General features: G+C 40.3%; 2 protein-coding genes across 4 annotated transcripts; one reads left to right on the forward strand and one right to left on the reverse strand.

The window, feature by feature from the left end:
• Nucleotides 1-3,442: 3,442 nt before the first annotated feature.
• Nucleotides 3,443-102,018, forward strand: plpp1a (phospholipid phosphatase 1a). Of its 2 annotated transcripts, none has more exons than XM_043688708.2 (6): nt 3,443-3,931; nt 38,901-39,055; nt 53,503-53,783; nt 66,471-66,528; nt 93,582-93,758; nt 101,509-102,018. In XM_043688708.2, the coding sequence occupies exons 1-6, from the start codon at nt 3,874-3,876 to the stop codon at nt 101,632-101,634; spliced, it is 855 nt and encodes a 284-aa protein (XP_043544643.1). In that variant the 5' UTR covers nt 3,443-3,873; the 3' UTR covers nt 101,635-102,018. The 2 variants fall into 2 exon arrangements, with proteins under 2 accessions (XP_043544643.1, XP_043544653.1); XM_043688718.2 differs by lacking the exon at nt 38,901-39,055 and adding an exon at nt 48,785-48,936.
• On the reverse strand, nt 101,879-229,124 carry mtrex (Mtr4 exosome RNA helicase). 2 transcript variants are annotated; one of them, XM_087989071.1, is made up of 27 exons: nt 229,020-229,124; nt 218,562-218,702; nt 217,234-217,300; nt 213,589-213,651; nt 209,767-209,879; nt 208,788-208,962; nt 207,667-207,757; nt 204,353-204,477; nt 199,213-199,311; nt 197,050-197,152; nt 192,383-192,514; nt 175,095-175,174; nt 172,206-172,316; nt 169,788-169,889; nt 168,138-168,263; nt 164,829-164,979; nt 158,504-158,676; nt 156,880-156,948; nt 141,068-141,196; nt 138,596-138,706; nt 138,204-138,392; nt 136,025-136,188; nt 132,243-132,348; nt 119,230-119,286; nt 112,874-113,036; nt 105,935-106,039; nt 101,879-102,209 (listed from the first exon to the last, which is right to left on the reverse strand). In XM_087989071.1, the coding sequence occupies exons 1-27, from the start codon at nt 229,121-229,123 to the stop codon at nt 102,157-102,159; spliced, it is 3,102 nt and encodes a 1,033-aa protein (XP_087845197.1). In that variant the 5' UTR covers nt 229,124; the 3' UTR covers nt 101,879-102,156. The 2 variants fall into 2 exon arrangements, with proteins under 2 accessions (XP_087845197.1, XP_087845202.1); XM_087989076.1 differs by lacking the exons at nt 217,234-217,300; nt 218,562-218,702; nt 229,020-229,124 and adding an exon at nt 211,956-212,102 and having other exon boundaries at nt 213,589-213,643.
• Between the last annotated feature and the right edge of the window lie 8,474 nt (nt 229,125-237,598).

A 237,598-nucleotide genomic window follows, 5' to 3' on the forward strand; every position in this document is an offset into this window, starting at 1 on the left:
GTAAAGTCTTTTCCCTGGGGTAGGGTAGTCCAGAACTCGAGGGCATAGGTTTAGGGTGAGAGGGGAAAGATATAAAAGAGACCTAAAGGGCAACTTTTTCACGCAGAAGGTGGTACATGTATGAAATGAGCTGCCAGAGGAAGTGGTGGAGGCTGATACAATTACAACATTTAAAAGGCATTTGGATGGGTATATGAATAGGAAGGGTTTGGAGGAATATGCCCCGGGTGCTGGCAGGTGGGACTAGATTGGCTTGGGATATCTGGTCGGTATGGATGAGTTGGACTGAAGGGTTTGTTTCTGTGCTGTACATCTCTATGACTCTATGACTTTATGACTCAACACTGGAGGCCCCCAGGAGTGCGTACTCAGCCTACTGTACTCACTGTATACCCATGACTGCATCACCAAATACCAGACTAATGTCATTTACAAGTCGCTGATGACACCACCATAGTCAGTCGAATCTCAGATGGCAATGAAACAGACTACAGATGGGAGGTGGAAGACCTGGAAAAATGGTGCACTGAGAACAGCCTAGCTCTCAATGCCAGCAAAACCAAGGAACTCATTATTGACTTTTGGCGGGATGTTACTCATGCCCCCTATACATTAACAGCACAGAGATAGAACGAGTGGAGAATGTCAAGCTCCTGGGAGTGGTCATCCACAACAAGCTCTCTTGGACTCGTCATGTGGACCTATTGGTTACAAAGGCCCAACAATGTCTCTTCTTCCTCAGGCAGCTGAGGAAATTCGGCATGATGGCGTGTACCCTTACTAACTTTTATAGGTGTGCCGTCGAGAGCATTCTGTCTGGATGTATCACTACCATTCAAGATCGGAGACGGTTACAGAGAGTGGTGAACTTGGCCCGGACAATCAAAAAGGCCAACCTCCCATCTATAGAACCCATCTACCATGCCCGCTGTCTAGGAAAGGCCACCAGCATTCTTAAAGATCCATTCCACTCTGGCAATGTTTTTCTACAATCTCTACCATTGGGAAGAAGGTACAGAAGCCTGAACACATGCACCAGCCGGTTTCGCAACAGTTTCTACCCTACTATTGTTAGAATACTGAATGGACTTGCAAACTCTTTACATTCGCCTATACCTGTGTTTTTGTTTTTGCTGCTGTTTACCTATTATTTACTATCTATGCTACTTAACTATGCGATCTGCCTGTATTGCAGGCAGGACAAAGCTTTTCACTGTGCCTCGGTACACGTGACAATAAAGTCAATTCAATTCTTGCCATGTGGCATATAGTGTGGCACATATAACAGAGACCTGGGGCACAGGGAAGAAAAGCATTAGGTGTTAACTATTCAAGGTGTTCAGGCAAGGCAGGAAAAGAGAAGGGATATTGATATCTGCTAAAGAAAGCATTGCAATGTTCCAGAGAGGAGAATCAATTGGGTTAGTGTTAAGGATAAGAAGGGTGGAATTACCATTGCTCAGTGTTATCTATAGTCCATCCCTGTGTATGCAATGACTTTTAAGAAGTATGCTTTCAGTGCATTTGTTTGTAGCAGGACTTGTTGAATGGAAATTGGCTGCTGAACTTAACTATTTTAAAAAATACATTTCAAAGCTTGGGAAAGACTTTTTGGAAAGTCTTGAATTTATGATAAGATACAATATGAATTCAATACAAAAAGGTTTTTCTTGTTGCTTCTGTGTTTGGAGCATGTTCTTGTCCTTTATCTCTTTCCTATTCTTGTAGCCTTGAGGTTTATGTGGTTAGTCCCTTTGAGTTTCTCAAACACAGAAATGGAAATATTTTTTCAGCACTTTTCATGAGTTTCAGACTCATTGACATTTTCAGCACAGAAGTAAATGTCAGAGCTGAAAGAAGGAGGCCATTCAGCCCCTTGAGTCTGTTCTACCATTTAATGAGATCATGGCTGATCAATGGTGTAATTTCACAATACCTGCCTTTGACCCATATCCTTAATATCTTTGCTTAACAAAAAATTATCTGTCTCAGAATTAAAGCTAAGAACTGATCTGGCATTAATGCTTTTTGTGGGAAAGAATTCTGAACATCTACCAGCCTGTGTGTGGAAGTGTTTCCTAACATCTCTTGTGAATGGTTGGCCTAATTCTCATATGACTCTACTTCTAGAATATTCAACCAGTGAAATTCTAGAGAAAACAGGCCCAATTTGTATAATCTCTCTCTGTCTTTATGCTTACAAAGATCTGACTAATATCATTTTTCAGCTCTTGGTCTATAGCCCTGGAGACTGGGGTGATTGCAATATGCTGTGTTGCTTAAATGTTACAAGTGGAGTTCCAGAAACTCACCCCAGTCTGAATGAGAACTCGCAACTCTGTTCTTAGTCGTAAACCTACGATTAGTGTTATTCAGTAATGCAGTAGTTTTGATTGTAGTCAGTACTGTAATGTGGGGAAAGGTGGCTGATAATTTCTGCACAGCAAGCTCTTATAAACAACTTTGAGATATCCAAGTGCAGATTTTTGTAATATTAATCGAGAAATAAATTTTGTCCAGAACACGAAGGATAATTCTTCTCTGCCAAACAGTTCAACGGGATGTTTTGGGCTATCCTGAACGTCCAGGGTCTCAGCTTAGTTTTTAATGTCCAAATCTATAAACCCAAAACCTTGTGTCTCAGCGGTGTCACCCAGCAGATGTAAACTGTCGGATATTAAAAGTGCAGGACGACTCTGACGCATGTCCATGGGAAATTCTTGGGTTCCTTCATGTTGGAAATGTCCATTGTCTGGCAACGAGCAAATGTTACGTGTCACTTAACTTGTTAACCCCAATCTCAATGATGTGGATTTATCTTTTGAACTATTCAGTTCCAGTACAATAGTGCACAGAATATCATTGTGACTGCTGACAAACAATCGAAATGTTTTTTTTCCACTACAAGGTGTTGCCAGGTGTGAGGGCACTGCCGCGCCTTTTCATTGCTAACAGTGGGAGCTCACAACCCAAGCTTTTGTATTACTGACCTACAATTTGAACGACTGTCAGTGTTGGGTGACAAGGTGGTCGACCTAAATCTGCCGGGGCGGGGGGTTTGATTTGGGAGGACTGTAAATGTGGCCACTGCAGGGTTGAGACCCAACTTGTGCAAAATAAATATCCTTTGAGCTGACCTACCTATCCTGCACGCAATGTGGTGGTTTCTGCTCCAAGAATACGGAGGGGCGGTTCTGCTTTAAAGAGCCTCACGCTATGATGAATTGATTTTTCCATTGCGGCAGTGAGAGGCTTGACACTCCTATACCCGCCTCCTGCAGCCAGGCGGCCGGCGGCCGGCGGCCCGCTCCCGCCGCCGGGCTTGGGGACATTGCCGCTGACGTGGTTTAGGGAGGCGGATCTCTCTCGCGGCGGCAGCCCCAGCAGCAGCGGAGACCGCTCTGCCCCCCCCGCTCAGACTGGCCTCCCATTGTGACAGGGCAGCCTCCGTCAGAGACCAGCTCCTCCCTCTCTGCTGCCAGCCCCCGATCGCCACCCCCCCGGGTGGGGGTCCCGTTTGATTTAAGGGTGGGCAAGAGGGTCGGAGTTGAGTTTGCACTGTCGCTGATCGTTAATTACCCCTTTACCTCAGGTTTGGGTGTCCTTATTCCCTGCCCTTTTTCCTTTTCCTCCCCCTCCCCCCTGAGAGGCGGACACAGTCCTGTGTCGGCCATTAACCTTCCTTTCCCGTCCTTTTAAACCTGCATTCCCTCCTCCTCCCACACACACACACACACACACCCACCCACCCCAACGCGAGATCGCGCCGCAAACAAAACCAAGCAAATTTCAGAAGATTGCTTACAGTAAGAAAAGTGTCTGCAGAAAGTCAGCGACCGTCAGTCCCTTCAAGTACAAAGGCAGGGAGAGAAGATGTTTGACAGGCACAGAATCCCTTTTGTTTGTTTGGATGTAATATGCCTCATACTGGGTAAGTATATTTGAATATCTGAATCTACATATGGTGGATTATTATTATTACATCATTGTATACATGTATTTTTATTTTTTAATACGTTTGTATGTTTATGAACAATCGCACTTGATTGTTTTAATAAGGAACTGCTTTTATTTAGGCTGTTCGTGTTCACTGCTCTCCCGGTTATTCGTGACGTGTTTTGAGTTTCTCAACTCTCAGAGAATACGATGTTAAAAGGGGACAAGGTTCTGATCAAAAGGGGTAAACACTACGAGCTGGTTCTAGTACTCGCTTTCTCTAAAATCACATTACTTTAACGGATTTCTACCGGAGAGCAAGTATTGCAGGATGAGTTTTCTTTTAGCTGTTGCAGTTTTTGTGAAGTGCTCCCGGTTAAAGTGATCCAGGCGATCTCCACAGCCGGTCACTTTTTGTCAGTGCTTAGCCAGCCTGAAGCTGTTGACTTGAGCAGATTTTTCTCTCCCTGCTGTTTTCGCCCCTCTAATTCCCAGTCCCGTGGCTTTTCTCACTTCCTACCTAGCTCCCAGGAAAACTCAGTGACAAGAGGAAAGTCACAAATTTGACAGAAGTTTGCCTGATCAAGCAAAGAAAAAAGGGCGAGGAAAGGAGAGCGATTACATTTATTATGCAGTTGGTCCATATTGAATTTTTAAAAAATACTCAGTGATACAGTAGGCGTCAATTTTCAAATGCTAAACAAGATTTTACAGTTAAGTTTGCTAACGTTGAACCACAACAGTTTACTAATATCAACAGCTGTTCTTAAATCTATGTGGACCAATTTCCTTAAATACAGTAAGCAGTTAGCAAATGATTCACTGGGCTTTGCTCTTTCAGCGGCAAAGAAAAGGTTTATGTGAAACCAGACGGATCTTCACATATGGTAACATTTTTAGTTACTTGAAACAAGTGTGCCCAAACCTGGTCATATACTTAACTTTAATTTCTGGTAACTATTAGTTTAACGCTTGCTCAAGATTTTAGAGGTGGACGCGGGGAGCGGGCCTTTATTTATTTCTAGAACGGTAATAGCGTAATGACAAAGGTGAATTTGGTTCAGGCAATGTCATTAAAAAAAATAAAAATGACGTTAATATAGTGCTCATCGCGACCACCAGACGTCTCAAAGCTCCTCGCAGCCGGATTAGTCACTTGTATTGTGTGGAAAGAGAAAGTCAATTCGAGCACCCACAATTATCACAAGGATATTGACCAAATCATTTGTTTTGTGTGATGTTGATTGAGATAAATGTTGGGCAGGATTTGTTGTCAAAGCCCAAAATTATAGCAATGAAGTTAAAAATATCAGCCTACAAAAAGTGGCAGCGCTTGTTCTGAGCCTGGGAGATTCCGGTTGTGACTCATCTTGCTCTATAAAAAGTTAGAGTGCAATCTGCTCTCCCAGAACAGTGAAAGGTGGTTCAACTCTGGCACCCCAAACATATTAGGTAAAAACAATGACAGCAGATGCTGGAAACCAGATTCTGGATTCTGGAAAAGCTTAGCAGTTCAGGCAGCATCCGAGGAGCAATAAAATCGACGTTTCGGGCAAAAGCCCTTCATCAGTAATACAGGCAGAGAGCCAGAAGGGTGGAGAGATAAATGAGAGGAGGGTATCTGTTGCTCCCGATGTGGTCTCCTCTACATTGGGGAGACTGGATGTTTCCTCGCGGAGCGCTTTAGGGAACATCTCTGGGACACCCGCACCAATCAACCACACTGCCCTGTGGCCCAACATTTCAACTCCCCCTCCCACTCTGCCGAGGACATGGAGGTCTTGGGCCTCCTCCACCGCCGCTCCCTCACCACCAGAAGCCTGGAGGAAGAACGCCTCATCTTCCGCCTCGGAACACTTCAACCCCAGAGCATCAATGTGGACTTCAACAGTTTCCTCATTTCCCCTCCCCCACACCTCACCCCAGTTCCAAACCTCCAGCTCAGCACTATCCCCATGACTTGTCCTACCTGCCTATCTTCTTTTCCACCTATCCATTCCCCCCTCCCCCCCGACCTATCACTTTCATCCCCTCCCCCACTCACCTATTGTACTCTATGCTACTTTCCCCCCACCCCCACCCTCCTCTCATTTATCTCTCCACCCATCAGGCTCTCTGCCTGTATTCCTGGTGAAGGGCTTTTGCCCGAAATGTCAATTTTACTGCTCCTCGGATGCTGCCTGAACTGCTGTGCTTTTCCAGCACCTCTAATCCCCAAACATATTGACTGACTGCAGCTTTCACATTGCAGGGTGCATCAACTGGATGTTGTATTCTTCAATTTATCATAGTCATATCCTTTTGGCCCATCAAGCCTGTGCCAACCCTCTATGGAGCAAACTACTTTGTTCATTCCATTCTCAGAGCTCTGCAAATTTTACAAGTGTGTAATTTCCTTTTGAATTCATTGATCATCACCACTAACTCTCTAAAGAGCAAGTTCCAGATGATTACCACCCAGAATCACACAATGGTTACAATATAGAAGGAGACCATTTGGCCCATCATGACTGCACTGAATCTCCAAAACAGAAATTCAACCGGTGCCACTCCCCACTTTATCTGTACTTTTTCAGGTAGTGACCCACTTCTCTGAAATGCCTGGATTGAAGTTGCCTCCACCACACACTCAGTCAATGTATTCCAGATCCTAACTACTTTTCATGAAAATGTTTTTTTCGCATGTCTCCATTAATTCTTTTGCCTATTATTTGCCAATCAGTGATCTCTTATTCTAAGACCTTCCATCACTGAGAACAGTCTGCCCAGACCCTTTGTGAATTTGAATGCCTCTATGGAATCTCCTCTCAAATGTTTCTTAGACCATAAGACATACAAGCAGAAATTAGGACATTCAGCCCATTGAGTCTGCTCTGCCATTTAATCATGGCTGATACATTTTTCAGACCCACTTTCCCGCTTTCTCCCCGTAACGTTTGATCCCCTTGGCAATCAAGAAATTATCTATCTCTGTTTTAAATATTCTCAATGACCTGGCCTCCACAGCCTTCTGTGGCAATGAATTCCACCGACTCACCACTCTCTGGCGAAATACATTTCTCCCTATTTTCATTCTAAAGGGTCTGCCTTTTATTCTAAGTCTGTGCCCTTGGGTTCTTGTCTCTCCTGCCAATGGAAACATCTTCCTAATGTCCACCCTGTTCAGGCCATTCAGTATTCTGTAAGTTTCAGTCAAATTTCCCCCCTTATCCTTACTTCAAGAAAAACAAAGTCCCAAGTACATAATTGTAGTTTCTCATCTCTGGAACCATTTGCAAGAATCTTTTCCGTAATCTCTCTAATGCCTTTATATCCTTTCCAACGATTGTTGTGTAGAACTGGTTACAGTACTCCAGTTAAGGATGAACCAGTGTTCTAAACAAGTTTAGCAAAATTTTCTTGCTTTTACAATCTATGTCACAATCCATTTGACTGAGATTTTGTATGCTTTATTAAATATCCTTACATCGTGTTCTGGCAGCTTTGATGGCTAGTGCATATTTACCTCCCTCTGCACCTGTATCCTATTTAGAATACTACCCTTAATTTTATATTGTCTCTTCCCATTCTTCCTGCCAAAAATAAAGCACTTTACACTTTTCTGTATTATCCTCAAGCATACATTTTCTCTTCATTTTAATCTCTATGTCTTTCATAATCCAGGGAGCTCCGATTTGATTGCCTTTTCTTTCCCTTTCCCATTCCCATTCCCCCATGAATATATCCTGATTGCTCTGAAAATATTTTCTCTTCAAATGCAGCCCATTGTTCATTGACTATGTCTCCTGCCAACCTTATGATTCCAGTTTGATTGGGTCAGATCCATTCTGGAGTGTAGGATATTGAGGAAGTTTACAAAGTCATAAAGGCATCGATAATGTGAATAGCAAAGGTCTTTTTCCCAGGTTGGGCAGTTCAAAACTAGAGGACATAGGGTTAAGGTGAGAGTAGAAAGATTTACAAGAGACCTGTGCAGGAACATTTTCACACAGATGGTGGTGCATTTATGGAACAAACTGCCAGAGGAAGTGGTAAAGGTGGGTACAGTTATACCATTTAAAAGACATTGGACAGAATTGGAATTGGAAAGGTTTAGTGGGAAAAGGCCTAATGCAGGCAAGTGGGACTAGTTAAGTTTTGGAAACATGGTCGACATGGACATGTTGGACCAAAGGGTCTGTTTCCGTGACTCTGTGACTCTGTGACTGTGACTCTATAAAGAATGCAGCAAACATATTTGGCGAAAAAGCTTTAACATGTCTTCAACTTTCACTTTGATGAGATTTTACTGAGTTGTAGCTGTCACAACCAGCAAACTTCAGATTCAGTTCAGTTCTATAGAAAATAAATAAGACTGATCTTTTGCCAGACTAATAAAAATTAGAAGTGGAATACTTGAAAATTTGAGTGTTGGTGAAAAAAGAGACATACTATTGAAGCTTTTCATCTTGTATCATCAGAATAGATGTTAGAAACACCAAATTTTAAACACTGTAACAAGTTACACTGAGTGAGAAGTGGATGCTGATATTGGCCGGTCAATTCTGATTAATCAATGCATTGCATGAGGGAACTATTTTCTCCTCTGCTTTTGTTTCAGGTCAAAAAGACAATTCTTTGATGTGTTCTTTTTTTCTTGTCTATAAATACTTGTAGTTTTTAGCAAGTGTAAGTGAGCCACATTGCAAAAATGACTGATAATTGGTTGTTAGTGTGACAGTTCCTATTGTATGGTCAATAAGCCTGGCACCATACTATACACATTACGTATTTGTGTGGAAGGTAGGTGGAACCTTTGTTTGGCTTGATACTGTAAGAGACCATTTATTTTTCTTCTTTGGGGCTAAAAACCAAAATGGAAGCTGGACTATTTTATAGCTGAAGTAACAGGAATGTTTTGAACTTGAGACAAATTAACTGCTTCACATTTTTAGCTTGGCAAGCTAATGTTGTTTTTTGAAACAGTGAGGGAGATACTTTGAGTGGCATCAAGAATATTTGTATCAAGAAAATTCTACCCAATAACAGTCATCCCATTGGTTAAGGTAGTTTGTTACAAAACCACAAGAGCAGGAACAACCAGAGACATCCAGAGCTGTAAACATCCCTTCCTCCCTCACTCTCACTATCCATGTAAGGAAAAAGACAGAAGAAAACATGAAAGCTTAGAAGAAGGAATTCTAAAGACCTTTCTAAGATATTTAGCTAGATTTTAATGGAGACAATGGTGAGATTAGATTAGATTACTTACAGTGTGGAAACAGGCCCTTTGGCCCAACAAGTCCACACCGACCCACCGAAGCGCAACCCACCCAGACCCATTCCCCTACATTTACCCCTGCACCTAACACTACGGACAATTTAGCATGGCCAATTCACCTAACCTGCACATTTTTGAACTGTGGGAGGAAACCCACGCAGACACGGGGAGAATGTGCAAACTCCACACAGTCAGTCGCCTGAAGCGGGAATTGAACCTGCTGGCGCTGTGAGGCAGCAGTGCTAACCACTGTGCCACCCATGGTGGGGGGAGGGTAGGGTTGGAAAACCACTGAGAATCCATATTGCTTCTGTTGGGTTACTCAGCAAGTGCTGTCCAGCCACAGAATTACAACTAACATCAGACATTTTGTTCTGAGTTTTGTAAGCACAGGCTATCAAAGTGAAAAACAACCAATGCTTTAAAAACATTGCATGCCATCATTGTCAAAATCAAAAGGAATCATGAAAGACAATCTAACCAACCCTTGAAATCCAGACTGTTGATCTTCAGAGTTTTGTTCCCTGTCTTTTACTTTTCACTTATAACATGTATCAAACCGTCTATCTTCTGTCTGTCTTGACTGTGAACGGGTGTCTAGGCATTTTTGGAGTTTTAAAAGGTCACACAGTCATGGATTAGGATTTCTTTCTTTTCTGTGCTACTTGTTCAGTGTTGTGTGGTATAATGAATAGAGTTATTTTCTATTAATGACAAAACCTGATATGTATTGCTTTGGTCCTGAATAGCAGTCAGTCATGCAAATTGGTTATCTTGGGTGTCTAACTGGGACTTTATAAATGTTATGATAGCTTGTGGAACAGTGGAGCATGACTATTGACTCACACCTCTCAGTTAAGTCGTGATAGCAGAAGCATCCTGTTAGTGGAAAATAGCTTTGATGAGCTTCTTTGGTATCAAGCTTGCATGGCAAGCAACCAGCTGGGGCCGTATTAATGAGTTTGTTGATAAGGCCAATCTTATAACACTGACATATTGACCAAGGAAAGTAGGTTTGTGGTAGACAGTGGGAGAGAACCCAATTTTTGGGGTTCTCAACTTGTAAAACTGATAGTTCATATCAATGAACATTTCTTTTGGCTCTTCACAATTGGCAGAGTACTGATTGTACTCAAACAGCTTGTGCTTACGAAACTCAGAACAAAATGTCTGTCATTAGTTGTAATTCCGTAATTGGAAAGCACTTGCTGAATAACCCCACAGAAGCAACATGGGTTCTCAATGGTTCTCCAACAAGTGAATGAGGATACCCCACTCCTCCAATTGCCACCATTAATATCCAGCCCAATATCTTGATAGCACCTCTTATAATGAGACTTAAAGCAGAGATAAGGAGAAATTACTTCTCTCTGAATCTGTGGAATTCAGTATCCCAGACCGCAGTGTATGTTAGTAAATTTAGGAAGGAAATAGATGTTTAATTAGTAATAGGTTGAAGGGTTATGAAGAGTAGGCAGGAATGTTAATTTGAAGCCAAAATGAGATCATCCATGATTGTATCAGATAGGAAAGCAGGCTCAAAGGATTGAATTGCCCACTCCTGCTCCTAGTTCTTATGTCTTACCCTATGAGCCCTTGGGCATACAATACTAGCTTGTAAGATCTTTCTTTTTAATTTAATCTTTGACAGATGTCATTCTGGTAAATCTATATTGCATTTTCTCAAAGCCAATATGTCCTTCCCAAGTAATGATATCTAGAACTGCTCATATAAGCCATTTGTGTTAATGTATAGCTGTAGTATGATTTGTAATCATTATATTTAAGTCTCTACAGAGGAAGGCCCAAACTTAATTAACCATTTTTAAATTGTTGACTGTATATGTTAATGATATTTTAATGATGCATCTTTTAATTGAATAAGGTCATAACTTATCTTAAATCTCTTTGAACCTCAACCATCTCTAGCTTTTCAGAAAAAAAGTACTGTTTTTAGAAAGTACTGTGATCTATCCTTTTTAGATTCAAAATGGTTGCCCTCACATTTTGCCTAGATTGAATTCCATTTGTCACAATTTTGCTTGTTCATTTAATTTGTTTTAGCTCCTTATAATTTTAGACTTCCAGCAACACTACTTATAATGCCATTTATATTCGCATCATCAGGAAATTTGAATCTGTAAAAGTTTATCCTTTCATCGATGTTGTTTATGAATACAGTGACTATTTACACAGATTCCTATGCTGCATCCACAAGTCATATCCTATCAATGGAGTGACTGATGCATTTTCTGTATTTACTGCCACCTGCCACTCAGCCAGTTTCCCAACCCCGGGTCAATAATTTTCCTTCAATTCTATCAGCTTCATCTGTAGCTAATGATCTGTTATTTAGGATTTAAATAATGCTTTCTGGAAGTCCACATAAAGAATATATATTCCTGTCCACTTCTGTAGGCTGCTTCTGATGCTTCTATTGTGCAATCTACAGTTTTAGCATGCCATACTTGTCTATATTGTGCCAACCTCTCACATCCACTCTATCTTGCTTGCAACCACTCTGTGACATCCGTCATCCAGCTACACCCAGGTCAACCCATCTTTCTGGAGCCTTTTGCTGGCTGGAAGAGATCTCTAGTTTAACAGTAGTGACATTTTTTTTCTGTCACTTTTTATCATTCATTTTGCTCGTGCAATTGCAAGTATCTTTCCATTTGTCCCTGTGGCCTGTATGTAGAATTTTTATCTCACTATTCACACTGCCCCTACTTTCTTTCACGCATCTTTACTTATGGTCCAGGTTTCTGAAGCATATAGGAAAGTGAACAGAATGTAGCATCTGATGAATTTTTATCTTGTCACCTCTTCAACTAATTCAATCAGGCTTATCAGGCATGTCATAATCAGTTTGCATTTGTTAACGTTATCTCTGATCAGTTGAAAATGTTCAAGATGTTCAAATGCTCTATCGTTGATTACAGTCTCTTGAATATTTAACTGACAACAGATGTTGGGCTAACTACTCTGTAATTTCTTGACTTTTTTTCTGCCATCTTAAACACATGACGTGCAATTTTCTCAATTCAGAAACTATTCATTTTGATTGGTATTCAGTAGTTTTGATATTATTTTATATCAGTAAGAAACTTTGTATGGTGCACCATTAAATTTAACATACGTAAGATGCTTGAAGGTGCTCTTGTTTTTAATTATTTATTATCTGCGTATTTAATTATGTTTAACTAGGAGATATTATCCAGGGATTTAGTTATACCAATATAGAGTCATAGAGATGCACAACATGGAAACAGACCCTTCAGCTCAATTCATCCATGTTGACCAGATATCCATTCGCACAATCCTCTCCATGAAAAAGTTGCCCCTTAGGTCCCTTCTAAATCTTTCCACTCTTACCCTAAACCAATGGCCTCTAGTTCTCTATAAGGTCACCCCTCAGCCTGTGATGCTTCAGGTACAACAACTGCAGTCTATTCAGCCTCTCCTCATAGCTCAAATCCTCCAACCCTGGCAACATCCTTGTAAATCCTTTCTGAACCCTTTCAAGTTTCTTAATACCGTTAAAATTGGTCTTCCTCCAATTTAGAACTTTAATTTTTAGATCCAGTCTATCCTTTTCCATCACTATTTTAAAACTAATTGAATTATGGCTGCTGGCCACAAAGTGCTCCCCAACGGACACCTCAGTTACTTGTCCTGCCTTATTTCCCAAGAGTAGGTCAGGTTTTGCATCTTCTCTAGTAGGTACATCCACATCATGAATCAGAAAGTTTCCTTGTGCACACTGAACAAATTCCTCTCCATGTAAACCCTTAACACTGTGGCAGTCCCAGTTTATGTTTGAAAAGTTAAAATCCCTACCATAACCTTCCTATTATTCTAACAAATAATTGGTCTTCTTACAAATTTGTTACTCAATTTCCCGCTGACTACTTGGTGGTGGTGTGGGTGGTGGGGTGTGGTAGCAGAGGTGGCTATAGTACAATCCCAATAAGGTGATCATCCCTTTCCTATTTCTCAGTTGCACTCAAATAACTTCCCTGAACTTTTCCCCAGGAATATCCTCCTTAAGTACAGCTGTAATGTTATCCCTTGTCAAAAACGCCACTCCCCCCCCCCCCCACCCCCTCTCTTGCCCCCGCCACACACCCCCCCCCCTCTTTCTATCCTTCCTATAGCATTTGTATCCTGGAACATTAAGCTGCCAGTCCTGTCCATCCCTGAGCCACATCCCTATAATTGCTATGATATCCCAGTCCCATGTTCCTAACCATGTCCTGAGTTCATCTGCCTCCCTTGTTAGGCCTCTGGCGTTGAAATAAATGGAGTTTGGTTTATCAGTCCTACCTCAAAAGAAAAGGATTTGAATTTGGAACATGCAGGTTGTTGGGCTTGGAAATATATGTTTGTATCTCTGTAAATAAAAGCTAATGAAGAGTGAAAAGATTAAAATCCAGTACACTCGTGATTGCCTGTAGCTAAGTGACCATTACATATGGTTGCACTGCAGTATATATGGTTAAATATAGTTGAAGCATGAAATGAATGGACGGAATGCTGGAGACCAGTGTTCATGGTCTTAGAGTTGATGCTTCAAAGTATTAATTACAAAGTAATTGTTGTTTAATTCTTATTTTTAGCTTTTGGCTAAATGTTTTGAGATTAAAACCTAATCATATTGTGATGGATGTAGCTGATTTGTTTGCAAGATACTCACAACCTCTCTTTGCAATACAATATGAATCAGATAGTATTGGAATAAAACATTTGCACAAAAACTCTTGTAACAGTGTTAGTGGCAAATTCTGACTAAATATTGAGATTATACTGCAATCCTACTGTTGGCAACTTGTGCCTGAATTTTTGAAAATCTTAATTATTGTTGTCAGAAAGGAAACATGCAGATCAAACAAATCATAATCAAAAAAACAATTGAATCCTGAGGCAAGTCTGGAACATGAATAAAGACAGACTTGGAAGCAATAGAATAATAAGACTGGACTTAGCATTTATTGAATAGATATAGGCAGGGAACATGTAAATTCGGTGGGCCCATATCATCTGACTACTTGCCCACCCCAAAATTATCAGCATGTAAGCTGCCAACCTGTATCCATTGCTTGTGGGCAAGACAGAAAGCAGGGCCCCTTTGTGGATAGAGTTTATTAACTGCACAGTCTTATAGCACCTACCACTTGCTGTTCCACTGTTTCTCCTTTTTTTTTCTCAGAGCCAGCTCTCAGAGTGAACAGCATCTCTCACATTCCTGTTTATTTTTCTTTTTTCTTTTTTTTCTTTCTTTTAATTTAGTTTACCCCCACACTACCGCCTAACTGCGGTAGTGCTTATTTTTTCCTGCTTCTCCTTTATATCTCCTCAATCAATTAATTAACCAATTAACTCCAATCATCTGCTCTTTAAATAACACCTTTTGAAAACACCCAACCAATCCTTGAGACCAACGAATGGAAATTAAACATAATACTTTTCTGTCATATTCTATAACTTACCGAATAAGGCAAACTAGATGGTAACAATATTTTTCATAATCCCTCTTCTTTCATCAATCATTTTTAAAAAAATGACCTTTAATCAGAAAGCGATCCAAACAAAATTGATTTGTTTTCATGTTTTTATAACTTCTCATATTATCCTTGTTTGAGGATGTCAGTGCCTATCCAACCCCAAGGAATGCTCCCTAACAAAGTTACTGTATCTCCATTGTTAACTATTACCTACTGAGACTTTTCCATGCTTTCTGCCCTTTTCTTTTGTAATATACCATATCCCTTGGATTACAGCTAATTTCAGATAGCCTTATGGGATGCTGTAAGGCTCACTGAATTTCCTCTGAAACATCATCATGTAGGGCATTCAGTCACTCAGAAAAGGTGGAGCTAATTATAACCCTTCGTAGCCAGGGAATGGTCACTCCTTACTGAAGGAATTTTTGGATTTCTTCAAAATATCTCTTCATTTAGACTGTAGCCTCTAACCATTTTCAGATGAGTTCTTTGTAGGGACTTGCCATGCCATAGCAGTTGTTAATTTATGACTGCAGCCTTCAGGACCCAATGTCAAGTTCAATAACCATTGGGCCTGAGCACCTTCTCACATGTCCTTCTCCCAGCAGCCATATGCTAGGCCTTCTTATCACATGAGCTGCTATTACAACCAACCCATTGTCAGCCACTAACAGTCCCCATTCCTTCTTTCAGGCTGACCATTTCCCATTTGTTTGTCTGTCCAAGTGTTATTCTCTCTACTTATCTCCATTTCCACCATCATTTACTCCTTCCCCTTGCCCCCACCCCTTCCTTATTATCGATACCAATCTTTTACTAGCTAACGTCAGCTCTGAAAAAGGGTCACTAGACCCGAAGTGTTAATTCTACTTTCTCTGTTATCAGTTTCTCAAAACATTTCTGTTCTTATTTCAGATTTCTGGCATCCGAAGTTCTTTGGTTAGTTGAAAGCCTAGTTCCCTCTGCTGGATCAGCGTCTCTTTCCTCTCCTCCCAAATCTTCTATGCGTGTTTTCAAAAACCTTGTTATTCCATTTAGGAAAATTGATTCCATAATGGTGTTTTGAGATGCATCTAAAACATCCATTGACCTTTCCCAAGTGGACTCATCTGTTTCAGTTTCCTGTCGCCTGTTATAATTGCCAGGTATATTTCTATGAGAAAGTGAGGACTGCAGATGCTGGAGATCAGAGCTGAAAATGCATTGCTGGAAAAGCACAACAGGTCAGGCAGCATCCAAGGAACAGGAGAATCGATGTTTCGGGCATGAGCCCTTCTTCAGGAATGAGGAAAGTATGCCAAGCAGGCTAAGATAAAAGGTAGGGAGGAGGGACTTGGGGGAGGGGCGTTGGAAATGCGATAGGTGGAAGGAGGTTAAGGTGAGGGTGATAAGGTGAGGGTGATAGGCCGGAGTGGGGGTGGGGGGCGGAGGGGTCAGGAAGAAGATTGCAGGTTAGGAAGGTGATGCTGAGTTCGAAGATTGGGACTGAGACAAGGTGGGGGGAGGGGAAATGAGGAAACTGGAGAAATCTGAGTTCATCCCTTGTGGTTGGAGGGTTCCTAGGCAGAAGATGAGGCGCTCTTCCTCCAACCGTCATGTTGCTATGGTCTGGCGATGGAGGAGTCCAAGGACCTGCATGTCCTTGGTGGAGTGGGAGGGGGAGTTGAAGTGTTGAGCCACGGGGTGGTTGGGTTGGTTGGTTCGGGTGTCCCAGAGGTGTTCTCTGAAACGTTCCGCAAGTAGGCGGCCTGTCTCCCCAATATAGAGGAGGCCACATCGGGTGCAGCGGATGCAATAAATGATGTGTGTGGAGGTGCAGGTGAATTTGTGGTGGATATGGAAGGATCCCTTAGAGCCTTGGAGGGAAGTAAGGGGGGAGGTGTGGGCGCAAGTTTTGCATTTCTTGCGGTTGCAGAGGAAGGTGCCGGGAGTGGAGGTTGGGTTGGTGGGGGGTGTGGACCTGATGAGGGAGTCACGGATGGAGTGGTCTTTTCGGAACGCTGATAGGGGAGGGGAGGGAAATATATCCCTGGTGGTGGGGTCCGTTTGGATGTGGCGGAAATGACGATGAATGATACGATGTATATGGAGGTTGGTGGGGTGGTAGGTGACGACCAGTAGGGTTCTGTCCTGGTGGCGGTTGGAGGGGCGGGGCTAAAGGGCGGAGGAGCGGGAAGTGGAGGAGATGCGGTGGAGAGCATCGTTGACCACGTCTGGGGGGAAAATTGCGGTCTTTGAAGAAAGAGGCCATCTGGGTTGTTCAGTATTGGAACTAGTCCTCCTGGGAGCAGATGCGGTGGAAACGAAGGAATTGGGAATATGGGATGGCGTTTTTACAGGGGACAGGGTGGGAGGAGGTGTAGTCTCAGATTTCTCCAGTTTCCTCATTTCCCCTCCCCCCCCACCTTGTCTCAGTCCCAACCCTCGAACTCAGCACCACCTTCCTAACCTGCAATCTTCTTCCTGACCTCTCCGCGCCCACTCCCACTCTGGCCTATCACCCTCACCTTATTACCCTCACCTTAACCTCCTTCCACCTATCACATTTCCAACGCCCCTCTCCCAGGTCCCTCCTCCCTACCTTTTATCTTAGCCTGCTTGGCATACTTTCCTCATTCCTGAAGAAGGGCTCATGCCCGAAATGTCGATTCTCCTGCTCCTTGGATGCTGCTTGACCTGCTGCCCTTTTCCAGCAACACATTTTCAGATATATTTCTATCCCAATTCCTTTTAGTTATGGTATTGGTCCTGTCGGCCTGTATTTGAGCTAACTCACATTGTTGCTGCAACTATCCTCCTTTTTTTCTGTTACTGCTGAATGTTCTGTATGAGCCATGAAGGCCGCTGGTAATGACTGTTCTCTCAGGATTGTTTGTAAAGCCTTTTGTATTTGTTCCAAGACACATTTCGTTTTGGAAGTCTGTCTCCAGTTATTACTAGGCTGGTCCATGTTTGACACCTTAACACAGCCCAGCAGTTTAAAAATGAGCACTGAATTAGGAATCTTTGAATAGAAATTTTGCAATATCACCTGTTAAATTTCATTATATATTCTTCTATAGAATGACCATCTGGCTTTCTAAATTTGTCAAAGTCTGACTATGCCTCAATTGGATTTAATAGGTCATCTTTTTTGTTTGACAGTTTTCTCCATAAATTTTAATAGAATTTCCAAACGTTCCTCTGTATCCAATTGTTATATTTCTTGCTTTGGGAATACTTTACACTTAATCTTGCATCCAGTGGTGACCAGCAGTATTGCTTTATGAGGAGCCTCATAGTTCCTTTCACACACCAGTCTTACCCGTTCCTGCTTTATAATAACCTAGTAAATTAATCGGTCAATTAACATTATAGTAATTTTATGGGATGTGGCGTGCTCCTTTTCATTTCTTAGTTGGAAGCATTGGGATTGCCGAATCCTGTTAAATTCAAGTATAAATTCATTGCTGCAGAGAAGGAGGCCATTTAGCCCATTATTTCCATGCCAGGCTCTTTATAGCACAAACTAATTGGTCCAATTTAGCAACAGAACCACAGGAGGTACTGAGATTTGATTGAAAGAAAGATCATATTTGGATAGAAATTACTAACTGAAACCAATCTATTTTAACACTTGATGAGTGCTGCACATAGATAGAAGCAATTGATAGCTAATATACCTCTGTGGAATAAGACACAATTGGCAAAAACTCAGAGAAAAAGAGAATAGTGTACAGTTTGGTTTTTTGGTGTAAACTGTAATTTGAGAATGTAATTTAATTGCAAAAAATAATATTTACATTTGAATTCGTATTTTAATTGTCAGTGTTCAAGGCTGATGATTCTTATCAAATCTGACAGGAGACTGCTACTGACAGTATGGCTGGGAACCGGCATAGTCTTTAAATGCACAGCAAGTTGTTTCTAATTTGTTTTGGGAGTAGACAGGACATCCTCACATTTATGTTCCGCAAACATTCATTTCCCAAAAATTTCACATTGTGTTTTATTTTTCCTCAACAGAATGTCTTAAAACCCTGGTCCCCAGCTACTTACAATTAAAGCCTTTTGGATTAAAGGAGCAGTGGCAGTGTAGATTCCATGTTGGCTCAAGATACAAAGTTGAGAGTGGTTATTTTATCAGACCAAAGAAAAATATAAAATTGGTATCTTTCAGTGGTTGGTATTAAGGCTACTGCTGGTTTTGATCTTTGTTAATGACTGGATCATGGATATAAAAGAAAATGTTCAAAGTTTGCAGAACAGACAAAGTTTAGGATATGGTAAACAATGAGAAGGGTAATGGCAGACATCTGCAGAATGGGACTGGTGAAATGGGCAGACATATGGCAGATTAAATTTAATGCAAAGAAGGGAAAGGTGGTGACTTTTAGATATTACTAAACTGTACAATGTTAATGGGTCCTCAGAAACAAGGAAACCTAGGGGTTGTTCATCACAAATCTTTAAACATAGAAGGACATACTTACAAGCCTGTTGATGTTAAAAACAAAGCATGTAGAATCCTGGGCTTTGTAAATTTAGGCATTGGATGAAAAATCCAGAAAGGTAAACTAAATTTCCATAAATGATTGGTGGCTTTAGGTGTAGAGTGTTGTGTCAAATTCAAGGCACCAGAGTTTGGTAAAAAGCTAAGAGAGGGTGCAGAGAAGATTTTCTGGAATAAGACTTGGGTTAAGGAACTTCAGTGAAGAAACTAAAGAATCTGGGATTGTTCTTAGAGAAGATAGTTGAACGAGAGATAAAATAATTCAACATTTATAGGAAACGTTTTGATATACTGGGAGAAACTGTTTCCAGCAGCGAGAGTTGATAACCAGAGGACAAAAATACAAAACAATTGGTGAAAGAAGCATAGGTAAGGAAAAATTATATTAATGCAGTGAGTTGTTGTGGTCTGGAATGAACTACCTTAAACAGTCGTGAAAACAGATCCAACAGCTGCAGTACAGGTAAAGCCGGTATAATATGGGGAGAGGCTGCTTACAAGGCTATATGCAAATAATTGGATATCCCTTTGAACAATCAACACAGGCAAGGTGAGCAGTACCATCACCTCCTGTGCTCAATTATGCCATTTTTCTACATTTATAGTTAATTTGTCACACTGTAAAGACTTCACTTTTCCTTTATCTTAAAAGACTTTAGTCATTGATCTCTGTGTAGCAGCTGAGTTGAATTTGGAACATGCAGGATTGCGTGCAATCTTGGCACCACATACTGAATAACTTACTGTTTTGTTTTGTGACAAAGTGACATTCTAACCTATCTAGTTTTTTCAAGAACTGTAAATAATATCTAAATGTCGACACTCTGGCACAACAAAAGAGTCTTGACCTGGCTGTGAAAGTGGGTGGCAATACAAAGTCATTTTTTTCTTTATTCATTCACAGGATGTGGATGTCGATGGCTAGGCAGCATTTATTGCCCATCCCTATTTGCCCAGAAGCAATTAAGAGTCAGCCACATTGCTGTGGGTCTGGAGTCACATGTAGGCCAGACCAGGTAAAATGGTAGCCTATCTCCCTAAAGGACATTAGCGAAACAGATGGGTTTTTCCTGACAATCAGTGATGAATTCGTGACTTTTAGTTCCAAGTTTGTTTTTTTTTAAATTGGATCCAAATTCCACCATCTGCTGTGGTGAGATTCAAACCCAAGTCTACAGAGCATTACTGCGTCTCTGGATTAACTGTCCAGCAAAAATACCACTAGGTCACCACCTCCCCTTAAATGCTGATCTAGCCAGTGATGCCCTTATCCTGTATGTGAATGAAAAGAAGTAGGTTCACTAATGGATTGGTTCCATCAGTATCCTATTCCTGTGTTTGAAATTTTGAGCTACTGTTTGGGTATTTTAGCTCCAAATGCAAAAGCGCTCTATACTGAATCTCTTGACTATTTTTCTTCAGTGTTTAAGAGGTTTGTGTACGATATATAGTGCTGGATCGTGTTTGAGTGAAATAAACAAATTATGTTTGTGACCATCATACAATCTTTGCATCCACGAACACACTTCCTCAGGATGAGGAGCTAGTCCTGTTCCACTGAAACAGCTAACAAAGATAACCATAATTTGCTCAACTTGACCCTAAGCAAGTTGAAATACATATGATACCATTAATTTTATCTTTTTCAGCGCAGTCTCGTAATGTAAGGAGGGACTGGCAGTTGTTGGCTGGGAGCTGCCTTCTACTCTTGTCTCCACAGGGCATTGCTCTGATCAAAGAGATATAGCTTTGTTTAGAAGCAGCAAGTCCTGCCTGGATCTTGGCACATGTTACAGTACAAGTCTGCCGAATCTGTGCATAGAGAAAGTTTGTGCCTAAATATGGTGGAAAAATGCAAAACAGCATTTTAATAAAGAGCAGATGGCCAGACCCAAGTAGAGTGGGTTTTGGCAGAAGATATTACATGGGCACTTCATGATCTATATAAACAGCAGAAAGCAAAGTGACCTGTAATGTATACAGTTAGTTGTGAAACTGATAGGGAGAGCATCCTTACTTTCCCTCCACTCCACTCCGGGTAATTAATAACATTTCCCAAATAATTTTGACTGTTTCTAGAAAGCACCTGGCAAGATAAATGCTTAATTCTATTTTGTCATCAGTCTCCCTCTAATCAATAGAGCATATCACATATAAAGCTCTAACAAATCAGCAAAATAAACAGTTCTTGATCTGAGTAGAAGAAGATTTAAATATTTTTTTTTTTTAAATTTTCCTGTTCAAAAACATGTGTCTCTTGTTACCTGACACCCTTCCCATCTGCCCACCTTCTGGTGTAGTTTGTTCACCTTTTCTCTTCCCTCCATTGGTTTCACACTGTAGCTTCCTTTTCTGTCTTTCTGTATCTATTACTTCTTGTTTCTTATTCCTATAAATTGTATTTCACTATCTTTTTTAGTACAAACATTCAGCACATGAGATGATTCAGCTCATTGTAACAATATTGACTCTTCAAAAGAAATGCAATTAGTTCCATTCCTGTACTCTTTAACGATAGGCTTGTAAACGACTCTCATTCTCTCCCTGCATCATAATTCTGGCCCAAAACAGGCAATCACCTTTTACTAACATTGACCGTATTGCAACTGGCAGCAGACCAGAGTCAAAGATCGTAACTTGTAGATAACTGAGTCAGTGAAATGAGAATTGGTTCCCATTTTCTAGCACTGTATATGTTCAGTTCTCTATTACAAGTTGTTAGATTTAGATCTAAAGTTTATTTAGATTTAGCATCAGATGAGAAACTATTGAAAACAGATAAAATTAAATCAACCAAGTATTAACAAAGAATACAACGAAAACAAGTTGTTGCAGAGATTCAGCAGGTCTGACAGCATCTGTGGAGAGTGAAACACAGTTAATGTTTCGACTCCAGTTACCCTCCTTCAGAAGGGCTTCTAGCGGAACATATGAACAGAACAATTAGACTTAATAGCTTTAAGAGGTATCCTCGTGCAAATTGGATGTGTATAGATCTAAACATTTCAAGAGATAGAAGAATTATTGCAAAGTTAAGAAAGGAGATAAAGTGGCAATATTGAGACAGGGAGAGCTAATGTATATGGGGAAGGGCTGCTGTTAGAATCAGATGCCAAGTTGGATGCACTGAGCTGGGAAGAATCCCAGCTCTCACTGTCTGCCTCCAACATGCAAGTTCTGCCCAATAACTCAATTTAGTTCTGTCACTCAACTCTGCAGTGCGGCCTAGTATGGAATAGAAAACTTCCGGTTTCCCTTAAAAATGAATAGCAGTGAAAATTATTTCATAACCTCCAAACCGTAACAATATACTTACTCAGAATCCTGTGTACCAATCTATTGGGAATTTTGGCCTTAAGACATCAATGCGCCACATGCATACACAAGGCTGACCACAAGGATAACTGTTAGCCTCAAATAAGCTGGGGACAATACACCAGTATAAAGTATGTGCTCACATGATTCAGCTGAATATATGCATTGTTCACCAGTTTGCACTGTGCATTTCTCAAATCGCATCTGACAAGGAATTGAGCAAAAGCACTACTGCACCAGAATTATTCCAGAATCAGTTACCTGTAACATAAAGTCACATCTCCTATAACTGCATCTACAACATTTATGTTGTGACTGGAGTGATTACAAAGTTGACTGTAATTTATAGATTTGATTTAATAGATTTGAAATTCTGTGAGTATTCTCCCAATCTCTCACCTATGTGTAGGGAGATGTAGGAGATGTAACTGAAAAATTGGTTGAATGGATGGGCTTTTAACTTTTAAAGGTTGAGTGAAATAGCATGATGGTGGATTTTGCGAAGAAAGGTCAAAGAGGAGAGCTGATACAGTTGAAAACTCTATTATCATTGTTGGGCAGGAGAAGGAGGAGAAAGTGAGGTCTGCAGATGCTGGAGATCAAAGTTGAAACTTTATTGCTGGAACAGCACAGCAGGTCAGGCAGCATCCAGAGAACAGGAGATTCGACGTTTCGGGGCAGGAGAAGGGCAGACAAATTTAAAGTCCATATTTAGAGTTGGGAGAAACCTAACAGCAGCAAGATTAGAGAGTCATGATTTGGAGATGCCGGTGTTGGACTGGGGTGTACAAAGTTAAAAATCACACAACACCAGGTTATAGTCCAACAGGTTTAATTGGAAGCACTAGCTTTCGGAGCACCGCTCCTTCATCAGGTGGTTGTGGAGGACACAATTGTAAGGCACAATTTATAGCAAAAGTTTACAGTGTGATGTAACTGAAATTATACATTGGAAACTACCTTGATTGTTCGTTGGGTCTTTCATTTGTTCGAATACCATGATAGTTTCACTTCTTTCATGTGTAAATCACAGAACTTTTTTTTAAAAGTTGCAAACTAACGTTTTGTGAATCATGCACTAGTACATGCAGATCCTCTTGTACCTCAGAGCTCTGCAAATTCTCACCATTTAGTTAACGTGCTTCTATTTTCTCCCTGTGAAAGTTGCTAATTGCAAATGTTGTGAAACTTGAAAGGGTTCAGAAAAGATTTACAAGGACGTTGCCAGGGTTGGAGGATCTGAGCTACAGGGAGAGGCTGAACAGGCTGGGGCTGTTTTCCCTGGAGCATTGGATGCTGAGGGGTGACCTAATAGAGGTTTACAAAATTACAAAATTACAAAGTCTTTTCCCTGGGGTTGGGGAGTCCAGAACTAGAGGGCATAGGTTTAGGGTGAGAGGGGAAAGATATAAAAGAGACCTAAGGGGCAACATTTTCACGCAGAGGGTGGTACATGTATGGAATGAGCTGCCAGAGGATGTGGTGGAGGCTGGTACAATTGCAACATTTAAGAGGCATTTGGATGAGTATATGAATAGGAAGGTTTGGAGGGATACGAGCCGGGTGCTGGCAGGTGTGACTAGATTGGGTTGGGATATCTGGTCGGCATGGACGGGTTGGACCGAAGGGTCTGTTTCCATGCTGTACATCTCCATGACTTTCTAAGCAGTGCTTTTTTGCCTTGAGGATTGAGCCCCTGCCCATAGCCACATTAAGTTTGGTAATCTCATCTGCTAATCGTTTCACACAGTAACTCATTAAGTCTGTGTAAAAGACTTCCAAATTGATTGTTTTGAGTCCTTACTGATGCATATCATTCACGTAAATAATTGACATATTAACTGTGACACCAGGACTCAAAAATATCCCCAATTTTTAATTTCTTGTAAAAACAGTACTAATTGAATTAATAATTGGATCAGAAGAGAGCTTTGTAAAAGGGTCACTGGACCGTGCGTTAACTCTGATTTCTCTCCACTGATACTAGCAGACTTGCTGAGATTTTCCAGCAATTTCTGTTTCTGTTTGTGACTAATAATTGAACAATTTGGTGGTAAATTTTGTAAAGTTCTGTCAGGGACTTTTTCATCAATTATCTTAACATCAAGGAGCTTATGCTCCACACTATAGGAATGATGTTGTTAAACATGGAAGGGGTCAGAAACGATTGATAGGAATTTTGAGATAAGGGAGAGGCTGAATAGAGTAGGGATATTTTCCCTGAAGTGTCCAAGGCTGAGAGGTGACCTTATGGAGGTTTATAAAATCATGAGGAGCATGGATAGAATAAATAGACAAAGTCTCTTCCCTGGGGTGGCGGAGTCCAGAACTAGAGGGCAAAGGTTTACGGTGAGGGGGAAAGCTATAAAAGAGACCGAAGGGGCAACTGTTTCATGCAGAGGGTGGTGCATGTATGGAATGGGCTGCCAAAATAATTACAACATTTAAAAGGCATCTGCATGGGTATATGAAAAGGAAGGGTTTAGAGGGATATGGGCGAAATCCTGGAAAACGGGACGAGATTAGGGTAGAATATCTGGTCAGCATGGGTGAGTTGAAATGAGTATGTTTCCATACTGTAGAACTATGACTCCATGTTTCGAGTAAGTCTAGGAGTGCACCAAATAAATAGTAAATAGGCCTTTTTACAATTTTTGCATGTTGGTGTTATATTTGCACAGTTGAAACTGGTAACAGAAGTCCATACAAAATATAAAGAATTATCAAGTCTATTATTTTATTCTGGAATTTTATTTCTATTCAAGTGGGATTTTAGAATACCGTGGTTGAAGTTATTTATGTTTGCAATCAATATGAAAGATCCTAATGGGATAGGGACATTAACCTTTTCTTCTTGGAGATGCATATTGCCCTTTATATGACAAAGTGTTCCCTCTCGTTTGTCAGTCCAAACCTGCATGTTGAACAGATCCTTGCATAGATTGCTGTGGGTTGTCCCTTTATCAGAAGAATTGTGAGTGATTTTACAGTTTTTACAATCATTCTTGATTCCTCCCTTATGACATAGTGAATGCCTTTGATGACACAACAAAATGCATTGATGAAGCAACTGAAGGTGATGTTTGGTCAAGGGCAATATCCGGAGATTGATCTGCAGTGATTGGCATCTAATCCAAGGCAGGCAACTTCCTGTATGGAGGCTATAACTTACAAAGGTTTTCTCTTTCAGTTTATGTTCTTTGTAAAGCAGTATTGCTAATTTGTAAAAGCATTTTGTCATATGTATTTTGGATTCTCTGGCATAGTTTGAATATTTCCAAACGAATCATTCATTCAGAAGTTCTAAATTCCTTTACTATTAGTATGTAAAATCTTCAAGTGATTCAGCAGCAGACATCTGTCTATGTGTGACTAATTACTTTGAAATCGACCAATATTTATACAGGAAAATATAATCTTCTGATGGAAGCTATTTTCTAAGACCCTAATCATAAAAGAACCTTTAGAGATTGCGTTCTTCCTTAATTCAGAGGGATTCATTTGTCACAGTTTTCTTGAGATTATATAGTTGACACAGTTTTGATTGTGGTGATGCTGCACAGTGGAAATTGTTTTGTGTCCATCTTTGTTTTGATCTTCTACCTGACAAATGCTATGTAGCAACAAAAAATGATTTTGCTTTCTTGCATTTATCCAGTGTAGTTTTTGCCAGAATGAACTCTTAGAGTCATTGAGTGATAAAGTCCTACAGCATGGAGACAGGCCATTTGGCCCAATCTGGTCCATGCCAACCAATATGCCTGTCCACTTGAACCCCATTTCCCTGCACATGTCCCATATCCTTCAAATTCTTCCCAGGGATTTGTCCAATTTTCTTTTAAATGTTGTTAATGTACCCACCTCAACCATTTCCGCTGGCGGCTCATTCTATTTTCGTATCACTCTCTGTGTAAAAAGGTTGCCCCTCAGGTTGCCTTTTATTCTTTCCCCTCTAACCTTAAACTGATGCGCTCTAGTCCTCACTTCCCCAACCCTGAGAAAAAGACTGAATGTGTTCACCCTACTCATGCCTCTCATGATCCTCTGTAAGGTCCCCCTTCAGTCTCCTACGCTATAAAGAAAAAGGTTCTAGCTTGTCTAACCTCTCCCTATAACTCAGTCCATTGTGCACTACTTAATGATTTTCTTTAGATGTGGAACCATTTCTTTCATGGTAGTCATGTGACATGCACTCTTAGAACTAGCTCTAAATTCTGAAACTTCTCATAAAGGGAATTTCAAAAAAGACAAATCATAGGCTTAGCTATAGGTTTAATAGTAGCTTCGTAATCTTGCACATTTATTATAAGCCCATGATACAAGCATATAATTAAATTTTTCTTTTACCAACTATGTTTTAACAGTTGTTTACAGCAGTCCCTTCAATATACAATTAATTTCCCATTTTGTTGACTTTTCAATCTGCCGCATCACGTTATAGGATCTCACAGGAACTTACCATTATCTGGTAGCTTGTTATGTCAGAATATTAAAATTGCAAAAGTTATCAAAAACATTAAAAGTATTTTTATATTTCCAGAGACAGGATACAGTTGTTTTGCCATTGCTATTTTACACTTTGAATTCCAGTTGCTACTGTGAATAAGACAAATTCAGAGCATCGGAAAGTAACTTCTTTATTCAATTGTGCACTTGTAGACATGTCTTTGGTAAGCTGGTCTTATGTCATGCATTAGTGTCTAACTCACTGTCTAAATAACCACAATTTCAGCATTGATCATGTTGTTGCATTGTCCCACTTTGGTATTACTGCTCTGCATTGCTTAATTATCAAGAGAAATTGTATTTGGCATTGAGATTTGTTTTACTCGTTTCACGTTCCGATGGTAAAAATTTCAGGTTTTCTGGTTTAAGAAGTTTGCAGCCAGCACCAACATAGACTCCAATGTATATTTGCATGTCATTAATATGTTATATAAGGTCATTAATTTCAGTCATTCCCTCCTTCAAATCACATTAGTTCAAGCTAACATTGTTCAAGTGGCTATACTGTATATCTATTCGTCTCTTCAAATATCACTTAAACATTTACTGCTCAATCTTATTGACTTGCTGGTCCAGCTCTGTGGTCAATGAGTATGCTGCATTTAACTTTGTGTCTCACCCATGATCTTGGGCTTATCATGATGTTCATTGGTATCATACATGGCTAGGTTTTAAGCTTTGGTCTTTTCTAAACTAAACTACCCATATCATTGACTTACTTTTAAATTCATACTAATTTTGCATGTACAGAGGCCTTTCTTCACGCAGAGAAAGATTACTGTTTGTAATTCTCTTCCCCAGAGAGCTGTGGAGACTAAGGCAGATTTTGATTTACAAGGGAGTCAAAAGCTATGAGGGAAAGACAGCAAAGAGTTGAGATCACAATTATATAGGCCAAGTCTATGCAATTCCTGCCTCTATTTCTTATGTTCTTATTTTACAAATACAAGTATATGACATGTACACATCCAACAGTCTGGATAGCAACCCCCTTTCCTATGTCATAGTGTGAACTGTACCCTTTAGCCCAATCTGACAGTTTCCTGCACCAAATTATCTGTTTGTTTTCCAATAGTTAGTCACCCAGCTGCCTGATGTGTTGTTGAAAAAGCTAAAGTATTGGATTAAAGGGTGTGGTTGGTACTTCAAGTTAGGAGAAATTTAGAGAGGACTGGGCAAAATTGTGGAAGTACTTAAATGGATATGTTAAGATCATGGGAGCAACATAGGTCATTAAGACAAGACTGATTGGTATGTGAGGCAAAACGTCTCCAGATGTGGTCTCACCAGTGCCTTGCAAAGCTGAAGTATTTTGTCCTACTCTTGTATTAAATTTCTCTTGCATTAAGCACCAACATTCTATTAGCTTTCCTGAGTACTTGCTGCGCCTGCACACGAATGTTTTGTGAATCATGCACTAGTACATGCAGATCCTCTTGTACCTCAGAGCTCTGCAAATTCTCACCATTTAGTTAACATGCTTCTATTTTCTCCCTGTGAAAGTTGCTAATTTCACATTCCCACAATATGCTGCAGTTGCCAATCTTGGCTCACTAAACCTACCCACATCTTTATGTAGCCTCCCATGTCCTCTTCACAAATTACTTTCTTACCTACTGTTGTGTCATCAGATCTTGAGAGCCTACGATGAGCCTATCACAGCATTGATGAAAGTTAGACCACTGTAGCGTCCTTCAGCGTCTATTAGGAACTGAAATTCAGCCATTGTTCCCGCTTCTGATAGTTATTAGATTAGATTAGATTACTTACAGTGTGGAAACAGGCCCTTCCGCCCAACAAGTCCACACCGACCCGCCGAAGCGTAACCCACCCAGACCCATTCCCCTACATTTACCCCTTCACCTAACACTACGGCAATTTAGCATGACCAATTCACCTAACCTGCACATTTTTTTTTTGGATTGTGGGAGGAAACCGGAGCACCCGGAGGGAACCCACGCAGACACGTGGAGAATGTGCAAACTCCACACAGTCAGTCGCCTGAGGTGAGAATTGAACCCGGGCCTCTGGCGCTGTGAGGCAACAGTGCTAACCACTGTGCCACCGTGCCGCCCACTAAATGCTTTCCCATACCATCTGCTCTATCTCTCCATGACTGTAGTAAAGGTCACAGAGTTGTGATCACTGTCACTGAAATGCTCTCCCACCGAGAGATCCAACATGGTTCGTTGCGAAGCACAAATACAGCATGACCTCCCATGTAATTGACCTATCTACATATTGCATCAGGAACCCTTCCTGGACATACCTGACAAAATCTGCTCCATCCAAACTATTTGAACTAAGTAGGTTCCAATCAATATTAGGGAAGTTAAAGTCACCATGACAACAATCCTGTTACTTCTATACATTTCCAAAATCTTCCTTCCAGGCTGCTCCTCGGTGTCTCTATTGCTATTGGGGGAGGGGGGAGGCTGTAGAAAACTCCCAGTAAAGCGACTGCTTCTTTCCTGTTTCTGACTTCCACCCATACGGACTGTGTAGACAAACCTTACTCAACGATTTCCCTTTCTGCAAATATGATACTATCCCTGATTAGCTATGTCACTCCTCCACCTCTTTTGCTTTCCACCCTTTTCCTTTTTGAAACATCTAAACCCTGGAACACCCAACAACCATAATTTCCTCTGTGATATCCAAGCCTCTAAAATGGCCAGAACATCACAGTTTCAAGTTCTAATCCCTGCATGGAGGTCGTCACCCTTATTCTTAATATTTCTTGCATTAAAATAGACACACTTCAAGCCACTGTAGGAGACAACTTATGGAGACAACTTATGACTCTCAGCAAAAATATGTCCCAGTAAGATGCTAAGAAAAGGGATAAACCAATTGGACTAACCAAGAAAATTCTGGAGAGTATTAATTTGAATGAGAAAGTGCATAAGGAGGCCAAAATCAGTGATAGCTCTGAAAAGATCTTGTCTATTTATCCTATCCATGTCCCTCAATTTTGTAAACCTCTATAAGGAGCTATCTCGTCCCACTGGAATAAATGCAGAATCAAGCAAAAGAGGACTAAAAAGGTAATAAAGACAGAGAAAATATTCTCCAATGGCAAACTAGGGAGAAATGTAAAATCTCACAATAAGAGCTTCTTTAAATATATGTGACATGGAAGCTAGAGGTCAACATGAACATAAGACACTGAGTAAACAAATTTGGGGCGATGGTTTCAGGAGTTATATTGTAACCTGTTTGGTAAAGTGCCAATGTGAGGTAGGTGGTTGGGCTCAGGATAAACCATAGAGAAGCATCAAAATAGAATGTCCTACAAACTTGAATGATTCCATTTTAGAGGTGAAGAAAAATGTTTTTAAAGATGTATGAGTACATTTTCATGAATTGTAGTGCCATTACATCTATCTTTTACTTTAAAGGAAATCCATCTTGTTTCTGTTTTCATTTTAAACTTAGAATGCCCCTCATGAATAAAAGCCCTTGTCAGCTTTGCTGAACTGCAGTCTGTCAGACAGAAATCTAGATCAGGTGTAACTTCCTTTATGGAGAGCTTGCTTCCATCGCCAGATCTTTCAGAGTAATACTCCATAGAGGGGTCACTGTCATAGAGGTGCCTTCAAGAGGTGAGAAATAAAGTGAGAAACATAGAAAATAATAAACAGTTATAAAACATTTATCAGTTTATCAAAATTTTATAAAACTATTGTGCAGGGTTTAAAGACAACTGCTTTAAATTTGATGTTGCCGAAGTATTGATTGTTGAGGAATTCTGAGGAAGTGATTCTTGCCTGATTCATTGCTGACTAAGTGCAGAATTGAATTGAATTCCAAAAGGAGTACAATTTATGCTAATCTTTCTATTTACACAAACCTGGCACACATAAGACTGGATTGAAGCTTTACTTGCTTCAAGGATAGAGTGATGTTTCATATTTTGAAGCATCAGTGTGAGAATGTGTTTCTGCTATTAGAGACATGTCTGTTTAGACTAGTTCAAAGTAATTTCACTTTCTAAATAATCTTTACATCACCATGAGAGGTGTCTTTGCACATCGTGAAGGGTTGAGTAAATCCATCTCTGTTTGGATTGTCGAGGCAGTTTGACCTCGCTCCCTGGAGCCAATCAAACTCAGAAGCCAGATGTGCAATTGCTGAAGCAGTCAATGGTTCAGGTCATAGCCTAATTCAGCACAAAGTGTTTGTTCAGGTGCTTTCTTTTGATTTCTTGATTTTTTTTAATATTAAGAAATCACTACCAAGCCTATGAAAAGTCCCGTATTATTGTAACTAGCTATAGTTGGGTATTTTTGGCTTTTAACTTTTGTTCTGCCCTCACTCTTTAAATTTTACAACCATCAAATTTTTCCTCATTTAAACTAAAGTATTTCTGAAAATAACCCATAACTTGAAATAAAATCTGCTTCCAGCTGTGTATAGTGATTTTTAATTTACTTTTGAGAGCTGTCGATCATCATGTAGGTGGATCGAGTAACACAGACTCCTGTGGTCTAAGTCAAGTTGACCATTGAATCCACGTGTAAAGGACAACATGATTATGTTACTGTGCATCTTAGCAATTACATTGATTTGGAGGTTTTATTTTCAAGTGAGGGTTGTTTTGGATAGTACTTTAGATTGAGAGAAAATTGTATGGTTTAAGAAAAGAAATACAAACTTTAATAGCTGAATCTGTGCCTGATGATATATTTTACAGTCAGAGCAATCCCAATCATAGGAACATCCCCCATTCTCACTCCTGCTACCCTTCATCCTTTTGTAATATTAGAATTTAAGTAAAATTATGATTGGGACAGAACAACACATTCTACAAGTCTGCAGCCACCAAGGGAATTAATTTCATGATTTCCCTTGAAAGGTAAAGGGTTTGCAAAAAGAATTCCTTGGAAGAGGTGGATATTGAAATGGGGTTCTCCACCACTACATTCATCTTTTACTTTAAAGGAAACCCATCTTGTTGCTGTTTTCATTTTAAACTTAGAATGCCCCTCATGAATAAAAGCCCTTGTCCGCTTTCCTGAACTGCAGTCTGTCAGACAGAAATTTAGATCAAGTGTGACTTCCTTTATGGAGAGCTTGCTTCCTTCGCCAGTACTTTCGGAGTAATAGTCCATAGTGGGATCACTATCATCGCATGTACTCTGCAGTTTAGCTTTACCACTTGTGCATCAATGAATAGGTTCCAGATGAGCGCAAACTGCAGAGTCTCCTTTAATAAGGTAATTGGACATATGTTGGCTACTTACCAGATAGGGTGGCTAAAATATCTCATCTGGAACCAATTTTATTGTTATGTGATGATACCTTGTAAGGTGAATGCTTCTATTAGTAGTACAAGTTGGAGAGAAAAGGCAAACTTGCTTGAGGGAGGTCATAGGCCACCTTGAGAATTGGCATAAGGTTAATGAAATGACTAAAGCTCTTTCCATTATAAATGAGTACAGCACACACTAAGGATCTACAATTCTGTTGTTCAAAGTGTTCTGTTCAAAGTGTGGTGATTTTGTGTGGTCAGTGCATTGAGCTGATTTGTCTATTTATTCTGCATAAAAGTGGAACTCAGAATGTCTACAGAAGTTGTTTATTCAGTCCAATCTCTAGATCATTGACAGGAACCTTAAAAGAGCACAAAACAGATGTTGGGAAATGGGTTTGGGGGACATGGGGGAATCTATTTAGTTTTCATTTAATGTTGTTCTTAATTTTTGAGTATTGCTGAAAAAAGTGCATTTTGTCAAAACTTTCACCTTGCACTCATCAAGACAATTTGCAAGAATGCCAATTGAAGGGGAAATCCACATTTATGCGAGATGAAGAAACATAAGTGAACAATTGGTAGAGGCATTGCTCAGAAGAATTAACTGATTACTGCTGATTGACATTCTACCGTCAGGCATTGTTTAAACTTAAACCAAGAGGTTGAATCTGATTGGTCAAGGCAGTGCCTTAAGAAATAAATCAATGAATGGCTGTGACCTATTTTGAAGAGTTGAAGTAGATGCAGAGCATGTATACATTTTGTCTGCCAAGAGCTGAGCCCTTTGTATTAATATGTGTAACATCCAGTACACATAAATAGCAACACTGAGAGCCTGACTGACAATCTAAATTGGGTGTCAGTGTAATTCTTGGCAAACTCAGGATTATCCAGCAAATGTTGGCCAATTGCTGAATCAAACCTAATATCAGTGTGGGCTCAATAGGTATGATCAGTATCTTGTTTGTTGTGAACAGCTAAGGAGGCACACTGTTTGATATGGGAGGCAATGGCCTAGTGTTATTATTGCTGGACCTGCTAATCCAGGAGCCTGGGAATGGACTCAGTGCCAGGTTCGAATCCTGCCAAAGCAGATAATCAACTTTGAATTACCTTTTAAAAAGTCTGGAATGAAGATAACCTATGACTTACTGACGACCATGAATCCATTGTTGATTGTCAGGAAAAATCCACCTGGTTCACTAATATCCTTTAAGATGGAAACTTCTATCTTTACCTGATCTGGACTATATGTAACTCCAGACCCACAGCAATGTGGTTGACTCTTAACTGCCCTCTGGGCAATTAGATGGGCAAGAAATGCTGGCCCAGCCAGTGATGTCCTCATCCTGTAAATGAATTTTGAAACAGGACACATGGCATATATGGCATTAATCTTGTGCAGAAAGCAGAACATTTTTATGGCTTGATGGCAACATCCTGGTAGTGAACATCACGCATGTTTTGTACTACCAAACAATGATTTTTGATTTTTGGTGCTGCTTTCTGCTTCTCTTATGAGTAAGCAGTTTCCATAGTCTCTAATGGCTCCAGTGCAGTCGAAGGAACGAATTCCAAATGCTGGTAATGCAAATTAAAATTAGGTAATAGAAATGGACTGTAGAACTGTCATTTTCAGAAGAGATACAAAACATATTTCATACACTCTGTAGCATTGTTCTAAACTATTTTTCTTTCCCCAATGCTGACTGACTTGTATATTCCTAGCATTTTCTATGTCTATTCATACAGATGTACATTTATTTATTATTGATATATAAACTGGGGTTGCTATTTAAAGGAACTGGTGCAGACCTTGACTTTGCATAACTTGTTAAAACATCTCTCCTAATGATTTCACTAAAATGGGTGGTTGCTGACGAACACTCACCCAAAAATCAACTTTACCTCATTTGACGATTTTTACTTAGCTTCATGTGGTCACGATGTAGGACATTACAGACAAGAAGTAGCAACAATATAACATCCTCTCCATATGTTAACAAACAATTGAAGGAGTAAGCAACAACACAATATAGCAAATGAATAGAAACTATTGGCAACTTCCTTCCTCTGACTACCAGATGCTTGATTTTAACATAACTTTTAAAAGGTTTTGTAAAGCATTCACTTGCCAATTTAGTTTCTCCTTATCTGCTTACTTTTGGATGAGTAAGAACTAGCCAGATAGATTTCCTTGAGTTGAACAAGTAAGAAGTTCACTTTTATTATGCAAAAACCAGGTTAAAAAAACTAAAAAAAAACAAAAACTGGGAAAGTTCATCCCAACTTCTGCAAAACATGCCCAAACTCACATGCTTGAATCACATGCAAAACTACAATAGAAGTTAACTTTGGACAAGTGAACTGGTTATAGCTGACTATCTGGTCTGACTGTAGCTATCCTGTCTTAACACCTGTGAGTTGGTCACATGACTTTTCTATAACTGCCATCGGAACTTTAAAAATCTTTTGGATATTTCACAAGGTATCTTTCAGATGGTTGTAAATCTGGGGAATTCTTGATTGCAGAGAGGTATAGAATCTGGATTCTTCAGTATCTTCAAGGCTGTGATAGATGGATTTTTTAATCAGTAAGGGAATCAAGGGAGGAAAGTGGAGTTGAGGATTATTAGATCAGCCATGATCTCATTAAATGGTACAGTAGATCAGTGGACCAAATGGACTACTTCTGATCCTATGACTTATGGTTGGCTGTTAATAGACCCATTTGGAGTGGATTTGGAGTCATACAGAGTCAACCAAACTCTGGCAGCAATTTTAATTTTGTCAGTATCCTTATTTTAGTTAAAAATTGCTGTTTTAACAAGTCCAATGTTTGTTTCCAGCTGATGAGTTAAAAATTAATATTTGAGTGAGCACATCTTTGTAACACTTGATGTAGACACTTCAGATTTTCACACCTGTGAGATTGTTTCTTCTTTGAAGCACAGTACAAGACAAATAATATTGGATTAGTTGCTTGTTATATTTTTCATTCTTTTTAACCTATATTGAATTCAAATGTTTTAAAATCAAACAAAATGATTAAAATGTGGGCGATTCAGTAGCTCCCACTGCCTAATATCAGACAAAGTTAAAGTTACTCCCTTCTGTGTGGAATTGCACTGAACTGTTCTCGGTTTAATTTCTCAGCTGCATAGATATTAAAATTGTCATAGATTTAGGGACGAAACCTGCTGGAAAAGCACAGCAGGTCAGGCAATAGGAGAGTTGACATTTCCAGCATAAGCCCTTCTCCAGGAGAAAGAGAGGAAAAATACTCTGTCCAGTAAATCCTACTGACAGCTGCTCCTGTTTAGATATTGGGTATGGTGTGGGATTGGATTGGTTGGGCCTGACCAATTGGTTAGGAATAGCTAATTGTGGGATGGCTAGCTGCACCCTATTGATGATGAATTGTTGGGGCAGTCTTTCTGCACAGTGCAGGAGAAGTCACAGTGGCAGAGGCGCTGGCAGTGTCTCGTACACACACATGACTATATAATTTTGTCTTCAGGAAAGGAGGACAGAAAATAAACTCACTCTTCTATAAATGAGATTACCATTGGCTCAGAAGTTGGTGATATCTAAATGAGCAGACATAAACAGTGATCATTCTGTCTAGGAGTGGTGTATTTATTGACTGTCTTTCATGTTCTGTTTATTCATTACTAAAATACCACTGCTATTTCCTTCATAATTACATTAGTTAAGACTTCCTGGACTTTTAAGCATTATGAGTTTGTTTGAACTGGAACGTTAACATTAAAACTACTAAAATTAGTATTCTGTGTAGTAGCATTGAATAAATCATTGGTGTATGTCTATTAGATCTGCAATATAGTGCTCTATACCATGTAATCTATAATCAGAAACAGATATGACTCTGCAAGCACTATAATTGGCCTTGGCTCACTAGTTAATGAAGGGAAAGGTTGTCTCATTTTCTGTTTCTGATTGCTATCCAGAGAATCCTGTGCACACATAAATGTTGGGTGTGGACTAGATAAGGTGCTGAATTACAGCTCGTCCCAACACACACACACAAAACCCTCCCCTCCTCGCCAACACAATAGTCAGATAACTGATTATCAAAGTTCATGTAAAAATTCTGGAAATTTGATAATGTTCTAAAAAGCTACTAGCACCTAAGGATCTGTAAAAAGAAATGCAAGGGAAATGAATCAACCGAAAGAAATGATTATACAGAAATGTCCTTTTTTATCTGTGAAAACATTAGATAAATTAAAGATAAAAAGCTAGATATATTTTGGAGCTGCGAATACTATATTATACAAATCCAGAAACATTTTGAACTCAATATGTGGATCATTGTAGATTAATGCTGTCCAAGGTGAGCATAATTTCATGGTATGACTTCATATTATAGGAGACCATATTGGGCGAAACTAATTATTATATTCCAAACAGGAAGATATAACCAAAATAAAGCATTGTACAATGCATAATTTTTGCCTCAGTCTAATTGAAAGACTGGTCACCTTCTCCAAAATGGAGCAAAACAGCATGATATTACATAACCTTTCCAGATATCCAAGGCAAACTCACATCCCTTCTTTGTACAGTTCTCCCTCGTATCAGAAGGATGTTGTGAAACTTGAAGGGTTCAGAAAAGATTTACAAGGATGTTTCCAGAGTTGGAGGATTTGATCTGTACAGAGAGGCTAAATAGACTGGGGCTGTTTTCCCTGGAGCGTTGGAGGCTGAGGGTGACTTTATAGAGGTTTACAAAATTATGAGGGGCATGGATAGGGTAAATAGACATGGTCTTTTCATTGGGTTGAGGGAGTCCAAAACCAGAGGATATACATTTAGGGTGAGAGGGAAAAGATTTTAAAAAGTCCGAAGGGGCAACATTTTCACACAGAGGGTGATGCATGTATGGAATGAACTGCCAGAGAAAATCGTGGAAGCTAGTACAATTACAGCATTTAAAAGACATCTAGATGGGTATATGAATAGGGAGGGTTTGGAGAGATGTGGGCCATGTGCTGGCAAATGGGACTAGAGGGAAATGGGTCTGGGTAGGTTACTCTTCGCAGGGTCAGTGTGGACTGGTTGGGCCAAAGGGCCTGTTCCACACTGTAGGGAATCTAATCTAATCATTAATTTAGGATATCTGGTTGGCATGGACGAGTTGGACCGTTTCTGTTTTGGTCTGTTTCCATGCTGTACTTCTCTATGACTCTCATCCATAGCTAAAGACATGTTAGTTACAGTATTCTGTTCTTACTTAGTTGGTGTATCTAGCAGACAAAAAATGCCCTAAGTTGAGTTCTAGGAAAGCCATAACAGTGGTTTGTGAAACCAAACAATGGCATTTCTTGTATTCAGATGTACCATAGTGTTTACTTTCTGCTGTTATGTGGAACAAATTTAGCTGCGCATTTTGCACAAAAAATAGGTATAATTAACAAATGATGTCAAATCTGAAAAAACCAACTATAAACCTCAAACTCTGGGGCTTTTTGAAGGTCCAGTGGAATGGCTTGGCATGTGTTCATGCTACAAGTTGTCATTAATTCAAACTGTCTGTCCTGAGCTATTCCTTTAGGTCAAGTGTGAGTGAAGGCTGCAAAGTGGCAGGAAGACTGTAAAGCATGTCACCCACCTCCAGGACTTCACACACCTCTGAGAGATGAGTATAGATTAATTTAGCAGAGGCTTTATGTATATCTTTCAGTCCCTGTTTTGTATTATATGGTACTAGAAGTGCAAAGTAAATTAAATGACATTAAAAATCCTTTTAATGATGAGGTAAATATAGCAATTTATCTGAACTGATATACCTGTTATTACTTTTCTAATCGATTCACACTGATGTTTGTTGCTAATCAAACGAAATAGATTAGATTACTTACAGCGTGGAAACAGGCCCTACGGCCCAACAAGTCCACACCGACCCGCCGAAGCGCAACCCACCCAGACCCATTCCCCTACACCTAACACTATGGACAATTTAGCATGGCCAATTCACCTAACCTGCACATTTTTGGATTGTGGGAGGAAACTGGAGCACCCGGAGGAAACCCATGCAGACACGGGGAGAATGTGCAAACACCACACAGAGAGAGTCGCCTGAGGTGGGAATTGAACCCAGGTCTCTGTGAGGCAACAGTGCTAACCACTGTGCCACCGTGCTGCCCCAAATAAATTCACCAAAATGAGACTTACCAAATAGCAGCCTGAGATCAGTCATGAAAGTTAAAAGTCTTGAGTGAACGTCAATACTACAACAATTAATTTAAGTTCATGTCATGAGAAAACAAATAGAATTTCCATCTTGGGATGAAACAAATATGTGGCTTCTCAATTGTAGTAAACACAGAATTGCCAATCCTAAACCTATTTGACAAAAACTGAAGCAATGACATATAATGCTGTGCAATGACATATAATGCTGTTGTAAATTAAGTGTTCTGTGTCTGTGAATTAAGCACAAAAATCTGTTTACTTAAGTCTTTAATTCAGAATTGAGTCAAAATCTGACAAGTGGACTGTTTTGTACTTTGAAATTCTTGGAAACAGAATTTGTGACTGTTAACTCTTGTAAAGTTTGTCAATTGAAGGTGCACTTAAAAGTTTCTTTGTCTTCCTTCCCTACAGCTGGTATGCCAATGGGCGTTATAAATTTGTTCAAAGTAAAACCATTTCAAAGAGGTTTTTATTGTGATGATGAAAGCATCAAGTACCCATTCAAGAATAGTACCGTCACTTCCACTGTGCTGTATACAGTGGGGCTTTCACTGCCCATATCATCTGTAAGTAGCTCAAACTATCTGTGGAACAATTGAGGTTGCCCCTTAAAACTCTTGATAGATGAATGAATGGGAGTGATAAAAGCATAGTGCTGAGATGGCCTACTGGTTTACTTAGAATCAAACCTGTTTTTTATTCCTTTCTATATTTTCTTCATCAATTTTAATCTTAGCCAAATTTAATATTTTAAATGTAATCAAAAAATTATACGATGGATTTTCACTAATACTGTATTTCAGCCTGTCACTACTAAATAAACAGCTATTACCAATATTAGGTGATGGGGAGGTGGTGCATCTGTGGGTCTAGTCTATGGACTGCACAAGAAAAAGCAGGTATAGATCCCTTGGGTTGAATGGTTTTCTTCAATGCTACAAACCTATAAGGTTTATGCAATGTGATGAGTGATTTTGAGGGTCAGGCAATAGCTAATGGAATAATTAAAATAAAATTGTTATTTAAAAATTAGGATTTTGTTTGTTGCAGTTTTATGTGCCTAGCTACTGTCTGTATTCTATTTTGCTTCTGAATGCTTTGATCTTTTGAATGTGTCAACAGCTACACATTCAGGTACTGGCTTGCTTCAATATTATTATCTTTTATTCATTGTGTGCCAAATTATTACTGCAACTAATCAGCACTGCTATGTCTGATTCTTTTAGCTTTTTTGTACTCTTCCGTACAATGTCAACCAGTCTTGGAACAGGATGATATTTGAGCTGAGTGTTTCAGATCCTTCTAGAGAAGAATATTCCATTCTTAAGTAATCACTGGAAAGAACTGGATTGCACCCAGCTCCCACACTAGAACAGTGCAGATCAACTCAAGAGTCGCTAGTTTAGATCTCAGCTTCTGATGACATCAGTCTTCCCTCATTACTCCTATTTCCATTGCCATTTCCCAGCTAAAATCCGAGTGGTGCTGGAGAATTCCAAGACTTAGGGCTGAAATGCTGTTTTGGACACAGTAACTGTGTCCCTGCCTGTCAGTTATAGTGTAGCATTGACTGCTGCTGTTAAGTCAGCATGCCCCCCTCCTGGTTGAATGAAAAGGAAGGGATGGGGAAATATTGAAGCCTTAAGTCTCAGTAAAACTGAGGATGCAAAAACTGTTCAGGGCCCACAGGATGCAGCTTGCTATCAAACTAATGCATATCACCAAGTTTGGTGATGTCTGAATATCTGAGATTGGCAAAGTGAATGTTATAAATATTAATATTTATACTTTTATTGATCTCATAAAAAGCAGAATGGTTGCAGCTAAAATTCACACATCATGTGCAAAAATAATATGAGTGGTGCTCACGGTACAGCAGATGATTCCTGTTTATAATTTGAAGATTGTAACTGCATTTCAACTGAAAAAAACTTTTAAAGTTAATCCTGTATTCCATGGATGCAGAACTATTTCACAGACTAACATTATTTGACTTTTAAATACTGATACATCAGAAAGATTATTTTTATTGTAGGAATGAAGTTCATTGTTGGTAAAATGTTCAGCACTCAGAGATACTCTTGCATCAGCACAGAAGGATAGGAAATCACTATACACACTTGTAATAGTGATTGCTTGTGCCATTAGTCATGCTACAATACAAGCATCATGTCCTTTTTTTTTGAAAAGAAAAGACAATTTTGTATTGTAGACAGGCACTGTGGATTTAACGTTTATAATCTCTCATCCATGTTGATGCCACTTTCACTGCATTTGTACATGCTGATGGAAAGTGGTTTGATCCAACTCATTGCTTCCATATATAATGTGGAGTAAGAGTCTTATTTTAAGGTGATTATTAGGAATTGATCAAGTAAAACTTGTTGAACTGGTGACAATTTTACTGCTTTGATGTTGGTTGAAGGAATAATCTTTTCTTTGGAGATCTCAATGAGGTGCTGGAAACATTACTTTATGACAGGGGTCTTTGATTAATTTTCTGTGTCCTGATTTCTCATTTCACCATTCATCTAGTTCTGTGGATAAAACATGACATTAAAATAACAAGTCATCTGTGAATTTGAAAGTCACTGTTTGATTGCAGCTTCTTGCGTTTTATTCCTGCCTGAACATTCTCTTGTGTTGCATTAGTTCCATTGGATAACTCTTTAATCCAATAGCATTTCAACTTCTTAGCAGACAACTTAGAAAATGTTTTGCTGACTAAGTTGCCATCCTTTTTGCAGAGATTAAAGAGCACAGGAGAATGAGAAACAATTTGGCTTGCTTCCTGGTTTCCTCCTTCAGAGTTTTCTTTGAAACTGTTCCATTTGGAAGAGGTTTTGCAGGTGTCTGCCTCAGAAGGTGGTGGAGGCAAGGTCATTTAATACTTTTAAGAGAGAGGTGGATGGATACTTGTTAGGCAAGGGAATCGGGGTTGTTGCGTAGATCGGTAGCTGAGAATGTGGGAACACAAACAGATCAGCCATGATCTTATTGGATAGTGGAGCAGACTTGAGTGGTGAACTGGTCTGCTTCTACATATGTTCCTATTTCACACATTAGTACAAATTGTAAACAATTGGCAAATTGAAACACAGCTAGCTGCTTAGTGATTGTGGTTTTGCTTTTTGAAAATCATAAACACATTTTGGCCTCTTCTGTGGTCAACAGTTCCATTGTTAATCTTTTTTGTGCAATTTTTGGTTTTGTTTCAAAGAGGGAATAAAATAGTAACTGTCGCAAAGTGATGAAGTGCATTTAGCACAGCCATATGCAGCAGAATCTGTGTAGATCATCTTAATAGAGTTGAGTTGTGGCTTTAGAGCTTTGCTATGCATTTAGTTCCTGAAACATTATAGAGCAGCAATTCCATTGTTTACAGGTTTACTTCAGGAATACAGAAAACCACAATAATGGTGGTATGATGAAAACATGACTGCCAATTTCTGGTGAGCAAATTGTACATATAGTACGTTACCGAGCAATGAAAGTAAACCACAGAATTTTGAAACTTTGGGTTACTCACAAAACATTTGGAATATTGCTGCAAAATGAAAGCGAACACAACTTGAATGTAGTTGGTGGTAATGTTCTGCATTCCAAATCCAGTTACTTCATGGAATAGTCCTGTCCCATATGTCCAAACTGATGCAGCCTGAGAATCAACCTGTTCATCCACATAATTCATGGCAGAAACCTGGGACCTTTCAAATTGAAGTAAAGCGGATATGTGATTCCCCTATGCCAACCATAGGGAGCAAAGCTGCTGCTATCTAGGTGATAAAAGTGATAGAACAAAAATCTTCTGTATTTTCAGTGATTTATGTCAATAACATTGTCAGTTCAATTCTTAGAATCTTAGAATCCCTACAGTGTAGCCTTCAGCCCACCAAGTCCACACTGACCCTCTGAAGAATATCACATCCAAACCCATTATCTATTACACTACATTTACGCCTGACAAATGAACCTAACCTCTTACCTTGACATCAGTGTCGCTGTCATTTGCTGCTTCCTGCTTAACTTAAATTATTACAAGAAATAAATATCCTTTAATTACATTAGTTTGGGGCAATTTAATGCTGCAATATATATTCTAACAATACCATGTGAAATTTTAGAGCAGAATCTATTTATAAACATATTACCTCAATGATGAGGAAAGGAACGACTCGTTATCGTGCCTAGCAGTGCTGTGGTGACTGGATCATCATGGCTAAACCAACTTAAGACATTTTTTTCACAAACATGTAATCTCCTGGGGGAAGTGAAAACTCTGGGTACAATGAAGAAAAAGATATTCTGAAAGACTCCTCCCCATCCTCCTCATGTTATTAATTTGCATCCACTTGGAGATCACTTGGATGAAGTGTTCTCAAAATATGATCTGTATTACAGCTACAAATCCTGAACTGTATTACAACTCCTGAAGACATAGAGAATTACCACCTAGCACACTAGCTGGCAATGCATGCAGATGTTTGCTCGAGGAAAGGAACACCTGTCCAGTCTTCCATCTGCTCTTACTCTGACAGTGTTTAAACTTCAGATCCCTGCCCTCCCCAATCAATTAAAATTGAATAATCTGTTAATAGTGATTGGATCTGTATTTTTAAATATTTTATGAACTTGCTATTTATTTTGTAGTTTAAGAGGAGGACCTCAAAGGTAGTGATCTCGGGATTGCTACCAGTGCCATGTGGTAGCCAGCATAGAAATGAAAGAATAGGCAGGATGAACATATGGCTTGAAGGATAGTGTAAGTGACAGGGGTTCAGATTTGTGGGACATTGGGACCAGTTCTGGGGCAGGTGGGACTATTACAATTGGATGGTCTACACCTGAACCAGACTGGAACTAATGTTCTTGAGGGAGTTTTTGCTCCTGCTGCTGTTGGGGAGGTTTTAAACTAATGTGGTAGGGGGCTGGGAACCAGAAGAGAAAGACTACTAGACAGTGAGGTGGAAACTAGAGACTGTAAAGATCATGAAGTTAGCATTACCAAGGGGAAGAGTAGGCAGAGAGCAGATGAACACAAAAGAACTGGTGGCCTGAAGTGCATATACTTTAATTCAAAAATTATAATCGATAAGACACATGAACCTGGGTCTTGGATTGGTGCCTGGGAGTATGACGTTATTGCAATCACAGAGACCTGGTTGAAGGAAGGGCATGATTGGCAACTAAATGTTCCAGGATATAGATGCTTCAGACAGGACAGGGAGAGAAGGGTGGGGAGGAGTTGCATTGCTAGTCAGGGATGATATCACACCTGTGCTAAAGGAGGACACAATGGAGGGCTTGAGCAGTGAGGCCTTATGGGTAGAGCTGAGAAATAAGAAGGGTACAGTTACATTGTTGGGGCTGTACTACAGGCTACCCAACAGTGAGCATGAGGTAGAAAAACAAATAGGTAAACAAATTATGGAAAGATGTAGAGGCAACAGGGTGGTGGTGATGGGAGATTTTAATTTTCCCAACATTGACTGGGATACACTTAGTGTCAGAGGTCTGCATGGGCTTATCAGTGATGAGCAACATGGTTTTGTGCGGGGGGGATTGTGCCTTATCAACTTAATAGAGTTCTTTGAGGAAGTGACGAAGTTTATAGATGAAAGAAGGACTGTAGATGTCGTATACATGGACTTTAGTAAGGTATTTGATAAGGTATCCCATGGTAAACTAATAGAGAAAGTGAAATCTCATGGTGTGCAAGGTGTTCTAGCCAGGTGGATAAAGAACTGCTTGTGCAACAGGAGACAGAGAGTAGTAGTTGAAGGGAGTTTCTCGAAATAGAGAAAGGTGACCAGTGGTGTTCACAGGGGGTCAGTATTGGGGCCACTGTTGTTTGTAATATACATAAATGATCGAGAAGAGGGCACTGTGGTATGATTAGCAAGTTTGGAGATGACATGAAGATTGGTGGAGCAGCAGAAAGCATAGGGTTTGTCAAAGAATACAGAAGAATACAGATAGACTGGCGAATTGGGTGAAGAAGTGGCGGATGGAGTTCAATCCAGGCAAATGTGTAATGATGCATTTGGGAAGTCTAGTTCTAAAGCGAACTATACTGTACACAGAAGAGCCTTGGGAAAAGTTAATGAGTAGAGAGATCTGGGCATGCAGGTCCATTGTACCCTGAAGGTTGCTGCACAGGTGGATAGAGTGGTCAAAACGGTTTATGGTTTGCTTGCCTTCATCAGACGGGGTATTGAGTATAAGAGCTGGCAAGTCATGTTAAAATTTTACAAGACTTTGGTTCGACCACATTTAGAATACTGTGTACAGTTCTGGTCGTCACATTACCAAAAGGATGTGGATGCTTTGGAGAGGGTGCAGAGAAGGTTTACAAGGATGTTGCCTGGTATGGAAGGTGCTAGCTATGAGGAGAGGTTGAGTAGGTTAGGATTGTTTTCGTTAGGAAAAAAAAAGATTGAGGAGGGACTTTATTGAGGTCTACAAAATCATGAAGGGTATAGACAGGGTAGATAGAGATAAGCTTTTTCCCAGGATGAGGTATTCAATAACAAGAGGTCGCGCATTCAAGATGAGAGGTGAAACATTTAAAAGGAATACATGTGGAAAGTACTTTACACAGAAGGTGGTAGGTGCCAGGAACGTGTTGCCAGCAGAGGTAGTAGAGGCATGCACAGTAGATTCATTTAAGGTGCATCTGGACAGATGCTTGAATAGTTGGGGAGCAGAGGGATACAGACGCTTAGGAATTGGGCGATAGGTTTAGACAGTGGATTTGGATCGGCTCAGGGTTGGAGTGCTTAAGGGCCTGCTCTTGGACTGTAAATTTTCTTTATTCTTCTTTGTTCTCTTCTTACCAGATTACTTCAAAATCTATAATACTATAAAATAGACAGACTAAGGCCTTTGAGCGTATCTGAGTAACTGATGTCGATTAAGCTAATGACCACTCTCATAGGTCAGACTGCATTGGGGAGCTATGATCTGTCTTTTGAATTAGATTAAAAGGCTTTATTAGTTCATAGAGCCCAGCTTTAGCTACAGTTTGGTCATGAAGATTTAGTCATTGGTGCATAACACCAGAATCTTTTCCTCCCTCAACTTCTCTCAGTATTGTTCCCTGCAATGATACAGATCATCTATGTTGGGCTTAATAACATGCATGACAATATATGTATCTAAAGTAAACACAATACAACACTTAGTCAAAATCTGAAGAAGTCATACTGGACTCGAAATGTTAACTTTGCTTCTCTCGCTGTAGATGCTGCAATACCTGCTGACTGCATTTTAATAACCTTGTGTCCTTGAATCTCTTTTGGTCTCCAATTTTCCCAGATTTTTGCTATTTAAAAAATACTTGAATGCATTCTTTTTTGGTCCAGATAGAATGATCTGACAATTATTTGCATTGAAGTTCTCTAATGCAGATATTTGTGTGATGTCATGAGACCATTGACTTCATAAAACCTAATTTTCCCTGAACTTAGTCCCTTAATCACTTTTGCAGTGTTTGTCCAGAACAGCTGTTAACCCATCACTTTGAAACTACCTCCATGCAAATCTGAACAGGAGGAAAAAAGATCAAAAGGTAAATGCCCTTATGGTATGAATATTTTCTGGAAATATCTGAGCGGAGATAGAAATTCCCTTCGCATCACAGGTAACTGTTCTAATGCCTGCTCCCTTCACTTGTCAAATACTCAGCAGGCCCAGTTGATTCATGTTGGTGGAGGAATTTTAGTGTACGTGGGCTCCCTTTTAAAATTTTTAAAAATGCAGGACCAACTGACATGTGTTGAGAAACTTGGAAGCCAAGCTTCAAATTCTAGGAGAAAATGCTGCCTCGTGAGTGCAATTATTTCTGCATTATCAGCAGTGATGAGGCAATGGACGAGATGAGAATAATCAAAATAATTTTCCTTTTATAACCCTTCCTGCTGTTGGCAGTATTATATTGTTAGAAGTCCAGTTAAGACGAGTTACAACACTGAACAAACAGGCCCAGAGGATATTGATGGTGGGTCTTGGCAGCAGTTATAAAACCTAATTTTATTCATAGCTTTTCTGCATAAAATCCTGTTTCAATATTTAATTTCTGGAGGGCAATTCCAGAATTTTCTCTCTTGGTAAGTCTCACAACCATTTTCAAGATATTTTCATCATGATATTTTGCTAATTCTTGCTTCTCCTTTGTTGTAAAATAAATGTTAACTGAACACCAAACATGCAGTTTAGGATTTTGTTTGAAAAAACCTGATAATTGAAATAAATATATTTAAATTGCTACACTGTTTAATCTTCACACAATACAGAGATAATTCATGCCTTTTTTTTAAAAGGAAATGATTTGTATAACATTCTGCCGAAAATATAGACATTAATGTTTATCACTGGCACATTATCATCTCAGTTATCATTTCAAGTCCATGTTCAGAAAGAATTTATATGAAATCTGATTACTTCTGACCTTTGTTTTACAACATTATGATGAGCCTCAGTTCCATAAGTTGGAACTCCTGAAGTGGAGCTTTGTGTACAAAGAATACCAAGTGAGACTTAGTACATATATCCCAGGGGTCCTGCACAATTGTCCATACACCTGTTTGAATGGACTCCCACAGCTTAATTCCCTTTGACAATAGCAGTACTTCATGAAATTTGCAAGAATATATCAAGTAGAATCAAAAACCTTTGTTTAACATATCTAATAACATTTCTTTCTGCCATTCTCAACCTTTCCTCTATATTACAGTACCATTCCCAGGTGCTGGAAACCTTTTAGTCTATCACCCATTTGGCCACTCTCTGTATGAGAGTAGCAGTATGCTACATGACTATGGAGGATAAAAACTTGGAACTGTCCCCTAGTACAAATCAAGGGAGAAAGCTGGACAGAAATAAGTAGCTTCAATAGATTTAACTTCCCGAGAAACCTTCTATGTTTAAACTGAGGGAGTTGTATCTCGAGTAATCGTAAAGTTCAAGTTTATGATAGATTGTTAAAATGATCAGCCGTCAACGATCCAAAGTGTGTGTATTGACATCCATTTAAAATTTTTGATTGTTCGTTCTAGTTCTGTTTCGCTGCTTTTTGAAAGCTGTGACTTTTACCTTTTTTTGTACTCTCCACTGGACAGCTGGTTTATGATACAACATGACGCCAACAACATGGGTTTAATTCCTACGCTGGCTGGGGTTACCATGAAGGACTCTCCTCACCATCTCTCCTCACCTGAGGCGTGGTGATCCTCAGGTTAAACCATCACCAGTTATCGCGCTCTCTGTCTCTCTAATGAGAGAGCAGCCCTATAGTCCAGTAAGACTAAAGTGGCGACTGACTACTGCAGTAAAATTTAACTGTGCATGTCAGATTAGACTTTGTTAGCATTCAGCAAGATGGAATCAGCTATTGAAGTCATTTTACAGAAAAGCAATTGTAATGCTTGCACAAAACTATTGAACTACTGAATTGCCAACTTTGTACTTGAGATTATCAGTATCTTTAGGAGAGAAAGAACAGAAACAGTATTTTCAAGACAGAAGACAATATCCTTGAGTTTCCTATCCCATTATGTTAGCAAACCAGGAAGTGGAGAAGGAAAATTGGATGAATTAGCTTCTTGTGAGCACTTGCCCGTTGCCATCATTTATGACATTTTCTGCTGGAAGTGATGTTGGACATACTCTTGTGTCCAAAAATGGTTGGCAGCTCTGTGGCAGCAGACATAGAATCACTACAGTATGAAAAAAGGTCATTTGGCCCATTGGGTCTTCACCAACTCTCTGAAGAGCATCCCACAAGACCCAGCCCCCTCCACTCTATCCCTGTAATCCTGCACTTACCATGGCTAACCCACCAAGCCTGCGCTCTATGGACATATGGGGCAATTTAGCATGGCCAATCCACCTAACCTGCACATTTTTGGATTATGGGAGGAAACCAGAGCACCCAGAGGAAACCCACCCAGACATGGGGAGAAGGTGCAACTCCTCACAGACTGGAATCTAACCTGTGTCCCTGGTGCTGTGAGGCAGCAGTGCTAACCACTGAGCCAATGTTTCACATCTCTAGTGATTTCTACATTTCTATGCAGCAATAATGATTATGTGCCTTCTAAGTGGACAATCACCCTGAGATGACCATGTGCTGTGACCACTCAATTTAATGTCTGTTTATTTTCTTCTGTTTTAACCTGTAATTTGGAGCTAGACAAGTAATTCAATCAGGTAATATTTTGACATCAATCATTGAGCAATTCACACAGTATCTGGTTATACTGACAGTCTGGTTTTTTTTTTATTGCTTTCGCTAGCTGGATTGCCCTTTGCAATTCTTACACCGATGCATTCACCATTCAGACGAGGATTTTACTGTAATGATGAAACTATCAAGTACCCATACAAAGAAGACACCATACCCTACCCGTTATTAGCTGGCATATTTATTCCATTTATTCTGCTGGTAGTAAGTCAACTTATTTTTACTTGATGCAATTCACTCTATCGCATTTTATTTGCCTGCTGCAAATTCTGTTGCTTCATCACTGACGTGTCCATCAGTCACACTAAGGAAAACTTATGGCCTGTTTGACTTTACTTTAGTCATTGCTTGAATGAATTAGTGGGTAAATAGAAATTTCAGCTAATACTTAACTGTCCATCAAGTAAGCCCATGGTTAAATTCCCAGCCAGTGCTGAGTGTAGGACTTGAAGTTTGCTTTATTGCTGCAGTCAATATCCAGTGATTCCTGGGTAAGAGGGGGAGCTCAGTTAGCTCAGTTGACTGGACAGCTGGTTTATGATACAACATGACACCAACAACATGGGTTTAATTCCTACGCTGGTTGGGGTTACCATGAAGGACTCTCCTCACCATCTCTCCTCACCTGAGGCGTGGTGATTCTCAGGTTAAACCATCACCAGTTATCGCGCTCTCTGTCTCTCTAATGAGAGAGCAGCCCTATGGTCCAGTAAGACTAAAGTGGCGACTGACTACTGCAGTAAAATTTAACTGTGCATGTCAGATTAGACTTTGTTAGCACTCAGCAAGATGGAATCAGCTATTGATAGTCATTTTACAGAAAAGCAATTGTAATGCTTTCACAAAACTATTGAACTACTGAATTGCCAACTTTGTACTTGAGATTATCAGTATCTTTAGGAGGGAAAGAACAGAAACAGTATTTTCAAGACAGAAGACAATATCCTTGAGTTTCCTATCCCGTTATGTTAGCAAACCAGGAAGTGGAGAAGGAAAATTGGATGAATTAGCTTCTTGTGAGCACTTGCCCCTTGCCATCATTTATGACATTTTCTGCTGGAAGTGATGTTGGATATACTATTGTCTGCTTAAGTATGCCTGAGCTTGTCATGAAAAGAATGAATACATTTATATGTTGTGTTTCCTTTCCTTTCCACTATCGCAGACTAGACACAATGGACACCTGTGCATCCTTTGTACCTAATGTTGCTATTGGTTACACATGGGGATAACTTTAAAGACCAATTTCCTTTGGAAATGATACTTTATAAATCTTCAGGTGGGACCACAGGCCAACTAAGATAATAATTGGCATTATAAATATCCCCAGTGCTGGCTAAAATACATAAATGGTCCTGACCCACATATGTAGACTGAGGTCAGAAGACTACTGACAATGGACAGAAGGCCTACATATATTTTTGATTTGGAGATGCCGGTGTTTGACTGGAATGTACAAAGTTAAAAATCACACAATACCAGGTTGTAGTCCAACAGGTTTATTTGGAAGCATTAGCTTTCGGAGAGCTGCTCCTTGTACAACCACCTGATGAAGGAGCAGCATCTAGTGTGTTTCCAAATAAACCTGTTGGACTATAACTTGGTGTTGTATTAACTTTGTACATATATTCTGACTTCATTGCAATTTCTAAAATAGCTTCTTGAGCTTTGCTATATTGCTTTAAACTCAACTCTTGAATTTGGCTAATACCTTTTTAAAAGAGCACTTCAAGAAAAAGGGCTTAATTAATGAAGCTTTTGTTGGTTTCATCAGCTATTCTTGATTTAAGGATAGTGTCCACTCTGGGTCATGAGTTTCTGCCATGGGTCTTCATGCAACTGGACAGGCTGATTTTGGACCTGCAGATCTTTGGACAAGTGCTGCAAGACATGCTGTAGTGGAATCCGGCACACAGGATTCGCTTCTTTTTCTCTGCAGCTGTCTACGTCAACAATAAAATATTTGGAATGAAGGCACATATGGTTTCATGGACAAGTAGTTGCCACTTTGATAGCAAGCTCCTCTCTAGTTAATAACCTCAATGCTGCCTTGATGAAGGAGCAGTGCTCTGAAAGCTTGTGATTTCAAATAAACCAGTTGGACTGATGTCGTGAGATTTCTGACTTTGGCCAAATTTTTGAGGAATGTCTGTGAAGATTTTACTTTGTCTTGCCCTGGATCATTGGCTCAGCAACTCACTAGATCAACTTGCTAAACAGTTCAGCAAGAATTTTCTGCCTCAAGGAACAAAAAATATTTTCTTAGAGCTCTCTGTGAGTCTCTGATTTGGTGCTTTATGCTTTATGTAATTCTGGAGTAAAACCTGTTTATTCATTTCTAATCCCTGAACAATGTATTTTAATTATATGCACAATACATCTTGTCAAAAAGACATGAAATTCTTGAATTGTCACATTTTATTCTCTGCTGTAAAACAATTTCAGCAAGTGCTGCACTTTTGCTTGTTACTGAATAGCATGTAATATTGTAACAACATGCTGTACCCAATTCAATAATATCAAGTTATGCTAGTTTATTACCCTAGCAAACACAAGGTGACTCAATGTTTTCATGGATTATGTTGGATTTGTTTTTGACCTTGCTCGCCTAATTCAGAAGGCATTAAAGGTCAACCACATATTGTGACAGATAACATCAACGAAGCAGCAGGTTCCTCAGTTCTTTCTCTGTTCTGGGTCCATAATTCAAAAATTTTTAACACATTTTACAATTTGTTGCGGTAGAATTTAATCTTAAAACTATTTGGCTGTATCCATGTATTCCACACTATATCCTCTTTGTTACCATAGCCATACTGTGGTTATTGAATATTCAACTTGCACAAGTGTGACATTTGCTTGATTGACCAAGTTAGAGGATTGGTTCAAAGGAGTCTTGAAGATGGGCTTTTCACTGCTCAGTGACCCCTGCAATCTGCTGTCACAAATTACAAGTCAACTTGCAGTACTTAGTGATCTGTGCCTGGGATTCAGTGGAAAAGGAAGAGAGAGAGCTTCTACATTGTCTAAAAGCACCAAGCTTCCTTAAATAGTTGAAAGGTCAGGTCCTGATGTGGCTTCATCTATTGTCAGTTCATCAGTCTCCTACTCTTCACACTGTGCTCCTTGTGGGCCATTGGACTCTGCTGTGCATAATTCTTTTGATATTGGAACATTTTGCATTCCTTGAACCATGTTCTGCACTGGTCTGTAACATTTGTTGCTGTTCAAGCTTGTTAACAGCCCTGACTGGGGAGGAGAGACTAGGTCTTCCATCAGCAATCCTGGCCAGTCTATGTGAATCCTTGCCTTGTGCAGATACCATGGGCTGTTACATAATAAACTCATCATGGATACCTCCTGGATCATGACATTTGCACATTTGTTACGGCCAGATGCCATGAATGGAAAGATAGTCCTTCTTGATCGTGTAGACCATGCGCTTGATGTCAGAAACCCTGACATCCACCAGGATTCTGGTCTTTTGGGAATTGTGCCTCATGGTGAATATTCCATGACTAATCCAACTGATGCCTTACTTTGGAAGGACAAATATTAGAAATACTATACGTGTTATGGGGAATGGACCCAGGGACGCATGGCATGTTCAAAGGTGAGGCCATGGGAAAAATCATGGCGATCTGGCTCAACGATGTCTCCTTGCTCTTTTCCCAAAGGTGGTTTCAGTTCTGATTCGGCAATCTCACTCAGCAGCAGCAAGAAACCATTTAGGGCTCATCAGCGGCCATTTTACACCACCTTTCCAGCGTAATTGATTGTAATGGCTGAAACCTCACTCCCCTGTTGGGTCTCTAGCTAACCAAGTAGCAGAGGCACATACACAGCAGCAGGTCAGAGAACTGAGACAAATAATTCGAATTTACCCACAAAAGGATACAAATTGACAAACCTGAGGTGGTCTTCATCAGATGTATACTTGCAATTTCCTCCAGTCTCCTGGGGACTGCAAGAAGGGATTACACTTGCTGGTGAGCAAGTGGTCGCTGTTTCCTCCAGCCACTCTAATCCTTTTTTGTCCAACTATCTTCCGTCCAAGGCACATCAGCAATATCCACCGTGCAAGTACAGTGAAGGGTGCCTACTGACCTTGCAATTACATTCACTCAATTTCCCCCCCTCACCTCCACAAGCTGCTCAACATTCAAAATTGGAGCCTGGGAGATAGCCTGTTAACTGGGAGCATGCCCCAGGATTTTCTTTTGCAAATAAGTTTGACACCCAGGTATATTTGTGACAAATTTAAAATTTTACATGTTGAAGAGATTCAGCCTTAGGTCTTTGTTTAGTTTATTATTCACTGATTTTGTAGTTGTGTCTTTGAGCAATTTGGTGATAGAGAAGTTCAATGATGTGGTAGCTGCCATTGCCAGAGGTGGGAGCAGCCTGCAGCAAACCTGCAGTTCTCCTCACGTTGTGATTGTCTGTGTATTGAAACACTTCTTCTGAATTAATGAGTAGCCTTCACAGATATCGGTCTTGTTACAGTTTGAAACTGCAGTATATCAAAGAAGGAACACTGTACACATGAGCACCACTCAAAGTTTCACTTCTAGTGAGATAAAAGTCAGCTTCCACAATGAATCATAATTCAAAATATTGAATCTGATAAAATGTGATTTCATTTTGCTTTTGCTTCTTTTTCCTGTGATTACCTTTGCTGACCTATTTGTGGCAATGTGCATGTTTTGTCAATTATGTGTATTCATTATTTCCTATGCAGATCTGATGCCCTGCTTTTCTCTGTTGCAGATAATCGTGGGAGAGATAGCTTCGGTTCATTGGAACCGTTTGTACTCAAACTCCTTTGTTAGAAATTCCTACTTAGCCACTCTTTACAAAGCCATAGGTACATTTTTGTTTGGGGCTGCAGCAAATCAGTCCCTGACCGACATTGCCAAGTATTCCATTGGTCGTCTTCGGCCTCACTTTCTTGATGTTTGCAAACCCGACTGGGCGAAAATCAACTGTGATTTGGGATACATAGATGAATTCACATGTCTGGGTGACCCAAAGATGTCCATAGAAGCACGGTAAGTAAGACGTTCGCTGGATATGAATTGTACAGCTGTACAACCAAAGGGCAGTACCTTTAATCTGCTGCTCATTATGTTACAAACTTCTTACATTATAGAGAATAATATTTTAAACTATCAAATGTGCAAGGCATGCAACTGAGTATTATAAAGCAAAATTTGACACTGCTGACATTATGGAGACATTAGAAATAAAACAGGAAGTACTGGAAAGCCAAGCAAGTCTGGTAGCAACCATGTAGACAGTAAAAGTTACATTTTCACATTCACATGACTTTTCTGGGAATATTGAGATTTTGGAGATATTAGGGGATTTGGAGATAATAGGATGGATGACCAAAGGCATGGTCAAATTTCTGCAGAGAGTCTTAACTAGTGAAACAGAGATTGTTGGATAGGTTTCAGAAAGGAATTCTGGAGTAGGATGGATTTTAGCAGCTCAAGGTATGCACGTCACTGATGGAGCCATTAAATGTGGATATTGAAGGGGCCAGAATTAGAGGAGAGCAGATGTTTGAAGGATTGAACAGAGATGTAGAACAGGCAAGGCTATAGATAGATGCAAAAGAAAGATGTGACTTTGAAGCTAAGGCACAGCTTGACCAAGAGGTCGTCAGGGAGAAAGATGATGAGTGAACAGGACTTGATGTAAGCTAAGGCTACCATACAAATAAGTATTGTGGTATTTAAATTTTAGTGCCAGTGAAAATCCAGGGATATTGGCCAAATGACTCATCAACTGGCAGATCATACCAAACAGCATGTCCCTTTGGCTGTTTGTAATAGAGTGCTAGCCATATTCAATGCCTGCAAAACTCAGGACATAATGTCAACAATTAGGTGTGATTTCATGGTCAGGTAGTGCTTGCAGAACAATTCCAAGTGCATTAAAAATTACACTAAGGACTAATTTAAGATTATCACTTGACTGTGCAACTGCATTGTGGGAACCCAATTTGAATATCATCACACGTTCTGGCAGTCCAACTACTGATACTACATGCATCCTATGTGTTGAGTTAGTTTGCTCAGCAATTTAGATTTTACCGACGTTTCGGGCATAAGCCCTTCTTCAGGAATGAGGAAAGTTTGTCCAGCAGGCTAAGATAAAAGGTAGGGAGGAGGGACTTGGGGGAGGGGCGTCGGAAATGTGATAGGTGGAAAGAGGTCAAGTTGAGGGTGGTAGGTCAGACTGGGGTGGGGGCGGAGAGGTCGGGAAGAAGTTTGCAGGTTAGGAAGGCGGTGCTGAATTTGATGGATTTGACGGAGACAGGGTGGGGGGAGGGGAAATGAGGAAACTGGTGAAATCCGAGTTCAACCCTTGTGGTTGGAGGGTTCCTAGCCGGAAGATGAGGCGTTCTTCCTCCAACCATCGTTTTGTTGTGGTCTGGCGATGGAGGAGTCCAAAGACCTGCATATCCTTGGTGAGGTGGGAGGGGGAATTGAAATGTTGAGCTACAGGGTGGTTGGGTTGGTTGGTCCGGGTGTCCCAGAGGTGTTCTCTGAAACGCTCCGCAAGTAGCCGGCCTGTCTCCCCAATATAGAGGAGGCCACATCGGGTGCAGAGGATGCAATAGATGATATGTGTGGAGGTGCAGGTGAATCTGTGGCGGATATGGAAGTTTCCTTTGGGGCCTTGGAGGGAGGTGAGGGGGGAGGTGTGGGCGCAAGTCTTGCACCTCCTGCGGTTGCAGGGGAAGGTGCCGGGAGTGGAGGTTGGGTTGGTGGGGGGTGTGGATCTGATGAGGGAGTCACGGAGGGAGTGGTCTTTACGGAATGCTGATAGGGGAGGGGAGGGAAATATATCCTTGGTGGTGGGGTCCGTTTGGAGGTAGCGGAAATGACAGCGGATGATGCGCTGTACATGGAGATTGGTGGGGTGGTAGGTGAGGACCAGTGGGGTTCTGTCCTGGTGGCGGTTGGAGGGGCGGGGTTCAAGGGCGGAGGAGCGGGAAGTGGAAGAGATGCGGTGGAGGGCATCATCGACCACGTCGGGGGAAAATTGCGGTCCTTGAAGAAGGAGGCCATCTGGGTTGTGCGTTTTTGGAACTGGTCCTCCTGGGAGCAGATGCGGCGGAGTCGAAGGAATTGGGAGAATGGGATGGCGTTTTTACAGGGGGCAGGATGGGAGGAGGTGTAGTCCAGGTAGCTGTGGGAGTCGGTCGGTTTGTAGTAGATGTCCGTGTTGATTCGGTCGCCTGAGATAGAAATAGAAAGGTCGAGGAAGGGGAGGGAGGAATCTGAGACTGTCCAGGTGAATTTGAGGTCGGGATGAAAGGTGTTGGTGAAGTGGATGAACTGTTCAACCTCCTCGTGGGAGCATGAGGCGGCGCCGATACGGTCATCGATGTAGCGGAGGAAAAGGTGGGGGGTGGGGCCAGTGTAGTTGTGGAAGATGGATTGTTCCATATATCCTACGAAGAGGCAGGCATAGCTGGGGCCCATGCGGATGCCCATGGCTAGTCCTTTCGTTTGGAGGAAGTGGGAGGATTGGAAAGAGAAGTTGTTCAGGGTGAGGACCAGTTCAGTCAGTCGAAGGAGGGTGTCAGTGGAAGGGTGCTGGTCGGTACGGCGGGAAAGAAAGAAGCGGAGGGCTTTGAGTCCTTCGTGATGGGGGATGGAGGTGTACAGGGACTGGATGTCCATGGTGAAAATAAGGCGTTGGGGACCGGGGAAGCGAAACATCCAGTCCCTGTACACCTCTATCCCCCATCACGAAGGACTCAAAGCCCTCCGCTTCTTTCTTTCCCGCGTACCGACCAGCACCCTTCCACTGACACCTTCCTTCGACTGACTGAACTGGTCCTCACCCTGAACAACTTCTCTTTCCAATCCTCCCATTTCCTCCAAACGAAAGGAGTAGCCAAGGGCACCCGCATGGGCCCCAGCTATGCCTGCCTCTTCGTAGGATATGTGGAACAATCCATCTTCCGCAACTACACTGGCCCCACCCCCCACCTTTTCCTCCGCTACATCGATGACTGTATCGGCGCCGCGTCGTGCTCCCACGAGGAGGTTGAACAGTTCATCCACTTCACCAACACCTTCCACCCCGACCTCAAATTCACCTGGACAGTCTCAGATTCCTCCCTCCCCTTCCTCGACCTTTCTATTTCTATCTCAGGCAACCGAATCAACACGGACATCTACTACAAACCGACCAACTCCCACAGCTACCTGGACTACACCTCCTCCCACCCTGCCCCCTGTAAAAACGCCATCCCATTCTCCCAATTCCTTCGACTCCGCCGCATCTGCTCCCAGGAGAACCAGTTCCAAAAACGCTCAACCCAGATGGCCTCCTTCTTCAAGGACCGCAATTTCCCCCCCGACGTGGTCGACGATGCCCACCACCGCATCTCTTCCACTTCCCGCTCCTCCGCCCTTGAACCCCGCCCCTCCAACCGCCACCAGGACAGAACCCCACTGGTCCTCACCTACCACCCCACCAATCTCCATGTACAGCGCATCATCCGCCGTCATTTCCGCTACCTCCAAACGGACCCCACCACCAAGGATATATTTCCCTCCCCTCCCCTATCAGCATTCCGTAAAGACCACTCCCTCCGTGACTCCCTCATCAGATCCACACCCCCCACCAACCCAACCTCCACTCCCGGCACCTTCCCCTGCAACCGCAGGATGTGCAAGACTTGCGCCCACACCTCCCCCCTCACCTCCCTCCAAGGCCCCAAAGGAAACTTCCATATCCGCCACAGATTCACCTGCACCTCCACACATATCATCTATTGCATCCTCTGCACCCGATGTGGCCTCCTCTATATTGGGGAGACAGGCCGGCTACTTGCGGAGCGTTTCAGAGAACACCTCTGGGACACCCGGACCAACCAACCCAACCACCCTGTAGCTCAACATTTCAATTCCCCCTCCCACTCCACCAAGGATATGCAGGTCTTTGGACTCCTCCATCGTCAGACCACAACAATACGATGGTTGGAGGAAGAACGCCTCATCTTCCGGCTAGGAACCCTCCAACCACAAGGGTTGAACTCGGATTTCACCAGTTTCCTCATTTCCCCTCCCCCCACCCTGTCTCCGTCAAATCCATCAAATTCAGCACCGCCTTCCTAACCTGCAATCTTCTTCCCGACCTTTCCGCCCCCACCCCAGTCTGACCTACCACCCTCACCTTGACCTCTTTCCACCTATCACATTTCCAACGCCCCTCCCCCAAGTCCCTCCTCCCTACCTTTTATCTTAGCCTGCTGGACAAACTTTCCTCATTCCTGAAGAAGGGCTTATGCCCGAAACGTCGATTCTCCTGTTCCCTGGATGCTGCCTGACCTGCTGCGCTTTTCCAGCAACACATTTTCAGCTCTGATCTCCAGCATCTGCAGACCTCACTTTCTCCCCAATTTAGATTTTACATCTCACTCCTGTTATGGACCAGGCCAGACCCCTCAAAGCATTTCAAGAAAAAAGCCCAGAACCTAAGTTTGCTAGTTGTTTTAAGCAGGTGTAGAGTAGATATTCCAGCTGGCCCAACCACTTAGTTTTAAGCAAAATAGAATTTATTTGCAAGATAACTGAATGAAACACAAACAAAAGAGAACAGAATGTAGAATAACTTCACCTCTCCGAAAACCCAACAGATCATCCCAATTTAATGATGCTGTTCCAAATACTTGCAACAATCCCCATAAACACTCCTTGGCACAAAAGGTAAAATCACACATGGGGTCTTACAGGAGAGATGTCAGAGAGAGGGAGGATCAGCATGGGCGTGCTTCTCAACCGACTGCTTGCTAAAACCAAACCAAACCAGAGTAAAGCTGAGCTGGGAGAACTGGCCACTCCCCTTTCATTGTACCAGTGTTTTTTTTAAACTTGAAAACCTTTTACCTGACTCAGTATCTATTAGCTATAATCAAACTGGCCCTAAAACCCTTCAAACCTAGACACCCTGAAACCTGTGTCTTTACAACTGCTCTGAAAAAGGAACCAAGGATGACATAATCTGGTTAAAGGAGCAGCATCATCACACTCCTCTGATCCTCTCCTGCCTATTGTAGAGATAGGTGGAAAATTAGTATGAACACAATGTTTTGCAGGTGACGGTGTTCCAATTTGGAAAGTATAACACCCTTTGAAGAGACTTGTTAGGAACTCAGCCTATTGGATCACTTAGAAAATTGTATTGTCCCGGTTCCTAATAAGGCTTTTCATGTGTATCAGGATCCTGAGACTCAGTGCTATGCTAATAATTTCATGGAATTCTAATATCCTGAACTTGAGATCCAATTAATCAATTACTCCATATTTATCGTAAATTGAAGTTTAAAATACCACACCATAATAGTTTCCAAGTGTTTAATGAACGTTTGATCCAATTTCATAAAGTTGTTTTCAGCTCTGAGGTTTTGCTTGCAGATAGAATGCATACGCCCAGTTAGAGAGCCCAATAAGACCAGAAGGATTGATCTCTGTGGATAGAAGGAGAAAGTGAGGACTGCAGATGCTGGAGATCAGAGCTGAAAATGTGTTGCTGGAAAAGCGCAGCAGGTCAGGCAGCATCCAGGGAACAGGAGAATCGACGTTTCGGGCATAAGCCCTTCTTCAGGAATGAGGAAAGTTTGTCCAGCAGGCTAAGATAAAAGGTAGGGAGGAGGGACTTGGGGGAGGGGCGTCGGAAATGTGATAGGTGGAAAGAGGTCAAGGTGAGGGTGATAGGTCAGACTGGGGTGGGGGCGGAGAGGTCGGGAAGAAGATTGCAGGTTAGGAAGGCGGTGCTGAATTCAATGGATTAGACTGAGACAAGGTGGGGGGAGGGGAAATGAGGAAACTGGTGAAATCCGAGTTCAACCCTTGTGGTTGGAGGGTTCCTAGGCGGAAGATGAGGCGCTCTTCCTCCAACCGTCGTTTTGTTGTGGTCTGGCGATGGAGGAGTCCAAACAACCTGCATATCCTTGGTGGAGTGGGAGGTGGAATTGAAATGTTGAGCTACAGGGTGGTTGGGTTGGTTGGTCCGGGTGTCCCAGAGGTGTTCTCTGAAACGCTCCGCAAGTAGCCGGCCTGTCTCCCCAATATAGAGGAGGCCACATCGGGTGCAGAGGATGCAATAGATGATGTGTGTGGAGGTGCAGGTGAATTTGTGGCGGATATGGAAGTTTCCTTTGGGGCCTTGGAGGGAGGTGAGGGGGGAGGTGTGGGCGCAAGTCTTGCACCACCTGCGGTTGCAGGGGAAGGTGCCGGGAGTGGAGGTTGGGTTGGTGGGGGGTGTGGACCTGACGAGGGAGTCACGGAGGGAGTGGTCTTTACGGAATGCTGATTGGGGAGGGGAGGGAAATATATCCTTGGTGGTGGGGTCCGTTTGGAGGTGGCGGAAATGACGGCGGATGATGCGCTGAACATGGAGATTGGTGGGGTGGTAGGTGAGGACCAGTGGGGTTCTGTCCTGGTGGCGGTTGGAGGGGCGGGGCTCAAGGGCGGAGGAGCGGGAAGTGGAAGAGATGCGGTGGAGGGCATCGTCGACCACGTTGGGGGGGAAATTGCGGTCCTTGAAGAAGGAGGCCATCTGGGTTGTGCGTTTTTGTAACTGGTCCTCCTGGGAGCAGATGCGGCGGAGTTGAAGGAATTGGGAGAATGGGATGGCGTTTTTACAGGGGGCAGGTGGGAGGAGGTGTAGTCCAGGTAGCTGTGGGAGTCGGTCGGTTTGTAGTAGATGTCCGTGTTGATTCGGTCGTCTGAGATAGAAATAGAAAGGTCGAGGAAGGGGAGGGAGGAATCTGAGACTGTCCAGGTGAATTTGAGGTCGGGGTGGAAGGTGTTGGTGAAGTGGATGAACTGTTCAACCTCCTCGTGGGAGCACGAGGCGGCGCCGATACAGTCAATGATGTAGCGGAGGAAAAGGTGGGGGGTGGGGCCAGTGTAGTTGCGGAAGTTGGATTGTTCCACATATCCTACGAAGAGGCAGGCATAGCTGGGGCCCATGCGGGTGCCCATGGCTACTCCTTTTGTTTGGAGGAAGTGGGAGGATTGGAAAGAGAAGTTGTTCAGGGTGAGGACCAGTTCAGTCAGTTGAAGGAGGGTGTCAGTGGAAGGGTACTGGTCGGTACGGCGGGAAAGAAAGAAGCGGAGGGCTTTGAGTCCTTCGTGATGGGGGATGGAGGTGTACCGACTCCCACAGGTCTTTGGACTCCTCCATCGCCAGACCACAACAAAACGGCGGTTGGAGGAAGAGCGCCTCATCTTCCGCCTAGGAACCCTCCAACCACACGGGATGAACTCGGATTTCATCAGTTTCCTCATTTCCCCTCCCCCCACCTTGTCTCAGTCTAATCCATCGAATTCAGCACCGCCTTCCTAACCTGTAATCTTCTTCCCGACCTCTCCGCCCCCACCCTAGTCTGACCTATCACCCTCACCTTGACCTCTTTCCACCTATTACATTTCCGACGCCCCTCCCCCAAGTCCCTCCTCCCTACCTTTTATCTTAGCCTGCTGGACAAACTTTCCTCATTCCTGAAGAAGGGCTTATGCCCGAAACGTCGATTCTCCTGTTCCTTGGATGCTGCCTGACCTGCTGCGCTTTTCCAGCAACACATTTTCAGCTCTATGGATAGAAGGGCTTGTTAGTCGCTTTGTCCAACCTCTCAATATGTGCACCTTGTAGGAAAAACTCAGCATTGAGAATGCATCATTAAAGTCAGAAAAGAACAATACCATGTGGTGCCTGTAGGCTGTTGATAGTTGCTGATCAGCTACTGCAACATGAGCTTAGAATTTGGTGTGATTCCCGGAGGTGCTCTGGATGGAAGGTATCTCTAAGCCAACAGCTTCCTACCCTGGTGAGTTGGCTGCAGGCAGCAAAGACTTGGCCCAGCTTCAGGCCTCATGATGTTTTACTTTGTGCTTTTACTGTAGGGATCAGGGGTTTGATGCACTCCAGAAAGCAGAATGGAATTATAGAATTTGATGAATAGCTCAACATGAGAAATGAGTATAACTGGAAGAGCAGTAAATAAATTACTTGACATTTTACAAGTTAACACCTGTTTCAGATGATTGTAAAGTGAGATAGATTTCAGTTTGATGAGATTGGGATTTGCAATGTAAAAATTCTCACTCTTGCAGCAAGTAACATCTGTTTGGATATTTGTTATCCATGATTCTGATTTTTAACTTATGGGAAAAAGGCTTGTTGGGCTAAACTCCACAGTTTACAATGAGGCATGTGCAAGCATAGAATTGATATTAATCCCGCTCTATGGGAAAAGAGCTTAAAACTCATTTTATACTAGCAAGGAAAAGCACATAATGGTAAAAACACTTTGCATCATATTACATGGAAGAGTCTTATTTGAATATTACTTGGAGATACTAGTAATAGGCAAATTATAGCTGAAAATGTGTTGCTGGAAAAGCGCAGCAGGTCAGGCAGCATCCAAGGAACAGGAGAATCGACGTTTCGGGCCTCTTGCCCGAAACGTCGATTCTCCTGTTCCTTGGATGCTGCCTGACCTGCTGCGCTTTTCCAGCAACACATTTTCAGCTCTGATCTCCAGCATCTGCAGCCCTCACTTTCTCCTCATAGGCAAATTATAGGCATGACATTTTATATTACGCATTCTGCATTCTTCAAAAAAGGAAACAAGGCCAAAAAATGAGGTGTATGTTACAACGTAATGCAAAATAGGATAGTGTTTAACAGATGGCTACTCCTTTCCCAGTGAAACAGAAATTGACCCACATTCACATTCACTAAAACACATAGTTCTCTGAAAAAACTGCCAGTGAATGTTCACTATTGCTATGATTGTTGGCCATAGACTTGTGTCTGAAATGCTTCATTCTAATTAAAACAGATGAATTGGATATTTATAGATCTCAAATAGTCTTTTTGAAAGCCAATGTTAACTGTGGCAAACAATTGCTTGTGCATTTTTGTTGCACAAACAACTGAGTTGAAACATTTGCAATGAGGGTGAAACCTATTCAGTTGCATTTAAAATATGCAAAATTAATTATTTATTCACTTAAGGTAATGATTCTCCATGAGAAATAGAAATCTAGGTATTTTGTTTTCAACAGATGCCTTGATGTAAAAATTATAGACATTATATTACCTGATTTATTGGCACTTGTCTTTGAAAATAAATAGCAGATGACTAAGAATACCTTAATCCCTTAGTTGGTTTCTATCCTCATTGCAATGCACAAGACAGACTGCTACAGCCAGTTACTAAACAGTCTTTGGCTTTGGCTTTATATAGTTCGGCCAGAAAGCCATGAACCTATTCAGTGAAGACTTGCCAACTCATCTTGTGACCTTTGATGAGTTGAAGTAAGCTGCATGCTTTTCTCGTGAAGTCAAACACGCATAGAATTACAAACTTATACACTTTTGCTAAATAGAAGAATAAAAGTTCAGAAAGTAATGGTAATGACAGAAGTTCCTGAGGCGAGTATAATTCATTGTATGAGATGATTGGACGAACTCCTTCAATAAATCTGTCAAACAGCAAAGGCTTTGGAAAACACAGAAATGGAAAAGAAATTTGCAGAAGGTTTGTATTTAAACAACAATTACTATTATGGGGATCAAATTGCCAAGTTTTAAAGAAGCACTTTTTGTTCTGCGATTGTACTGGATCAGAATCCTGGAATTCCCTCCCTAATAGCATTGTGAGTGTTTTTACAACACAAGGACTATAGCAGGTCAAGAAGACAGATCACCATCACATTCTCAAGGGCAACTAGAGACTGGCAATAAAGTTCTGACCCAGCCAGGGATGTCCACATTCTATGAATGAATTAAAACAATATTTCTGCTTCTTCTGGGCTTTAAATTTGATCGTGTAAAGCTCCTGGTTCATCCGCAGGTGGACTGGAAATCAGTGGAATTGGAAAATGGGAAAATTGGCTGAAAAGTTACATTTTAATCAATGTTTTGTTCTATAACTTAAGAAAATAGAAAGATGGGTTAGTAAATTTGCGGGTGACCATAAGGTTGGTGGAATTGTGGATAGTGCTGAAGGATGTTGCAGGTTACAAAGGGACATAGATAAGCTGCAGAGCTGGGCTGTGAGGTGGCAAATGGAGTTTAATGCAGAAAAAGTGCAAGGTAACTCACTTTGGAAGGAGCAACAGGAATACAGAGTACTGGGCAAATGGTATGATTCTTCGTAGTACAGATGAGCAGAGAGATCTCAGTGTCCATGTACATAGATCCCTGAAAGTTGCCACCCAGTTTGATAGGGTTTTAAGAAGGCAAACAGTGTGTTAACTTTTATTGGTAGAGGGATTGAGTTTCAGAGCCACAAAGTCATGTTGCAGCTGGACAAACTTCTGGTGTGGCTGCACTTGGAGTATTGTGTACAACTCTGGTCACCACATGATAGGAAGGATGTGGAAGCTTTAGAAAGATGAGATTTACTCGGATGTTGCCTGGTATGGAGGCAAGGCCTTATGAGGAAACGCTGTGGGACTTGAGGATGTTTTCGTTAGAGAGAAGAACAGAGGTGACTTAATTGAGACATATAAGATAATCAGAGGGTTAGATAGGGTGGACAGTGACAGCCTTTTTCCTCTGATAATAATGGCTAGCATGAGGGGTCATAGCTTCAAATTGAGGGGTGATAGATATAGGACAGATGTCAGCTGTAGCTTCTTTACTCAGAGAGTAGTAGGGGTGTGGAACATACTGTCTGCAACAGTAGTAGACTCGCCAACTTTAAGGACATTGGATAGACATATGGATGAAAATGGAATTTTGTGGGTAAGATTGGCTTCAGATTAGTTTCACAGATCGGTGCAACATCGAGGGCCAAAGGGCCTGTACTGCGCTGTAATGTTCTATGTTCTAAAACATGATTTGATTTGTTGATCTTATTTTCTTTCCTTTCTCCCATTGATCTTTGCCAGTTCTTTGTGTAATGGGCCACTGGGCGATGAATTGGAAACACTGTGTGTTTTTCCTTATTCCTTTTCCTTTTGAAAAAGTGGCTGAATGAATCCTGCCCAGAAACCCACTCAGCTTTTCACTCTTCAGGTGTCATCTCAGGTTTTGCCTCCTTTCTGAAAACCAAAAGCACTACGGATGCTGTAAATCAGAAACAAAAACAGAAATTGCTGGAAAAGCTCAGAAGGTCTGGCAGCATCAGTGAAGAGAAATCAGAGTTAACGTTTCAGGTTGAGTGACCCTTCCTCAGACCTCCCTCAGAGTTAACTCTGATTTCTTTGTTTTTGTTTGCCCTCTTTTTGCTGGTCTGAGTTTGCAGGTGAGCAGGCAGTCTCCTTGGAGCTGAATGGTAGTCATTAAAATGGTTAAATATGAATGTGTGGACAAGGAGGAGTAGGAGAATCAATGTTTCAGGCATAAGCCCTTCATCACTTTCTCCTAGTTCTCTTGACTCTGATCTCCAGCATCTGCAGTGCTGACTTTCTCCAAGGAGGAGTAGGTCATTTAATCCCTTGAGCCTGCTCCAACTTTGCTGATAGGCGCAGAGGAATTAGGAGTGGGAGTAGGCAATTTAGCCCTTTGAGCTTGCCCCACCATTTAACGTGCTGATCTTCTCCTGGTCTCAGCTCCACTTTCCTGCCTGCGCCCCATAGCCCCTTATCCTACTTTTCATCAGAACATGCGGCACGGTGGCACAGTGGTTAGCACTGCTGCCTCACAGCGCCAGAGACCCGGGTTCAATACCCGCCTCAGGCGACTAACTGTGTGGAGTTTGCACGTTCTCCCCGTGTCTGCGTGGGTTTCCTCCGGGTGCTCTGGTTTCCTCCCACAGTCCAAAGATGTGCAGGTCAGGTGAATTGGCCATGCTAAATTGCCCGTAGTGTTAGGTAAGGGGTAAATGTAGGGGTATGGGTGGGTTGCGCTTCGGCGGGGCGGTGTGGACTTGTTGGGCCGAAGGGCCTGTTTCCACACTGTAAGTAATCTAATCTAATCTAATCTAATCTAATCTAATGCCTGTTTCTGTCTTGAATAAGTTGATTGATTCTGCCTCCACTGCACTCTTGGACAGTGAGCGCCACAGATTCTCAATCTCCTGATCTGGTGTCTCCCCCTGCCCACCTTCTATTGGGGAACTCAGAAGTGTGATGTTAGTTTAACAATGTTTAAAGTTCTACAGTAAATGCCACTGACATTTCCTACTGGTTTCTGATCCATCATAGGTCCCACTGTTCCAGCAGAGACAATTACTCGACAATTTTGTCTGAAGTTCTTTTTTAATTCGCTCATGAAATGTGTGCACGATTGGCTGGAGTAACATGCATTGTCCATTCCGAAATGTATCAGCCATTGAAATATGTCCAGTGTGCCTCAGTGTAGTTGATGTTTACACAAGCGGTATGGAACTCATTTCTGGAAAAATGGCATTTGATAATGATTGTATTGGATTAGCTGAACAAATGGAGGTTTTTAGAGTTATTGACTTGGGACAATATAAATCAATCACTGAAGATAAAAACAGTATTAAAGAAATTTGTCCAATTCCTGTGATAAACAATGTAATTATTTCTTGAAAAATACAATCCTGTCAGCATTAACCTATTTTTGTTCCAACTAAATGTTTTGAAATTTTTATTATGTATGTTTTCCACATTATTAGATGCATATCATAACATTAGCTGATTTTATTTGTAAGGTCCAGTTTTGTTCCTGGCAGTGGCACTTCAGTGAGGATGGTACTAACATCGTATTTTTCACTCCACTAGGCTCTCCTTTTTCTCTGGCCATTCATCCTTCTCCATGTACTGCATGGTGTTCCTCGCAGTAAGTATCTTTGCATTTTTATTGACATGGATATTCATTTACATTGTTCTTCAACCCATGAGAGATTTGAATAATGTTTGACTTGCAGATTGATTTGGTTCCATGCAGTTGAATGTAGAGGAGGGCTCTGTTTGCAATTGGAATAAAACTGAAGAGTGGAAAAAGAGAGGAAGCCTAAACCACAAAATGTGACTGAAATCCGTCATGTTAAATAGAAACTGTCCGATTAATTGTGCCAGCAATCTGCTGCACTGGGCATCTGTTCAGGGTCATTTTACATTTGTAAAGTCAAGCTTTGAACAAGGCACGATCTATACAAGAAAACCATGATGTGAAGGAGCCGGTGTTGGGCTGGGGTGGACAGTTAAAAACACCAGGTTATAGTCCAACAGGTTTATCTGGAAGCACTAGCTTTCGGAGTGTTACTCCTTTATCAGGTAGCTGTGGAATGGTATCATAAGACACTGAATTTATAGCAAAAGATTACAGTGTCCTGCAACTGAAATGATATATTGAATAAACCTAGATTGCTGTGAAGTCTTCCATCTTTTAGAATGGATTGCAGGTTTCGGTTTATTAATATGTAAATCCCAGAACTTCTTTTAAGCCACATTCTCAAGATAACTTAAGCTTTTATTAAAAAAAGACATCTTAGCTCAGAAGGTGCATTAAAGGTATGAGGTTAGAGTCTGTCTGTATCCCAATCTTGAGTCAGACTGGTTCTATTTCCAAAGTAGGAATATATAACATATTACATGGATTGATAACGAGAGTCCAGAGATAGTATATCCATGTTAGGATGATAAGAAAGGCTGGTAGGTATAGGGAATGCTGGATGACTAGAGAAATTGATGTTTTGGTTAAGAGAAAGATGGAAGCATATGTCAGGTATAGAAAAGAGATCAAATGAATCCTTAGAGTATAAAGGCAGTAGGAGTATACTTAAGAGGGAAATCAGGAGGGTAACAAGGGGACATGAGATAGCTTTGGCAATTAGAGCTAAGGAGAATCCAAAGGGATTCTATAAATACATTAAGGGCAGAAAGGTAACTAGGGAGAGAATATAGGAAACTGTACCTCCTCTGATCACATCCAAATCATTTATATACATGACGAAAAGCAGTGGACCCAGCACCAATCCTTGTGGCACACCTTGTAAGCCCCTCAAAGATCAGCAAAGCAGCCTATGTGTGGAGCTGCAGGAGATGGGGGGAGATACTAAACGCGTATTTTGCATCAGTGTTTACTGTTGAGAAGGACATAGAAGATATAGAATGTGGGGAAATAGATGGTGAAATCTTGAAAAATGTCTGTATTGCAGAGGAGGAGATGCTGGATGTCTTAAAATGCATAAAAGTGGATAAATCCCCAGGACCTGATCAGGTGTACTGTAGAACTCTGTGTGAAGCGAGGGAAGTGATTGCTGGATCCATTGCTGAGATATTTGTATCATTGATAGTCACAGGTGAGGTGGTGGAAGAAGACTGGAGGTTAGCTAATGTGGTGCCACTATTTAAGAAAGTTGGTAAGGAAAAGCCAGGGAAGTATTGACCGGTGAGCCAGACATCGGTGGTGGGCATGGTGCTGAAGGACAGGACTTACATGTATTGGAAAGGCAAAGACTGATTAGGGATAGTCAGCATGCCTTTGTGCAAGGGAAATTATGTCTCACACACTTGATTAAGTTTTTTGAAAAAGTAACAAAGTGGATTGATGAGGGCAGAGCGGTGGACATGATCTATATGGACTTCAATAAGCTATTCAACAAGATTCCTCATGGAAGACTGGTTAGCAAGGTTAGATGTCATGGAATACAGGAAGAACTAGCCATTTGGAGATACAGCTGGCTTGAAAGTAGAAGACAGAGGGTGGTGGTGGAGGGTTGCTTTTCATACTGGAGGCCTGTGACCAGTGGTGTGCCACAAGGATCAGTGCTGGGTACACAGCTTTTCATCATTTATATAAACGATTTGGATGTGAACATAGGAGGTATAATTAGTAAGTTTGCAGATGACATCAAAATTGGAGGTGTAGTAGACAGCGAAGAAGGTTACCTCAGAGTACAATGGGATCTTGATCAGATGGGCCAATGGGCTGAGGAGTGGCTGATGGAGTTTAATTTAGATAAATGAGAGGTTCTGCATTTTGGAAAAGCAAATCAGAGCAGGACTTATACACTTAATTTTATTGTCCTGGAGTGTGTTGCTGAACCTAGACTTTGGGGTGCAGGTTCATAGTTCCTTGAAAATGGAGTCGCAGGTAGATAGGATAGTGAAGAAGGCATTTGGTATGCTTTCCTTTATTGGTCAGAGAGTATAGGAGTTGGGAGTTGCGGCTGTACAGGACATTGGTTAGGCCACTTTTGGAATATTGTGTGCAATTCTGGTCTCCTTCTTATCGGAAGGATGTTGTGAAACTTGAAAAGGTTTAGAAAAGATATACAGGGATGTTGCCTGGGTTGGAGGAATTGTTCTATAGGGAGTGGCTGAATAGGCTGAGGCTGTTTTCCCTGGAGCATCAGAGGTTGAGGGGTGACCTTATAGAGGTTTAAAAAATTATGAGGGGCATGGATAGGATAAATAGACAAGGTCTTTTCCCGAGGGTAGGGGAGTTCAGAACTAAAGGGTACAGGTTTAGGGTGAGAGGGGAACAATGTAAAAGAGACCTAAGGGGCAACTTTTTCATGCAAAGGGTGGTGCGTGTATGGAATGAGCTGCCGGAGGAAGTGGTGGAGGCTGGTACAATTACAGCATTTAAAAGGCCACTGGATGTGTATATGAATAGGAAGGGTTTAGAGTAATATGGGCCAAGTGCTCCAAGTGGGACTAGATTATGTTAGGATATCTGGTTGGCATGGATGAGTTGGACCGAAGGGTCTGCTTCCGTGCTGTACATCTCTATGACTCTATGACACATTGACTACCTGCATTGCCTGCCTGCAGGTTGTGCACTTTTTGGGCAAAACAGACTGTATCTGCAAATATAAGTCTGTAAATGCAAATTCACCACCTAGATATGTGTGTGTGTGTGTGTGTGTGTGTGTGTGTGTGTGTGTGTGTGTGTGTGTGTGTGTGTGTGTGTGTTCATGAGACAGAGAGAGACCGAGTGAGTGTGCTGGAGTGTAAGCCTGTGAGAGGGGGTGCATGTGTGTGTATGAGAGAGGGTCTGCATGAGTATTTAAGTACGTAAGAGTATGCGTGTAGTGCAGTGGGGTCACCTGTAGTGTGACATGAATCCAAGGTCCTGGTTGAGGCCATCCTTATGGGTTCTGAACTTGGCTAACAGCCTCTGCCTCCGCATTGTTGCATATCCTGAAGACCGCCTTGGAGGATGGTTACCCAAAGATCCAAGGCCGAATGTCCCTGAAAGCTGAAGTGTTCCCTATCTGGGATAGAACACCCATGTCTCGTGATTATTGTTCAGTGTCCATTCTTCCATTGTCATAGCCTCTGCTTGTTCTCGCCAATGTACCATGCCTCAGAGCATTATTGCCTGCAGCATATGAGATAGACAACATTGGCCAAGTCACATAAGCACCAGCCATGTACATGGTGGGAGCTGTCCCCACGTGTAATGGTGGTATCCGTGTCGACACTCTGACACATCTTGAGGTGTTGCCATACAAGGAAACCTCTTCAAAGATCCACATACTATGGAAACAGAGGTGGCCAACCCTCAGCTACAATGGAGTTTTAAATGTTTTAATTCACCAGGAGGTAAGGTGGCCTCCAAGTTGAGATTGCTTTTATCCTGCATTTCTCATGCTGAATTTTGGAGTTTTGGTCAAGTGTCAAACATAGTTAATAGAATAATTACAATTCCTCACTTTGTCTATTCTTGCGTCAATGAAATGTTCAGTGACATTTTGATAATCTTGCACCATTACATCAAAACACGCATTTCTGGAAGTTTAACAGTGTAGTTCATGAAAAAGAAAGTAAGTTACTTGCAGAAAATTTATCACTTTATTTCCCTTGAGCACAGTTTTGGTCTCCCACAGTAAGAACAGATATGCTTGCTGTAGAGCGACTGCAGAGGAGGATCATTAGGCTGATACTGGGAATAGCAGGATTGTTGTACGAGGAGAGCTTGGTTCAACTGGGTACATGTTCAGTGGAGTTTGGAAGGAAGAGAGGAGATCTGATTGAAATTTCGAAAATTCTAACAGACTAGATTCAGGGAGGATGTTCTCCATGACTAGGGAGTTTAATATCAGGGGTCACAGTCTCAAGACACAGGGTAAACCATTTAAGATTGAAATGAGGAAACATTTCTTCATTCATAGGGTGGTCATCTTGAGGAATTCGCTACCAAAGAGGGTTGTGGAGTCTGAGTCACTGAATATAGTTTAGATATTTTTAGATATTAAAGGCGTCAAGGCATATAGAGAGAAAGTGGGAGTATGACATTGAGATGGAGGATCAACCATGGTCATTATCAAAAGGCAGAAAAGACTCAAAAGATGTTTCCAGTTTCTATGTTCCTGCATACTACTGAACAAAGCAACCGCATTGCTTCCAATGAACAAAACATCATTCTGTGATAAAACAACACTGATTTTATATGCCATGATTCGTATTTTAGTTTTAGGATAGCTCATATTTTATTGTGGCATGATGGAAGATTACTGTCAGTAATAAAGAACAACACTCGATGCAAATAATGGGATGTTACTGGCATTAAAACTGTAATCCTCGCCATCACCATCTTGGTGCGTGAATGTTCTAAAGCCTTACTTACCAACCTTCCACTCTTTAGCGTATCAAAATTATCTCATTCATAATTCTGCTCATTATCTTATCTGCATTCAGTGAAAAAGCACCTATGCTTAATTAACTTCTGTTTTCGAATGAAGTAAAGTTTCCATAGTCTTATCCGACCATAAGGCTGCTCTCTCATTAAAGAGAGAAAAAGAGATGACTGCTGGTGGTTTAACCTGAGAGTTACCGTGCTTTAGGCAAGAGGTTAAGAAGAAGAATCTTTCATGGTAACCTCAGCCAGTGTAGGAATTGAACTCAACTGCTCTGCATCACTAAACAGCTGTCCAGACAACTGAGCTAAACTGACACCAATGAAACCAAATCTCCATCTGGCTGCCTGGGTGGATGTAAATGATCCGATGGCATTATTTTGAAGAAGAGCAGGGATCATTATCCCTGTTTGTTGGAGTTTGCTGAGTCAAAATGGCTGTCAGGTTTCGTACAGAAAAACAGAGCATTGAGTAACTTCAAAAACTGTATTTCATTGGCTGCAAAACTGCTATATAAGCACAATTTTCTTCTCTTACTTACTGGCTCACCACTTTTAAAATGCATTTTCGAGGTCATTTGGTCCATTTTGCCTGCAGTGATCAATCTATTTTCTAGCTCTTGGCTCTTTGCTCAGGAGGCTACGGCAATGCAAGTGAATATCTAAATATACTTAAATGTTAAAAGTTTCTGATTCACCAGCCCTTTCAAGCAACGAGTTCCAAACTTCCACAAAACACTCAAATCTCCTTATTGTCTTCAATTTCTTATCTTGAATCTATACTGTCTGGTTATTGATCCGTGCACTAATGGAAAAAGTGCCTTTCTATCCATTATATCTATGCTCTTCATTATCTTACCCACCTTGGTCTTGCACAGCAAACTGCATGAACTTTTCCAATCTTTCCTCATTGCGCAGACGCTCCAGTCCAAGCAGTATGCTGGTTAATCTCGACACACCCTTTACTGCAGTTATACCTAAGCTCTAAAATGGTGACCAGAACTGAATACACTATTCTAGTAGTGGCCTGACCAACTTTATACAGTTTAGCGTAAGCTCTCTGCTCTTGTATTCTTTGCAACTCTAATAAAGGCAAGTATCCAGTATGCATTCTTAACCACCTAATCTCTCCTAATCTTTATCTTCAGGGATCTATGGATGTGCAGTACTTTCCAGGGTCCCACCATTCACAGTGTAATCCCTCACCTTGTTAGTCGTCGCCAGCACTTACTTCACACATTTCTGAGTTGAATCCCATTTGCCACTGCTCTCCCCACCTGACCAATCTGTTGATATTCTCCAGTTGTTTACAGATATCCTCCTCAATATTTACTGTCAAAACCAATTTTTGTGTCTGTAAACTTCTTGATCATATCCCTACATTAAAGTCCAAATCATTAGTGTACACCGCAAATAGCACCAAACCTGGTGGAGCCCCACAGGGAGTAGATTTACAGTATAGAAATATCCTTCCACCATCACTTGCTCTTCCTGCCTCATGGTCAATTTTGGATTCTCTGGGCTCTTATTCTGAAGCACTCTGAAGAAAAGGAAAGTCTGGCTGTGCCAGCTTTGCGTGCATTCAATGATGGAATCATCCACAACCCTCCGGAACAAAGAATTGCAAAGTTTCACCACCTGATTTCCATTCTAAATGAGCAAACCCTTATTCTGACAATTAGCCTCTGTGTTTACCAGCCAGGGGAAACTATCATTCACTTTCTATCCTGTGTTTCCTACCCCCACTTTTCCTAATCAGTTTCTCATTGCTCAACTACGTAACATGGGGAATTCAAAAAATTACGTCTCAGTTTACACTACTACTTAAGATTGTGTGTTTTCTGATTTTTAAGTGTTGATAAAGTTACAACTTTTGCCATATCTAATTTGTTGTTTTGCTTTCTCTTAAGTGCATTGTTTTGAATGGCTTCAGTTTACTGGATTTTTGTTTAGAAGAACAATTTCTTTATTGCAGTTAATCTTTGTGAAAAACCTGCTGCTTGGGCAATGGGGCAGAGAGATGGATTTCAGTAGCTTGAGCAAAGTATTGAAAGAACACTGTGTAAGCTCTCCTATAAAAAGTGGATATTATCTGAGAATTAGATGAGTGAAACTTGGATTTTTGTGAACAAGCTATGAAGGAAGTGCTACACATACTGCCAGTGAAAACCATCAATATTTATTGCGCAAGAAGAAGTTGGCCCATTATTTCTACTCCAGCTCTTCACCAAACCAATCTAAAATCAGTCCCATTGCCCGTAACTCTCTGCTTCAAATATTTATCTTATAATATGCACTGCTATCAAAATCAAACATTCAGTTTGATAAAATAGTCCCTAATGCAGCTACTGTCTATACAAATATCATGCCTAAACCTGCACCTCATTCCCTTAGTAACAATCGAATCAAAACTTCCTCATTTAGCTAGGATTGCACAGCAATTCCTTTGTTGCAATACTGAGATAGTGAACAGCTTCGAGGAGATTTTGTGTTTCGAAAGTGCAGAATCTCTCACCTAAAAAAGCTATTTCTAATACATTATCAAATGATCTAGACCATGCAGAATAGAATTAAAATGTTTATTTTTAAATGGTAGCTCAGAACACTTCTTTTTAATGCTCCCAACAAATGAACTGAAACTTGTTGCATGGTTTTACGGTGCTTTCCAAGATAACAATTATTTTGGGTGTTATTTACAAGAGCACAGTGTTTTCACTACACGTGCGAATTAGATAAATTATTGCATTATTATAGCAAGTGCCTTAAAGGAAAGATAGTGAACTTGAAATAATGGCATTTGCAGCAGAATGTCCATGCTAAGTATTTATAGAAGTATGTACTACTAATTAATCATGAGAATGTTCCAGTTTGAATAATTTTTTTGTGCGTATTCTACATTTTTTGATTCTAATTATAACATGTAGTTATTGAAAATTACCTGTGAGAATAAGTACAACAGAGAATCTCAAAAACAGAAAGTGCGGGAGGAACTCTGTAGGTCAGGGAGCTCTGCAGAGAGAAAAATAGAGTTAATGTTTCGAGGCTAGTGACCCTATGACAGAGCCGAAAGCAGTCAGTGAAATGGTGGTATTTATGCTGATGATGGATTTTGGGGTTGTGGAGCAGGTGGAGAGGACAAGAGGGTGTGATGAATAGATGGAAGTGATGCCCAGAGATAAAGAGAAAAGGGATTACTGACAGTGGTAAATACTGAATAGGAACTGAAAACAGTTCCTGATCTGCCTGATCTGCTGCGCTTTTCCAGCAACACATTTTCAGCAGGGGATTATGTAGTCAGAGGTACAGACAGCAGCGAAAAATCAGATTGGTGTGTTGGTGCCAGGATCGAGGATGTCTCAGAGAGGGTGCAGAATGTTCTCATGGGGGAGAGGGGCCAGCAGGAGGTCATTGTCCACATTGGAACCAATGACATAGGAAGGGAAAATGTTGAGATTCTGAAGGGAGATTACAGAGAGTTAGGCAGAAATTTAAAAAGGAGGTCTTCAAGGGTAGTAATATCTGGATTACTCCCAGTGCTATGAGCTAGTGAGGTCAGGACTAGAAGGATAGAGCAGATGAATGCATGGCTGAGGAGCTGGTGTATGGGAGAAGGATTCACATTTTTGGATCATTGAAATCTCTTTTGGGGTAGAAGTGACCTGTACAAGAAGGACGGATTGCACCTAAATTGGAAGGGGACTAATATACTGGCAGGGAAATTTGCTAGAAATGCTTGGGAGGATATAAACTAGTAAGGTGGGGGGGGAGGAGGGGGGGGGGGGTGGGACCCAGGGAGATAGTGAGGAAAGAGATCAATCTGAGACGGGTACAGTTGAGAACAGAAGTGAGTCAAACAGTCAGGCCAGGCAGGGACAAGGTAGGACTAATAAATTAAACTGCAATTGTTTCAATGCAAGGGGCCTAACAGGGAAGGCAGATGAACTCAGGGCATGGTTAGGAACATGGGACTGGGATATCATAGCAATTACAGAAACATGGCTCAGGGATGGACAGGCCTGGCAGCTTAATGTTCCAGGATACAAATGCTACAGGAAGGATAGAAAGGGAAGCAAGAGAGTAGGGGGAGTGGCATTTTTGATAAGGGATAGCATTACAGCTGTGCTGAGGGAGGATATTCCCGGAAATACATCCATGGAAATAAGAAAGGGATGATCACCTTATTGGGATTGTATTATAGACCCCCTAATAGTCAGAGGGAAACTGAGAAACGAACTTGTAAGGAGATCTCAGCTATCTGTAAGAATAATAGAGTAATTATGGTAGGGGTTTTTAACTTTCCAAACATCGACTGGGACTGCCATAGTGTTAAAGGTTTAGATGGAGAGGAATTTCTTAAGTGTGTACAAGACAATTTTCTGATTCAGTATGTGGATGTACCTACTAGAGAAGGTACAAAACTTGACCTACTCTTGGGAAATAAGGCAGGGCAGGTGACTGGGGTGTCAGTGGGGGAGCACTTTGGGGCCAGCGACCATAATTCTATTCGTTTTAACATAGTGATGGAAAAGGATAGACCAGATCTAAAAGTTGAAGTTCTAAATTGGAGAAAGGCCAATTTTGACGGTCTTAGGCAAGAACCTTTGAAAGCTGATTGGAGACAGATGTTTGCAGGTAAAGGCACGGCTGGAAAATGGGAAGCCTTCAGAAATGTGATAACCAGAATCCAGAGAAAGTATATTCCTGTCAGGGTGAAAGGGAAGGCTGGTAGGTATAGGGAATGCTGGGTGACTAAAGAAATTGAGGGTTTGGTTAAGAAAAAGAAGGAAGCATATGTCAGGTATGGACAGGATAGATCGAGTGAATCCTTAGAAGAGTATAAAGAAAATAGGAATATACTTAAGAGGGAAATCAGGACGGCAAAACAGGGACATGAGACAGCTTTGGTAAATAGAATTAAGGCGAATCCAAAGAGTTTTTACAAATATATTAAGGACAAAAGGTAACTAGGGAGAGAATAGGGCCCATCAAAGATCAGCAAAGAGGCCTTTGCGTGGAGCCACAGAAAATGGGGGAGATACTAAATGAATATTTTGCATCAGTATTTACTGTGGAAAAGGATATGGAAGATATAGACTGTAGGGAAATAGATGGTGACATCTTGCAAAATGTCCAGATTACAGAGGCGGAAGTGCTGGATGTCTTGAAATGGTTAAAGGTGGATAAATCCCCCAGGACCTGATCAGGTGTACCCGAGAACTCTGTGGGAAGCTAGAGTCGTGATTGCTGGGCCTCTTGCTGAGATATTTGTATCATCGATAGTCACAGGTGAGGTACCGGAAGACTGGAGGTTGGCAAACGTGGTGCCACTGTTTAAGAAGGGCGGTAAAGACAAGCCAGGGAACTATAGACCAGTGAGCCTGACCTCGGTGGTGGGCTAGCTGTTGGAGGGAATCCTGAGGGACAGGATGTACATGTATTTGGAAAGACAAGGACTGATTCAGGGTAGTCAACATGGCTTTGTGCGTGGGAAATCATGTCTCACAAACTTGATTGAGTTTTTTGAAGAAGTAACAAAGAAGATTGATGAGGGCAGAGCAGTAGATGTGATCTATATGGACTTCAGTAAGGCGTTCGACAAGGTTCCCCATGGGAGGCTGATTAGCAAGGTTAGGTCTCATGGAATACAGGGAGAACTAGCCATTTGGATACAGAACTGGCTCAAAGGTAGAAGACAGAGGGTGATGTTGGGGGGTTGTTTTTCAGACTGGAGGCCTGTGACCAGTGGAGTGCCACAAGGATCGGTGCTGGGTCCTCTACTTTTTGTCATTTACATAAATGATTTAATTAGATTAGATTAGATTACTTACAGTGTGGAAACAGGCCCTTCGGCCCAATAAGTCCATACCGACCAACCGGAGCGCAACCCACCCAGACCCATTTCCCTACATTTACCCCTTCACCTAACACTACAGGTAATTTAGCATGGCCAATTCACCTAACCTGCACATTTTTGGACTGTGGGAGGAAACCGGAGCACCCGGAGGAAACCCACGCAGACACGGGGAGAATGTGCAAACTCCACACAGTCAGTCGCCTGAGGTGGGAATTGAACCCGGGTCTCTGGCGCTGTGAGGCAGATGCGAGCATAAGAGGTACAGTTAGTAAGTTTGCAGATGACATCAAATTTGGAGGTGTAGTGGATTACGAAGCGGGTTACCTCAGATTACAACAGGATCTGGACCAGATGGGCCAATGGGCTGAGAAGTGGCAGATGGAGTTTAATTCAGATAAATGCGACGTGCTGCATTTTGGGAAAGCAAATCTTAGCAGGACTTATACGCTTAATGGTAAGGTCCTAGGGAGTGTTGCTGAACAAAGAGACCTTGGAGTGCAGGTCCATAGCTCCTTGAAAGTGGCGTTGCAGGTGGATAGGATAGTGAAGGCGGTGTTTAGTATGCTTTCCTTTATTGGTCAGAGTATTGAGTACAGGAGTTGGGAGGTCATGTTGCGGATGTACAGGACATTGGTTAGGCCACAGTTGGAATATTGCGTGCAATTCTGGTCTCCTTCCTATCGGAAAGATGTTGTGAAACTTGAAAGGGTTCAGAAAAGATTTACAAGAATGTTGCCAGGGTTGGAGGATTTGAGCTACAGGGAGAGGCTGAACAGGCTGGGGCTGTTTTCCCTGGAGCGTCGGAGGCTGAGGAGTGACCTTATAGAGGTTTACAAAATGATGAGGGGCATGGATAGGATAAATAGACAAAGTCTTTTCCCTGGTGTCAGGGAGTCCCGAACTATAGGGCATAGGTTTAGGGTGAGAGGGGAAAGATATAAAAGAGACCTAAGGGGCAACTTTTTCACGCAGAAGGTGGTACGTGTATGGAATGAGCTGCCAGAGGATGTGGTGGATGCTGGTACAATTGCAACATTCAAGAGGCATTTGGATGCGTATTTGAATAGGAAGGGTTTGGAGGGATATGGGCCGGGTGCTGGCAGGTGGGACTAGATTGGGTTGGGATATCTGGTCGGCATGGATGGGTTGGACCGAAGGGTCTGTTTCCATGCTGTACGTCTCTATGACTCTATGACTGTAAAGTATCTAGGCAGAAGATGAGGTGTTGTTCCTCCAGTTTTCATTGAGCTTCACTCATGGGAACACAGTGGTATGTTGAAGTGGCGCGCAACCAGAAACTTGGAGTCAATTTTAATGAACAGGGTGGAAGTGTTTGTTGAAGGGAAGAGGTGAGGACAGAAGTGCGGGAATGGTCTGGACATGACTGAGGGCCTTGTCAATTATGATGACGGGGAATCCTCGGTTAAGAAAAAGATTGATATTTCTGAGGCCTCTCTGTGGAAAGTGGCATCATCAGAACAGATGTGATGGAGACTAAGAAACTGCAAGGATGGAATGGAGTAGTTACAGGAGACAGGATGTGAAAATCTTAGTCAAAGCAACTCTGGGAGTCAAACCTGACGTCACATCTATACAGGAATACAGAGGTTTTTGTGTTTGTCTCAGTTCTCTAGCACCCACAGTTCTTTGTTTTATTACAGTGGATTTCCACTGCTCTGTACAATGAGTCATCGAGAAATCTCCCTTCAATTTGTGGTTTTTCCTCAGAAGCTCAGCTTCATTTCTGGAAGACATTATAACCCATTAGTGTTGAGTGCGTAAGGTGACAACAAAATAACAAGCATAACTCTACCGGATAAAAGTAATGCTTATAAGGCATCTTTATCAATGGACCACTATTTGCTTTACAATGTGGAAATGGCAGGCTATATTGCAGTAGCATTTAATTAACAGATAAAGGAGTACAGTGTTTACTGATGTGTCACTTCAAGCATGTGATTTAGCTACTTGATTTTACTCTGGCAAATTCATTCTACTGCTGTGATTAAATTTATTTTAATTTTAGTGATCCCCACTTACAGTCATAGAGTCATAGAGATGTACAGCACAGAAACAGACCCTTTTGTCCAACTCGTCCATGCCAACCAGATATCTTAAATTAATCTAGTCTGATTTGCCAGCACTTGGCCCATATCCCTCTATTCACATACCCATCCAGGTGCCTTTTAAATTTGGAATTGTACCAGCCTCCACCACTTCCTCTCGCAGCTTATTCCATATATGCACCACCCTCTGTGTGAAAAAGCTGCCCGTTTGGGTCCCTTTTAAGTTTTTCTCTCTCACCTTAAACCTAGGCCCTTTAGTTCTGGACTTATTTATCGTATCCATGCCCCTCATGATTTTATAAACCTCTATAAGGTCACCCCTCAGTCTCTGACGCTCCAGGGAAAACAGCCCTAGCCTATTCAACCTCTCCCTATAGCTCAAACCCTCCAACCCTGGCAACATCCCTGTAAATCTTTTCTGAACCTTTTCAAGTTTCACAATATCCTTGCCTTAGGAAGGAGACCAGAACTGCACACAGTATTCCAAAAGTGGTTTGACCAATGTCCTGTACAGCTGCAACATGACCTCCCAACTCCTATACTCAATGCTCTGATCTATAAAGGCTATATTCCAATTTTCTCCCCTGGGAGTCTGAAGGCAGTGACTGACACTGGAGTTTAGTTCCATGGTTGTCAGCTCCTCTTTGGCACTTTGCCCCAAGTGTACAATTCTTCATACCTAAGCCATGGCAGTTCTGGTTGGCAAGTTTTAAACGAAGGGTGAAGAAAATGCAGCTTTCGATGAGCCATATTTTATGAGCCTTATTCTATGTGCATATATGGCATAGTTTTAAAACAAACCCACAATTATTTTGTTTATAATTTGGATAAACGATTTCAATTTATTACCTCAATTAAATACGCTAATAAGTAGTTACACTAGTCAACCATTAATAAAACATAAACAACAACCAAAGTTGCTGGAAAAGCTCAGCTTCTGTGAAGAGAAATCAACATTAATGTTCTGAGGAAGGGCCACCGGACCTGAAATGTTAGCTCTGATTTCTCTTCACAGATGCTGCCAGACCTGCTGAGCTTTTCCACAACTTCTGATTTTGTATCTGATTTACAGTATCCACAGTTCTTTTGCTTTTTATTGATAAAACGTGCTTGGCTGAGCCACTGTGGTAGTGGGAGAACCTAAAAGTAATAGAAGGAACGTGTGGACATGTCAGTGAACTGGATCACTGCTCCCTGTGGGAACTTTACAGCTATGCAATGCAGCATTTTGTGAGTGACTCAGATAGTAGAAATCATGGCTTTTCTATTTACAGGTACTAACGTTAATTAAACTCAGATGTAGGGCTTATGCCCAAAACGTCAACTCTCGTGTTCCTCATATACTGCCTCACCTGCTGTGCTTTCCCAGTGCCACTTTTTGACTCTGATCTCCAGCATTTGCAGTCCTCACTTTCTCTCAGAAAAGTGTTTGTTAACGTAATTTGATGCGTTCTACAAGTTTTGCAAATAAATGTATTCTTTAGAGCCGTTGCCTTTCAGTAGTGTGTCTAAGTGTTAATTGTTCAAATGGGACTAGATTCATTGATTGTGGAGAGCATGAAAGCAATGCCCAATCTTATTTGACATTTACACAATGGGAGACCTGCCATTTAAATTTACTTACATTGCTGTAAGTTTACCAAGGCATACTCAAGAATGTTAGCTGAGATTCGGTAACAACAGACTGAGCAGCTTTGGACTCTCTATGTCTTAACAACGTGCTAGATGTTTTGATTACTATCTGCACTATCAGATGAGCTGAATTTGAGTAGACACCTAACTGGGGCAGGAGAAAGTATCATTTAGAAATAATATTAAACATTGCTCATTTTCATACACTTCCATTTTATTTTTTTGCAGTATAAATGTCAATATCTAAATCTATAAAAGGAATTGCTGCTATTAACTTGTATGTTAAGTACAAATCCAGAAGGAGTAGTTGAGTAAATGTTATAGGAAGGCTTAAACAATAGCTGACTTTAGGTTACCTTAATAGTTGTTACCTCCTGTTTTAGAATCTCAGAAGAAATGCAACAGAATAGGACAGTTTCTGATAGATGTTTGCTATACATTCAAATCAGAATCTGTTCAGTGTGCACCAACAAATTTCATTTGGACTTTTCAAACGTTTGGAAGATGCAGATGTAACTAATCAACTTGCTGAATGCAGGCCAGATAGAAACGAAGCTGTTCAGACATTATAGTTTCATCGTCAGCAAAAAAAAAAGGCTTAGCATTTAGATGAGTATAATCAGATTTGTTCAAGCTGTAGTCATGTTGTTACTGTTCAGTGTAAGTATAAGCTAATTATCAGAATCAATGCTTGGAACCAGATGTTCAGCAGGCAATAGCTGTTGCTGTGGAGAAGAAAGAGCTGGTAATACACAAACAAAAAGAAACCCTCAAGCTTTTGCACATCAACCAAAACCAAACATTATAATCCCCTGTTTCAAGAAGGGGACACAGGCATGTGTGGCCTTAAATGCAAACCAGGCAGCATCCAAGGAGTAGGAGAGTCAACTTTTCAGGCATAAGCCCTTCAGCAATAATGCTTTTCCAGTACCACACTTTTCGACTCTGACTCTCCAGCATCTGCAGTCCTCACTTTCTCCTTAAATGTAAACCATCAGGTCAAGCAGTTTAAAAATACATTACTGAATTTTCAAACATATTGGCTATTGTCTCATGGAGCCTGACACACTTTAGAAAATACAAAACTTCAATGGCTGAATTTTAGACAATGACACACACACACACACACATCTACACCAGAAATAACAGTAAACTTAGCCCTGCTGATTCTGCCAGATCTCCCTTACTAACGTTATGGAATTGTTCTAAATTTGCAAAAGCTGACTCAATGGCGATAGTGTGAGTTGGACATCCGAAGCTCATCTTAGAATCAAATGTGGTGCCAAGACTGTAAACAGCCTGGCTCAGATCGAGACTATGCCGGGGAGAAGGATGGAGTCACTGGTCAGAGAATGGAGTTTGGAGCAGGCATCAAAAATAATAAGTTCAACTTTCCAGTATTTATGTAGATGAAATTTCTGTTAATCCAGTACTGGATGTACAAATAAGCAACCTGATCATTCAGAAACAATGGAGGCGTTGAGAGAGATGGCGATGAGGTAGGGATGGGTGTTGCCAGCAAATGAATGATGTGCCTTCGGATGAGGTCACAAGTGATAGTATGTAGGTGAGAAAGATGGTAGTTTGCAGAGGAAAGGGAAGATGGAAATGGTAGGTTTTTAAAGTTTGTACATAGGATGTGGGTGTCACTAGCTAGATCTATAACTATTACCCATCCCTAATGCCTTCGGGAAGCTGATGGTGAGCGGTTACCTTGAACTGGTGCAGTGCTTGAGATGTAGGGTCACCCGTATTGCTGTTAGGTTGGGAATATACAAGGAGAGAGGGGCCAAGAGTTAGTTTTAGAGGATCAAGTTGGAAACCATTGATGAAATGATATATTGGAGACTGTTCTGTGAAAGATAAGCACTTGCCTTCACATGAGGCTGCAATGCTGTATGATAACATGACAGGCACTGCTTGGCTCCTCTCAATTGCCTGCCTCAGGGTGACTCCCGAGGAACTTGATGGACATTCTATCCTATCCATTTTACTGTTCCCCACATTCCTGGGCCAGTGTGTTGCCTCGGGAGCCACAAACATGCGAATATTTCAGCTTCATTAGGTGCGTGCATACAACCCTGATCACACCCTGATTCAGAAACCAATTTCAAGACCTACCAAAATGGTATCCATGTGACCACAAGAAGCAACAAAACAGACAATTAAAAAACTTAAACGGCTCAGCTTAGTTGGTGGAATTTGAAAACATTTTGCTTCACTATGAATTTTTGTCAGGAACATTATTACGAAGGCTGTACCCTGGTTAAATCACAGCAGAACACTTTGTAGCTATCTTATATCCAGGAAACCTGAACAGTGCCAAAGGGTGATTTTTAAATAGCATCTTAACAGTTGGTGAAAAGATATATCTGTCATATCGCTTACAGCATTCTGGAAATGCGAATAATCAAATGGATTCAGGTAATGACTGATGATGTTAATTACAGCCAGGTTAGCTCATCGCGCAGAACACAACCCCACCCTAGGAATAGCAACATTGTTTACAGATATCTATCAAGCTTTTGAGAATACAGACTTTTCACCAAAATAGGCTGAGGGAGAACCAATATGTTTTTAGTTAAGATGTCATTACATATTAACAAGTCACATGAAGAACAGATCGCAAAAATATTAGCAAGTCTCCAAATATTGTTATCATTTAATATCATTGTTAAATATTGTGGCCTGTTATGATTTGAGACCTGTCTACACCTACTGTAATTATATGTCTTCAGCCCAACATCTGCAGATGAATCAAATCTCAGACATGAGATTATGAAGTGGAATTAGCAGCAGTAATTACACAACTCAAACAAATGATAGGAAAACTCTGCATCAGATCAAAATACCTTTAAGTTCACATTAAATTTACTGAAAACCGTTTCGTAATTTACTCACATATGAAAGTGCTGGACCTCAGAATTGTATAGTACATCTAATTGATCCCAAAACAAGTTCATCTCAGTGCCTACTCACTCAGATATCTAATATGTACATATGAAATATCTGTTTCTAGCAATGTCTCCACATTATTGGGTTGTACTGCCCCATATAACCAGTCCAAGATGGAGGCTGACCCAATGAAGCTCTTTTTAAATTTATTAGGGCATAAAGACTGTAGATGCTTCCAAAACAGTGGGATGAAGCTTATGTAAAAAATAAAACTCAAGTCCAGAGCAGTCATCTGTATAGTTTCTGTGTTACCAATTCTCTGTACTAAGATCTCAATTTAATTTGCCATATGCCTCCTAGTTCTTCCAGTTTTGCTAACCTTTAACGTACTTTGAAGTTCACTTTATATTTTTTACTTCAGAATCTTGAATTTGATCCATTTTTGAACATTCTCTTCAACAAAATAAGCTGTATACAGAATAACCTCAGGCTCAGTCCTCATTATTAAGTCAGTTTAATTGGGTGTTAGCTCAATGTTAGTTTGGATATTAGTTCAGTTGCTCTTTTCTCCACTGTTCTTAAAACAGTACTGTAAACAGATACAGTGCTTTCAGTGCCTTATGTTCATTTACTTGGATTTGTGCTCCATTCCTGTGGCTATATATCCCAAGATCCATTGCTGCGCTTATTTCAGTGAATTATTCACCAATGTTCACATTTCTCTTATGCAGTTTCTTGTAGTCTGGAGATAATTAGACTATGTCCATATTGTTTATTTCCCTATCCTAGCCTCAGTAGCCAGTATTTGTTCACATTCTCATGGGAGAGATGGTGGTGTAGCCGTAACATCATTGGAGTAATACTCTAAAATCCTATTAATGTTCTTGGTTTGAATCCCACCATGGCAAAATTCAGAAAGTCTGGAGCTGAAACCCATTCATGGGAATGAAATCTGTAATCCTTCCTTGGTCTAATCTACATGTGAGTCCAGACCCATGATTTGTTGGGTTGACTCTAAATTGTCTTCTAAAATGGCCTAACAAACCATTAATTGTATCAAATCAATACGAAGTTAAAACAAGGAATGAAACTTGACAGGAAACGTGGCATCAAACTAGGCACTGGAAGCGATAATGTAAAACATATTACTGCTGACCTTGCAAAGTCCTCCGGATTGACTTCTGGGGCTTGTGCCAAAATTAGGAGAGCTGTCTCACAGACTAGTCAAGCAACAGCTTAATACAGCCACACCTAAGGAATCATATCTTACAGTCAATGTTCCAGACATCACCATCCCTAGGTATGTCTTGTCCCACTGGTCAGTTAGCTCAGTTGGATGGATGGCTGATCTGCGATGCTAGAGCAATACCAGTAGCACAAGTTCAATTCCCCCACCATGGTGGAGGTTACCATGAAGGTCTCCCCTTTACAGCCACACCCCTTGCCTGAGCTGTATTAACCCTTGACTTAAACTCACACCAGTCATCTCTGTCTCTGTAATGTGAGAGCAGCACTGTGCTCCTCTGGGACAGTGGTGACCTTACCTTTACCTATTGGTAGGTATGACTGCTGCATAGTCATCATGGAATTGAAGCATTGAGAATACTCTCCAAAATATTGAGTGGCAATATCACTGCGCTAAATGGATTAAGTTAAAAATCACACAACACCAGGTTATAGTCCAACAGGTTTAATTGGAAGCACACTAGCTTTTGGAGTGACGCTCCTTCATCAGGTGAATAGTGGAGGGCTCGATCGTAACACAGAATTTATAGCAAAAATTTATAGTGCGATGTAACTGAAATTATACATTGAAAAATTGATTGTCTGCTAAGCCTTTCATCTGTTAGAATACAGTGATAGTTTCACTTCTTTCATGTGTAAATCACAAAACTTTTTTTTTAAAGTTGCATTCTCAGGTTAGCTGTTAACAATTAGATTACTTACAGTGTGGAAACAGGCCCTTCGGCCCAACAAGTCCACACCACCCCGCCAAAGCGCAACCCACCCATACTCCTACATTTACCCCTTACCTAACACTATGGGCAATTTAGCATGGCCAATTCACCTGACCTGCACATCTTTGGACTGTGGGAGGAAACCGGAGCACCCGGAGGAAACCCACGCAGACACGGGGAGAATGTGCAAACTCCACACAGTCAGTCATCTGAGGTGGGAATTGAACCCGGGTCTCTGGCGCTGTGAGGCAGCAGTGCTAACCACTGTGCCACCGTGCCGCCCACAAATGGTGATAGCTAGACAATATGTTGAAGGTGTTAGCCCCCTGTGTTCTCTGTCTATGACCTGATGTTTAGATTGATTCTAATCTAAAAAGTGAGATAACAGAGTTTTACATAAATTCATGCAGTTTTTGAACTCAGAGTTCTACATGAATGCATGCAGTTTTTGAGCAAAGTACAATGTAACTCTGCAAGTACAAATTCACCCCACAAAATATATGTGTGCCGGCATCTCCAAATCATGACTAATTGGATTAGATTTTGAACAGATTGAACAACTCAAGGCTAGGCATCCATGAGGTGCTGTGGGCCAACAGCAGCAGAATTATATTTAACCATAATCTGTAAACTCGTCGTGTGGCATGTCCACTACTCTGTCAATACCATCAAGCCAAGAAATCAATCCTGGTTCAATGGAGAGTGCAGGAGGACATGTGAGGAGCAGCACCAGACATTTCCAAAAATCTTGGTGTCAACCTATATCCAATGGATCAGGTCTAAAACCTGCAGTCCTGCCTCATCCAGTCATGAATGGTGATAAACAGTTAAACAACTCACTGGAGGAAGTGCCTACACAAATATCCCCATCCTCAATGATCAGGGAGCCTACACATCAGTGCAAAAGTTAAGGCATTCGCAACAATTTTCAGTTAGAAGTACCAAGTGAATGATTACATTTTGGCCTCACAGACGCCAGTCTTTAACTGACGGTTGACTCCAGGTGGTATCTGTGAGTGTGTCAGAGAGTGTATAGTGCAGTGGACTCACCTATAGTGTGTCATGAACCCAAGGTTGCCGTGATGCTGTCATTGTAGGGGACACTAGCATCATAGCCAAGTTTGATATCTATGGGGATGGCCTCATGACAAACTATAGGTGACTCCACTGCACTGTAGACTCTCTCTCTCACACACACAAACACTACATACTCACACACTCATGCTCACCCTTTGTCATACACAAGCTCTTTCTCATATGCACACACATGCACCCCCACACTCTCACCCACGTACGCAACCTCTGACAGGCTTATACCCCATCACACTCACACACATACTTGAATAAACTTACACACACATATGTACACTCTTGCATATGCACTGACACCCACATGCACATACCTGTAAATACACACCCACCCTATCTCTCCTGCACATGCACACATGTAAATTTATGGGATGGATCTGTAGTTGCAGAACTACATTTTATTTAACTCAAAAACAGCATAAATCCATGTAGGATTCTGAAAGTTCCACTTTAGAAATAAAACTGACTCTACATTGGAACAGACTTTAAGTTCACGTCTTTAATACATTGTCTGAGCTAAAATAACACCTATTGTTAGATAACCACCTTGAGAATGTAATTTAAAAGAGTTTTTGTATTTACATATTAAAGAGCCTAAGCCAGTGTATTAACAAGATGTGGGTGTTATTGGCTAGGCATTTATTGCGTGCGTCTAATTTCCCCGATGTGTTAGTGGCCTTTTTGAACCTCTGCAGTCCATGTGATGGCAGTACACCCACAGTTCTGTCAGGGGCAGAATTCCAGGATTTTGACTCAGCAACAAAGGACTATTGATATATTTCCAAGTCAGTGTAGTTTGTTGTTTGGAAGGGAACTTGCAGTTGGTGCTGTTCTCATGTATCTGCTGCCAATGTTCTCCTCGGTGGTTATGAAGAATTTGTTGAACACACGGCATCTTAGAGCTGTTATACACTGCAGCCTCAATGTGCCTGTGGTGAAGGGAGTGAATGTTTAAAGAGAACGATGGATGTGCCATTTAAGTGGGTTGCATTGTGCCAGAAGATATTGAGCTTTTTGCATGATGTCAGAGCCATACCTCTCCAGTGAAGTAGAGATCGTTTATAAACTGGAAAAAAAACCTATGATTTTGGGGGTGAGTGCAAAATATGATTGTTTGAATTTTGCTGATTTTTGCCTTATAGATGGTGGACAATCTTTGAGTTATGAGACGAGATAGCAAGCAAAATACCCAGCCTCTGGCCTGCTCTTATAAACACAGCATTTTTGCTGCTGGTCCAGTTAAGGTCAATAGAAATCCCAAAATGTGGGGTGATTCAGTGACAGCAATGTATTGATTGTAAACAATGTTTACAACAATGTTCACCATTGTTGATAATGGTCTTTACCTGGTACTTGTGTGGCCTGAATGTTAATTGCTATTAAACAACCAAAGCTCTCCAGGTCATTGCTGCTTGTAGACCCAGAATGTTTCAGTATCTGAGGGGTTGCACATAGAACTGAACTCAACTGAATTCATTGAACATTACTTCAGCCATGTCACAAGGTGTGCAAAAATGATATAGCGTTATGGTATGGGAAGCCAATCAAGTGGGAGGAGCAAAAAGGAATGTAGCTGTCATTAAAGAAATTATCGAGAGCATTTTCCACAGCAAAGAATGTGGTTCCGGACAGCTGTGTTATCTGCTGGTGCCAGGATTTGGCTGAAGAGGAATTTCAGTGAGAGGGGGAAGATCCAGTCATCACGGTTTTTGTAGGTACTAACAACATGGGCAGGACAAAGAAAGAGATTTTGTATTAAGAAACTAGGCACCTAAGTAACAATGACAGATCCTCAAAGGTCATAACCTTTGGATGATTATTTGAGCCATGTGCAAGTTGACATGGGGCAAATCAGATTTGAGAGTTAAATATGAAGCTCAAAGATTGATTTGGGTAGAGATGTGAAATGATTAAAGCAAGAAGTCATCTGTGGGAATGATGCTGGTGCACAAGCCCCCTAAGAGGAACCACATATTAAGGTGGAGCATGAAGAAAGACATAATAGAAGTTTGTCAGAAAGGCATGGTGATAATCATGGGAGATTTTTGTCTGTATATTGCCCGGAAAAGTCAGTTGGACAAAGTTAAGCCTAGCTGAACAGTTCATAGAAACTACAGGAGAAACTCAACAGGTCTAGCAGCATTTGTGGATAGAAAGCAGAGTTAATGTTTCAAGTGACCCTCCGAACCTTCTTCTGAAAGTCTGGCTCCTGGTGGAATTCATCCTAAAGTCCTGAAAGAAGGGGTTAGTGAGATAATTCTAGCATTTGTTTTAATGGTCCAAAACTCCCTAGATTCAGGGAACTGTCAGATATCAAAGAGGGGAGGAAATAATGTGTTGTCACTGGAATAATAGTCTGGAACACTTGGCAATTGATCGGGGGCCTTGGATTTGGATTCCTCCACAGCAGTTAATAAATTCCAAATTCAATTAGCAAATGTGGAATTAATAGGCAATCTATAATACTAACCATGAAACTATATTTGAAGAACCCATCTGATTCAGTAATGCCCTTCAGAGAAGTGTAACCTTCTACTGTCACCTGGTCTGGCCTTAATGTGACTCTAGACCCATAGCAATGTTCAGTTGCTGAACAGTTTAAGGGTGATAAATGTTGACTTTGCCGGAGATACTGACTTCCCATGAAATAATAGCAAAAGTGAATCCTATATTCAAAAAGCGATGGAAACAGAAAGCAGACAATATTTGTGATAGAGAAGATGTTAGAGACCATAAGATGTAGGACAAAAGTAGGCTATTCAACCCATCAAAAATGTTATACCATTCAATGAGATCATGGCCAATCTGATAATCCTCAACTTCACTTTCCTCATATTTCTCCATAATCCTTGATTCTCTTATGATTTAAAATCCATCCTATCTCAGCTTTGAATATACTTATTGACCCAGCTTCAACAGCTCTCTGAGGTAAAAATTCCACAGATTCACTACCCTTTCAGAGAAGAAACTCCTCCTCACCTGAAGTTAAAGACATTATAACAGGGTGCTTAGACCAATTCGAGTTAAAACAGGCAAAGTGTGGCATCAAGAAACCCTAGCAAAACAGGAATCAGTGGCAATCGGGGGGAAAAGCTCTTCACGAGATGGAGTTGTACTTGGAACAAAGGAAAATCATTATGGTTGTTGGAGGTCAGTCATCCCAGCTCCAGGACATCTCTGTGAAAGTCACTCAGGACAGCATCCTTAGCACAACCATCTTCAGTTGCTTCAACAATGACTTTCCCTTCATCAAAATGATTGTGTATTGTTCAGCATCATTCACGACTCCTCAGATACCGAAGCAGTCCATGTTCAAATGCAGCAAGAGATGGAGAATATCTAAAACATGACAAGTAACATTCACATTGCATGAATGCCAGGCAATGACCATCTCCAACAAAGAACAATCTAACCATCATCCCTTGATATTCAAAGGCATTAGCGTCACTGAATTTACCATTGGATTTACCATTGACCGCAAACAGAACTGGACTTGTCATGTAAATACAATGGCTAATACAGCAGGAACAGCTGATGGAAATGACAGGTAGGTTCTGCTCCTCCAAGTTTGGAATCCTTTCTATTTCTCCCACTTTCCAATCTTCATATGTCTAATGGATGCTTCAGCTTCTGCCACACCAGTTGGAAATCTGAGATCATCTTTGATGGTGTATTGGGGGATTTCCTTAAACATGTCCTTGTGATTGTATCATGGATCAGGAGTTCTTTGAAATGTTCAGTCCATTGGAGACTGATATTTTCTCTGTCTCTCAAAGAATGCCACCTTTACTCTGCACCAGTTTAAGGCCAAGGGTATTATGTGCATATACTGTTGAGAGTGTGTTGCTGGAAAAGCACAGCAGGTCAGGCAGTATCTGAGGAGCAGGAGAATCAAAGCTGCTGGCTTTGAATCAGACTCTGGTCTGAAACGTTGATTTTCCTGCTCCTCAGATACTGCCTGACCTGCTGCGCTTTTCCAGCAACACATTCTCAACTCTGATCTCCAGCATCTGCAGACTTCACTGTCTTCTTATGTCCATATACCGCCTTGGTAGCACTGAAGAAATTCAGAGTGTTGTGCTTGTCAGCAAAAAGTTCAACTCTTTAGCTTTCTCAGTGCACTATTTGTTCTTGACTTGCTTTGTTCTTCTTTGTAATTTTGCTGTTGGTGTTTGATTAGTTCTCCTCTTTGCCTCACTGGTGATTTTTGTTCGCCAAGCATGGGAGAGCTCTTCTTGTTGATGAGATCTTAGATGATGTGGTTATTCTCATTGAACCAGTCTTGGTGTTTCCTGGTCTTTTGCCAAAGGTTTCTTCACAGCATGAAGAAACCTTTGGTTGTGTTCAGGTCTTTCAAGATTGCGTCCACTCCATTAAAATGAACTCTTTGAAGAGTTTGGGACAAAGGAGAAATCCCTGCTGATTTCAGAGATGCTGCCATTGCCATCGTCTTCAAGGAAGGAGATAAAGTGGGCTGTGGGAACTACTGAGGAAGCTCCCTATTCTCCATCACTGCGAAAACCATCACCCCCATCATCACTAAGCACCTTTTCCTGGTCTCTGAGGAAATCCTTCTTGAAAGTCAGTGTGGTGTCTGACCAAACTGGTGGGACAATGGACATGAGTTACACTGCTCAGTGAAGAGAAATGCCAGGAACGACACCAATCACTCTATGTGGCCTTCATCGATCTGACCAAGGTTTTTGACTCAGTCAGTCAGGAAGTGCAATGGGAGACCTGTTAAAGGCTGGCTGTCCACTGAAATTCATCAACATTCTCCATCTCCTCCCTCACACTGTGTCAACAGTAATCCTCACCGATGGTAATATGAAAGAATTCTTTGCAGTCAAGACAGGGTCAATCAGGATGTACTTTTTGCCATTTTCATTACCACCATTCTTTACCTTGTCAAAAAATATGCTGTCATTGTCCACAGGATGGACGGAAAACCTTTCAACCATAACAGGTTGAAATCCAAGACCAAAATGACCCTGACCCTTCTTGTGGAACTTCAGTATATAGATGACAAGATCTGATACCAAGATCATTGTGTATAAGGCAGTTATCCTTCCAATGCTTGATTATGGCTCTGAAACTTGGACTATGTATAGACACTATTTCCTGATCCTTGAGGAGTACCATCAATCCATTTGAGAGGGACTCAGTGCAGGAAAATGGGGCTACTGTAGACAGCAGTGCATTTGGCTGTACAGATTTGATGGGCTCTTCATTACAGCATGATTCTATGAATTAACTCACTTCCCTAAAACAGTGACTGACAGAGAACAATCTGAAAGTGGGAAGCTATCTAAGTTACTTTGCACACCACAAACTGTAATAAAACGTTTTTTAGAATGGAGGAAGGCAGCTCAGCCTCAAAATTGTAATTTAGTTTTGTGTAAACTTGATGCATATATCCTTTTGAGGGAAATAACCAATATTAATAAAACAGCAGTGACTATTTTAAATGTTTGAAATTTCATTTTGCTTTATACAGATAGATATTCATGTCTTAAAAATATGAAGTTTGTTGCTCAGAAAACACATTTAAGAACTGCCAGTTCCTGAATCATAGTATTTATTTAAGAGGAAGCATTTTACATTTCTCTACATAAATAGAGAGAGGAAATTGCTTGACATTCCTGCTTGGTTTTCAGTTAGGACAAAAAGATATTTTATTGATGCAGTTTTGAACACAAACTGCCTTAAATTGTATTTACGTTACAGTTAGTGTAAAAGTGCCAGATACAGGGAATATCCATTCCAGTTTTCCAGTATAATTGTAATCAATGTGTCCTCAATAAACACTCATCATGGAAGACTATGAAAAAGAGGCAGAAATACTGGGAAAACTCATAGTTCAAAGCAAGTTTGTGTTGAATCGGATGGAACGTATAAGCACCTGGTGCTGATAAGGGCATGTGTATAGACTGTAGTTGACAGTGGGATTAGTTTTGATTGTAACACTCCTGCAACCAAAGAGCTTGCTATCCATGAGGAAGTGCAATAAGCAAAGTGTAATAAAGTTTCTGGTATCCAAGGAACAATCTCTACAGTATGGGCTTTCAGGAGAGTACAAGAAAAATGTATGACTGGGGGAAAAGCGAGAAAGTCAAAAGTTTATCATCGATTGAATCACTGGAGAAAAAAAAATGTTAATGTCTTTAATTTTGTGGGCAATCTCTTCCATAAACCTCATGGGACCCGATGTGGTATAGGTCAATAAAAAAACACATTTGGAAAATGTAAACATAATTTCTCTCAAAACCATAAGGAAGTTTGTTCTTGAAATACCTTCGGCACTCTCAAATAATAACTATTACAATTTAGCCTGTTCCATTGAATAAATTATATAATGGTGAGATTTTCATGATGCACAAGATCCCTCAATGGTATTGTCATGTTTCCTTAAACATGTCCATAATCCTGAACCCACAAATGAGTCATTAAAGTTTAATTCGTCTGTGGAAGATCAACCTAGTTGCACAATGTTTTTGCAATTAATCTTAGCTTTAAAATAAAGAGTTTATTTCTAAACATTTGTTTTTCCTGATGAGAACAGGATATTAAAGGCCATGGAAAAAGCAGTTTTGCTTAAACAAAAAAAAAACAGATTTAGGATGCATAGGGAGAATTTTGAACTCAGCTTCACTTCATTGTTTGGAATTCTAGAAAGATCATTTAAGTGAACAATTGTCTGTTTTACTGAAAGGAAGTGTTTCTTTTGTCCAAAACATTAACAATTTCATACTGTTAAGAATCCAGAAAAAGACTTCAATGGCTTTAACATGAAATTGCATTTCTCATCAGTTTTATCTTCAGGCACGAATGGTGGGCGATTGGTCCAGACTTCTACGTCCAACACTTCAATTTGGCTTAATTGCATGTGCAGTTTATGTGGCCCTCTCACGTGTGTCCGATTACAAACACCATTGGAGTGATGTACTGACTGGCTTAATTGAGGGAGCTATTGTCGCCATCCTGGTTGTAAGTAGAAATAAATTCTTTATTTACTGCTTTTTGTCATTGTTGACTGCTGAAGTAAAATACTGAGAAACAGGGAAAACCTAAAACAAAAACAGAAAATGGTGGAAATACACAGCAGGCTAGATGGAATCTATGGACAAAGAAACAGTGTTAACATTTCAGATCAATAAACTTTTATTAGAATTATTGTGGAGCTAGTGATTTTTTTTTAGCCATAGAATTCCCATTCATGTGAATGGATAACTTAGAATTTTTATCTTGCAAAATTTACAATGTGCATTTGTAGGTGTCAACTTCAATGACAAGGCACAAGTGATCATTATGCGATACATTTATTCACAGTGCTGACAGAATTATTTACTGCTTTGCTTAAGCAAAATATAATTGACTTACAATCAACAATTTATTGAAATGTTACAACTTACACAAAAGTATAAATGGCAACAAAAGACATTTTTTTGATGGTATGCAACATTGTTATTTGCCAAGACAGCTCCAGTACGTATCTCCAAAGATAACATTTGAGGGAATTAATTTTTAGGACTATGAGGATGGAGTACATTTATGGGACTTGGACATGATTTGAATAGGCTGAATGCCCTTGTCTGCATTGTAATTACTTTTGGATATGCTAAATAACCTTTAATATATTTGCTTCTCACTATTAAACACTCTATAAATCAAGTGAATTTGGTGAGGGCCTGCAGATTCCATAATCACACCACCATTTTTGTGAAGTTATTTTCTTCTTAGATTCCAGTTTAACTTAAAATCTGTAATCAAGTCTCATTAAGTCTGATAACTGACTTAGAAGGAAGAATAACTCCCTAATGATGTTACCAATTCTAAATTATTTCAAATATCTCAATTAAATTATTCCTTTAACTCCACATTTTCAGAAAATAGAATGTATCACCAGGTTTTTTTCATAATAGCATCCCCTCATCCCAAGTATTCTCCTGAAGAATCATTGCACTTCCAGTGCAGGTGGAGCTTCCAAACTGGCACAATTCAAAATAAGCAAATAAAATTGATAAATTCAAATTGAGACTGAGCCCTTTTTTGAGACAGCTGAGGAAATATACAAATGATTTAATTGAGGGGGGGGGGGGGGGGGGGGTTGCATTAAATCAGTAATATTTGACAATGTCTTGAAATGAAAGAGCAAATTTTCACTCATAATAAGGAATTATGACAATGATCAAGATAAAATGCAGTTTGACAACAACTTGTAGCCAAATCACGATTCATATGATTGCAGGAAGGCAAATGCTATTATGGTCTCTAATACAACAGATTGGAATACAAGAATGGGAAACTCTTGCCATAATTGTACAGCTTTTGGTGCAGCCTTATCTGGAGTACTTTAAAAGGCTTTCATAGGTGATCGCATTGGAAACAAGATTTTGAAGGGATTTGATAGGATGGACACTGAAGAATCTTGAATGAGGAGACACAGTTTCAGGATAAGATGCTGATTGTTTGAGTCTGGGATGAAGAGATTTTCTTTACTCAAAAGGTTTGAATCTTGGGAATTTCTATCCCAGAAGATTGTGATATTCCAATGTTGACTACATTAAAAGTGAAGATAGATAAATTTTAGGATCCCATGTGACCATGGGGAAAAGTAGGAAATTGAAATTGAGGCTGAGGACCAGTCATAATCATTTTCAACGGTAGGCCAGGCTTAATGACTTGTATGATTAACTGACTTGTTATGTTTGTCGGAAGTTCAGTGTGAAGCAGAAAGAGCTGCCTAAGTTCAATGTCACCTAGGGTCTAGAGTGGTAGCAGGCATCAAGGAGATGAACCTGACATGAGAGTCACAGTTGTTATGAAACAGAACGAGAAGATCATAAGATGTAGGAGCAGAAGTAGGCCATTTGGCCCAGTGAGTCTGCTCCCCCACCCAGATGATGGCTAAGCTGATAATCCTCACTTCTGCTTTCCTGCCTTTTCCCACAAATCCTCCTTCCTTTTACTGGTCTAAAAATCTATCTCAGCCTTGAATATATTTAATGACCAGCCGAGAGAGTACTCTGACACAGCCATTTGGACTAACAGGTCCTTGGTGGATTTCTGTAGAGAATCCCACTATCTACTCCCATAACCTTCCAAATTTGTTTCCTTCAAGTGCCATTCAATTTCCTTTCAAAATCATCAGTCGTCTGTGCTGTCAGCATCCCTGTTGGTGTGAGTTTCAGGTCATTACCATTCATGGTATAAAAGACCACTTCTTGCACCTCTGACCAATCTGTGTCCCCTAATTCTGGTATCATTAGCACATTGGAAAAGCTTGTTTATTTTATCCAAACCTACCTCAATCCTATACATCGCTATAAAATTCCTTTGCTTAAAGAGAACAAACACATCCAGCTTCTCTAACCTTGTAGCTAAATTCCTTTCCTTGGGGCAACTCAAATGCATCTTTGTTATTCCTCAAGTATGGTGACAAGATATGGATGTACTACTCTTCAAAGATCTATGCACATAAACCCTGGGTCCCACCACCTATGTATGCTTTAGAATATGAATAATTAAGTCTACATTGTCAGTCCCTATTCCTTCTGTCAAAATACATCACTCCACACTTCTCTGTATCAAATTAAATCTGCCAATTGACTTGTCTGCATTCTGTTGGCTTAAGACCCATAGCAGTCGATTGGCCTCAGTTTCGTTAACCAGCCTTTTGCATATGCTCCTGTGAGCATAGAAATCAGAAGCAGGAGTAGGCCATTCAGCCCCTTGAGCCTGCTGTGCATTTGAATATGATGATGGCTGATCTAATTGTAACCTTAAATCCGCATTCTCACCCACCCCTCATAACCTTTCAATCCCCTTTTTAAAAATAAGAATCAATCCATCTCTGCCTTAAAAATATTTAAGGACTCTGCTTCCATCACCTTTACAGGAAGAGGGTTCCAAAGGTTAGTGAACCTCTGTGAGAAAAAAATAATTGCCTTTTCTGTTTTAAATCGGCAATCCCTGATTTTTAAACGGTGACCCCCCAGTTCTGGATTCTCCCATAAAGGAAACATCTCTACATTTATCTTGTCAAGGAAGTAATCTTTTACAGGTTGTTCTGCTATAACATGACAGTTGTGTTTCTCTGCAACCCTGCACTATATAAAATTGCACTATACAAGGTCGCGAATAGAAAATCGTTATACCCATTCAGTATACAACGTCCACAATTCACCAATCATGTTACAACCAATTCGCTCTGACAAAACACGTTACAGCGGAATGACTTGTACTGTTCTAAACTCCAACAAATACAAGCCTAACCTGCCCAGTCTTTCCTCATTTTAGGCATTAGTCTAGCAAGCCTTCTCAGAACTGCTTCCAATTCATATACATCCATCCTTAAGTGAGGTAACATTACTATAGATAATACTACGCTATACACAACTAGATTTGTTTCATTAGTGCCCTGTATACCTTAAGGATAACCATCTTACTTTTCTATTATTTGCCTCAAGATATACACATCGGTCTATTAGCTTTCCTAATTACTTGCTGTATCTGGATGAAGCCTTTCACGATTCATGCACAACATCCAGATCCTTTTGCATCTCACAGCATTTGCTACTCAAAACACTGATATAAAATCCACATTTTCTTCATCAGCCTTTTCTACTTTATCAAAAAAAGTAAATTATTCAAACATGATTTACATCCTAAAAATTCATGCTTGCTCTCAATTCAAAGCACTCCCAACTGTCTGTTTTTTTTCAATTATTGGTTTTGAACCATAGCCACCACTCATGTTGAACTGACCAGACTATAATTATCAGAAGCGTCTTGTATACTTTATTGAATATTGAATAATATACAATCCTTTGCCATCTCAGCAACATCCATTCTGCTGTCTCTCCTCCCATTTCCCTTCACAACATGGTTTGTTATTTGAACCAGGTGCATATCCATTCCTTCCAGTACATCCAATAAGTTTCTGCCCCATTCCTTACCTTGACCAACTTGATTTTGTCAGCATCCTCTTCCTTGGTACATGCTGATACAAAGTACTCATGTGCTGAAATACTCTGAGCAGTAGCCACTGCATGCAAAGGTCTTCCAACCAGATACTGATGAAGATTAGAGTCCAGGAAGACAGGATACACTCCTTTTTCCAGCTGCCATATTACAGCTGGTAAATTTAAAGATGCAGTTTTTAAATATGGTTTATTGACTGCAAGTGAATGAATGAGCAAATGGATGAATGGTTAGGTGCATGTAGGTGGTCAGTTAAGACGAGGGATGGGTGGCCAGTTGGGGGCAGGTTGGGTGATCAGAGAGTAGTCATGAGGTCCGGGTGTTGTTGAGTTACCCAGTTGTGTACCAGATTTTAATAAAAATAAATTACTGCAGATGGTGAAGATCTGGAATAAAAACAGAATAGTAAAAAATAGAAACAATTTTCTCTATTGAGCCCACTCCGCCATTCAAGATGATCATGTTTGATTCCGCTAGGATCAGACATTGGGAGGAAGAACAACTGGAACAGATAGAAAATGTGTCCCAGAGCAAAACAGGAAAAGGATTGCAAATGGTGCTGGATGTAGATGAACAGTACTGGTGTTAATGGTAGGCATTCATAGCAGAAAATTGGTGTATTCTGCTGAGATCAAACCTATGCATGCAGAATAATGGGTGTGGGGAGACAAGTTAAAATAGAAGAGAGTTGACAGTCTCAAGTTATTGAACTTGATATTGAATCCTGAAAGCTGTAAAGTGCCTAAGTGGAAAATGCTATAGACCATCCTATGCAGAAGATGCAACATTCATCCCTTTACCATCTCCTTCCTTGCTTCCAAATCTGGGAACAAGTCAGAGTCATACAGCATGGAAATAGTCCCTTCAGTCCAACTCATTCATGCTGACCAGATTTCCCAAATTAAAATAGTCCCACTTGTGTGCATTTGGCCCATATCCCTCTAAACGTTTCCTTTTCATGTACCTGCCCAAATGTCTTTTAAATGTTGCAACTGTACCCACATTTACCACTTCCTCTGGCAGCTCATTCCATACATGCATCTCCCTTTGTGTGAAAATGTTGTCCCTCAGGTTGTTTTAAATCTTTTTCCATTCACCTTAAAAATATGCCCCCTAATTTTGAACTCACCCACCTTCGGGAAAAAAAATCTTTGCTATTTACTTAATCTATGCCCTTCATGATTTTATAAACTGCTAGAAAGTCACCCCTCAACCTTCTATGCTCCAGTGTAAAAAGTCCAGTCTATAATGCAAACCTTCCAATCCTGGCAACATCCTAGTAAGCTTTCTGAACCCTCTCCAAAAGCTTCCAGGTAAAGCAGTAATGTACTTATTTCAATCTAATCTACCGTATTTGTTGCTCACAATGTAACCTCTCTACATTGGCAAGACCAAATATGCAGACTGGGTGACTGCCTTGTGGAACAGTTTGTTCTGCTCACAAGAAAGATCACAATCTCCTGGTCACTTGCCATTTCAATACACCATTTTGCACTGATGCTAACATTTCTGTGTTACAGCAAAATCCAACGCATACAGAAAGAACTGCACTAAGGCACTGTACAGCCAACATCACTTTCCTAGCTGCCTTCGGTTCCAAAGTCAGATTGAATTTATTTTTATTCTTTCATGGGCTGAGTGTGTTGCTGACAAGACTGCATTTATTACTTGTGAAGTGAATGTCTTGTTCAGCTTGAAGTCACATGTTGGGCAAGCTGAATAAGGGCAGCGTATTTCCTTCCCAGAAGGCCATTAATGAACCAGATTTTCTTTTACGATAAGCAATGATAGTTTCACAGTTTCCATCACTGAGATTAGCTTTCAATTCCAGATTGAAACTACACCAGCTACTGTGGATGGATGAGTCTCTATCACCCGGGAATGTGTCTGGGTGAATCTTGGGTGGCTGGATTACCAGCCCAGTGCTATCACCACCATGTTACCATCTCCCTGTATCTCCACATATGACACCAGACATGAGTTTTTCCAGCATTTTGATTTGAATCTGTCCAACATACCTTGGATATTTAAACTTCTCAGGCAATTCACACATAGATCCACATGTGGAGACCACCTGACATGCTCCTCATTATCCATCACATCTCTTGATACACTGTAGACCTTAAGATTAGAACCTTTAAAATTTTTCACATTGTCCTGCCCTGCGAAGTACTTTGTTCCTAATACTAAGTGGGTAGTAAAGGTGGATTGGGGTCTGTTTACATACTGGTGCATCTGAGATCCCTTTTACGTTATTTGCCACTCTATTCTCTCAATTTGCCTGTGTTACTGTTGATAGTCTAACAGTGCTGACTATTAAAAGTCTAAATCAAACAGCAACTTTCAGTTAAACACGGAGCCCAGGCAGCTGTTGTCTGAGATGTCCTGAACCTTCAAGAGAACCTACATGAAACATAGTAGAATCTTGCTATCCTCGCCATGAAAGAAAAGGCCATATATTCAAATGTAGGTGATTTTGTTTTACATGCAATTAATGTTAGATTATTGCCAATCAACTGGAGACTGAAAATCAATTTGTTCAAATGTAGTCTTTCATCATTAAGTTGAAATGTAAATATTTTAAAAATGTTATTTCTATCCATACGTTTGTCCCTTAATCTCACCTTGCTTTCCTTTTTTATTTTGTTTGCTATAATTGATTTCGCATCAAATTAAGTATTTTAAACAATATTTGCCTCAGACTCTGTTGAGAATGAACCTTTTAATCTGATTAGTTAGAAATTGATGTTTTTCCTCAGTAAAAGACGCTATGCCAGGTTAGGTAATGGACAGGATAAAACTGATTAGGTAGGATGGTTTTGGAAGGGCTGAACACCTGGACTGAATGACTTGTCATCCATTTTTGCTCATTTCAGCAAGTTCTAGTACAAAATGACACAAAATGTAATAAAAGATTGATGACGTTTGCTCGATGCTGACTGCAAATTTCAGTGTGGTTCCGTCTCCCTTATAATAAACTGAAGAAAATTGTAGGAGAAAGTGAGGACTGCAGATGCTGGAGATCAGAGTCTAGAGTGTGGTGCTGGAAAAGTACAGCAGATTAGACACCACCTGAGGAGCAGGAGATTCTTGATGAGGGGCTTATGCCCGAAACGTCGATTCTCCTGCTCCTTGAATGCTGCCTGACTGGCTGTGCTTTTCCAGCACCATACTCTCAACTGAAGAAAATTGTAATTGATCTAAAATGGAAAATCAAACAATCAGCAGAGGATTGATAAATGACGAGGGAACCAGGTGATCTCAGCGTACGTGAACAAACCGACCTTATATCTAGCTGGCACCTTTGGGAAGAAAAACTATACTGGGTATGCTCTGACGTCAATGGGGAACTGACCAGAACAATGGAGGATAAACCACAGTGTTTACTAATCCTGTGGTGTGAAACAAACCCAGACTAATTGAAACCTAATGTAATGTATTGCCAATATTGCTCCTTAAAATAATTCAATATTCCATGTTCTTTTCTAGAAACAATCTTGGTGCCATTTGTACAGAATTTTAATCTTAATACTTAGGTTTTTCTTCCAAAATAGGCTTTTGGACCTTCTATGTTAAATTTTTCTGCCCAGATGTATTCTCAGATTTCATTAATAATCTGCTTGTTTGAGTGACATGCAAAGGGAGTAGGAAGACAATTTGATCACAGCCATCTAAATTCCTTTCTTGTGCCACACACAGGTATAAACAGATTTCAAATATTACCCTAATGCATCTTTTTTTTTAAAAAAATCAGGTGGTGTATGTGTCAGACTTTTTCAAAGACAGAGTGGTTAGAATTTCACGTTCAGATGAGGAAAATTCACATTCAACTCTTCACGAGACACACGGAAACCATTTTGGCAGGAATCATCAGCAATAAAAGATCATCCTGTGCATCAGTGAATGTAAATCTGTCTGACTGTATAACTGTCAGAACAGAATTTCATGATACACACCTACTCAAGTTGATAACCATCTATATGGATAAGCATCTGCTGCTATACCCTTGGAATCCACTTTGTATATATTAAATATTCTTATATACAATTAAATTTTGTTAATAATTTCATGTTTTTTATTTCTACATTAAACGGTTATCGCTAAAATGATGTGAAGCAGTCAGATTAGTGCAAAATGTAAAATGTTTATTAAAATAACAGTTATGTACAGTTCCAGCTGTTGAAGCTTGCTTTGATGGTGCTTGAGTTCAACTACACACAAAAGCAATGGAAAATAAAAAAAATACAAAGTTTGCCAATCCTCATTTGTTGTCTATTTATTCCTTAACCAAAGACATCTCTCCATAAAAATCATCTACCTCAATGCTGCTGGACATTTCACAAACATGTTCTTTAATTTCAACCTGAAAGTGGATGGTGCTTCTGCTGCTGTTACTTCAAAGTTACAGGTAAAGACTTGCAGCAAATACAATATCTCTTTTGATCTTGGTAATTCCTGAAAATAAAAGATAATCCTGTATTAAATAAAATTCTTATGGTTCAACCAGAACATCTGAAGTTTCAGCAGATGCCTTTCTAAATTCATATTTGTGCTTTGCTGATGATCCCTATAAAGATGTATTTCATCCTGAAACACTATTAATTCATGGTGGGAAGTATGCAAGTTCAAGCAATAGAAAACGATTAATGTTATGGACCTTCTCATTTTGCGTCTTAACTCAGAACTGGCAACTAACTTCTCTCCTTCTCTTCTGAAAGCTATTATTTTCTTCCAGAGTCCAAAATTGTGTTTGGTCATGTATCCATGCATACTGACAGTGTCATACTGTGTCAGGTAAAGCAGGGACTATCAGCAATTCAGCCCTTGAATGACCTCAGGAAGAAGATCACTGGTGTATTTTATTTTTAACTCAAGGATTCTGACAAAACCAAATGTTTTCCGAATGCAAAGATCACTTAACCCTACACAAACTGAGAATACCTCAAATGCTTAACTTCTTTTTGATTCGAACATTTAAATGTAATATAATGGTCTATAAATAAATGCACATTTTCAGTAGAAGCAGTGATAAAACTGTTGTATGCATTCACATGAAATCTGCAGCACTGGCTTTCCTGACATTTATTGTCCAAATCTAATTGCTCTGTGGTGTTGGTGTTGAGGTGCCTTGAACTGGAGCAGTCCTTGGTGTGTAAGTAGACATGTATTGCTATTAGGAAGAGAGTTACAGTATTTGGACTCAACAACAGTGAAGGAACATATATTTCCGAGTCAGAATGGCATGAGACTTGGAAGGGAACTTGTAATGGTGGTGTTCCCAGTTTGCTCTATTTTCCAAGATAGTAGAACTGACAGGTTTGATTGGTGTTGTGTGAGGAGCTTGGTGAATTATGGCAGTGCAACTTGTAGATGGTACATACTGCAGCCTCTAACTGTAAGTGATGAAGGGAGTGAATGCTAAAGGTGATGAGTGGGGTGTCAAATTACCAGGTTTTTCTGAATGGGTGTCAGATTTTTGCCCTACACCCATTATTTGCCACAGATTCCCAGCCTTTGACTTCCTCTTGTAACTACATTGTTTAGATAATCAGTCCAGTTCTGTTTCTAATTACTGGGAACCCCTATGATGTGGGGGATTCGGTAATGATAATGCTTTTGAATGTCAAGGACTGGTGGTTAGATTATCTCTAGTCGAAAGGGTCGCTGCCTGAAACTTATGTGGCACAAATGTTACTTGTGACTTCTCATTCCAAAACAAGATGCTGTCTAGACCTTGCTGCATATGAACATGGACTGAGTTAGTATCCGAAAAGTTGCCAATGGTGGTGAACACTGCGCAATCATCAGCAAATATTCCCTGCTTCTGACCTTCCAGTAGAGGTATGGTCATTGTGGAAGCAAGCCTAGGACATTATCCAAGTAAGTCCTTCAGAGAAGTCCTGTTGAAGTTTCATCACAAAGCTTTATTATCTTTATGAAACTTATTGCAGTTAAATGACTATAGTCATACAGTCATAGAGATGTACAGCCTGGAAACACCCTTCGGTCCAACCCGTCCATGCCGACTAGATATCCCAACCCAATCTAGTCCCACCTGCCAGCACCCAGCCCATATCCCTCCAAACCCTTCCTATTCATATATCCATCCAAGTGTGTCTTAAATGTTGCAATTTGTACCAGCCTCCACCACATCCTCTGGCAGCTCATTCCATACACGTACCACCCTCTGCGTGAAAACGTTGCCCCTTAGGTCTCTTTTATATCTTTGCCCTCTCACCCTAAACCTATGCCCTCTAGTTCTGGACTCCCCGACCCCAGGGAAAAGACTTTGTCTATTTATCCTATCCATGTCCCTCATGATTTTGTAAACCTCTATAAGGTCACCCCTCAGCCTCCGATGCTCCAGGGAAAACAGCCCCAGCCTGTTCAGCCTCTCCCTGTAGCTCAAATCCTCCAACCCTGGCAACATCCTTGTAAATCTTTTCTGAACCCTTTCAAGTTTCACAACATCTTTCCGATAGGAAGGAGACCTGAATTGCACGCGATATTCCAACAGTGGCCTAACCAATGTCCTGTACAGCCGCAACATGACCTCCCAACTCCTGTACTCAATATTCTGACCAATAAAGGAAAGCATACCAAACGCCTTCTTCACTATCCTATCTATCTGCGACTCCACTTTCAAGGAGCTATGAACCTGCACTTCAAGGTCTCTTTGTTCAGCAACACTCCCTAGGACCCTACCATTAAGTGTATAAGTCCTGCTAAGATTTGCTTTCCCAAAATGCAGCACCTCACATTTATCTGAATTAAACTCCATCTGCTACTTCTCAGCCCACTGGCCCATCTGGTCCAGATCCTGTTGTATTCTGAGGTAACCCTCTTCGCTGTCCACTGCACCTCCAATTTTGGTGTCATCTGCAAACTTACTAACTGTACCTCTTTTGCATAAACGATTTGGATGCAAGCATATGACAAAAAGTAGAGGATCCTGCACTGTTCCTTGTGGCACTCCACTGGTCACAGGCCTCCAGTCTGAAAAACAACCATCCACCACCACCACCCTCTGTCTTCTACCTCTGAGCCATTCCTGAAACCAAATGGCTAGTTCTCCCTGTATTCCATGAGACCTAACCGTGCTAATCACTCTCCCATGGGGAACCTTGTCGAATGTCTGACTGAAGTCCATATAGATCACATCTACTGCTCTGCCCTCATAAATCTTCTTTGTTACCTCTTCAAAAAACTCAATCAAGTTTGTGAGACATGATTTCCCATGCGCAAAGCCATGTTGACTATCCCGAATCAGTCCTTGCCTTTCCAAATACATGTACATCCTGTCCCTCAGGATTCCCTCCAACAACTTGCCCACCGCCGAAGTTAGGCTCACCAGTCTATAGTTCCCTGGCTTGTCTTTACCGCTGTTCTTAAATAGTGGCACCACGTTTGCCAACCTCCAGTCTTCCAGCACCTCACCTGTGACTATCGATGATACAAATATCTCAGCAAGAGGCCCAGCAATCACTTCTCTGACTAGATGAATCAAAATAGTTCTGACTGTTGCCATTTTTATTGCACAGCCTGGTATTCCAATTTGGAACCACCATGCAGCACTGTCTTTTCTAAGCCAAGTAAGCATGTGCAATATGAAAGCTGGTCTATTCATTTACAGTAGTGATTAGCTACACATGCGTACTGCATTGCTCATTTATGAAGATGACAAAGCTTCTTCTCATCACTTCACACATCAGCACCTTGATTTCAGTAATTAAGTGATGGGCTTCTTTTTCCAGTCAGATAGAGGCCAGTTCCTTAGGTTCCCTTTTCTCAAGTTTATCTGTCTCTTCTCAGTCCTCTTCTCCTTAGGGCTTGGCAATGGCTGCTAATGGTTGAGATAGTTTTTGATATTTTTCTAAAGCTATCAGAATTTTTATTCCCTATTGTAATAGTCACTAATTCCCACTTCAGTTGCTTTGGATGGAATTTCCCTGTCATTGGTTGTCTTGATCTGCCAAAACTTACAGCTCAAGTCATGTCAATGAACTGAATCCCAGGGGAGAGAGTAATGTTTCCTTTGAACAATCACTACTTTTATAGAAAAGGTAAATAATAAACCATGAATATATCAAGCTGGGAATGACATCACTGCAGAACAAAAAGAACTTTTTTAAAACTTGGCAATATGACTCTTCTAATAGTAATAATGGTTTAATACAAACCTTCTGCAAATTTATTTTCCAGTTCTGTGTTTCCTATTGCCTTTGCTGCTTGACACATCTGCCGAAGGAGCTCTTCCAATCGTCTCATACAACGAATTATACTCCCTGTTTAAAATTAACAAAATGATCACTGGTGTATTAATTGGGCAGAAAAAAAGATTTTTCTAAATCATAGAACTGGACTATGTTAATTTAGTGAAAGCTTGGCTAGCTTTAATGATGTAATCTAAAGCCTCAATGTACTTCCATGACAATAAAGTACTTCCACCAGCTTAATGCTCTTTGAGAAACTTGAATTTCATTACTTTTCCCCATTTAATGAGCTGGTGTAAATTGCCAAATAATTATGTAAAACATGGTATATGTTCCAAAACGATAAATAATGCAATGTTGATATAAGTAAAAGTGCGTTAGGATTCTAGCAAAACCAGGATTTTGACTGGCATTCAAGTTTTTAAGTTTACATATCAAATGAAGACTGATACATTTTATCTGAAACAAAAAAACATTATACAATTCAGACCTATCCTATCAAAGACGTCACTCTAGTGAAGTTAATTCTAGAGAGATGCTACTTTAATCCTAATAATAGTGGTTCTTCTCTAACATGATGGTTGCGTTCTTATGCAACCCCGTGCTATAGAAAAATTGCACTTTAGAAACACGTTATCTATCAATCATCAATCGCGTTACAGCGATTTTATGTTAATGAAACACACATTATAGCAAAACAACTATTCTCATTATTGAACAAACTTATCTCTCAATATTTTACAGTTGAGTAACGATCACAGGGGAGGTGACAAAGCAGCAAAACGGATAAGGAACATGATCTAAAAGAAAGTTCTTAAGGAAAAGGAAGAAGGTAGCTTACATAAGGTGGACGAAGCTAGGGTCAAGCTCAGCTCTAGAGAATTACAGGCAGGTGAGGAAGGAGCTCAAAAATGATCTGAGGAGAGCCAGGAGGGGGCACGAGAAAGGCTTGGCAGAACGGATTAGGGAGAGCACAAAGGCATTTTACACTTATGTGAGGAATAAGAGAATGGTCAGAGAAAGAGTAGGGCCGATCAGGGATAGCATAGGGAACTTGTGTGTGGAGTCTGAGGAGGTAGGGGAAGCCCTAAATGAGTTTTTTGCTTCTGTCTTTACGAAAGAAACGAACTTTGTAGTGAATTAAACCTTTGAAGAGCAGGTGTGCATGCTGGAATGGATAGAGATAGAGAAAGCTGATGTGCTGAAAATTTTGTCAAACATTAAGATTGACAAGTCGCCAGGCCCGGACCAGATTTGTTCTCGGCTGCTTTGGGAAACGAGAAATGCGATTGCTTCGCCACTTGCGAAGATCTTTGCATCCTCGTTCTCCACTGGAGTCGTACCTGAGGACTGGAGGGAGGCAAATGCAATTCCTCTCTTCAAGACAGGAAATAGGGAAATCCCCGGCAATTACAGACCAGTAAGTCTCGCGTCTGTCGTCTGCAAGGTGTTAGAAAGGATTCTGAGGGATAGGATTTATGACCATCTGGAAGAGCATGGCTTGATTAAATGCAGTCAACACGGCTTTGTGAGGGGCAGGTCATGCCTCACAAACCTTATCGAGTTCTTTGAGGATGTGACTAGAAAAGTTGATGAGGGTCGAGCTGTGGATGTGGTGTATATGGACTTCAGCAAGGCATTTGATAAGGTTCCCCATGGTAGGCTCATTCAGAAGGTCAGGAGGAATGGGACACGGGAACTTAGCTGTCTGGATACAGAATTGACTGGCCAACAGAAGACAGCGAGTGGTAGTAGAAGGAAAATATTCTGCCTGGAAGTCAGTGGTGAGTGGTGTTCCACAGGACTCTGTCCTTGGGCATCTACTGTTTGTAATTTTTATTAATGACTTGGATGAGGGGATTGAAGGATGGGTCAGCAAGTTTGCAGACGACACAAAGGTTGGAGGTGTCCTTGACAGTATAGAGGGCTGTTGTAGGCTGCAGCGGGACATTGACAGGATGCAGAGATGGGCTGAGAGGTAGCAGATGGAGTTCAACCTGGATAAATGCGAGGTGATGCATTTTGGAAGATCGAACTTGAAAGCTGAGTACAGGATTAAGGATAGGATTCTTGGCAGTGTGGAGGAACAGAGGGATCTTGGTGTGCAGGCACATAGATCCCTTAAAATGGCCACCCAAGTGGACAGGGTTGTTAAGAAAGCATATGGTGTTTTGGCTTTCATTAACAGGGGGATTGAGTTTAAGAGTCGTGAGATCTTGTTGCAGCTCCATAAAACTTTGGTTAGACCGCACTTGGAATACTGTGTCCAGTTCTGGTCGCCCTATTATAAGAAAGATGTGGATGTTTTGGAGAGGGTTCAGAGGAGGCTTACCAGGATGCTGCCTGGACTGGAGGGCTTATCTTATGAAGACAGGTTGACTGAGCTCGGACTTTTTTCACTGGAGAAAAGGAGGAGGAGAGGGGACCTAATTGAGGTATACAAGATAATGAGAGTCATAGATAGAGTCGATAGCCAGAGACTATTTCCCAGGGCAGAAATGGCTAACACGAGGGGTCATAGTTTTAAGCTGGTTGGAGAAAAGTATAGAGGGGATGTCAGAAGCGGGTTCTTTACACAAGAGAGTTGAGAGAGCATGGAATGCGTTGCCAGCAGTTGTGGAAACAAGGTCATTGGGGACATCTAAGAGACTGCTGGACATGCATATGGTCACAGAAATTTGAGGGTGCATACATGAGATTCAATGGTCGGCACAACATCGTGGGCTGAAGGGCCTGTTCTGTGCTGTACTGTTCTATGAAAAGCTTGGAATTAAGGTAGAAAGCGTAATGATAGAGATGTTGGAGGTTTAAAAATTGCAAACGAGGTCAGAGGGCTGGAGATGACTTCAAAGGTTGAAGCCATCATGTGACGTGAAGGCCAAGAAAATAAACTCAGAAATCACACAACAACAGATCATAGTCCTACAGATTTATTTGAAATCACAAGCTTTTGAAGTGCTGCTCCTTCATCAGGTGAAGCTCAGAAAGCTTGTGATTTCAAATAAATCTTTTGGACTATAATCTGGTGTTGCTTGACTTGTGATTATACCCACCCCAGTTCAACACCAATCCCTCTACATCAAGAAAATAACCCTTAATGTTGATTTTAGGACATTGAGAGTCAATGAGAATGGAGTGACACGAATGCAGGTCGCAGTACAAGTATACAGGCTTGATATTCTGGATTAGCTTTGAAGTGCTATAGTGTTGATCAGGAAATTGATAGCAAAGGGGGCATCAAAAGGGTGAAAGCAGGTGATGTAGTACAAATTTATCTATTGCTTTCAATGCTGGTTTTAAAACTTCAGTCTCGAACTTCAGCAAGTTCTAATAAATGGCGGATGTTCTCCAGTAAGGTGGTCAACATTACCAGGGAAGCCCATTCTCATCAACAATTGAAAAATTATATACTTGATGGATTTGTAACAAGAAATTAATGTCTACCACCTAATGGCACAAATAAATATTAAAATTCTGATTTTCTGTTCAGAATCAAGCTCAGTTAAAAAAACTAATTTAATGTATGGCAACATTCAGTATATTTTGGATATAATACTAACATTACATACAGGAAAGGGTTTTTGTAATAGAGCAGTTGACTCCATTATATTTCGACCCAACTTCCTTTTCACACTGCAACTGTGTTACTTAGATAAACTTCAAAAGGAAGAGCTGATGTTTTCTCAAAGTAACAGCAAATATAACAGGCCATAAATGGAAATTAATGGTAACCTGAATGTATTATTTACCACAAACCAATATTTTCAAATTCACCTATTCTACTTAAAACAAAATGCTTTACAAGTTTAAACATATTTTCTATCTTATAATCATTTTAGGTTCATTGTTTAAATGTGGAATCATAGGCTAAGGGTTATGACTTTATGTTTGCAATGTTACGGACATTATGCTCAATTCATGTTGCAGCAATATGCACTTCTGAATAAAGCTGATGTGTCATTACAAAAAGACATAGCTGTTGCTCAGGGAAATGTAATTCACAAAGCAGAGATTTGGACTCACTATAATGTATAAATATTGTTACATTTCAGAAGGCTGTGCATCATTTGTAGATACAGGGACTTGAAAACCAAACAAAAATGTTGTGGATATACTTTGAATATTAAGTGGCTTTGATTAGAATCATTTTAATTATTGTCTGAAAAAGTTCTCGAGTGAAGTAAATTACTCTCTTAGTTTGTTGATGTTAGAATACTGTCAGAACCACTGCAAAATAACAAACTGCCGTAACTATAAATGAATTTCTATGCAAGAATCCTAAGGATCCGAGAAGTCCCCAAACCCATCTGGAATGAATCAGAACAGGGCAGAAATCCAAGACAACGAAAGATGCTGCGGATTCCAAAAGCAGAGCCACGCTGCACTTGGCACAATTCAAGTTTCATTTTAATCTTTAGTTACATATTAACGGGACAAATTCTTCACTGATATGTATTAATAATCAAAGCTCGCAAAAAGCACCACTCACATTCTAAATTCTCTGAAATAATGTGAGACATTTAACTATGTTAAACTCTCTATCTAATGTTGCCATTAGTAAAAGCTCTGACTTATTTAAAAATCTAGGGTGCAACAAGCTGCTGATCATTAAACCCCAATGTTAGCTAATTGTCTGATTTCATTTGGAAAATAAGATAACGCGAATATGCTAGGGGAAGGAGGCTCAGCTACTCAATGAAAGTAGTCCTGTTAGCCACAATACCAAATTAGGAAGTACAGTGGAATTAAAATGCCAGCTGTGAAACTACAGAATCAGCAAACACGAGTGGGCCAAGCAACAGCTGAAATTTAATGTAGACAAGGTTAAAACATTGTAACACCAGTTAGGTGAAAAAGTATTCCATGACTGAAAATGGAAACTGAAACAAATTCTTACTTGACTCAATAATTCAGATTATGCACAGTAATCAACACTGCCAATAGAAGATGGCTAAAACAATATAAATCGCAGGAAACCAAAAATTCAGGAAAAAAATAAGTTGCTTTCTTGTGCAACCCCGTGTTATAGAAAACTGTGCTTTAGAAACAGTGCTTAAAGTGTTGGCAATGTAAGCAGTTTTGTGTCCCAGATCGAAAAAGAATTTGCAACATTTGATGGGGTCCAAAGGAGGTTTACAAGAACGATTCTAGAAATGAAAGGCTTGACATATGAGGAGAGGTTGATGGAGTTCAGAAGGATGAGAGGAGGGTTTCTCATTGAAATATACAGAATACTGAGAGGCCTGGACAGAGTGAAGGGACAACCCTTTAGAACCTAGATGAGGAGGAATTTCTACAGCCAGAAGATGGTGAATCTGTGGAACGCATTATCACAAAAATACTGTGAAGGCCACGTCATTGAGTATATTTAAGACAAAGATAACCAGGTTCTTGATTAGTAAGGGGGTCAAGGGTTGCAGCGAGAAGGGAGGAGAATGGGTTTGAGAAACATATCAGCCATGATCGAATGCTGAGCAGACCTGATGAGTTGAATGGCCTAATTTTGCTCCTATATCTTATGGTCTACGGTATTTAATATCTGAGTGCACAGCACAAAGAGTCATGCATTCTATTTTAAACACATTAAAACATAAAAATTGCATGTCACAGAACAAAGCTTGACACAATACAATAGATCATCATAAGAGATGGCATGTTTATATCCAAATTTTTGCAATAACTATTCTGAAAGCACATTTAAAACCCTACAGAAGCAAAGACGATTTTGAGGGACATTTCCATGCAATTTCCTTGCCTTGTATCTCTTGGAAACTGGGTTTTTTTAAAAAGTGAAAGGTTCCAAGATAAGAAAATGCTTTAATTCAGACAATAAAGAAAATCCATGAAGGGCTGATTATATCAACCTTTGGCAATTTGGTCACAGATTATCACTTTAAGGAACAGGGCAGCTTTTGACCAGGGCACAATGAACCATGGGAACCACAACTTCTTTTGTCTCAATTTACTGGAATTACTAGATGACAAGCTCAATAAAATTGGTTTGAAATAAACCATAAAACCAACTGCACAAAAGTCAACAGAAGAATATTTATTAAATATCATTAGTTTAATTATTCTACTTTAACACTTAATAAGCAATAAAGGACAATGCATAGATCAACAAAGTGATTAAAAAGAGGAAGAACTAGATGTATTGATCATCACTAGATTATTGAACCATAGCACCGAAGATCATTAAACAAGCATTAGCCTACCTTGCTTGCAGCTGCATCTTTGTCACGACAATCTGCAAACTAAATTCATCAACCCCCTACAAACCCTTACATGAAAGGTATGTCCATGGTTCCTTTAAAACAAAATGGTCTCTGCCTCAAATGCTCATGATAAAGCAATACATGGTTTGTGAAGAAGTCATATAGGCTCTCTTTGCACCATTAGTGATGACTTTAAGAGATTCCACATACGGTTTCTGATAAAAAATAAGATTTTTTTTCTTCTCTTCCCACCCATTATTCTGCCCTTTCACATCAACCTTGCCCTTTATTCTTGGGATGTGCAAGAAAGTTATTAAAAGGTGATTTCAGCAACGATGGATTATCCAAACGATATGCATCCAAAGTAATACAAACAATGGGTTATTCAAGGGGCCAAGAAATGTAAAGTTAATGCATGAGTCTAAAGCGTAAACTAACTTTCAGCAGCTAATACATCTGAAATGGTTGTGGGATAGCATCAATGGATAAAGAATCAGCTGTGGATGCAGAATTGCTTGAAAGCACAAAACTGTGATGCTGTCTTATTACCCATAATTAAGACTTTGAGCAGATAAAGTCAAACATTTGTTTCCAAATTCTGAGTCAAAGCAGTTTCAGGAACATACTAAGCTACAACATTAAGGTCATTGGTAAATTCAAAAATTGTAAGGAACATGAATGCATTTATTACCTTCAAAAACCTCTGTCATTTTGCAGATCTGAGCAAAAGTAGCTCCATTTGCCCATGTGAACACAACATCCATTAAATGGGGGCGAAATGAGTCGAGGTACATTTCCTCATCAACCTCCAGTTTAGCTTCTGCTGAAACTTTGGCTATTCTTCTGGCACATTCCTGAAACCAGACATGGGAAAATATTACATCAAATTAATTTCAATTCAGATTTCTTCTATGCAAGATAGACATATAGCTTCACGAGAAGCTTGTCTTCTCCAGGTTTAACAGGTATTTGTGTTTCTGTACCAACTCAAATTAACAATGTGCAAATATAAGTGGCAGGTCAGATGACTTGTGAAAAAAGAACACATGGAATGATGAAATGGCTAATCAGGATGAAGAAATTAGAGTAGTAGAGAAAGCTAGCTGGAAATGTAAAACCAGATGACAAGCCTTCTGTAAGTGTATGAAAAGGAAAAGAAGTAAGTAAATGAGCGCTGGCCTTCTAAAGCAGTGTTTCTTAACAAGATAAACATATCCCACTGGTTGGACAGAAAGGTCATCATTTGGAACCCCAATGAATGAGTAGGTTATCATACTGGGATAGCTTGGCTTATCTTCACAGGAGCTCAGAACAGTGAGGGACGATTTGATGGAAGCGTAAAATATCCAGAATGGTGTTGACAAGGTGGATGTGTAAGGGATGTTTCCTGTTGTGGGTGAGTCAAGAACAAGGGAGCACTGTTTTAAAATTAGAGGTTGCTTTTTTAGTTCAGTGGAGAGCAGAATATTTCTCTCTCAAATGGTTGTGAAACTTTGGAATTTTCTGCTTCAGAAGATGGTGGAGGTCGAATGTAATATTTTTAAAGACTCTCATCTGGAAGCAATGATCATCAGGAGTAGATGGAAATGTGAAATTTAAAACACTAACAGGTCAGCCGGGACCTTACTGAATGGTTGGGCAGGCTTGAAGGACTGAATGGCCGATCCCTGCTCCTAATTCATTTGTGGATGACTCACTGTGTGTGGGTGGCATAGTGGCTCAGTGGTTAGCACTGCTGCCTCACAGCACCAGTGACCCGGGTTCGATTTCTGCCTCGTTCTCCCGTGTCTGTGTGGGTTTCCTCCGGGTGCTCCAGTTTCCTCCCACAATCCAAAAACATTCAGGTCAGGTGAATTGGCCATGATAAATTACCCATAGTGTTAGGTGCATTAATCAAGGGTAAATATAGGGTAGGGGATTGGGTGTGGGTGGGTTACTCTTTGGAGGGTCGGTGTGGACATGTTGAGCCGAAGGGCCTGTTTCTACACTGTAGGGAATCTACTACTACTACCTCAAACAATACATTTCCTGCCTGTAATGGTTAAGGTCATTCTAGATCTTGTCATATGCACCAGAATCAGATAGGCATGTCATAGAATCATAGGGTCATAGAGGTCTACAACACAGAAAAAGACCCTTTGGCTTATCAAGTCTGTGAGAAAATGAGGACTGCAGATGCTGGAGCATCCGAGGTGCAGAAGAGTCGACATTTTGAGCATAAACCTGATGAAGACTACTGCCTGATCTGCTGTACTTCTCCAGTGCCACACTTTGACTCTTATCAAGTTTGTACCAATCAAAGACAACCACCTATTATCACCCCATTTTCCAGTACTTGGCCTAAGCCCTGTATGTCTTGCAAATAGCTGGAAATGTGTTGCTGGAAAAGCGCAGCAGGTCAGGCAGCATCCAGGGAACAGGAGAATCGACGTTTCGGGCATAAGCCCTTCTTCAGGAAATTCCTGAAGAAGGGCTTATGCCCGAAACGTCGATTCTCCTGTTCCCTGGATGCTGCCTGACCTGCTGCGCTTTTCCAGCAACACATTTCCAGCTCTGATCTCCAGCATCTGCAGACCTCACTTTCTCCTGTCTTGCAAATATACAACTAAATACTTCTCAAATGTCATGAGGATTTTTGTCTCTACCATCCTTACAGGTAGTGATTTCCAGATTCCCTCCACCCCCTAGGTGAAAAAATATTTTCCTCACATCCCCTCTAAACTTCCTGCTCCTTTCCTTAAATCTATGCTCCCTAGTCACTGGTCCCTCATCAAGGGGAAAAATTCCTTCCTGTCTACCCTATCTATGCCCCCTCATAAACTTTGTACATCTCAATCATTTTCCCCCTCAGTCACCTCTGCTCCAAGGAAAACAACCCCAATCTATTCTCTTTCTCTCTTCATAACTAAAACTCCCCAGGTCAGCAAAATCCTGGTAAATCTCTTTTGCACCCTCTCCAGTGTAATCATTCTTGTTTTAGAAGATAAACATTTACATGACATAAGTAGGGAAGTCAGGAAGATGTGTTTGGTAGGCTAGAGGTTATTAAGGTGGACAAATCCCCAGGACCAGATGGGATCTATCCCAGGTTGCTGAGGGACGTGAGAAAGGAAATAGCTGGGGCCCTGACAGATATCTTTGTGGCATCCTTAAATATAGGTGAGGTGTCGGAGGACTGGAAGGTTGCTCATGTTGTCCCCCTGTACAAGAAGGATATTCCGGGTAACTACAGACCAGTGAGCCTGACGTCGGTGGTGGGAAAGTTGCTGGAGAGGGTACTGAGGGATAGGATCTATTTATATTTAGAAAAGAATGGGCTCATCAGTGATAGGCAACATGGTTTTGTGTGGGGGAAATCTTCCCTTACCAACTTAATAGAGGTCTTCGAAGAAGTGACCAAGTTGATAGAAGAAGGAAGGGCCGTTGATGTCATATGCATGGACTTTAGCAAGGTTTGATAAGGTCACCCACGATAGACTAATGGAGAAAGTGAAGTCACATGGTGTGCAGTGAGTTCCAGCTAGGTGGATAAAGAACTAGTTGAGCAGCAGGAAACAGAGAGTAGTAGTTGAAGGGAGTTTTTCAAAATTGAGAAAGGTGACCAGTGGTGTTCCGCAGGGGTTAGTGTTGGGACCACTGTTGTTTATAATATACATAAATGATCTCGAAGAGGGAACTGTTGGTATGATCAGCAAGTTTGCAGATGACACGAAGATTGGTGGAGTAGCAGAAAGCATAAAGGACTGTCAAAGAACACAGGAGGATATAGATAGACTGGAGAGTTGGGCGGAAAAGTGGCAGACGGATTTCAATCTAGACAAATGTGAGGTGATGCATTTAGGCAAGATTAATTCTAGAGCAAATTATACAATGAATGGAAGAGCCTTGGGAAAAGTTGATGGGCAGAGAGATCTGGGAATGCAGGTCCATTGTACCGAGAAGGTTGCTGCACAGGTGGATAGAGTGGTCAAGAAGGCATATAGTATGCTTGCCTTCATTGGACAGGGTATTGAGTATAACAGCTGGCAAGTCATGTTAAGATTGTACAAGACATTGGTTCGGCCACATTTAGAATACTGTGTACAGTTCTGGTCGCCACATTACCAAAAGTAGGTGGACACTTTGGAGAGAGTGTAGAGAAGGTTTATGAGGATGTTGCCTGGTATGGAAGGTGCTAGCTATGAAGAGAGGTTGAGTAGGTTCGGTTTATTTTCATTAGAAAAAAGGAGACTGGGAGGAACCTGATTGAGGTTTACAAAATCATGAAAGGTATAGACAGAGTGGATAGAGACAAGTTTTTTCCCAGGGTGAAGGATTCAATAACAAGAGGTCATGCTTTCAAGGTGAAAGGTGGAAAGTTTAAGAGGGATACACACGGCAAGTACTTCACACAGAGAGTGGTGGGCATCTGGAATGCGTTGCTTGCAGAGATGGTAGAGGCAGGCACGGTAGATTCATTTAAGATGTGTCTGGACAGATGCATGAGTAGGTGGGGAGCAGAGGGATACAGATGCTTAGGAATTGACTGACAGGTTTAGACAGTACATTTGGATTGGCTCAGGCTTGGAGGGCCGAAGGGCCTGTTCCTGGGCTGTAAATTTTCTTTGTTCTATGAACTAAAAGGGCTCAAAGACCTGTTTGCGTTGCAACTGCCATGTTACCTATTGGATAAAATGGCTTTTGTATGCTATGCTATCTGCAAAAAGAAAATGAATAAATGACCAAAACAGTCAAACACACATTATCACAATTCTTCAATGTTTAATATTAGATAATAAAAGTCTCCCCAAGTCTTTGTTAGTATTACTTTCTCTTGTTTTTTGGTTTTCCAATTTCCTTGACTTTTTGAGCTCCGGTACTTAAATTTAATTGATCCGAAATGAAACGAGAGCAGGCCTGAAAAGATTGAATTTTGCCTGCTTTATTTAAATGCCAATGTTAAATATTTAACTTTGTATATAACAAAAGCATGGAGTACACACATATCAGATATAAGAAAACCTTAAGCCACTTGAGCTCAAATCCCTACTTTGCTGAATAAGATAGGAATGTAGGCTCTTGAGTCTATTATTTTCTGGTAACTGATGCTCACAAATTAAACCACCAAATCAGAGTTAAAGCGAGCAAAAGAAAATTAAGACTAAGGTAGTTTCATTTGTAGAAGGAAAAAAAAGTCAAAGTTTTAGCGATCCCAATCACTTTGAATTATTTCCTCCAATGTTTTGAATGGCAACTATCGACGCCAGTAAGTCACAAATTTTGGGAAAACTGAAGTTATTGCTTTTGATCCCTGCTCCAAACTCCATTCCCTAGTTATCAACTTAATATCCTTTGCAGATAACAGTCTGAGATTTAGTTAGTTTGCAATATTTGTGGTGTCATTATTTGATCCCAACATGCTATTCTAAAACATATTTGCACTAACAGTGCTTACTTCTACCTCCATAATAACTTCCCATTGCGCAATCTACTGTCATTTGCAGCTGAAAAACTCACAAATGCCTTCATTACCTCAGAATTAACTAACGCCACGCACTCTTAGACTGCTTTCCACAGTCCACCCTCCTTAAATTTAAGGATATCCAAAACTGTGCTGTCTGTTGTCTTTCCTCACACCAACTCTCCCATTCACCAAGTGGAGAAAGTGAGGTCTGCAAATTCTGGAGATCAGAGCTGAAAATGTGTTGCTGGAACAGCGCAGCAGGTCAGGCAGCATCCAGGGAACAGGAGAATCGACGTTTTGGGCATAAGCACTTCTTCAGGAAGGGCTTATTCCCGAAACGTCAATTCTCCTGTTCCCTGGATGCTGCCTGACCTGCTGCGCTGTTCCAGCAACACATTTTCAGCCGCATTCACCAAGTGACCTACTTTGATTTTGGTCAAGCTACATCTTGATTTTAAAACTATCACCTGCATGTTCAGGAGAGATTGAGTGCACTGGGACTATACTCATTGGAATTAGAAGAATTCTGGGCAGGGAGGTGTCTTATAGAAACATATAACATAATGAAAGGTATAGATAAAATACAAGCAGGGAGGTTGTTTCCACTGGCAGGTGAAACTAGAACAAGGGGGCATAGCCTCAAAATAAGGGGAAGCAGATTTCGGACTGAGTTGAGAAGGAAATTCTTCATCCAAAAAGTTGTGAATCTGTGAAATTCCCTGTCCAGTAAAGCAAATGAGGCTACCTCGTTATATGTTTTTAAGCAATAATAGATAAGATTTTTGAACAGTAAAGGATTTCACGGTTATGGTGAGTGGGTGGGTAAATGGAGCTGAGTCCATGTAAAGATCAGCCATGATCATACTGATTACCAGGGCAGGCTTGATATGCCAGATACTCCTATTTCTTATGTTATCCATGGCTTCAATTTTTGACTTTCCTTACTCTTGTCATATCTGCATTGCATTGGTCTTTGCCGAATTCCGGTCTCTTGAGTAGCTGCAGCTTTAAGTTGGTCCAGTTCAGGTTCTCTTCTATTGTAATCCCCTGGATGTAGGGCTGTCAGTGACAGTAAATGCCACTGAATGTCAAGGTGGGGGTAGTCATCCTCTGGTACAATTGTGTGGTACAAATATTATTTGAGAGACAGAACTGATTTTGAAAGCAATATTAAGGAAATCCTGAGAAAATTCAAAAAACCCCTGTAGAAAACTTCATTCATTTTGATCATATTATAGAATAATTACTGCATGCATGTGTGGGGCAAAGTTGTTGAGGTATTACACACAAGATCCATGTTTGGAATTGGGAAAGGAAAGAATTGGAGTGGTAAATAGAAACTAAGGTGTTAGTGCAACATTGAAGGAAATGTAATTAATTAAATCTTGTTGATTTGGTTCAACTAATTCCAAAGAGGCTACGATAGCATAATTCCAAATTAGACACAACATAATAGCTAAAAAATATCTACAATGCTACGCCTTAATTGTCATTAAGCAGAAATATAATAGAAATTAGCAGTAGCTAATGATTTGGTAGTACTGGCATATGAACTGTACCTATAAATATTTTAAAAAGTACAATAAACAACAATTCAGCCTTACCTGCATCTGTCGTAATGGACCTGCTAGTTGTTCTGTCAGTTTGGGCATTTCGTTTGCCTATAAATTAGAACAGACACATTCAAATTGCTGATTTAGTACCACACAACATTGCAAACCTCCTAAGTTTTAGTCTTAAAGAATCACTTTAGCTGACAATTTTGGGCCAGATGCAAAGTTTAAACCAACATCAGCGATTACTTGTAGGCAGTTCAAGTTGTTAAAGCAAATAGATCTTAGGGTTGAGATTGAGGACATATCCAATAGTAAAGGAATATCTCTGACAGCAGACCTTATTAAAACTTCAGGCTGGCAAAACATGACAGGAAAAATACTGAAGACTGGAAGTTATGCTGCAGCTACACAAAATCCTGGTTAGACCCCAGTTGGAGTATTGACACCAGATCTGCGCATCACACCTTAAAAAAGGATAAGTTGGCCTTGGAGGGAGTACAATATAGGTTTACATGAATGATACCTGAATTTCAGGGGTTAGGTTATGAGGAAAGAATATATTTTTTTTTTCTGGAATTTAGAAAATTAAGGATGATCTGATAAAAATCTTCAAAAATATTAACTGGAAAAAACAGGATAGATAAAGATAAATTATTTCCACTGGTTGGGGATTCTGGAACTACTGGGTCATAGTCTCAGAATTAGAGTTAGGAACATACCATTCAGGAATGTATTAGGAAGCACTTCTATACACAAAGGGTGGTACACATTTGGAACTCAAAACAGCAACTGATGCTAGGTCAGTTGTTAAGTTTAAATCTGATATAGAAAAGTCTTTATTCAAAGATGTTATGGGATATGGGTCAAAGGCAGGTATGTGGAGTTAGGCCACAGATTGTCCGTGATCTCCTTAAATGGCAGAATAGGCTCGAGGGAAACATATCCTTGCAAATCATTGTCAGGCTGTGTCAGTTATGGTTCCAAAGCTCATTTTTTGAAATTGGATTGCAATTTTATATGATTGTCTTAGATTATTTCATGTATCACCAGAGACAAACTATTTAATTTTTTTTTGGAGAAATATAATTGTTCTGCATTAATCATTGCTGGTGAAATAATCACAGAGCTATCACCATCGAACCTTCCATTGAAATGCCATAAAACCCCAAGAAAATCAGAAATGTCATGATGTACAGGCATGCCTTCAGTCCATCACTGCTGTGCCAAAAGAATTACACGTTTTTCCTTCTATTTTCCTCTGTAAATATAGGTGAAATATTTGACCATCGCTGCCTCTCCTTCATTCTTTATAATATTTATCCATTGCCCCTTAGTGAACTCACTGCTTCTTTGAAAATGGTCTTGTTTATGCACTTACAGTCTTTGTTATTATCATTTATGTTAATGACCTTTTTTTTCTTAGTCTCTCTGGGGTGTTTACTTGCTTGACTTCTCTAATTTTATTAATCTCCTTTTACTTTCTATATTAACATATATCATTTTATTGTATGTCTTGTTCTTAATGTTAATTCTTTGAAGCAATCTTCTCATTCATTTATGTAACATTGGATTTTTCCACAAACCCATTCCACCCGATAAGAAAATGCTTAAATCAGCAATCCCCCATTTCAAAATTAAACAGCTTCCATTTCAGATTTGCTGCTTTGTTAGCCAGCTTTTATATTCTGTTTATTAGATCTATGTCTTTTCTCATTCATTTGAAATGTGGACTTTCCTAGTCCAACACTGTTTTCCTTTTAAACTATAAGAAATCTGTTGGAGTTGATCCCACACCACTTCACAGGACATGATCCAATTTCTTAAAAAAAAATCATTTTATGACCAAGCTAACACCTTTTTGTGAAAGAAGTACTTCCAACATACAGATTAACTCAATGCTTTTCTAACTTAGGTTTATCCCTAGACCTCTTCATCATATCCAGCTGAAATAGCTTATTCATTTGGACAGAATCTAATCCTCTTCTTATTTTGACGACCTCAAATTACACATTTGCAAACATTAACATTTTCCAGAATGAAAAGTCCCAACTCTTCATGCTTACAATGACTATTATAGCAAACCACTTGGAACTGCTCGCAGATACTTGTCAAACATTTCCCGAAACAAAGCTAATTCAAAACTCTCCCATCTATACTATTATTCCAACCACATTTACCAGCCTGTTTGGCCAACCTATTGCTTGGTACACAAAGAACTGCACTCTTATAATCTTTCTCTTTAATTTCTTCCTTAATAGTTAATTCCTTGCAAACTTCTTACTTTGTCTAAAATTTGAATTCCAACCTACTGCTAAATATTATGCAGGGTTGACTGATGCTGCAGGTTGGAAAGATTCACTTGTGTCAGCTAAATTCGATGTATAAAATGCTCACTATCTTTAGCCTAGCAGCAGGAAGTGATGGGTCATATTGAAATCTAGGTTTACTAATCTATTTTATTAATTCTTGACTCTGCCATAAACAATATTTCGATTCTCCTGCTTCTCTGATGCTGCCTGACTGGCTGTGCTTTTCCAGCAGCATACTCTTCCACTCTGATCTCCAGTATCTGCAGTGCTCACTTTCTACCACTTTCCCACATCAACAATATTTGTCTCTCAGTAGCCTAATCTTTACAGGCCGTTCTTTTCTTCAGTAAGGAATCGAGTTATCTTGAAACAACTTGCCTCATGATTGCTGAGTATGATCGAATCAGTGTCAACAGTGATTCAGCACATGGATGCACAAGTGCTGAGAGATGCCTTTTGTTAAAAACATGACATATTCCCTGCACTCTTCAATCACTCAAGGTTTTGGCTTTTTGTTGCCTTGCTGCTTCTACAACCTATATCTGCATTAATTCAGGTTTAAATTCCAAATGTGGCGAGATAAAACTTCCTAAGCCTTTCCTCCTCCCTTCCAACACCACTCTTCCATTTGCTCATTTCAGCACTATTCTGACTCCATGTTGTTGTCATTGCTTCTGACTCTGCAAAGAACCAGAGTGCCCTCTTCCACCATCTTGCAGAAGCCCAAACCTCCTGGCTCCTTGTGTCGTTTTCTCCCCTTGTTTTTTTTCTACTCCCAGATGCCACTCTGTCGTCATCTTCTCTTCTCACCCAACAATTTCAAAGACCACCTCTCCGAATGCTGACCCCACCCCACAATACAAGACCTCCTTTTCCTGAATGTCGCCATCCACAATGCCTGACTACCATCCCCAATCACCACCTATCCTCCAGATTAGGCATCATGTAGACACTGCTCTAGTGGTGAGAAATTTAATTTGCTGATTTTTCCAAATATTCTCATGGCATAGCCCTGAAAACCCAAACTCCATTTTGAAAGGTGCTTGGTCACCATGATTTTTATTTACCTCTCTGGCTTCTGGAGGAGAGATATTATACCCATAGTCCACAGATATAACCTTTGAATGGAGTTGCCCATGAATTTGACACAAACTGCATAGCTCGCAATTTGTGAATGTTTGTAATTTCAAAGGGCAATTTGTACCCATTATAAATATAAGTTATTATCTACTGTAAATAAGCGTCCATGTCTTCATGTTGTCTGCTTAATACAGACTTTTAGTGTGCTTGAAGTTCAGGATCAATTCTACCTTTCTAACAAATATAAAGTTAAGGCGCTTTCTGAGAAAAGCAATTATATCACTGGAACTCTAACAATGGAAACAAAATAATCCTTCGTTTGTGCTCATCTTTCACTGAGACCATTTGTCATATGTTCTTACTTCTTGATTGATCTTGAAGCCATTTTTTTTTCTGCAGGCTTAACTTTCGGAATACAAAACCAAAATAAATGAATGTTGGAAATGTGAAATAAAACAGAAAATGCTGAGAAATAAACAGGCTGGGCAGCATCTGTGGATGAAACAGTTAATGTTTCACATTAATGACCTTTCAAGTGAAGGTACATCCTGATGACAACCTGAAATGTTGAGCTTTATTCCCTCTGAATTTTCCTGCAACTGCATGTGCAGATCCTCAAAGCAGCTGCTCACAGGGAATATTGCTGGCGAGTATTTCTAACATTTCCTGTTTTTATTTTATATTTTTCAAATTGAAAGTTGATCACAGAAGAAATTATGATTCAATAGTTTCCATTCAACTTAGTTCTATTTGTTTCACAGAGGTCTGAATTAAGATTGTGCAAAATCTGAAACACTTGACTTGTCATGTACACCATATGAATGCCATCGTATCCATCTTAATCAACATGAATTCATGCCTAATTTGCTTCCCTTTCCCTTCAGCACTGAGCAGAAATCTCTCATATCAGAAATGCACATCCTGAATCCCACTATTCGTTACTACTTTACTCATCTTCAATACTTTTGTGCTGCACCATTAAACTATCTATCTCCAAGTACTTTGACATCCAAGTGTATGGGCTTCAGCTTTGCAAAACATCTCTGGACATTTACTACATTAGAGATTGGCAATGCATTATCTAAATGATTTATGTACATGCAACACCGCATATGTTGTTTTATTTCCTTACGTAACTCTTAAAATTACAAAAAGGTGGGCCAAAATCCTGGGACTCCTTTCTTAACAGCAGTACTGGCATACTTAGGCAACATCAGCTGCAACAGTTCAATAAGACAGCTCACCTTCACCTTCAATTACAGATGGGTGGTATGTGCTGGCCTAACCAGCATACCTCTTTATCAAGTGACTGAAGAAGTTTAATCAAAAGAGTTGATATATAACATCAGTATTTTTCACAGATTTTAAATCAGCACTTGAGAAATTTTAAGCAAATAGAAGTCAATGCATCATTGAAAAACAGTTTTCAACTCTGAATGTCTTTACCTCAAATATTAAAAATTACTTTTCAAGTTACATCATATGTCAGATCTTATTATTTGTTCTAAGAGATGCAATCTGATGAAAAACTATGCATTACAGTTTCTCTGTAGAGAAATATTATCTCAAGTGTGAAAAAAATATCAATGCTAAGAGTACAAGAAATCATGCATGAGGAGAAAGATCAAATTCTGACAAGATAAACAAATTAAATTTCAGAAAAATGGTAAGCAAAGGAAAATATTGGATAGCTCAAACATTTATAACATCATCAAGATTAGAATGCAATTTGCAAATATTATTTGGCCTCAAGAAATTGCAGTTTATAAACTTGTTTATGGAATACGGACATCAATAATGCTCAATAATGGATAGATGACAGAAATCACAAAGTGGGCAGGCAAGATGAAGTTACAATAAGATTGTTCAGCATTTTTGTTTGTAAAGCTTATAAACTGGAAAGCAAATCAATACTAAAGTGTAATCAAAGGTATTAAAGAACACAAAAGCATAAGAGAATTTATTCATTTGACTAATGAAAGAACAGAAGTACAACGTATTGAGGTTGTCCAGAAATATGTAAAGAAAATATGTTAAAAATTTAACACGTCGGTATTTTCTGCATTGCTGGAAACTGAATCCATAAAGGGATTTGTGTGTCTAAATACAGCTGAATGAAAGAGAGGGCTGATGTCATAAAATATACCTTCTAGGTACAATAATCTGCCTTGATATGAAAATAAATGTTAAACATTCAAATTTCCAGAAAACAGTTTCTCTTTGAATTTTCTCCTTTGCTCTCAGCTAGGGTATAGATCTACATGTGCCAACATTCCTATGATAACTTATGATGAGCATTCATTTTTCATGTGGCAAACTGAGCAGTTTATAAAAACAGACTACTTGAAATGGGAGAGACTGATTTGTGCTTGACTAATTCTTTATATATACTCCTTAGTAGTAGTTATTAAAGACGCTGGGAATTTGGAAGCTACATTTTTGTCTCCATGTTTCTGGAATGTAGACAGCAAAACTGTTACTAGATTAATTATCCACCATGGGGAATCAAGGTTACTACCTTCAACCTCCATGGTTCAATTAGATTGAAGCTATTCAGCAAATAATACCAATTTTGTCTTTGCAATGGCACAGCATATCATTTCCACTTATTTTCTTTAATTAGTTAATTTAAATCTGCGTCCTCTTGATCTCGATGCATTTATGAATGAGAAAAGTTTCTCCATATCTGGTCTTTCCAGACCTCTCAGATTACTGAATATCTGCATAAATCTCCTTTCAGCATTCTATTCTCCAAGTAAATTAGCTCCAGTACAGGAAGTCACAGCTCCACATAGTCCTTGAGTTGAAACAGGCACAGCATGTGTACGTGCTCTTTCTGTCTGCAATGAACAGGTCCATGATTCATATATGAAGCTTCCGGATTGTCAATCTTAAAGTTAATTTTCAATGTAATTTTTAGCACACACTCTTATAGAGCAAGCAGAGGATGGTTGGATGGAGGAAGTACCTTATTTGTTTCTAACAGCCAACATACTTAGCATCAGACTGGCATCGAAATTTATAAATCAGGTTGCTCACTTGTGTATTTAGGCAGCACATCCTTCTGGCTTGATGACAACATCCTGTTATTAGCGAGCATCAGTTGTAGCAGCTGGAAACAGCTACTTTTACCTGGTATTCAAACCTTAGCTTATACCTTGTCAAGATAACTGGAGATAGATTGGGCAATTTTTGAGACCAAAGCTGTTTCACAATATACAGTGAACAGCGATCTGACCATGGTAACCTTGATCCAGCAGGATGGCTTCTCGGTGCCTTTGTTCACCCTCAAACTTGCACAATGAACAAATGATTCAGGCCCTATTTATGAGTTTGCTGATAAGGTTAATTTTATAACGCAGAGAATGGTAAAAATCTCAACACATGATTCAGTGAATAAAGACTTGCAGGTGATAGTAGTGAAGAACCTCTGGGTCAATTCTTCAACTAAGACATTAAGGAATCGTTTAGTTTATCCACTCTTCTGAAGAGGTCAAATTCCTAAACCATTCATTCTACTGGCCTGTCCATTGTCTCAATTTTGGAACCATCTTCCTGAGTCAGTTAGGATTATAATCTATTCCAAATAGTTGAACAGATAATCAAGATTAATACAGCACAGAAAGCAGCCAACTGGCAAACAGTCTATGTCAAGGTTGAAACTTCAATATATAACAGAGAAAATCTTTCAGTTGAGAGTTGGAAGAGACACAGTCTGCCTGTTCCTGTGGACAGGTGAGATGGGGCAATTTCCCAGCGTCCTGGTAAGCAATTATCCAAAATCAGCAGAACAGATTACCAATACAGTTATGTCATGGGGACCTTCCTCGGTAAAGTTTGTTGCAATGCTTCTTACATATCGAAACTCATTAACTTCAAGAAGCACTTAATTCCAAGCATTAATCTCGTAAATCTCCTTTGAACCATGTCCAAGACATTTATATCTTCCTTCAAATAAGGAGACTAAAATTGTACATAGTTTATCAAGAAATGGTCTAACAAGTGCTCAGTACAAATAAAGCATAACATCCCTATGTTTATGTTCAATTCCTCTTGGAATAAAGGGTAGCGTGCCACAAGCCTTTGTAGTTACGTGTTGTACTTGCATACTAATTTTGGTGACCCTTGCACAATTAACACTTCAATCCTTTGCACCTCAGAATTGCCTTAATGCCTTAAATAGGCATTCTCTATTTAAGTAACTCTCTTCATTTTCACTTTTCCTGCCAAAGTGATAAACTTCATATTTTCCCACATCATACTCCAACTGTCAGATTGTTGTCCACTCACTACCACAATTCAATCTACTACCTCCAAATAGCTTCTTCACAACAAAATTTCCAATGACTCTTTTAATGGCATTTAACAATTTACTTATCATTACATTGCTTCTCTCATCTGACGACAACAGGACTATAATCTGATGTCATGTGATTTTTAACTTTGTCCACCCCAGTCCAACACCAGCACCTCCACATCATCTCTCATCTGAGATATCGATGTAAACTGTAAGATGTTGAGGCCTCAGCACAACTGAGGAACTCAACTCACCATACAGTGCAAATAAAAGACCCATTTACAAACGGTGTTTACTGCCAGCCAACTCGGCTAATCTTCTAGGAATGCTAATATGTTACTTCCTCTATCATAAGTTTTTGTTTTCTGCAATAAACTTTGACATGGCATCTTATCAGAGGATTTCTGAGTGTAGTACATTTAGAGGCTTTCCTTTATCCATAGGATATATCACTCCTTCAAATTCAATGCATCAGTTAAACATAATTTCTCTTTGACAACACCATGCTGACTCTTCCAGATTACCTTGAGCTTTCTAAGTTCACAAATAAATGCATTTTCATGATCAATTTTAAGACTTTCCTCATGACAGATGGCAAGATAATTGGCTTATACCTTCCCGTTCACAGGTATTTCCAAGTTGAGGGAACTTTGCTGAATTGAGGAAATTTTAGAAATGTACCACCGACTCACGTATTACCTCATTAGCTAACCTATTTGAAGGAAAATATAAATCCCTAGGATCAAGTCCATCTGTACCTGGAGACTAATCAGCCCATAGCTCTGGGTCAGATCACAGCTCTGTCAGTTTGCTTTGGATCACTTCCTCGTGATTGCAATTTCACAGATGTTCTATTCTCCATTCTACCTCCTGATCTACATCTATGACACAAATGTTTTCTGTATCATCTGCAGTGAAAACAGATATTCATTGCTTAATTACAACTTATTATTCACTAGTAATGGCCCAGTTTCACTCTCGAGAGGAACAACACCCATATAACTTGCCGTTTTCCTTTTTAAATATGTAGAAACTTCTGCTACATTCTGAGTTAACTTTTCATACTCTTAATTTCTTCCTCCGATTAATCTTTTAGTTGTTCCTTGCTGTCCTTTATATTCTGAACAATCACTTTACTTGCCATTCACCATCACGCAGTTGCATGTTCTTTGCTTGAATTTGCTGCTTTCCCTAACTTGGGCAGTTAACCAAAGGGTTCTCCCTTTGGAATTTTATACATCATAAAGTCAGAAGTAGAGGCATTCGCTTTTGAATGCTCAAGGTTCAGTACCACTCAGAACACCTTGGCAATGAAACCATTAGAGTTCATATGCAGAAAGATCTGGACAGTATTCATATTCATGGCAAAGAAGTACTGATCAATGATCACCCCCAATGAAAGAAAATAAACTTGCAAACAGACCTCAGAGCTAATCTTTCTTTGCACCTTCTCTGTAGCTGTAACACTATATTCTGCATTCTGTTTTATTACCCCGATGTACTTATGCAAGGTATGATTTGTCTGGAGAGCAAGCAAAACAATACTTTGCATATCTCGGCACATGACATAATTAGAAATCAAATTAAATCCTCCCCCATGACACTCAATGACAGTATCATTACTGTATCTCTCACATGCTGTGTGGCTCTATGATTATCAACATATTGAGAGTTGTGAATGACTAGAGCATTCAAGAAGCTCAACAGCATCCAGGACAAAGTGGTCCATTTGAGTGGCTTCCTATCTACTATCTTAAAATTTCACTTCCCCAGCGCTGACACAAAGTGGTAGCAGTATGAACTCCAAACAAGATACACTGTAACAATTCATCCAAGCCTCTTTCATCAGTATTCTAACCCACTTCACATGCAGAGGAACAGTTGAAGGTACTGGATACTGCAAAGCCTGTGAGCCCTAATAACACTCTGGCATTCTGCTAAATGCTTGTGCTCCATGTAAACTGATGTGTTCAGCCAAGTGTCCTGTCACAGTTACAACCCTGGCAGCTCGCTGGCAATCTAGACAATTGTCTCCCCGTCATCAGGAAATAATGGTTGAAGTTATTGACAATGCCATTCAGTGACACTGCTCATGAATGCTCAGATTGTGTTCCACCAGCTTTAATCAGCTCCTGAGCTCATTACAGCCTCAGTTTAAATATGGACTAAAGAGCAGAATTCCAAAGGAAAGGTGGGAGGGACTGCTGTTGACATGATGGCATCAAAAAGACTTGGCAAAACTAGGGTCAATTGAATCAAGAAAAACAAAATCTCTTCACTGGTTGTAGTCATACTTAACACAAAGGAAGATGAGTTCTGGTTGCTGCAGGACCATAATCTCAGCTTCAGGTTATAGTCCTAGGAGCAAGCATCTTGAACTGCTTCACCTTTTCTCATGACGAGGTCATAAGTGTGGATGTGCACTCATGACTGCACAATGTTCAGCACCATTTGTGACTGCTCAGATATTGAAGTAATGTATGCTCACATGTAGCACAAGCTGGACAACATCCAACCTTCATCCTTCAGTACTGCCATCACTGACACACAGTACTAGCGGTGTCTACCATCGAAAGGGCAAGTGCAGCAGATGCATGGGAGCATCAACACTTGCTAAGTTCCCCTCCAAGTCACACATCACTCTGATTTGGGACTGTGGTGTTATTCCTTTATTGTCATTGAGTCAAGATCCTGGAACATGCTTCTTAACACTACAATGGCACTTACCCCACCGAGACCAAGTGGTTCATGGAGGCAGCATCTTTGCAAGGGCAATGAAATAAGAGAAATCAATTCTCGTCACACATCATTCTGACTTGGATCCATGTAATATTTCAGTGGTAGTTACGTCCGCGCAGATTCGATGGGCAGAATGGGCTTTGCTGCATTGTATGACTCTATGGCTATGACTCTGTGACTACGACTCTGTGACTAAGACTGCTTCTTTTTTCAAATTAGTATTGTGCTAAAATGTCTAGAAAACCATCCTGAAACCACAATTGTGACATGTCACTGTTCCTTTATTGGTGCTATGTCAAAGTCCCAGAACAACAATGTGGAGTACCTACACCATATGCCAGTATTTCAAAATAGCAGGTCACTACCACTTTCCCATGGGCAATTTGGGATGGGCAACAAATGCTGGCCTAACTAGCCATTTCCACATAGAGAGAAGTAATAAAAAAAAGAGAAAAAGTCAGGGTTTTCAACCTAGTTGTCTCAAGCACATCCTCAGTATCTTTGATAGGAAAAGGTCCTCAACTCAAGAGGTGCTGCAGAGTTCTAATCCCATCAGCATACATCATTACTCGGGCAACAAGGTCTGTGCTGATTCACTCACATTCGCGCATTGTTTGATGGTACTCAAAGATCTTCTGTAAATGAAATGACAACTGGATCATGACTTCCGGTGTGCCCATAATTTGGTTACACAGACACTTACAAGCCAGATGTGAAGATCACAGGCAAAAGTAAGATAGTCATCGTACACCTTCTCAACACAATGTTGTCCTCTGTTGCAAATATGGCAGAGACTGGCATATCCAAATTAGGCTGCTAAGCCACACCCGATGATGTTCAATACATAGTTGACCACCATGGCACAAACCACAGTCTGACAAGACTAAAGGCCAAAACCAATTTAAAGGAAGGTATTGTGGCTGATCTACATATTTACAATTCACATGTAACCTACACTTACTTAATTGAACAGACACAGTGACTGAATCAACAGTCAGCTTAAAATTGTCCACTTTTCACATCATTATGCCAAATTTCATCTCCAAGTCCATATTTAAGATGTTAACCACGAGCCTTAGAGTGAAAGCTAGATTTACAATACACTTAAATATTTTCAGAAATGTATTTATACTATTCTATGAAGTTGGACAAATATGATATTTAGCTTGTTAAGCCAATCTTTGATGTCAGCCAGATAGTGTTCATTTTATTTTACTCATGGGATAAATTTACTAAGTTTTTCTGAACTGTCAACAATTCAAAATGTTACGATTTAGAATTATATTGAACCCCTGAAGCCAGAGTTGGGTATTCCTGAGCTTGCAAATGATCCAACAGACTTAGAAGTGTTTTGGTTTGATCAATATTCCTGATTGAGTTAAACAGATCTTAAACAGAAAAGAAATCTTGCATTTATACAACATATTTCAGAACCAAAGGACTTCCCAAAGCACACCTTACAGTCAGCTAAAATATTTTTCAAACTTAGTTAATATTGCACACAGTGAGCTACCACAAACACCAGGTAAATCAAGGAAATAGCAGTAATAGAAAAGATTTGCCAAAAACCTCATACCTGTGGAATGTGCACACATGGAAAAAATTAGACTCATATATACCTTATTTCCCCCCTCTTAGTAACATAGCCTTAAGTGTTATGATGTGCCTTGTACTGATATTATCCAACCACAGTTAGGTTAATCAAAGTTTGTGAGAAGATTTGTAGCTCGGGTGCTCGTTGCTGTGGTTCTGTTCGCCGAGCTGGAAGTTTTTGTTGCAAATGTTTTGTCCCCTGTCTAGGTGACATCCTCAGTGCTTGGGAGCCTCCTGTGAAGCGCTTCTGTGGTGTTTCCTCCGGCATTTATAGTGGCCTGTCCCTGCCGCTTCCGGTTGTCAGTTTCAGCTGTCCGCTGTAGTGGCCGGTATATTGGGTCCAGGTCTATGTGTTTGTTGATGGAGTTTGTGGATGAGTGCCGTGCTTCTAGGAATTCCCTGGCTGTTCTTTGTTTCGCTTGCCCTATAATGGTAGTGTTGTCCCATTCAAATTCATGTCAAATCCGCATCCACGAACATCAACTAGCCACGAAACGACCAGCTATCCTTAGTAGCCATACACGCAGTCGACAAGCAACATGAATTTGACTGGGACAACACTACTATTATAGGGCAAGCGAAACAAAGAACAGCCAGGGAATTTCTAGAAGCTTGGCACTCATCCACAAACTCCATCAACAAACACATTGACCTGGACCCAATATACCGGCCACTACAGCGGACAGCTGAAACTGACAACCGGAAGCGGCAGGGACAGGCCACTATAAATGCCGGAGGAAACACCACAGAAGTGCTTCACAGGAGGCTCCCAAGCACTGAGGATGTCACCGAGACAGGGGACGAAACGTTTGCAACAAAAACTTCCAACTCGGCGAACAGAACCACAACAACAGTTAGGTTGATTCCAATCAAGAACAAGGGAAACCATGACAAATCAAACTGTGGATACCTTTCTGTGTTAAAAAAAAACCTCTTCTTACTCTGATGACAAGATTAAGTTTCTGTATGTACCGGAACAAATGCCAGGATAATCATTTTACAATGCATTTTTCTTAAAGGAGGAATGCAATGAGTGTATTTACCTTCTCCTGAAATACAAAGCAACTCAGTAAGGCTGTAGCCTGCTCAGCTGCCAGATCATTGAAGATCCCATTAAACATCATTTCTGTCAGTAGTAGTTCATCCGCACTACAAGAAAACAAATTATCTGGTTCATACTAATCACACAAAACCTTGATGGTAATTTGTATAATTCATGCTTTATTCCATACTTCTGAAGAATTATGCATAATTATATGTAATAGCATACTCTTGTATAGGAAGTAGTGTTTAACAATTGAAGAACAAGTTGGTAAAGTTCTTAAACAAAACATACAGCTAAGACTTTATAAATAGGAATCCAGAATGCAAAAATATGGATAATGCAAAGATCAATTTAAATCTCTGGATAGGCTTTAGTTTGTATACTGCACATTTTCCCAAACCTTTTCCCGGAGTGACCCTATTTTAATGCAGATGTGAGACCCCAGCGTAATATCTTTGTGATTTGTGTTTGGGATGGGGTGAGATGGAAGTCAGCTAATGACCATATGGGTAATTTTTCACAAATTATTAGTATTTTTGGACATTAATGTTTTAACACCATGATCATTCATACAATCACAATTATTACACTAGTTCATGACTTCAATCTAACAGCGTCTTTATTAATGTAAATGGGCTTGAATTATAAAGATTTTAATGTAGGAGTGTTCTAATTATTGAATGAATAATTCCTGATAATTGAAGGAATAGGGAAGTGATGTAATTGCAAGTGTGTAATCAATTTGATCCTGATTAAATGTTATAGAATGTTGATTATTTTTGCAGTACATCCTGAATCTTAAAGTAATATGAGCAGTGATGTAACACTGTCTTTGTTACTGATGCAATAAATTCTGATTAGTGCAATAGATGGATTAGTAAACTTGCTGACGATATAAAGATCAATTGAGTTATGGATTGTGTACAAGGTTGTTAAAGGGTACAACGGGATATAGATCAGTTGCAGATATGGGTGGAGAAATGGCAGATGGAATTTAATGCAGCTAAGTATAAGGTGCTGCACTTTGGGAGATCAAATGTCAAGAAAAAGCATACAGTTAATGGCAGGATTCTGAACAGCATTGATATCAGAAGATCTTGGAGTTCAAGTCTGTAGCTCCCTGCAAGGAGCCAAGCAAGTAGCTAGGGTGGTAAAGGAGGCATATGGCATGCTTGCCTTTATTGATCAGGGAACTGAGTACAAGAGTCAGGATGTCATGTTGATTAGGCCACACTTATAGTGCTGCATTCAATTGTGATCGCCACATTACAGAAAGGATGTGGAGGCTTAGGAGAGGGTGCTGAAGATGTTTACCTGGATTAGAAAGTATGAGCTATAAGGATAGGCTAGAAAAATCTGGGTTGTTTTTTATTGAGTGGCAAAGGCTGAAGGGAGGAACTTGATAGAAGTCTATAAAATTATGAGAAGAATGGATAGGGTTGACAATTAGAATCTTTTTCCCAGAGTTGAAATGTCAAATTCTGGGGGGGGGGGGGGGGGGCATGCACTTAAGGTTAGAGGGTGAAAGTTCAAAGGAGTCTTTCGGGGCAAGTTTTTTTCTAACACAGAGAGTGGTCGGAGTCTGGAACGCACTGCCAGGATGGTCGTGGATATGCAAGGGGCATTTAACAGCCTTTTAGATAAGCACATGAAGGAATAAGCAAGTATTGGAGGAATATGAACTAATGGCAAGCAGAAGGGAGTAGCTTCATTTGGTGTCATGTCCAGCACAACATCGTGGACCAAAGGGCCATTTCAGTGCTGTACAGTTCTATGTTCTAATCAAAATTACCTTATTTCCCCTGTCTATCCCTTATGTATTCTATGGTTTCAATAAGAGCACTTCGTATTTTTCAAAACTCTAGAGAATACCCTCACCCTAACTCTAGTTTTCTCAAGCTCTCTTTTTAGGATAGCCCTGTTATCCCAGAAATAAGTCTGTTGGATTTAAATTGCCCTCCCTCAATGGCAACAGAATCGTCCGAAACCAAGAGGACTAAATTTGCACACAGTACCCCAGGTACTGTCTAACCAAAGTTCAACATAATTGAAGCAAGACCTCACACTACTTCTGTACTCAAGAGCTCCTCAATAAAGCCCAAAATATTATTAGTCTTTCAAATTGCCTGCTGCACTTGAATGCGATCCTTCAGTGAGTTAATGACAAAGACACCCAGATTCCTTTGTACATGTACACTTTCTAATCTCTTACAATTTAAGAAATATTCTGCAAAATGGTAACCCTATATTTTTCTACATTCTACATAACTTGCCATGTTCTTGCTCACTCATGACGTCTGTGCAAATCTCAGCAAGTCACTTGCAACTCCCTCACACCACACATTCTCACCTAATTTGGCATCATCCATAAACTTAGAAATATTACATGAGATCCCCTCATCCAAATCACTAACGCTGTTAAGAAGAGGACTTAAATTTCAAGATAGCCAAAATTGGTTTACTTTAAGTTTTATGGAAATGCCTGGAATGGTTTCGTTAAAAGAGCTCATTCCAATTTCACAATGCATGTAAATTCCTGTAAACACATGACTGGTGATAATTGGTTGCTTTGCTGCAGACACTTGCTGGGGCTGCTTTTGAATAATGACCCCATTGGAGAAGGTACTAGCTAAACAGGCAGAGAATGAAAGAGCAGGTGGGGGATTGAAGAGAAAAGAGAGAGTATGTTTGCTTGTGTGCTTTGGGATATCTGAAGGAATGAACATTTATACTTCTATGTTACTGAATGCATATGTTAACTAATCACTGCATCTTAATTTAATAAGTTTTTTTGAGAATAAAGCAAAATCCTACTACCGAAAAAGTATTTAATAGATCACCTTGGTAAGTGGGAACTTATTTTGTGTTGCGATCTGAGTAGTTGTGAGATGAGGACAACAATGCAAGGTGACTTAGTGGTTAGCACTGCTGCCTCACAGCGCCACAGACCTGGGTTCAATTCCCACCCCAGGTAACTGTCTGTGTGGAGTTTGCACATTCTCCCCATGTCTGCGTGGGTTTCCTCCGGGTGCTCCGGTTTCCTCCCACAGTCCAAAGATGTGCAGGTTAGGTGAATTGGCCATGCTAAATTGCCTGTAGTGTTAGGTGAAGGGGTAAATGTAGGGAAATGGGTCTGGGTGGGTTGCTCTTCGGAAGGTCGGTGTGGACTTGTTGGGCCGAAGGGCCTGTTTCCACACTGTAAGTAATCTAATCTAATCTATCTAGCCTTGGTCATAACAAGCTATGTTGGAAACTCATGGGCCCATGTACTGATCTTGCGAGCCACAGCCTGCCAACACAAGAAATCCCATTTTCTCTTTGTTAACCAGCTCTTAATCCATGCCAGTATTGTAACTTTTATTGCATTTCTTCAGTTTTGCTAACTGCTCTCCTGTGACATCTAGACAAGTCTTTATTTATAGCACAAGTGATAGTCTAAAACAGCTTCAGCTTTGCACATATACTAAATAAAGTAATGCAAATCTACTGTACACTTAATACAAAAACTGCAATATAAATGCACCAAAAAAGTATGGAAGTGTCATGTTGTAATGGGCACATTTAAAACTCAAATCTTTTCAGCTTGCTTAAGAATGAAGTGTGCTTATAATGGACAGCAATGGTGACCTTGGGAATTATCACATGACTGGAGTTGTGGAGGCCGGGGTGGGGGAGAAGGGAGAGGAGGAGAGAGACCGACAGAGGAGACAATTCAAATTGAAATTTCCAAATGTTTTCATAAAGTGCAGGTAATACAAATTTGTTTCCTTAATGCCTCACCTGCTTATTTCACAAGCAACTCGTCCTTTCATTTCAATTACATCAGATGAAGTAGCAAAGCCTAATCGTCTGATCACTCGTTTACGGCATTTCAGTTCATCCATCTGCAATACTGTTCGAGCTTTCTTCAGCTCTCGCTTTGCTGCTTTGATTTCTCCAGCAATCTACACATACAGATATACAAACATTCAATACATGCAAGTTATGATGTGGCACAATCTAAATTGCATATATCTGAAAACATTAATTCATCTCGAGGTGTCAATACTTTCATTAAATCAAGTTCACAAAGTTATGAAATACATTTTTTAAATCAAAGCTGGACCATGTTACAAACTAATAACTTCAAACAAGTGATGAGCTAAGTAAACACTGGGGAGATGGTGTGGAGAGTTAGAGCAAATAAATGAGGCTTATGGTTGTGTGGAGGACTGCAGCAGTTGAATAACACAAGTGATGATGGTGCAAGGCAACAATGTGATCTTGAGCAAAACATAGAAGAAATAGGTCAAGATAGTTATTCAATTGTTACAACAGATGATTTGGGAAGTATGTAAAAAGTGGCAAAATATGGAAGTTCCATGGTTGGTGAATGACAAGGTGGCATGCCCAAGTTGTCATGCTCACTCTCACTCTCTGAAAGTTGGACTTCAGCTTTGGTAATGAGCCTCAAGATGTATAGATTCTTCCCAAATGCTTTCCCTCCACTTTGGGCATTCTTGGGCCAGAGGTTTATATAAACATAGTAAGTAAATGTAGAGCATTGGGACTTCATTATCTCCACCATTCAAGATGATTGTGGCTGATCATCCAGCTCAGAACCCTGTTACCATTTTCTTGCCAAATCCTTTGATATCTTCACCTTAAAGTGCTGTATCCAACACCTTCATGAAATCATACAGTGTTCTGGCTTCAACTGATTTCTGCAGTCGTGAGGTCGACAGATTCAACACTGCCTCGGAGAAGAAATTTCTATTCATCTCAATTTGAAGTGGCCAACCCTGTATCCTCACACTGTGAACCCTGGTTGTGGACGCCCAGACGATCGTGAAGATCCTTTCTGCATCTATCCCTCATTCTTTTAACTTCCTGTGAATATCGTCGACTGAACCAATCGCTCTTCATACATCATTCGTGCCACCCCAGGAATCAGTCTGGTAAACTTTTGGTGCACACTATTCACAGCCAGAACATCATTCCTTCGGTACAGCAAGCAAAACTGCACACAATACTCCAGGTGTGGTCTCACCAAGGCCTTGCACAGTTGCAGCAAGAAATCCTGTACTCAAATCATCTCACTATGAAGGTCAACAGACCATTTGCTTTCTTTGCTGCTTGCCAGGCCTGCATGCTTACTTTCAGCAACTGGTGTACAATGATACCCAGGTCTCATCTCATTTCTCCCTTTCCCAAATTATTACCATTCAGATATTAACCCACCTGTATTGCTACCAAAGTGGATAACCTTCAAGGAGGAAGTGATAGTCTTCTGGTATTTTCACTATTCATCTGGAGTCCCAGGTAATATTCTGGGGACTCTGGTTCAAATCTCACAATGACAGAACTTGAATTAAAAAAAAATCTTAGATTAAGAGCCTAATGACGACCATGAAACTTTTGCCAATTGTTAGTCAGTGACTCCCTCATCCCATGAATGAATAAAAAAAACTCTTTGAGAACGAGGATGGGGACTCAAGTAGTATAAGGGGGAATCAGGAAGTGACAGAGAAGTTCAATGAATACTTTGTAACAAATGCATTTTTACTCAAAGATTCCATTATTTTTCTTAAAATCAATACTCTCAATTGAACTAAAGTGTATTTTTTTAAAAATAGAGGATTTCTGCATTCCCTGTTCCAAATTCATGTCTTCAGTCTCTAGCATTTTGCTTTTGTTGGTAACACATATTCATTTGATCTAACGTTTCTCCCAACTGTTACTTCGGTTACATTTATCTGTAGTCAGTTTAAAAATATTAGTAAATTACTCATATAAACACTAAGCAATGGCAAAACGATTATATGGACACAATACACTTAAACTTCAATGTTGCCTTGGCACACTAGTATGCCAAAGATTTATACGCACTGCAAAAATATGCATAAACATCATTTCACAGCCACGATAAATTAATCTTGTTTCCTCATCAACAATATATTACACAACATAAGTCACTTACCTGTGCTTTCCTCTCACAAAGTCTGTAAACAGTTTCCAAATTTGAGTCATTATGCATGGAATGTGAATACATTCTGTGCTCAAAAGCCTCAATTTTCTGTATTACTTTCTTCAGTCCTTGATCCTTGATTCCCATGTCATCAATTGGATCAAGTAAAGGTACACCATCAGGAAATCTCTTTTGTACTTCCTAAAACACACAAAAATGTTCAGAATACAGAGTGAGAGGGCTATAAATCTTTGACTAACAATGTATTTCATATAGATTTTTGTTTATTTTTCATTTTTAAATGTGCTGCAATAATTTATAATTCAATAAGGACAGAAAGTGAGGCAATTGGGAGTTGGACTGGAACTAGAGTCCATAAGTCTCAAATGAACAGCATAATATACCTGTATTGATTTCAAAACACTTTGCCTGTTGTCTAGTGGTCTCAGATCTTTTGGAATATAGAGACGTACACTACTAATGGCTGTAATTAAATGAAGCAGGATGGGAACAACCTGTTTAATAAAGAAGTCACAAAAAAAAATTAACATCACATTACAGCCAAGTTAACAGAATACAAACAATGTTCAATTGGCAATGTACGCATTATCAATTATCAACAAGATTTATAGATGCCCTGGAAATCTACATATCCATTCACACCTGTGCAAGAGAACACAGAACAAAATCAGAACAATATCATACAGAAATTGACGTTGCAAGGTAAAATCTGGCACTGAGGCAGTTGTTTTATCCTAATTCGATCCTGTTAACTGGATTACTGAAATATTCCAAAATAGATTGAGCATACAAAGAAATTTGAAAAGTGTTCCTTTTGCATCAATTGAACATCTGTCAATTATTTTTTGCTGTCTCTCGCTAATAACTGAGGTACCCATACATCTGAAGATGCATCAGCAATATCAAATTTGATAAACTAATTAGGTTAAAAACAAAAAAAAAAGCATTAGAAGGAAAAAGCCAAACATATCTTCACATGGGTAAACATATGGGATGTGGAATGAAGGGGTGGAATTAGGAAGAGCACCAAACAGTGAGAATTAGCAAAACTGACTTATATGCTTTCTTGCATTTTCGTGTATTCCTAAACTTGGCACCTGTCGTTTGCTGCTCAATACTTTGCACTCAATTAAGTGGGACAGGACCCATTCAAGCAACAGTTAGCACAGTCCAAGTTGGGAAAACAGATAAACATCTTAATGTGTTTTTGTTCAAAGCTGAGTTTGGAGATTCATATGAATTCATTCGAAGAAAATGGGTGACATGTTGGACATCAAAATGACCCTAAAGAAGATAAACAGTTCAGTAAAAAGGAAAAGCAATACGTAAGAGGGGCAGATGAAAGACAGATACAGAGTGAAAACTTGAGTATTGCAAAGACAGAAATGGTGAAACTATAATAGAACAGAAAATGTAAAAACAAAAGTATATGAAAGACAGAGAAGCAATGTTAAAAAAAATACAGAAAAAAATAAGTAAAGAGTAGCATAAAGGCCTGGAAACAACGCCACAGAAAATCTAATGGTGCTCTGAAAAATCTTTGTGCTTGTCTTTTTAAAATTTACAAATGCCAGGTCTCCTGGAATTCCCAAAGAAATGATTAAACACTGGCCAATGTGATTTGGTCATTTTAATTTTCCCCAGACTGTTCTTTCTATTCTGGATCTAATCTGTGGAAATATTTGTATTTCAGCAGCCAGATTTAAACTAGAAAGACAGACAATTACATATCGTATAGCAGTTACCAATTCACTGCTCTGGTCCTTGGCTCTGACCAGAAAAGCAGGGCTTAACAATTATTCTTATTTGACATGAGAACAGAGTCTTAAATTACTCTTTGAACACTAAGATTGCAATTTATTTCTCTCATCTGCGGTTGTCTCGATAGTGATGATACCCCCACTGTGATGTTTTGCAAATGCAGGATGTGGCTCAGTGACCAAGAATTTACTACAATATGACAGCAAGTCAGGATGACGCAATTTGGAAGGGAAATTTGGAAAGGGATGTCGTTCACGAAATATTGCTATTCTTGGTCTTCTGGTAGTAAAGACTGTAGAGACAAAAGCTATTAAATAAAGCTTTTTGGAGTTTCTGCAGCACATCCTACAGACAATATGCGTTGCAGCTACAGCATCAGTGAATACCAAATGTGGGAACAAAAGCAGCAATAAAGAGAATGTTCATACATGATAACTCAGGATCTCACATATTCTTTAGATGTCCTCTGCATCTGGTTGATGCATGGCTCATTATTTGGAATTGCAAATGGTGCTGATCGTGGTAGAACCATCAGCAAACAACCCCATTCCCAATTTAAATACAGGGCAAAGGTCAGTGATGAAGAATTTGAAGATAGCTGGGCAGAAAATGCTTTGTCGAGCAATACTTCTGAAACATCTTTCCAACATGAGGCCTGAAAGCTGTCAGAACCCCTCAGTAATAAAGGGTAGGGTAGGTGCCAGTTAGAGAGGGAGTCCAGATGTTATAACTTGGCCAAGTTCATGGCCTCAAAATTTCAATTCAGGGCCGCACTTGTGGTCCCAAATCTCAGTTTGGGAAGCCGCCCTCTTGAGGAAGACATAGCCATTTCCTCAGGCTATAATGATTGGTCTGATAGTTGCAGCAAACTTTGTTTGCTTTGGCAAGCAAACGGGGAGAAGTGTGATGTTGAAGACACAAAAAAATGCATGTTTAAAAAATAAGCATGTTCCTGATACAGCATCATCAACTGGAGTTAAATATCTGTCATCAGGGTTTTAGTTCTGGATACATTTAAGACCAATTCCAAAACAATTAAATGGCAGTATTAATGTTTTTTTTAATTGCATTGAAATTAACTATAATCCACAAACCTGCATCTCTCCTTTCTCCCCTGGTTTAGCTGGTTTAGCTGCTCCTGATGCTGCAAGTTTTACGCTGTCTTTATTGCAAAGCAATAATACCTCCACCACATATAAGGGGTCCAGTTCTCCAGTGTTAGGCTGTGAATATCAACAAGGATGAAAAACTGTAACCAGAGTTCTAATATTTTTGAGTATCTTTTTGAAATCATACATGTTTTATTACTGACAGCCTGCAAATTCAAGAAAAATTAAACACCTGAATAAAATAAATTTTTTAATAAACAGGCATGCAATATAAATGCTTGTAAACTCAAGATGTTAACATGTATAGCTTTATGACTTCGCTATTTAATTAATATCATAAAAACGCTTGCAAACTTAATTTTAAAATAGCTACCTAGATTTAAAAAGATTTAGCGAGGAGTAGGGATGAAAGAAAATGTTCCAAATGGGAACAGTGACAATGGTGATCAAATGTCTTGTGATCTGTATTGTATATTCAATTTTTAAATTAATGTTGGGAATTGTACTTGCAATATGTTAATTACAGTTAAGACCAAATATGATAGCATTCTAAAAGATCAACAGCACGTCAACACTCTATATCAAGTGATGATTGATGTATTTGAAATTTGGTTACTGTAATGTAATGCAGAAAACAAATTATCTGGACAATTCGAATACTAGTCCAGTTTTAATATCACTATGCCATCACCTATTCCTACTGATCCTTTTTAGCCTGCTCCACCATTTGAAAAGGTCATGACTGACATTTTTGCTCCATTTCAATTTTTCAAATGATCCCCATGTTTTTTAATTGCTCTGGAACCCAAAAATCTAATTGCGGTCTTGAGTATACTCAGTCTGCACTGGCTTCAGGTTAAGAACTTCATATTCTGGGTCCCACAATTTAGAAAGAACAACCAAAGTTTGTGCGAAGATTTGTAGCTCGGGTGCTCGTTGCTGTGGTTCTGTTCGCCGAGCTGGAAGTTTTTGTTGCAAACGTTTCGTCCCCTGGCTAGGCGACATCATCAGTGCTTGGGAGCCTCCTGCGAAGCGTTTCTTTGATGTGTCCTCCGGTGTTTATAGTGGTCTGTCCCTGCCGCTTCCGGTTGTCAGTTTCAGCTGTCCGCTGTAGTGGTTGGTATATTGGGTCCAGATCGATGTGTTTGTTGATGGAGTTTGTGGATGAATGCCTTGCCTCTAGGAATTCCCTGGCTGTTCTCTGTCTGGCTTTCCCTATGATAGTAGTGTTGTCCCAGTCAAATCCATGTTGCTTGTTGTCTGCGTGTGTGGCTACTAAGGATAGCTGATCGTGTCGTTTTGTGGCTAGTTGATGTTCATGTATGCGGATTGTTAGCTGTCTTCCTGTTTGTCCTATATAGTGTTTTGTGCAGTCCTTGCATGGTATTTTGTACACTACATTAGTTTTGCTCATGTTGGGTATCGCATACATGAACATCAACTAGCCACGAAACGACACGACCAGCTATCCTTAGTAGCCACACACGCAGACAACAAGCAACATGAATTCGACTGGGACAACACTACTATCATAGGGCAAGCCAGACAGAGAACAGCCAGGGAATTCCTAGAGGCATGGCATTCATCCACAAACTCCATCAACAAACACATCGACCTGGACCCAATATACCAACCACTACAGCGGACAGCTGAAACTGACAACCGGAAGCAGCAGGGACAGACCACTATAAACACCGGAGGAAACATCAAAGAAGCGCTTCGCAGGAGGCTCCCAAGCACTGATGATGTCGCCGAGCCAGGGGACGAAACATTTGCAACAAAAACTTCCAGCTCGGCGAACAGAACCACAGCAACAACCTAATATGCATCCCTGAATCAACATCACAAAAACAGACCATCACATATCCCATTGCTACTCAGACATAGGAATTGTATTAATGTTACAGTCTGTAACATTCTCAATCACATTCAATACCTTCCTGATCTTGGTGCACATGATCAGATCCAGAAGGACTTCAACCTTTATAAGCAGCAAACAGTTGAGTTGATGTGTTGTCCATGTACAAATTAGGGGCAGAAGTAGGCCATTCAGTCCTTCAATCCTGCTCCACTATTCAATACATCGTGGTTGATCTGTTTTTGTTTCAAACTCCACATTGTGCCAATCCTGATAATCTTCAATTCTATTTCCTAACAAGAAGGTAACTCCACTCCATCATCTTCTAAGACAAAATATTTGAAAACTGCACAATCACATGGCAGAAAAGAATTTTCATGATTCCTGTCCTATACTGGTGACAAGTAAGTTTAAAACGGTGTCCCTCAGTTCTCAACTCATCCATGAGGAAACATCCTTTGCAGATCCACCTTGTCAAGGCCATTGACGATCTTTTACATTAATCAAGCTGCCTCTCATTTTTCTCAACTCTAGTGAAAACAAGACCTGGACAATAATCAGGTTTGGGCTGAAAACTGGCAAGTAACATTCATGCCATGCAAATGGTAGGTAATAAACATCTCCAACAAGAGACAAATTAACCACTCCCCATGACATTCAATGACGTTACCAACACTGAATCCCCATAATCAAGATCCTTACGGTAACCATTGACCAGATACTGAACTGTACGAACAAGGTAAATGCAGTGGCTACTAAAACAAGGTCAGAAGCTCAGAATCCTGCAGCGAGAAGCAACCTCCTCAAAACCCCAGACCCTGTCCAGCATCTATCGGGTACAAGTCAGGAGCGTGATGGAATACTCCCCAGTTGCCTGATGAGTGCAGCTCTAACAACAATCCAGAAGCTTTAGATGATTCAGGGCAAACTAGCCCTGGATCCACACACATTCATTCCCTCCATCTCCAGTGCTCAGAAACAGCAATGTATATGATCTGTAACATGCACTGCAGAAACTGACCAAAATTCCTTGTGACACCTTCCAAACCTGTGACCACTTTTACCATGAAGAACAAAAGCACCAGATACATCAAAACACCACAAATTGTAAGGTCCCCTCCCAAGACACTAACCACTCAAACTTGGAAATATATCATTCCTTCAGTATTGAGTCTCAAAATCCTGGACTTCCCTCCTGAACAATATTGTAGGTCTGGATTAACCGTATCTGGACTACAGTATAGAAGGCTTATGAAAAATACAACTAAGTGGACATCCTATAAAGATAAGACTTGGTTTAGCCCCAATTACTTCTCTCATTTAGCCATCCATCTCTAGTCATTCACTACAAGACTTGTATATAAAAATGAACCACTTAAGTCATGTACTGGAAGAGGCACAGAGTGTCCAGAAAACTGTAATCTCGTATGGTCTTCAGCATAAGATAGAAGAAATAACAATCAAAACAGTGATAACTACATGCTTGCACTACTCAGAACAAAAAGAGAGAATATGGCACAGTTTGTGCTGTTTTGGGAATTCTAGAAGAAGTTTGCAGCCCAAATTGTTACCCTTATCAATTTATATTCAAGTACTCATAAACGCTATCCTTGTCAGGGTAAATTGAGTACGATATATTTGAAGTTACATTTCCATTGTTACAGGAATATGATTCCTATGCCAGGGAATGCATTCACATTTATTAAACACATGCCTTATTATGGAAAGTGTGAGACAAAATCTACAAACGTTTTTGCTAATTCTACATCATAAGAGAATGTGTGACAAGGAAATGAGTCACAATTAAGTAATATTACCCCAAATTCAACAATATTTTCTGCCACAAAGTGCTCATTTCTGTACTGAAATTTTCTAGTGAAGAAGATCTTTTGCTCCTAAGTGGTTCATCTGTCTTTTGTAGCTGGTAAATCAATTTGTCTAATTAATATTAATAATTAGAAGTATCTAATATATCCCATTGTATGCATCACTGGGATATTTTCATTCTTGCAGCTACCACCCATCAATCATGTGTATTGTCATGATGTGGGGTGATATCTTTTGCTGTGCTCAATAGTATCCCCATTGCTTATATTGGCTTATTTCCCCACGCTGGATTGATGTTAATAGTAACACCTTTCAACTGATCCCACTTACCAAGTGATCAGAAATATAAGCAGCAATTGCAACAAGAATAGATTCTCTAACTTCTTAGTAACAAATTTTTCTTTGAGATACTGTTGGTGGAAGTATAAGTTGTTCACATGAAAAAAATGCTCTTTAAAAAAAAAAATTGGAGTGAACATAAATGTATCTGGTCATTGCAAAAATAAAATTAGAACATAACCAAGCCATTCCTTAGATACTGCATTTCTATTTGTACAATGTTTACTTAAATAATGATCAGAACGAAAAATGGCAACATAAATGGCAAGTCATCACGTAGTTGTCACTGATTAATGAATTCAGGGAGAAGTTGTTCTTCAATAGAAAGTAAAAATGTTATCATTGCTGGCTGTTATCTAGGCCTGATACCCTACTATGAACATTGTTGCATAAATAATTTGACATGTAGTTTCCTTTCTTTTCCAAGGTCTACTATTGCCCGACGTGTTACTATTAAGAAAGCAGACAGAATGTAAACACGGTTAGAGTGGTGCTGGACAGGCACAGCAAGTCAGGCAGCTGGGAAAATTGACATTTAGGGCAAAAGCCCTTCATCACGAATGAGGTTGGGAGCCTTGGGAGTGGAGAGATAAAGTGGAAAGTGGGGGGGTGCTAAGAGAAGGTGGCTGAGAGTGCAATAGGTGGATGGAGGTGGGGGTGAAGGTTATAGGTCGGAGAGGAGGGTGGAGCAGGTCATGAGCTGGAAGGTTGGAACTGGGGTAAGGTGAGGGGGGGGGGGGTAGAGGGGAAAATGAGGAAACTGGTGAAGTCCACATTGATGCCATGGGGTTGGAGGGTCCAGAGGTGGAAGATGAGGCGTTGTTCCTCCAGATGTCGGATGATTTGGGAGTGGTGATGGAGGAGGCCCAGGACTTGCATGTCCTTGGCAGAGTGGGAGGGAGCGTTGAAACATTCAGCCATGGGGTGGTGGGATTGATTGGTGTGGGTGTCCTGGAGATGTTCTCTGAAGCGCTTTGCAAGAAGGCGTCCGGTCTCCCCAATGTAGAGGAGACCACATCGGGAGCAACGGATACAACAAACGACACGTGGAAGTGCAGGTGAAACTTTGATGGATGGGGAAGGTGCAGGTAATCTGATTAGCAAATTTACAGATGACACTAAGATTGGTGGAGCAGCAGATAGTGAAGGGAAATGACAGTGAATACAGCCGAATATAGATAGATTGGAGAGTTGGGCAGAAAAATGGCAGATGGAGTTCAATCCATGAAAATACGAGGTCATACATTTTGGAAGATCCAATTCAACAGCAAACTATACAGTAAATGGAAAAGTCCTGGGGAAAATTGATGTACAGAGAGATTTGTGTGTTCAGGTCCACTGTACCCTGAAGGTGGCAACACAGGTCAATAGAATGGTCAAGGCGGCATACGGCATGCTTTCCTTCATCGAATGGGGTATTGGGTACAAGAGTTGGCAGGTCATGTTACAGTTGTATAAGACTTTGGTTCGGCCACGTTTGGAATACCGTGTACAGTTCTGGTCGCCACATTCCTAAAAGGATGTGGATGTTTTGAAGAGGTTGTAAAGGAAGTTCACCAGGATGTTGCCCTGGTATAGAGGACACGAGCTATGAAGAGAAGTTGAGTAGATGAGGATTATTTTAATTAGGCAGACAGAGGTTGAGGAGGGGATCTGGTTGAGATCTACAAACTCATGAGAGGTATAGACAGGGTGGATAGCAAGAAGCCTTTTCCCCCCCCAGAGTGCAGAACTCAATTACTAGAGGTCACGAGTTCAAAGTAAGAGGCGAAAAGTTTAAGGGAGATATGCGTGGAAAGTTCTTCATGCAGAGGGTGGTGGGGGCCTGGAATGCATTGCCAGCAGAGGTGGTAGGGGCAGGAACGATAGTGCCATTTAAGATTTAACCAGACAGATACATGAATGGACAGGGAGCACAGGGATACAGATCCTTAGAAAATAGGTTTAGATAGAGGATCTGGATCGGCACAGGCTTGGAGAACCAAAGGGCATGTTCCTGTGCTATAATTTTCTTTGTTCTTTTAAAGCCATCTAAGAGACCCATAGAAGTAAGAGATAATCGGAGCGGCATTTTTTTTATATAAGGAATAGCATTATGGCTGTACTTAGGGAGGATATTCCTGGGAATACATAGAGGGAAATTATTTGTGTGGAACTGAGATATAAGAAAGGGATGATCACCTTATTGGGATTGCATGACAGAGCCCCCCCATGCCCAATTGTTAGCAGAAAATTGAGAAACAAATTTCTAAGGACAGTTCAGCTGTAAGAATAATAGGGTGGTTATGGCAGGGGATTTTAACTTTCCAAACATAAACTGGGACTGCCTTAGTGTTAAGGGTTTAGATGGAGAGGAATTTGTTAAGTGTGTACAACAAAGTTTTCTGATTCAGTATGTTGATGTACCGACTAGAGGTGTAAAACTTGACTTACTCTTGGGAAATAAAGTAGGGCAAGTAACTGAGGTGTCAGTGAGGGAGCACTTTGGGGCCAGTGACCATAATTCAATTAGTTTTAAAATAGTTATTCGAAAAGCATAGACCGGATCCAAAAAGTTGAAGTTCTAAATTGGAGGATGCCAATTTTGATGGTATTAGGCAAGAACTTTCAAAACTAAACTGGGGACAGATGTCTGCAGGTAAACGGACAGCTGGAAAATGGGAAACCTTCAAAAATGTGATAACTAGAGTCCAGAGACAGTATATTCCTGTTAGGGTGGAAGGCAAGAGAAATTGAGGTTTTGGTCAAGAAAAAGAAGGAAGCATATGTCAAGTATAGACAGCAGAGCTCGACTGAATCCTTAGAAGAGTATAAAGGCAGTTTACTTGTGAGGGAAATCAGGACGGTAAAAAGGGTTGAGGAGAATCCAAAGGGATTCTGTAATTATATTAAGGACAAAAGGTTAACTAAAGAGAGAACAACAAGGGATCAGCAAGGCAGCCTATGCGTGGAACCACAGGAGATGGGGGAAGATACCAAGCGAGTATTTTGTATCAATGTTTACTAAGGAAAAGGATATGAAAGATATAGAATGTGGAGAACTAGATGGTGATATCTTGAAAAATGTCCATATTACAGAGGAGGAAGTGCTGGATGTCTTGAAACGCATAAAAGTGGATAAATCCCCAGGACCTGATCAGGTGTACCCTAGAACTCTGTGGGAAGCTAGAGAAGTGATTGCTGGACCCATTGCTGAGATATTTGTATCATTGATAGTCACAGGTGAGGTGCCGGAAGACTGGAGGTTGGCTAACATGGTGCCAGTATTTAAGAAAGGTGGTAAGGAAAAGCCAGGGAACTACAGACCGGTGAGCGTGACATCAAGCTATTGGAGGGAATCCTGAAGGACAGGATTTACATGTATTTGGAAAGGCAAGTACCAATTAGGGATAGTCAACATGGCTTGACGCGTGGGATATCATGTCTCATTAACTTGATTGAGTTTTTTGAACAAGCAGCAAAGAGGATTGATGAGGTCAGAGTGGTGGACATGATCTATATGGAATTCAGTAAGGCCTTCAACAAGATTCCTCATGGTAGACTGGTTAGCAAGGTTAGATCCCAGAATAGAGAGAACCAGCCGTTTCAATACAGAACTGGCTCGAAGATAGAAGACAGAGGTGGTGATGGAGGATTCCCTTTCAGACTGGAGGCATGTGACCAGTGGAGTGTCACAAGGATCGGTGCTGAGTTCACTGCTTTTCGTCATTTATATAAATGACTTGCATGTGAACATAGGAGGTATAGTTAGTAAATTTGCAGATGACACCAAAATTGGAGGAGTAGTCGACAGAGACGAAGGTTACCTCAGAGCACAACGGGATCTTGATCAGATGGGCCAATGGGCTGAGGAGCGGCAGATGGTGTTTAATTTAGATAAATGCGAGGTGTTGTATTTTGTAAAGGCAAATCAGAGCAGGACTTTAGACACTTAATGGTAAGGTCCTGGCAAGTGTTGCTGAACAAAGAGACCTTAGAGTGCAGGTTCACAGTTTTTTGAAAGTTGAGTTGCAGGTGAATAGGATAATGAAGAAGGTGTTTGGTATGCTTTCCTTTATTGGTCATAGTGTTGAGTACAGAAGTTGGGAGGTCATGTTGTGGATGTACAGGACATTGCTTATGCCACTTTGGAATTCTGTGCGCAAGTCTGGTCCCCTTCCTATTGGAAGGACGTTGTGAAACTTGAAAAGGTTCAGAAAATATTTACAAGGATGTTGCGAGGGTTGGAGAATTTGAGCTATAGGGAGAGGCTGAATAGGCTGGAGCTGTTTTCCCTGGAGCATTGGAGGCTGAGGAGTGACCTTATACAGATTATAAAATCATGAGGGGCATGAATAGGGTAAACAGACAAGGTCTTTCCCTGGGATGGGGAGGCCGAGACTAGAGGGCACAGGTTTAGGGTGAGAGGGGAAAATTTAAAGAGGGACCTACGGGGCAACATTTTCACGCAGAAGGTGATGCATGTATGGAATGAGCTGCCAGAGGAATTGGTGGAGGCTGGTACAATTACAACATTTAAAAGGCACCTGAAAGGGTATATGAATAGGAAGGATTTGGAGGGAATGGGCCAAGTGTTGGCCATTGGGACTGGATTAGATTAGGATATCTGGTCAGCGTGGATGAGTTGGACCGATAGGTCTGTTTCATTGCTGTACAACTCAAGAATTTGTCATTCTGATGAAGAATCATTGCATTCAAAACATTAACTCTGCTTTCTCTCCACAAATCTTCTTAAAACTTGCTAGCTGCCATACCTGCTAAGTTTCTCCAGCAGCATTCAAGAATTTGGGTGTTGAGACATTTCGTCTTGGATGACGAGCTTCATCTCCCTGCTTGGAGTTTACTTGATAAGAAACACATACCAGAAACATTTTCTATTTATGGAATTCCTTACTCTGTGTACTGCGATATAAGTAATCATTAAAAAAAAAACCATTGCAATTTGGACTTATTAAAGATGCTTTTTAAAAAAAAATTCTCAGGATATGGTCACAGATTGCAAGATTATTGTTTGTTGTCCAGCCCCAGTTCCTTCACAAAGTTTAGTGAGCCTTCCTCTTGAATTTCTGCAGTCCCTATGCGGGTGGTGCTCCCACAGAATGACAATTAGAAGGAGAATTTGAATAGACATCCAGCAATGAAAAGGAACAATGATATACATTCAAATGAAGATAGCCTGCAGTTTGGAGCAATGGCGTGATGAGCATTTGGACATGTTGAGTTACAGTGCATCATTGGTGAAGGGAATGGATACCAAATTAACCATCATGGGAACCAATCAAGCAGTCTCCTCTTTTCTGACTTGCACCACACTTCGTTAGCTATTGCAGCTGCACTTACTCAATGGTGTAAGATGTCTTATCTTTGCCCTAAGTGTTCTCAGCAACGGACAGGGGGTAAGTCTACTTGGTTATGGTTACCCCAGTTATGTTTCTGATCTGTTTGCTAGTTTACAAATTCAAAGGAGGAATATTCCCATGAAATATTCAATCCAATCCAATGAACTGCAGTGCACTACCTCTTGCTAACCATAATAAATTAAATTTCTAGTTGTAGTCTGAAATATTTGATCCGGCAAATAATTATTGTCTTGGTACTCAAATAAATTACAAGCTTACAATAGCTCTCCCTACTACTTTTAAAGGGTACCTCATTGCGAGAAGGGTTAATTAATTTGCTATCTTAGTTTCTTTTGTGTGTAAAGACAAATTTCAATACACAAGGATTGTGCAATTGCCTGTGGGAACGGATCTTTATGCAAGCAATGAGAATAACAATTTTCGTCTCAATACTGTCAGAATATCTCCACCTCCTGCAAACTATCACTTTAATTCAAAACAATGCCTAAAAGTCTTTGCAAAACAGCTTCATTATAAGTGCCCAAGGAAAACATTAACAAGGAAAAGGCAATTAAGAGGGCAACTCCAAGGTTTAGTTGAAGTGTTTTTAAAAGAGTGTTCAAGAAAGAGATAAGGTTACAACTCAATATTCCAAAGATTGTATACTTGACATTGACAAAGCCATTAATAACATGAAAGAAGGGAGCAGATAAAGACAGTATCAGAAGAATGCACATTTGCGGGTGTGGATGGTAGTGTCAGACAAGAATATTTGAGGACAGTAGATAATACTGAGGCTGCGGAGTGAGTTACTCACTAAAACTAAAATCGTAAATTTGTATGGTTTGAATGAAGGCCAGAATGATAAAGATGATTTGTGACCAGGACTTAGTATCATGTCACAGAGTTAGAGTTATATAGCACGGAAACAGATCTTACGGTCCAACTCGTCCACACTGACCAGATATTCTGACCTAATCTAGTTCCATTTGCCAGCATTTGGCCCACGTCCCTTTAAACCCTTCCTAATCATGTGCCCATTCAGATGCCTTTTGAGTGTTGTAATTGTAACCACCTCCACCATCTCTTCTTGCAGCTCATTTCATACATGCACCACTCTCTGCATGAACAAGTTGTCTCTCTTGCTGCTTCTAAATCTTTCCCCTCTCACCTTAACCCTATTCCCTCTAGTTTTGTACTTCCCTACCCTGGTAAAAAGACCTTGGCTATTTACTCTATCCATGCCCCTCATGATTTTATAAACCTCTGATAGGTAACCCTCTGACACTCCAAGGAAAAAGAAACGTCCACCCTATTCAGTCTCTCCCTATAGCTCAAATCCTCCAATCCCAGCAACGTCCTTGAAAATCTTTCCTGAGCCCGTTTAAGTTTAACAAAGTCTTTCCTATGGCAGATCAGTAGAACTTTAGAGGAGTTGAAAGTTACAGACAGTAATAACAGTTTCAGTGGCAGATGGGTTGAGGTAAGATAAACGGAGAACACAAGAGAAAGTGAGGACTGCAGATGCTGCAGAAATCAGAGTCGAAAAGTGTGGAGCTGGAAAAGCACAGTAGGTCAGGCAGTATTCAAGAAGCAGGAGAGTCAAGTATAAGCCCTTCATCAGGAATATGAACTTACTGATGTGCAAGTACACAAGAGTTTGTGATGGAGAAGATATGAAATCAAAAACTCAGTTTTAACTCAAATAAAATAGTAGTGGTGTAAGTAATCTAAAGGAATAGCTGGGGAGGTGACATGATTGGCTATAGGAGCAAAGATGATATTTCTTATCTTCTGGTTCAGCTGGAGGAATTTGCAAATCAACATATCTGTCAAGCAATGTAACATTAGAGAATCAACAGAGATATCAACAAAAGTGGGGGAGTATCATTATACAAATGAAAGTATTGAATGACATTATAAGGAACATCACATAAATGTGGAAGAGGAAGAGCCAAAGGACGGATCTTTATCACACTTCAAACAAGAAACATCAGAGTAATCTCATTTTGTTCTCCTAAACCATTTTGGTTGGAGAATTCCTTTTCAAATGCACTAATAATCAGACTCCTCATTCACATTAGAATGTTATAATAATACTCAAAATATCCAATTTTTAAAAAATAAAATATGGTATTCATTCATAAATGCCACTGAGATAGGTGTGATCATTGCTCACTGTAGAATCTAACTTGGGCACAAGCACGAGAGAAGGAAGGAGAAACTAGGGTCCAGAACAGGGAGAAAGTAAGCAACCAGAGTATGCTGTCTGAGGAGACTACTCTAAAAACAAATTTATTTTAAAGTCAATCACAGAACAAACCATTTCCAAAGGCCAAATCAGCATGCGCATGCACACATCTGGGAGAGAAGGAATGAGAGAGAGTGAGTTAGATTATGGGGGTGATACTAGAATCTGAAGAATGAAAGTGGTCTAATTCCTACTTGTCGAAGATTGTGGTGGTGGAAAAGCACAGCCAGTCAGGCGGCATCCAAGAAGCAGAAGAATTGATGTTTTGGGAATAAGCCCTTCATCAGGAATTAAATTTAAGATATAGGCTGTTTGAAATAAATTGTTGTTTCTTCAAAATTTACAAAAATCTACTGCAAAGACAGCTGCTGAATGTCAGAGAGAGAGAGAGAGAGAGAGAAAGGGGTGATGAGCTGCCTTCTTGACTTGCTGCAATGCATTTGTTATAAGTACACCCACAATGCTGCTTGTCACACTTCAATGATTTTTGACTCAGCAATGGGGACGAAACAGTGATATATTTCCAATCAGGACGTTCAATGCCTTGCAGAGGAACTGAAACAACTTAGCATACAATTTCAGTTGCTGATTTCACCACAACTATCCGTTAGGAGTGAACAAATCTTCATCAGGTCTGTAGTGTCATTTCCCAGAACAAGACAATTGTATGACTATGGACTATGCTTTGGCTGAGGACCTGTAACAGTGCATTATCCCCTTCAAATGTACTTTCTTTGAGTGTGCATGATTCTGTGAACAAGTGTGGCACCTTCAGATTTCAAGTTGAGCACATAAATAAACAATCCTCATAAACCCTTAAAAATCTTGCTGCCACATCTCTCTCCCTCTCTTTCACACACACACACACAAAAACGTTTCTCTCTGAAGCTTAAATTAGTATAAAACAGGAACAGTCCTGTCTCACCTTGTCCAGAACAAACTCATGAATGTCCCACTGCAATCATACAGCCAAATAAACACTTCTGATTTATAACCAATGCAGTAGTCATAGTCATAGAGATAAAAACAATGACTGCAGATGCTGGAAACCAGATTCTGGATTAGTGGTGCTGGAAAAGCACAATAGTTCAGGCAGCATCCAGGGAGCTTCGAAATCGACATTTCGGGCAAAAGCCCTTCATCAGGAATAAAGGCAGAGAGCCTGAAGCGTGGAGAGATAAGCTAGAGGAGGGTGGGGGTGGGGAGAAAGTAGCATAGAGTACAACGGGTGAGTGGGGGAGGGAATGAAGGTGATAGGTCAGGGAAGAGAGGGTGGAGTGGATAGGTGAAAAAGGAGATAGGCAGGTAGGACAAGTCCGGACAAGTCATGGGGACAGTGCTGAGCTGGAAGCTTGGAACTAGGGTGAGGCGGGGAAGGGGAAATGAGGAAACTGTTGAAGTCAACATTGATGCCCTGGGGTTGAAGTGTTCCGAGACGGAAGATGAGGTGTTCTTCTTCCAGGCGTCTGGTGGTGAGGGAGCGGCGGTCAAGGAGGCCCAGGACCTCCATGTCCTCGGCAGAGTGGGAGGGGGAGTTGAAATGTTGGGCCACGGGGCGGTGTGGTTGATTGGTGCAGGTGTCCTGGAGATGTTCCCTAAAGCGCTCTCCTTCTTTAGAGACCGCAATTTCCCTTCCCATGTGGTTAAAGATGCCCTCCAACGCATCTCGTCCACATCCCACACCTCCGCCCTCAGACCCCACACCTCCAACCGTAACAAGGACAGTACACCCCTGGTACTCACCTTCCACCCTACCAACCTTCGCATAAACCAAATCATCCGCCGACATTTCCGCCACCTCCAAACAGACCCCACCACCAGGGATATATTTCCCTCCCCACCCCTCTCCGCCTTCCGCAAAGACCGTTCCCTCCGTGACTACCTGGTCAGGTCCACACCCCCCTACAACCCACCCTCCCATCCTGGCACTTTCCCCTGCCACCGCAGGAACTGTAAAACCTGCGCCCACACCTCCCCCCTCACCTCTATCCAAGGCCCTAAAGGAACCTTCCACATCCATCAAAGTTTTACTTGCACATCCACTAATATTATTTATGGTATCCGTTGCTCCCGATGCGGTCTCCTCTACATTGGGGAGACTGGGCGCCTCCTAGCAGAGCGCTTTAGGGAACATCTCCGGGACACCCGCGCCAATCAACCACACCGCCCCGTGGCCCAACATTTCAACTCCCCCTCCCACTCTGCCGAGGACATGGAGGTCCTGGGCCTCCTTCATCGCCGCTCTCTCACTACCAGATGCCTGGAGGAAGAACGCCTCATCTTCCTCCTCGGAACACTTCAACCCCAGGGCATCAATGTGGACTTCAACAGTTTCCTCATTTCCCCTTCCCCACCTCACCCTAGTTCCAAACTTCCAGCTCAGCACTGTCCCCATGACTTGTCCGGACTTGTCCTACCTGCCTATCTCCTTTTCCACCTATCCACTCCACCCTCTCCTCCCTGACCTATCACCTTCATCCTCTCCCCCGCTCACCCATTGTACTCTATGCTACTTTCTCCCCACCCCCACCCTCCTCTAGTTTATCTCTCCACGTTTCAGGCTCTCTGCCTTTATTCCTGATGATGGGCTTTTGCCCGAAACGTCGATTTCAAAGCTCCTTGGATGCTGCCTGAACTGCCATAGTCATAGAGATGTACAGCTTGGATACAGACCCTTCGGTCCTTGCAGGAGTAAATTTTTAAAAAACTTGGTGGCATTGGTGAATTAAAAACTTTTGAGCTATCCGACCAGATTATCTGTTTTAGAGTTAAATATTGGCCAAGACAACAGGAAACTCTTACATATATAAATAATTTCATGGGTCTTTCATACCCATCTGAAAGGTTAGGTGACGCTTTTGTTTCATAAGATGGCGCCTCTAAGTGGAAGGGCCAATATTTCTGAGAAATGGTTCAGGAGAAGCCTTTATTAGGCACACAAAGAAAAATCAGAGGGGTGGAAAGATATACTTCATAATGCTTCAAATGACAGGCATTTCTGGCAGTCAAACCGGTTCGTTTCAAATTTTGTCCTGCAGCTTTAAGCACATGTATCCTTTTTGTTGATAACCATAAACGTTTTTATCAGTTCAGTTACTAGTGGTGTACCTCAATGATCTGTTTTGGGTCCACTGCTATTTGTCATTTTTATAAACGTCCTGGATGAGGATGTAGAAGAATGGGCTAGTAAATTTGCGGATGACACTAAGGTCGGTGGAATTGTGGATAGTGCCGAAGGATGTTGCAGGTTACAGAAGGACATAGATAATCTGCAGAGCTGGACTGAGAAGTGGCAAATGGAGTTTCATGTGGAAAAGTGTGAGGTGATTCACCTTGGAAGGAGCAACAGGAATAAAGAGTGCTGGGCTAATGGAAGATTCTTGGTAATATAGCTGAGCAGAGAGATTTCAGTTTCTGCGTACATAGACTCCTAAAAGTCCACCCAGGTTAATAGGGTTGTTCAGGCGACATACAGTGTGTTAGCTTTTATTGCTAGAGGGATTGAGTTTCAAAGTCACAAGGTCATGTTGCAACTGTACAAAACTCTGGTGCGTCCACATTTGGACTATTGCGTACAGTTCTGATCACCGCATTACAGTAAGGATGTGGAAGCTTTGGAAAGGGTTCAGAGGCGATTTACTAGGATGCTGCCTGGTATGGAGGGAAGGTCTTATGAGGAAAGGCTGAGGGACTGGAGGCTATTTTCATTAGAGATAAGTTTGAGAGGTGACTTAATTGAGACATATAAGATAATCAGAGGGTTAGATATGGGGACAATGAGAGCCTTTTTCCTCAGATGGTGATAGCTAGCACGAGGGGACATAGCTTTAAATTGAGGGGTGATAGATATAGAACAGATGTCAGAGGTAGCTTCTTCACTCAAAAAGTAGTAGGGGCATGGTATGCCCTGCCTGCAACAGTTGTAGACACAACAACTTGAAGGACATTTAAATGGTCATTGGATAAACATATGGATGAAATGGAATTGTGTAGGATGAGAGGCTTCAGACTGGTTCCACAGGTCAGTGTGACATTGTAGGCTGAAGGGCTTGTACTGCATCGTAATGTTCGATGTATCTTGCATTTTTGGAGCAATACATGTGTTCTAATAAACAGTGCTTCCAACAAATAAACTGCCATCCTAGTATCATGTCATTTGTATATAATTAATCCAACTGTTTACCTTCACATTAGATTTCTTATTGAAATTTATGACAACTCCCCAACCAAAGTCATCGTCATCATTTTTCACCTGAAAGACAAAAGATCTTCAGTTTACCTAAAATGCTGCATTTCAAGGTATATAGCAAACAGATCATGTTGTACATTATGAGCAACACACAAAAGAGACTGAAAAAGACAATTACAGTCAATTTTTCTACTCCTCTGAATATGAATAAACCCACTGTTAGAATATGAGCAATAGTTTCATGAATCAGACATTCCAAGGTTCCTGGCATCGTCTGAGCCAGAAGGAAGTGGCATGTGATTAAAGTTCCTACTTTTAACCTTTGTTTATTGCTTTCATAAAGTTCAGTGTGCAATGCCACATCCAATGAACCCTCTTGCTTTAAACCTTTGATGAACAGCTTTAAAAGCAATTTGTTTTGAGGTGCTAAAAATGGATTTGACAATCCAAGTGAACTAGATTCTCATCTTGGTAACTTGAAGTGAAAATCCTGTTACAAAGAATATTATACTTCTTTTTCATGACCAGGTTTGAGGAGCAGTTTGTTCCTGTTGAAAGGGCAAACAGTAAAGAAGCGTAAAATGTTCACCAGCAAAAAGGTTCAACAAGACAATTCGGATGATAAAAGCGTATGTTTTTAAATATTTCTCCCTCAGCTTGTCATTTTAAATTCTCTTGCTTTCACCTGCACGGTAGGAATGATATTGCATTTAAAATCAATTGGAGGTCCAATAACATTCAAGAAGCTTGACAGCACTCAAGAATGATGCAGTCTACCTAATGGACAATGATACACCATCAATCTATACATTTCATCCACCAATGGCACAATATGTATGCAGAGTGTACCACTGAACAAGATGCATTGCAGCAGTTCATATGGTTACACCTTCCAAACTCATGACCTCTACCAATTAGAAAAGTTCTGGAACTCCCTATTTTTCAACATTTGGAAATATCTTTAACACACAAACTTCTGCGATTCCAGAATGCAGACCTCAAACACTGTCACTAGGTAACAAATGCCCATGGCTACCAAATCCAATGAACAAATAAGCATATTTTAAGAAGTTTGACATGGTAATTTTGATTTTATACAAACTTACATTTAAGGTCAGCACACAACTAGACTGCACTGTACATACTCAAGTGTCAATTCATACCCATTAAATAAGGGAATAAGAAAAAAAATTGATATGGGTTTGGGTAACAGCAGGATTGAATAAGAATTTTTAAAATTTATTTTTCCATAGGAAATAGGCATCACTAGCAAGGCTAGCATTTGTTGCTCATCCCAAGTGCAACTGAACTGAGTGGTTTGCTTAGTCTTACTATTATTGAAACTAGCTTTAATTTAACTTATAACTAGTTACAATGGTGAACCCATGTTCCAAATCAACCTGGATCGCTGAATTACTAGCCCAGTGACATGACCACTGTTAGCGTCCCCCTAAACAGTAAAAAGTAACAAAGATTAAAAGACTGCCTTGTTTTTAACTTCCATGAGCGATGGGATGTAGCATGCATCATTGTTCCGTGCAGAAATTTAAAGCAATAGAAACAATGATAAATGTATTGCATACTCCAGTGGAACCAAATAATGATGATATAAGTATACCTTAACAAGTCTGCCTGGCTGTAGAAATGGCAAGCAGTATTTTGGTTTGTGTATATACTCCTCAATTTCTTTACCCAGTTTAGCCAGCTGCTGCCTTATTTTGTAGTAAGTAACGACATTTTCTTCATTGGGAATTTCAATTTCATTGTATTGGCCTTCCAATATCTTGACTTCTGCAAATACAAAATACATTGAGTTGTACAACGTGACATATTATTTACAGATTTCTCTTTGTTAGTAGATGAGCACTGCTCACAAAGTTAACATTAATTGTGCATCCTGAACTATCTCAAGAAGGTGGTGGAGAATCACTGAAGGTGGGGTTCGTGCATCCACAGTGCTGATCAGAATGGATTTCCAGGATTTTGCCCCATTGTCAATGAAGGAATGATGACAGAGTTGCAAGTGAGTATGCTTTCTGACTTTTGAGGGAAATGTATAGGTTTGCTTGTACACCCATGCATCCACTGCTTTTTTCTCGATGGTAGAGATTGTGTATTCAAAGATGCCAACATACAAAAGATGTTTTAATGAGTTGCATCAGCTATCTTGTTGATGGCACACAGCAGAGGGAACAAGTGTTTAAAAATGTTGATGGGGGACTAACAAGATAGAAATCTTCACCCTTTTATGGTTTTTAACGTTTTGAGTACTGTTGGACAGCTTTCATCTATGCAAGTGCGGTGAATTACATTAATCTCCTGATTAGTGTGTTGTAGGTGACGTTGGTTGGTAAATTATGTGCTATGGAATTTCCAGTCTTTAACTTGGTCTTCTTGCCATGAAACTTGTATGGCTGATCTAGTTCAGCTTTTGGTCAATAGTGCTCTACACTCATTGGAGTTTAGAAGAAAGAGGGGTAAAATGTTTGAGACATGAAGGATCCTGAGGAGACTTGATAGAATGAATACCTGGGATGACATTTCTTTATGTATGGTGGCCACGGTCAAAGGACACATGCTTTTAAGATGGAGAAGAAGATACGTCTTTCTCCAAGGGTCATTTGTTACTGGTGTTCGCAGAAAGCAGTAAAGACTGGGTCATTGAATTTGCTAAAAGCAGAGTTAGATAGTTTGTTGAAAGGCAGAGTTAGATAGCTTGTTGAAAGACAGGGGAGTTGACAATTATGAGGAGCACAATTAGGAAGACAGAGATGAGATTACAATCAGATCAGTCAAGATTTTATTAAATGGCGAAGCAAGCTCAAACGGTCAAATAGTCTGCCTGCTCCTGTGATCAAAATGCTTGGTGCAAGAGATGGAATTTGAAGATCAATTAAAGAATAATTAATTGGGGACATACAAGAGGCCTTAGTATAGATCCCTAAACATGTGGGTTTAGGGCAGTTTACAGATGTCAGAGAGGAGAGGCCAAGGAAGAACTCACAAATAAGGTTAAGAATTTAATGCAAAAACAAAAATTGCTGGAGAAACTTGGCAGGTCTGCCAACATCTGTGGAGAGAAAAAACAATTAATGTTTTGCATCTAGTGATCCTTCCTCAGAACTTAAGAATTTTAAATTTGAGATTTTGCTTAGCCTGGAGCTGTGTTAGTGAGCACATGAATGATGGGTCAGTGGGTTCTGCTGCAAGACGGATTACAAGCAGTTCATTCAATTCTCAAAAGACCACTGCACCATTATGAACCTTTCAGTTTCTCACAAACCCTAATGGTCAGTTAGTTTGACAAAGTAAATGCAAATACCTGCAGGGATTGGAGTAGGATTTCCAAAACTCATTTCACAAAAACAATCACATTGGCACAGAAATAACTATATTGCTGGATTTTTATGGCAAAATTTTCAAATTAGGAAACAATTAGTTAAGAAACAAATCAGCAAAGAAAACTACAAAGAGCTATGTTAATTAAATTGATCATATCAGCATGCTACACCAAGAATTTCTATCAAAAGAGTCTGCAATAAATTGAAATGCCGGGACATGTACACTCAAAAGGCATTACCAGGAATTCTGGATGCCCAAGGTATTCATCAATAAGCAGTTGATTCTACTATCCTCAATTACTTGCCAGCTGCTCTAACTTTCTACGAATGTACACACTCTTCGTTTGTGCAAAACTAATCAGAAGAATCTGATATCCAGCTCCCGACCCCCCTCTCCCACTACCTTCAAGTCTCAATGACGTAGGGTGATGAACCTGGTTTTCGACTGGTGCCCAGGAATTGTTTTTTTCTCTCAAAAGACTTGACAGGTCACGGTGAACTACCTCAGTGCTATCACCCATTGTCAAGTACATCATCTTAAAATAACCTAATCCTAAGGAAATTCTTGCATATGGTCAAAAGAATTATTCAATTGCATTCCTAACTATGACTGGAGACTCCACAGATTTTTCTTAGATTGTGGGTTTTTGTTGACAAAAGCTCAATTCAACCAAAATTTGTCGCCAACAACATCCAAGAGAAAGGGATAGATATCTCTTACATCTTCCAATCATAACTTTTGAGATCCATTAATAAACACAGAAAATATTGGAGAAACTCAGCAGACCTGGCTGCATCCATGGACAGAAAGCGGTTAATGTTTCAAGTCAGAACTGGTCTAAGATGACGACAATTGGAGACTGTGCTGAGGGAATTCACTATAAACTCAAATCCTTTGAGATGAAAAATCCTGGGTGCGAGTTAAAGACCAGATAAAGGTTCCATCTATTTGCAGTTCTGAAGATTCATACTGAACTCAAAACACTTTCTCTGTTTCTCTCTCCACCGATGCTACCAGGCCTGCTGAGTTTCTCCAGCATTTTGGGTTTGTTTCAGATTTCCATCATCTGAAGCATCTTATTTTTCTTTGAAAACCATTCTCAAGTTGTCATGCCACTTTCAGTCAACAAGTTCTGAAATTGCTTAGAAGTAGCATAACAGCATGCACCTGGACAGAAATGTATTTGAGGCAGAGCAATTTCAATTATTTCAGGTACCTGAAGAACCTAGGTGTCATAGTTGCTCACAACACAAAGTCTATGAAATGTTTGTCGAAAACGATGCCTTGATTGCTACATGAATAGAATCTATTAGCCGAGTAACCATAACGCCATTCATGCCCACGTCCCTACTTGAAGGTAAAATATAAACTGGAACTTTACTTAGTGGGCGGCATGGTGGCATAGTGGTTAGCACTGCTGCCTCACAGCACCAGAGACCTGGGTTCAATTACCGCCTCAGGCAACTGACTGTGTAGAGTTTGCACATTCTCCCAGTGTCTGCGTCGGTTTCCTCCGGGTGCTCCGGTTTCCTCCCACAGTCCAAAAATGTGCAGGTTAGGTCAATTGGCCATGCTAAATTGCCCATAGTGTTAGGGGTAGGAGTAAATGTAGGGGAATGGGTCTGGTTGGGTTGCACTTTGGCGGGTTGGTGTGGACTTGTTGGGCCGAAGGTCCTGTTTCCACTCTAAGTAATCTAATCTAGTCTCTGTGATTCATTACATTCCAAGGCCACAAACCATGTTCACACTAAAGCATGCACTGATAATTAATATAGATGATCCTTTGCTGTCTTCTCAAATAGCCCAGCAAACTACTCAGTTATAATCAAACCACCAGAAAGAAAAATTAAATACACTAGACCACAACAGTTCAAGAAACTCACCCCCAACTTCCTAGGACAACCAAAGAGGGAAATAAGTGTCAACCCTTCCAGCAATGCTCACATCCAAAAAATTACAAAAAACGCTATGTAGCATTGCCTTAAAACTTAACTTTACTTCAAAGCAGCTTGCAAAAGTAAAGGTTCTATTTAGTTGCAACTTGAAAACCAGAAAATAAAAGTTTTTTTTATTTTTCATGACGTAATTTAATAGTCATGACTGATTTGCATTATATTTATTCTTTTATAAGAATCAATTATAACAAGAAAATCCTAATGAAGTGCTTTTTGTTTGCTTTTCATTATTCTACAGTTTTGCAAAACAATTGCATCATGCTCCCCAAGTAGCACTTGACTATGAACTTTGGTCTAAGGCTTCCATTTCTGATATTAGCGTGGTTTACTTTTGCTCACTGCCTTGGTCCACAGACAGAATGCCAATACATGTAAAATATCATTCACAAATTTGTTTTTACCAGTTTTCCCTCAACATTAACATAATTACTGTACTAATGAGACGCAGTACACTATGTATTTTGCCTGATTCTTTATAGATGCTTACTGAGATATTTAGGCAATATGAATAAACCTATCTAAAGTGGTTCAAACTGAGACCAAAATGCATTAATGTAATATATATCAATCACCACTTATCAAGTCCCATTCTCCTATTAGCCCTGCTTTCAGTGAATTAAATTTTATAAATTTATATCCCAGCTTTCAAGTTTGTCCATGACCTTTTCCCTTCTTGATTCTGTAATATTCTTCAGCTTCACAACTCTGAGATAAATGGATACATCTAATTATGGCCTCAGAGGACTCTGATTTAATTGTTATACATTAATGACTCTGACCTCATTTGCCTAGACATTGAACCTCTGGAATTCCCTCTCTAAAGCCTCTCCACCTCAATTTCCTCATTTAAGATATTCATTAAAATCTCTGACCACGCTGTTGTTCATCTTTATATGGCATGTAATATTTTGTTTCATAATTTCCTGTGAAACAATTTGGGATATTTTATTACTTGAAAGGCGCCATGTTAAAATAAACTGCCGTTTTTTTCAGATTATTGAGATAACATCATGCCAAATCTCAAATGAAATTTTTTTATTTCAGTAGAAATGACAGACACATAGTTGTCACTATTCGAGATTGAGTTAGATAGTGAAAGTAAAAGAATTGGAGACATGTGAACAGTATGTTTCCAACTATTAAGTACTTCCTGTTTAATGTAAGGAAAACACTAGCACTGACTAACTGGGCTAAAAGGCCTATTTCCATTTTTAATGCTAAATTAATTGTTTTTCAAAGAAAAAACATCTGTTATTCTGCAGGAATAGCAAGTCTAAGCACAGCATGTCGGGGTCAGCTAGCAATGCAGAGTAATGCCGACAGCAGGGTTTCAATTGCCATACGGGCCGAGATAACCACGAGGGCGTGATGACCCTCAGGTTAAACAATCACCAGTTGCCTCTCTGAGCTGCCCTATGATTGATTTGGACTCTGGCAAATTTATCAGTTTATATGACAAATGATGGTATAGATTTACACAATAGTTAAAGCACAGAAGGAAACTATTCAGTGCGATAATCATGTCAGTTCCACCCTTTCCCTGTAAGCCAGCACATTGTTTTCCCTCTTCAGGTGTTCATACAATTCCTTATTTAAAGTCAACATTGAAACTGCCTCCACTCACCCTTGCATACTGTGCATTCCAGGTCTTCCAACACTTGTATTATTGGTCATGTCTCCCTTCATTATTTTGCCAATCACCTCAAATCTTGGGTTTCTTGGGTTTTTGACTATCTTGCATATGGAAACATTTGTTCTGTACCTACTCTGCTAGACCCTCATGATTTTGAACACCTCTATCAAACCATCTCTCAAATTTCTCTTCTTGATGGAGAGCTATCCCAGTTTCTCTATCCATTTCTAAAACTTTCACACAGTCCCTCAAGTGCAGTGTGCTAAATCGCAGTTGAAGGGAAACGAGCATTTTCATCATTACTCTTTTTTAGATATGACAGCACTGGCTAAATGGAAAGTTGAGCACAATTGCAAAAATGTCACTGATTGGGTAAATGTCAAGGGAAGTAACAATCACTACATTTCTATTATCTATAGCAACTTTGGTTTAAATCCTTCCTAAATATATACACACAGTAACACTAAAGGAATTGAAGTGGTGCAATCCCCAGCCAGTTATAATGGGTGCAAATACAGTGCAGTGCAGAGGACAGTGAATTTTACGTACATGATCCAGAATACTGAACAGTATACAGATTCCTACATACCAGAGCTCAGCACAGGGAACAAATATAACTGGATGTGAATGAAAAGGTGATCAGTCAGAAATTGTGGATCTTTTAGATACGACAAATGATTAGGTTCAGCCCTCAAGATAGCAACTGTAAATACCAATAAACATTACAGCACATAAGACAGTTTCACACAGCTGGGATTATTGGTTTCAGCTGTATGTATCTTATTAATTGGCACAATCTATGTGACAGAACTTGAGCAACATTAAAGATACATTCATTAGATATTACTTACATTGATTTCACTATGTAGCCAACCTAAAGTTGGTAAATATTCATCAAATTATGTGAACAAAATAACCACAATCAATACATTCTCATCCACAGTATCATTAAAATCATAAACTTTACATCAAATTATTAAACAATGAAACCTGGGAAAAATAATGACACTAACTTTCTACCACTCCTGGGATTGCTTTGTAATTCTGAAACTGGTAGAAGGATTTTTCCAACATGTATTCAGGATTTATTTCTTCAACACGAAGGAGGTTCAAAACCATGTTATAGGTCAGATGAAATGCACTATTAAGAGGATCGGCTGAGCCCTAGAAAAAGAAAGCCCAAATGAGTAAAAGTAAAAAATATTGTTGCTTGATAAAACTCTCAATGCATAATAAAACAACATGGATATTTCAACCTTTCCCTGAAAACACTGATTTTTTAAGCAAGTTTTCTTTTCTAATTTCTTCATTAATTTTTGTCATCACACTTTGCTTTTTAAAAAAATATTCTGTACATGTTTCAAACCTGCCTTCATGCAACTGTACACCTTTTAATTCATAAAAGTTAAAATAAAATACTATAGATGCTGGAAATCTGAAACAAATCAGAAAATGCTGGAGAAACTCAAGGTATGTCTGGCAACATCTGTGGAGACAGAAAGTTAACGTAGAGTCTGGTGTGACTCTTCAGACTAGACAGACACTGGAAAATCATGGCTTTTGTGCAAAGGGGGGGACAAGGAGGAGTGATAGGTACAGAAGTGATAGTACCCAGATCAAAATACAAAGTGTGTGCTAATGGTGGTAATAAAGGGTTTTAAATGTAAAACAGGTGTAGGTGATTTTGATTTAATTTAATTTGAATTATTGTTGTCACATGTAACGAGATACAGTGAAAAATGTTGTTTTGCATGTTCTAGAGACAGATCGTAGCATAGAAATTGCAGAATACAGTGTCACAACTACAGAGAAGCTGCAGAAAGAGAGAGATAAACATCAAGATTTGAGAGGTCCATTCAAAAGTCTGATGACAGTGGAGAAGCAGTAGTTCTTCAATCTGTTCAAGCGTGTATTCAAATGTTTACATTTTCTGTCTGACGGAAGAAGTTGGAACAGAGTTTTACTTGTGTGGGAAGAGTCTTTGATAATGTTGGTTGCTTTTGCAAGGCAGTGGGAAGTATGGATGGAATCAACAAATGAAAGGCTGGGTGGCATGATCTACTGGGCAGTACAACGCAGTAGTTTTTGCAGTCTTGGAAAAAGCAGTAGTCATACAATGCTGTGATACATCCAGACAGGATGCTTTGTATGGTGCATCTATAGATGTTAGTAGGAGTCTTTGTGCTCATGCCGAATTTCCTTAGCCTCTTGAGGAAATTGAGGAGTTGTTGTGCTTTCTTGACTCTTGCATTGATATGGGTGGATCAGGACAGATTTCTGGTGATCATCACTCCAAGGATGGAGAGACTGTTGTCTTTACACTATGACGCTAAACACTCAATTTATTTCCTGTACTGATAGATTATTTCCTCCAATGTGGCCCCATTCAATGCTCAAAAGGACAATTTCTAGATATATGGTATGTTGGATTAAGGGTTTATCATTGAGGAACATGACTTTATTTGATGCTGCATGACCTCTGTGCAGGATAGCCCACCCATTTTTGGAACAACTCCCTTCGACTTCGCAACAACAAATTTGCAAAGTCACACTGACTAGCTATCAATGCTCGAAGGCCCGAAAGGCTGACCTCAAAATGTTACGGCTCATTACTTCCCTTGCCTCTTTTAATTTGCTTCTTAAAACCTATCCCTTTACCCAAAATTTTAGTACCCTTGTCAAGTTGTGCTTTGTAACGTCTCCACAAGTTGATTCAAACGTTTGAAGTTTATTCTCCAAATTTTTGTGTCTTACTTCCAAGGATATCCTTTTTTCTTAGTCATAGCTACAAGCTGCCTCTCCTGCCTCCATCCCCCAAACCCTTCTCCACATAACGTTTCGAAGTTACCATTTACTATCCTGTTGGACTTCCACTAATTTGCTACATCTTAATAACTTTGAGACAGATAGGAAACAAAGTGAAAACGAATCCTGCCAGTCTAACCAATCGTCATAAGACAAGCTGCTGATTGAAGGTTATCAATATAATAAACCTACTGTGAATGGCCTCCAGTGCATTTACATTCTTTCTTAAATAAGGAGACCAAGACCACACTGTATTTGAGATGTAGTCACAATGATTCCTGTATAAGTGAAGCATAACTTCATGTTTGCTTTCAATTCCCCTTGTAAGGGATGATGTTCATCAACATTTCTTGATTTTCTGCTGCACACCTGCATTCCTCTACAGTTCAGAATTCTGCAGTGAATGGGAGTTTGGTTTATCCTATTTTGCTCTTAACTAACTCCTCAATTAAGAATGATATTGTTATTAATCTCATGCACATTTCAGTTAAAACAAACCAAGTCAAGGGAAGGTGGAGGGTTGTTTTTCAGACAGGAGTCCTGTGACCAGCAGTGTTCCACTGCTACTGGTGCTGCATCCACTTATGTTATTTATGGAAATAATTTAGATGAGAATATAGGATATGTGGTTAGTAAGTTTGCAGATGACAATAAGATTGGTGGTGCAGTGGACAGTAAAGGTTATCTAAGATTACAGAGATCTTGATCAATTAGGTCAATGAGCCGAAGAATGGCAGCTGGAATCTAATTTGGGTATTTTGGTAAAAGAAACAAGGGCAGGGCTTATACAGTTAAAAGTAAGGCCTCGGGTAGTGTTGTAGAACAAAGAAACCTAGGAGTTCACGTACATAATTCTTTGAAGTTTGCATCACACATGGACCGGGTTGTTAAGAAGGCATTTAGCACACTTGCTTTCATTGCTGAGTCCTTTAAGTATCGGAGTTGGGACGTTATGTTAAGGTTGTATAGGACACTGGTGAGGTCTCCAGTACTGGTCATCCTGTTGTAGGAAGGTTATTATTAACCTGGAGGGGGATCAGAAGATATTTACCGGGATATTTCTGGGAATAGAGGGTTTAAACTATGGGGACAGGCTGGATAGGCTGGGATTTTTTTCACTGGAGCATAGGAGGTTGAGGGGTGACCTTATAGAGGTTTATTAAATCACGAGGCATATAGACAAGGTGAATGGCTGGTATCTTTTTCCCTAGGATGGGGAATTTCAAAATTATGAGCATATTTTTCAGGAGAGAGGAGAAAGATGAAAAAAAAGACAGGGGGGCAATCGTTTTACACACAGAATGGTTCAGATGTGGAATGGAATGTCCAGAGAAAGTGGTGGATGAGGTTACAGTTACAATGTTTAAAAGACATGTACATAAGTTCATGAATATGGACCGAGCGCAGGCAAATTAACTAGTTTAATTTGGGACTATGGTCGGCCTGGATCATTGGGACCAAAGGGTCTGTTTCCATGCTGTATGAGTCTATGAAATAAGTTACACTGAATTTACTACCTTCAGAAGTTGTTTTCCAACTGTTGGACTCATCTTTTCATCTACCATAAGAATAACAATTCCTCTTTCATCCATGCCACGTCTACCAGCTCGACCTGACATTTGAATGTATTCCCCTGAAGAGATCTATTAGAAACAAAAACTGCATTAGCGTGTTTTTAACTTTGAAAGTATGCTACTGCTGCAATGATTGAGCAACCTTAATTGACCAAATAGAGATGGATTCATAAACATTCAAAAGCTGAATAAAATGAAAATTATGTAAACCACAAAGCTATTGGAACTATTTATGAGCTGGAGTACTTAGTTATGCATGCAATATATACAACCTGAATTTGGAAATATTGAAGAATGAATTGCTTTGCTCTTCAAACAAACAAATGCAACTGCCATTGACACAGATAAAGCTACACTAATCCTATACAGTAACTGACAATTGTGTCTTTTGGGGGGGGGGGGAGCAAGAAAAAAAATTGAAGAGATTAATGCAATATATACACATAAATGGTTAGAGATCCTAATTACAAACAGACAGAATCATGAAAGTGATTCCTGATTAAAAAAGAAATTCAAAATTTTGGGGAATAAAAACAAACTTGGACTTATTCAAATGTACCAGCTGTTCAATATCCTGAGCCAGCCTATTTTTTTTGGATTCAGTTCCTCTCTCTCCATTGGTGTTCAGGCCAATCCACATTTCTGGATTCCACTAAAATAAGCAAATCCAGTCTGGGCCACTGCAACCTTAGCAGATATCAATCATCTAAACAGCAAAGGAAGCTTAAAATCAACAGGACACCTGCTCTTGCACTCATAACAGTTCATAGCAGACAGATCCATCTTTAATGATCAAAACCTGTGGCTGTCACAAGAATAAATGCACAGATTGAGAAAACAAGAAAAATGGTGTAAAAAAGCATTGATGCAAGTTACAGAAAATTCCAAGTATTAAAACGGTTTGACTTCACAAATATACTATAAACAGTGGCCTGGATTAGAATCAGATGTGAATTATGGAACATAACTCTCCACAATACTGGTTAAAAATCTCAGAATAGTGTGCAATAATTTTAGTCACTACTAACTATTGGAATAAAAGTATAATCCAGAAAAAAGAGAATGTTTCTTAAACAGCAAGAACAAAAAAAAATTTAAATTTCAGCCTTTGCTGAAAAACAAAAAAGAAATTGGTATTTCATTAAGATTAGAAAAAAAAAGAAACACAGAAATATAAACAGGATGAAGGATAAATCGACATAAGATTGAGAGATAAAATTAATTAGAAGTCGCATAAACAAGGAGAATAAACGTACATGGAGGGAACAAGGGAGATACAGGCCCGAAAAATCACAGAAGTCTAGAGACAAAAATGTGACAAAATCTACTCTTTGTTTCCCCTCAATAATGCCACTAAAGTGGGATACCCAACTATCAAAATTTGTGCACTTGATAACATACCATACATCAAAGTAAACCACTGCAAATGACTTCCAAGATAAGAGACTGCACAAAGCTGGCTTTCAAATTCACTCAGTACAGTTTATTTTCACCATTTTGATGAAGTATTTAAACAGATTTTTGTAACTTAAATAGCATAGTAAGTGCTGTGAACAATGTAAAAACAACTAAGGAAAGGTAAATTCTCCATACCCAACGGAAATCTTTCCCATCAAATTTGCGGGCACTGGTGAACAAAACTGTCCTTGCTGGCATGTTGATACCCATAGCAAAGGTCTCTGTTGCAAATAGTGCCTAGAAAATTAATTATTGTAAAACTGAATCAAATGCAGACATTTGTACACAAGCATCTATACTTTAACTCAAAAGTAGGGTGCTGGGTCCACCGTTGTTTATCATTTTTATAAAGGATTTCGATGAGAATATAGGAAGCATGGTTCGTAAGTTTACAGATGTCACCAAAATTGGTGGCAGTGGTGAACAGTGAGGAAGGTTATCTAAGATTACAAAGGGATCTCAATCAATTTGGTCAAGGAGTGGCAAAAGAAGTTTAATTTGGATAAATGCAAGGCAGTACATTTTGGTAAGACAAACAAGAGCAGGATTTAGACAGCTAAAGGTAAGGCCCTGAGGACTGTTGTAGAACTGAGACACCTAGGGATTCATGTACATAGTTCATTGAAAGTTGTGTTCCAAGTAGAGTTGTAAACAAGGTATTTGGCCTGCTTCATTGCTCAGATCACTGAGTATAAAAGGTGGGACGTCATATTGCAGATGTACAGGACATTGCTGACGCCACTTTTGGAGTACTGTGTATGGCTCTGGTTGCCCTGCTCTAGGAAGGATGTTATTAAATTGGAGAGGGGGCAGAAAAGATTTACAAGGATGTTACCAGAACTGGAGGGTTTGAGTTATACACATAGACTGGATTAGCTGGGAATTCTTTTCTCCACCGGAGTGTAGACTGTTGAGGGGTGACTGTAACAGAGTTTTATAAAATCAAGAGGGGGATAGATAAGGTAAATGAAAAAAAGTCTTTCCCCGATGGTTGAGGAACTCAAAACTAGAGGGTATAATTTTAAGCTAAGAGGAGAAAGATTTAAAAGGGACCTAAGGGGCAACATTCTCAAAGGAAGTGGTAGATGCAGGTACAGTTACAACATTTAGAAGACAATGGGACAGGTACATGAACGGGAACGCTTTAGAGGGATAGGGGCCAAATGCAAGCAAGTCAGACTGGGTTAATTTGGAAAACTTGGTCGGCATGGAAGAGTTGGACTGGAGGGTCTGTTTCTGCGCTGTCTGACTCTATGAATTATAAATTATAACTGAAGGTGAAATCAAGTAACTATTTATAGAGGCTAACATGCAATCTGGTTGTATCATCCATTACAAAATATAAAACTACCTTCACCATCTATATTGATTCAAAGTGGCGTCATTAGGTCAATGGAAGCCATGCAATAATTGCTGCCTTTACTCGCAATATTTCAAGATGTGAAATTTCTTTGTGAAATTAACAGAGAGATTAGGAATTTGTAACTGCATCAGGTCATAGAAATCAAGAAGGATTTTACTTTCAAGTATTGTTTTCTGAAATTGATAAACATGTTAATTTAAAAATTGTATATTTGAACAAAAATCACTAAATGCAGACATTTAACAAAGGAATAGGAGTATTACATTCAGTTATTCAAGGCTGCTCAGCTAACCTCATTAGATCACGGGAGATCTATATCTCAACTCCATTCACCTTGGATTGCTTTCTCTTGCTACACATACCTAATAAAATTCTATCAATCAGTTCTGAAATTTTCAAGTGAACCAACATTCAAAAATTTCACTATTCTTTGAGATAATGTGTTCTGATTACATTCCTGAATGGCCTGGCATCAATATCAATATTCTGCTCATTTGTTCTTTCGACAATGACGATCAACATTTTACACAATGTTTTCAAATTGCATACAAGAACATCCTCTAGTTAAACAATGCACTAATATCGCCTTATCTTTCAATCATAAACTATATTCCAGCCAGTCATTGTATTCTCAGAGAGTAATAGAGTCACACAGCACAGAAACAGATCCTTCGGTCCAACCAGTTCGTGCTGAACATAATCCCAAACTAAATTAGCCCCACGCGCCTGCTTCTGGCCCATATCCCTCCAAACCTTTCCTATTCGTGTAATTATAAACATTGTAATTGTACCCATTTCCACGACTTCCTCGGGAGGTTTATTCAACATGTGAACCACTCTCTGTGTAAAACAATTGCCCCTTAAAGTCTTCTTTATACAAATCTCTATACAATGTTCACTTAGTCAAAAGTCAATGGCTCTAACATGGATGTCCTAATCAATCTGACGCCCAGTGCTTGACCAAGACTGCCCAATTCCAAAAGTCAGATGTTATGCACTTCCATTCCTAACCCACCCATACCTTCACAGTTTCCTCACACTCTGCCAGCCCTATGAAATCTCAACTGATCCTTACTTCTTGCAATGAGCATGCATTGAAGTCCCATCCACACATCACCTTACTCATACCTTATTGGCCCCTTAACATGCTGTTCTAAAGCATATATAAGACATTCCAAGATAAACTTTACCTTCAGGAGTCCTTCAGAGAAGAGAATTTCAATAGTTTCTTTCAAAATAGGAAGCAAACCACCATGGTGAATTCCAATACCTCGTTTTAAAAGAGGCAGCACATGTTCAACCTGGTTACATATGAATTAAAATATCAATAAATAATGGTCTGAAAATGTATGCATTGAGATTGGAGATAATGCAATAAAGGAGAGAGACTTGAAATTGAAGATGCTCACTGCTCTCTCACTCCCCTGCTTTCTGAAGCTAGCAAGTTTAGATTCATCAATGGATATTGTGCAGCATTATGCCACCTCAGTAGAGATGGCCATTCTTCAAGTGAAGGTTGGGCATATTAAGCATGATATAATCTACAATTGGTATTCAGCATCACTCAATTTCTACAATCAATCAATCAGTGAATGTCACAAAACTTAATAGGAAATACAAAGTCACTGCTGGTTACTACAAACAAAAGGCACTCAACTCAAGAGTCTTCGGCAGTGCATCTGCTGCCTTTTAAGCAGCAAATTTGCTGGGAGAATATTGTGTTCAAAATAATGAAAAAAAGATGGAACTTTATTTTTATTTTCACTCTAGGCATGTTGGCATTGCTAGCTGGGACATGATTTAGTCCTCTTGAGAAGGTGCTGTAGAGTTGCCTTCTTGAGCTGCTGCAGTCAGTGTGCTGTAGGTTGACCCACAATGCTCTTAGGGAGGGAATTCCAGGATTTTGACTCAGCAACAGTGAAGGAACGGTGATATGTTTATAAGTCAGAGTGGTGAACGGCTTGGAGGAGTAGTTGAAGGTGGTGGCTTTCCCATGTATCTGCTTCCCTTATCCGTCGAGATGGAAGTGGTCATGAGTTTGTAAGGTGCTGTCAAAGGATCTTTAGTAATTTCTGCAGTGCATTTTCTAAGTGGTACACACTGCTGCTATCGACTGTCAGTGGTGGAGGGAGTGGGTGCTTGTGGATATGGTGCCAATAAAGCGGGATGCTTTATCTAGGCTAGTGTCAGGCATTTTGGGTGTTGCTAGAGCTTCACCCATTGAGGGAAGTGGAGACAATGTATGTATGGAAACTAGTGATTGTGGGTCATGTCTTTTGGTGACTAGTTGGTGTTCATGTATGCTGGCGTCTCCAATTCATATATGCTGGTGACATCAGACAAACAAGCAGAAACTTGCCACCATGATACATGAACACCAATTCATACAGACAAAGAAGGACACCACTTTGACTGGAACAACACACATGTCCTATGACAGGCGAAACAAAGACACTCACTAGAATTCTTAGAGGCATGGCATTCTAACCAGAACTCCATCAATAAACACATCGACTTAGATCCTATCTATCTTCACTTGAAAAAAAGAACCGGAAATTACATCACCCACCTTCAGAAAATAAGACCTATAATCTGAGAGGTAGGACATACCACCGATGATGTTACCTAGTCATGGTGATGTAACGTCTGAAAACAAGCCTTCCAGCTCAGCGAGCTCACTTACATGCTTATCATCAACCTGAGCTACAAATCTTCTCAAAAATCGCTACTTAATAAGGATGTTACCTGGACTAGAAGGGTGGATTTTTAATGAATGGACTTTATTAAAGCCTTTGATAAGCTTCCACATGGTAGATGAATTAGTAAAGTTAGGTCACATGAGATTCCAGGTGAGCTTGCCAATTGGATACATAACTGGCTTAATGGCAGGAGACAATGTGATGGTGGAAGATAGCTTTTTGGACTGGAGGCCTGTGACAAGCAGTGTTCCACAGTGATAAATTCTGAGTCCTCTTTTGTTTGTCATTTATATAAATGATTTAGATGAGAATATAGAAGGCATGGTTAGCAAGTTTGAGGATGACATCAAAATTGGTGGCACAGTAGACAGTTAAAAAGGTTTTCTAAGATTCAAAGGGATCTTGATCAAATGGGTCATTGAGCTGAAAAATGGCAGCTGGATTTTAATCTGGATAAGTAGTGAGATATTGCATTTTGGTAAAATAAACAAAGGTAGGGCTTATACAATTAGTGTAGGCGCTTGGTTAGTGTTGAAGAACAGAGGCACTGAGGGGTTCAGGGCACGCAATTCTTTAAAGTTTGTATCATATATAAACAGGGTGGGTAAAAGGAGGTTTAGCACGCTTGCCTTCATTGCTCAGTCCTTTGAGTATAGAAGTTACAGTTGCACAGGACATTGGTGAGGTCTCTTCCAGAATACTGTGTCTAGTCTTGGTCACCCAGTTAGAGGAAACATATTATTAAACTGGAGAGGATTCAGAAGAGATTTAAAAGGATGTTACCTGGTATGGAAATTTTGAGTCATCAAGTATCAAGGCTGGGCCTTTTTTCACTGAAGTGCATGGGGTGGGACAGGCAAGCATGTGTGAGGTGGGACAGGCGTGAGCGCGTGGGGTTGAAAGGCAGGTGTTTATGGGGTGGGACAGGTGTGCGTGTGTGGGTGGAGAGGGACGAAATGAGAGAGCGCATGTGCGTGCAAGGACGTAATAATATTACATACAAAACTAATTTTCCAAGAAAATGAGGCCCTTCGAGCCTCATCCATTATTCACTAAGATCAGATCTGTTCTTGTTATGGTCTCAGCTCCAACCTTAAACTCTTTTGTACATTCATATCTATTAAACTTTGAACAAATTTAAAGATGCTACCTTTACTACCTTCTGTGGAAGGGAATTCCATAAACTAACAAACTTCTGAGTATTATTTAATATTCACTTCCTCATGCGACGAGAGCATTACAACATCACACTAATCAGCATAAATGGAGCAAGGAACATTTCAGCTTTAATATTCCCTAAAAAAAATTACTGAATTTAAATTTGTCTTACTACTTGGACTTACAGAAATAAGATACCTGGTTTGGTATCAAAGCACTCACCTGAGGAAGTTTTTTATCTTCATCAGACAAGCAATCAATAGCATTGTTAAATACCTCTTCCACGAGTTTTTTTTCATCATCTGTGGGGAAATAATTATTTCTGATATACTTAACTGCATAAACTTCACTCTTTACAGTTTTATAGCCCAAGCAAAGTATTCATAATCATTTTAAAAATGCAATTTATCATAATAAAATTAAATATTAAAAGGAAAGTTCTTCCAAATTCATCTTTTCACTTTTACTTTTCATCTTTCTCATTAAGAACTGAAGTAGCAGTTGGTCACAAAACCCAATACAGAAAGGTAAATGAAAATGACTTGTTTATACTTGTTAACCAACATTTATAATAATTTCACTTATGTTTCTTCAAATACAACTAACTATGACATTATTGGACACAAACTCAGTAAAGTGGAGTGTGTGTTGCTGGGAAAGCACAGCATGTCAAGCAGCATCCGAGGTGGAGGAGGATCGATGTTTCGGCCATAAGCCCTTCATCAGGAAAACTCAGTAAAGAATGGAAGTGCATTTCTTGAAACTTAAACAAGCGTGCATGTGCTTCCTGGTTACATACTTATTATACTTTATTTGGGTCTCAACTAGTTAAGTACAGTTCCCAACTGGTGGGCAACATTTCCTTGCAATGTCAAATTCTTTCAATTGAGAAGTCAAGTAATAATGAGGTGTCTCATCAGTGAGAAACGAATTATAACATTCAACACAAATTTCAGTCTTCCATTTACCATGTGGGCTCAAGCTGGTGACAATGCAAGATAATAATACAATATAAATATTAAAATTGAAAAGTGCCAAACTGAACTAATAACTGCGATTAAATGGTTCTCTACATACCAAAAACCTTGCAAACAAACTTCAATACTAACTACCGAACAATAATTATATTGCCACTAATTGGGAGTCAAAAGACAACAGCATGCATTCAGTACTTTTGTATTTTGTAATCTTCAGAGTGGGATAGAAAAGAACAGACGGCAAGCGTCAAAGTGAGGAAGGGCACAGAATAATAACAGAAAGTGATTTTGAACATTCAGCATGTTCAAAGGATCCAAACGCTATACCACCTTGCTTTGCGAGGTGACAGCAAGTTCTAACTGTATGCAGAAGTTGAACAAACAAGGAAGAAAGCAGTATTCGAACCAATAATGAGTTACAGGATGACTGTGATCTCTTCCAACCACAAGCAGGCAGTTTGTAAAAGACTGTAGAAATAATTAAATTGCCACAAAGATTCCCTGACAATTTCACTGGACCAAAGTGTCAGCAACTGTTCAACTTGGCGGTTACAATGAAAACAGTCTTTGAGTAATTTGAAGTTTTTCTTGACAAATTACATAATTTTCTTTCTGTGGCGAACTGCTCAATATTCTATCTCACTGCAATGTGTTGGAAATAACTAAGCCAGTCTTCTAATTCACAAATCACACTACTCCCATCACAGTAACAGGTCACAACCTTGATTTCGCTAACAGCAGATAAATCACAAAAAGCTCATGCTTGTGTATATGGTGTGCGCATTTCAGTGAACTTAATATATAAGCATCTAAAACCATGCAAGAATTCTGGATTTGTTCATTTTTTGGGGCAGAAATAATTAAAAATTAACCCAGTTTTCATAACCCAAAGATAGTCAACTGTGGCTTTTTTATTCATAGTATTTGCAAGGAAGCTTCACAAAAAGGCAAACAATACACTTGGTAAATTTCTTGAATAAGTTTAACCGTTTTCAAGACTTTGGGAAATCTGCATACAAAGACATTGGAGCTGTTCGGCGGGCAGGGAGGGGTCACCAGTGACTGCTTCCTGGTATTTGCCAAGACCAAGTTCAAATGGAACAGTCACATTGTTTTCTCAAAAACTCAAAAGTTTCTTTATTTTATTAATTCACAGGTTATGGGCAAGGCTAGCACTGCTGCCCATTCTTGCATAAAGTGGTGGTGAGCCGCTTTCTTCAACCATTGTAGTCTAGGTAATGTAGGTACATCCACAGTAGTATGAGGGAGGCAGTTCAGGATTTTACCCCAAAGATAATGAAGAAACAATGATATAATTCCAAGTGAGGATTCTGTGCGGCTTTGAAGGGAACTTATGTCCATGCAATTGCCATCCTTGTCCTCTTCAGTGGTATACAAGTTGAAGATTTGGAAGGTGGTTATAAAGCCTTGATGAGTTGCTGCACAGCAGCTTGTAAACTGTATAGTGTTGTTACTGTGTGTTGCTAGTAGAGGGAGTGAGTTGAAAGTACTTTTGGATTGAAATTTGTTCTTTAACATATTGTATCAAAACGGCTACAATTGTTTCTCCAATAATTTTACTTAGTCAAGCTTTCAAAGTCATCCATTTTTAAAAGTAGCATACACTTTGGGAGTTAACCACATATTCAAGACTAAAGGAATGTTGGAGATGTAATAGTAGCTTTACTGGTAAAAACTGAAGTCAGAAACAATCACATCATGAGTAAAATAGCATCTTCTAATGTTTCAACTAAAGTTTTTGAAATAATGAGCTATTAGCTTGCAATAATTGTTTTCGGCTTTTGAGAAAAAAAACAGGTTTCCTAAGCTGTTGTTGACCCATAAATATATTTAGAATGGTTGCTTTGTGTGCCATAACTTTCCAATTTCTTTTCTTAACATGTGAAATCTGCAGCATACTTTGCCATAGGGATAACAAAAGAAAGAAAGCTCAAAAGGAAATATAAGGAGCTGTTGTCTTCATATGCTTCAACTGAAGTGGCAAAATAGATTAGTAACTTAAATGCTTGCTGGCGAGGGAAGAACTATTTTAATATTCTGCCCTGGAGCTAAGAGAAATAATTTATTATAGAGAGTTTCAGTTTTTCATTAGATGATCAGTGGTCTCACGGCAGATGTAGGATTAATTCCCCCACGTAAAACAACTTCATTAAACACCTGTATAAGTCTCATGCATAATGACATTTGACAGAAATTTTTAGATTAATTCAATTGCTGTACATTGATGAGTACTTGCAACTCGCGGCTCTTGCTGCATTCTTTAGCTTTTCTTTGTAGCTATAAGTTTTGTGAATGGCCACCAGTTTTAACCATAACATGAATTAAAATACAACAGCCTGTACTGCATGATCGACCAGTTAGAATGAGAGAAACCCTAGCAGATAAGTAGCATATGCAATCGTCAATGATATGCCATGGCAGGAATAGTTGGCAGGTTGCTTCCAATGACTGTGTATATATTACAAATTTCAGAACTTCTGATTTGCTGGTAGAAGATTCTTATTTCTGTAACCAGAAAACAGGTGATCTGATCAGTTAGCTCCTGCTGTTTTAGACAGATCTTTTTTGTCGTTTTTTTATTCACGGGATTCTTCCATCTTTGGTAGTGCCAACATTATGCCCATTCCTATTTGCCCTCGAGAAGATGGCAATCAGCTGCCTTCTGGAACTGCAGCAGGTCATTTCATGCAAGGCAAAGTTGCCACAGTCTCAAATGACCATACCGTGCCTCACTCATTAGAGGAGACTGGTGGGAAGTTTAACCTGCCTCAGGCAAGGGACGAGATTGAGAAAATGGGACCTTTATGGTTACCTCAGCCATTACAGGAATTGAACATATACTGTTGGCATCACTCTGCATCATTATCCAGCCAATTGAGCTAAGCAAACTCTTCATTTGGTGTAGGTACACCCACAATGCTATTAGGGAGGGCTCTGTCATCTCAAATACAGATAATACTGTTTTCTCATTATTGTGTACACCGAAAAGGGGAGGCAAGAGCCCAGTGGTATTATCACTGGACTGTTCCCCAACAGTTTCTGTTATTTTGGTGGCATTGTTGTGTTGGAATATTTGAGTTAGAAACTGTATGGTATTTAATAGCAAAGAAAAAAATCATACTTCACAGTTATAGTAAAGAATAATTTTGTTTAAAAATCTTGGCTTTAGAAATGTTAGAAAACCCTCCAATGCATGGGAAAAAGTGTACAAGTCATTTCGTGTGAGACACTAACATGAACATAAAGCCATACATCCTTGCTTTTAAAACCAAAGAGGCCCCTTTCTCAAGTGCAATGCAATATTTATGTAGGTCTTTGGAAAGCCAGTGCTTAAAGGCTTTATTTCCTGTTTTCTTTGAAAATGCATTAAGCCTTATTTAAAGAAACATACACCAAACCCTCAACAGAGCAGAGGGAATTCAGAAATTTCACACCTGAAGCAAATAGTTTCCAACACATTTCAAACTCATGTTAGCCTCGATCAAAGTCTATGCAAGTGAATCAAAATAACGATTCATATACTAATTCATTTAATGTATTTCAAGGAAGACTTTGATAAATGATTAGTACTCAAGAATTTACTACAGTCAAATAATTTAAAATATTCTGTACCTAATGCTAAACCAAGTAATTCTTTTGAAATGTAATACTGTCTGTCAAAAATGGAACTCAATCGATTTGAAGTTGTTCAGAATAAAGGAAGTTAAACACATTTCTTGATTTTGCCAATTATATGCTATGTCTCAAATGCAAATAACTGTACAAAAATTTGGTTTGAATTTTATGAAAATGTCAATAGTGAATACATTAAATAAATTCAAGTAAAACCACCCTTAGAAACATTAGGAACGTTTCCTTTAAATATAAATTTACTGGATATTTGAGATGAAGGCAAATGACTACTATTTATATCAATGTAATAAATAAAATTAATAAGCATGCATATTGCATTTTAAAGTATAGCCACTACGTTCACTAAATAAACTAAGCCAGAAGCAGCCTCAGCATTTTGGTTCCTCAAAGCTTCTTACTGTCTTCTTACACTCAGGTACTGCATCTTACATGAAATGATAAAGCATGAATAATTTACAGATATCCACCAGGACCTCAAGAGCACAGGACTGTTCACTTAATTTATTGTAGTCTTAATTCCTCTGTAAGCACAGCTCCTGTTTGCCTGAGATGGAGGGGACAGACCCATTCCCATCTCAGGTTGACCCCAAAAAGGGACACATTAAACATCTAAGTGCATCATTACTACCCTACCCATAAAATAGTTAGGCATCCACACCTCATGGAATTTCAGTTCATCAAGTTGGAGTGGCAGAACAATGGCAGTAACCTGCTTTATCTTTGCAATGGCCAAGCTGCGAGCCACATACGTGAGCTAACACTGCATACACAGTTCCAGAAATACCTTCAATCACCTGTTGCTCCACTTCATAGAATTTTCTCATTGTGTACATGACACACCAGCACCGTCAGCATTTTTAACAGCATTGTGATCTGCCAATTATTTGCATACATTTACATATTCTTGAATACCCAAGTTCAATGTCAGGCACTTGCATTACACGTCATGGACTGCTAAATCCAGATCTCAACACATAAAGCTTTGACAAACCATTTACCTCATCTGAAGTTAAATTCTCCTCCAGGTTAACATAGGTCAAGACTGGTGTCATTGCATGGAGGGCATACTGTACCAAAGACTCTTTCACCTTCAGGATATTTCTGTTTCTAGACATTAATTTATCAAAGTAAATTGACTGACGTGAGCTAGAGTCATACAGATGTACAGCATGGAAACAGACCCTTCGGTCCAACCATACAGTTAACCTGATCACCATTCTATCCTTCCCTGTAGTAGTGGTATTATCGGTTGACTCAATAACTCAAGATGAGTACAGTGGAAAGCAGTTAAGGGAAAGAGGGTCCACTTACCTCAATTACAGAAGACACTAACTTGTAGCTTTGGATTCTATGGAGAAGCCTTGTTATTTGGAAAATTATTTGGTTACAAATTAAGAAAAGCTTTCGGGGTCATCTATTGCAGTAAAAATTCAAGTCTGCATTTAGGTCATGCCAAGGATAGCAACTGGACTTAAATGTTTGTTTAATTATCTGGGAGTCTATTCAATGATCGGGTAGAGTATCATAGCACTGGACAACTTTTAACAAGGTTTACAAATCATCTTTTTCCTTCCTCAGATGGCTCAGTCTTTTCTGAAACCTGCTGAGGTGAGAAAATGTTGCTTGGTCATTCAAAACTGGGTGAGGGAGTCCAGAACTAAAGGGCATAGGTTTAGGGTGAGAGGGGAAAGATATAAAAGAGGGGGAAATTTTTCACGCAGAGGGTGGTATGTGAGTGGAATGAGCTGCCAGAGGAAATTGTGGAGACTAGTATGATTGCAATATTTAAAAGGCATCTGGATGGGTATACGAATAGGAAAGGTTTGGAGAAATATGGGCTGGGTGCTCGCAGGTGGGACTATTGTCTGAGAATGTGAAGATTTACCTTTCACTCAACAGTACTTCACTGATGTAGTCTGTGGATCGGGGGTACAGTAGGCCTAACACCTGCATTATACCTTATCCTGACATATCAAGGAAAAGGTTGCAAGAATACAACACCAGTCAAGAAATGTTGCTATGGCTATAACATTCTCAAATGCACTAAAAATATCATGGAATGATGTACTATCATTGTGTCTGATCAGTTTGTGGCAGAAATTATGACTCAAATATGCCATTGGCCAAGGAGAATTGCACACCCGAGATTCAACATGCCATCACCACTTTGGCAAAGGTGTGAGGCAGATGTGGCAGAATTGCATGAATTACATGGAGAGGAATTTCCCAATGAGTAATTAATGTAGTTAGAATGTCAAAGAGCTAAAGAGGAAGACTACACTGAAACACCAGCTCATCAAGCTTTGTCCATAAAACAACCAAAGAAGGCTCTCCAACTTATGGAAGAGGGCAAAGAAAATCTTAGAGAAGCTATAAATAGAGAGGTCTACCTGGAGAATCCGGACGAAACCATTGATAAATTCTTGGATACATTTTTCAAAAAAATGTAAATTAATATATTTCACTTCTATTCAATAATTTATTTTAGTCTGCAAGTTATCTCAGCTAGGTATACTCAATACTGCGCATATGTGACACAACAATTCAATTTGTTAGTGAAAGGTGTGCAGAGGAGATTCACTGGAATGGTCCCAGGAATGAAGGCATTGAAGCTTACAGAACACGGAGAGGACTGGACAGTGTACATAGAAAAATCAAAATAAATTATAAACAAAGGCATATTATACAATCTAGTCTGTCTAGAAAAATAAGCTCGTCCATTGCTTGCCAAAAGCTCAACCAAATCATCCCCTTAAAAAGACAAAAGCTGTAAGTTAAGAAAGACAGATGATTAGTAACTCAAATACGTTTGGCTTGTGAACCCATACAATATTTCATTGAGTGAGTGATGTTTGTTCATTACCATATACTTCCAAGAAACATTGCCTGCCAGACGGTTCTCAACTTTCAAATCCAAAGTCAACACAATGACCACACAGGTGATATTATTCAGACACTTGGCAACTGAGTAGTTGAATTACTGAACACATAAGGTACTATAAGTCCTCACTTTCCCCTAGTCACTCTAAGTAACTCTACAGGTTCTTTTTGTGAATGAATTACATTATTAACAAACCAATCAACACAGAATGATTTTACATCCAATTTTAATTGTATGCTTAAATCAAAGGTAGCTTTGTAACTGTCTGCAAGAACTTGAATTGGGAAACGGTGTTAAATTCTGAAATATTACAAAAATCTAATTGAAGCAGCCGTTCGAAGAGATAGATTATTTGGTTGGACCAGAGTATGTGAAAATGGAAGATTCACTTTCAACGATTATACTGCGCCGCAAAGTAAACAGAACTGATTTTAATAGAATAAGTGAACCTCTCAAAATGATGGCCATGTTGTATGGAAAAGGTCAGGGGAAACAAATGCTGCCGTGACACTGATACTTTGTGCACTCGAGATGCAGAAGGTGGTGATGGCATAGTGGCTTGTGACTGGATAAGGAATCCAGAGAAACCAATCCAAAACAAAGGAGTAGCCATGGGCACCCGAATGGGCCCCAGCTATGCCTGCTTCTTCGTAGGATATGTGAAACAGTCCATCTTCCGCAGCTACACTGGCACCACCCCCCACCTTTTCCTCCGCTATGTCGATGACTGTATCGGCGCTGCTTCGTGCTCCCACAAGGAGGTTGAACAGTTCATCCACTTTACTAACACCTTCCACCCCGACCTCAAATTTACCTGGACCGTCTCAGACTCCTCCCTCCCCTTCCTAGACCTCTCCATTTCTATCTCGGACAACCGAATCAACGCTGACATTTACTATAAACCGACCGACTCCCACAGCTACCTAGACTACACCGTCTCTCACCCTGCTCCCTGTAAAGACGCCATCCCATATTCCCAATTCCTTCGTCTTCGCCGCATCTGCTCCCAGGAGGACCAGTTCCAATACTGAACAACCTAGATGGCCTCTTTCTTCAAAGACCGCAATTTCCCCCCAGACATGGTCGACGATGCTCTCCACCGCATCTCCTCCACTTCCCGCTCCTCCGCCCTTGAGCCCCACCCCTCCAATCGCCACCAGGACAGAACCCCACTGGTCCTCACCTACCACCCCACCAACCTCCATATACATCGTATCATCTGTCGTCATTTCCGCCACCTCCAAACGGACCCCACCACCAGGGATATATTTCCCTCCCCTCCCCTATCAGCGTTCCGAAAAGACCACTCCCTCCGTGACTCCCTCACCAGGTCCACACCCCCCACCAACCTAACCTCCACTCCCGGCACCTTCCCCTGCAACCGCAAGAAATGCAAAACTTGCGCCCACACTTCCCCCCTTACTTCCCTCCAAGGCCCCAAGGGATCCTTCCATATCTGCCACAAATTCACCTGCACCTCCACATCATTTACTGCATCCGCTACACCCCGATGTGGCCTCCTCTATATTGGGGAGACAGGCCGCCTACTTGCGGAACGTTTCAGAGAATACCTCTGGGACACCTGGTACAACCAACCCAACCACCCCATGGCTCAACACTTCAACTCCCCCTCCCACTCCACCAGGGACATGCAGGTCCTTGGACTCCTCCATCGCCAGACCATAGCAACATGACGGCTGGAGGAAGAGCACCTCATCTTCCGCCTAGGAACCCTCCAACCAAAAGGGATGAACTCAGATTTCTCCAGTTTCCTCATTTCCCCTCCCCCCACCTTGTCTAAGTCCCAACCCTCAAACTCAGCACCACCTTCCTAACCTGCAATCTTCTTCTTGACCTCTCCGCCCCCGCCCCCACCCCGACTCTGGCCTATCACCCTCACCTTTACCTCCTTCCACCTATCGCATTTCCAACACCCCTCCCCCAAGTCCCTCCTCCCTACCTTTTATCTTAGCCGGCTTGGCACACTTTCCTCATTCCTGAAGGGCTCATGCCCGAAATGTCGATTCTCCTGCTCCTTGGATGCTGCCTGACCTGCTGCGCTTTTCAAGCAACACATTTTCAGCAAGCAATCCAGAGACCCAGGTAATGTTCTAGAACCAAGGTTAAAATCCTACCATGGCAAATGGCAGAATGTGAAATCCAAAACAAAATCTGGAATTCCAAATCTAATGATTACCATGAAACCATTGTTGATAGCCGCAAAAAATACATCTCGTTCATTAATATCTTTTAGGGTAGGATTGGTCAGGCCTTCATATGATTCCAGTTCCACATCAATGTAATTGACTCTCAACAGTCTTTTGAATTGGCCGAGCCAGTCACTCCATTGAATTAAACCATTAAAAGGTGCTCAAACAAAAAAGGCACAAAATGGGACAGTGATTAACACTGACCCACACACTGGCTGATTAATCAGCACTCCATGTTGAACACTGTTGAACACTGTTCGGAGGAAACTTGTTCTGGCCAAAAGGACATATCTGCTAGTCTAAGTCTCCGGTAGGTAGCAGAGGGAAAGACAATTTTGACCTCACCCTCACCAATTTGCCTGCCACAAATGTATGCCCATTACAGAGTCAGTAAGAGTGACAATCATACATGTTGAAACTTTATTGCTGGAACAGCACAGCAGGTCAGGCAGCATCCAGGGAACAGGAGATTCGACGTTTCGGGCACAGGCCCTTCTTCAGGAATGAGCAGAGAGTGTTCAGCAGGAGAAGATAAAAGGTAGGGAGGAGGGACTTGGAGGAGGGGCGTTGGAAATGTGATAGGTGGAAAGAGGTCAAGGTGAGGGTGATAGGTCAGAGTAGGATGGAGGCGGAGAGGTCAAGAAGACGACTGCAGGTCAGGAAGGCGGTGCCGGGCTGGAGGGATTCGGCTGAGACAAGGTGGGGGGAGGGGGGAATGAAGAAACTGGTGAAGTCCAAGTTCATCCCCTGTGGTTGGAGGGTTCCCAGTCGGAAGATAAGACGCTCCTCCTCCGACCGTCGCGTTGTTGTGGTTTGGCGGTGGATGAGTCCAATGACCTGCATATCCTCGGTGGAGTGGGAGGGGGAGTTGAAATGCTGTGCTACAGGGTGGTTGGGTTGGTTCGTCCGGGTGGCCCAGAGGTGCTCTCTGAATCGCTCCGCAAGTAGGCGGCCTGTCTCCCCAATATAGACAGGCCGCCTACTTGCGGAGCGATTCAGAGAGCACCTCTGGGCCACCCGGACGAACCAACCCAACCACCCTGTAGCACAGCATTTCAACTCCCCCTCCCACTCCACCGAGGATATGCAGGTCATTGGACTCATCCACCGCCAAACCACAACAACGCGACGGTCGGAGGAGGAGCGTCTTATCTTCCGACTGGGAACCCTCCAACCACAGGGGATGAACTTGGACTTCACCAGTTTCTTCATCCCCCCTCCCCCCACCTTGTCTCAGCCGAATCCCTCCAGCCCGGCACCGCCTTCCTGACCTGCAGTCTTCTTCTTGACCTCTCCGCCTCCATCCTACTCTGACCTATCACCCTCACCTTGACCTCTTTCCACCTATCACATTTCCAACGCCCCTCCTCCAAGTCCCTCCTCCCTACCTTTTATCTTCTCCTGCTGAACACTCTCTGCTCATTCCTGAAGAAGGGCCTGTGCCCGAAACGTCGAATCTCCTGTTCCCTGGATGCTGCCTGACCTGCTGTGCTGTTCCAGCAATAAAGTTTCAACTTTGATCTCCAGCATCTGCAGACCTCACTTTCTCCTCTGACAATCATACAGCCTTGGTGGAAACAAAACCCTATCTTCACGTGGAGGACTGCCTCTATCATGCTGCGTGGCATTATCACTATACTAAATGGGACAGACTTTGAACAGATCAGCAACTCAAAACTGGCCAAACATGAGATGCCATTGGCCATCACCAGCAACAGAATCATACTCTAACACAATCTGCAACCTCATGGCCCAACATTTTCCCAACCTTTTATTACCAGCAATTGAGTGATGAACCCTGATTCAACGAGGAATACAGGAGGGCATGTAGGAGTAGCACCAGGCATACCAAAACACAAGGTGTCAATCTGCTGAAGCCATGAAGTGGGACTACATGCATGCCAAATAGCATAAGCAGCAAATGGTATACAGAGCTAAGAGATCCCCCAGTCAACAGATCAGATAGGCTCTGCAGTCCTGTCACATCCAGTTGTGAATGGCAATGGATAATTAAACAACTTACTGGAGACAGCCACCCCACAAATATCGTCATGCTCAATGATGGGGGAGCTCAGTACATTAGTACCAAAGATAAGGCTGAAGCATTCTCAACAATCTTGAGCCACAAGTGCTCAGTGGATGATCCACCTTGACCTCCTCCAGAGGTTCCCAGCATCATAGATACCATCTTCAGCCAATTCAATTCACTCCATGTGATATCAAAAAATGGTTGGAGACACTGGATAAGGCAAAGGCTGTGGGCCCTTACAACATTCCTGCAATAGTACTGAAGAATAGTGCATGTGCTCCCACCCTTGCACCTCCAGTCAAACTGCTCCTGTACAGCTACAACACTGTCATCTACCAAGCAATGTGGAAAATTGCCCAGCTGTGTCCTGTACACAAAAAGCAGGACAAATCCAACTCAGCCAATTACCGCCTCATCAGTCCACTTCGATCGTTATTGAAGCCATCAACAGTGCTATAAAGCAACACTTGCTCGGCAATAACCTGCTCACTGGGTTTTGCTGGGCCACTCAATTTCTGACTTGGTTGAGAGATAAAACAACCGAACTCCAGAGGTGAGGTAAGAGTGACTGCATTCTACCTGCATTTGACTGAGTGCAGTATCTAATAGGTAGACAAAACAAAACTAGAGTCAATGGCAATTGGGGGATATCTCTCCATTGGTTGGAGTCATGGCTAGCATATACGAAGATGGATGCGGTTGTCAGAGCCTCAGAACATTTCTACAGGAGTTCCTCAGGGTAGTGTTCTAAGCCTAAACAAATGCCTTCAGCCGCTTCATCAATAACTTTCTCTCCATCATAAGGTCACAATTAAGATGTTTGCTAATGACTGCACAGTGGTCAGTACCATTCATGACTCATCCAATACTGAAGCAGTCCATGTCAAAATGCAACATGACCCGGACAATATTCAGGTTGGGCTGAAAAGTGGCAAGTAACATTGGTGCCACACAAGCGCCAGACAACAGCCATCTCCAGCAGGAGAGGATCTAACCATTGCTCCTTGACATTCAACGGTGTTGCCATTACTGAATTCCTCACTGTCAACATAGGGGGTTACCAGTTCAGATTGTGGTCAGTGGACTAGCTATATAAACACAGTGGCTGCAAGAGGAGGTCAGAGCTAAGGAATCCTGCAGTGAGTAACTCACTTCCCAATTCCCCAATGCCTACTAATCAACTACAAGGCACAAATAATGTGTGTGATGGAATACTTCCCTGGATGAGTGGAACTCCAACAACAGCCAGAAAGGCTTGACACTATCCTGGACAAAGCAGCCTGTTTGACTGGCACTACATCCACAAACATCCATTCTTGCCATCATTGCTACTCAGTAGTGGCAGCATGCAGCATCCACAAAATGCACTGCAGAAATTCACTAAAATCCTTCGGCAGCACCTTCCTGATTTGCACCCACTATTGTCTGGAAAGACAAGTATAGCAGACACATTGGTCCACCATCACCTGCAAGCCACACACCATCATGATTTGGAAATAGGATGCAGTTCCACACAGCAAATAGACTGCAGCAGTTTAAGAAGGCAACTTACCATCAGTTTTTCAAGGCAACTATGGATGGGCAATAAATATTAACCCAGCCAGTGATGCCAATGAGCCATGAGTGAATAAAAAAGGCATAATAGAAAATTAAATTTACAGTCTATGTAAACAAACTCAAACATGTTTAAGTTGAAAGACAAAATACTAAATAGTGCAAATCTAATTTTAAATACACACAGTTTTTAAATTTGACTGGAGAAAGCAATGTAATGCTTATATGAACTGCAGCAAAACTGGGAATAAGGAACAACTTCATTTTATGCAAGTTGAGGATTTACATGATGAATTTGAATTAGAAACTGGAAAAGGGGATAAGAGTTGGCTAAAATTTTTAACTGACAGAAGTTGTCCTGATTAATAGTACAAGTTAAAAATTAGAGGCTTAGAATAAAAGGCAAACCTTCATTCAAAAAGCAACAATGTTTTTAGACTAAATGAATAAGATAAAATGAGAAAATGAACAATAAAAAAATTTAAGAGTCTATTACATACACTTCTGGAGAAAGGAAAGTTTAGGGAAACGACTGCAATGCTACCTGAGTGGGACTGATCAATTTAAAAATTAATTCAACTCATTGATTCATCTTTTCCTGTTCTTAAAAATCTGATCCAACTGGACTGAACAAGTATCAGTTCAATTTGTGACACTCAGCACTGACTGATGAACAGAAATACATACTCCGAAGAATGAATGTCATTGACATTATTTTACTGAATGTTGGTGAAGGCAAGGCCACACCTATTTGCCATCAGGAAGATTAACAGTTGCTGTCCATATGTTGATGGTATGCTCACAATATTGTTAAGACAGTCCAATCCAGGATTTAGACTCAGCAAAATTGGAAATAAAAATGGGCGATGTCCAAATCAGGGTGAACCTGTAGTGGAACTTAAAATCTGTGTACATGAGAAAGTAGAAGTTGTGACCACAAGTCCAGTTCTCAGGATGGGTCACTGGACTCAAAACGTTAACTGCGATTTCTCGACACAGACACTGCAGACCTGCTGAGCCTTTACAGCAATTTCTATTTTTGTTTGTAATAGAAGTTGTGGACTTGAGTGGTGCTGCGGAACAAGCCACATTGAATTGCTGATTAGCATCCAGTAGTCAAGACAAGTTGCTGCACACAATGGGATGCGGTGCTGATTAAACAAGACAATTTTAAAAAGCAGTCGGCCATACTGCCCTTCTGGCCTAAGTTGTGATTTAACACAATCATGGTGGATCTTCCACCCAAACTCCATTTTTTCATCTGCACCCCATCTCACTTGATTTCTTGAGAGTCCAGAAGTCTTTGTATCCAAACCTTAATTATACTCAAAAATGGAGTATCCACAACTGTCTAGGATATAGAAGTTCAAAGATTCAGACATTCCAACTAGAGACGTTTTTCCTCATCTTGGTTCTAAATCTTGCCCCTTGCCCTGCACTCCCATATTCTAGCTTTCCATCATCAATAAAGCTAGATTCATTACTCATCCAAGTCATGAGCAGACTGTAAACAACTGTGGTACAACAGAGACTTTTGCAGCACTTAATTAGTCACAATTATTACAAGGTCCAATCACTTCTTGTTTAATGTTCAATGATAAAGTTACTGTTAAGACTAAATTACTATTGCCCCACTAACTCATTCATCGTATTGCAGATGATTTGCGCATTGAAAAGATCTTGAATTTCATCTTTTTCCTTGTGGTCCCTGCAGTTACCTGATTTATGAACTCTGATTCTTGTCCTGCTCTCTGTGGTTTTACCCACATTGCTTTATTGTTCTGAAGCCTCAACCACTCTCTTTTAGAGTCGTAGAGATGTACAGCATGGAAATAGACCCTTCGGTCCAACCCATCCATGCCGACCAGATATCCCAACCCAATCTAGTCCCACCTGCCAGCACCCGGCCCATATCCCTCCAAATCCTTCCTATTCATATACCCATCCAAATGCCTCTTCAATGTTGCAATTGTACCAGCCACCATTACATTCTCTGCCAGCTCATTCCATACATGTACCATCCTCTGCATGAAAAAGTTGCCCCTTAGGTCTCTTTTATATCTTTCCCCTCTCACCCTAAACCTATGTCCTCTAGTTCTGGACTCCCCAATCCCAGGGAAAAGACTTTGTCTATTTATCTTATCTATGCCCCTCATAATTTTGTAAACCTCTATAAGGTCACCCTTAGCCTCCGAGACTCTAGGGAAAACAGCCCCAGCCTGTTCAGCCTCTCCCCATAGCACAAATCCTGGCAACATCCTTGTAAATCTTTTCTGAACCCTTTCAAGTTTCACAACATCTTTCCGATAGGAAGGAGACCTGAATTGCATGCAATATTCCAACAGTGGCCTAACCAATGTCCTGTACAGCCGCAACATGACCTCCCAACTCCTGTACTCAATACTCTGACCAATAAAGGAAAGCATACCAAACGCCTTCTTCACTATCCTATCTACCTGTGACTCCACTTTCAAGGAGCTATGAACCTGCACTCCAGGGTCTCTTTGTTCAGCAACACTCCTTAGGACCTTACTATTAAGTGTATAAGTCCTGCTAAGATTTGCTTTCCCAAAATGCAGCACCTTGCATTTATCTGAATTAAACTCCATCTGCCACTTCTCAGCCCATTGGCCCTTCTGGTCCAGATCCTGTTGTAATCTGAGGCAACCCTCTTCGCTGTCCACTACAGCTCCAATTTTAGTGTCATCTGCAAACTTACTAACTGTACCTCTTTTGCTCGCATCTAAATCATTTATGTAAATGACAAAAAGTAGAGGACCCAGCACCAATCCTTGTGGCACTCCACTGGTCACAGGCCTCCAGTCTGAAAAACAACCCTCCACCACCACCCTCTGTCTTCTACCTTTGAGCCAGTTCTGTATCCAAATGGCTAATTCTCCCTTTATTCCATGAGATCTAACCTTGCTAATCAGTCTCCCATTGGGAACCTTGTCGAACGCCTTACTGAAGTCCATATAGATCACAACTACTGCTCTGCCCTCACTTTCTTTTTTATTACATCTTCAAAAAAACTCAATCAAGTTTGTGAGACATGATTTCCCACATCTAAAGCCATGTTGACTATCCCTAATCACTCCTTGCCTTTCCAAATATATGTATATCCTGTCCCTCAGGATTCCCTCCAACAATTTGCCCTAAACTTCCCTTCATCTGAATTCTTTCAAAGCCGCTGACCCAGCCCCACATTTGTTTGAAGCCCTGCCACAGCCTTAGCTGTATGATTTGCCAGGACAGTAGTTTCAGCCTGATTTTGATAGAGTCCACCCCAATATATTAACTCAATCTTTGCCAAGTATTCATAAAGTAAAATTCCTGAGCCTCAATTATCTAGCTTGAACCAATGCTAATAGGTGCATGGCTAATCCAAGAAGTCAAAAATAATGACCTTTGACTTTCCCTAACTTCTCAAATTCCCTTCGGTCGAAGCAGAAATTATGTACCTGTGGTGTAAATCATGACAACCGGACCCTCCAATTCCAAGTTCTTCACGGAGTTCTATGGGCATGTCCCTAACGCCGACACTGGGTGGGACTCATGAGAGTTCCCAGTCACAGCTGAAGAGAACAGTATATATCCCCTGATTGGACTAATGTTTCACCACATCCTCTATCTTCCCCAGCTTGAACAGTTTGCCTCACATCAGTCAATTGACTTGCTGCCCTTTCCTAATCCACAGGAAGAAAGCATCTTTTTGTACTTGTTGGACAGCGAAAGGGATTGAGGTGTCTCTTGGACATGCTGATTCTCCATACCTGTCTGAGGGCAATCACACTCTTCATTCCCAAACCACTGACCACCTCTGAATTTCTATCTAGCCCAAGGAACGTGACCAACTCCTGAAACGGTGTCTAGGTAATTTTCCTGATCTTGTTTTGTCAGCTTCCAATGATATGACTGAACTGAAGCTCCTCAAGCTGCATTTAACACAGACAAGTTTACCTTAGATCACACCAGGACCCACCATCACTCTCAGTCACAACACATGCTGTCTTTACTGTGTGTTAATTAAGCAAAAATAAACTAATGTATAATTAATCAACCCTTCAAATGTTACTTCTTAACAATTTGTCAACAGCCTTCATTAAATTAGAAAAATGGTGAAAAGATTTCTCTCATATGTATTTAAACAGTTCTATTTAAACCTTCCTGTAGAAATAAAGTATTTAACTTTTAAGTGCTCCTACCTGTATTAAAATCCAACTTGGACATTTGAAGTGCATATGCTTCACAGTCTTTCTTGCTGAAGCTGAAGATGATAACAGGCTGAAAATTCCTTTCCATGATCATTTTCACAATTTTGAACACATTTGATGGTCCTATATGTCAGAATAACAACATTTCACATACAATGGAGTGAAGTAAAATTTTGATGTATGAAAATAAGTCATACAATACAACTAATGTTACAACTGCAGCTCATGAATTCAGATCAAAACACACAGTTTCAACATTTTTGAAACAGAAAGCAGAAAGAAACAGGTTATTCCTTAATCTCAGAATCAAAACTTCATTTTGTGGAGAATGTTGGTTTCCATCACAGTAATTTTGGGTATTGCATTTGATTGGCTAAAAATAAAATTACCAGATCAAAAATAATTGCTTGATTAAACCACTTTTTCACTTCTACAAATATATTTACAACTGCCTTTAAGTCAGGAGTTTAGAATTCACAGGATAAAAATGATATTACCTCAGCACAGGTATCTTTAGCAATTACCCATGTAAATACAACTGTCATGTCTGTGGGTTCTTGATTTCCAACATACAAATTAATTTGAAAAACATCCTGTAATACATTGCAAATACATGTGTGACGATGCTGTCATTGTAAAAAGGTTATTTTGGCCCTTGGTTTTTTTTTTGAAGATGGGTCGTAAAGGCAGAGGTACTGAAAAGTCTAGTTTAAAATGGAAGGGGCGTGGTCAGTTCTCCCAGTTCAGGTTCTATCTAGTTTGTTTTAGCTGGAACAGTGACAAGATGCGAGGGTCCAGGAGATACAAGTTTCTGTAAAGGATTCCTCTGACTTTCTCTGAAATCTCTTTCTGGAATGTGCTCCCTCCTGCCTGTACCAACCTGTGTTTGAATGTACCTTTTGGCCAATGGGTGTGTTTATAGGGTGTTACTATATTGGAACAGTTAATCAGTAATACCTTATGTTTTGCAATAGTTACGTTATTCTAAATTCGGCCTTTTGTTCATGTTTCAACTGTGGTGTTTAAATAAACTCAGTTTTGCTTAAAGCTGAGTGGTTTGACCAGTTGCACCACACCTAGGACACCCACTTTTCATGTGCTTTTAAAGTAAGAAAAAATAAGGGTCTCAGTTACCTTCTTAAAATATTTTAAGGGGGTCTGGCCTGGTCCATAACAGATGGCAACTTCACCAATTTTTAAAAGGCAATAAATGTGACTATCACTCAGTCATTTTTTTTGTCTTCTGAATTTCCTCATTAAGGTGAAGGATGCTCATGCTAGGTACAGGTCATGTTCGACATGTCTTGGTGCTGGATAAAACTGTGACGACACAAGTCTGAAACAACCACATAGCTTCTAACATCATTGTGTCATCTTTTTCATTTATTCCAACAACTTATTTGAGGAAGGCTGACAATTTAGCAGAGTCTTTTTTGATGCTGGACCATTCTAACTCCGAACTAAATTGGATGCCCCATATGTATTATAATTCATGGATATGCATGAATAGTCTATAGCTAGCTAAAACACAAAAAATGAGTATTTTCTGAATGATGCGAAACTAATAACTGTTAGTGTTCAAAGGGTTTGGGTGTTCTTCTGCAAGAAATATAAATTTATCAAATACAAGACGCAATAGGAACTCAAACTGTCCTGATGTCTATATTGGAAGGGGGTTGGAGCACTAGTGTGAGGATCTCTTGATGCAATTGCACAGGACTTTGGTGAAGCCACATCTGGGGCACTGTGTACAATTTTGGAATCTGTACAGAAGTATAAATTTAACCTAAACGAGTGCAATGACAGGTCACCATATTCATTCCTGGGTTGATGACAGTAACTTAGGAAGAGAGATTGAGAAGGAATGTGTGCATATGTCCTTGAGATTCAAAGGGTATCAGAGTATTACATGAACTCGATAAGATTCTGAGACTATATTTTTCTGGCTGAAACCTTCTAGAACTAGGGGCGTAGTCTCAGGATAAGGAAATGTCCGTTTCTGACTGAGATTACATCAAATATAACTGAATACTGCAAAACAGTCAGGGTCTTTGTAATTGAAACCCATAATAACTCAAATAGGAAGGGATATTTCTTCAATAATCTGTAAAAAGCAAAAATGGCTGGCACTATGTAATGACACACTTTTTAATCACAGGCAAGAAATCCACAATTCTTGTTAAACATGTTTCATATCAAATAATACTTGGCTTCAAAATTGTGGAATAGGGCTGAAACAAACTTAAACACATCTCAGCATTTAATTTTTCATTATTTTTCTGTGCTAAGTTTTATTCTTTATTTTATCAGCATTCATTTGAAGCCCTATTAAAAATGTAAATTGAAGATCACAAAACTCTTCACTATCAATTTAGCAGTCAAATAGTATAGAATTCAGAAGATGTGGCAAATCAATGCCCAATTTAAGTAATCATGATATCTCATTGGAAAACTTCTGAACATGAATCGGTATTTCAGTCCTATCAGTGAAAATGTTTTGTTAGAATCAACTATACATTATTCAGCAATATTCTGCCTACCTGTGAAATAAAAAGAGAAACAAGTATTGCACCACTTTTCATTCAAATTCAGCAATCTTTATTTTTGAGACCGATAAACTTATATTCAACTTGCTAGTCATGGATTTAAATGTTTCACTTCCAAGTCTGGGTTTTCGTGAAAAATACGTATCATTTGATGAATCATATTAGAACATCATAATTTTTACTCACATCTAGACATGGGTTTTGTGCTTAGCTCAATTAGAGAAACTGGGGAGTTTTGATTCAACAGATTTTGAAAAGACCAAAAACAGATGTAGAATAAGAGTTATGACTATGTAAATGGGGCAATTAAAAAATTCTCTCTAGTCAATTGTTTTTATTTAAAATGCCAAAGGAAACACTTGATTTATTTTAAAGCTGCTGCTAAGGGTCGTCTTACTGTAAATAATGCTGAAAGCAGATTCTATAATAGCTTTTAAAGATAGAGCTTTAGAAATGTTGGAAGAATATTTTTCGACGTTACTGGAATTTTATAAAAAATATTTTTTAAGGAAAACGATCTGTCAAGAAGATAATGCAAATGCAATGAGGTAATTGCATACTTCAAAACTCAGATTTTACAGAAAACATTGCCCCTCAACCTCAACCTAAAACTATCTGGCGCAATTAGTTATTTACAAATACCAGAAATGAGAACGAGTGAAGCAAAAGATCTGAAAATCTTTTTGTTCTGAAGAAATGTGTACACATGATAACAGAGTGAGAAAGTCATTGCATGAGGGGCCAGAAGATGATAGCATCAGTAGTGATCTGTTGGGAGATGTAAATGTTTCCAGACAACTTCAGATAGTGGAATTATTAGATGCTTTGTGAGTAAAAACATAAGTATTCCTTTTGCTTACTTTCTATTAGAATGAAAACTACCTCGCAAAGCATTTGCATAAAATCACTCACGTAATCTTCCCTTTTCAACAGTTCAGCATTTTTTTTTCCCTTTTCCATGAGACATGGGTTATGCCCAGCCCTAATTGTTCCTAACCCAAGAAGCTCACTTGGTCTTTTCCGAAAGCAGTTAAGTGTCAACCACACTCATGTGTCAGAAGTCACATGTAAACCAGACTTGGTAAGGATGGCAGATTATATTCCCTGAAGGGCACAGTATGAGCCATACAAAAATTGATGACAATTTCATCATTGCCATGACTGAGAGACTAGCTTTTAATTCCAGATTTATTAGTATAATTTAAATTCCACTCGCTGCTGTGGTCAGATTGGAACCCACTAGGCCAGGCCTCGAGGTTACTAGTCAAAAGTGAGGACTGCAGATGCTGGAAACCAGAGTCTAGATTAGAGTGGTGCTGGAAAAGCACAGCAGGTCAAGCAGCCTCTGAGGAGCAGGAAAATCGACATTTCGGCAAAAGCCCTCCATCAGAAATGGGGGGTGGGGCTGGGGAGAAGGTAGCAAAGAGTACAATAGGTGAATGGTGGTGGGGACGGAGGTGATACATCAGAGAGAAGGTGGGGGAAGGTAGTGATGTTACCATTATGCATTGTGTCCCAGTTTGTGTATATAATGCAGGATAAGGTCCACACTAACAATGGAACATAATCCAGTAAGCTCATGAGAAGCAAAGGGTTGCAAAGATGAGGAGATGGAGGTCAGGGCAAAACATTTCAAAGGGGAGAATTCCACTTAAAATAATGCTGATCTTGCTAATGTTGATCTTGCCCAGCACATACCCTGTGCAACGTAACCTGTCTGCCTCCAAGTTTTTCTCACCCTATGATCTGTATATCCTTGCTTACTATGATCTTCCTGTACTACTTGTAAACAAAACTTTTCACTGAATTTGACAATAAATAAATCAAATCAAAGGTTGCAATTCTGCTAAAAGGCAGAAATCTTTCATCCCTGAAATAATTGCAGAAAGGAGAGAACACTTCAAAAAGGATCAGATGCTGAAGAAAACACAAATCAAGTAGAAACTGCGTTTCAAGTTATAACAAAATTGTAGAAGAGAATTAACAATCCAACGACTAAAGGAAGCATACTTTAGCATTGGTATATCTGTAAACATTGAGTCAGCATTTCACTGCAACATCATGCAGCTGACCATAAAGGAAACATAATTATTTCAGTTTATTTTTCAATACCTTTAGTTCCTCCTTTACGTCCCTTTGGATCACCCTTGGAAAGTTCACCAGCATCTCTCAGTACTTGCATAGCAGTATTGAAGTTATCTTCTCTAAAATCCCCCTTTTAGATACAAAAAAAAATGCATTTTCTGAAAAATACTCATTAGAATCATGACTGGCTGTAAAGCTGGAGGGCTGCACTGTAATCTTTTGCATCTATCATATTAAAAATTACTTCCTACTTTCCACAGTAAAATCATTTTGCACATCCAAAGGATCATGCATCTGTGGAATTCACTACCCCAGAGTGTGGCAGGTGCTGGGAAACTTAATAAATTTGAGGAGGAAATGGACAATTTTTAATTAGTAATCAGTTAATGGGTCACAGGGAACAGGCAGGAAAGTAGAGTTGAGGCCAAGATGAGATCAGCCACGATCTTGTTAAAATGGTAGAGCAGGTTCAAGGGGCTGAATTATCTACTCCTACTCTTAATTCTTTTGTTTCCTGTAATTAGCATCAGAGAGCTAACCTCTTCATTGGGACATCACATGGGGGAGATGAGGGTGGGCAGAGAAAGCCTTGCTGGAATGACTGTGCACAATCACTGAAATAAAACAAGGATCTGCACATATTGAAGATCTGAAACCAAAACAGAAATTGCTGAATAAACTCAGCAGATCAGTCTCTGTGGAGAGGAATTAGAGTTAATGCTTAGAGTCCGGTGACCTTTCTTCAGAGCTGCTAGTAACTCTAAAAATATGGTCTCCATATTAATGATACCTTTTTATTTGAGGGGGGGGGGGGGGGGGGCTGTGCCCGAAACGTCAATTTTTCTGCTCCTCGGATGCTGCCTGACCTGCTGTGCTTTTCCAGCACCACTCTAATCTAGACTCTGATTTCCAGCATCTGCAGTCCTCACTTTTGCCTAGTGAGTGAATGAATAGATTGACATGGAGCCCAGAGAGACAGAAACAACTTAGGCAAACAAAGGAATGGTTGATAGAATGCAAGGGAAGGAGAAAAGCTGACAATGTGGGCCATGAATGGATAAGAATGGGTTGGTTGGGCTGAAAGCAGCCAATGTCATGACAGAACCTGGGGTGTGGGGTTGGGCATAGGACATGGAAGGGATGTTCAAGCTCTAAAGCTGTTCAACTTGACATTGAGTCATGAAAGCTGCAGGGTTCCGAAGTGGAAAGTGAGATTCTGCTCTTTATCTTGCAGTGAGACTTGCTGGAGCAGAGTTGTTCAAGGTGAAGATCAGCTTAGCCAGGTGGAGGATAGTGGTGGTGGATGGGGTTCAATTTGTTTCAGGTGAGGACAATAGTCTCATAAAAGTGAAGAGATATGCTCAATCAGTGGTTCAGTGGTTGGCACTGCTGCCTCGCAGCACTGGGGTCCCGGATTCGGTTCCAGCCTCGGGCGACTGTCTGTGTGGAGTTTGCGCCGGTTTCCTCTGGGTGCTCTGGTTTTCTCCCGCAGTCCAAAGATATGCAGGTCAGGTGAACTGGCCAAGCTAAATTGTCCATAGTGTTAGGTGCATTAATCAGAGGGAAATGGGTCTGGGTGGGTTACTCTTTGGAGGATCCGTGTGCACTGGATGTGCCGAAGGGCCTGTTTCCACGTTGTAGGGAATCTAACCTAATCTAAATTAATCTTCTGTGATTCATTTAAGGATTCTCCACCCATTTTTAACTGAAAATTTCAAAAACGATCCTACAACTGGTATAATATTCAGCAAATTCAAGCAACTTTTCCATTAGCTCTCCAAATTGGGAGAAAGCTGCTCTGAAATATACAGGCACATCTGAAACTTTTGTCTTGATGGTCAACATGACTAGCTATAAAGCTAGAGGGATGTACTGTAATCTTTTGCATCTATCATGTTAAAAATTACTTCCTAATTTCCACAGTAAAATCATTTTGCACATCTAAAGGATCGTAAATCTGTGCAATTTACTACCCCAGAGTGTGACAGGTGCTGGGAAACTGAATAAATTTGAGGAGGAAATGGACAAAGGTGGCTACACTTTCTTCACTACCCACAAGCGCAAACTGCTTTGGTCATTTTTCTGGCCGATATATCCATCTAACAGTTACATATCCACAGTTCAAAGTATACAAATGAAATTTCACAAATCACTTTTATACAGTGCAGTTCAAAGATCTCCTTCACTTACATTTTCATCAACTACTAGATGCAATCCATCACCTCCAGCTGGAAAAATATAGTGCTGCAAAGGTGTCGGTCTGTAGTCGGTATAGATCACATGGCACGGCTAAAACAAAAATTACAAATAAGACTTTCAAACAAATTGGAAAATGGGTGTTTAACCACAAATGTGCACCTTATTTATAAATTATAACTACCTACCTAACAAGTCATATAATTGAAAACATTCAATCGAATTCACGTTAAAAACACATACAGATAAAGCATTAAAGACATGTTTCAAGTTTACAGTTTCAGAAATGCATAATTTAATATACTACAAGGATGGTTGAACCTTCTGGAATAAAGGATGCAGAGAATAAAACTAAAGACTTTGAACCAAAGGCAATTTTATGCCATATTCACATAATTGTAAAAATAAAAAGGAGTCAATTAGAATCCTATTGCTAGAAGCATCAGAAAACTCATGGTAAATTAAGATATTCTCGAGTTCAAAAGTCAAAAAGAAAGAAACATGACAGGCGTATTCGAAGAGTTTGGAATTTTCTAACTGTGTTAGAATTATGACATGAAGTGCAACAAGAAGCATGAAAAGAAAATTGATCAGTGTTAATTTTGTGCTGTGTAGTTTGCAGAATGCCGTCAGATTCCAATTCGGACTAATCAAATTACTTTGCAGCAGTACAAACTTGATGGGCTGACGGGCCTCTTCTATACTATGTGATTCTATGAAATGGTAAACTGAAAATCTAGCTGTACAAGCCAAGCCAGAGAATGTTGCTGGTGTTAAATAAAGAGGTATGGAAAGAGGCTGGCATGGAGCATGAACATTGGGGGGAGACCAGCTGGGCCATATAGCACTTGAAAACAAAACACACTCTGGGAAACCACAATAATACCATGATTTAACAGATATAGGAGGGAGAGGTCGCAAGGAAGGGACAGGCTGTTTAAAGAGAGTGTTCAAGATTGTGGAAGCAAAACATTTCAAGGCTGCAACTCAAGGTCAACGGATCTGGTAGAATGTAAAAGAAACAAAAATGTGCGAAGATACGAATTTAAGCAATATGAGGAATAGGCCTTACAACTCCTTCATTCCACATCTGTGTCATTCAACGTAATTACAGTTGATTTTCGGGTTAGTTTCTATTTTCCCACCTATTCACTGTGTCCCTTGCTTCCCTAATAGGCTAAACATCTGTTACCCGGCACTAAGTTTTATTAATGTCGGAGGCTGAGGGGTGACCTTATAGAGGTTTACAAAATTATGAGGGGCATGGAATTAATAAATAGACAAAGTCTTTTCCCTAGGGTCGGGGAGACCAGAACTAGAGGGCATAGGTGTAGGGTGAGAGTGGAAAGACAGAAAAGTGACCGAAGGGGCAACTTTTTCACGCAGAGGGTGGTATGTGTATGGAATGAGCTGCCACAGGATGTGGTGGACGCTGATACAATTGCAGCATTTAAGAGGCATTTGGATAGGTATATGAATAGGAAGGGTTTGGAGGGATATGGCCCGGGTTCTGGAGGTGGGACTAGATTGGGTTGGGATATCTGGTCAGCGTGGACAGGTTGGACCGAGGGGTCTGTTTCCATGCTGTACATCTCTATGACTCTATATATACTCTTTGCGGTAGAGAATTCTAAAGATTCCAAATTCTGATTCAGTTATAAATGATCATCACCTTAACCAGAGATTATGCCTGTCTTCCAGATTCCCAAACAGGGGGGACAAATTCAGTGTCAGTCCTCCCAATCACCTTCAGAACTTTGTATGTTTCAATAGTATCTGCTCTCTTCTTTTAAGCTCTGCAGAATACTGATCAAATTTACTCAGCGTTTCATCAGAGAATAACATTCTCAAATCATGGATTTATTAAACCATTGTTGATCTGCCTCCAGTGCAAGTACTCGTCCTTAAATTTGAAGACAGAACAGCCCACACTGCTCTAGATGTAATAAGTTGGAATACGACTTTCTTTTTTATTCCAATTCCCTTGCAATAAAAGCCACTATACAATAGGTCTAGCTATTTGCTGTACAGTAGCGCCTCGACATACGAACGACTCCGCTCACGAACAAATTGGTTTACGAACAGGACTGTAAAATTATTGCTTCAACATATGTACGAAATTCAAGATACGAACAGAGGTAGGAACGCAAAAAGCCCGTATGCAACCACGTGGTTTCATTGTTCTGCTTTGCTACGCACTTGTTGAACACAAAAGCTCTCAGGCCCCGTGCGATCTCATTCAGTTCGTCTTTGGCGTGTGCGCTGTGAACAGCCGTCCGAGCATTCTTACACTATCCGAACAATGGGAAAAATTGATTCAGTTCGCGAACTTTTCGGTTCGCGAACCGGGTCCCGGAACGGATTAAGTTCGTAAGTCGAGGCACTACTGTATTTGCACACCACCTTGTGTTCTTTATCAGCATACCCAAATAAATGTTAATTTTCAGGAAAACACATTTCACAGCTTTTCAAAATTATTATGTTTTTCCATTCTTGCAATAACCTCACACTTTTCATATTATATTCCATCTTCATACTGTCACTCACTCATTTAACCATATTTAACTCCTTGCTACCTCTTCACATCCTCCTCAAAATTTATATTCAGATCCAGCAGCGGATGTGGATACATTATCCGATCTCTTCAATAATGATGTAGATTAAAAAAATGTGAAGCTCTATTTCTGATCCTTGTGACACTCCACGAGCAATGCCCACCAACTTGAAAATGTCCCATTTATCTTTGCTGCCGGTCCATTATCCATCCAAAGATATTACTTCCAATGTGTAGCACTTTATCAAATAACTTCCAGAGATCCAAATATGCTACATCCACTGGTTGCCCTTTATCTCTCCTAGTTACATAATCAAAAAACGCTAATAAATTATCAAGCATAAATTTTCTTTTATTACAACCATACTGATTTCATCATACCGTTTTCCTAAGTGCAATGTTGAGACTTCATTAAAAAAATAGATTCCAGTATTTTTCAGGTGGCTATCCTTAGGCTAACTGGCCTTCAACTTCCTGCTGTCTCTTTCTCTCCTTTATTTAAATATTGAAGTTTGATAAACTCCAATCTTCCAGAACTTCAGGAATTTTAGAAAATCATAACCAACCCATCCACTATCTCTGGAGCTGCACCTTTTAGAATACAACAATGTAAGCCCTAAGAATTACAAATTAAGACATATAGATTCAACAATTCCTCAGAGAAATATCCTAGTCCCAAAACTTGAGATCTGTCATCTTTCTGCTATCTCCTCCTTAATTTTGAGATAGTTTGCTAAAGAGTTCAGTACTGAATGCTATTCACAATTTATCCAATAATGAAGCAGTGTGTGCCATCGTTCAACAGCATTTGAGGTGTTGTCTCACTATGGATCAGATACAGAACTTTAGATAATCTGGATGTACATGGAACGTGGGAGGGCTGGAAAAAAAATTATGAGAAGAATCATAAATCATGTACAGAAAATAGCCAAGGAATGAAGTTAGGAATAATTCAATCCATCCCCATGGTCCTCTAATTAAGAGCTCAATATCGGAATATGAAGCAAACCTTCCTAGCACTGCTTCTAAAATACCATTAGAATTGAATAAGAGATCCCGTGACAGCTACAGGATGGTGATAACAATCAGCTTGTCACAGGAAGAATGCTGGTTGCATTGGGTAGACAGAAAAAGTGACAGAGAGAGGATGAGGAATTGAGAGGTGAAGCAGTTTGCCTAATGTCAATCAAATTTGGATTTGCTGCATCACTTAGACTTAGGAGTTGGACACAAAGTGCTGGAGAGCTAGCCTTGTCTACAGTAATGCTGGAGAGCTAGGAAAGACAGCCTTTTCCAACTGTCTTCCATGCCATTCAAGAGTCCCTTTACCAGCCCTAACTTATGCCCAATGTCTCATTTAAAATTAAGAATATGTGAAAATGTTTTTAAATGTTACAATTGTTTAGTACAGATGGATGGATAAGTAGAAGCAGAACTAATCAGTTCAACTTTAATTGCCTGTCTTTGATTATATTCGTTCATAACCTCACAACATAAATCTCAGAAAACTTAATTTAAGATGCACTTATGTTTATGGAGGAACAAATTCCAGATATCCATTGCACTCAATGTGCAAAAATTCTCCTCACTGTCACTTTGAATTGCATAGCTCTACTTTTAAGACTACTCCTTCATGTATTGAATTCTCCTTTCGGTAGTAAGCTTCTTGGTACTAACACATGGAGATCTCAAATGGACTTCACAACTTAACCCTCAAGGAACAGTCTCCATCCAATAAACAGTAACTATTACAACATCACATTTTGCTAAGATGCAGCGTCCAACACTAAATTTAGCACTTCAATTGGGACGCGACCTACATTCTACAACTGAAGCATAGTTCTCTTTGAGATAGTGTCCGACATTTCATCAGCACTTGTTTCTGCTATCTAGTGAAACTACAGTGTTGCTCAGCATTCCGTGGCACTTCCAGTGCTGAATCCCTCACAATCAACATTCTCGTCATTATCATTCTCCAGGAACTGAACAAGACAAGCCATGTAAATGCCACAGTTACAAAAGATGGTCAAAGGTTTGGAATGTTGCAGTGAGTAACTCACTCCTGACTCCCCACAGCCTGTCTACTACCAATAAAAATCAGAATGTGATGAATTAATTTCCATTTGCCTCGATGAATGCAGCTCCAGCAATACTCAAGAATAAAGCATTCACTTAATTGGCACCATATCCGTAAACATTCACTTCCTCACCAGCTCATTAACAGGAGCAACATTGCCTCTAGGATGCATGGCTGTGCAAGCTAACTGCTACCAGGATGCCAATCATTGTACTGACTTCCAATTGCAGAAGTTACTATTGTACACTGGCTTTAGAGGCTCACGTAGCAGGTAACATTAGTGGGAACACTGAGCAGTAGTGCATACTATCTACCATCACTTGTAAGTTCTCATCCAAAGCACTCACCATGCTGACTTGGAAATATATCACTGTCTTTTCAATGTCAGTTGGTAAAACTCCTACAAAGCCTCCCCCCCCTCCCCACCCCACCACCACAACCCGACCCAATTACTAACATTACGAGATCTCCAGTTTTTCACGTCTACATTTTAGGTTAATTACCTGCTTGTGAAGGTGGCAGATCCATTCAGCAAATTGTCGTGCATTGGGAATAGTTGCAGAAAGGAACACATAATGTACATTGTCTGGGAGAAGAATAATTGTTTCCTCCCAAACAACACCACGTTCTGAAAATAAAATGGAAGAAATTTAAATTTTACTTTCCCATGGAAACTGCTGAACAGTGCGCGATCTAGCATTTTGGTACAATGAGTAAAATGATAGAATTAACTCAGCTGCAAAATAGTTCTCCATTTATACAGTCTTTGAATAGATCCAAAACTGTTCCTTGTGTTATGAGTTCTAACTGAAATATCTGTCTGCACTAAACGACCATAAAACAAGTAGTGTTCTTTAAACCTTCATTAATTTTGATAATAAAACCAAGCAGTCAGAGAGAGATAGAGAGGCAGAGATATATGCAAATCATAGAAAGGTTGACAGAAATAGGGGTGATAGCTCAACTTTCTGAACATTAATTGGGATTACCTTACTGTGAAAGGGCCAGATGGGATAGAATTTTTAAAGTGCATCCAGGAGAGCTTTTCCTGCCTGTATGTAAATAGTCCTACTGGAGATGGGCGGCACGGTGGCACAGTCATTAGCACTGCTGCCTCACAGTGCCAGAGACCCGGGTTCAATTCATGCATCTGGCAACTCTCTGTGTGGAGTTTGCACATTCTCCAAGTGTCTGCATGGGTTTCCTCCGGGTGCTCTGGTTTCCTCCCAGGTTAGGTGTGCAGGTTAGGTGAATTGGCCATGCTAAATTGCCCGTAGTGTTAGGTGAAGGGGTAAATGTAGGGGAATGGGTATGGGTGGATTGCTTTTCGGAGGGTCGGTGTGGACCTTTTGGGCCAAAGGGCCTGTTTCCACACTGTAAGTAATCTAAAATCTAAATCTAGATGGGGCAGTGCTAGACCTAATCCCAGGGAATTAAGCTGGTCAGTCAGTTGAAATTTCAATGGATGAGCATTTTGGGTATAGTAACCATTACTCTAAGTTTCAAAGTCATGATGGAAAGGGAAAAGGAAAGTGCAGAAATTAAATGTCTAAACTGGGGGAAGGTCAATTTCAATATCATTAGACAGGATCCATCAAACTTAGGCTGGGATCAGTTACTTGTAGGTGAGTTTAGTGGAAAATGGGAGTCTTTTAGAAGTACTATAGCGAGAATTCAGGGCTATTATGCTTTTTGAAGAGTGAAGGATAAGGGCAGCAGATCCAGGGAACCCTGGATGTCAAGAGTTTTGTAAAAAATAATAAGGAAGCATATGTTAGATACTGTGCATATACAGAGTGTAGGAGATTGTTTAAAATCAATATCAGGAGGGCTAAGAGAGGCCACAAAATATCTTTGGCAGATGGGACCAAGACTTTTTATAAGTATATCAAGACTAAGAGGATTGCCAGGGTAAGAGTGGGACCTATTAGAGACCAAAGGGAGCCAGTGGATGTGGATGAGGTCTTAAATGAATACATCTCACCTGTATTCGCAGACAAGAAAGACATTGTAGCCAGGGATATCAGGTGGGATAAGGTGGTTCTAGAACACATTTAAGATTAGTAAGGAGGAGGTATTAGATGTCTTAATAGGCATCAACCCCCCGGGGCCTAATGAGATACATCCTGCTATGGAAGGTAAGGGAGTGTATTGCTGAGGACATGGAAGAGTCATTTAATGCCTTGCTGGCCATAGGCAAAGTGCAACTGGGGGATAGCTAACGTGGTGCCTTTGTTCAAGAAAGGCAGCAGGGATAGGTCAGGTAATTACAGACCAATTACTGACATCACTGGGAGGGAAATTATTAGAAGAAATTTTGAAGGACAATATTAATCAATACTTGGCAAGACAGAGATTGATCAGGGATAATCAGCACGGATTTGTTAGAAGGAGATCCCTGACTGAAGTCATGGAATTTTTTGAAAAGGTGAAGAAATATATTGATGAAGGTAATGCAGTTAATGTGATTTATGTGGACTTCAGTAAGACCTTTCACAACAGCTCATATGAAAGGCTGCCCCAAAAGGTAAGAATCCATGGGATCCAAGGCAGATTGGCAAACCATATCCAAATTGGCTAACAAATAAGAAGCAAAAGGTGATGACAGAGGGTTGCTTTTCTAATTGGAAACCTGTGATCAGTGGAATACATCAGACTTGGTATTCTTGATGTTTGCTATGTACGTAATGACTAGGATGTGAATGCAGGAGGTACAAGGTAAGTTTGCAGATAATATGAAAATTGCTGATGTTGTTGATAGTGAAGATGATGGTTTCAGGCTACAATTTGATACTGATCAGCTGGCAAACTGAGCAGAGCAAAGGCATGTGGAATTTAAACATTATAAGTGCAAGTTGGTACATTTTAGAAAGTTGAAGAAGAGAAGGAAGGTCCCTAGGGAGTACTGAGAAACTAAGGGACCTTGATGTACAAGTCCATATATCCCTGAAGGTGTCAGTACAGGTAGACAGGGTGCTGAAGAAGGCAAACAAGATGCTTGCCTTCATTAGCTAAAAGACCAATTTTTAAAACTGTATGCATTTGCTTTAGATTTTTTCATAATGCAAAACATTGTCTCAACAACTACCGTGTCAAGTCTCCTCAGAGTTATACATACTTTACTAAAATCTTCTCTAATTTTAAACGCCAATGAACGTAGGCCCAATTTGCTCAAATTTTCATTGTAGACATCAACCCAGTGAACCTGCTCTGAACTGTCTCCCATGAAACATATTCAACCCCCCCCCCACCCCCGCTTACAGGAATATAAAAAGGCACAAAGTACTCTCAGCATAGTCTAACAAATGGTTGCAAAGTTGTACTGAGACTTTGCAAACTTTATGCTCCATCTCCCTTGCAAAAAGCCACCATTCTGTCCAGTTTCGATCCGATTTGCTGGTGCATTCTTATATTTGTACGATCTGTCATACTATGGTCATTATTTCCCATAATCCTGACCTGCTAATGAACTCACCCCACCACCACCAACCAAAGGGCTCTTAAAACCCTAATGATATTATTAGTTGAGCCATAGGTCCCAGTGAGGTTTGTCCCAACTGTGCAGTTTCCTTTTTCCTTAACAGTGGTGCTAGTGGCTCATGAATCAAAGCCTCTTTCTCCCACACCAATTTTTTTAAGTCACACATTCAACATTTTCATCCTATTTACCAGATACCATTAAGCTTGTGACTCAGGTAGCAATTCAAAGATTATCACCTTTGTGATTGAGCTATTTAATTTAGTCCTATTTTGTATAGTGACTCTGCAATGTAATTGCATATTGTTAGTTTCTAAACATTATTAACTACCTACATACCTGCATCTCTCATGTAATGAATTTCATCAAAGATAACCCAGGCGACTTCTCTCATTACCTCAGATCCCCTGTACAACATGCTTCTCAAAATCTGTTACAATAAAAGTGACTTAAATTACATAAAACATGTCATAATTTGGGTAAGTAATGAATATAGTACAATATCTTAAGTGCAACATCTGATAGTTTTCAACAATTAGGAATCTTGCTCAATTTTGTCCACAGAAAACATAACTGGGCACTTTTTTAAAGGAATAATGAAGAGTATTGTCTGCACTTTCACCTGGTCCAATTGAAGACAAGTCACGAGAAAGTACATTTCTGCAATAGGGTGAAAAGAAATCAGATGTACAGGAACCTGCATTGCTTAACAAAGTTCTACTCTACAGCCAGCAGTCAACAGCATCAAAGTTTCATTTCTCATTTCAGAAAGTTCATGGAACATCAGAATTGAGAATAGAACATCAATGTGCTAAAAATCAAAAATATTAACTCCCAGCCCAACAATGAACTCTGAGCCATAATACCAATACCCAGATTTAATTAACCAATATGTTTGATGAGACTGGATGCGTATTCTGCTGCAAACAAAAAATCCACTGGAATTGTTTTACTAGCTTGCACTAATTTTCAAACAAAACAAAAAATAGAAAATTCTTGTCAGCATAGCTGTACATGTTATTAAGTTATATGTCAATGGTATGGTAGGTAAAATCTTCACCTGTTCTATGTTGGCCCAGATTTTAAAGTAATGATGGATGGTAAGGCAAGAGCACTAAAATGCTGTATAAATTCTAAGTTTCCACACAAAAGCCCATTAATGTGAATGGGCATCTATCAACTTTTGAGGGAAAGTGAGGACTGCAGGTGCTGGAGATCAGAGCTTAAAAATGTGTTGCTAGAAAAGTGCAGCAGGTCAGGCAGCATCAAAGGAGCAGGAGAATCGACGTTTCGGGCATAAGCCCTTCTCCTGCTCCTTTGATGCTGCCTGACCTGCTGCGCTTTTCCAGCAACACATTTTTAAGATCTATCAACTTTTGCCTCTGACTGCAAAGCTCTAGTTATTTTCTTTAACACTTGATAATAAACAGAAATAAATGTCATGCACAGATCAACTTTACCTCAGTTGTCATGACCAGACAGGAGGCTGTTGGATTGATTGTGACATCGCCAGTCATTAGTCCAACATCCTGGAATTCTTCATACATTTCACGATATTTTTGATTACTCAATGCTTTGATAGGACTGGTAAAGATAACTCTTTGCTTATCACGTAAAGCAAGCGCTATTGCATACCTACAGAGCAAGAAAATATCATTTTAAAACTAATCTTAAAAATCTGAAGTAGTAACACCTGCTTCACTTAATTCTCATCACTGACAGAGAAACAGAGTTATGAGAGAAACTGCTTCTTTAAAACAAACTAGGCAAATAAGAAAATTGCCAATCCAAACAAACAGATAAAAGCCGAAAATGCACACGTTCCAGCAGCCCAAATTCATTTGAAATAGGTAGGTTCTGATGAATCTGTTGCTCATTCACAGGATTTTTCTGCTTCCTTATTTTTTTTTCGAGCGCAAAATGTCAATGTTCAGTCACTGAAAATACTCAAGGAAGCAATCAATTGATTTCGGGATACAGAGTTCTTAGGGAGAGTAGAATTAAAGTCTAAGATCACCCACAGTCTTACTGAATGGTAGCCTGCGTTGCAATTTCTTCCATTTTTATGCAAAATTCTGCCAATGCTTTTTGAAGTAGGCAACTGAAGATTTGCAGCCAGGCACAGCAAATTTCTTTCTCTGCTTACAAAGACTGCATCGATTGCACTGTTCATGATCATGACAGTATGACTGAAGCAGCGGAACCATTGGTGGATGCACATTCAGTTGACCATCTCAGAATCGTTATGACACTAAAGGAGGCCATTCAGCCCTTCATGCCTACATCAGTTCTATTAGCTTATCCCGATCTCCTGCTTTTTCCCCAAATCCCTGCACACCACGAGAGATACAGCATAGATGAGTAAAAGAAATAAATAAGTACCCAGGACTTTGAATCTGGACCACAAAAAATTCAAGTAAAATTGGAATGAGCACTTACTCAGCGCACACAGTTTTTCCAGCTGATGTATGTGCAGACACCAGTACAGACTGATTGTTATCAATGCAAGCAATGGCCTCTCTTTGAAAAGCATCAAGAATAAAAGGGTATTCCTGTAAGTAAAAAGAATTAATTAGAAGCAATAATGATAACTTTGTGGTTATTTTCTGATATTGACCAAGGCCATACATTAATCTTTATTTTTAGATAATACTGCACATCAATTTCATATGATAATTAGTGACTGGCAGAAATGAACATGTGGCTTACTTGATGAACAGTGATGGTGGAGAAAAAGATCATGACTGACTGATGGTTAGGGAATGAAGGGTTAGGTTGGTCATTGTCCATTTTGCCAGAAAGGACAAAAATGAAGTATATTATCTGAATGGAGAGAAATTGCTGAGCTTTGAGATGCAAAAGATCTGGATGTCTTAGTCGAAGATGTGCAAAAGGCTAAAAAAAAAACCATAGAATCAGCACAAATTGATTCTTTTAATTTATTATACGAGGAATGGAGCAAAAAGTAGGGATGTGTTGCTTCAGTTGTAGACGACACTGGTGAGGCCATATCTGCAGGACTGTGTATAATCAGGATCACCTTACTGAAGTAAAGGGAACTGTACAGGAAATTGCTCAGAGAAGCTTTACCAGACCAGTACCTTGAATCAGCAAGTTGTCTTATGAGAAAAAAATGAACAGGAAAGGCTTGTACTCTCTCGAATTTAGAGGATTAAGAAGCGACTTGACTGAAAAATATAAAATACTGAAAGGTGAAAAAAATGTTTCTTCTTTTGGGGAAATCTAGAACAATGCATCAATGTTGAAAAATCAGGGGTTTCCAATTTTAAAACAGATATGAGGTCAATATTTTTTCTGAGAATATTTTTTCTGGAAATCTTTTCCTGAAAGACAGCATCTATTGAATTAAACATTAGGTGAGAAATTCCATGCGCCTGACATTTGTAAGAAAAACACACATATACATATGCTTGTGCAAATGTCGAAGCCGATTTTTAAAATACAATATAAATTCTGATTCAACTGATGCTTTCTCTCTTCACTTGTTTTTAAAAGTTTTTTTTTCCATGAAGGGTTTGCTAGATTTTTATTGTTCTTCACTACAACTTATTTCAGAGATTTTGCTCAAACTACACGTGCTCCTGGATGTCTGCAAAACCAGGCTCTTAAAAAGGTAGCAAGACTTCATCACTGACAGAGAAACAGAGTTATGAGAGAAACTGCTTCTTTAAAACAAACTAGGCAAATAAGAAAATTGCCAATCCAAACAAACAGATAAAAGCCGAAAATGCACACGTTCCAGCAGCCCAAATTCATTTGAAATAGGTAGGTTCTGATGAATCTGTTGCTCATTCACAGGATTTTTCTGCTTCCTTATTTTTTTTTTCGAGCGCAAAATGTCAATGTTCAGCCAGAAGTGGACAGATTCTTGTTAAGGTAGAGGATGAAAGATTATTAACGGGTAGGCAAGAGTGTGGATTTAACCTCACAATCATTTCAGTCATGATTTAATTAAATGTCAGAGAAGGTCTGAGAGGCTCAATAAGAGGTGCCTTGTTCATTTGTTGTAGCACTATAATTGTGGAGCGAGCCAAATTCTTCTGAAGACACACCAAACAAAATTAAGAACTAAAAGCAGTGAATGACAAATCCAAACATTAAGCAAATTTACCTGCTGAGACAAGTCTCTTTCAGTAGATACAATATATGAGACAATCAGGGCAGAAACATCTTCTAGATGTTCCTGACTGTGCAATAACTGACATCACAGTGGCAAATCCTGTACTATTTGTGCTTTCACAAGTATCTTTAAGAAAACATTCATGCAAATGGTGTGATAAATACATGATATTAGAAGTCAAGAGTTGTCAACAGGAAGTGGACATGGAAACTGAGAAATCAATCTGCATTTATTCAGGGTCATTCCTATCTCCAGGTTGTCTCAAAGAGCCTCTCCGCAAATGAAGTGCTACAAAAGCAACTAAACTTTGAGACATTGAAAAACGTGGAAGCCAATATCCAGATGAGGGTGCTCGGAAACATCAATTTTTACAAAAAAAATCATTCACTGGATGTAGAAGATGCTGGTTAGGCCAGCACTTATTGCTAAATGTTAACAGTCTATTTGGTGCAGGTACATTGACAAGTGTTGCTGAAGCTGCACTCACCCAGTCAAGTGAATAGTATTTCATCACACTCATTACGTGAAGATAGGGGGCAGGCTTTGGCAATCAGAATTTCCAATCTCTGACATGCTATTGCTGCCACAGTATGTATATGGTTGGTCCAGTTCAGTTTCTGGTCAATAACAACCCCTAGTATGATAAGAGTGAGAATTCAGAAATGGTGATGCCACTGAATGCAAAGGAGTGATGGTGCTACCAGGCCAGAGAGAGCAGAATGTACCTTCAACACAATTTCTCTGGCACTCTCGGAAATGTATTGTTAAAGCACCATCCTGTGGCCAATATTAACTATTGCAGTTAGTATTAAAATGATGGACTTTTACGGTTAGTTGTGTAATTGCAACCACATATTAATGTGAAATTATATACCTATTGTGTCTGGTATGGGTGCAATGTATTGACAAAGCCATGACCATAGTCTTGAATAAAACTTTCTTGTGCTATTGAGTCTTCTATTTGGTATTTTAGGAACAAACGCAAAGTTCTTTCTTTGCCTGTGTTTGCAATAACTCCCCAAAACACTATGTTTATTCGAACATATGAGAGAGCGCCCAAGCAGAAAATTTCAACAAGAAACATGATTAAACTGGTCTTCATTAAGTCCAGTCAAAACAGAGCTTTACAATTTGACCCCACCATCTTACCAAAGCAACGAGCCCAATGTTTGCATGAATTTCTGTGCTCGAAACTGAACCAATGCCGAAGATTGAGTTAACACATTGAGGGCACCAAATCCTTATGCTTCAATATCAGATATAAAAAAAAGGAAGAGGCTATTGAACTCATCAAGCTGGCTCCAGCATTCAAGATGATTGTGGCTGATTCTCTGGAGATCTCAATGCCATAATCACACTTCCACTCCCCATGCCTCTTAATGTCCTTAGCGTCGAGAAATCGAATTCTGTCTGAAATATATTCTGGAACTTGGTCTCTTCCAAATTATGTTGTAGAGAATTCTACACAGTCACAACTCTCTGAATGAAGAGATTTCTCCTCATCACCTAAGTTCGAAATGATCTACCCTTAACTTAAGACCATGACTGCTGGTTCTAGACTCACTCATGGCCAGGGGAAATGTTATCCATGCATCCAGTCTGTCCAGTCATGTCAGAACTTTGTTTGTTTCAATCAGATCCCCCCTCATTCAACTCCAGTGAATACAGGTCTGGGGAGACAATCTCTTCTCATATGACAAATCAACCAACACAGGAATCAACTCAGTGAACATTCACTGAACATCTTCTGTGGCAAGTAGTGCTACAGCAAGACTTCATTGTTCTTGTAATCAAACCCTCTTGCAATAAAGGCCAATGCACCATTTGTTTTCCGAACTGTTAGCTGCACCTCTTTGCATTCAGTGACCAGTGTAAAAGAAAACTCAGATCCCTTTGTATATTGACTTTTCCTAAGTTATCACTATTTAAATAACACTTTCAGGAAGAAAGGTCACCAGACCTCGAAATATTAACTTGGTTTTCTCTCCACAGATGTTCCCAAGCCTACCATGTTTCTCCAGCAATTTCCATTGACAGTAGCACAAATACTTATTGCTATTGGCAGAACACATGAAGACAAACAGAAGATGAACCATGTAGAAAATGCAAATGGACTGTACCTTGGCTGCTTTTCCAATACGAGGTTTTAGTTGCTGATATTCATCTGACAATGGAATGGCCACCTATAATTAAGCAAGTGTTGTTATTAGAAGTGACACAGACGAAACAATCTGTCCATCTTGCAATAAGTACAAACATAATTCAGGTCCTAACAGACAGAAGTGAAATGACATGTTTAACATATAGCTCCAAAGTAACACAATTCCTTCTAAGTAGTCAAAAACTATTATTCTCAAATGTAAATGATTACTGATTGCCCCCTAGTCCTTATGTTTGTGCTTTGGGAAGTTTTCACATGGTTATTCTAGTCAACTCCATTCTGCTCCATTGTTTAATGACCTTGGCTTTGTTGCTTCCAGCACCAAGTGACTCCCTACTCACTTTTCAGCACTCAGCAAACCTCATGTAGTGACTCGCTACTCACTTTTCAGCACTCAGCAAACCTCATGTAGTTCCCTAATCTACAGAAATTTCACAAATGTATCTTGAACTATGCCTGGCATCACAGCTTTTATTTCTGGAATTGCACTTCTACTTAACCTTGATTATTTGCACGCAAACTCTATCCCCATTGTCAGACCAGCATCAAGGTCGCTACTCACCTCCACCACAAACCAATTTTCATTAGTTCAAGATCAATTACATACACCACCTCAGCCTATATCCCAAGGCAAAACAGCCTTATTTTTAATGCATTTGGAGATAGATCCTGGCTTTTTCAGAAAACTTTGACAGAAGTCTTACTTACTCAAGTCCCCACTCCCACCATACTTGTCATCATCAGCCCTGCCCAGAACTATGAGAAAGCACAGTGTGGACTCCATTCTTTGGAAAGATTGTAATGCTGAACTTCTGCCTTTTTCTTATTTTTCTACCCTAGGAATTTTTGTATCTAAGATGAATCCGGAAATGGCAACTCTGTACACTTTTCGTTGTACTCATGTATCCCTGTATTTAAATAGATGTGAAAATAAACCTAATTCTAATTCTAATTCTATGAAACTTCAACATTGAATGTCACTTTAGTTTATCCTCTCCACTTTCCACACCACCTGGTTCCTCTGGCACCTTCTCAACAGTCATATAGTATGGAAACAGAACCTTCAGTCCTTTCTTGTCCATGCCGACCAGATGCCCCAATCTGACTTACATTTAAATTGTACAATATATTTTTGCCCCACTCTAAGGTTCTTACCAAGATACAGCCCTGATATGTTGGTTTGAATTTTTCTTGGCAAATGTAGTAGAAAACTGATATCATGCTGTTCTGCAATCATCAAGCTGACAGCAGCTTGATAAGTTCGACTAAAGACAGGAGTACCATAAGAAAAAAACAGTTTTGCCACATCAATCTAAACAAAGGAAACTACAAAGGGATGAGGGCTGAGTTGGCTGCAGTAGACTGGGTAACTTTATTGTAAAGGAGTAACAGTGGATAAGCAATGGCTCATATTTAAGGAATGAATGCATATACTGCAACCATTCCTTTCAGGCAACAACAACAGGAAAGGTGGTCCAAGCACAGCTAACAAAACAAATTAAGGACAATATTAGATCCAAAAAGGAGTTATACAAAGTTAGTAGAAAACGTAGTTTGAGGACTGGGAGCAGTTTAGAATTCAGCAACAGAGGATTAAGAGGGAGAAAAATGCAGGATAAGAATAAACTAATAAGGAATATAAAAACAGGCTAAATGAGCTTTTGTTAAATGAAAAATTAATGCAGACAAATGTAAGCTCCTATCTAAGCCAGGAGACTTGATAAATAAAAAACAGGGAAATGGCAGAGCAAATATACAACTTTAGCCTGATTTCACAGAAGACACAAATAACTTCCCAGAAAGGGAAACAAAGCAAGGGCAAATTGGGAAGGGGGAATTGAAGGAAATTAGTATTTGTTTAAAAAGGCTATAGGGTATTAATAAGTCTGAAGTTGATAATTCCTCAGATCATGATCATCTACATCCCAGAGTACTAAGAAGGTAGTCCTGGAAATAGTAGATGCATTGGCCGTCATCTTCCAAAATTCTGTAGATTCTGAACAGCCTTAGAATATTGGAGGGTGACAAATGTCACAAAATCAAAGAATCCCTAAAGTGTGGAAGCAGGCTATTTGGCTCATCAAGTCCACACTGGCCCTGCAAACAGCACTTCAGTCAGTGGCAGCGCCTTCAGGTCTGAGTCTCTCCTACTAGTGGAAAGATCTTCTCCGCGTCAGGCTGTGTATTTCTCCCATGAGGACAGTTTGGGCTTAGATGAATTTGGGTGGGGGCGGGGTTATTGAAACATAAAACTCTAAAAGAGGTGATAGATTGGATGAAATGATTATACTTTCCCTGGCTTAATGATCACAGTCTCAGAATTGGTCAGTTTGGACACAGATGGTGAGAAATGGTTTTCATCTAGAGGGTAGTGAACCTGGGAAATGTGAAGACAGAAGGCTGTGGAGGCCAAGTCACTGAATATACCTACTATACATGGACAAGTTTTGTATGAGTATGTGTGTGTTTCCAAGTATGTACCTGGAGCTTTTTTTCTGTGGAGCCCTACAGGGGCTTTCTGATGTGAAGTGTAATACTCCAAAATGATCATCATGACCTCCTGAGTTGATTAGGTCAACTAAAAACTCTCCATAATCCTTAGAATAAAAGGACAGCAAAAACAGTATTAGTGCAGACTTTGGTCAAACAGGCCAACTAGTTTAATGAACAAATAGACAGGTTTCTCAAAGCTTAAAGGTGTTAAGGGTGTGGGGAGAGATTGGCAGCGTAGTGCTAAAAGATATCAGACCCCATCATGTTAAATGGCAGAACAGGAGTGATGGACTGAATAGCCTACTGTTGCTCACATGTTTCTACAAAGAAGCATTTCTCACATTAAAGGGGCTGCAATCAAAGAAATACTGTAAATATAGCATTTTCCTTTTAATGTAATTTGTGGCCTCACCACTCCATATTTTGAAACTTCCTCCAACGAAACATGCCCAATTCAACAAATCCAATTCTAAACTTTATGCTTTGACTTCTTTCCCCTTAGTAGTAACAGCACTGTACACTCAAATTCTGTTCTGAGATCCCTGTGCCGTCTCAATTCAAAGATACTTCTTTAACTCATCCGAGTTGTTTTAAGCGAAGTGTATTATTTTATAAGCATCATTTTTTACAAAAATATCAGTAATTAGTACAGAAAGACAATGCAATGTGAAAACATAAACCTTAATATACAAAATGCATTCAGAACTCAGTACATATAAAATATAGTCCAGTACCTTGATGCAAGTTGAGAACAAGTTCAACACGCTCGTCATTTTAGGCATCTATGTTTATGTATCAATCAAGCCTGCAATGTACTGATGTTTTATATTGTTTTCTTGACTAGGGTGGAATGCAAGGCAAGCAACATAATTCAATTTCAACTGAAGGGTGATTGCAGTCTTGTACTTTCTCAGACAAGGAATGGTGCCTGGCATTACAAAGTGCACAATGTGCAACATTACAACTAGACTTTTACTGATGTACATAGGTGGCCGCGCATGCAATTCAAAAGTATTACACATTAAAACTGATGGTTTTAAAATTGATTTAATCGATGAATCAATACTGAAAGGTAGAAAACAAAGAAAAATATTTTAAGTGAGGCACTCACTTCATGGTTACAGCCTTCGACTGTATCAACTTGTTCCACCTTCACCTTAGGCATCAAGTCTGCAAGACTAAATTACCAAAACGTTAAAAGGCATGCTGCTCCTAAATGTTACAATTAACTGTCAGAACATGAGATTTCAATACTAATGCACCAATGATGAACCAGCACAACTTTAAAACAAGCCATTAGACATGTTAACTCCGTTACTGCACATAACCAACAACTCTGAATTCTGTTCAGAAGCCTTATGAAAACAGGTTTTCCGGTCCTAGCTAAATTTGTCCCATAACACATAGCAACTTAATTTTTCTATTCATATGCTAAATTATGAATAATGTGTGGCAGAAGTTTATCACTTAGCAGAAACAAAAGGTTGCTAAATAATCATGGGGCAAACACATTTCAGTATTCACAGGAAAACAAAAGTGACTTTTAAAAAATGTATTCATGGAATATGAACACTACTGGCAAGGCAGGACTTACTGCCCATCCGTAATTGCCCAGAGGGAAGTTAAGATTCACCCACCTTAATGTGGTTCTGAAACTCGGACATCAGGGATTAAGTTATGAGGAGAAATTAATGAATTAGGCCTGTTGACTCTAGCATTAGTGGAAGGTTAAAAATAAAATATGATCAAAGTCTTCAAGATATTAACAGGAAAAACAGAGTGGATAATGAGAAATTATTTCCAATGGTAGGGATCCAGAATTAGGACCAGACCATTCAAGAAAGATGTTAGGAAGCACTTCTACATACAAAGAATGGCAAATGTTTGGAACTCTCTTCCACAAAAAGATGGATCAGTTGTTAATTTTAAATCTGAGACAGATAATTGATAAACAAAGGTATTAAGAGACACAGGCCAAAGGGAGGTATACGGCGTTAAGCCATAGATCAGCCACGATCTCACTGCACGGCAGAACAGGATCAAGGGCTGAATGGCCTATTCCTGTTCTCAGTACCTAATTATGTATACAGTAGACCAGTAAGGATATCAAATTTAAATATGACTTAATCAGATGAGGTGTTACAACAATCGACAATGATGACATTGATGGTCATCATGAGAACAGATTTATTTTCACTCTAGGTTTTTATTGAATTCAAATTTCACCATCTGCCATGATGGGATTTGAACTCCTCTCCCCAGAACATTAACTTAGTGTTCTGGATTACTGGTTCAATGTTGTTAACTAAGCAAGCTAAGCATGGTTCACAATCAGACACTGAGATAGCAAGTGACAGTTATAACTTCCAATATTTTGCATTAACTACAGACATCACACAAGTTTTCTTTCGGCATATTTTAAATTTTTTAAAATATTACTTAATTTCCTCGGTGGACACAGCTTCAAGTTTTGGTTTTTTTCCAAAGAATGCATCATCTGGATTATCTGTCTCAACTTCGCGCTTGTTCTTCACTGAAGAAACTGCATTAGCTCCTTGAGCACCTCCAGCAAAGGCCTTCCTGCAGAAGATAAATTAAAAACTTCACCAACATTTTAAAGGTAATTTGGTTGTACTGTTGGTAATCTTTAAAAGTTAACTGTATGATTTCCTGGACACATATAAGCCAATTTGAACAACAAGTTTTAAGATGGACAAAACAAAATTCCAATAATCTCCCGGACAAAATTACAATACTTGGCATTTGACCCATAAAGTATACAAGGTTCACAATACACCTTTCAATTAAATACAAAGTCTTCAACAAAGTGAAGAAAGAATAATGGCTAATCCTAGTTCAATTTTATTATTCCTCCTAATTACATAAACTATAATACAATACAAATCATGTTAAGAGAAGGCAAACACAAAAAGAATTACAGAGAAATCTCAATTATCCGAGGGAGATGGGCGGGCAATATTTCATTCAGTTAATTGATTATTTGGATAACTGATTCAATGCCTCTGCTCTGGGGCTCTGGAGTTTTCTGAAGTTTCTTTTCTTTGTCGCTCTGCCTGCGTTGCTCCCTCTCTCCGTCTCAGGGTTTGTTTCTGAGCAGACACAGACTTATGTGTATGCGACCTGCAGCATTGCTGAAGCCTCTCCCCGCTGTTGCTTCACTTCAATAGGATGGACAGAATGAGCACTTACTATGTCCACTCCCCGTGCAGAATACTAGGCAGCAGCACACTGCCGCATCCCCCAACCCCACTACTCGTTCCCCGCCCACCCCACGAATGCGTATAAAGTGCAGGAATGAAGTTGAAAAGTAAATCATGAAATCAAACAGAAGGCATGAAATACCAATGGCAAATAAACTCAGGGAAAACACAAAGTATCTTATAAATATATGAAGAGCTAGAAAATACTAAAAGAGAGAGTGCAGCAGATTAGACCAAAAAGGTGAACGGTTTTCAGACTTCAAAGAGGTAGATGTAGTTCTTCATGAGCACTTTGCCTCTGCCTTCATAATAAAGTGGGATGATGCAGACATTGCAGTTGAGGATGATTGCAAGATATTTGATAGTGAGAGAGGAAATATTGATTTTATAAACAGGCAAGTTACTAGGTCTGGGTGAAATATAACCTAGATGCTAGATATTTTCTTAACAACTTGTTCAGAGATGGTTTTACACACCACAGGCGAAGGTGGGACTTGAACTCAGGCTGGTGCAAAATGTAATCTAGGTGGGGGATTTAAGTGTCCACTACCAAGAGTGGCTCGGCAGCAGTATTACTGATCGAGCTGGTTGTGTCCTAAAGGACATACCTGCTAGACTGGGTCTGTGGCAGGTGGTGACGGAATCACCAAGAAGGAAAATCAACTTAAGAGGTTTACAAAATCATGAGGGGCATCTTAAGGGTAAATACACAAGGTCTTTTCCCTGGGGTGGGGGAATCCAAAACTGGAGGGCATAGGTTTAAAGTGAGAGGAGAAAGATTTAAAACGGACCTAAAGGGCAACCTTTTCACGCAAAGGATGCTGTGTGTATGAAATGAGCTGCCAGAGGAAGTGGTGGAGGCTGGTACAATTACAACAGTTAAAAGGCATCTGAATGGGTATATGAATAGGAAGAGTTTAAAGGGATATGGACCAAGTGCTGGCAAATGCGACTAGATTAACTTAAGATATCTGGTTGGCATGGACAAGTTGGACCAAAGGATCTGTTTCTGTGCTGTACATTTCTATGACTCTATGAGAGCAGCTCCAAAAACACACAGAAGCTTGACTCCCAATAAGGTCAAAGCAGCTCACTTGTTCACCAATACACTCAAACATTAATTCACCATCACTGAGACTCAGGAGCTGCAGAATGTACTACTTACAATATGTACAGCAGTCATTCACCATGGTTCCTTTGCCAGCATCTTACAAATCCATGACCGCTATCATCTGGAAGGACAGATACACTGGAACATCAATACCTGCACTGTTCCCTCCAAGTCACTCACCAATCTGACTTGCAAATACAACATCATTCCTTCAGTGTTGCTAGGTCAAAATCCTGGCACTCCTTCCCTAACAGCATTGTGGCTGTCCTAACACTGCAGTTCACCACCAACTTCTCAACAGCAACTATGGATGTACAATAAATGTGAAGCCCATGGCTTGCATGAGCTTCTATGCAGAGACCTGTGAAATCCATGTAGTAAATGGAAAAATTAGGGGGAATATTGCCTGGAACTCCCTTTCTAATTGCATAGTGGATTTACCTCCACTACATACTTGTTAAAGAAAACATTTAGGGATGAACCAAAAGGCTCATACCTCATGAATGAATAACAATGAAAATCTTTTGCAAGTTGATTCAAGGTGGGCAGTGACTCAAGGCAGCAGCTCACAACCACCTTCCTCGGGACAATTAACAACAGCCAATAAATGCTGGCTGAGCCAGAAATGCCCACATCCCATGAACCAGTAAAGAGAAAGTTATGATGACAGGAAAATATTGGTTGGCACACGATCCAGTCGCAACAAAACTTCTTGCTGAATTAACAATGATTTTACACAGTAATGAACGAGTTGCACTGAAGGGTCTGTTTCTGTACAGTACATGTCTATTACTCTAAAAGACGATACAGTGAAGAATAGATACACCACAGCGATAGAGAGTTCCATTTTACAAAACATCTACAGAGAATACACGACAAGAAATAGCACCAAAGAAAAAAGCTATTTAAAGAAAAGATATGGTTGAGGCTCGGTCTAACAAAACTGACTCTGCGCTTCACTGGAAATTAACCCCGCTGTTTTCAATGAGTCTAATGCCGCAGTGGTACTCACACCTGATCAATATCAAATGTGAAGACTGGTTTTACCTATCACACTCAGCATCAGCAAAATCTCTTTAAGAGAACAAAATACTGACAAGGGCAGTTTGCTAGCGAGTTTTGAGGAGATTTGTAGCTCAGGTTGAAGTTCTGGATGAAAGTTTGCTCACTGAGCTGGAAGGAGATGACATCACCAACCCAAGCAAACTGAAACACAAATAGAAAGTGGGATATAACACCAGCCCTTCACTGGAGGCTCACCGATGATGTTACCTACTATGGTGATGAAACGTCTAAAAACAAACCTTCGAGCTCAGTGAGCAAACTTTCATCCGGGCCATCTTGCTGTTTGGTAACTGCCTTTCTCAGAGACCCTTGTAATATGAGTTGGAAATCACATGTAGCTATCCAGCAAACAACAAAACAAAATTTCAACAACTTTAAATGAGCTGAAGAAACTGATCAAGAGAACATGTCGGCACAAATGATGTCGGGAAGAAGAGGAGGAACATACTACAGCTGGACTTCGGAGAACTAGGAAGAAGGCTGAAAAGCAGGATGTCCAGAATGGTTATCTCCGGTTTGCTTCCCGTTCCTCGGGCTGGAGAGGCCAAGAACAGGTAGATAATGGACTTGAATGTGTGGCTTGGAACTGATGCAGGAAGCAAGGATTTAAATTCTTGGATCACTGGGGTATGTTTTGTAGTAAGCATAAATTAAACAAAAGAGACGGTTTGCACCTTAATAGGTTAGGGACCAGCATTCTGGCAGGCAGGTTTGCTACTGCAACATAGCTGCGATTAAACTAAATAATGGGGGGAGGGGACAAACTGGAAGTTTAAGAAGGAAATTGAAGGGAAAGTTAGAACAAGGGAAGTCAAGAAAGACAACGGTATCAATAAAGCAGAAAACTCAAAAAGGGATCATGCTGTAAGGTTGAGTGAAATAGGAGTCGATGGGAAGGGTGAGGTAAGTAACAAATTAAAAATACTATACATGTATGCACAAAGTATTAGAAATAAGATGGATGAGTTTGAGGTTCTTTTGGAAATTGGCAGATACGATATTGTGGGGATAACTGAGACGTGGCTTCAAGTGGACAGGGCCTGGGAAATGAATATTCAAGGCTATACGTGCTATCGTAAGGACAGACTGATGGGCAGAGGGGGTGGGGTGGCCCTGTTGGTAAGGGATGATATTCAGTCCCTTGCGCAGAGAGACCTAGAATCAGGGGACGTAGAGTCAGTATGGATAGAGCTGAGAAATTCGAAGGGTAGAAAGACCCTCTTGGGAATTATCTACAAGCCCCCAAACAATAGTATGGATGTAGGGTGTAAGTTGAATAAGGAGCTGAAATTGGCCTGTCGCAAAGATGTTACTACAGTTGTTATGGGGATTTCAACATGCAAGTAGACGGGAGAATCAGGATGGTATTGGACCTCAAGACAGAGACTTTGTGGAGTGCCTCAGAGATGGATTCTTAGAACAGCTGGTGCTGGACCTTACCAGGGAGAAGGCAATTCTGGATCTGGTATTGTGCAACAAACCAGAATTGATCAGGGACCTCGAAGTGAAGGAGCCATTAGGAGGTAGTGACCATAATACAATAAGCTTAAATCTGCAATTTGAAAGGGTGAGGGTACAATCGGTAGTGACAATATTTCAGTTGAATAAAGGGAACTATGGAGCTATGAGGGAGGAGCTGGCCAAAGTTCAATGGTGCAATATCTTAGCAGGAATTACACTGGAGGAACAATGGCAGATATTTCTGGGTATAATGCAGAAGATGCAGGATCAGTTCATTCCAAAATGGAAGATAGATCCTATGAGGAGGCAGGGGTGGCCGTGGCTGACGAGGGAAGTTAAGAAACATATAAAGTCAAAAGAGAAAAAGTATAACATAGCAAAGATGAGTGGGAAAACGGAGGACTGGGAAACTTTTAAAGAACAACAGAGGATTACTAAGAAGGTAATACGCAGAGAAAAAATGAGGTACGAAGGTAAACTGGCCAAAAATATAAAGAAGGATAGTAAAAGCTTTTTTAGATATGTGAAAGGCAAAAAAATGGTTAAGACTAAAATTGGGCCCTTGAAGACAGAAACAGGGGAATATATTATGGGAACAAAGAAATGGCAGAAGAGTTGAATTGGTACTTCAGATCTGTGTTCACTGGGGAAGACACAAGCAATCTCCCTGAGGTAACAGTGGCTGAAGGACCTGAACTGAAGCAATTTATATTTGCCAGGAATTGGTTTGGAGAGACTGTTAGGTCTGAAAGCTGAAAAGTCCCCGGGACCTGATGGTCTACATCCCAGGGTACTGAAGGAGGTGGCTCTAGAAATTGTGGGTGCGTTGGTGATTATTTTCCAGAGTTCAATAGATTCAGGATCAGTTCCTGCGGATTGGAGGGTGGCTAATGTTGTACCACTTTTTAAGAAAGGAGCAAGAGAGAAAACAGGAAATTATAGACCAGTTAGTCTGACCTCAGTGGTGGGAAAGATGCTGGAGTCAATTATAAAGGATGAAATTACAACACATCTGGATAGCAGTAACAGGATAGGTCAGAGTCAGCATGGATTTATGAAGGGGAAATCATGCTTGACTAATCTTCTTGAATTTTTTGAGGATGTAACTCTGAAGATGGACAAGGGAGATCCAGTGGATGTAGTGTACCTGGACTTTCAGAAAGCCTTTGATAAAGTCCCACATAGGAGATTAGTGAGCACGGTACTGGGGGCAAAGTACTGACTTGGATTGAAAATTGGTTGGCTGACAGGAAACAAAGAGTAGTGATAAACGGCTCCCTTTCGGAATAGCAGGCGGTGACCAGTGGGGTACCGCGGGGATCAGTGCTGGGACCGCAGCTTTTTAAAATATATATTAATGATATATAAGATGGTATTAATAGTAACATTAGCAAATTTGCTGATGATACAAAGCTGGGTGGCAGGGTGAAATCTGAGGAGGATGTTAGGAGATTACAGGGTGACCTGGACAGGTTAGGCGAGTAGACAGATGCATGGCAGATGCAGTTTAATGTGGATAAATGTATGGTTATCCACTTTGATGGTAAGAACAAGAAGGCAGATTACTACCTAAATGGAGTCAAGTTAGGTAAAGGGGCAGTACAAAGAGACCTGGGTGTTCTTATACACCAGTCAATTAAGGCAAGCATGCAGGTACAGCAGGTAGTGAAGATAGCTAATAGCATGCTGGCCATCATAACAAGAGGGATTGAGTATAGAAGCAAAGAGGCTCTTCTGCAGCTGTACAGGGCCCTGGTGAGACCGCACCTGGAATATTGTGTGCAGTTCTGGTCTCCAAATTTGAGGAGAGACATTCTGGCTATTGAGGGAGTGCAGCGTAGGTTCATGAGGTCAATTCCTGGAATGGCGGGACTATCTTATGTTGAAAGATTGGAGTGACTGGGCTTGTATACTCGAGTTTAGAAGACTGAGAGGGATCCGATTGAGACGTATAAGATTATTAAAGGATTGGACACTCTGGAGGCAGGAAACATGTTTCCGCTGATGAGTGAGTCCCGAACCAGAGGACACAGCTTAAAAGTACGGGGTAGGCCATTTAGGACAGAGATGAGAAGAAACTTCTTCATCCAGAGAGTGGTGGATGTGTGGAATGCTCTGCTCCAGAAGGCAATGGAGGCCCAATCTCTGGATTCATTTAAGAAAGAGTTGGATAGAGCTCTCAAGGATAGTGGAATCAAGGGTTATGAAGATAAGGCAGGAACAGGATACTGATTGAGAATGATCAGCCATGATTATAATGAATGGTGGTGCAGGCTCGAAGGGCAGAATGGCCTACTCCTGCACCTATTGTCTATAACAGTGGACAGTACAAGATAAAAGGTTTGGCCAATGAAATTCAGTATGAAAGAGGAATCTACATATGTGATCATGCCTGGCAAGATGATCAGCAGTACCAAAACTTCTTGCAGACACTCCCTGGGTGCTGCACTCAAGGTAGAAGCCAACAATGATAACACAGAGGATTTTGAGAGTATTGCAGAATAATTGGGAGATGTATAATTGAGTGGCTGATTATAAGGGCAAATCAGTTGTACTTCTCAGTCTGAGTTGCTGTGGACAACTTATGAGACCAGATATTAAACTGTCTGATATTTCTAAAGTTAAGTATGTCCTGTCCAAATCTCTGAATCTCTGTATAGGAGACATTGTGCAAGGGTCCAAATCAGACGAAATCAGTCCAGTGGAAGTTTAAATTTTCCAGGCATTTTCCTGCACATATCTTAGAGTGCTGACACAGATATCCCAATGCACATTCCATCTCCAATAATCCAGAGATCAGAAATTTGAGCCAGTACCTAATTCTAAGTTCATGTTGCATTGAGGTTTGCATAAAGATTTGGAGCTCGGGTGCTGGTTGCCAGTTATGGGAATGTGTGCCAACTTGGGAAGTTGATTTGCAGACGTTACGTCCCCTGTCCAGTTGACATATTCAGTGCTTTGGAGCCTCCGGTGAAGCGCTGCGTCTTCTGCAACTTATTCAGTTCCTTTCCTGCTGCTTCCGGTTGCCAGTTCAAGTTATTCATTGTACTGACTTGTGTATTCGGTCTAGGTCTGTGTGTTTGTTGATGGAGTCCATGAATGTGTACCAAGCCTCCAGAAATTCTCTGGCTGTCCTCTGATCGTTGTGTTGTCCCAGTCAAATTTGTGGTCCTTGTCATCTGCGTAGATAGCTACTAAGGACAGCAGGTTGTAGTGTTGAGTGGCTAGTTGGTGTTCATGGACGTGGATTGTTAGTTGTCGGCCTGATTTCCTTTACAGAGTTTCGTGCAATCTTTGCATGGAATCTTGTAAATTACGTTTTTCTTGCACATGATGGGTATAGGGTCTTATGTCTGGTCACTTGTTGTCTGAGCTTGGCTGTTGGTTTATGGGCTGTCATGAATCCGAGTGGTTGGAGAAGTCTGGCTGTCAGTTCTGAGACTTTTTTATACAAGTAAGAGTAGTTAGTGTGTTCGGTTGTGGCATGTTCCCGTTGTATTGTTTATCTGTTAGTCATCTGCGGATGAAGTTGCAGGGATATCCATTCTTGGTGAAGGCTCTATAGAGGTGTTCTTCTCTTTGTAGGTCGGGAGTGCTACAGTGTGCTGTAGCCCTTGTGAACAGGGTCATAATGCAGCTTCTCTTGTGTGTATTTGAGTGGTTGCTGTTGTAGTTCAGGACTGGACGATGTGTATGCCTTTTCTATACACTTGACAGTGCATTCACCATTCTGTGTTCTTTCTACCATCACATCCAGAAATGGGAGTTGATTGTTGGTTTCCACGATCATACGTCCCTAGTAGCTATACACACAGGGCTACAACACACTGCAGCACTCCAGACCTACCAAGAGAAGAAGAACATCTCTACATAGTCTTCACCAAGAATGGATATCCCCCCAACTTCATCCGCAGATGCCTAACAGACAAACAACTCAATGAGGACCCAATACACAGATGACAAGGACTACAAATTCGACTGAGACAACACAACAATCATAGGACAAGCTAAACAAAGGACAGCCAGAGAATTTCTAGAGGCATGGCACTCCAACACAGACTCCATCAACAAACACATAGACCTAGATCCAATATACCTGCCGCTACAATTAACAACTGGAACTGGAAACCGGAAGCAACAGGAATGGAACCAAATAAATTTCAGAAGACACAGTACTGTAGCGCTTCACAGGAGGCTCCAAAGCACTGAAGATGTCACCTAGACGGGACGAAACGTCTGCAAATTAGTGTTGCATAATTAATTCCAAGAATACTCCTGATACAATGGGGAGGTAAAAACTTCACATGGCACAGGCTTTAATAGTACAGTGCAAAATTTGCTCAGAACCTTGTTCCGACACAACTTAGTCATCTGAAACATGTGACAATCAGAGCATGACGATTATTGAATGTGAGCTTCAAAAAGAAGTAAATTAGGATTCCACATGTGGAGGTAAAGTATAAACTACTGATCGGATATAGCACTGACTCAGTACTAATGAATGATAGCAAAACGTATTTAACCTCACCTCAGAGGGCCATGCTCCTCTTCTGCTTTAAGTAGTGATAGAATTAAAGAATAGCTTCAGCCAATGGGGACATTTGGTTAGCAAACCTAAAGCAGGTCTCTTCAAAAGCCAGTTCCTGAAGAGATGTACTGCTTCTCAGTAACTTAGGATCCTTTCTGAACATTAGAATTCAATTTCTTCAGGCAGTGAAGGCAAATGGTATGTTGGCCTTCATAGTGGAGTAGGACAGAACCAGTGGTCATAGTCTAAAGGATATAGGATTAGGCTATTCAGAAGTGAGATGAGGAGACATTTCTTCATCCAGATAGTGGTGAACTAATGAAATTCTCTGCCACAGAATTCATTTCATGACAAAACACTGAATATTTTTAAGGGTTAGATATAGTTCTTAGGGCTAAAGAAAAAAAAATGGGCGGCACAGTGGTTAGCACTGCTGCCTTGCAGCGTCAGAGACCCAGGTTCAATTCCCGCCTCAGACAGTGTGGAGTTTGCATGTTCTCCCCGTGTCTGCGTAGGTTTCCTCCGGGTGCTCCGGTTTCCTTCCACAGTCCAAAAATGTGCAGGTTAGGTGAGTTGGCTATGCTAAATTGCTCATAGTGTTAGGTGAAGGGGTAAATGTAGGGGAATGGGTCTGGGTGGGTTGCGTTTCGGCAGGTCAGTGTGGACTTGTTTGGCCGAAGGGCCTGTTTCCACACTGTAAGTAATCTAATCTAACCTTCCAACATCAGATAGCACAGTTCAGATGTCAGCCACTTGGCATGTAAAATACCATTCTCCTCACGTTAATAAACCAAGAACTGTAGATTCTTAAAATTTGAAACAAAAATAGAAAGTGCAAGAGAAACTCAGGAGGTCAGGCAGCATCTGTAGAGAAAAACCAGAGTCAATGCTTCGGGATCAGTGACTCTTCATCATATGTTGCCAGATCTGAATTTCTCCAGCAATTTCTGTTGGTGTTTCTTCTCATGTTACTGTTTACAATAACTAAACATCATTGTCAGTCTCTTTCAGTGCCAACATATAGAACCTCATAACTACTCAGAAACCCTGATCCCAATTTAAGCTCATTACGCTTAGCTGAGGAATTTACTGCTCACTGTTTTTTTTAAACATCTCGCTTCCTGAAGTCTTAAATGTGCGTCCCTGTACGTTTTTTCTAATTTGTTTTATCTGAACCAGTCACAGTCTCATAGACCACTATCAAATCTTGTTGGGTCCAGTTGTAAACTCATCTTGTTGCTGAAAACCCACTTGCTTGGGATCGTTTTAGTAAATTTTCTCCGGTCTCCATCCTGAATGAATGAGTTGAAAAGGAGATTGTGTCAGCACTTCTGCCTCTCCACAGGACCCTGATTCGCACAGTGACTCTGAACCCACGTCCCCCCCGCCCTTGGTCACCCTCCCCCTCTCAGGGGCACAGCGAGGATCACGCGTTCTCCCCGGACAGGGGGAGGGGGGAGGGTCAGGGACAAATTGATTCCTCCGTTTCCGCTGGACAGTATTTTTCTCACCCAATGGTTCCCCCGCCGCCGGTGCCTCCAGACCCTGTTTTATCCTTTTTGGAGGATTCCTCCTCGAACACGCTGAACAGATCATCCCCGAACGCGTCCGCCATCTTTACCCGATGGCCCACAATACAGTGAGGCAAACGACGGTGGCCACAAACGGTCAAAATGAGCGGCACCAGAATCGCGCATTTCAAAACCCGGGCAGCCGGGATCCTTGTCTCTTCAAACACCTGATGTGGAGGAGCTGGTGTTGGACTGGGGTGGACAAAGTTAAAAATCACACAACACCAGGTGATAGTCCAACAGGTTTATCTTGAAGTACTAACGTTCAGACCACTGCCCCTTCATCAGGTAGCTGTGGAGCCGGATCATAAGACACAGAATTTACAGCAAACGGTCACAGTGCCATGCAACTGAAATGATATATTGAACAAACCTCGATTGTTGTTAAGTCTTTCCAATTTTAGAATGGGTTGCAGGTTTCGGTTCATTAAAATGTAAATCCCAGAACTTCTTTTCAGTCACATTCTGGAGATAACTTAAGGTTTTATTTTTTAAAATGACATCTCACCTCAGACAATGCATTGAAGATGTGAAGTTAGAGTCTGTCAATAACCCAATCTTCAGTCAGACCGGTTCCATTTCCAAAGTGGATTTTACAAAATATTACGTGGATTGACTGCCTGCAAACTGTTCATTTTTAGATTAGATTAGATTCCCTACAATGTGGAAACAGGCCCTTCGGCTCAACAAGTCCACACCGACCCTCCGAACAGTCACCCCACCCAGACCCATTTACCTCTGAATGATGCACCTAACACTATGGACAATTTAACATAGCCAATTCTCTTAACCTGCACATCTTTGGATTGTGGGAGGAAACCGGAACACCCGGAGGAAACCCATGCAGACACGGGGAGAATGTGCAAACTCCACACAGTCACCCAAGGCTGGAATTGAACCTGGGACCCTGGTGCTGTGAGTAAAATAGAATGTATTTAGACTGCAGGCAGTCAATCCATGTAATATTTTGTAATTTCCACTTTGGAAATGGAACCAGTCTGACTCAAGTTTGAGACACACCTGTAATGAGCTGAGCTGTCACTTTTTAAAAAATAGAATCTTAAGTTATCTTGAGAATATGACTTAAAAGAAGTTCTAGGATTTACATATTAATAAAACAAAAGACTTAACAACAATCTAGGTTCGTTCAATAGATTGTGAATCAGTATTTTGCATCAGTGTTTACTGTGGAAAAGGACATGGAAGATATAGACTGTAGAGAAATAGATGGTGACATCTTGAAAAATGTTCCTATTACAGAGGAGGAAGTGCTGGATATCTTGAAACACATAAAAGTGGATAAATCCCCAGGCCCTAATCAGGTGTACCCTCGAAATCTGTGGGAAGCTAGGGAAGTGATTGCTGGGTGCCTTGCTGAGATATTTGTATCATCTATAGTCAGATGTGAAGTGCCAGAAGACTGGAGGTTGTCGAACATGGTGCCACTGTTTACATAGCGTGGTAAGGACAAGCCAGGAAACTATAGACCAGTGAGCCTGATATTGGTGGTGGGCAAGTTTACTTTAGAAGATTAGAATCCCTACAGTGTGGAAACAGGCCTTTCGGCCCAACAAGTCCACACCGACCCTCTGACGAGTAACCCACCCAGACCCATTCCCATTCCCCTAGATTTACCCCTGAATAATGGACCAATACTAAGGTCAATTTAGCATGGCCAGTTCACCTGACCAGTATATCTTTGGGTTGTGGGAGGAAACTGGAACACTGGGAGGAAACCCACGCAGGCACGTGGAGAAAGGGCGATTGTCTGTGTGGAGTTTGCACAATGTGGGAATTAAACCCAGGTCACTAGCACTGTGAGGCAGCGGGCCTAGCCTCTGAACCACCATGCTGCCTGTTGTTGGAGGGAATCCTGACGGACAGGATGTAAATGTATTTGGAAAGTCAAGGACTGATTAGAGATAGTCAACATGGCTTTGTGCATGGGAAATCATGCCTCACAAATTTGATTGAGTTTTTTGAACAAGTAACAGAGAGGATTGATAAGGGCAGAGCAGTGGACATGATCTAGATGGACTTCAGCAAGGCCTTTGACAAGGGAGACTGGTTAGCAAGTTTGGATCTCATGGAATGCAGGGAGAACTAGCCATTTGGATACAGAACTGGCTCAAAGGTAGAAGACAGAAGGTGGTGATGGAAGGTTGTTTTTCAGACTGGAGGCCTGTGACCGGTGGAGAGCCACAAGCATCAGTTCTGGGTCCACTACTTTTCATCATTTACATAAATTATTTGGATGTGAGCATAAGAGATATAGTTAGTAAGTTTGCAGATGACACCAAAATTGGATGTGTAGTGGACAGCGAAGAAGGTAACCTCAGATTACTACAGGATCTTGATCAGATGGGCCAATGGGCTGAGAAGTGGCAGATGGAGTTTAATTCAGATAAATGTGAGGTGCTGAATTTTGGGAAAGCAAATCTTAACAGGACTTATACACTTAATACTAAAGTCCTAGAAGTGTTGCTGAACAAAGAGACCTTGGTTCATAGCTCCTTAAAAGTAGAGTCACAGGTAGATCTGATAGTGAAGAAGGCGTTTGGTATGCTCTCCTTTGTTGGTCAGAGTATTGAGTATAGGAGTTGGGAGGTCATGATGCGGCTGTACAGGACATTGGTTAGGCCACTGTTGGAATATTGTGTGCAATTCTGGTCTCCTTCCTATCAGAAGAATGTTGTGAAACTTGAAAGGGTTCAGAAGAGATTTACAAAGATGTTGCCAAGTTTGGAGGAATTGAGCTCTAGGGAGAGGCTGAACAGGCTGGGGCTGTTTTCCCTGAGGCATCGGAGGCTGAGGGTTGACCTTATAGAGGTTTACAAAATTATGAGGGGTATGGATAGGATAAATAGGCAAAGTCTCTTCCCTGGGATAGGGAAGTCCAGAACTAGAGGGCATAGGTTTATGGTGAGAGGGGAAAGATATAAAAGAGATTTAAGAAGCAACATTTTCACGCAGAGAGTGATACATGTATGGAATGAGCTACCAGAGGAAGTGGTGGAGGCTAGTACAGTTGCAACATTTAAAAGGCATTTGGATGGGTATATGAATAGGAAGGGTTTGAAGGGATATGGGCCGGGTGCTGGCAGGTGGGTTTAGATTGGTTTGGGATATCTGGTCGGCATGGACAGGTTGGACTGAAGAGTCTGTTTCTGTGCTGTACATCTCTATGCCTCAATGACTCTAAATGTGAGGTGCTGCATTTTGGGAAAACAAATATTGGCAGGACTTATACACTTAATGGTAAAGTCCTAGGGAGTGTTGCTGAACAAAGAGACCTTGGAGTGCAGGTTCATAGCTCCTTGAAAGTGGAGTCGCAGGTAAATAGGGTAGTGAAGGCGGCGTTTGGTATGCTTTCCTTTATTGGTCAGAGAACTGAGTACAGGAGTTGGGAGATCATGTTGCGGATGTACAGGGCACTGGTTAGGCCACTTTTGGAATATTGTGTGCAAGTTTGGTCTCCTTCCTATCAGAAAGATGTTGTGAAACTTGAAAGGTTTCACAAAATATTTCCAACAATGTTGCCAGTGTTGGAGGATTTGAGCTATAAGGAGAGGCTGAACAAGCTGGGGCTGTTTTCTCTGGAGTGTTGGAGGCTGAGGGGTGACCTTATAGAGGTTTACAAAATCATGAGGGGCATGAATAGGATAAATAGATAAAGTATTTTCCCTGGGGTGGGGGAGTCCAGAACTAGAAGGCATCGGTTTAGGATGAGAGGGGCAAGGTATAAAAGAGACCTAAGGGGCAATTTTTTCACACAGAGTGGTAGGTTTATGGAATGAGATGCCAGAGGAAGTGGCGGAGGCTGGTACGATTGCAACATTTAAAAAGCATCTGGATGGATATATGAATAGGAAGGGTTTGGAGGGAAATGAGCCAGGTGCTGGCAAGTGGGATTAGATTGGGTTGGGATATCTGGTCAGCATGGACGAGTTGGACCGAAGTGTCTGATTTGTGCTGTATATCTCTATGACTCGATATCTTTTCTGTTGCATGAATGTAATCTTTTCAAGTTGCTATAAATTTTGGGTCTTATGGTCCTGCTCCACAACTACCTGATGAAGGAGCAGTGCTCCAAAAGCTAGTACTTCCAAATAAATCTGTTGGACTATAACCTGGTGGTATGTGATTTTTAACTTGGTTTAAACACCTGGTATTTCAATCACAGGTTTACTTTCCCTCAAACCTACACAGTGCCATTCACCGAAAATTACTGCTCTTCGCTGTAAATATGTCCCGTGTTCCACAACTGAAACCTGTTCATGTTCTGTGCTGAAACCAATTGCAAATGATCCTGGAGAATTGTACAATTTTTTTGGGTAACAATCCCAACCACAAACACTGGGTAACTCTCCATCTTCACTTCAGGAATGGGAATCTATCTGAGTGGATCGCTTCCCGTGATCAAAGCTGGACATTTGTTTTGAAGAAGGGTTATTTAGGCTACTATACATGCTTCTCCACAGAGACAGTACTGCCAGACCCGCTGTGTTTCTCCAGCATTTTCTGTGTTTGCTTCAGATTCCCAGCATCCGCAACATTTCGCTCTTTGCCTGTTAGTGCATCTGTTTGTGCATTGAAATAAAAGCAATTCAAATCAGACATGTTTTATCACAAACATTGCTTTGCCAGGTGGACAGGTAAAGAAAATCCACTTATTTCAAATGTTAGACCATTAAACACATAACATTGTGAACATGAAGTAAATTAAACTTTTAAATGCTACTTGCTGCCTTCAGGAGTTAATATGAATTCCCAATAGAATGTATGTTCTTTGAAATGTGAAAAAAACTCTGCCGAATACCATTAGTGATCTTTTTTGATGTTAAAAAACGCTTGAATTCCATTATTTGTGATAAACCATATGTTTCCGACTTGAATATGAAGTTCAGTTCTGAGACTGGAGGATGTGCGAACATCAACCATAAAGCATTCTTTGAATTTTGCAGTTCTAAGATATAGTGTAAATGGAAGATGCACTGTCGTGTATAAAGTTCATATACAGAATTCAAAACTTCTTCAAAACTAAAACAGAAATCTTATTAAAGATCATCCACTTGAAATGTTAATTCTGATTGTTACACCACACATACAGCCAGAGAGGTACCATAAACATTTACAGCACAGAAGTACAGAACAAAGTTTTTTTTTGTAAAAATATTTATTATTAATTTTTTAAAACTTTACAAACATATAAAATTATTTTAAAAATCACAAATATCAGTATAATTAAAAGAAAAAAAAATTCCAATACAACTACTATCTACTAACTACTAACCTAGTCTATAATACAAAGCAAACCCTAACACTGTGCAAAGCAACACCAAAAAAAAGAAAGAAAAGCAAATAAAAACAAAAAAAAACACAAAATACAGAACAGCTATGCTCGGCACAAGGCTCCCTGTTTTAAAAAATTCTCAAGGTCAGGTTCGTAGGAGAGTAGTCTGACACAGAACAAACGACCAAGAGGCGAGTCTGCTAGAATATGGGCATTTTATTCCCCGCAGCGTCGCCACAACCAACGGGTCTGGCTTATACTCACTCTACATGTTACCGGAACTGGGAGCTGTCAGTTCTCGTAGAGCGGTTGCCAACAACCCACGCTCGGCGGTTAAACGTAACCCCGGAGCAGACTCACCGAACTGGAGACTTTTCCAGCTGATATACTCTTTTCCAGATATAAACATTCATGTGAACAGCAGAGCAAGGCTAAAAAACACATTCCATTCTGGTTACATACAGATAAGAAGATTCACACGGGGAGGTGTGTAATAAGATTCACACGGGACTAAGCAACACCTCCATTCCGGTTAGATTCACACATGTATTGGGACATAATTTTTAACCGTTTCACCACATTCCACTGCTTGGCCCAATACATGTGTTACATTATGATTCACACATGTATTGGGACATAATTTTACACCACATTCCACTGCTTGGCCCAATACATGTGTTACATTATGTTCAGTTAATTTCAGTTCAGTCAATTCAGTGTAGTTCAATTCAGCTCAGTTCAGGTCTGTTCAGTTCAATTCAATTGTGTTCAATTCAGTTCCGTCCATTTCAATTCAATTTAGCTCAGTTCCATTTTGTTCCGTTCAATTTGATTCACTTCAGTTCCACTCAGTTCAGTTCAGTTCAATCCCATTCAATTCTGTTAACTCCGCCCCGCAGCGTCGCCACAACCAACGGGTCTGGCTTATACTCACTCTACATGTTACCGGAACTGGGAGCCGTCAGTTCTCGTAGAGCGGTTGCCAACAACCCACGCTCGGCGGTTAAACGTAACCCCGGAGCAGACTCACCGAACTGGAGACTTTTCCAGCTGATATACTCTTTTCCAGATATAAACATTCATGTGAACAGCAGAGCAAGGCTAAAAAACACATTCCATTCTGGTTACATACAGATAAGAAGATTCACACGGGGAGGTGTGTAATAAGATTCACACGGGACTAAGCAACACCTCCATTCTGGTTAGATTCACACATGTATTGGGACATAATTTTTAACCGTTTCACCACACTCCCAAACAAAGGAACGGGAGCATTTTATACATACCTGTGTTAACTTGGGAGACCCCCTCCAGGGCCCAGGGCTTGACAAATCTAATCATCCTGGTTAAACAAACGCCCGAGTTAAGGTAACTGATAAATCTATATCCAAATAACTCAAGTAGGGCTGCCATATCTTATAAAAATTGACCGTTGTATTGTGCACCATGTTTGTGAAAATATCCAAGGGAATGTGCTCCATAATTAATTTCTGCCATCCCAGCAAACCTGTCGGGTTCTCAGACACCCAGTTCATCAGAATATTCTTCCGTGCACAGTGTGCAAGAATATTAAATAATTTCTTCCATGCCAGTCTAAAGATGGTAAGTTCGGTAGACCTAAGAGGAGAGATATCAGATCTACTTTGACTTCAGTCCTCAATACCCTCCCTATCTCTCCCACCACAGCGCTCCAATAAACATGGAGCCTGTGGCATGTCCAGAAGCAATGGGTAAGAGTACCTACACTTATTTTACATTTGGGGCACACTGAAGATGCCCCTTTTTTAAACTTCGCCAGATGGTCTGGTGCCAGATGAGTCCTGTGCAGAACTTTTAACGGCGTAGTGCATGTCCTATTACAGATTGAGATCTTTCGAGTATTCTCCCATATGTTCTCCCATGTTTCAGAAGAGATCTCCACTCCCAGCTCTTGCTCCCAGACCTCACATAACCGGTTACAGAACAAAAATTTAACTACACCAATTCTATTTGTCAGCTATCAGCAGAGGCTATGGCAATATAAATGAATATATAAATATGACGTAAAAGCTGGAAGTGTTTCTGATTCAACCACCCTTTGGACTGTGGACAGTAATTTCCAGATTCCCACCAGCCTCTGAATGAAACATTTTTCCTGAACTACCCTCTTAGTTTTGTACCGCTCACCTTTAATCTGTGTCCCCAGCTATGCACTATTAATGGAAAAAGTGCTTTACTGTCTCTGCCCCTATTAATATTATCCACCTATATCTGGTTCCTTTCAACCTTCGCTTTGAAGAAAAACAACCGAAGTCTATCCAATTTTTCCTGATATCTCAGGCCAGGCAATATCCAGGTAAATCCCCATTGCACTCTTCTTGGTGCAATCACAGCCTTCTTATCAAGTGTTGGCATAAACGTGGAGTATTTATAATATGTTTATTCTATATTATCAAACTTTACAATTAAGTTATTCAAATTGTCATTCAAATTTCATTTTGCTTAAATGAGATCTCAAAATTTTCCCTGTCATTTTGGATTGGTTCAAACACACAAATCACCTTCTTTACTCATTTTTTTTCTGGTAGATAAATGACTAAAAATGCAATCAACACAGAAAATGGAAAGAAAATCTACAAATAAATTATGAAGTTATCATAACCAACTTGATTAGTGCTTCAGTACAGTTCTGAGGAGGTACTGCACTAAAGGTGCTAAATTGTAAATGAAACATGAAATTTGAAATCTGAAAAACAAACAGAAAACACTGAAAGCACTCAGCAGATCTGGCCACAGAAGTGAAAGCAGAGTTAATGTTTCAAGTTAACATCTCACAATAACCCAGCAATCATGACATCCAGCAAAGGCTGTGGATCCTGAAACATCTTGACTATAGTAATGAAGACATGAACCTCAAATGTCACATTACCCATACCTCATTTGTTCCAGTACAGCTACAACATTCGGATCTATCAACAGTACAGGCAATATAGAAAATTTCTCACTTATATCCTGACTTTAAAAAAGCAGGAGAAATTTAATCTGACCAGTTACCACCCGAGCTGTTTCATCTGAATTGTCAGCAAAGTTTTAGAAGGTATGATTGATTTAATTGATGAGTGGAGCAATTTGAAGAGGTCAAATGGCCAATTGCTGCTCTTAATTCATGTTTTTCTATGTTAGTGGGGACTGATTATCTCAGTCTTCAGAAATCACTGCAGTAATTCCTCAGCATGTTTCCTGTTGT

This window comes from Chiloscyllium plagiosum, unplaced genomic scaffold (assembly GCF_037043375.1).
Source record: "Chiloscyllium plagiosum isolate Xiang-an unplaced genomic scaffold, Cpla_swu_hap1 HiC_scaffold_1, whole genome shotgun sequence".
NCBI classification, from domain to species: domain Eukaryota; kingdom Metazoa; phylum Chordata; class Chondrichthyes; order Orectolobiformes; family Hemiscylliidae; genus Chiloscyllium; species Chiloscyllium plagiosum.

What these genes read in the sequence shown, in the direction of transcription:
- mtrex (XM_087989071.1), bottom strand. Translation starts at nt 229,123, where the DNA reads ATGGCGGACGCGTTCGGGGATGATCTGTTCAGCGTGTTCGAGGAGGAA. An exon ending in AGCCAGGCAGACTTGTTAAG is followed by an intron (nt 156,949 to 158,503) that starts GTATACTTATAT and finishes TTTGTCTTTCAG; the next exon opens with GTGAAAAATGATGACGATGA. An exon ending in GTCCATTACGACAGATGCAG is followed by an intron (nt 113,037 to 119,229) that starts GTAAGGCTGAAT and finishes GTCTGGTTTCAG; the next exon opens with GAATGTGCCAGAAGAATAGC.
- plpp1a (XM_043688708.2), top strand. Translation starts at nt 3,874, where the DNA reads ATGTTTGACAGGCACAGAATCCCTTTTGTTTGTTTGGATGTAATATGC. An exon ending in TTTCACTGCCCATATCATCT is followed by an intron (nt 39,056 to 53,502) that starts GTAAGTAGCTCA and finishes TCTCTGTTGCAG; the next exon opens with ATAATCGTGGGAGAGATAGC. An exon ending in AAGATGTCCATAGAAGCACG is followed by an intron (nt 53,784 to 66,470) that starts GTAAGTAAGACG and finishes TCACTCCACTAG; the next exon opens with GCTCTCCTTTTTCTCTGGCC.